This window comes from Meles meles, chromosome 7 (assembly GCF_922984935.1).
Source record: "Meles meles chromosome 7, mMelMel3.1 paternal haplotype, whole genome shotgun sequence".
Classification (NCBI taxonomy): Eukaryota; Metazoa; Chordata; class Mammalia; order Carnivora; family Mustelidae; genus Meles; species Meles meles.
In genome coordinates this window covers 483,018-754,751 of record NC_060072.1, presented here as the reverse complement: position 1 = coordinate 754,751, position 271,734 = coordinate 483,018, and the positions used below count along the sequence as shown (strand labels likewise).

Sequence of the window (271,734 nt, the reverse complement as noted above, 5' to 3'; positions counted from 1 at the left end):
CCACAAGGCGGTGACAGAGCTGACTTTTGATCCCCCTTGGAGTGACTGATCACTGGGCAAAGCCACGGCTGTGGCCACCCCTGCAGGGACCTAGGGTGAGGACCCGCAGCTGACAACGGGCCCTTCCTATTCCCTGGCCCTGGCCTGATGCTGCGCCCTGGTCCGCACGCCACGTGGCATGGCCTGCCGCATCTCCCTCACGCCCCACTGCACTGACTCCCCAAAGCCCCTCAGCCGAGGGCCACACTCTTGGGGCCATCTCCTCCCTGGCTCCCCACTCCCTACCTGCTGGGTCCTGGACTAGGCTGGACTCCTGGGGACCCCACCTTGGGCACTGCTCTCAGCTTACACACGCCCCCCCCCCACCCGCCGCCTTCCCACACCCCAGTGGGTCTGCCCTCTTCCTCTCCCGCACTGCTGGGCTCACTCAGGCAAGCCTGGGGGTTGGGGGTTCGCATCCACTACTTGGTGCGGGACAGTGTAAGACACACGACTCAGGGGTCACCTGGGCACGCAGGTGCGGTTCCCCGCAGCCACACCGAACTTCCCCAAGTTGGGGGCGGGTCAGGGACTCGGGGGAGGGGCGCTGGAAACTATGGGGCGCAGAGAAGGCTTCAGCCCTGCCTGTGGTTGGGTGGGACCCGCCTCCGGCCTCTGCCCAGACAAGCGGCCATCAGACAAGCGGCCATTCGACCACAAGCCCCCTCCCAGGCCAGGGGCCCCTCAAAGCCACTGTTGCTGGGAACATCCCAGAGCCCACGCTGGCTCCACACCCGTGAGGGGCAGGGAGCCCAACCTGTCCTGGCAAGGCTGGGGGGGGCACCCACCTTTCCAGGGACACCTCCTCCCAGACCAAGTGTCCCGGTGACATTGTCGGGCGGGGCAGCCCCCTCACCCCAGCCACCACACGGCTGTCTAACCGCGGCTGGCCCGGCCCTGAGAACCCCAGACGCTCGCAGAGGGGTCCAGGGCAGCGTCCCCCCGGCCTGCCTCCAGGGCTCACCCGTGGCCCTCGGGGTCCTCGCTGGCTCGTGGACGCGCGGCCCCTCGCACGGCGCCGGCCTCTGGGGTCCCCCCAGACCCTCGGGACACCCCGTGGCACAGAGAGAGCGCGGGGACCTCCGCGGCCCGCTCGGGGCTCCCGGGGCCCGCGCCCCCCAGCCCTGCCGGGAAGGGGGCGGCGCCGGAAGCGGGCGCGGCGGGGGCCGGGTTGGCCGGGCGGGCCTTCCCGGAGCGCGGGCCGCGGTGCTGTCGCCGCCAGGAAAGCCCAGGCTTCTGGGACGTGGGCGCGGCGCGTGCGCGCGGTCGACCTTCTGGGAAGCGCCTGGGGACAGGTGGCCGCGGGCGGGACGCGCGCTCTTGTGACGTCATTGCGGGGGCTCCCGGAGGGGCGGGCGGGCGTCCCCGCATCGCCGCGTCCCCAGGATGTGGCCGTGGGGCTCCCTGCGGAGAGGCCGGTGCGCCTGGAGACACCTGCCCGCTGCCGTGCTGTGGGCCCCCAGGCCTCCGCCTGTTAGGGTCCGTGATCAAAGGAACGAGACTGACACAAAGCGAAAATCAAGCAAAGTTTTATTTCGCGCCATGCATCAGAAACCAAACTGCATTAGAAACCAAACTGCATTAGAAACCAAACCGACTGGTAGGTGCCCGAGTCTTGCTGGGGACCACCACCTCCCAGTCGCTGGGGTCCCCCCTGGAGGCTCCCTGCCTCACCCTCACTGTACCACAGACCCACTCCCGGCATGGCTGCACCGTTGGCTCTTGAGAGGCTGCTCCTGATGGCAGCGCTGCCTGAGGCGGCGTGGCTGCTTGCGGCGGTGCTGCTGCTGATACTCTGGCTCAGGGTGGCGTCGCTCGTGGCATCGCAGTGGCGCCGCTGCCGCTGCTGCTCTGGTGCAGTGCTGCTTGCGGTGGTGCTGCTGCCGCTGCTGCTCTGGGCGGTGCACGGGGCGATGCCGCTCGCTGTGGCGTCGCTGCCGCTGCTGCTCTGGACGGTGCACGGGGCGATGCCGCTGGAGTTGGCGCCGCTGCTGCTGCTGCTCTGGGCGGTGCACGGGGCGATGCCGCTGGCTGTGGCGCCGCTGCTGCTGCTGCTCTGGGCGGTGCACGGGGCGATGCCGCTGGCTGTGGCGCCGCTGCCACTGCTGCTCGCAGTGGTGCACGGGGCGGCACCGCTCGTGTTACAGCTCAAGGCGGTGCCGCTGCCGCAGCTGCTCTGGGCGGTGCACGGGGAAATGCCACTCGCTGTGGCGCCGCTGCCGCTGCTGCTCTGGGCGGTGCATGGGGCGATGCCGCTGGAGTTGGCGCCGCTGCTGCTGCTGCTCTGGGCGGTGCACGGGGCGATGCCGCTGGAGTTGGCGCCGCTGCTGCTGCTGCTCTGGGCGGTGCGGTGCAGGGGGCGACGCCACTTGAAGTGGCGCCGCCACCGCTGCTGCTCTGGGCGGTGCACGGGGCGATGCCGCTGCCGCTGCTGCTCGCAGTGGTGCACGGGGCGGCGCCGCTCGTGTTACAGTTCAAGGCGGCGCCGCTGGAACTGCTGCTCTGGTGCACGAGGCGGTGCCGCGTGCTGAGGCGCCGCTACCGCTTCCGCTCTGGTGCACGGGCGATGCCGCTCGCTATGGCGCCGCTACCGCTGCCGCTCGCGGTGGTGCACCGGGTGGTGCCGCTACCGCTTCCGCTCTGGTGCACGGGCGATGCCGCTCGCTATGGCGCCGCTACCGCTGCCGCTCGCGGTGGTGCACCGGGTGGTGCCGCTACCGCTTCTGCTCTGGTGCACGGGCGATGCCGCTCGCTATGGCGCCGCTACCGCTGCCGCTCGCGGTGCTGCACGGGGTGGTGCAGGGCTCTTGCTAAAAAGAAAAAAAAAAAACCCCTATCCAGCCTCACAGACCATCTTTTATAGAGGTGGCTGAGCCCCGCCCACACACAGGTGGCCAATCGGATTTCAACCTACCACAGTTAATATATGCACACCCCTCTGACTGAATACGGCTATCTGGCCTGGCCCGCCCCTATATCCGGGGTTTACAGTTCCTCTGCCTAATCAGGCCCCTACACGCCCACCCCTGTTCCACTGGGGCCTCGCCCAGCCCGGACGCCCCGCGCTTCCCGCCTGGACCCCTGAGAACCGGCCTCGCCAGCCCGGCCGGGCAGAGCCTACTCCAGGCCTGAGGCCCCGGAAGGACCGCCCAGCCCGCTGCCCTCCGTGGCTGGACCCAGAGGTCCGACCGGTCATCCCCACTGCCCTCTGGGGCCTCAGGCTCTTCTCGGGGCCACGGTCGGGGACGCCTTCTCGGGCCCAGCGCCTCCGTGCTCCCCTGGGAGGCAGGACCCTCTGACCCAGGGAGACCCAGGGAGGCCGGGGCGCAGGAAGGCTGCTTGGTGCTGGGGTCCGCTCTCCATGCTTCCTGCTGGGTGTGCCTTTGGAGGTTCCCGACAGCGGTCAGACAGCGCGAACCTCGTCCATCCCCCAGCCTCGTCGCGGCGTGGGGCCCAGAGGCCCAGACCGGCCCCCACTACTGCTCAGGGTCCTCGCTGTCACGGCTGAGGAGGGGCCGCCTGCACGGCCAGGCTCAAAGCCAGCTGCGCCCTGAGGAGCACACAGGTTGGGGTGACCATCAGCACATCCCTCCTTTGGGTGTAGGGTGACTGGGACACGGCCCCCTGCGGGGCTGCCTGGGGAGGGGGATCCCGACCTGGGACTCCGCCAGCCTGCTCTCCCAGGTGAGCTGCGCCCCCTGGAGCGGCCGCCCGCGGGACAACGCTGGCCCTTGTCTGGCTGCCTGGGTGGCGGCCGGGGTGCCAGCCCCTGGTGTCACTAGCAAGGAATGGCTTCTGCCCCCAGCATATTGTCCATTCACCCTCCGCCCTGCTATTAAGAGCCCCTCCCCAAGCCAGCTTCTATAAATAGCCCCCAGCCCCTCACACAGGCCCCTCAGACGCCTGCCGCCCGGCCACACAATCACCCACACACGCCAGGACACTGGTCCACTCAGAGCCATGCACGCCCGGGCACGGAGCCCACTCCCGCTCCGCTCCACGGCCGGGCGCACAGAAGGGGGCACACACCGCCGCAGCCACTGGCAGCTGACACAGCCCCCACACTTGCGTGGGTCCTCGCGGAGCCGGGCCAGTGGCAGGCATGGGCTGGGGGGCTCCCCCCCCGCCATCTGTCCCCGAGGCCCTGCGGCCTTCTGGCCCTTCCTCCTCCTTCCAGGCGTGCAGGCGGGCTCGGTCGGCTGCTGTGGGGCCCCAGAGGTCCTCTGAGACCCTTGAGCTTCTCCTCTGTGGCGCAGGCACCACAGCACTGCCTGCGGCACACCCTGGAGCGGCATGCCAGCCAGCTCAGCCCCCAGTCTGGGGGGAGATCCACTTGGAGGAAGGCCCAGGCCCTACTTTTCTGTCCCGGGAATCCAGCCCCTGTGTGGACCCGGCCCTGGCCCTCCACTCCAGGCGCTGCTGGGTCAGGCCCTGGGGGTCACAAGCCCAGTACAGCCCCCGGACTCTGGCTCTGGAGGACCACGGGGCTGGTCCCGCCTCCCAGCTATCCCATGGCCCCGGCCCCACTGAACCCCTGTCTCCTGCTTGCTCCAGGGGGCCTGGTCTCAGCTAGCGGTGACCTCTCCCCTGCGGGCCTCCGTGGCTGGTGGTACCCAGGGCCGGGATGGGGGCGTGGAGGCGCTGTTACTGTGACAGGGGAGAGAAGGAAAACAACCCTGTTTACGGAAAAGGCGCGTCCGCCGCCACTGGCCAGCGGCCTTCCTGGGGGGACAGAGGCCCTTTGTTGGAAAAACAGGAAGAGAGGATTTCCAGGACCCATCGGGCCACCCGCCGGCCGGCCGCCCCGGCTTCCGCCGGTTCTCAGCAGCTTCCGCCGGCCACCAGTTGCCTGTCTGTCTATCCCCTTGTCTCTGTCCCTCTGACCACAGACCCAGACTTCCAGCTTCGGGGGTAGAGCTGTCCTCAGTGTTCAGTCCCGCAGCTGGGGCGGTTCATTTGGAGGCTGCTCTCTCCTGCCCCCCGACCACACAGAGACCAGCCCCTGAGACGGACCGACTGGGCGCCCAGCTTCAGGCAGAGGCGGGGAGTACAGCAGGCCTGGCCACCGTGGAGTCCCAGCCCTGCGTGGAAGCCGACCAGGGGGGCAGGGATCCCAGGGGTGGGCAGGGGTCTCCCTCAGGTCACAGCAGCCAGGGCTGCCCCGAGTGTGGCCTTGGACGGAAGACCCAAGGAGCCCAGAGAATGGCGTCGTTAGGCATGGGGCGGAGGGTGAGGCTCAGGCTAAGTGCGGGGATGGGGGGTGGCGGCCAACACAGCCGAGGCCCTCTGCTTCCTCCCTCCTGCCCCCCGGGGCAGCTGGCGTCTTGGGGTCTGTTATCGTGTCCTTGCCACCCAGGACCATGTCCAGCCCATGGCTCACTCGTGGCTCAGCAGCTGGACCCACCAGCAGCACGGGCAGGGTACGCTGGAGGGTGCCCACACGCGCACACGCGTCTGCTCTCACACACAGGCACACCCGTGCGCACACGTTCTCGGACACACGTGTCCCAGCACAGACGCACAGCCCACGGCCCATCACCATGGACCACCTGCACCCTCGGCCCCTCCCAGCCACGACACTCCACGGCTCCCCCACCCGCCTCTGCCAGGGACGGTCCCCAGGCTGGCCTGTGCGGGTCGCCCTGCCCCATGCAGCCGTGAAGCGCCGCGGGGTGCCTGGCCCTGGGGTGGGGGGGGACGGCCCCGTGGCAGGGTGACAGTCCCCCACCCCTGCCCACCCTGACATTCCATCTCCCCACTGCCCAGGGCTTCTGTGACTCGGAGCCCCCCCCCCGACCCCCGCTCCCCGCTGCACGTCCTGTTGGGCTCTCGCGGGCCAGAGTCCAGTCCGTGGTTCTCCAGTGACCTCGCTTGGCGCTTGGGTGCGTGTGGCCCTAGCACCGCAGGCCGAGGTGGGGGCCAGAAGGGCGGGGGTGCCCATGCCACCCCCTCCGCTTGCTGGTCTAGCCTCTGTGCGCACAGTGGCCAGCTGTCCGGAGGGGGAGGGTCTCCCTCACAGCTTCTTCAGGCTGGCGTTGGGCCCGTGTTGGGACCCCCCAAGCTGCGCTGAGGTTCTACGTTGTTCTCTCATGCAGCCAGTGAAAGCAGTGCACTGAGCCCGTCCATGCCAGGCCCCGGGCCCAGAGACTGACCCTCCCGAGCTCACGGGCAGCTGGACGCCAGGGACTGCCGTGCCCCAGCACCTGCGTCTGCACCATCTGGAGCGGCCCTGCGAGGCTCAGGGGGGCAACCCAAAAGCTTGTGGGGTGGACGGAGAGACCAGAGCTCCCCCACACCTTTGCCCAGGTAGCTCAGGTCAGCTCTGGCCCTGGCTCATGGAGGGCTCAAGAGAAGACCCCTGGCCTGGCCCCTGACCTGCCCCCCTGGATTTCTGGGTAGCACTGGGTGCCAGAGAGGCCTGGCAGAGGTGAGCGAGGGGCCACGCAGACACCGGACACGGGGTGGGGCAGGGGGCAGCCAGGGTTGGAGGCGGGGGAGGGGGAGCACGGTGTCCTCACTGGTGTGAGGGGCTTCAGGGGCAGATCTGGGGAGGATTCGGCTTCTACCTCGTGGGGCGGGAGCCCGGTGGGTTCTGCGCAGAGGGGCCAGGAAGCGCCAGAGGCTGGCCGGTCCCCTGCTGCACAGTGCTGGGGGCTGCCAGGAGGGCCCTGCTGATAGCCTGGTGGGGAGGGGGCGAGCCAAGGGCCACTCCAGGGTTCAGGGCGGTGCTGGGGCGGGGCTCGGGGTGGGGCGCTCTGTTGGGATGCGTTACCCGTGGTCCAGGTCCACCACCTAGTCTCGGCTCCCGCTCGAAGGCCTTGGCTCGCTGACGCGGTCGTGTCCTCCGTGGGCACGCTGGAAGCCTGCAGCCTGCTGAGGCCCCCTTGGAAATGCCACCCTGGCCGCGCAGATGGTTGCCTCTGTCGGAGGAAACAAGAGGGCAAGGGGCCTTGGTTCAGGAGATGGTTTCAGGGGCGCCTCCCCCCGAGCCCCCAGCCGGGGGTCTGTGTGTCTACCTGTCCCTCCGTCCGTCTGCCCAGGCATCTGCAGTGCTACAGACGCATCGCCGCTCTGGAAAGTTTTGTTGAATGGTGAATAAATGAATGACCCCTCCTCTCTGTGCAGCCACTGCCCTCCCTCCCAAGACCCGATGTGGGCCTGGTTGGGGGTTGGCTCTCAGGAAAGAACTACTGAATGGACGAACGAATGAATGACCTAGGGAGTGAGGGCCTGAGTGGGCGCCGGAGGGTGAAGGAAGGAGGCGGTGGCGGAGTGCAGGGCTGGCGGGTGGGCTGCCCGGCCCCCGTGGGCTCGCTGCGACCGGTGCATTCCGAGCCCCGGCCCTGCCGGCACTGCCCAGCCAACAGGGAGACGGCCTCAAAGGCTGTTCACCGAGCTTCTTGAAGCCGCAGCAGCGTCGAGGCGTCTGGGTGGCTGAGGCCGCCTCCTGCCCGGGGAGGACACAAAGCCACAGCTGTTCCCGGCTTTGGCAGGCCCCACGCCGGGTGGCCACGCGGCTGAGGCAGGGCCCAGGCTGGGATCTGAGGTGGGCAGAGTAGCCCTTGAGGACCCCCAGTCCTGGCCCGTGGGATGAAACCCCCGTCGCCCCCGGGGGGCCCCCCGACGGGGAGTCAGCCTCACCCAGGTCTGAGCTGGCTGTTAGTTTCCGCAGGGCGGCTGCAGAAGCCCAGGCCAGGGGGTGATCCCGGGGGAGCAACCTCGGGAGTTCTGGACGTTTTACTTGAAAGTCACTTCCCCCAAAACCAGACTCTGGTATTTGTCCCACAGCCCCTGGCGCCCAGATCAGAACCCCTGAAGTGGCAGCTCCCCACGGGGGCTGGTGAGCAGGTGGGGACCATGTGGCTGGGGCGTGCACAGCCCACAGCCCACAGGCTCTCAGGCCCCGAGGGTCCCAGGGTTTTCTCCACGAATGAGGGTCCCTGCCCCAGCGTATGTATCCCTCTGGCGACTCCTCCCTGATGCAAGCCTTCATCCCTGGGGGGTCTGACCTTGGCCATCTGTCCACCTGTGGCCATGCTGGGGCACGGCTGAGAACGGCCCAACTCCCCCCGGTCAGGTCCAGCCACCCCAGCGAGACGGCCCTGTTGACCTGCTGCTCTGGAGCAGCTCACCTTGGCTCCTGTGTTTCCGGGAGAGATTGGGGCTCATGGGGCAGCAGGATCTCTGACCCGTAGAGCCCAGAGCTCCGGGGACAGGAGCACAGGGTCCCCCACGCAGTCGCCAGAGTGACCATTGCACCTCCTGTCCCTCGGTCCCCGGGTACCACGACACCCCGGTCCCTGTGCGGGTGGCTGGTTGACCCTCCCATGGGAAAGAGCATGACTGAGGGTTGGGGATCCCCGGCCCCGCTGTGTGAAGGCAGGAGGCCTCGCACGCATGGTTCCGTGGCTGGACTGGAAAGCACCTGTGGTCTGTCCTGTGGGGCGCCGTTTCCAGTCCTTTTGGCCGGGAGGGAGAGTGCATGTCTCTGAAAGCAGAGACACAGACACGTTCTCGGTGGCCTTATTCCAGGGGACGAATGGCGGGCCCCTCCCTGGAGCTGCTCTGGCCTCCGCACTACAGTGGCCTTCAGGCAGCTCTGCTGTGGGCCCGCGGCTGTTCCCCCTCTCAGGGGCCGACCTGGCGAGTTAACGGGTGGGCCGGGGGCCGTGGCCTGCTCCCTCCGGGTGGGTGGGGCTGGGCTCGCTCCTGCCACAGCAGCAGGGAGAGAGCCGCTCTGCTTATTTGTGATCTTGGCCGGGCGGGGGAGCTCCCGAAGCTTCCGCGTGACTGTACCTGGCTGTAGGGCCTGGCTCGTGGGCTGCGTTCTCCAACCCCAACCGTTCACCTGGGGACTGTGGTGTGTGGACTTTCGACGAGGCCTCACGTGCCCTGGCTCTCGTGGGGCCACGGTACTGCTCCAGATTGGCAGGTGCCCAGGCGGACGCAGGCCACAGCTCCTGTCCCCAGGGGGCCACCATGGGCGTCCCCACGAGCCACTGGGCCCCAGGTTGTCCTCCCCGGGATTTCCTCAGTGGGTGGGTCAGGCTGTCTACCGGACGGACCTGCCGCTCAGTCACGGGCGTGGAGCTGCCGGGACCCTCGCTGCAGGCAGGGCCAACAATGGCGAGAAGGCCATTGGGAGGACCAAGGACAGAATGGTGGTGGGACAGGACTTAGGGGGTCCCTGGCCCTCTGGCTGCTCTGCCTGGGGTGGGGTGGGGTCAGTGAGGAGGGGCCCTGTGGTCAGCCAGGTGAGGCAGGACAGAAACAAGGACCAGACTGGGTGGTGAGCCCTCCACTGGGTGGAGGATTCTGGATCCCACCTCCTGGTTTGTGCCATGCCCTCCCCCGCCCCGTGTGTGCTGGGCAGCTGACCTGTAGGGCTCCACGGGAAGGTGCAGCCCGTGTGGGACTGCAGAGCAGCCCCAGCAGGGACACCGGAATCCGCCACCCGCAGAGTCGGGGATCACGAGGGAGTGCCCCCGCAGCTCAGGATCCTTCGCTGGCTGCGTGGCCAAAGCCCACCCACATGACGCTGGGGGAGGGAGCCCAGGGCGTCCAGGAGGGGAGGGGCAGCCGCCGGGGCCTCCCCTCCAGGAGCCGACTGGTGAAGTCTCCTGGCTGGGGGGGGGGGGATCCCCAGAGGCTTGTAAAGATGAGAAATGGTGTGTCCGATGTGCCCGCTGGGAGGGGTTCCCTGAGCAGGTGGGGCGGCTTGCGGCAGGAGAGCAGGAGAGCAGGGAGGGAGCACCACACGGGGCTGAGCGGGCTGGGGCCATGCTGGCTGGGGGTCTTAGGTGCAGGGGACCGTGAGGACAGGGAGAGGTGTTAGGCAGGAAAACCCCAGCACACTGCAAATCGAAACCACCCTGAGGCCCCCCTCGCCCCCAGGGACAGCTAGCTCCCCAACAACGGAGAGGACACACATGCACCGGGATTGGGGACGCGGCACGGGGCGGACCGCGGGGGCACCATGGGACTCAGGCTTCCGCTCATGGGCGTATGGCTCTGAGAACTGAAAGCAGAGACACAGACACATTCTCGGTGGCCTTATTCCAGTGGACAAACGGCGGACGCAACCCCGATGTCCCCTGCCGGACGAAGGGACAGACAAAATGCGGCCTGTGGGTGTCGTGGAATAGTCCTCAGCCTTGAAAAGGAAGGAGCAGCGGACACCTGCCACGACCTGGGGGAGCCCCGAGGACACGGTGCTGAGTGAAACCAGCCAGACACAGAAGGACAAGTCCTGTCTGGCCCCACTTCTAGGAGGCCCCCGCAGGGGTCAGACCCGGGGCAGGGTCGACGGTGGGGCCGAGGAGGGGGCTGCGGGGGGAGAGTGTGTGACGGGGACAGTTTCAGTCTGGGGAGACGGAAGAGCTCCGTGACAGGTGCACGGAGGGGCCGAGCTGCATAACACCCTGACCTGCACGCCTCGCGGTTGGAGGGTGGGCTTGGCGTCGTGGGTGTCTCACCTCCGTGGGAACCCCCGCTGCCTCGGCTGCTGCGGTGCTCGCCGCTCTGGTCCGAACCCGGCGCGCGCCCATGGGGAGCCACGGATCAAAACCACGTGGTTTCCACGCGTGCAGTGAGCTCTGTGCTGGTGTTTGCGTTAAGTCGTGCTGCACGACGTGAAGATGGGAACATCCGTGACGACTGTGCGATTCAATGCTTCTTTACTCAGAACAACATTAAATGACAAACGCCATGATCAGCTGAGAAAAAGGCCACGGGAAAGAACAAAAGTTTGTATTTCAGTTCCTTCAGTGTCCCTTCCTCCTGCTTTCGGAGCAGGGGGAGAGCAGGGGGCCTCGGGGAGGGCCGGGGGCGGGGGAGGGAGCCAGAGGGAGGGCAGGGCCTGCGGGGAGGGCGGAGGTCTAACTCCTGCAGGTGCCCCCCTGGCCCCGCGGCCGTCGCTGCCCGAGAGCCGGATCTGGGAAGAGAGCCTGCAGGACTGCGTGGACGCGGACGGCCACGTGAGCGCGGTGGGGGTGGGAATATGAGGACAGCCGGGGAGGAGCAACGTGGATTTCTGCAGGAGGGGCTGGAGGGCAGGCTGAGGTCCCGGCGAGGCCCCGCTGGGTGACCTGGGGCGACACACAGTGTCCTTAGGACTCTTCAGACGGCCCAGTTTGGTGCCCTTCTCTTTTTTTTCAAAAGACAGTCCCCTGGCACATCTCTGGACCCCGTCCGGAGGCCCCCGCCCTGGGCTTGGGAACTCGGAGGTGCCCTGACTTGGAGGTCACCGGGGAGTGACCAGTGTGTCCTGGTGGACGATCTGCTTGTCACAGACTCGGGCCCGGCTGGCCGGGCTCACAGCCGCAGCACGGGAAAGGCGGGCAAGGTTCCCCACGGGGCCCTGGCCCGAGAGCCTGTGATACGGGAGGTGCGGGGGGACGGGACGGTGTCATTCGCACTGGTCTATGCGGACGCCGGGTCAGAGACTAGTTGTTATGGTTAATCTCGGCTGTTGGTGCCACGCGCCGCGACTCGAGGGTCCCACACTCACTTCTCACCCAGGGCACTGGTCTCGGCTCTCCCCACCATCCCTGAATCACAGTCAGATGCTTCCTTCCTTGCTGTCTCCAAGGGGCCAAGGGAGAGAGCGGGAGGACCACCCAGCCTCTCTCCCTCCCCACCTGCCCTTCCGACTTGGCTGGGTCTTCCCCTTCAGCAGGTCCTGACGGCAGGGACCAGGAGTCTGGGAAGGAGCCCTCGCCCCTGCAGCTCAGCTCCTTGGTCCTCAGGAGCGGGGCGGTGGCCTTGGGAGGCCAGCGGAGGAAGAGGAGGCCTGGCTCAGAAGGCAGACACTTCTGTCCCCACCGGCTTCAGCACCACCAGCAGGGCACGGGGACCCCAGGGGCATCGAGCAGCTCTGGGCCTGGACGAGGTCTTCCCGACGGACAGGCGAGGCCATGTTCCCAGGCCGGCTGGGGCTAGCACCCTGGCTGCATGGCCCAGAGCTGGGCTTTCCCTGGGAGCAGCATGCTACCCAAGCTGGGGGCACCTTGGGCCTGGGGGACACAGGTCTGGGAGGATGGCCAGGCTCAAGCGGCTGGGGGCTTAGGATGCGGGGCTGGCTGGGTGGCTGACCGCAGGTGCTGGCTGTGTGCCCTTGGCAGTGGCCGAGGCTCATGTCTGGGCGTCCTGGCAGCCAGCCTTCCAGAGAACTCATCTGTCACGCAAATGCCCCCTTCTGGGCCCCCGGGGGCCTCTTCAGCAGCTTGGAGAGCTGTCACCAGCAGGGTGGGTCCCCCGCCGGCCCCTTCAGGTCCTGCGCACCCCACCTCCCCCCGCAGCGGGTGGCATCCGGGGGACACCCCTCGACCATGAGGGTCCCCAGCGGCAGACCCAGGCTGGCCTGCGACTGGACCCTGAGGCATTGGTGCCCATGCTGGCCTCTGCGCAGCCCCAGGACAGCCACGGTCCCCCAGGCAGTCCGGGACGGCCGGTACTCGTCCTTGGCCACCTCCAGAGCTATGATGGAAGGGGGAGAGGCGGGAGCTCAACCCTGGGCCCACCCCCCCCCCAGAGCTGAGCCTGCCCCTGCATCCGGGTGCCTAGGGGAGCCCGAGCTGGTGGCGGCCAGGCCCGGGTCCTGCGGCCATGTGGGGCTAGGGCGGCGGGCCCTGGGAGACGGGCTGAGGGACAGCGCCCACACCCACCTGTCGACGGAGGCTCCAGCAGGGATGTGGGGGGGGGCTACCAGCCCAGGGGCTGAGGCTGCGCTTTAGGGAGCCTGCTGGGGTGCTCGGGGTAGACTTGGGGCCCCTGGCAGGGGCGGCTCCAGCCAGTGGTGTAGGCCTGGCCGCTGCCACCTTCTCTGCTGGCCGGGCGCCATGGCCACCCGTCCCAGGACACTGTGTGCGGCCAGAACAGGGCGTGTGTTTGCTCAAGGCGCCCCACGGGTCCCCGCATAGCACCTGGGAGCCTCGGCAGGCCGGACAAGGGCCCATTGTGTTTCCAGGCACCCCTGCCCCGCAGCCGCGGGCCACAAAGCTCCGGCCGGGTCCCGCACTCCGCACGGCTCTGTCCCACCCTCCAGACCTGCAGCCGCCCACTGCCCAGCACCCCCACCCCACTCCACCTCCTGCCTGTGGTCCCTGCCCTCCCCTCCTTCCCCCTGCGCCCCCCTCGGCCTCTGCCCTGCATTCCGTGGCCTGCACCCCCTAGCCTGTCCCCACGTCCTGTCCCCAGTGCCCACGCCCCTGAAAGCCCATACCCTGGCCGCCCCCTGGGCCCAGGCATCCTGGGTCCAGATCTCGGGTGCTGCTCGCAGCCTAGACGCCCACTCCAAGTGAGCACCACATTCAGTGGGCCTGCCCGCTGCTCCTCCCCCTGCCCCACCCAGACAGGTGTCCCCGGGGCAGGAGACCCTCCCAGCCAACTGTCTGGGGCCGGGCCTAAGGGTCGGGAAAGCGCAGCCCTCAGCGGCAGGGCCTCCCACTGGAGGGGGCCTGGGAGGTGGCCATCCCTTGGGTGGGGCCAAAGGTCCTGGGGTGTGTGTGGGGGACACACAACCGGGCCCCGGATGCCCTCTGTCAGGCTTAGGGCAGGGGCCCCAGATCAGTGAATCATGGTGCTGCCCAGCTTGGGTGGCCCGGCTGCAGTGGCCCAGACGGAGACTTCGGGTGGAGCCTGGTCACAGGCACTGGGGTGTCTGCACTTGTCAGTGGAAGTTTGGGCTTGGGGAGAGCCCCCTGCGCCCTCCTGGGGAGGACGGCGCTCGGGCCTGCCGCTCAGGGTCCATGCCAGCCCAGCCGTGACCCAGCACCCAGGCAAGCCCGCCCAGGCCCCGGCACGCGGGTGCGCGCTCACTGCCCCCTGCCCACACAGATGCTCACTCCCTCCAGTCCCACAGCTGGCTCAGGGCACTTTCCTAGATGTGCCTCGGACACCCCCAAACCTTGGGGCAGGGGTCAGAAGAAGGTGAGGGGGTGCCCACAAGCCAGGAGGGCCCGAACGGTCGCAGTGATGGAAAGGCTGTCCCCACAGGGCCCAGGGGAGAGCCGGGGGCAGGGTGAGGGGCTGGGCTGGTGTGTCCTTGATGCACGAGGCACAGGAGCCGGACCTGACCGAGACCTAGGTCAGAGGAAGGGGCTGGGGCAGGCCCCCTGCTGGGAGCTGCCGGGATCTGGGTCTGCCCAGCCAGGCCTCCCCACTGGGCTCTCAGGGTCCACCAGCAGCCCCTTACAGGCCGGAGGGCCGAGTGACGGGGACGTGTATGGGTGATGTGGAGCTCGAGGGCACGGCGAGGGCGCCCCTCACCCAGCTGGAGGCGCCCGTGGAGGAATGCCAGGTGCCAGCCACTCCTCCGTGGCCTCACCAGCCCCTCGGCCGCCCAGGGGGTCTCCAAGGTCCCCACTGACCGGGGTCTGTCCTCTGGCCACGCCCCACCCTCTCAGGTCGTCAGCCTCCTCCAGGTCCCCAGCCCAGGGCAGGCTCAGCTTCCCGCCCAGCCGGCAGGTGGGAGGCCTAGGCCGGACGCAAGGAAGGGAGAGGACAGCCGCCGGGCAGGCTTGTCCTCTGCGCTGAGAGCCGGCCGCGCAGAACCGGTCTGACCGTGGGTGCGCACGTGTGCGTGTGTGTGCGTGTGTGCCGGTCATGCTTACATGTGCACGCGGGCTGCGATCCAGCCAGGAGGCCCGGAACAGACGCCACAGCCTGCGTCACGGGCAGCACCCTGGGGCGCCCGCCCGGCGGCGGCAGATGGCAGAGCCCGGACGGCAGCAGACCACGAAGGCTTGGCCCTGGGGGGGTGGGGGGATGGGACGAGAGCAGCCGCCTCGCTCCTCCTCTCAGGGCAGAGACTGCAGAGATGGGTGCGGGGAGGGGGGGGAGGAGGGCGGGGGGGTGGCTGGACGCGGCCGGGGGCGTGGCCTCTGGGGGTGTCAGGACTTGCTCCGTGGCCCGCCTTCGCTCTGCCACCCACCCCAGCCTGCTGGGCCGCCTGAGCCCCTGAGCTGACCCAGAGACCCATCGCAGTGCGCCGGGCAGATGGGGGCCCCGCTCCAGCGCCCGGGGCCACAGGGGCCACGCTGTCCGGACGCGGCCCCCCCCCCCCCGCCTCCCTGAGAGGCTCCACACCCAGGCATGCAATGAGTCGCTTCTGCGGGGAGTACTGGGGTCCTGGCCGGTGAGACATCGGAAGGCAGACTCTGCATCGGGAGCCCCTCGTCCAGGCTCAGCCCAGGCCACTCCACAAGCCCCGCCAGGGCTCCTCCCCCACCCACCGCACTGTCCAAGTTGGAGTCCCTCTGCCCCAAGCTCCTGTCCCCTCCTCCTTGACCCTAGATCCTCCCAATGGGAGACACCCCAGCCTCCATCCTGATGGTGCCTGACCCAGGGACCTGCAGGGACAGCCAGCTCCTCCTGCCCAGTCTCCAGGCCTGGCCCTGGGCTCTGGGCCGCCCACCCCAGCCCCCTCCCCTCCCCTCCCCTTCCTGCCGGCCCAGGGACCCCAGCCTCAGCTGGCCTTACAACCTGACCTGAGCTGGCAGCTGGGGGCCGGCTGGCCATTTGCATTTCTGAGCCTCAGTTTCCCAATGTGCAAATGAGGACCGGGCGGAGGACCGGGCAGGTCCCGAGCCTGGGTGGGGGTGTGGCTCTCCACCTCTCTCCCTTCCTAGCCCTGCTCTCCCGCAGACGTGATGAGGCATTAGGAGCTATGCCAGGAAGTGGGTCCAGGACCTGGAACGATGCCCCCCGGGCCTGAGCTCGCTCCTGCAGCACCTCCAAGCCCACTTCAGTCTGGCATACGCCCATCGCTTGCCAGCCAGCCTTGACCAGGTCTGCTCTGGGCCTTTGTATGAGGCCAAGCCAGGCGAAGCCCGAGGCGGCGTCTCGAGGTCAGCAGTGGTTGGCGGAGGAGTCGAGGGGCTGGGGGGGAGGGGCGGGAGAGACGGAAGCAGGTCCCATTGGCTTCAGGGCACTGTTGGTGCCTGCCCAGCACCTCCTGCCCCTCCCCACTCACCTTCCCCTGGCAGCCCTGTGGGGACCGGCAGTGCTCCCCAAGACCCATTTTGCAGCTCAGAGAACTGAGGCCCAATGGCTCTGCCTTTCCTCCATAAGCAAGAGGAGCCACTGAAGGGTTTGGAGCCAGAGATTGGTGTGTTTAGAAGCAGCCTCCAAAGGCTTCATCAGAAGGAGTGTGCGGAGGGCCCCTGGGGGCGGGGAGAAGGGGCAGAGCCTGGGGGCTGGGGGAGGTCCGGCAAGGGCAGGGTGGATCCCAGGACCACTGCAGTCGGTGGGCGGCCCGGGAAGCTGGGCTCTCCCGCTGTCCATGGGGTGGCCGCAGCCCCAGGTCCCAGAGCAGCTGACTCGCTTGCCTGGGAAGGACTCGAGGGCCAGGTCGAAACCCCACACGGGCGCGTCCCAGAAACCATGAGCCAGCGGCTCCCCTCCTGCTGCTGCCACCGCCAGGGAAGCCACTCCCAGAACACTGAGACGGGGTGTGGCCGGAGGTGGAGGCTGAGAGGGCAGAGGATTGATGTGGGGATGTGGCCCAGCGGCTCGGGGCTCGGGGCTCGGGCGGGCACAGCTGGCCTGAGCTGGAGGGGACAGAGAGGGAGACGTCCCCGCCTGGCTGCGAGCGGTGCTCCCTCCCGCCTGGGAGCGGGGGAGCCCCTGAAGGACCCATTTCACAGATAGGAAGGCAGGTTCCCCAGCATGGAACCCCTGGGGGTCCAGATCCCAAAGGGGCTGGTTGATCCCAGAGAGGCAAGGCCCCTGTCCTGAGTCCAGCCAGGCCCGGGGAGGCCCCCAAAAGGAGGTAGAGGGACTCGCTCAGGGTCCGCTCCGGGCCAGCTTGGCTCTTGGGCAGCCTCCTGGTGCCTGGGCCACGGCGCACCCCAACTCAGGCCAGTGGGGCCCTCTCTGGGCCCCAAAGAAGCTGAGCACGCACCCACGCCCCGGGGACCAGCGCTGAGCTGACCCAGGGTGATCTGTGGGCTGCGTCCTCCAGCCCCCACAGCCGGCCTCCGCCCAGGTCAGGGGGGTGAGCGAGGCCCACAGGAAGCAGGAAGGGACCGGGCAGGGAGGCCCTGGTGGCTTGGGACGGGGAATTTCTGGGGCGTGGGAGAGCTTAGAAGCACAGGCCTTTCCGTTTCTCTGCGGGGAGTCGGTGGCTGTGCCTCCCCTCCCCCACAGGGCCTGCGTCAGCCGTCAGTCCAGGAATGTGCTTGACCCGGAGGGTGGGGTCACCCCCCCAAACCTGAGCCCCAGCCCTGCTCCTCTTTCCGTCAGGGGTGCTCAGCCCCACCTGCCCCCGCTCTCCCCTGTCCCGGGGCCTGGCCATGGCCCTCGCCACACCCAGCCTGGCCTCCTGCCTTCAGGGCTTCACAGGGTGCTTGGCCCCCGCGGCCCTCAGAGGACCTGGCTCTGGATCTCGGCAGAGGGTCCACACAGCACTCTGGGAGGCTCTGCCCGCAACCCCGTGGTGACTCGGTTGCCCTGCTGTGGGGTAGGGCTGCAAGCCATGGTGCCTGACCAGCCGGGCCGGAGCCTGGGAGGAGGGGAAGGACGTACCAGCCCACCTGCCGGAGTGCCCACCACGATGCCTGGACACGACCTGTCTCGTCCGCGTGGCCCACAGGCTGCGCGCACACACCTGCTCACCTGTTCCCAGCCGCCACTGCGGTCTGTCGGAGCCCGGCGCGGGCAGACCAGACACTGGGGAGCCCTGGGAGAGCACCCCCCAGCCAGCTTGCGCCCCCCTGGGCTCCTGAGCCCAGGGCAGAGCTGCCACCAGCCCCGGGAAGCCCTCAGAGGTGTGCAAGCCCGCTGGGGGGGTGCGCAGGAGAGAGCGGGGGCAAGACCTGGGGGTGTGTCCTGGCCGGGCCCTCCCTTCCCTGTCTTCCCATCCACAGTCAGTTTCTGGGAATGGGGAAGTGGCCCCGAGGGGGAAGCTAGCCCCCCCACTTCTCTCGGACCGGATGCTCTGTCCGGGCCACCTCTGGTCTGGGGGCAGGGACGGGGCTGGGCAGGGCCCCTCCTGCAGCGGGCCCTCTGACCTTCCCCGGTCCGTGTTGGAGCCCAGCCTTGCTGCAGGGGTGGGTAGCCCAGAGCTATGGCAGCCCCAAACCCCCCTTCCTTTACGGTCCCCAAGTCCCCCACCCCCAGAACAACACGATAAGGCGGGAAAGTCCTCAAGACCAGGGTCGTGGCTCAGGGTCACCAGACTGTCCCCTCCTCCCTCAAAGGCTTGGCCAGCAGCCCGTGAATACCGACGTTCCCCAGTGGGCACTGTTTCCTGAGCGGGGTCCCAGGAGCCTCCGCACTCTGACCCTGCCACGTCTCGGGACCCAAGTACCCGGGTGCTTCTCCGCACCGGCTCTGGTCTGGCGCTGGGGATGATTCCAGGGGGCAGACCTGGGTCCTTCTGGCAAAAGCCACAGTGAGGGGAGTCTGGACAGCAGCACAGGCTGGAGGGGGCCATCTGGGGCTCGCGTGGCAGTTGCCCAGCTCCCCACCCAGCCCGTGGCTGCCCTGATCTGCCCCTGCCCACAGGCCTGGGGCCACCCCCAGCAGCATGGAAGGGCGCAGGCCGGCTGAAGCACCGGTCCCGGGAGGCTTGGGTGCCAGCTCGTGTCCCCAGGGTGCCGGGGACCACACAGACCTTGGCCAGTGCAAATCTCGTCCTTCATGCCTGAGCAGAACTTTGGGGCCTGCCACTTTCCCTGGACCCGCTGGCATTCCGCCAGTGCCCAGCATGGGGGACTCGCTCCCTGGCCATCTCTGATCCTGGCCCTTCTCTGATCCACGGAGGGGGGACCCACAGGCCCCGGGCACCCAGGCTTACCGGCTCTGCGCTGGGTGGGGGCCAGGGGCTGGCAGGGAGGAGCTGAGCCAGCCTGACCTGCTCCTGGGTGGGGCTCGCACCCCGGCTGTGACTCTCGCGTCTGCTTGGCCCGGCCAGCTGCCACCCCAGGCCGGCCCTGCCCCCGCGGGCCGCTGCTGTCTCTGAGCTGCCCGTGGAGGCAAGGCCCGGCCAGGGCTGAGGCGGGGTGTGCGTGAGCGCTGAGCGCGGGCAGGGACGCACAAGGACTCCCCGAATGCGCCTCTCCAAGGCTGTCCTGTGTCCTGAGCTCAAGTTAGCTGGGACCAGGCCCTCGGGGGTCTGTGCCTTGGGGGCCTGGGGGACCCATCTATAGGGACAGCTCCCCCCAAGCCCGAGTGCCGTCTGAGTGGCCCAGGAACTGTCCCAGTCATCACTGCTGTAGGCCCTGAGCCCCAAGGCCCTCCGGGACTCAGGACGCCAGCCCCTTCCCCTCTACAGAGACCTCCCGACTGGCCCCAACAGCACAACTCGGGTCCAGCCCACGGCTCTGCTGTTGCCGCAGCCTACACCCTGGCCATCGTGGCACTGAGAGCCCCCAACCCCCTCCCTCTGCTCAGTCGGCCGCGGAGACTCAGCCGAGCTGGGCCTCGTCCTCCAGGAGGCCCCCACGTGGGACCCACTACCCGCACAGCTCCTGGCCCGGGGCCAGTGAGAGCCGCAGCCAGCCAGAGGCCAGCACAGGCGCAGGGAGCTTCCGGCTCCTGGGGGACCCCATGGCGGCCCCTGCGCATCTCCTCGTCTGTGTGCCGGAGGTTGGCAGCGCAGGGCGCGGGGCCCGTCCAGCCCAGGCACCATCCGCACAGGCTGCCGGACGCTCCGTGGCTGGACTCCGAGCGGCGGCAGGAAGGCAGCGGAGGCTCCGCAGCAGGGGCACGGGGCTGCCCTCCCCTAGCTCCGCCCGCCCGGGCTCCTGGGCCTCGAGGGTCTCGGTGGGGTCGGGGTGCAGCTGCCAGGGTGTACCGGGCCTCCTGGTCCCAGCGAAACCCCGGACTCTCTCGACGAAAGCCTGGGCTGGGACCCCGGACAGCAGCTCAACCAATCCACCACAGCCACGTGGGCGAGAGGCCCACTGCGTGTCACGGACGAGCGCTCCCACGCGTCTTCCCAGGTCCTCCCCCTGGGGCCCAGGCAAGGGTGCTCAGAGTCCCCACAGATGGGACATCCAGGCTAGGAGAGGTCAGGGACGTGCCCACAGCTCTGGCGTGGGCTGGTGGCAGAGCAGGCGTGTGGCTGCTGGACGGGGCTGGGCTGAGGCTGTTCGGCTCAGAGGAGAGAGCCCCGTGGGGGAAGGAGTCAGGGAGGGGGCGGGAAAGAAAGGCCCAGAGGTGGGAAGCCCCAGCTAAGTGTCGGGGAAGCAGGTACGGCACATGCCTTGTGTATCATGGAGGCAACCTGATCCCGATCCCCCGCCAGAGGGTCCGTGTGAGGCCAGGACTGCTGCCTGGATGTCCACTGTTCCCATCGCCGCCGCTGCCAAGGCTGGCTTTGGGGTCCCCAGACCAGCTGCCCTTGGGTCCACTCGACTGGGGACCTGGCCTCTCTCCAGGTTAGGCGTGGACACTCTCTGGGCTTCTTGGTTTTTCAGGATCTCCTTGGCTGAGAGCATGGTGAGCCGCCGCCAGGCCCCAGTGGCTTGTGGGATCAACAAGCTTTGGTGGTAGCAGGTGGGGCGTCCAGCTCTGGAGTGCAGGCTGGCCTTGGCCAAGGGTCAGGTCAGGCTGGGGTGTCCTGGGGAGGGAGGCCAGAGTTCATGCAGCCCCTGCCCACGGGCTCCCCTGGTTTTCGCCCCATCCCAGCCCAGAGTTCATGCAGCCCCTGCCCACGGGCTCTCCTGGTTTTCGCCCCACCCCAGCCAGGCTCCACCCTGTGTTGCCTTTGGAAGTGTTGCAGAACCCCGGCCCAGTTCTGCTGGCTCCCCTCCCTAGCGGGTGAGAGGCCACACAGAGTTGAGGCAAGTGGAGGCCAGAGGCAAGGCCCTCGCCACCTCACCAGGCTGCCACTGTGGGCAGGTGCTGCAGGGGGTGGGGGCTGGGCCCAGCTTGGGGCCGGGCAGGAGGGAGGGGGCTGCAAAGCAGACACCGTCTGGGAGACAGCAAGCCGGGGGCACGGGCTGGGGAGAGGACCCCCCCCCCCCCCCGCCCAGGAAGGCTGAGGGTTCCTGCGGTGGGTGTGGAGGCTGGAGGGGCTGTGACCGTGGGCCAAGTCACAGGGACTCGCCTGATGGCCAGCCCCGGGGGCAGGGGCAGTAGCAAAGTAAGGAGGCTGGGAGCTGGGAAGACTGGTTGCAGAGGACAGGCCTGAGGCTGCAAGGAGGGAGGGAGGCCCAGAGCGCAGACGGGGAGCGCTGGGGCCATGGCGCGGAGCCACGGAACCATGGCCTGGCCGGGCAAGCGATGGATGGGGGAAGGTGAGGAACCCTCCAGGACTGGCCTAGGTTGAGGGGTACGAAGAGGCCAGGGCAGGGCCGACCAAACCGTTGGGAGCTAGGGGGAGCTGGAAAGGGGCATATTAAGGAGGCCTTAGTCGTCGGTGTGGGGACTGGGGCAACAAGACAGCCAGGGAATGGGGAAGAGGGTCCAGGGCGGGCCTGAGCCCCAGAGCCTGGGGGAGTGTGGGTGAGCAACTCCCCCCCGGTACGTGTCCCCCCCAATTCCCCAGCTGCGACGTCGCCCAGCTCTGTGGGTGTGTTCCTGTGCACGTGAGAGCGTGCATGCCTGTGTGTGTGAGACACAGACTGTGGGTGACCCAGGCCGTCTTCTGTCCACCCCCCTCCTCCTTCGTAGCCCGGGAGACCAGCCTGGCACCGGTCACCACGGCAACAGTGCAGCCCCTCCTGCCAGCAGGCCAGGGTGACCTATGGGGCCAGCTGTTTCCAGGGCCGGGGCGGGCGGGGAGCCTCTGGGGGATCCTGCCCCGCTCTCCACCTCAGCCAACAGCTGCCTGGAGAGGACAGGGCCTGGAAGAGGCACCTGGCTCGGGTGAAAGGCTGCCCCTCCAAGAGGACGGCCCCATGCATGGAGGTGTCCACAGCACAGAGGCCTGAGCCCCGCACACCTGGAAGGGTGATGGGAGGCCAAGGGACAGGCCTGGCTCTCTGTGGTTGGGGGCAGCAGGAGAAGGACCCAGCACCTCAACCTTCCCTCTGAGCCCACGACCGGTGGCCCCCCCGCGCCGTGTGCTGGGGTGTCTCCAGGCCTGCTGCTCACGGACCTCCTGGCTGGGCCACAGCTAGCTGTGGGCTGCAGAGCCTATGACCTGCGTCTGCGGGGCTGCCCACAGGACACAGCTCTTTCTGAGGAAGCGTGAGAGCACGCGGCTCCAAGTCTGGGGAGACGCCAGGTCTTCAGATCAAGACTCAGGAGCTCCCCCCCTCCCAGTATACTGGCCTCCCAAGGCCAAGGACCCACTGGGCACACAGACCAGGGCATGTGAGGAGGACTGGCCTGGAAGCTCACCTGAGGGGCTGGGAACCCACTAGGGAGGCCACCGGAGACCTCAGTCCTTGTCCGAGGAGCCAGGCCTTGCCGTGGTCATCACCTAGAGCCAGAAGACCCTACATCGGTCCCACCCTCCCAGCCCCAGCACAGGCCAAAGGCCTGGAAACCCATTAGAGCCTGACCTGAGGGCACTTGCTCTCCAGGGGTTAGGCTCTCGGACCCTCTGCTGGTCCTCGGAAGGACCCCCTAAGTGGACAGCAGCCGTTCCTTCCTTGCGGGCGCTGCATGGATTCGGCCGAAGGGGTGGGCTCCTGCCTCTAACCTCGGATCCCACCCTGTGGGGGCCCTGCCCTCACAGGCCCATGCTGCAGGATGGTGGATAGAGCTCCTGTAAGGCAAGAGCCCAAGAGCTGGACCAGGAGAGGGTCCACTTTCTGATCTGGGACAGTAATAGGGGCAGTGGATGGCGTCGAAGGTGGGGGGCCTTGGGGGAGGCTGGGTGGCTGGGGGAGCCCGCAGGGCAGGCCCCGGAGGTAGGGGTGAGTGCGTGTCCACGGGACACTCCTGAAGGCTGTGGCTGCCACGGTTAGACCCCAGCCTGGCCCACAGGCGCCACAAAGGCCGCACACAGCACCCACAACGCCAGCACCTTGGCCTCTCGGCTTCCCCAACCCTCAGCCCTCTCTGGGATGGGGAAAGGAGCCAGCGGGTGTGGAAGCCTCTTCTGTGGCTGCGCAGCTGGCGGGCAGCTGCTCACACTGAGTCCTGGCAGCTCGGGCTGGTGACCTTGGGCCGAGGTCAGCAATTCCTAAGGGCTGACCACTTCACACAGGTGATTCTGTGTAGCCCTGAAGGCCCAAGTGGACCTCGGTCGTCTCGGGCCCTGACTGCCACGGTCGAGGTGGAGTCCCTAGGAAAGGCGGCGAGCCGCAGGGCCTGGAGGACAGCCAGGTGGGTGGAGAGCAGGGACGGGTGTTCCAGGTATGGGGACAGCAGAGCAAAGGTTCCAGGGAGGGGAGGCGTGGCCAGGTAGGGACCCCGGGGCTGCGGGCTTGAGGTCAAGCCCCGGTCAGAGCGTTGGCCCCGGGGCGAGCAGTGGGCGCCCGGGGCTGGGTCAGCACTTAGCCCTCGTCAGGGGCTGCGAGTTCCAGCGCGCGACGCTGAGCGGGGTCCTCGCGGGTCCTCGCGCGGGAGGCACGGCGTCCCCCCGCGCTGGGCCGGCTGCGCGCGAGGGGGCACGGCCGGCCGGAGACCCACTCGCACGGCCCGAGGCACACGGGGGTCGTCTCTCGGACTCCGGCCCTGGCTCGGGACCCCGCGCTCAGGACCGTCCTCGCCGTGCAGCCGCCCGCTCCGAGCGCGGGGGAGGGGGGCGCGCGTTCCGCCGCTGACCTTCCCCGGCACGGCCTCGGGCGGGACTGGCGCGTCCCCGCCCCGCCCACGCGCCGCCATTGGCTGAGGCCTCGGGGCCCTTTGGAAACCCCGGCTACCATTGGCTCCCGCGGCCCCGCCCCACACGCCTCGGCCACCGCCCGCGCAGGAGCTGCGCGTGCGCGGTGTGCGTGCGTGCGTGCGTGTGTGCGCGCGTGTCTGTGTGTGCGTGTACGCGCGTGCGCGCGCGCGGGGGCGGGTGACGTGTACGGACACGCCACGCTGTGCGCCTCCGCGGCTCCACTACAGCGAGCTAGTTCCGGGCGGCTCGCCGCGCTCCCCTGGCACACCGGCCCTCGCCCACCCGGGGGGGCGGCACCCCGCCCCGCCTGACCGTCGCCTCGGCCGCCCGCGCGCTGTCCCGGGGGCGACCCCGCGGCGCCGACCGCGGCGGAAGGGGGCGGGGTTCCGCTCGCCCCGCCCCCGCGGAGGGATACGGTCGCCGCGGCCCAAAAGCCCGGGGCGAGGCGGCCGGGGCTTGTGAGCGGCTCCCTGCGCGCGTGCACGCGGTCCACGCGCGGCTCGGCCCGGGGCCCCTGCGCCGCGCGGACTGCCTCGCCCGAGCGGGTCTCGGCGCTCCCGCTTCGCGCCGCGGCCGCGTCCGTCCGAAGCTCGGGGCCCCGCGCGGCGCCGGGAGGCCGCCCTCTCGCGTCTGCGGCCGCGCGGGGAGCCGGGCCGGGTGAGCGGCGGCGGAGAGCCCGGGGGCCGCGGGCCCGCGCGCCGCTGCCGCCCGCGATGCTGCTCTCCAAGTTCGGCTCCCTGGCGCACCTGTGCGGGCCGGGCGGCGTGGACCACCTCCCGGTGAAGATCCTGCAGCCAGGTACGCGCGGGGCCCGGGCGGGGGCCGGGGCCGGAGCGGGGGCCGGGAGCCGGGGCGGGGGCCGGGGCGCGCCGGGCCGCACCAACCCCGCCCGCGCGCGGTCCCCACAGTCAAGGCGGACAAGGAGAGCTTCGAGAAGCTGTACCAGGTGGGCGCCGTGCTGGGCAGCGGCGGCTTCGGCACCGTCTACGCGGGCAGTCGCCTCGCCGACGGGCTCCCGGTGAGTCGGGCCGCCGGGCGGACCCCCGGGTTCTCGCCCGCCGCGCGTGCCCCGCGTCCCCGCCGGGCCTGACCGTCCGTGTCGTCCTCCCCCCAGGTGGCTGTGAAGCACGTGGTGAAGGAGCGGGTGACCGAGTGGGGCAGCATCGTGAGTGCGGGCGCCGCGGGGCGGTCGGCGGGGGCGGGCCGCCGCGGCGCGGGGCGCGCTGACCGGCCGCCGTGTCCCCCCAGGGCGGCGCGGCCGTGCCCCTCGAGGTGGTGCTGCTGCGCAAGGTGGGCGCGGCGGGCGGCGCGCGCGGCGTCATCCGCCTGCTGGACTGGTTCGAGCGGCCCGACGGCTTCCTGCTGGTGCTCGAGCGGCCCGAGCCGGCGCAGGACCTCTTCGACTTCATCACGGAGCGCGGCGCCCTGGACGAGCCGCTGGCGCGCCGCTTCTTCGCGCAGGTGCTGGCCGCCGTGCGCCACTGCCACGGCTGCGGGGTCGTGCACCGCGACATCAAGGACGAGAACCTGCTGGTGGACCTGCGCTCGGGCGAGCTGAAGCTCATCGACTTCGGCTCGGGCGCGCTGCTCAAGGACACGGTGTACACCGACTTCGACGGTGAGCGCGCCGCCGGCCGCCGGGGACGCCCGCGGGCGCCGCTGACTGTTGGAGGCCGCGCGCGTGGGGAGCGGGTTCGCGGTGGCGGGGGGCGGGCTCGAGCGCGGGCGACCGCGGGCGGGGGCGGGGCGCGGGGGGGCCGCGGGCGGGGGCGCGCCGGGCCTCCCCGGGCCTCCCCGGGCCTCCCCGTGCGTGGGGCGGACGCTGCGTGCGTGCCGAGTGGGGGCGGCGCCGCAGAGATCCCCGCATTGCGGAGCGCGGGGAAGCCGGGGCTGCCCGCGCTTGCGTCCCCCCGCGCCCCGCCCGCGCTTGCGTCCCCCCGCGCCCCGCCCGCGCTTGCGTCCCCCCGCGCCCCGCCCGCGCTGTCCTCGGCTCACATCTGTTTGTTGTGAAACCCGAGCTCTGACTCATGTGACCCGCCCCTCCCCCGGCCGGGCGGGCCAGCTGGGGAGGCCGCTTCCGCCGGGCTTTTCCAGGGTGCTGACGGGCAGGATTTCTGGAGGCCGCTGCCGCCTCGGGCTCCGGCCTCCCGGGGGACTGGGGGGCGCGGGGGCTCGGCGCTGGTCCCTGGGCGGACGCCCTGACGGCCCCGCGCCCCCGCCGCAGGCACCCGGGTGTACAGCCCCCCGGAGTGGATCCGCTACCACCGCTACCACGGGCGCTCGGCCACGGTGTGGTCTCTGGGCGTGCTGCTCTACGACATGGTGTGCGGGGACATCCCTTTCGAGCAGGACGAGGAGATCCTCCGCGGCCGCCTCTTCTTCCGGAGGAGGGTCTCCCCAGGTGCGTGGCGGGTGCGGGGCTGGCGCTGGGAGCCCGCGGAGCCCGCCCCTTCCTGACCCTGCGCCCCGCTCCCCGCAGAGTGCCAGCAGCTCATTCAGTGGTGTCTGTCTCTGCGGCCCTCGGAGCGGCCCTCGCTGGACCAGATCTCCGCGCACCCCTGGATGCTCGGGGCCGAGGGGGGCCCCGCCGAGAGCTGTGACCTGCGGCTCTGCGCGCTGGATGTGGACGACGGGGCCAGCACCACGTCCAGCAGTGAGAGCTTGTGAGGAGGAGCCCGGGCCTGGCCGGTGGGAGCCGGAGGGACCAGCCCCGCCCGAGCCGGCCGCGGCTTGCGGAAGCAGTGACCTCTGACTGCCGGTGAGCTTTGCCTCTGGCACCGGGCTCTCTCCTTTGCTTTGAGTGCCTTTCCGAACGCTGCTCTCACGGGACTCGGGCCTCTCAAGCTCTGTCTGTCCAAAGACGCTCCGGTCAACGTGAGGTCCGGCCGGGCAGGGGTGGGACCCCGAGACTGTCCCTCTCCTGCGCTGCTCTGGGCGGCTGCCATGCCGGCCCGCCGCGCCTCCCCCGTCAGACCGTGTGGGACCAGGAGCACGTCCCGTGGCCTCAGCTCACCAGGGACGCGGGGTCCCTTGTGCCCACCTCCCGCGCCCGCTTGCCTCCGGTGTTCGCGTCCGGGCACGTCTGTGCACAAACAATGCAACGGCGGGGCCTCTGCTGTGTGCGCCTGCGCTCGTCTGCTTCTGGTCTGACCCCGAGGAGGGCTATTTATTGTCTAATTTATTTGTGGAGGTTCTCTCCTGCCAGCGCCCCGGCACCTTCGGCCCGGAGCGGGGGCGTGGCTGTGTGTGGACCCCAGGTCCTGATCCTACCTGTGTCTGTCGGAAGATGGACTTGTACAGCGGCTAATTTAAGGGGTGAGGGGGACCCCGCCGCCTGTGGCTCTGTGCCTCGGGGGGTTGGGGGAGCGGGGTAGGGGTGGGTTTTAAGTTATTGACCTTGTACAGTCTGCTTGTTGGCTCTGGAGGCGGGGGGGTGGGGGCAGAGTCTCAAGCCGGTAATTTATTGTAGCAGCTGTGTTTTCGGGTCCCGGTGTGTGTAGGCATCGAGGATGGGGTTTCTTTCAGTTCACAAGTGAGATGTCTGGAGATCATATTTTTTATACAGTATTTCAATTAAATTGTTTTGTATACAATTCTGTGTTTATTGGGCGGGATGGTTCAGTGAAAGGCTTGGGGAAGGGTCCCCTGGGCAGCCCCCTTCTTGTCACCCCATGGTTCCCCCCCCACTGCCCCGAGGGTTTTTGCCACCCCTAGTCTGGAGATTGTGCCTGTGGGCGGCCCCAGGGGGACCGTCCTGCTTCTGCTACCGGAGGGGGGAAGAGAAGATGGTTTTGGTCAAGCCACTCAGGAAGGCGTCCGCGCTGTCGGGCAGACGGCTGGAAGGGTTTGGAGGACGAGGAGAAGCCGGCTGGCACACAGAACAGGATCGAGCGGAGCCAGGAGGGGCAGGTGCTGGCAGGTGTGGCCGGCTCTGACCGTGGAGGCTGCGGTGGCAGGTGGAAGCCCCAGCCCGATCCAGGTGTGGAGACGTGGCCCAGCCCCAGCCCGACGGCAGGCTGGTAGATGCTTTGGTCAGGTCTGGCCTCTCTCTGGGGCCCTCTGCTTGGCAGCTACTGGTGGTGGAGTGGGTGAGGCAGCCGCCAGGCCTGCAAAGTGGCTGTTCTGGTGCAGCAGGGCCCGGGGCTCACAGCCCGGAGCCCCTGGAGGCCTGTCACCGGGTCCCAGTCTCCCTGGTGCCAGCTCCCTGGCCCATCCACAGAACGCACACACCCTCGCCTACCCAATGCCTGCTCATGGGCCCCTGGGGACTCCGAGCGGGAGGAAGGAACACCCTGAGGCCACAAACAGGAACAGTCTGGAGCAGATGAAGCCTGCTTTCCCGTGGGGCGGGGGACGGGGGACAGGTAGGAGGGCTGCGGGGGGAGAGAGGGCGGCTCCTGGCTTGGTCTTGGCCCTCTGGGGAGTCATTGGGTGTTTGGGGCCTGCTTGGGGCCTGGGGAGTCTTCCCCGAGGGATCCCCAGGGGTGGTGCCTCTCAGCATGTGCAGGTGCACGAAGCAGGGAAGACAGTCCGCTGTTCCCCCGCGCCTCCGCCAGCCTCCTGTGGCTCCTTCCACACCCCTTGCTAGGACAGGGACTCCGGCCAGGAGACTTGGCCTTCGTGGGCTGGGGCTTGGGTGGGGGGCCATGCAGGGAGAGTTGAGGCCAGGGCTTCTGCGTTCTCCTCTGGTGACCGTGACCCCCGTGATGCCAGCTCCCCCACCTGCCTTCTGAGGGTGCCAGGCTGCTCTTGGCACCGCCCCCTCCCCCTGCATCAGCCCGTCCTCCCCTGAGCATCCGTCCACCCATGCAGCCATCCAGCTGCCCCCGAGGCAAGCCCTCGGGGAGGGCCAGGACCCCTCACCCTCGGGCGCTCAGAGCTTGCTGCCGGGGCAAGGCCCAGGGTCTCTCGGACGTGCTGTGGAGGGCCAGTCCCTGGTGCGGATGTGGCGAGGATGCTCGGGAGGGCGCAGGGTCATTGAGAGGGCACGGGGTCCCCGTTGGGAGGTACGCAGGAGGGGCTTGCCCTGCACGGGGATTGCTGGACCCCCTGGGGCACCCACGCCAGGGGACGCTCTGATCTCCCACTCCTGGGGATCCCTGTCTGTCCAGTGATGCCATGAAGGTGGGGCGGGCTCAGGCTAGCAGTGGGGGGGACAGCCCCGGGGGTGGCCACTGATGGGCTCGCGGGATGCGGATGTTGGGGCCACAGGGTGTCTTTGGCCCCAGATCCGGTGGGTGCTGCTGGGGGAAGCCCAGCCAGTGTGTGTCAGGGCGGTCGGGCCAGGAGTGAGCCTGAGGTCCGGCAAAAGATGGGGGGGTGGTACCTACCCCCCCAGGTGGCTCGACTGTGGGTGGAGGGAGAAGGCCGGGGGAGGGGGTGGGGAGGAGGGGGTGGGAGGGGGCAGAGAGCAGCTCGGCCGGCCCCACCCCTTCAGCCTAGCCCCGCCCCCTCTGTCTCCCCGCAGGCGGTACCAGCCTGGGCACCCCAAGCTCAAGGGCCACAGGACACTGTGGCCTGCCCAGTCCTGGGCTGGATGCTGTGGGCATCCCTCAGGCAAGGGCTCGCAGCCAGGTCATGCTTGGGGAAACTGAGGCCCTCATGTTGATGCTGGAGCACGGCTCCGGCCCCCACCGTGACACCCTCACATGTCAGCGAGCGGCTGAGAGCGAGGCCGGACGCTCCCGCTGGGCCCGGAGCCGGGGCGGGGGCTGCATGCAGGACCCCAGCCATGGGAGCCAGCTCAGACCACTGGGGAGGCAGAGGGTGCCGCGCCGCTGGGAGGAGCTCTCCTGGCTGGCCGGTACTGCCGTGGACAGGGCCCCAGGTTTGAGGCCCAGGCAGAAGCCCAGAGCTGTGGCTGTGAGCCCTGCCCTGTCCCGCCCCTGCCTCATGAGCCCCCTGGCTCTTCCCTCTGCATCAGACACCCCCACTCTCCGGCTCCAAGACAAACCTGGTGCTCGGTCAGGATCCGAGGGGCCAGACTGCACCCCCCCGGCCTGCCCTCGCCCCAGCCCCCACAGTCAGCACAGGGACCTCTCCTGGCTCCTGCTGGGCTCTGGTTGGGGGTGCTCAAGCGCCCCCCATCCTGGGCCCCTCCCACCCCAGAAGGCAGTCTCCAGGGCTACAGCACCTCTCATTGGGGGTCCAGGGTCCGGTGAGCTAGGCCAGCCCCAGGGCAGGCCAGTCTCTTGGGCCCGGGACCAGTGGGCCTGGGGCAGGCCAGCCTCCGATTCCCCACGCCCCCGCCTGACACTGTCCCACTCCTGGGTGCAGGGCTTCTGCAGAGCGCGGGGGGCTAGGGAGCTGCCATGGGCCCCTCACCCCTGAGCGGACAGCACTTTGCAGTCCCCGGCATCTGCCAGAGCCCCTCTGCTGGGGAAGGGTCCATTGCACTCATCAGACCAGTGCCTCCTGCGCGGCCTGGCGGGGGCGGTTAAGGGAGGGGTGTCCGCTGGCGCGGACCCTCCTGGGGGTCTGTTGCCATGGGCCAGGCCCCACCCCCCGAGGCTGGGATGGTGGCCGTGTGGACGGCTTGGGGCGGTTCCCACTGTCCTCTGCTGGGCCGGTGCCCAGGTCCTGCCTGGGCTCCCCTGGCCCCTTCCCTCCCGGGGCAGCAGGCTACGCCCATCTGCGGTCCGAGCTTCGACCGGTTTGCTCGTGGCCAGGCCCTGGGAAGGCAGGTGGGTGCTGACTGCCCCCGAGGTGAGGGTGCGGCATGCACGCCCCTTGCCCACTGGCCTGAGACCCCCCTCCGGCTCCTGGGAAGAGCAGGGCCAGACAGGGGCCCAGAACAGCTCCTGCCGCGGTTAGAGACTTCAAGTTTCTGCTCTCTGGTGCGGCCCTGAAACGAAACCTTGGCGCGCCTTTGGTGCCAAAGCTTCACGGAAAAGGGAAGTGATCCCTGGCAGGACCCCAGGAGCCCCACCTGCCCCTCCTGGGCCTGCAGAACCCAGCTGGCCGGGGAGCCCCCATGCTCGTGAAGGTCGCGCAAGAAGGAAGTGCGATTGGGCCGCTGGGGCTGCTCCTGAGGCGGGTAGTAGAGACCCGGATGGGCGGGGGCTCAGGGAACCCCCAGCCGCACGGGGTCCCAGGAGGCGCGGGACACGCCTGCACTGCCCCCTAGCTGGAGGCACCCCGGGGCCCTCTGGAGAAGGCTTCTGGAGGGGCCCTGTGTGGACAGTGATGGGCACAGCCAGAGGTCACGAGGAGGCTGTGAGCCAGGCCTGGCACCTGTCCATGGAGCCGAGGGATGGCCAGGAACTCGCTGGGCCCCCACTTGTCTTGCCCCTGGCTGTGGCCGAGTGGCTGCAGGACCCCCGCGGAATTGCTAGCCCTGGGGTTTCTCAATGGGCCCTTCCCCTCTCCAGAGGTCCCTGATTAGGGGGCGGCGGGGGTGCCGAGCCTCCGGCACATGACTTGCTGGCCAGCCTTGGCAAAAGCCCGAGCTTCGATTACACAACTGACCCCTGGAGTTCCTGGCAGTCAGGCCGGTTGGGCCGGGTGGGGGCAGGGCCCGCTCCTCCAGCACGAGTCACTGCCCTCTTCAGGCCCCGGGCCCGTCAAGGCAGGAAAGCGTTTCCTGGGAGGCCGGGCCCACGTATTGGCCAGAGTGGGACAGAGTGGGACCGGAGCGGTCCATTCCCGGATCAAAGAACAGGGGCCTCCTTGGGGGCAGGAGTCGTCCGTAGCCAGCACTGAATGAGCCTAGTGGAGGAGGCTGGGTCGAGGTCCACCCAAGGTCAGAGCCGCCAGATGGACCCACCCCACCCCACGAGGAGGAGGAGGGCGCCCTGGGGTGGGCCGGACCGCATCTTCCCAGCATGGGACTCAGCAAGGCGAGCTCCCTCTGATCTGGATCTGGCCTGCCAGGAGGCCACCTGCCCTGATCTGAGGCTCAGGCCCCGGGAGAGGCAAGGAGCCCCGATGTTGCTGGTCCCGCCGAGGGAGGGGCCCTCAAGCAGCCTCACCCGCCCCACCTGGGTTGCCCCAAGTGGTGCTCCTTGGGCTCCTCACCCGAAAACATTGGGTTTGGTGATCCCCCACCCGAATGGCCGCCTTAGCAGCGGGCAGGAGGATTGGGGATGAGAGGTGCCGGCACCCAAGGCCAGGCCCAGTGGCTATGTCCCTTATGGCCCCTGAGGCCCCCGCCACGGCTGGACCCCAAAGGTGAGAAGGTGCTGCTCCTGGCAGGCGGTGGGGCCTCTCCGGCTGGCAGATGCCCTTGGCCCTGGGACCCAGAGACCAGGAAGTGCAGGGAGAGTCCACCTACGGGGCTAGGGATCCCGGACGCTGGGTGCTGCCCCAGCTGGTGCGATCCTGGAAGCACAAGGATGCTTCGGGACCCTCCATCTCACCAGCTTGGGGGGCTGCAGGCAAGGGGCATGCTGGGGCCGGGAGCCTGGCCCGGACTCAGTCAGGATTTGGGTCACGGCAGTGCCGGCTGGCACACCCCACCCACATCCTAGGGAGCACATGGGGAGGGGGTCCTCACCCTCACCCCACGGAGGGCTCCAGAAGAGGCCCCTCCCCCATCGGCTGGCTTCTGCTCACCAAGCTGCCTGGTGAGTGAGCGCAAAGGGCCCTTTTCACTCCAGAGAGAACCAGACATTCCAGATTCCTGGGGGCTCCCCTCTGCCAGAGGGACAGTGACCTGGACAAACTGGCGTGATTGTGTTCAGGTGTGATCGCGAGATTCCAGGGGTCACCATCAGCTTTTCTGCAGAAGCCAGGGAGAGGGGCTCTGGCAGAGGGGACAGCGTGCGAAGGCCCCAAGGCGGAGAGAGGAGCCCAGGTCTGTCTCACTCAACAGAGGAACAAGACGGCGGGCATGGGGGGCGGTACTGCAGAGTCCCAGGGGCTCTTCCCCAGCTCTGCTCCGCGGCCTGAAGCCCCCCCACCCAACAACCTGCTACTCATAGGGTGGGCTGAGGCCCTGACCAGAACCCCGGGGCAGACTCGGCCTCCCTCCTCCAGCTAGGAGGCAGGGGATGGGACAGAGCAGGGACGGCCCGCAGGTGCCACAGCCCACGGCGCCCTTCTCGACAAGCCAGAACGGCGGACAGGCGTCCCACTGCCAGGGACCGGACCAGGCCCCTCAGCTTGCCCGGGGGCCCGGGCTAACTCTGGAGCGGGGCAGGGGCTGCTGTGGGTCCCGGAGTCCAGAAAGGGCCGGGAGGACCCATGGGACCACAAAAACGGTGCGTGTGTGCACGTGAGTGTGCGTTGTGAGCGGATCCACGCACATGGACCCGTGTGTGTGCTCCTGTGCGGGACCCGGTCTGGGTGGAGTGCGGCCCGCGCCCTGCCTGCCGTGACTGCCTGGGCTCAGGGCCTGCGGGGCCGGGGAGCAGACAGGAAGGCGGTGTGTGCCCTGGGCTGTGGAGCGAGGTTCTGCCCACCGGGCTGTGCTGGCCCGGCCGCTCAGCACGTGGTGGCCATGACCCGTGGACTGGGGCACACAGGCTGTGTGGGCCGTGCGTAGGGATGGCCCGAAGCCCCAGAGGGTGTTCAAAAACGTCCCTGGGCCACTGGTGCCCCCGGGCCTACCGGAGCCCACCCTGCGGGAGCCACAGAGGGCCTCCGGGTCCTAGGAAGGGGCTCCCCAGAGGGCTGCCGTCTGAGCAAGAGGAGGCGGGGTCCGAGGGCCAAGGGGCCCTGCGGTGTGAGGAGGTGAGGAGGGGAGCCGGGGCCATCGGACCAGATCTCAGGGGAGGGGAGGGTGGGGGTGGGTGGATAAGAGACGCACGTGGAGGGGCCAGACGCAGGCAACCTGTGGCCAGAGTCGGCCTGGGGGTCTTCAGCACTCGGGCGAGGAGGGGTCCTCCAGGAGCACAGTGGGCTGGGTTCCGGGTGCTTTTGGAGGTAGAAGGTTGGTGGGACCCAAGGAGAGAAGAAGGCCCAGGAGAACCCACCCACACACCCAGGAAGCCCCCCAGGGCACGTACAATGACTCCCTACCCCTGACGAAAGCCGGCTCTGGCTCAGATCAGTGCCTGAGACTGTGCGCTGGCCCCGCCGACCCACCCCTCCCCGACCTCCTCCTGCCCTGTGCTGAGCCGGGAGTTGGAGGCCTGGGGACAACTGTGCACTCAGAGTCACAGTCCACTGACCTCCCCGCCCTCATACCCGGGCCCCGTCTCTGGGACATTCTGTCCCTGTTCTCCCTGCACGTGGTCACCAGGCCCTGGCCACTCTGCCTGCCCGCACCTGACCCCATGCCAGGCTGCAGCCCGAGCTGTCGAGAGCTAATGGGCAGATTAGCCGTGGGCACCCTGAGCCGGCCGGCTGGGGCTCTGGTACCAGCGGCTGGGGGGCTGGGGCTGCGGGGCCCGACCACTGGTGCAGGGAGGCAGGCCGGGCCGCAGGGGAGGACTAGCCAGAGCACTATCTCCAGGACCACGGTCCAGCCGGCGACCCACAGAAAGCCTGGTTCTGGGCCGGCTGGCTGCCTTCGCCTGACTCCCTGTTGGGCGCAGAGAAGCTGAAGGCAGGTCATCCCCAGGTCCAGTGGGGTCCGCGGGGCTTCAGGGATGAAGACGCTGAGCTCGCGCTGGCCGGTGATGAGTGCACACGGCCACCTGGGCCACAGGGACCAGCGCCTTTATCCCCGGCCTGCCTCAGCGGCCCCGTCTCTGGAGACCGGGGGCAGGAGTGGAGGAGGCCCGGCCTGAGGCAGGTAGGCCCCCGGGCATGAGGGCACAGCGACCCAGTGCTCGGGCCCAAGTCCACCGCCACCCCTGCTCCCCCCCCCAGGCCCCCTTCGTGGGTGCTGCGCCTGGACGCTTCCCGGGGGTCACACCTCCCGGGTCCTGCTCCGCACTCCCCTCGGGCCCTGTCCCTGCTCCCTCACACCCGCCGTCCACCTGGGTAGCTGCTGGCCCGGTCAGCCGCCCCAGTCTCCTCTCCCACCGGAGCCCACGGGCCACCACCTGGGGGACCTGGCCCCCAACCACCCCAGACCACCCCAGCCCCCTCTGGTCCCACACGGGGAGGCCCGCGGAGAGCGACTGCCCAGGTCTCCGTGCATCTGAGGGAAAGCACCTCCTGGGCCTGGGTCTCCTCCGGCTCACGGCCAGGAGGTCAAGCCCCTAGTGCCAGCCCCCACCCCTGCCCCTGTGGCCCTGCCCCGCTGGCCAAGGTCTGCGAGGTCCCCACACATGGAGTCCCCCGCACAAGGACCTCTGTCCAGTGCACAAGGTAGACACACTGTGCGGTGTGCATGTGTATGCGTGTGTGTGGTGTGTATAGTGTGTGCGGGTGTGTGTGTGTGTGCGGTGTGGGGGTGTGTGTGCGTGTGTAGGGTGTGTGCGGCATGCGGGGTGCAGGGCGCGTGAGGTGCTTCAGGAAGCCGCAGAGTTGGGGGGGTCCCACGCAGGCAGGGCGCCCGGGGGCCGGGGCCAGGTCGCCTCCGCTGGGGGCTGAGACACTTTCGGGGAGAAGGAGTTCCTCACAGCCTGCTCTGAGCCACTGCCAACTCCGCAGAGTTAAGTGGGAGCTCGAGCGGCCGCGGGAGCCGCGCACAGAGGTGACTCACGCGCTGCACGACTCAAGGACGCTCCCAGCTCTGACGCAGGTGTGCAGCTGGCGCAGGTGTGCGGCTGGCGCTGGTGTGCGGCCGGGGCAGGTGTGCAGCCGGCGGTCCCCTGCCGCGCCCCTCGCGGCCCAGCACCCGCTCTCCCGAGCTCCGCACCTGCCTGCGGGGACCCCCACGGGGGCGGGATGGGGTCCGCGGGCGGGGCTGCTGTCGCCGAGTGTCCCCAAGCTCAGGCCCGCGGGTTCGCGGACAGCACTTGCCGTGGCCGCACCGCGCTGTGCGCACCTGCTCACCAGTGATGGCGTTGGGGCTGTTTTCCGTGTTGGAATAAAGCCACGGGAGCCCCATGTGCAACTTCTTGTGCGCGCGTGTGTCACGGCCCGTGGGCAAGCGCGGACGAGTGGAACTTGTGGCCGCATGGCGAGTGCTTGCTGACTTCTTGCTTGCCCCGCAGCACCGTGCAGGGACTCCAGCCTTCCACACCCTCGGCCGCGCTTCTTACCGCCCTTCCTTCTGGTCCCAGCCGTCCTGGGGGTCGGAGGTGCTGCTGCACCGACTTTCCATTTGGATTTTCCTAATAACAATGATGCTGCACATCTTTCCAAACTGGGAGAGACATTTTACCGAAGAAGATGCCCAACTTCCCCTTGGGTCCCCTTGGTTAGATGTCTAATAACTTTTTTTGCCTGTTTTTTTTTGGTTGTCAGTCTCACTATTGCTATTTTTTTTTTATTTGTTTATTTACAGCATAACAGTGTTCATTGTTTTGGCATCACACCCAGTGCTCCATGCAGTACGTGCCCTCCCTATTACCCACCACCTGCTTCCTCAACCCACCCCCACCCCTTCAAAACCCTCTGGTTGTTTTTCAGAGTCCATAGTCTCTCATGGTTCATCTCCCCTTCCAGTTTCCCTCAACTCCCTCTCCTCTCCATCTCCCCATGTCCTCCGTGTTCTTTGTTATGCTCCACAAGTAAGTGAGACCATATGATACTTGACTCTCTCTGCTTGGCTTATTTCGCTCAGCATAATCTCTTCTAGTCCCGTCCATGTTGATACAGAAGTTGGGTATTCATCCTTTCTGATGGAGGCATAATACACCATCGTGTATATGGACCACATCTTCCTTATCCATTCGTCTGTTGAAGGGCATCTTGGTTCTTTCCACAGTTTGGCGACCGTAGCCATTGCTGCAATAAACATTGGGTACAGATGGCCCTTCTTTTCACTCCATCTGTATCTTTGGGGTAAATACCCAGCAGTGCAATTGCAGGGTCATAGGGAAGCTCTATTCTTAATGTCTTCAGGAATCTCCACACTGTTCTCCAAAGTGGCTGCACCAACTTGCATTCCCACCAACAGTGTAAGAAGTTCCCCTTTCTCCACATCCTCTCCAACACACGTTGTTTCCTGTCTTGCTAATTTTGGCCATTCTAACTGGTGGAAGGTGGTATCTCAATGTGGTTTTAATTTGAATCTCCCTGATGGCTAGTGATGATGAGCATTTTTTCATGTGTCTGATAGCCATTTGTATGTCTTCGTTGGAGAAGTGTCTGTTCATATCTTCTGCCCATTTTTGGATATGATTATCTGTTTTGTGTGTGTTGAGTTTGAGAAGTTCTTTATAGATCCTGGATATCAACGTTTTGTCTGTACTGTCATTTGCAAATATCTTCTCCCATTCCGTGGGTTGCCTCTTTGTTTTGTTGACTGTTTCCTTTGCTGTGCAGAAGCTTTTGATCTTGATGAAGTCCCAAAAGTTCATTTTTGCTTTTGTTTCCTTGGCCTTTGGAGACATATCTTGAAAGAAGTTGCTGTGGCTGATATCGAAGAGGTTACTGCCTGTGTTCTCCTCTAGGATTCTGATAGATTCCTGTCTCACATTGAGGTCTTTTATCCATTTTGAGTTTATCTTTGTGTACGGTGTAAGAGAATGGTCGAGTTTCATTCTTCTACATATCACTGTCCAGTTTTCCCAGCACCATTTATTGAAGAGACTGTCTTTTTTCCATTGAACATTTTTTCAGTAACGTGGCAGGATACAAAGTCAATGTACATAAATCAGTGGCTTTCTTATACACTAACAATGAAAATACAGAAAGGGAAATTAGAGAATCGATTCCATTTACTATAGCACCAAGAACCATAAGATACCTGGGAATAAACCTAACCAAAGAGGTAAAGGACCTGTACTCGAGGAACTACAGAACACTCATGAAAGAAATTGAAGACACAAAAAGATGGAAGACCGTTCCATGCTCTTGGATTGGAAGAATAAACATTGTTAAAATGTCTATACTGCCTAGAGCAATCTATACTTTTAATGCCATTCCGATCAAAATTCCACCGGTATTTTTCAAAGAGCTGGAGCAAATAATCCTAAAATTTGTATGGAATCAGAAGAGACCCCGAATTGCTAAGGAAATGTTGAAAAACAAAAACAAAACTGGCGGCATCACATTACCCGATTTCAAGCTTTACTACAAAGCTGTGATCACCAAGACAGCGTGCTACTGGCATAAAAACAGACACATAGACCAGTGGAACAGAGTGGAGAGCCCAGATATGGACCCTCAACTCTATGGTGAAATAATCTTCGACAAAACAGGAAAAAATATTCAATGGAAAAAAGACAGTCTCTTCACTATTGCTATTTTAAAATTTCTGTATCTTTTTAATTGAGGTAAAATACACACAAAAATTTTAAGTCTATGTCTTTTTTTAAAAATATTTATTTAACAGAGAGAGATCACAAGTAGGCAGAGAGGCAGGCAGCTGGGGAGGGGGGGAAGCAGGCTCCCTGCTGAGCAGAGAGCCCAATGCGAGGCTTGATCCCAGGACCCTGGGATCACGACCTGAGCTGAAGGCAGAGGCTTAACCCACTGAGCCACCCAGGTGCCCCAAAGTCTATGTCTTTTTTAATTTAATTTAATTTTTTTATTTTTTATTAACATACAATGTGTTACTAGCCCCAGAAGTACAGGTCTGTGAATGACCAGGTTTACACACTTCACAGCACTCACCATAGCCCATACCCTCCCCAATGTCCACAACCCAACACCCTCTCCCTACCCTCCCTCCCCGGCAACCCTCAGTTTGTTTTGTGAGATTAAGAGTCTCTTATGGTTTGTCTCACTCCCAAACCCCCCACATTGCCTCTCAACTTCCTCATATCAGGGAGATCATATGATAATTGTCTTTCTCTGATTGACTTATTTCACTCAGCGTAATACCCTCTAGTTCCATCCACGCCGTCGCAAATGGCAAGATTTCATTTCTTTTGATGGCTGTATAGTATTCCATTGTGTATATGAACCGCATCTTCTTTATCCATTCATCTGTTGATGGACATCTAGGTTCTTTCCATAGTTTGGCTATTGTAGACATTCTGCTATAAACATTCGGGTGCATGTGCCCCTTCGGATCACTACGTTTGTATCTTTAGGGTCAATACCCAGTAGTGCGATTGCTGGGTCGTAGGGTAGCTCTATTTTCAACAGTTTGAGGAACCTCCATGCTGTTTTCCAGAGTGGTTGCACCAGCTTGCATTCCCACCAACAGTGTAGGAGGGTTCCCCTTTCTCCGCATCCTCACCAGCATCTGTCATTTCCTGACTTGTTAATTTTAGCCATTCTGACTGGTGTGAGGTGATATCTCATTGTGGTTTTGATTTGTATTTCCCCGATGCCGAGTGACGTGGAGTGCTTTTTCATGTGTCTGTTGGCCATCTGGGTGTCTTCTTTGCAGAAATGTCTGTTCACGTCCTCTGCCCATTTCTTGATTGGATTGTTTGTTCTTTGGGTGTTGAGTTTGCTAAGCTCCTTATAGATTTTGGACACTAGCCCTTTATCTGGTATGTCGTTTGCAAATATCTTCTCCCATTCTGTCAGTTGTCTTTTGGTTTTGTTAACTGTTTCCTTTGCTGTGCCAAAGCTTTTGATCTTGATGAAGTCCCAATAGTTCATTTTTCCCTTGCTTCCCTTGCCTTTGGCGATGTTCCTAGGAAGAAGTTGCTGTGGCTGAGGTCGAAGAGGTTGCTGTCTGTGTTCTCCTCAAGGATTTTGATGGATTCCTTTCTCACATTGAGGTCCTTCTTCCATTTTGAGTCTATTTTCGTGTGTGGTGTAAGGAAGTGGTCCAATTTCATTTTTCTGCATGTGGCTGTCCAATTTTCCCAGCACCATTTGTTGAAGAGACTGTCTTTTTTCCACTGGACATTCTTTCCTGCTTTGTCAAAGATCAGTTGACCGTAGAGTTGAGGGTCTATTTCTGGGCTCTCTATTCTGTTCCATTGATCTATGTGTCTGTTTTTCTTCCAGTACCATGCTGTCTTGATGATGACAGCTTTGAAGAGAGCTTGAAGTCCGGAATTGTGATGCCACCCACTTTGGCTTTCTTTTTCAATATTCCTCTGGCTATTCGAGGTCTTTCTGGTTCCATATAAATTTGGGGATTATTTGTTCCATTTCTTTGAAAAAAATAGATGGGATTTTGATAGGGATTGCATTAAATGTGTAGATTGCTTTAGGTAGCATAGACATTTTCACAATATTTGTTCTTCCAATCCAGGAGCATGGAACATTTTCCATTTCTTTGTGTCTTCCTCAATTTCTTTCGTGAGTACTTTATAGTTTTCTGAGTATAGATTCTTAGCCTCTTTGGTTGGGTTTATTCCTAGGTATCTTATAGTTTTGGGTGCAGTTGTAAATGGGATTGACTCCTTAATTTCTCTTTCTTCTGTCTTGTTGTTGGTGTAAAGAAATGCAACTGATTTCTGTGCATTGATTTTATATCCTGACAACTTACTGAATTCCTGTATGAGTTCCAGCAGTTTTAGAGTGGAGTCTTTTGGGGGTTTTTTTTTTTTTAGATTTTATTTATTTATTTGACAGAGAGAGATCACAGGTAGGCAGAGAGGCAGCCAGAGAGAGAGAAAGAGAAGCAGGCTCCCCGCTGAGCAGAGAGCCAGATGCGGGGCTCGATCCCAGGACGCTGGGATCATGACCTGAGCCGAAAGCAGAGGCTTTAACCCACTGACCCACCCAGGTGCCCCTCTTTTGGGTTTTCTATATATAGTATCATATCATCTGCTAAGAGTGAGAGTTTGACTTCTTCTTTGCCAATTTGGATGCCTTTAATTTCTTTTTGTTGTCTGATTGCTGAGGCTAGGACTTCTAGTACTATGTTGAATAGCAGTGGTGATAATGGACATCCCTGCCGTGTTCCTGACCTCAGGGGAAAAGCTCTCAGTTTTTCTCCATTGAGGATGATATTCACTGTGTATTCCCCTCTATCCCTACACTGTGAACAGTTTTGATCAGGAAGGGATGCTGTGCTTTGTCAAATGCTTTTCCGGCATCTATTGAGAGCATCATATGGTTCTTGTTCTTTCTGTCATTAATGTGTTGTATCACATTGATTGATTTGCGGATGTTGAACCAACCTTGCAGCCCCAGAATAAATCCCAATTTGTCGTGGTGAATAACCCTTTTAATGTACTGTTGGATCCTATTGACCGCTATTTTGGTGAGAATTTTCGCATCGGTGTTCATCAAGGTTATTGATCTGTAGTTCTCCTTTTTGATGGGATCCTTGTCTGGTTTTGTTTTTTTTAAAAAATATTTTATGTATTTATTAATTTTAGGTAGTGCTCACAAGTGGGGGGAGGGGCAGAGCGAGAGGCAGAGAACCCAAGCTGACTCCACACTGAGCACAGAGCATGATGCGGGGCTGCATCCCAGGACCCCAGATCATGACCCGAGCTGAAGGCAGACGCCTCGCCGACAGAGCCCTCCAGGCGCCCCTAAGTGAATGTTTGTCTCATGTTTGCGTTGCACGTGTTCTAAGTACAAACCGCTCGCTGTATACGATCTGCCGACATTCTGTGCCAGGTTTCGTTTCCTCACGATTGTCATTTGAAGCTCAGGACTGTGCTGTTGATCCGTCTGGTTTTTCTTTCACAAACCCTGCTCTTGGCGTGTACCTAAGAACATTGCCTATCCCAGGGTCCCACAGATTTTTCTCTTATGTTTCCTTTCCAAAGTGGTACAGCTTTAGCTCTCCATTTGGGTTTCTGGTTGATTTTGAGTTAAATTTTTGTGTGTAGTGTGAGGTAGGGGTCTAACTGCCAGTTTTTACCTGGGTTTCCAACTGTTACACCCCATTTGCTGAAGAGTCTCCTTTTCCCCAGTGAAAGCCTTGGCATCTTTATCCAAAAATCAATTGTCAGTAAACCTGTGTGTTTATTTTCGGACTCTCCGTTCTGGTCCGTTGATCTGTATGTCCGTCCTTATGCCAGAACACACCATCTTTATTGCTGTGGCTCTATAGCAACTTCTCATATTGGAAACTGTAAATAATCCAACTTTGTTCCTTTTCAAAATTGCTTGGCTATCCTCTGTCCTCTGTATGCCCAAACAAATTTTGTGATCAGATTGCTAATTTCTGCCAAAAGAACCCCAAACACTCTCATTTTGATAAGGATTGTATTGAAGCTATTAATCAGTTTGGGGAGTATTGCCATTTTAACAATATTGAGTTTTCCAGTCCAGGAACATTAGATGTCTCTCCGTTTATTAAGACATGCTGTGTGGTTCTAAGTGTAGAAGTCTTACACTCCTTCTGTCAAACTTACTCCGAGGCATTTTATTCTTTTCTTTCTGTTGTGAGTGGAATTGTTTTCTATTGTATTGTGGGATTAATCATGGGTAATGTAAAGAAATGCTGTTGTGGGAACCTGGGTGGCTCAGTTGGTTAAGCAACTGCCTTTGGCTCAGGTCGTGATCCCAGGGTCCTAGGATCGAGTCCCGCATTGGGCTCTCTGCTCCATGGGGAGTCTGCTTCTCCCTCCGACCCTCCCCCTTCTCATTCTCTCTGTCTCTCTCTCTCATTCTCTCTCAAATAAATACATAAAAAATATATTTTTTTAAATGCCGTTGATATTTGTGTATTCATCTTGGATCCTGGAACCTTGGTGAACTTGCTCATTAGCAGCCTTTTTTCCATGTCCTCTTGCCATTTGGCCCCAAATGCGTCACAAATGCCGAAGTGGACCGTTTCTGGTCGGAGGAAAAGGGAACCTCAGGTAACTGGAAAGTACCAGGAAAATAATGGAGAGAAATAAACGGAGGGAAACGAGCTCAGCAGATTAGTGTTTGGACTCCTGGCCTCACCACTAATCCACAGGTGCGTGGGGTCACCTCGCCAGCAGATGGAATAGCTGGAGAATTGGCCTGCTAGGTTGACCGTGGCCTAAGTCTCAGAGTGACCACGAGGCGGTGTTCGTGCAGGACCGCCCTGATCAGAGCTGCAGAGACTTGGGATGTCAGCGGACACAGGGACCGCAGCACGCGGGAGACCAGAGCAGCACTATCCACATTCTCTGAGGGGCAGGCGGGAGAGCCAGAGTCTCATGATACAACACTCACAATATCCAGGATAGGGACGCCTGGGTGGCTCAGTGGGTTAAGCGGCTGCCTTTGGCTCAGGTCATGATCCTAGCATCTGGGATTGAGTCCCATATCGGGCTCCTTGCTCGGCAGGGAGCCTGCTTCTCCCTCTGCCTCTGCCTACCTCTCTGCCTACTTGTGATCTTTCTCTCTCTGTCTCTCTGTCTCTGACAAATAAATAAATAAAATCTAAAAAAAAAAAAAATGTCCAGGATAGAAACAAAAATCACCTGGCATGAGAAAACCACAGACGTCTCAACTCACATGGCAAATGGGACTAAATGCCAATGGTGTGATCCCCCCCCCCCGTGTGGGAGTGACCCGACCGGGACTCCGGAGCATCCTAATGCAAATGCTTAACCAGAAACGGCAAGCGGTCTTGACACAAATACTAAAATAGAATGACTCGGCCAAGAGAAAGACGTAAAGAAAAAGCAAACGGAAATTTTGGAACGGAAAAGTAGAGTAACCAAGGGGGAAAACCCTCACGGGATGGTTTTGGGACCAGAATGGAGACGACAGGAGGAAGTCAACGAGCTTGAAGACACAGCAACAGAAAATCGTCTGAGCAACAGAGAGAAAAAAGATGTAGATAAATGAACAGAGTCTTGGGGACCCACAGGACAACAAGAACAGGGCTGTGTTTGTGTCACTGGAGTCCCAGAAAGAGAGGAGAGAAACTGTGGAGCTTGAAAATATTTAAGGACATTACGTCTGAAAACTTCACAAGTTTGGTGAAAGACAAACTTAAGATTCAAAAGGCAAAGGAAATCCCGCCCTGGAAGAACTGAAAGAAATCCACACTAAGACACTTCATAATCAAATTGCTGAAAACTAAAATCAAGGAAAAAGTCTTAAAGGAGCCAGAGAAAAATGACGTGTCACCTACAAAACAATGATTGGAATGACTGGGTTTCCCGTGGGTAGTACATCTTTCCAGTGCTGAAAGAGAAGAATTGCCAGTTCAGATTTCCATACCCAGCAAACTTCCTTAACTCGAAAAGGGGCATTGACCAAAGTCCTACAGCTCACATCATACTTCACATGACCGACTGGATGCTTCCCCCTAGACTGGGATCAAGGCAAGGGTCGCCCTCTCTCACCATTCTTACTCAACACAGTGCTAGAGTTCCAGCCAGTGTGATAGGGCAAGAAAAGGAAATAAAAGGCATCTTGGTTGGAAAAGAAGAATAAAACTGTCCTTATTGGCAGACAACATGGTTATCTATGTAGAAAATCCCAGGGAATCTATTAAAAAAAAAAAAAAAGAACCAAACTCTTAGAACCAAGAAATGAATTTATCAAGAATACAAGCTCAACACATAAAAATCAATTGTATTCCCACATAGAAGTAATGAATAATTGGAGACTGAAATTTTAAGAATGTTACCATTTATTAGCTCCCAAAAATGTCTAGGTGTAAATCTATCAAAATTTGTAAAGGTTCTCAGCGCTGAACATTAGAAAATGCTATTGAGAGAAATCAGATAAGGGGTGCCTGGGGGGCTCAGTCATTAGGCATCTGCCTTCGGCTCAGGTCATGGTCCCAGGGTCCTGGGATCGAGCCCCACATTGGGCTCCCTGCTCAGTGGGGAGCCTGCTTCTCCCTCTCCCACTCCCTCTGCTTGTATTCTATCTCTTGCTTTCTCTGTCTCTGTCAAACAAATGAATAAAATCTTAAAAAAAAAATCAGATCAGATCAAAATAAGTAGATTTACCATGTTCATGAATTTGAAGACTCAGCATAAAAAAGGCATCCATTCTCCCCAAGGTGATCTACAGATTTGACACGTCACTGAGGCAAAGTTCCAGCAAGATTTTTTTTATAGACATAGACAAACAAATTCTAAAATTTACATGTAAGGGTGTTGGCACCAGAATGATTAGAAGAATTTGACAGAGAAGAACCAAACTGCGGGAAACGACTTGAATTTAACTCAGCTGCAGTAACCAGACTGTGATGGTGGTGGTGTCTCCAGAGGGAACAGGAACGACCCGCGGAAGCGTCTGACGTCTGCGCCGGCTCAGCTCCGTGCAGGACGCTGGTTGTTTCAGCAGAGGGATGGGGCCTAGTGGTCACCCGCGCGCAAAGAGGTCAGCCTTTACCTCCGCGTCGCACCTTTTGCAAAGGCGAACTCAGAGGGCATCGTGGGTCTGAACGCCACCCGGACAGAGCAGGAAACAGGAGGAAGCCATCGTGACCGGGGTTAGTGGAAGGGTTTGTACAAATGCTTCACAACGCATAAGTGAAAAAACATAAATTAGGCATCATCAACATTCCAAACTTCTGTTTCCGCAAAGAGGCTGTCGTGAGTGACCCAGCTACTGTGAACCCGCAAAGCCCAGGGGGACTTGGACGCGGAGCACGAAGAGAGCAACACGTTTTACGGACGCGAATACAGACGCGAACGTCCTGAACCGAGGAGGCGGGGCGGCAAGACCTCGGCTGCACCAGACTCCCGGGGAGCGCGCACCGGGCCGGGGGACTCCCGGGAGCGCGCACCAGGCCGGGGACTCCCGGGAGCGCGCACCAGGCTGCGGACTCCGGGGAGCGCGCACCAGGCTGCGGACTCCGGGGAGCGCGCACCGGGCTGCACCAGACTCCCGGGGAGCGCGCACCGGGCTGGGGACTCCGGGGAGCGCGCACCAGGCTGCCGGCTCCCGGGGAGCGCGCACCGGGCTGCACCAGACTCCCGGGGAGCGCGCACCGGGCCGCGGACTCCCGGGAGCGCGCACCGGGCTGCGGCTGGCGAAGCCGAGGGTGGCAGGTGCGGACCCCGGCAGCGGCCGGACAGCGCCCTGGGACGTGGTCTCCGCGCGTCTCGAGACTCGGCGCCCGCGGAACTGAAGATGCTCCCACAAAGCGCGCGTGAACGTGGCGGGGGCTTCGTCGGAACAGGCGGGAACAACCCGGACGGCGCAGAATGGGGCCTGTCTACACCGCGGGCCGCCGCTCAGGCGGGAGACGCGCGAGCTCTGGGCCGCACCACCGCCGCGAGGAGTCCGCGAGGCGACAGGCCGCCAGAGAGGGCAGCGCCCCGCGCGGCGAGGATGCGGCGCCCCGGACTCGCGGACCCGGACTCGCGGACCCGGACTCGCGGACCCGGACGCTGCCGGGGGCGACGCTGGGGCGCGGGGCCTGGGAAGCCAGAGCGGGGGGCTGGGGTGACGGAGCTGCGCTGGGCCTGGTGGAGCGATGACCCGCCGCGCTGGGCTCTGCAGCACCGCGCGCGATGGGGACGAGGTAACTCGAGTCCGACGGACCGAGACGTCGCGGACGAGCGTCCGGGCCCTCCCTGCGCGCGCCCGGCGTCTCTTGCGCGAGTTCTCCCGCGGGGTGACGGGCTCGCCTCCCCCGGGCCCCCTTCTGCCCCGCACGGCCTTGCGCCTGCGCCCGCAGCTGGTGCCCGTGGGCGCCCCCACCCCGCGGTCGCGCCCCGGTGAAGGCGGGTCTGGGACAGGTCGGCGGAGAGCGAGCCCTTTGCAAGGGCATCCGGGGGCCGAGGAAAGCAAGGTCGTCAAGTCATTCCCCCTACAAGGGCCGGAGAGCAGAGGTCGGGGCTGAGGGAGAGACTCGGAGCGCCCTCCCGGGTCCCCGGAGTCCGCCCCAGCAACACTCGGAGGTCTCCCCCGCAGCCCCGCCGCGCGACAGACGCGGCCCCTGACTCTCGCCCCCCCCCCCCCCCCGGGGCTGCAAGCCGAGCCCCATCCTCCCCCCCCCAGTCCCCCCTCCCAGCCGCGGGGGCACCGCGGGGGTCACCGCCCGCCCTCGCAGCTGCTCCCTCTCTCCAGCCCGCCAGTGCCCGCTGCTTCCCCCGGGGGCACCTGCGTCCTTTCAGGCTGCCCCCGAGACGGGGCTGGAGCCAGACCTCGGAATCACTTGGGGGGACGGGGGAGTCTGGGGAATGACCACGAGGTCACCTGGCCCCGCCCCGCCCCGCCCCGCCCCGCCCCGCCCCGCCCCGCCCCGCCCCGCCCCGCCCCGCCCCGCCCCGCCCCGCCCCGCCCCGCCCCGCCCCGCCCCGCCCCGCCCCGCCCCGCGCTCCGAGCAAGGCCCCGCCCCGCCCCCGCCCCACAGCCCCAGCCCCCCCAGGCTCATGCTCAGGCCCCGAGTCTGCTGGTACCTCCCCACCTCCTTGGCGGCCACCCGGCCTCTCGCTGGGGTACCGCAGCCGCTGGAATCTGCTCTTCTTTCCCTGTTGTGCGTCCGCCGCACCCCTGCTCAGTGCGGCGCACATTCCTAGACACCGCACTCCCTGCACTGGGATGCAAGTCCACTCCGCAGCGACGCGAGGACGGCTTTGCTCCTCGTCCTCCCCGTGCCTGCTCCCTCCACTCCGTTCACGGGACTCCTTGGGTGCTCACCCCCGGGCCTTTGCACTGACTCTTCCCTCTCCCCTGACGCTCTTCCTCCGCGTGTGTAAGCATAAATACAATCTACGCTTGAATTTTCCTTGGTGTCAAATGGAAAAAACTCTCCACTCTCCGGTCTCTTAGAGCATTTCCTTTAGGAAACCAGTCCATTCGGGGCGCCTGGGTGGCTCAGTGGTTTAAGCCTCTGCCTTCGGCTCAGGTCATGATCCCAGGGTCCTGGGATCGAGTCCCGCATCGGGCTCTCTGCTTGGCGGGGAGCCTGCTTCCTCCTCTCTCTCTCTGCCTGCCTCTCTGCCTCCTTGTGATCTCTGTCTGTCAAATAAATAAATAAAATCTTAAAAAAAAAAAAAAAAAGGAAACCAGTCCATTCTTCCTGCTCGTTTTGAGATGGATGCGAACATTTTGAAAAGCTATACCAGCCGCTGGCTGGTTTTATAATCCCGCAGTGTTTTCCTCAATAATCTCAAAGCTATCTCTGAAATGTAAGCAACAGGGAAGACAGGCCCTCTTCCCTGTCTTGGGATTTTCACGCAAAGGCCTGGCTCCAAGTTATGACGAGCCATTGCAGAAACAAAACTTTCAGATCTTTCTTCCAGTGAGGAAGTAACCACCACAGTGACCGCCCTCACTGGGGAAGTCCACAATAAACTGAATCCCACGGGTGCCGTCAAGTCCTTTCTGAAACTGTTTTATTGCTCACTGGGTTGGCAGAGCCACAACTGGGTTTCGGAGTTGTACGTCCGAGGCACGTAGTGGAGGTAGAGATTACTTTAAAAAATTAAGTCTTTGAAAAAATAAGTTTTATTGCAGTAAAACGCACATAAGAAAGATGTCCACTTTGAGAATTTTAAGCGCACAAGTCAGCGGCGACCGGTTCAGCGGCAGGGCTGTGCGCCGTTCCCGCTGCCCGTTGCCCAACAGAAACCCTGTGCGGTGACACAGTGGCTTCGGGTCCCCCGTGCCTCGGCCGCAGCGCGGGCCGGTCCACTTCATGCCGCTCTGCACGTGCCGATCCGCCCAGTTCACGCGGGGGAGTCGGCGGTCCGGGCGTTTCGGGTCTGGCTTCACTGAGCATAACACCTGCAGGGTTCGCCCGCGCCGCAGCGTCTCGGTGCGTTTTCATGCGAGCAGCAGGCCCTCGCGTGGATGCACACAGTGTCTGTCCGCTCACCGGCGCGGACACGCGGGAGGGCGTGCACCTGCGTTTCCTCCAGCACCGCATGCCGGAAAGACTGCCCTTTCCACTGAAATGGTCTTTTCACCTTGTTGAGAAGCAACCGACCGCACCCATGAGAGTTACTTCTTGCCCCTCGTTCTGTCCCGTCTGTGGATCTGTCTGCTCCTTGTCCCAGCACCACACTCTTGGGCACTGTAGTTTCGTAGCAAGTTTTGAAATCAGGAAGTGTGAGTCCTCTTTGTTCTTTTTCAAGAGTATTTGTCTGTTCAGGTCCTTGTAGTTCCATATGAATTTATTATTATTATTTTACAGATTTATTTTATTTAAGTAATCTACACCCGGCGTGGGGCTTGAACCCACGGCCCTGAGATCAAGAGTCGTACGCTCTACTGACTGAGGCAGTTGGGCACCCCTCCATGTGAATTTTAAAAGAGGTTTTTCCATTTCTTCAAAAACCTCATTGAGGAGATCGCTTGGAGTCCAGTGGCCAGTGCCGATGTCTTCACAATAGTCGGTGTTCAGTCTGCGAGCGCAGGCCTGAGGGTTTCCGTCTGCTCGCGTTTCTCTCAGCACTGTTTGTAGCTGTCAGAGGACGAGGCTGCTCCTCCTCGGCTGAAGTATTTCCGAGGATTCCTAGAACACGGATGCTGATGCTGTTGTAAACGGAATCGCTGATTTAATTTCCGTTTCAATCGTTCGTTGCAAGCGCGCCAGACGCAACTGGCTTGTGTGTGTTGGGTTTGCGTCCGGCCACTTTGCAGCATTCAGCCGTTGGCTCTGCAAGTGTTTCCGTGGGAGTCTTTAGGGCTTTCTGCATATGGAGTCGCGTCATCGGCAAGTCGAGGGAATTGAATTCTTCGCCAATTTCAACAGCTTTCACACCGATTTCCCCTTTAGCCGCGCTGGCTGGCGCATGTCGGAAGTTGAAAGGGGGCCTCCCTGTCCTGCTGCGGAGCTTCGGATAAAGTTTCAGTCCCTCACCGATGAGTATGACGCGCTGTGGGTTGGTCGTGTATGAACAACCTTTGTCATGGCAAGGAAGTCCCCGTCGAGTCCCAGTTTACCGAGTGTCCTTATGAAAGACCGTTGGGTCTTGTCCGATGTTTTCCTGCACCCACGGAGATGCTCACGTCTCCTTCCTCCTCGCCCGATAGCTGTGCTGTGGCCACGCTGGTCGGCGTCTGCGTGTCGGATCACACTTGCGTTCCCCGCTGGGTCGCGGCGCGGGAGCCTCTCGGCGTGCGTCCGGTTCGGCGGGCTGGCGTCCTGTGCAGGGTTTCGGATCTGTCCTCGCGATCCCGGATCGGACCGTGCTTTTCTCGTAGCGTCTTTCTGGCTTTAGAATCAGGGACGGGTTAGGAGTGTTTCCCCTTCTATCTTTTGGAAGAGTTTGGGAAGTTAATTCTTAAAGTGTTCGATTGAATTCACCAATGACGCCCTCTAACCCTGGGCTTTTCTTTGTGGGGAGGTTTTCGGCTGTGGGTTCCATCTCTCTGTCTGTGTGGATTTTCTCGTTCTTCTCGACTCAGTTTTGGGAGTTTGTGGGTTTCTGAGAGTTTGCCTGTTGCGCTGACGTTTTCCTGTTTGTTGCTGTACAATAGCGTACGGTACGCTCACACAATGCACTTTTCTTCTTTTAAATCCTTTTTATTTCTGTAAAATTAGTAGTAATGTCCTCACTTCTTTTGTCCTTTCATTAATTTGAACCTTCTCTCTTTTTAGCCAGTCTAGCTGAAGGTGTGTCCATTCTGCTGATATTTTTAATGAAATAACTTGATTTCGTTGGCTTTCTCTATTTTTGTATTTTCCACATCACTTATTTCCACGCTAAACTTTTTTTTTAGATTTTTATTTATGTATGAGAGAGAGAGAGAGCACAAGGGGGGTGAGGGGCCAGAGGGAGGGAGAAGCAGACACCCCCCAGCAGAGAGCCCAACGTGGGCCCAATCCCAGGACCACGAGCTGAGCCCAAGGCAGCCACCCGACTGACTGAGCCCGCCAGGCCCGTCTATGCTAATCTTTATTATTTTCTTCCTCCTGCTAGTTTTTTCCCCTCCTGCTAGCTTCGAGTATAGCTTGCTGGGTTTTTGGTTTTTCTCTTGTTCTTTATTGTGGCATCTCCGGAAGGACATAAATATTTACATTTAAGGACATTTCTGCCGTGTCGCTGGGTGAACACGAAGAGAACCAGAAGTTCCGTGGCCGCACGGGACGAGAAATAAAGACTTCGCAGACACAGTTTGGAAGTCACTAAACAAACGCAAGATCACCCTTTGATAAGGAAAACTAAACGGCGCCCCGCGAGCGAGAGACTGTGGCCTTCAGCCTGCATCGTGCTCCTCGTCATCGGGGTCCCGCAAAGGTACGACGTGTGTGAAGACGCGGGCGTGGCGCATTCTCAGCCGAAGGAAAGAGAAAGATGCAGAAGCCAGCTCGGAAGAGGCGCGCGTCCAAATTAACAGACAAAGACGCCGAATCCAGTGTCTCTCGTCGGTGCGACGAGGTAAAAGAAATCGGGACAGGGTGCGAACAAAGAGGGAACGCCGACGCCGGTGAGAGACAGGAGTTGCGAAAAGGCACGAAATGGAACATCTGATGCTGGAAAGCACAACGGCGGACGGAAGGGCTCGCGGGCTCCGCGGCAGGCTGGATGCAAAGGAGCGCGTCCGGACGCTGACCCCGGCATCCCCGACGCAGCAGAAGTAGAAACAGTGAGGACACCGGCAGCCGGCAGGACGCTGAGCCACAGCCCGGGAGCCCCACAAGGAGAGGAGAGAACGCGGCCCTCACGCCCCAGATCTGATGATGGACACGAATCTGTGTACCCGAGAGCCTCAGCAAAGTCCAAGCAGAATGAAGGACACGTTATGGCCAAGGTCACAGAGAATCTTAAAGCAGCGAGAGAGACATGGCTGGTCATGCGCGAGAGATCCTCCGTACTGTTTTGTTTTGGTTTTTGTTTTTTAATTTTTTAAAAAAGATTTTGTTGATTTATTTGACAGACAGAGATCACAAGTAGGCAGAGAGGCAGGCAGAGAGAGAGGAGGAAGCAGGCTCCCTGCTGAGCAGAGAGCCCGATGCGGGGCTCGATCCCAGCACCCTGAGATCATGACTTGAGCCGAAGGCAGCGGCTTAACCCACTGAGCCACCCAGGCGCCCTTCTTAGTGCTGTTCTAAGGGGCCTCTTATTACAAGCTTTGCAGACCAGAAGGCGGCACGATGCGGCCTTAATGTCCTGGAAGATGTAAAAACAAAACCAAACCCTGTCAAGCAAGAATTCTCTAGCCATAAAAAACTAGTTTCCAAAAACAAAAGGGAAAGCAAGACGTTCCCTGATAAATCCGATGCAAGGGAGCTTGTCGCTAGGAGACCTGTGGGCAAGGGCTGCTAATGAGGGTGCACGGGACTCCCTGCTCATCTGTCACTTGCTTGTTGGGGAACCTGCTTCTCCCTCCCCTGCTGCCCACCCTTCCCCTTGCTCCTGCGCACTCCCGGGCTCCCTTTCTCTCTGTCAAATAAATAAACAATTTTTTAAATTACTAAAGAGACTCCTTTTGGCTGAAATGAAAGGACACTAGATAGTAACTCAAAGCCACATGCAGGGCACCTGGGTGGCTTGGTGGGTTAGAGCCTCTGCCTTTGACTCAGGTCACCATCCCAGGGTCCTGGGATCGAGTCCCGCGTCGGGCTCTGCTCAGCAGGGAGCCTGCTTCCTCCTCTCTCTCTGCCTGTCTCTCTGCCTACTTGTGATCTCTCTGTCAAATAAATAAATAAGATCTTTAAAAACACGTACAAGCTGGCATCAGAGCAGTTTCGGTTTGGAAATCTCTCTCTCTCTATGATTTAAAAAGCAAAGGCAGGAAACACTAATTAGAGACCTGCCAGTGGGCCGGCGGTACATAAAGACACGTTGGTGACAACAGTGTGGGGAGGGGGGACCGGAGGAGCCGACCGTGTGTGTACTACTGCCGAGACTTGGTCAAGTCTTCAAACCGGGTGTTACCCTTCTAGGATTTTAACTGTAACTTTCACAGAAACTACTAAGAAAAAATACGCAGGAGAGGAGAGGAAGAGGAAATCAAAATGGCGCCACACGAAAATCAAAAAAACCAAAAGGCAGTAGTGGAAGAGACTCGGGAAGAAAAACCACAGAAGACACGTGGAGAACAAACGACTACTGGGTAGAAGTAAATCATTTCTTGTAATTTCTTTAAATGTAAATGCACTAAACTCTCCGGTTAAAGGGCAGGGGTCGGCCGATGAATAAAAACACGATCCATCCAATGTATGCCGTGTACGACAGGCTCACTTTTTTTTTTTTAATTTATTGGACAGAAAGCACAAACCGGGGAAGCAGGAGAGGGAGAAGCAGACTCCCCGCCGAGCAGGGAGCCCCATGCGGGGCTTGACCCTGGGGTCTTGGGATCACGACCTGAGCGGAAGGCTGATGCTTAATGACTGAGCCCCACAGGCGTCCCCAACAGACCGTAGAAACAAAGGCAGAAAGAGGTTGAAAGTAGAAGGATGGAATCAGATATTCCGCGTGAATCATGACCCAGGAGGGCTGGGGCGGTCACATTAAACCGGTTTTATGTCAGGTGCATTTTGGACAAGTTATCGTTTCTCGAGATCATGTATGGAAGGGTCGTACCGGCCCGGCTCATGTGGAGAGGTGAGCTTTCTGCCTTGCGATCTCCAAATACTTATTCAATCGCGGACCTGCTTAGTTCTCCTCAGCCCTTGTGGAGAGGGCTCCCTGGATCGGTGGGATTGTTGGTCCCAGTGGACCACTCCTTCCCTCATCTCCTTGTTTCCGCCTGGGACTCAGGACCAGCTCCTTCCCTTATCCTGTTCCGCTCTTTCTCCGAGTGCCCGTCTCCCGTCCTGGATAACTCACTCGTTGTTGTATACTTCTTGTTGGTCCTCTGCCTCAGGTAGGGACCTGTGTCCGCACTGGCCCCCGAGGGAGTGGGCACACAGCAGTCACCCTGTCCGCACTGGTGAGTAACCAGTGTCTAACAGGGAGCCCCAATTTAGCGTGTCCAGACACCAACCCTAGCCACTGTGTCCCCTCGTCAGCCATGGAGCTCTGCCCTCCAGTCAGTGAGGCCAAAATGTTGGTGTTTCACTCACACTCGTGGAACCCATGCCAGGATGTCCCGTGACCCCATCTGCCTGCCACACCCCACCTCTCGCCAGTCGGATCCTGCTAGAACCAGGTAGCTATGACCCTTCACCCTTGCCGTCTCTGCTCTCGGGGCACCAGGACCATCCTCTTCCACCTGGCACCCCCCCCCCCCACTTCCTATCTGCTTCCCCAGCCTCACACGGACATGGGGCACCCAAATCAGTGATGTCTCTAGCCTGTTTGTGCTCTGTCTCCCCCACGAAAACATCAGCTCCAGACGGGGTGACCGATGGTCCCCATTTGCTGGGCTTTGAGCCTGAGGGTCCTGATCCGGCCCGCCCCTCAGTCCAGAGCAGACCCCTCGGTCACCAGCTGCAGGGTCGGTGATCTTCGCTTCACGTGCTGGGTCAGTGGGGCGCCCAGTGGGTAGTCAGAACTGCTTGAGGATCGGAGAACGAATGGGGCACACAGATGTCCCAAAGTTGCCCTCCAGTTCAACATGAGCCCTGGGTGGGGACCTAGCCCCTCCCTCTGGTCCTCCCCGACCAGGGGCCTGAGATCATCCGTGGTCCACGGTTCACGCCCCAGGCCACTGGGCGTGGTCAAGGTCTCGGTGTGGAGGTTGGGTCGCTGAGCGCAGCTGCCACTTGGTGGCAGCACACGGGGGCCCTCGGGGGCCCAAGAAGGCGACCCTCAACTCATTCCCTACAGCCCTGAACCTCTTGAGAGGGGCGCAGTCGTGGCCGCTGTCTGGGCTCAGATTTCCGGACCTGTGGAAGGCCAAGGCCGCAGCAAGTCTGCAGGAAGCCTGCACCCGGTCGCTCCCGTGCCCTCCCTGGTCCACTCCAGGCAGGCCAGGCTCCCAGAGGTAACCCTGGGTCCGAACCAGGGTCTCTGCATGGCCACGGGGCTCCTGGGTGGACCCGGTGAGGGGAGCAGGAACTCTAGGCAGGGACAGCCCAGCCACAGCTGGACTCTGGTCCCTCACCCCGCCTGGGCCTTGATGGGGAGGGAGCACCCCGGGCAGACAAGGGCCTCCAGAGGGCTCCGTGCCCCCAAATCCTGGGCAGTGAGGAAACGTGGTGAGTGCAGAACCACAGGCAGCCCCTAAAGCCTGACCCAGGGTGGAGTGGGTTGCCCGGGGCCCGGGGCGAGGCCTCCCTGACCCCCAGGGTGAGGCGTCCCTGACCCCCACGCCCCCAACATCCCACCCTCTGCCAGCCCCTAGCTTGACCTGGTCTCTGGCAGCCGCTTTGCGGAGACTCCAGAGAGGGGCTTCAGGAAAGGGCGCCCCCGCCCCACCCCCGTCGGTCGTGGGGCTGAGCCCCAATGGGGACCGGCCGAACACCCCACTTCCTCTCGCTCTCCCTCCCACACATGGCCCGGGGGCAGGCCGGTGCGCCGCTGGGGTGTCCTGGGGGAGCACCTGGGGGCTCGCACTTGGCAGGGGGCCAGCGGGCTCTCTCTGCGGTCTGGGCCTCCACACTCGCCTCCCTCCGGAGCCCTAACCCCATAACCCTCCTCACCAACCCACTTCCCCCGCAGACCCCATCTCTGTCCTCGAGGGAAGAGGCGAGCTAGAGGACACGTGTTTACTGAGGGTGGGGGGCGACCTGGCTTGGCCCAGCTCCTGCATCACCGGGGGCATCAACCCCCTTTACAGAAGAGGGCGGGGGGGACAGCGGAACCTGGCCCTGGATTTGCGGGCTGTGGAGGTGGGGCTGGCCGGGGGCCCCCATCCCTGGGAGCGCAGAGGTCCGGCCTCCAGATGACGGCAGCTCAGGGGGACAGCTCGGCAGTCCTTGGGTGCGGCACCAGAGTCTGCGGGGTACCTCCGACAGCCCAGCTTCTGGGTGACCCTGCCCTGGGCTGTGGAGACCCCACAGCAGGGCCGAGGGTCCCCCTGCGGTGGCCATCAGCGAGTGGGACCCTTCCGAGAACCGCCCGTCCTAGCAGGGGCCTCCTGAGGCCACAGGAAGTGGCGAGCCCTCCCTGGACGGGCCGGGCGGGGGGTGCCGGAGAGCGGAGGGCGACCTGACCTCTGGGAGGGCTGGTGTGGGGGTTGGGTGGAGGCTCGTCCTGGGGACCCTGGTCAGTGTGCAAGGGCTCAGGGCAGGAGCTGAAGCTGGTCCTGGGCCAGAGAGCCGCTCAGCTCTCCAGAGCCCAGGGAAAGCTCCGGCAGCCATCAGGCAGCTGCCGGGCCCTGGCCCTCGGGCCAGGGATGGTGGCCACGACCACAGGCGATCCTGAGGGAGGCTGCACCAAGCAGAGACAGGGCGGTCAGAGACCAGGCCACCTGGGAAGAGGGTGGCCCAGCCCGCCGTTCTGCAGGCCTTCGACAAGGGGCTTCAGGAAGGGGCTGGAAGTCCTTCAGCCGGCCCAAAGCCCCGGGCCTGGCCGGAGGGCCCCCAGGGAGCTGCGGGCCTCTGGGGACCCAGAAGGTGGCTGGTCCCACGGCCCGGGCTCTTGGCGAACCACCTCCAGGTCCTGACGCCTGCCTTCCTCTGCCAGAGGCCCGGGAGCTCGGGTGGTGGCTGGCCTCCGTGGAGCCGCCGTATTCAGCCGGGGTACTTGCTGGCGCCCGACAAGGCTCGTGGCCTCAGTCTGCTGCGCCCTGGCTGGCGGCTGAAGGAGAGAAACAGGGGTGCTGGCTCAGCAAACCGACGCCAACCTCGTCCGGGCACAGCCCGCCCCGGTCACCCGCCCTGTGGCAGGAGGAAAGAGAGGGAGCCGCAGGCCCCAAATGCTCTCCATCTTGGAGAACCTGCGCGGGGCAGCAGGCCAGCGTCCCATATTCGGGGACCCCAAACGCAGGATGTGCTCCCGCTTGAGCCGGACCACCCCTCCGCGCTCGGGCCTGTCCCTGGGATCCTGGGGCCCGCCCAGCGCGGCACGGAGGCTCTGGCCGTGGCTGGGGCCGGTGCCCAGGACATCCAGCAGCTGGGTGGGGGAGCCCAGTCCAGACACAGGCCCCGGGGATGGCCATCTCTCCTCTGCCTGTGATCTGCTACAGGGACCTTTGCCGGGGAATCGGGACCCAGGCTTGGCTGGTAACCTCCTCTGGGGGAGGTCTAAGAGGCGCTCCCCAGGCTCTAAGGCCTTTCCAGTGGGGCAGAGGGCAGGACTGTGGCAGCCCTAGAGCCTGGAGACCTGGGCAGGCCCGGGGCACTGGGGGGTGCTTGCCCCTCCCTCTCCCATCCCCCTCTTGCCCCCAAGACCCCCGCGGTCCGCCCTCCCCTCAGCAGCCAGAGGACGCTAGCATGTGTGCGTGACATCCCGTCGCCCTTCTCAGGACCCCCAGGCAGAGGCCCCTCTCCTGGGCCACACCCAGGACCCCACGCTTCGCTTTGTCTCCTGTAAAGCCCGAGGTCCCAGGAGTCTGGCCTAAGGGGCTTGGCGAATGACGGTGGGCTGGTGGGCCGAGGGACAGCGTGAGCTCCTGGAGAGCTGGAACCAGAGCCTGGTCGGGGGTGATGGACACCCAGGGTGGCTTCATGGCTGACCTTGCGGGGGGTGGGGTGGCCCTTGCCCCCCCAAGTCAGGGGTGGGTCCGGGTCGGTCTGCCTTGGCCTGGCTCGGAGTGTGGCCTGACTTCCAGGCAGGTGGCCCCTCTGTCCCCCACCAAAGCTCAGTGTCCTATCCAGGCTCACCACCCCACCCTGAGGGCAGGAGACAGGGACTGGGCCCAGAGCGGAGGTTGGGGTCTAGCCCTCGGCCTCCCGCAGCCCTGGGGCCCGAGACCCTGGGGGCACTCACTGCACTGGAGGTCACACAGCTGGTGGGGGGCCGAGAAGGTCACGTCGGTCCTCCAGCCCTGGGGGGCAGCTCAGTCAGCGTGGCCTGCCGCCTCTCCCGCACCCTGACTGCAGCCCCCGGGGCCCCGGGGTGGCTGCTGGGTTGACAGGCCCCCCCGAGGAGCTCTGGGGGCGGGGTCGCCCTCTCTGTGACGCGGTGATGCCAGGGAAGCAGGGCTGGGACTGCAGGAGGTGGGTGGGGGCTGGGGGGGCGACTCCGCCCACCTGGACGCAGGTGTTGGGGACACAAGCCTCTTCCCTGGGAATGTCCACAAAGGCCACCGCGAGGTCAGTCACGAAGTCACCCTGGGCGGGAGAGGGTCGGTCACAGGCAGTGGGGGGGGAGACCGTGTCACAGAGCGGAGCGTCCGGCACCCCTCCACACCGGGCGGCCTCCAGGGGCCGACTCAGGGCCTTGCACACCGATGAGCCGCCCTCCCCAGGAAGGAGCCCGCCCCTGCGCACCCGGCTCACGGAGGCTGGGGGGAGGGTGGTGGCCCGGGGCCCCGGGCGGCAGGCAGGCGGCCACGTCTTCCTGTGGTGACACAGAAGCACCTGGAAACGGGCGGCGCTGGCAGAGAAGAAGGTGACCCGGAGGTGGCCCTGAGGGGCGGCCGGCCGGACGGTCATCTTCCAGGCTGCAGGGGCGGAGGGTTGAGGCCCGGCACCCCCCAGTTCCCCTCCTCCCTCCCACGGACCCAGAGGCTGCCCCAATCCTGCCCTCTGCCCCACCGGAAACGCCCTAGAGCCTGGGGAGCGCCCCTTAGACCTCCCCCGGAGGAGGAAGCCTCCGAGGAACCCAGAAGAAAGTGGTGTTGGCTGTGTCCACACGGCAACGGCCCAGGCCAGCCTCCCTGCCCTGCGCCACTGGAGAGCTCACCTTGGAAGTGTCCCTCTTGGAAAGGGCATCGCACCCAGGAGCCCCGGCTGGTAGAGACCTGCAGAGAGGACTTGAGAGGCCTGAGGTCCCCGCAGTGTGTGCGCGGCTGGCAGGGGGCTGGGACCCGCTGGGCCTCCTTCCCCAGGATCCCTTAGCTCCAGCGTCAGACCAGGACGGGGCTCCGAGGGGTCCCCGGGAGGCTGGCCCCAGGGCTGGGCGTCCCTCTACCTCTCCTCGCTACCCCCCAGGTGCTGCCCGGGCCCGGGGTGGCCGCGGCCAGACGCTCCCACCTTCAGGCAGAGCCGGGGCTGTGTGTCCACCAGCGGGTACTCCACCTGCGGGGGGGCGGTGGCGCTCAGGTCAGGCCCCGCCCGCTGTGCCCGCCCCCGTCCCCCGGGGGTACTCACCCTGCCGTGAGCCGGCCGGCCCGAGTGCTCCAGGTCGTGGCAGTGGGCCCCTGGCCCCGGGCGCCAGCACAGGCTCACGTGGCCGCTCACGGGACACGCAGGCTCCCAGCTCAGCGCCTGGTCCCCGGGGTGGTAGCGGACGGCGTCCCACAGGGCCTCCGTCTCTGCAGGGACCTCCCCCAGGGACTCAAGTCAGCGGAGCCCCCACCCACGTGCGTGTCCCAAGGCCTGTGCGGGCAGCCCCCTCCGCGCCCGCGCCCCGCCAGCCCCTCTCAGAAGCCCCACTTCCTCCGCGTGAGCCGGGCCGCGGGCGCGGGTGTCCGTGGGTCCCAGGCGTCCACTCGCTTTTGCACCCACGTGTCCACGCACAGATTCTGCTCCCGGAAAGGGCCCGCCGGGGACTCGCCTTTGGCTACGTGCCGTCCACGGCAGGCTCAAGAGGGGGGACGGGCCTGTCCGCCTGCTTCGTTCCCACCGTGTCCCCCTCCAGGCTGAAGCAAGCCGCACCCCCCCACACCCCACCAAGCGGGGCCGCCGCCGACCTGCCCTCCTTCCCTGCGGCCTAGTCTCCCGCCACCCCCCTGCCCCACACCGTAGGGCACTTGCCATCCTCGAAGGGACAGGCCTGTATCCGCACGGCGTCGGGGGTCGCGAACCAGCCCTGCAGGAAGGGCTGGGGTCAGCTCAGGCGCAGCCCCTCCCCCTGTCTCCTGGGGGGGCGAAGGCCACACTCACTGACCTCAAGGCAAAGGCACGGCAGCTCACGGCTGTAGGGCAGAGAGACGCTGCGGGACATCCGGTTCATTGTCACCTGCGTGGAGGGGAGGGCTTAGGGGCTGCCCCCCTCCCCCCCCCCCCCCCCCCCCCCCCCGTGGCTGGGACTGGGCCAGACTGGGAAGGCCTGGGGCGGGTCGGGAGGGGGGATGCGAGGACAGGTCCCTGGGCTGGACTTGGGCGGGGGATGTGGCCTGGGCCAGAGGCGGTGGGCCTGGCTCACCCGCACGGGGACACCCACGTCGTCGCAGGTGAACCACTTCAGGCAGAGCCGCACGTAGTAGGCGGGGGCCCCGGGGGCCTCGGGCACCTGGACCCGAATGACCTTCCGGCTGCGGTCCACCCAGTAGGAGAACTTCCCGGCTGTAAAACGGTGGCAGTTGGGGGTCCCGCTGGGACTAGCAGTCACTGGACAAAGGTCTCACCTGTCCCGGCAGCGCAGGAGATGGCCCCTTGCTAGACCCAGGCACTTGGGAGCCGCCCACCTGAGGATGTCGTGACTTCCCTGGGTGCAGACGGAAGACCCCCCTGGAAGGGCCTGCAGGGGCCTCCCCTGGCGCTGCGGGGCGGCGGTCCCGCCTGGGCAAGGGGCCTCACCCGAGCAAACGGGCACGTTCCTCCCCACGTCCTCGTCTCCGCAGTCTGCAAATGGCACAGCAATGGTGGGCCCAGGCCTCCCGTCCGCGGCAGCTGTCCCCGAGTTGGGCCTCTGCCCAAGTGCTTTACGGAAGCGTCTCCTCTCCCAGGGGGCCCGCGACCCCGGATGAAGTGAGAGGGGCTTGCTGCGAGCTCCCCGGCACGGGCCCCACCCTGCCCCAGGGGCCGACCCAAGTTGTCCCCAGAAGCCAGTGGCAGCTGTCCCCAGGCCAGCCCCGTGGGCTCCCACCTTCCACACGGTACTGCTGGTCCAGCTGGACCCCGCAGAAGTGGGGGACGGTCCTCAGGGTGACATAGAGGCTCTGAGCCACGCCGACTTCGAAGCAACCGAAATGCACCTGCAGCTGGACAGGCACAGGTGTGAGCCGCGGGGGCCTGGGGGCTCCGGCGCCCCATCCCTGGCCTGGCCGGCTCCACCTCGCACGGCTGGAACCCCGAGGAGGGTCCCCAGTCCCCGGGCCGTGGGAGGAGCAGGAGTCCAGAAGGGAGGGCAGCGAGGAGCAGCCAGGCGACAGCGGCTCCTGTCTGGCGAAAGCGTGGGTTGGGGCCAGTGGGTCCGGGTCCGGCCCCGCCTCACCTGCCACCCCACCTGCCGGCGGCGGGACGCTCTGGAGACCCGCACGCTCTGACACTGAGTCTCCTGGGTGTCCAGATTCATGGAGCAGGCCTCCAGGCCCCGCAGGCTCTCTGCGTGAAGGGAGGGACCGGACAGGCCGGTCAGACCAGGGCGGGGAATCTCCTTTTCCCTCCTCTCTGTGAAGCACAGTTGGGGATCCCTGGCCCCCCAGACGGCCTCTCACCATGCAGCACGACGGAGGCCCGCACACGCAGGAGCAGGGCACAGCCGTCGTCGGGGGCACACTTCATGGCAGTGGACAGTATCAGGGCCTCCAGGACCGATGGGGACACCGACGAGGGGGGTGGCCGGCAGAAGCTGTTAAAAATGTTCCCTGGGGAGGAGAGAAGGCTGGTGAGTGCCGCGGGGCTCCCCAGGGCCTGGGTAAGGCTTTGTGGGTGGTCCGGCCAGTGGAGGGAGGGGTCCTCGCTGTCCTGCCCCGGTGCCGTCAGGGAATGGCCCCCAGTGAACAGAGGACGCGCCCGGAGCCTGCTGTCTGTCGGGCATCAGCAGCGGCCGGCTGGGGAGCTGACCCCGCCCGCCCAGCGCCGGCGCCTTCTGACAAGCTGGCAAGCCCCTTGGCCTCTCCTCAAAGTCCTGCGGGGCACCTGGGTCATGACCCCAAGGTCGTCGGAGCCCAGATCGGGGGTCTCGCTTCCAGGCACAGGGGCTGAGCCGAGCTTTGGCTTCACGTGACCCAGCTGGGGACTCGGAGGACAGAGGGGTTATTGCCGTGGGGCCCGGGGGAGGCCCGTGGCCTTCCGAGTGGGCAGCCCAGGTGCCCTCCTGCACCCAGGGTTGCGGGCGGTCGGCAGGCAGGAGCCATGGGGTTCCGGCCCGGTGACGGGGTGCTGGAAGGAAGTAACCGAGGTGGGCCTGCGTGTCCAGGAAGGGGAAGGTGCGTGTCCTGGGTGGGAGCGACGGCGCCCAGAACTCCCAGGGGGGCGTGTGGAGAAGAGTCTGCTGGGGCTGGAGCTCCGGGGGACGGGCAAGCGGCACGGGGCAGGGGGACCCCGTCGGACCAGGCCAAACTGCGCGCGAGTGAACGGAGAGCAGAGGAAGACCCCCTGCGGGGAGGCTGAGGAGGAAGGGGCGCCCCAGAGGCCCAGCCCTGGACTGAGGCGCAGCCTGAGGGCACAGAGTCCGTCCGTCTGGAGCCGGCGGCCATGGGCTGTCTCTGCCCCGGGACCTGCTCTGGCGACCTGCGAGCAGGTGGGCTACGGAGAACGCAGGGTGCCCCAAAGCTGGCTCTTTGACGGACGCAGTGACCCTGCCCACCGGGCCTGGACGCACGTGGCGAGGAGCATCCCTGGGTGGAGCTCACTCCGACGGGCTTCAGAGAGAGACTCGCAGGGACGTGAGGTGTTACAAGATCCGAATATATTCTTGGGAAGGAAATCTGGCTCTGTGGACCCCACTGTGGCCCAGGCGGAGTCATGGGATCCGGTTACTCTCCTGTAGGACACAGCCTAGAAAGCCAGACAGAGGTCGTGGAGGGGGTTTCAGGATGCGGCAGGAGGAAAGGGAGGACGGGGATGTCCTTGAGGTGACACGGGGCTGTGGGGGAGGCAGGGGACAAGGGGAGCCTGGCTCCCTCCCTGAGTCAAGGAGAAGGGCAGAGAGCCTGGGCAGACCGAGTGCCCACGTTTGCGGGACGGAGCACGAGACAGGAGGAAGGCTGCACGAGAACGAGGGAGAAGGTTCACCTGCGGGGCATAAGCCCACACGCCCGTCAGGGGAAATGCCAGGGCAGGCAGGAACCCGCCCAGAGGATCTGAGGGAATCGCGTCCTGCGCTCACAGGGCCGGGAACAGTCCTGTGGGTGGTCTGGCCCTGGGTACGCCCCACATCTGCAGGAGTCTTGCCTCGGTGGGGGTAATTGGCCTCAGACTGATGCTGCTCTTGGCCTGCCCGGCGCCCCCCGGAAGTTTAAGCGTTAGCCACGAAATTCAACTGTCTTTCAGGAGAGCCTCAACGGTGTTTGTAGGAGCAAATCATAGGTCCAGCACACAACAGGGTAAAATTAGCAATTCGAAATTATAAGCCATGCAAAGAATCAGGAAAACACAACCCATAATGAGGAGAAGAATCAATTCAGAAACTGATAGAGGTTCCAGAACCGGTTCAAGAACGTCAGAGCAATGACCGCAGCCGTGCTCGTGTGTTCCGACAGGCCAGACGTGGGAGACTCGACAGGGAGCGAGGGCTCAGGTCCACCTTCTAGAAAAAATATACTGTCTGAGATGAAAAACACATCCGATAGGAGCGATAACAGATTGGATATTCAGCAGAAGGAGATTGGGGAATTGACGGAACAACCGAAACCGCCCAAAAGGAAATGGAAAGAGATACTGGTGGCGACGGGATGACGCGAGAAGCGCCGGCAAGGCGTCTCCAGCGACCGAGTGCGCGGAGAGTCCCCAGAGGGATGCAGGGAATGAGAAGAAAAATCGGTATCTCCCGACTTGATGAAAACTGGGAAGTCACAGGTCCAAGAAGCTGGTGAGAGCGAAGCGTGAGAAAGATGGAAAAAATGACGAGGCGCAGCACGATCCATTTGCTGGAAGCCGGTGACAGACGGAAAGCCACCAGAGGAAAAAGACACGTTATGCAGAAGGAAGGAAGGACAGGACAACAGTGGGTTTCTTGTGGGAGAGGGGAGCAGAGGCCCCAGCACGCTGCAGGCCGGCCCGCCCACTGGAGCCGTCTGCGGACGAAGCATGAATAAGGACGCCGTCGGCACACAAGCCGAGAGGACTCCTCACCAGAAGACCCGCACACCAAGAAAAGTTCAACAGGCCCTGGGTAGGAAGGAAAATAGGAAAATGGTACCAAATGGAAGGGGTACCCGCGTAGATACACGACCTATTTCCTCATCGTTTAAGTCCACCTAAAGGAGGATTGACTGCTTACACGGAATAGTAGTAGTAATGCACTGGGGGTCTAGAACACGCGAGAAAGGGAAACGTCTGACCACAACCCCACAAACACCTGGGGTGGGGGAGGAGCCCCCTGGGGGGCGCAGCCCATTAAGCCTCCGACTCCCGGTTTCCGCTCAGTTCATGATCTCGGGGCCTTGGGGTCACGGGATTAACCCCTGCATTAGGCTCCACACTCAGCAGGGAATCTGCTCGCGATGCTCCCTCTGGCCCTGCCCCCACTCGTCCCCCCAAGTAAATCAGTAAATCTGACACACCAGACGGAGGGCCGAGGGGGGCTGCGCTACGGCTGCCAGGGCCGTTTGAGCCGCGGGGCACCGCGTCCTGAAGGTAGAGTGTAATGAGGAAAGATGTACGTTAGAAACACCGAAAAACAAACAGAAAGCAAAAAAACACCAAAACGACCAAAGAGTTTGAACTATTAAGTCACCCAAGGAGATAAAATGAAACCACACACACACACACACACAGAGACATGATTAACCCGAACGACGGCAGAAGAAGAAGAAGCGGACAAAGACGACAGGGAACAAAGGAACAGGAGTGCCGTCTCCTTGTAGTCACACACAGGGCAAATGTTTGACGCCGCAGTCAGGCAAAGACGTTCAGGCTGTGAACACAACCCAGACCAACGCAGGCTGTTGTAGGAGACACACTTCCCGTAGGAGGTCACTAGCGCGAAGACGCAGGCTGCCAGAGCTCATCAAAAGAGAGATGGACGGGTTGTGACAAGACGGCGTGGCTTTCCTGGCAAAGAATATTACCAGAGAGAAGGACACTCGTTTCACAGTGACAGAGGGAGCAAGCCCTCAGGAGGACACCGCAGTCACAACTGATAGGACGCACTTAATGCCAGAGTTTCATAGGGAGACAAAACAGGTTAAAGGACAAGGTCGAACAGACAAGCCCACGGTCTCAGTTGATTTCAACAGTCTTCCTTCTACACTTGACCGAACAAACGGGCAGAAAACGGAAAGGAATGTGGTGGCCTCGTATGACATAAGCAACCCGCTCAGCTTCCCCGGCATTTACGGCACAGCCCCCAGCAGCGGTGGGGTGTGCGTGTGGTTCTGGTGCGCACGGAACATGTATCTCGATAGACTGTGTGGTCCCTAAAATAGTCTCAGGACATTTAAAAGAATTCAGATCAAACAAACTATCCTCTCTGATCAAAATGGAATTAAATCAGTCTTTAATAACATAGTTCTGGGGGCGCCTGGGGGGCTCCGTCGGTCGAGCATCTGATTGTTGGCTCCAGCTCAGGTCGTGATCTTAGTGTGGAGTCCGCTCGAGAGTCTCTCTCCCTCTCCCTCTGCCCCTCCCCCTCGTTCTCTCTCTCTCTCTCTTCCTCTAAAATACGTAAATAAGTCTCTAAAAAACTAAAGTAAGATATTTCTGGAAAACCTCCCAATATTTGGAAACTAAACAATACACTTTTAAATAACTTTCGGCCAAAGAAGATATGAAAAGGGAAATTAGAAATTACTTTGAACTGAATGAAAACGAAAACATAACATATAAAAATATTTGGATGCTGCCAAAGCATTATGGGGGGGGGCTTGTAGCACTAAATTCCAAATTGGAAAAAAAAAACAACCTCACATTAGTGACATCAGCTTCCACTTTAAGAAACTAGAGTAAATGCCCACCCTTCACGAGTGCTACATTACACGTCAACTACATCTCAAACCGGAGAAGAAAGAGTAACAGAACCTAACGTAATCAGAAGAGAAACACTGAGATTGGAGCGGAAACCAGGGAAACAGGAGACAGAAGAGCCATCGAGAAAGTCAAGGAAAGCGCATGTTGGGAAAGAAATACTACAGTTCTACGTGGACCCTTCCAGAAAGCTGATGAAGCAGGAATAGCGTGGAACCCATTCTCTGGTATGAAAACCTGACAAAAACATTACAAACAGAGAAAACTGCAGAAACCCCATGGCCACAGAGTAGAACCTCAACAAAATTTTAGTAAAGGGAATCCAACAACATGTAAAATGATAACACATAATTACCAAGTGCGGTTTGCCCGCGGAATACAAGATGGATTTAATGTTGGAAAATCAGTCACTGGGGCGCCTGGGGGGCTCAGTGGGTTGAGCCTCTGCCTTCAGCTCAGGTCATGGTCTCAGGGTCCTGGGATCGAGCCCCGCATCAGACTCTGCTCAGCAGGAGCCTGCTTCCTCCTCTCTCTGTCTGCCTCTCTGCCTACTTATGATCTCTCTCTCTCTGTCAAATAAATAAATAAAATCTTTAAAAAAAAAAACCACTACATTGAGATACCACCTGACACCAGTTAGAATGGCCACAGTTAGCAAGACAGGAAACAACATGTGTTGGAGAGGATGTGGAGAAAGGGGAACCCTCTTACACTGTTGGTGGGAATGCAAGTTAGTGCAGCCACTTTGGAGAACAGTGTGGAGATTCCTGAAGAAATTAAGAATAGAGCTTCCCTATGACCCTGCAATTGCACTGCTGGGTATTTACCCCAAGGATACAGATGTAGTGAAAAGAAGGGCCATCTGTACCCCAATGTTTATTGCAGCAATGGCCACGGTCGCCAAACTGTGGAAGGAGCCAAGATGCCCTTCAATGGATAAGGAAGATGTGGTCCATATACACGATGGTGTATTATGCCTCCATCAGAAAGGATGAATACCCAACTTTTGTAGCAACATGGACGGGACTGGGGGGATTATGCTGAGTGAAGTAAGTCAAGCAGAGAGAGTCAAGTATCATATGGTCTCACTTATTTGTGAAGCATAACAAAGAACACGGAGGACACGGGGAGATGGAGAGGAGAGGGAGTTGAGGGAAACTGGAAGGGGAGATGAACCATGAGAGACTATGGACTCTGAAAAACAACCAGAGGGTTGTGAAGGGGCGGGGGGGAAGTGGGAGGTTGAGGAACCAGGTGGTGGGTAATAGGGAGGGCACGTACTGCATGGAGCACTGGGTGTGATGCCAAAACAATGAATACTGTTATGCTGAAAATAAACAAATAAAAAAAAAAGAAAGAAAAAAAAGATCTTCAAAAAAAAAAAAAAAGAAAGAAAATCAAATACTATAGGGCAGGCCTCTCGGGCCCCTCCCTCTTCCGGAGCTTTGTATTATCATGCAATAAACTTTGCTTTGCTGCCTACCAAAAAAAAAAAAAAAAAAGAAAAGAAAGAAAGAAAAAAGAAAAAAGGAAAGGAAAGGAAGAAAGAATCACTATAATTAACTATGTTAACAAATTTTGAAAAACACATATGATCATTTCAATAGCAAAATTATTTTACAAAGTCCAATATCTATTCCTAAAAAAAACCTCAGCAAACAAGGAATGTAAGGAAACGTCCTCAACCTGTTAACGGCCATCTATGGCGAACCTATGGTTACTGCCGTGTTTGCCAGTGAAAGGACCATTTTCCCTTAAAATCGGGAAGGAGACCAGCATCACTGCTCTGCTCACTTCCGTTCAGTGTTGTATTAGAGATTGTAGTCAGTGCAATAGGGCAAGAAAATAAACTTCCTTTTCAGTTTGGGAAGAAGTAAAGCCGTCTTCATTCGCAGATGACATAGTTGTCTCTATAAAAATCTAATGCACTCTGGGGTGCCTGGGGGGCTCAGTCGTTTAGTGTCTGTCTGCCTTCGGCTCAGGCCATGATCTCAAGGTCCTGGGGTCGAGCCCCGTGTCGGGCTCCTCATGGTCTCTGCCTGAGATTCTCCCTCGTCCTTTGGCCCTCTGCACCCCTGCTCATGTGTTCTCTCAGTAAATCTTTTTTAAAAAAAGATTTTATTTATTTGAGAGAGAGGAAGAGTGAGAGAGAACACAAGCAGGGAGGAGAGGGAGAAGCAGGTTTCCTGCCCGCAGCCCCCACTCTGCCCCCCAAACAGGGAGCCCAATACAGGACTCAGTCCCAGGACCCTGGGATCATGACCTGAGCTGAAGGCAGACATTTAACTGACTGTGCCACCCAGGCGCCCTAGTAAAATAAATCTTTAAAAAATTATGCTCTAAAGGTGATTTCCTTCTTCCTGCCCATCTGTGTGTGTAAGAAGTCATCGCGTTTCTAAACTCCCCAGAACTGGTGAGATGTCATACTGAGCTTGGCCCCGTAAGAGGGGTTTCTCCCAACTTCGTTTAGGTTTATAGAAGGTCATAAGTGGGAAAAATAAAACAATAGAAAATATTTTTTTTTAAAAGCCTTAGGCACACAGAGCACAGCTGTCTTCGTCCCCCACGGGCTCTTCCTCGTCAGGTCCTGAGGGTTCAGACCAGGACGGGCAAGAAGGTCGCAGGCTCCTGACACCTCCTTCTCCCAAACTGATGGATGTTAAACAAAGAAGGAAGGGCCGAGCCGCCTTTCCTGATCCCCACGTGCGGGCGGTTCTGAGCAGTGTCCGTGATCACACTCTCCCGTACCAGTCCAAGTTCTAAGCAATTGTCGGCACCTGGCATGGCCCCTGCCCTGTGTGTCCTCGGCCCCCGGTGTCTTGGAGCTGAGGCAAGCCGTGGTGGGGTCGGATGGACTCCTGTGAGCCAGAGGCGGCGGCCAGCCCGCCAGCTGTCCGCAGACTCCATGGGGAAGCCGAGTGGCCGGCCAGGTAATGTGGGGCGGGGCGGGGAGGGCTCTGTCTCCAGCCTGGGGTTCCCGTGCCCCGGGGAGCAGCGGAGAGCCTCACGTGGCGTTCCCCAGGGAAGACAGAGACTCTTCCCACCCACGGGCGCCTCATGTGTGTGAAAATGTCTTCTTCTCTGCAAGGAATGAGAAACCCGCATCCCTTGACCTTTTCTGGGGGTGGGGGGAAGCGGAGCTACTCCAGCCAACCCAGAAAAGGACAAAAGCCAGAATTAAAAAAAAAAAAAAGGTCGAGCCATGGCGGAGCAGGGCTCGCGGGGAGCACAGAGCGCAGTCAGCACGGGGCGGGGGGCGCCTGCTGCTCTGGAGAACGGGGAGAATACGGAGGAGAGGAGAGGAGAGATACAAGCACGCCAAGTTATGTGGTGCAAAACGGGGCAAACAAGTCGTTGTCCCTCCGTGGAAATCACAGTGAACCCAAAATTTGTTATGAAGCCTCGTGGGAGTCTCCCCATGGGAGAAGTAAATATATTCGATCTTGTCAAAGACTTGAAAAGCGGCCGCAGAGCCGTACTTTAGGAAGGCCTAACGGATGTCCTCTGAAGAGGAGAAACAGGAACTCGAAAGAAGAAGAGGGTTCCAAAAGGGAACAGTGAACTCAGGGGTTGGCGGAACGTGGTGGTGAATTTAAATTCCTCTTGGCGAAGGAAGAGGAGGAAAAGAAAGTTCCGCGCGTCCCAAACCAAGCGGGGCTCGTTTCCCGTAATACGCCAGACCAGGCTGTCCGGGCCGACTCTCCAGCTGCAGACAGCTAACAATGCTGGCGGAGTGTCAGGCGCAGAAAAGGTTTCAAGGAAACTTGGGAAAGCTGATGAGAGAATCAGCATCATCAGGTCAAAGCCTGAGAAACGGCAGAGGGAGCGCAGGAAGCCACGTCTGCCGGCGACATCATGGAGCTGTCCCGCTATCGCCCTGGGTTGGGGGCCAGTGGGGAGCCCCCCAACCCTGGCCCCTGTGGTGTGGCCACTCTGAGCACGGACGGAGGAACAGAGGGCTTCCCACAGCCTCCAGTGGGTCTGGGTGCTGGTGCCCAGCCCTAGTTCGCATCTCTAGGAAGGGCCAAGGGACCTCAATCTGCTTTTTAAATGGAAATGGTCTTGACTGTCATACGTCATCTCTGGGTACCACTTGGAAACAAAGGGGAAACCTGATCCGAGGGAACCATCATCATCCTAGGCCCTGGGGAACCTCACGAGTCATTTCTTGAGGGCCCTGAGCAGGCATATTTAAAGATGGAAAACTATGCCAGAAAACAAAGCACCGAGAGGGAAACGTGGCAGAAATGAGAGCCCCATGGAGTCTTCTGGGGACAGGCGCACCGGATGTGACTGTAGACCAGCCACCCTAGGACAAGCTCGGAAGTATGCGCGGTGGGAAACAGAAACTACAAAGACGGACCAAGCACATTCGCAATAAACAGTTTCTAGAAACGAAACCCACAGAAACAGAAATTAAAAACGCAACAAAGTGGCTTCCAGAGCAGCCTGGACCTCACCAAAGAGAGAATTAGTGAAGCAGAAGGTCCCAGCAAATGACCCCAAAGGCCACAGAGGGACAAAGAGATGGAAAATACAGCAGAAACATTCAGAAATGTGAAGAACGAAGTAAAATGGCCAAGATGACCCCGAGGAAGGGACAGAGGACAGATGGGGCTGCTGGCTAGCTTTGCAAAGGCTCTCACAAAAAAGTGAAGTGTAGCCAGTCTCCCGTATGAATATAGTTATAAAACCTACATAAAACTGTAGCAATTTGGTTTAATGATATATTAAACATGACAGGATAGGATTTGTTTCCAGACTCCATGTGTGGTCAAAGTTAGAACATCTATCAGTACAATTTGTCACTGAAAGATTAGAGGAAAACTACATGACTATTTTCACAGGTGCACACAGTTTCCACAAGGTCCACTTCCTATCTGTGAAAAAGAATGTTTAAAAAACTGGAAAAGAAAGGCGCCTCCTTGTCTAGATAGAAGTCATCTTCTTCAAAGGCCCCGTTAGCCTGATAACGTCGGGTGAGCCTTGGGAGTCAATCCCGTGAATACCAGGACTAAAACAAGGGCTCCCCATTCCACACTGTCCTGGTGACTGGAGCCAGGCCTGTAAGACCAGAAACACACACAAGTTTATAAACTGTCCTCATTTAGAGAATACGTGATTATCTATATGCAAAATCTTAAGAGACTCAATGGGAAATCTATCAGAAATAACAAAGAATTTTTAACAAATGTGTTGGGTATAAGATCAATATACAAAAGCAGCTGCTTTACACCAGCAAAACCAACCAGAAAATATAATAAAATAAACCTTTCACACTATCCTTCAGCCTCTGAAGAATGTAAGTATAAGCTTTGAGGAAGACCTAAATCGTTGGAAAGGCATACCATGTTCATGGTTGGAATACTCAACTCTAAGGTCATTTCTGTCTCAAATCAATGGCTGTAGTCAATGCCAGTCAGATCAAAATGTGTGATATTGTAACTTATATAAGAAATATGCTCTGTGCCCATTATCTGGTGCAGGAATTCTAAAACCCTTGGAATTTCCCGAGAGCTAAGAGCCGGGAGGGCGTCTTTTGTTGTTCATAACAAACCACATTCAACAGCAGCTAAGTTCATCTTAACGAGGTAAGTTTTGGAAAGCCCCAAGGGTGGGGGCTCGTTGCCAGGGAAATCAACCCCATGATGACCTCTGCGGAGGAGAGAGGACCAGGAGGTCCCATCAACCACCAATGGCTGGTGAATTTATCAGTCATGCCTATGCAAAACCTTCCATATAAGCCTCCATAAAAACTCTAAAGGACAGGGTTTGGAGCACTTTCGGGTTGGTGAGGATATGGAGCTGGGAGAGGGGCAGCCCTAGGAGGCATGGGGGTCTCTGTGTCCTCCTGCGTCCCTTCTACCGGGTTTTTCTTAAATTATATCGTTTTATAAAAAACTGGTTACCTGGCGAGTAAAATGATGCTCTGGGTGCTGTGAGCCCATCAAGCAAAGAAAGGAGGGGTCGTGGGAGCCTTTGACCCACAGCCAGTTGGTCAGAGGCAGAGGGGACACCCCAGACTTGTTGCTGGCTTTGGAAGTTGGGGGGAAGTCTTGTGGTACGAAACCCCTAATCTGTGGGCTCAGAGGCTAAATCGGTCATCTAGGTAACTTGGAACTGAGTTAATTGCTTGGTGATATTAAAAAATATACACACGGGCTCTCTCCAAAATAAATAAATAAATCCTCTTTTTTAAAACGGGGTGGGGGGGGCACTGGGGGCTCCGTTGCTTGAGCATCTGATTCTCGATTTCAGCTCCGGCCCAGACCTCAGGGTCCTGGGATCGAGCCCCACGATGGGCTCTGCCCTCAGCTGGGAGTCTGTCTGGCATTCTCTCCCTCTGCGCCCCCTCCCATGCTCACACATGCCCTCTCTCTCTCCCCAAAATAAGTAATCTTAAACCAAGACCCACGTTGGGAAATGCCTCCTGAAATTCTCAGTAAACTTAACAATCCAAAGTTCGTATTGAAGAAGCGAAGGCATACAAAATGCTAAAACCCTTTTGAAAAGCTTTCTAGTGTAAAAAGGAAATTTAGATACTGAAAAGCTCACCCAAAAAACATAGCTTTGTGAATCATTACGGAGCAGACGGCCCAATCCCTGCCAGCCAGCCGGTCCCCAGCTCGTCCAAGCCCCTTCGCGCATGCAGAAGCAGCAGTAACCACTATTTCATCGCTCATGGTTTCGTCGTCCAGATGTGCCTCCTCGTGCACTAACCTTGAGGCTTGCCAGTTTCCAAACCTGGATTACCTGGTCTGCCGCTTTGCCTCGGCTCTCCTCCTCCCTGCAGAATCGGGCTCTGTGGCCTGCCAGGCGTCCTTGGGGTGCAGCCCAGCACCCGTCTTCAGACCCTGTATTTCTGGCTGATCGGCGGCGGGACGTGGAGCCCCGATTGTGCTCAGGATCCAGTCCTTTGGCAGGACGAGCACTGGTGTCAAGGGCCCACGGTGGGGGGGGCATGACGTGACGCCGTGTGCGGACTGTGTGTGGACCGTGTGCGGACCATGTGTGGACCTCGGCCGTGTGTAGACCGTGTGCGGACCGTGTGCGCACCTCCGCCGGCGTGGATGCGAGCTCTCACCAGCACTCACGTCACTGGGGGATGCAAAATGGATTTTCTACCGTTTAGTTTCCCCTTATGAGCCGGAACACTCACTCCAGGTGGCATTCGCAGGAGAAAGGCAGGCACAAGGCTTGATTCCCAGTTTTGAGGACGATGAGCAGGTTCCCTGTCATCCAGAGAAGATGAAGAGCTCCCTCCGTTTTCACAACAGCACCGCCGCGAGCACACGAGCACGTGCACTCACTCGTGGGCTGCAGCTGACTGCGATTCTTTTTCTTTTTCTTTTTTTAGCTCAAATGGTATCCTCTTGGCTAATGGGAGCTCCTTTAGGTCGGTTCCAAGTACTTTTTTTTTTTAAAGGTTTTATTTTTAAGTAATCTCTACAGCCAGCGCAGGGCTGGACCCCACAACCCCGAGATCAAGAGTCACTTGCTCCTCTGACGAGCCCGCCCGCCCTATGTACCGTGGTCTCTGAGAGCGTCTGTGCTCTCTGGTCCGAGATGTCCCGGTTCTTCTGGTCCTTCCTCTGCCCCAGACTGGGAGTCGGCCACGGCTCGCGGAAGCCCTGCCTGGGTTCTCCCGGCGGGAAATGGCATCCACGACCGCAGCCTGGTGCTGGGGAGGCTCGTACCATCGGAAGTTGTCTGCTCTCTTTGCTACATGCCCTAGAGACTTTTCTGTTTCTCTTCAAGACCCAGTCAATTTACCACAATATGTTTTGGTGTTTGGTATTCAGGTTTGCTCTGATAATACCCAGTTTTAAGAAAAAAATTTTAATCTCCTGAGAACTGTAGCTCTTAGTATTTTTCCTGTCCCCTTGGTTTTTCTTCTTCAACATCTGTATTTGGGACATTCTTGGTCTGTCCGCAAGACTTACCATTTATCCGCACAAGATTTTAATCTGTGTTTTCTTATCTTTTTTATTTTTTAAAAACGTCCTCCTTTTGGCCTTGAATTTCTCTTGGATGTTTAATATTCGGCCTATTCCCTCCTGGGTTCGTCAAGTCTTCATTTCTGAAGTTATTTTCCCGAATTTCTAATTCTGCGTGTTGTTGCCTCACTTCGGAGAATTTCTGGCTTTCGTTGACAGGCGTCGTGTTCGCGGGTGTCGAAAGCAACATTGAAGCGAAGCGTCGGTTCGGGTTTCAGCCTCTTGGGGCGTCGCTCCCGCGGCACCGCGAGTCGAGCTGTCCGGCCACGTCTCTGGGTGCCTCGTCTCCTGCCTCAGTTGTCCTCGCGCTGCTCCGACTTCACGGACCCCCGGTTCCCCGCTGCGCAGCCCGGAGCCCGGACGGCGCTGACGCCCTGTGCCCGCCGCGGCCTGGGGTCAGGGCGTTCTCCCTCCCGCTGCGCCGCGGGCACCTGCGGGCTCAGGGACACGGGCACACTCGGCCGCGCAGTACGGGGCCAGGAAGGGGCAGGTGGAGCTCACCGGCAGCGGGAAGGAGCGGACAGCGGCGGCCGTGGGGTCGGGGAGCTGCGGAGCCGTGCGGAGCCCTGCGTGGTGCGGCAGAGGCAGGTCCCCTGCAGCAGAGCACCAGGCCGTGTCCCTGCCTCACACCGCACACTGTGCGTGCAAATAAACCCTCATGAGCTAAAGAGCTGAACGGAAATGAGCAGTTAAAACCTGTGAAAGCAGAGCGGGCAGGGGACGTCCCTCCGCCCCGGAAGAATTTCTTAAAACCCCCCAAATCCACAAAACCCCTTAAAGAGGAGACTGGTCAATACGATCACATCCAAGTGGGAAAGTTCTGAATGGCCTTGGGAGCCCCAAGGGACCCTCCGGGAGGGAGCGGAACTCTGTGAGGCCTGGAGCACCCCCAAGGGACGCTCGCGGCAGGAGCCCAGACCCCGTCCCCAGCCCAGGTCACACAGCCGCAGCAGCACCACGGAAGACGACGAAGACCATGAAGTTAATGGGCATCATTTTCCGTTGGAGAAAACCCAGAAGTTGATAAGGGGAAGCGAGGCTTTCCCTGTGTGCTGGCCGGGGCACTTTGCAAAGAAAGGAGGCGTCCTCCAGGGAAGCAGGAACACCGGACTTCTGTGCGGCAGGTGCACAGCTGGGCATGAACGGGGGCCTTGTCCGTGTTCACCAGGGGCTGGACAGCGACATCTGGGGGACACTCTGTCCTGCGAAGCAGGCAGAGGGAGGCCAGTGGAGTGGCAAGGAGGGCAGGGTGACCCTGGTGGCCAGGCTGTATGAGGACGGGAAAGGCACACTGTCCCCCTCTGCTGTATGAGGACGGGAAAGGAACACTGTCCCCCTCTGCCTGAGATGTACTCACGGTTCACTCGGCTCTTGCAGGCGAAGCCCTGGGGACAGAACAATAAGAGAGGGTGAGCGGTCGGCCTGGCCACTTTCTGTGCAACCCCCGAAGCAGCCCCAATGGCCAGGAGAGTCCCACGGCCCTTCAATCTCCAGAAGGGCCTGGCAGTGGGGTGAGGCATGCCAGAGTCCAGCCCAAGGCCCGGCAGACAGCAGTCATCCAGTAGACGGTGTGACCTGGACCCCGTGGACTGGGGATTCCCGTGGCCCCAACACCCTCAGCTCCTGCTGCTGGCACAGGCCACCCGTTCATTCTTTCGGGGGACACCTGCCGGTGCTGAGGTGCTGCGGTTCTCGAACGAAAGGACGTGGGGAAAGCGCTGTCTTGGAGGAGCCGCATTCTGAGACCCAGATGCAGACTGGAAGGTCAGGAAGTTGCCCTTTGCTGAGAAGGGGTGGGGAAGGGGCATCAGAGGCCCCAGGCAGTGTGGGCAGCACATCTGCGGGTGTGTTCAGGGGAGCCCTTGTGGCGGAGGTGAAGGCATGGCAGGACTGGGGACCAGGTTCTGAAGGGGCCGGCGGGGGGCGGGGAAGGGTGTGTGTGGCTGGACCGCCAGCCTGCAGGCTCACTTTGGTGGGTGTGCCGTAGGGCTCCACAGCCGGATTCGGGGAGACCGAGGTCGGGGTGCTGCTCCAGGAGCCCAGGAGGCAAGGGGGCCGGGGCCCTGGGGCACCAGGCTGCGCGGGGTGGGGGTGCCCCCTGCTCCCCAGCGCCACCACAGGGCGCCGATGTTGGCCCTCTCCCCTGCCTGCGGACTGGCGCTGCAGGGACCCAGGAAGCAGCGGGGGGCGGGTGGGGCTGTCCCCAAGCAGAGGGCCTGCACTTCCCGTGGCACCCAGGTGGGAACGGGGGACCCAATCTGGTCCTCTCCTGCCCCTTGGATCTGCGGTTCCATCCCCGCTCCAACCCCTTTCTAAACACGCTCGTGTTTCGGAACAGTGCGACAGAGGAGAGGCGTGGAGACAGTCCCGAGGGCTTCCCCACGGCCGCAGTCCGGTGCGGACTGACGGCGCGTTTGTCAAACTAGGGAGCGGGCTGCTGGGGCACCGCTAAACCCCGCACGGCTGGGACTTCTCCCAGTTTTGCATCTGGTTTCTGTGTCTGTTCTCAACGTCTGTCTTCCGTTTCACACTGCTCGGATGGAAGGGCTGAGCCCACCTGGACAGCCTCGCCCTCTCTACTATGCGACTGCGCGTCCTGGGAGCCCGGCGGCCCAGGGGTGCGCGGGCAGGAGGCGACAGCCCATTCCGGCGAGCCCAAGACACCAACCCCGCAGAGCAGCCGAGAGCATGAGCCAGGGGCCGTGCTGGGGAGGTCCCTGCCTCCCTCCACCTCCCATGCTTGGAATTCCGGCTCTGCATCCACTATCCTGTGGCCTGAACCAACTTCCCAAGTCCCAGAGTTCACAGGCAGAGAAGGGCCCTGCTCGTTGCCCCAAGGTTGAGGGCATCCGTGTGGCCTGGGCAGTAGGGACTGCCCTTTGTGCCTGGAGCCCCCACAGGCCCAGAGTTGTGGAACGTGGTGTCTCATGGAGAGCTGGTGGCTGTGGTCTGGTGGGTGCCCCTTCAGTGTGTCCCTCTGGCAGAGGGATCAGCAGAGACAAAGGTCAGGCCGGAAAGCACCTATGGGCAATGTGGCCCAGGGTCCCTGGTGTACCAGGAGCTGGGGAATGGCATGGGAGGGGGCTGGCTGCGTGCCCCGCGGCCCGGAGCTGCTCGAGGAGTGGCCGCACCCCCACCTCCCTGGGGTTTCCCGTTGGGTTTCTCGGGGCTTTCCACGCCAGGCTTGGGGCTGTCTGTGGGGAGGGACCCCCGCCCCACCCCAGGAGCGTGTCTTCAGGGAGGGACCTGGGTTCCCTCCCCCGACCCCACCCCGAGTTGCCCCCACCCCACCCCCGCCTCTGCTCGGGCTCGAGGGAAGGACCCGCCTGGGCTCCTAACCCACTTGGCTCCCCGCCTGCCCGGAGCTGGTCCCCGCGACACAGCCCCGGAGGCTGGGACCCCCCAAGCCGTGGGGCAGGGCCTCCTGATGGCCCCATTCACCACCCAAGGCCCCTGCCCCCCAGGCAGCGTTTGCACCGTGGCCCTCTGCTCCTGTGCCCTCAGCTCCCCCAGTCGGTTCGGCGAGGATGAGTGTCACTGAGGACTTGCCCAGGCCCGGGACAGTGCTGTGGGCACTTGTGGGCTGGCAGGGTCTCTGCGAAGGCCCTGGGGGGTCGCCAGAGGCTGTCTGTCCCTGGCTTCTCCAGCTCTGGCAGCAGCCCCCACCAGCTCCCTGCCTGCCTCCCCACCCCCCCCCCCCCCCCGCAATCCCCTCCAGGCCAGGCCTCTGGCGCCCCTCCCCCACCCCAGGCGCCCCTGTTCCCTCCCAGGCCCTCCCCTGTCAGGGCACCAAGGTGGCCGCAGCTCCCTGGCTGAGTCCAGAGTGGTGCCCGGTTGGCCCTCCCTGCGGGGTCAGCAGCAGCCGTGAACCCGCCTCCCTCTGCACTTGCCCTGCGGCCGGCGCCCCCCTCCCCTCCCCTCTCCTCCCTTTCCCTTGGGGATTCTGTCTCCCCCACACAGCCTCTGGGTCTGGGGGCTGAGTCCCGGCCCAGCCCAGTCCAGGGCGGGGCCCCTGCTGGTGGCTCTTCCTGACCCCACTCACTCAGCTCTCTCGTCGGATGCGCTTCTCAAACCCCACGTCTCGAAACCAAGTTGCCCCCCAGAACCTGCCCCCACCCCCGCCACCAGGCCTCGCACCTCAGGAACCATCTCCAGCAGCCCAGGGTTAAAGTCACATTCTAGGGTCCACTTTGATTCCTCCTTGTCCACCAGGATCCCCAGCGGCTCTAACTCCCACCGCAAAGTGCACACAAAGCCGCCCCCTCCCATCGTCCACCTTCACCGTGGGGGGACCCGGGTCACCTCCGACCTGGACCCGGCGTTTCCTCTGCACGCGCGGCTCCCACCGGCACCGACACGCTGTCTGCTCGTGCCCTGCACCAGCTAGAACACAGGTCCCCGAGGCCACGGCACGCAGGGCAGGTGCTCCAAGCGCCTCCCCCCCACCCCCCACCGCCGTGCTCTCCGTGGTCTTTCTGAGCCCTTGTCCTTGTGTTCCGCTGAGCCCGGGATGCCTCCAGGCTGTCCCCACCGTGCCTGGACCAGTCTCCAGGGACACAAGCACCCATGGCAGGTGCTGCGGGACGCCTTCCTCAGGAGAGGTGAGTCAGTCCCCTCTGCGGTGAGAAGTCCTGGGAGGCCACCGTTTCCCAGCACACGGCTTGCCCTGCGGCTCCCTCCTGTCCCGGATTAGCACGTCCCTGCAGCCTTCCCTTAGCGGGATGTCCACACAAGCCCAGCACCTTGGATAATGAAACAGGGCCCCCCGAAGCTGCGAGGGGCTTCGGGGAGAGGGGCCGGGTGAGGGCACATGCGCGGGCCCCTCCCGCTGGGCCAACAGACCCTTGAGCAGAACTGCAGGGCCAGCCCCGTGCCTCCCAGGGGTCCCCGGGCCCCCACGTCACCCACTGCCTATCGCCGTTCGTTCTGTGCCGGGCGCCAGGCCAGCACCCACCTGTGAAGGAGCCAGGGCCCCCCAAGATGAGACCCTAGGAAGGCTTGGGGGCTCACATGAGAGCGGGAAAGGCCCCCGATTACTGGATGGGGGTCAAGGAAGAGGCAGGAGCTCACCTGCGAGCAGGAGAGGCCGCATTCTGCAATCTGGGGGATGGCCAGGCTGCGCTGCGCACTCCAGGCCAGGGAGAGGAGCACCACTGCTCGTCCAGCCAGCATCCGGCCCGCGTGCATGGGGGCGAGGTTGCAGGACTCGAGGAGCGGCTCCTGCCTTCCCAGCCTGCAGCTCCAGCCCCAAAGACAAGTGGGAGAGTCTCGACTGAGTCTCCTCCCCGAGGCAGACACTCCCCATCCTGATGGAACGGAGCCCAAGAGGGCTGGCCCTAACCACAACCCCATAACTTCCTGCCAGGTCCTGGCTCAGGCAATGGGGCCTTCAGACTCTGGCCAGTTGCCCGCAAAGTTTCTGGGATGCCAAAGGAAGCATCGGGAACCTTAAGTCTTTAGGGTTCCAGGTAACCAGGTTCCCCAGGGGGCTAGACGCTGGAGCAGGGCTGGCTGTGGTCCTGTGGGGTCAGGGGGCTGCCTCACGGCTCCCCCGTGTCTCAGGTAGTCGTCGCGATGGTGGGGACGGAGGGTGGGGACAGAGGGTGGCCAGTGGCCCTAGTTGGTCAGTCCAGGTGGGCTAGCGGGGGGGGGGGAGCCTTTCCAGGCGCCAGCACCTGGCAAGGGCTGGCCCCCGCCCTGAGCCCATAGGAGAACCCTCTCCTGGAGCAGGGCCTGCGGCCTGTGCCCATCACCCCTCTGGGTCTGAGATACTCAACCCTGACGCTGCCATTCCTCACCCCAGAGGGCAATACCCTGAGGCCAGACTTCCACCTGGGAGTCACTCCGCGCTTTCCTGGCTTTAGATTCCTTCTGCGCTCACACGTGTGCTGGCAGCAGCCCCCGGCCCCTGGCTGCTCCGGCCTCAGCGCTGCGGTGCGGGGCAGCAGGCCTGGAAGTGGAGATGGGAGGCTCCTCTGTGTCCTCCCTCCCTGCGCGGGCCGAGCCCCTGTGTCTGGCCTCCTTCCCCCACCTGCAGGGCCGGCGTGAGCAGCTCTGGCCCTGCGAGGGCGCCCTCCCATGAGCAGGGGGGACACATAAAGTGACCCATGGCTGGGAATCTGCCCGCAACCCCAACAGGCACCTCAGGTTTGGAGGGGAGCTGCCCCTGAGTGCATCATTCGCAGGTCCTGGGGGGCAGCCCTCAGTGCGGACACAGCTGCATGGGCCAGAGAGCTCCCTGACACCGACTCAGGCCCGAGACAGGAGCAAACTCGGGCAGCGCCCTGAAGGAACCTCTGCCCCATGGGACAGGGACTACCACCCAACATCGCCCCAAACCATGGTCTGCACCCTCCTGCCGCCACGGCCTGGGCGCCACGGAGCTCACCTCCCAGTCTTCCCCCATCCTGGGCCAGTGCCTCCGCCCGGCACCCACCTGGCCTACAGCGTGTGGGGGCTGGGACTTCTGGGGGCACTGCTGGGCTCCGGGCACCCTGTCCCACATGACTAGGGAGGCAGGGCCGGTGGGGGTGGAGCTCCTGCCCCCACCTCCCCAGCGCTCGGGAGGCCACCAGACCCAGGAGCGAGCGAGCCTGATGTGCTGAGTAGCACAGGCCTGCAGGTCAGGCCTCCCCCAGGAAAGCCCCCTCCCGCTGTCCTTGGACCAGCCCGCCTCTAGCACGCGCAGCCTCTGGGTGGGCCAGAAGAAAGTGTGCCGCCCCAAGGGGCTCCCGTTGCATGGCACAGCATTGTGCCGCAGGCCGTGCAGGCCAGATGCAGGCCTTGCTCCGTCGGCTCTGAGGCCCGGACACAGCCGCGTGTAACCGCGGGACAGGTGGGAGCCACGGTACCATGGGATCTCATGGGCACAGGCTCTCCCCAGGGCAAGGAAGCCATGTGGCCACCCAGGCTCTGAGTCCCCACTCCGTGGCCACCCCAGGACAGGCCCACCTGCCAGATGAGACACCTGCCGCTCAGACGGGGACACCGGTGCCTAGAGCACAGGTGACCAGAAGTGGCCAACAGGTGCGGCCACATGCCATCGTGATGGGGAACAGCCCGGGGCGGGGGGGGGGGGTAGGTTCCTCCCCACCTCCAGGCCCTGGACTTGTCTGGGGAGGGCGGGCTGTGGACCCTCCCAAAGTCCACAAAGAACTGCCCGCACCCACTACTCACAAGCCCCTCCTCTTCCATGTGGGCTTGGAGGGCTGGGTCACCCCAGCCTGAGCCCCGAGAGTTTGCAGGGGCTCACCCTCCCTGGCTCTCTGCCGTCGGAGCGGCCTGCTGGTGGCCAGAGGGCCCAGAAGCCCCACTGGGGTTGACTCTGAGGGGTCTGACCCAGGCCCCCCCCCACACCCTCACTCAGCCCCAGGTTGGAAGGAGACACTTGGGTGCAGATGAGACTTTTGTTGAATGGATGAGTGACTGAGTGCCTTGCGGGAGACCTCGGGCTGCGAGCCTGGGAGGGGCGCCTGCTAACAAGGAGGGGCTCTGGAGGGGGGCTTCTCATGCTCATCGGCCCATGAGGGGCGTCCTCCTCCGGTGAGGCAGGGGTGCTGCGGGAGGACATGGGGGGTGACTTTGGGGTACACGGGTGTATGGATGTGGGGCGCTGGCCCCGGGTTGGGGCGGGGGCTCCGGAAGAAATACCATGCCGAAGTTGCAGTTTCGCTAAAATAGCTCTGTATACAAGGATTCCAAAGAAACCAGCCACGTTCTAGGGCTAGTCTCTCCCGTCCTGGTCCTCGGTGTGCAGGTCCTTGGCGTCACGGGGTCCCCGCACCGCCGCCCCCGCCGCCCAGGGGCACGAAGGAGGCGCCCTGCAGGACCGAAGCGCAGAAGGAGCGGCAGCGCTTGCAGGGCCGGGCCGGGGGCAGAGAGCCGCACACCAGGCAGGGCGCGGGGGGTTCCCTGCGCAGCCCTTGGGGAGAGAGAGAGGAGCCCTGAGCCCGCGGCCACGCCCTCCCGCCGCGGCCACGCCCTCCCGCCGCGGCCACGCCCTCCCGCCGCGGCCACGCCCTCCCGCCGCGGCCACGCCCTCCCGCCGCGGCCACGCCCTCCCGCCGCGGCCACGCCCTCCCGCCGCGGCCACGCCCTCCCGCCGCGGCCACGCCCTCCCGCCGCGGCCACGCCCCCACCATCCCTGCGCTGGGCCTGGGCGCTGGAGACCTGTTGCCCCGGGACCACGCCCTGGCCATACTCCCCGTTCCTGACACGGCTCCCTAAGGCAGCCTACGTCATGGCCACCCCAGGCAAGGCCAGCGTCCAGCTGGAAGTCCGCTCCCAGCTGACTCGCAAGCCCACCCGCTCCCACACCAACCCCCCCTTCTCTCCCCAGCCCTCAGGAAACCCCAGACCCACCCTCAAGCCCAACAGGCGGTGTCCAGGGGCATCATGTCCGGGGGTGAAGGCTGGGGGGGCGGGGGGGGTCGCCTTTGCCCGGCTCGCCTGCCCCTACAGCCCTCTCCCTCCCCGAGGGCGTGGGCGGTCCCAGCCAGGTGGGCCAGGAGAGCGGTCCGCCCGGCCCTCCACCCCTAGGAAGGACGCAGAGGGTTGGAAACTACGGGCGCAGTCAGTCTCCTTCGAGCCTGTTGCCCCATTACCGGCCACGAGCCTCCTCTCATAGCCAGTCTGGGCGTCACCCTCAGGAGCAGGGCCAACTGGCACCCACCCTGCTCCCCCGGACTGTCCCTCAGCCCTGCTTAGGCGGTCAGGGAGAAGGGTGCCCGCAGGCCCGCAGACCCGCAGAGGGAGGGGGCTCCAGAGCCACGTGGGCATGCAGAGGACTCCAGGACCCCGACCTGTGGCCCCCATCCTGCCCCTTCCCCGGCCCTCCCACTGGCGCCAGAATAGAGGCCCCTTCCTCCAACTCTTCTTGATCCACACCCCTCCGCGCCATAGGCTGTGCCCAGAAGACCCTAGGTCCTGCTGCCCTGTGCGCCTGTGCGCAGACCCCTGGAGCTGAGGTCCTGTCCCCTCTGGGCAGGGACCAAGATGGGCTGTGGGCATAGAGCTGGATGTCAAGAGGGCTGGGTGGCAGCCGGGTGTGGGCTGGATCAGGACCCCGAGCCCCCGGCAGGCCCATGGCTCCGGTGGGGACTGGAGGGTGAGCCCTGGCAGTCAGGGCCAGGCTGTTCTGCGCCCCCAGGCTGGGGGGCCGTCCCTCTCCCAGGCAGGCTGCTCTCTGCGCCCCAGGACACCAGTCTGCTGGCCCAGGAGGTGGTGACCTTGTTGGGTGAGGGTACCACTGTGACTGGGAAGCAAGGGTGGGCAGGCCGGCCCCCTGGAGAGGCCATGCCCCTGTGCTGAAGCTGCTGCTCTGGGAGGGTTCTCGCACAGTTCCCCTGACACCCCAGGACGAGGGAGGCCCTTTCCCGGAGGAGCAGTCAGGACGTCCACAGATCTCCAGGCTCCCTCCCCTCCCTCCTGTGCTGGGCCTGTGAGTCAGTCCTGAGGCTGCCCGTGGTGCAGGCTTTCCCGAACCCAGGGGCCAGGGCACTCCCCAGCCAGCAACCGCCTAGCCCCCAGGAGCAGCGTGGGCTGGGACACAAAGCCTGTCGGCGCCACTGGCTACCGACAGCCTGGGCTGAGTCACTCCTCCAGGTGCTGGGTGGGGCAGACGGAAGTGGGGCCACCCAGCACCTATGCAAAGCAGCCCACAGCTTCCCGGAGCCTGGGGCAGATGTTGAACCTTGCCCAGGAACAAGGCCTCCCTGAGGCGGCTATGACAAGCCTGTCCCACAGGACACACCAGGGCATGCACTGGGCAAAGGTTGGGGACAAGCAGGCCGATGGGGCCAGAACAGTAGCTCTTTGCCCACCACTGCGGAAGAGAGGGGAGGAGGAGGGAGGGAAGGAGGAAGGAGGGAGGAAGGAGCGAGGAAAGAAGGGAGGAGAGCGGGAGGAAGGAGGGAGGAAGGAAAACCATTCTCAGCACACAAGCGAGCGAGCGAACAGCCTCCACGTGGCAAGTGTAGAAATTCTCCAGCTGATGCCACGGACGGGTGCCGGCCCCTGCCCCTCCCGCAGGCTCCAGCCAGTGCAATCAGCGGAATGAGAGACAGAGACATAAAGATCAGAAAGGGGTGATATGATTGTGTAGACGATCCAAAGGTGTCAGGAACTACTGGAACCAAGAAGGAGGGCCGGAGGGTCGATGTACGACAGTGGAATATTCTACGTCCGCACACACGACTGGAAAACAGAATTTAGATCACCATGTGTAACACGAGTGGAATCTGAAAAGAAAAAAAAGTCAAACTCATAGAAACAGAATAGAAAGTGGCTGCCAGGCGCCAGGCGCAGGGGAGACGGGGGAGGCTGATGAAACGTTCATGCGTGGAGCCTAAAGGTCAGAGCATGTGATGTAAGGGGCGCGGAGTGCAGCTGGCGGCCCTGGACGGAAGGGCTGAGCTCTGCCGGGAGCAGACTCTGTGCGTTCGCACCAAAAAAAAGGATGAAAAAAATCCCCTAAGGCATCAACATTTATTTATAAAAATGCATTTATAAACATGCCAAAACATCAGGTACGTATGAATATGTTTGATTCATATTGTGTACGCTAACCTATTGCAGAGGAAAACCAGAGAAACCCAAATTAATCTTGAGTCCGTCACACCCAGAGATCAAAGTCTCCATGTCCCAGCTGCCAGTTCTCCCCGAAATGGTCCGTGGACACGGCGTGGTCCAGTCAGAATCCCACCAGGTCTTTCTTGTACAAATGTACAAGCTGATGGCAAAATGTATAGGAAAATTCAAAAGACAGAGACCAGCTGAGGCAACGCTGGGCTGGGAAGTGCTGGGAACTTAGGGGTCGCACTCCCCGCTTCCCTCCGGACTGCGGTCCGCAGGCCCTGTGCGATGCCGATAACGGGACAGGCGAACGGAACCGGGCCAGAGGAGGGACTCCAGAGTTCATTCTGCGGAGTCTGTTTCTGATCAGGCGCCAAAGCCACGTGACGGTGCTGGGGCCGCTGGATGTCGCTGTGGAAACCACACGGTCCTTGGCGCCTTCACAGCGCACGCGAAAATGAACTCAGGATGGATCACAGACCAGAAGGTGAAGGCCACAACCGCAGAGCTTCTAGAAGGAGCCACTGGAGTTCACCCTCGTGACTTAGGTGCAGACCAAGCCGTTTCACAGAAGCAGCCCAGGCACTAGCCGCAGGAGGGGAAGCTGACCGCCCAAGCTTCGTGGCATGTGTCTGCCTCTCAGAGGGCATCGCCAAGAAAGGCAGAAGGCAAGCCCGGACTCGGAGAAAACATTCCCGACGCACGTAGCTGACAAATGCATAGCATATAAAAAAAACAGCAAATAAGTAACAGAAACACAAATGACCTAGTTTAAAAATCGGCAAAGGCCGGACACAGGCAATTGGTGAAAATATAACCAATCAACGCAAGGCAAAGCGCTCGGCCTGACCCGTCACCCGGGGAATACAGACTAAAGCCACCGGGAGAGAGCGCCGCAGACAGGCCGGAGCGGCTGAAAGCACCGTCTCAGCAGACTGCGTGCGGCGAGGCTGTGGGACACCCGCGCGGACCCTGCCCTGGAAACTGCCGGTTCCTTCCACAGCAAAACAGAAGCATCGGCAGCATCTGCGGGGCCTGAAAGCCAGTCCGGTCCGTGTCCGCTCGGGAGGGACCGGCGCACGCGTCCACACACGCTGGCACGGGGCCATCACCGCGACTTCGCCACCACTGCGAACGGGAAGCGACCCAGCCCTCTGTCCTCCGTCCCTCGCACAGCCACCTCTGCCCGGGAAGTGAACGCGCCACCAGGGCCGGCGGTTCGGAAGAGGCCAGGCACGGAGCGTGTGTGGCGATGTAAGTGGGGCGGCGCTGTCTCCGAGCAGCTCTGCAGTGAGCAAGGTCGGCTGTGCTGCTCTGGGGGAGGGGGAGCCTCTCACAAGGAGCCACGTGTGCTCAAGGTCTGTCCTCACTGTGCGCGTAAGCTGTGCCTTAAGACTATAGTGCAAAATGAGACACTGTCGGGGCGCCCAGGGGCTCCATCAGTGAACCTCTGCCTTCGGCTCAGGTCATGGTCTCGGGGCCCTGGGATCGAGCCCCGCATTGGGCCGGGAGCCTGCTTCCTCTCCCGCTCCCCCTGCTTGTGTTCCCTCTCTCGCTGTGTCTCTCTGTCAAATAAATAAATAAAATCTTTAAAAAAAAAACTACCAACCGCCTAAAGGGAAGATTTCTAATAAAAGATGCGCCAGACCCCGACTCTGAAAAACCACACCAAGAAGCGGCTGAGCTTTAATTAAATGGAGTAGATCATGATCGTGGTTTGAAAGACATGAATAAACAAGGTGTCAATTCTCCCCGAACTGCTCTGCCCCTTCAAGGTGATCCCCGTCAAAGTCCCAGCCAGCTTTCCCTCCTTCCCTCCTTCCCTCCTGCCTTCGAAGCCGACCGGTGGATCCTGAAACGCGTGTGGGAGCGCAGGCCGGGAGCAGCCTGCCGCTGCGGAGCGCGTCTCCCGCCCGCCGGGCACCGGCTGTCACCCCGGACACCGCGCCGAGGCTCCGGGCGCGCAGGTGGGGTCGGCAGGCGGTCTTGGACAAACACAGGCTGGGCAGCTGCTGGCCCAAGGAGGAGGGTCACGGGGAGCTGGCCCGACCCCAGCCGGTAGCCCGGAAGCCAGTGCAGCTCATCTGGGCTGAACCGGCCCGGCCGTGCAGTCCCGCGACTGGGAAATGTTGGCTGAAGCTCCCGGGCTGGGAGCCCTTTGCCACACGGGGCGACTGTGCAGTTTGGGCTCCTGCGCACAGCGGTCCCCGGAGCGGCAGGCGGCCTGGGCTACAGAACATGCCCTGGGTGGCAGGGACCGGTCGCACCCTGGAGACCTGCGGGAGCAGAGCCATGGGGACTCAGGAGGCAGGAAACCCGCCTCATCCGCTGCAGGCCGGCAGGGCGGCTGCAGGACAGGCTGCGGGGTCTCGGGCACCAGCCGTGCAGGGGGACAGTGACAGAGGGACGTCTGTCACATACTCTCTGCTGCGGTTTTTTATAACCCTTTAAAAAGGTAAGGCCCGTTCCCAGCTCTCAGGCCACAGAGCCGCAGGCCGCAGGCTGCGTAGGCCGACCCCCGGGCCCGTCTGCGGTCGCTGCCTTCTGTCACCTCGGCCACCGGCAATGGGCTGACGGCTGGGGTGCTCAGTGGCATCCGGGCTTCCTGCCATCCGTGTGGCACTGTCTGGTGCTGGGACTGTGTTCTGCTCCCCCACCTCCTTCGGGGGGAAGTGGCCATTGGCTGGGCGCAGAGCTTCTCTCTCTCCCCGGGCAGTCCCTGGGCCGTGCACCCTTCTGCCGGCGGCGAGGCCTGACGGCGGCCCACGGGGTTCACGCTTCGTCCCAGCTCTGCCACCTGCACTCCCCTGTGGGGGTGGCAAGGGTCCCGGAGCACCAAAACAGGGTTACTGTCTGCCTGCACCGGCCCTGGGCCTTGAGATGATTGTCGCAGACGGGAGGAAGGGACGGTGGAGGACAGGAGCCCATCCTATGGCTGTGGATGGAGGACAGGACTGTGCCTCTTGGGGGAGCTCGTGGGGCCCGGAGGTGCAGGACAGGGGCTGCGGTGCTCTCTGCCTCGCAGACCTGGCGTGTGGCCCAGCGGGGTGGTCAAGGAGCGGCTGACTGGGCCTGGCCGGCCCCTGGGCCTCCCACCTCTACCCGCAGGCTGTGGGTGCGGCCGCCAGGATGCAGATCTCAGCCACGCTCCTCGAGTGGCTCAGGAGAAGCAAGTTCGCATGGGACCGGCGGGCTGAGGGGACCACGGAAACCGTCTCCGGCGGGGGCGTGTCGGGGAGGCCCTGCAGCCCATCTGTTCTGCCCCACACCGGCAAGGACACTGAAGATCAGAGGTCAGTCCAGACTCAGCTGCGTGGGTCTTCAGGAGGACCGAACTGCGGCAGACGTATCCGGCTGTCGGAAATCCGAGCGGTCCGGGCCCCCTGGGACTTAGAGCACACCTAGGCCTGGGCGCAGGGGAGACGGGGTGGGGGACAGCTGCAGGCTGGCTTCTTCCTGCTCCTTGGGCCTGAGGAAACACGTACAGACTAACCAAGGGGCTTCGGTGTCAACCCCTGCTGGCCCCGTGAACCGGGATGGCCGGTGGAGGGATGCTCACCCGGCGGAACCCGGCAGAGGCTGAGCAGGACTGGCAGGGATTGTTGGGAGAGACGGTCCTCCGTGGGTCTCTTGAGCACCCTACACGTTTTGTTGGGTGCGCCAAGAGAGCAAGGCTCTGCCTACCCTTCACCTGGGCCGTGTCTCCGGGTCACGTATGCAGGGAGCAGTCCTGAGGGATGAGAGAGTACCTCCCTTCAGGTCAAGAGCCGGGTTGCTTACTGCTTGCGATTAAAGCGGCGGACTCCCCAGATCAGCGCTCCTCGGCGGCGACGCGAACTCACAGCGTGTAGCAGACACCTGGTCCGCGTCACCTGCCCTTCCTGGGACTGGCACGGGTCTGCTGATGCGCGTGGGCCATGAGTAATAACGTCCTTGGTCTCTGGTCTAGGCGTCTTGTGTCTTCCGCTAGCATCCGTGAAACAGCCACAGGCCAGGTAAATCCCCGACTGGACTTGTCTTTCTGACTCACGGTTATCACGGTTATCACGGTTAACAGATGAAGAGGCCTGATGTAGAACCCAGAGCCGAGTAGAGCCGTGAGGTCTGGGGCTGGAGCCTGATGTCACAATCGGGAGACTTCTGGAGCAGAGGGCAGGAGCAGGTCTTTATGACAGGAGGTAAGCGAGTCCTGGGGACCGAGAATTGGACTGTCATGTATTTGGTTATTGCTCCAGACGTGTTCACGCCTCTCCTCCTGGTTGCGGAGTATCCTTCCTCGCCCACGGACCTGAGTCTGGCCAGTGCCATGCGTGCAGACGTGGTGTGAGTGGAAGCTTCCCTGTGCTCGCTGGTCTGGCTTGCTCTCTCCTTCATACCGCCTGCAGGGTGAGGACGACGCCCTAGGAAGCCACGGGTCCCAGGAGGAGGAGACGCAGGGAGCCGATGTGAACCCAGCCCGCAGCCTGGAGCCCCGTTCCGCCTTCCCCAGCGGAACCCAGCTCGGCTGCCGCTGATCTGAAGACATGGGAGGAACAAATGCTCGCTGAGCGAACACCACTGGGGGAGAAAAGTGCCTCTGTGATGTAGCTTTAGTCCCGCGGAAGCCTGGCTCAGACAGAGTAGAGTCCAGACACGGGACAACGTACAGTCACGCGGTTTAGTGGCGAACAGGGTCTTTGAGACCGTACCGCCGGCTGAGTGCCCGTACTGCAAAGACGGTGATTCCTGCACGCACGCTCGCGCGATCCCAGAGGACGACGGATCGAAGTGAAGGTGTACAGTACAACTGCCGGAGGCAAACAGAAGCGACCGTTTTGTTTAAAGATTTTATTTATTCAAGAGACAGGAAGAGAGCACACATGAGTGGGGGCAGTGGGAGAGGGGCAAAGGGGAAGCAGACCCCGGCTGAGCAGGGAGCCCCATGCGGGGCTCAATCCCAGGAATCCGGGATTGCGACCTGAGCTGAAGGCAGAGGCTTAGCAGACGGAGTCACCCAGGTGCCCCCGAAGTGACTATTTTTGCGACCTTGGGGCAGGCAAAGATTTCTCAAAGAGAAAACAAAAGGTGCTAATCATAAAAGAAAAATCAGTACCGGAACATCCGGAAATTAATAATTCATATGCATCAAAGACGTTCTGAAGAGAATGAAAGGCAAACCAAAGAATGAGATAAGAAATATCATATTGTACGTACACATATATTTAAGATTTCCTTTTCCTTAAGGAACCGCTACCCCCAACATGGGGCTTGAACCTAAACCTTGAGACCAAGTGTCACGTGCATCACACTGAGCCAGCCAGGTGCCCCAAGAGCGATTTTTACTAGATTTACTTGCCAAGGGACCTGAATCGAGAATATCGAGGGAAACTGTGTAAGCCAACAGGACGAGGCCAAGAAAAAGAAATTGTCCAAATGCAAAGACTGGAACTCCCGTGAGAGTGTGTCCAAATGGACCGTCAACGAAGGAGCTGAACTTCCTTAGTCATCAGGGAAATGCAGACTGGAGCGCTGCGTGAGGCCACTGCCCACTGCCAGAGCAGCCAAAGCAAAAAGGAAGGGAGTAGCGAGTGTCGGCAAGAGTAGGGAGCAGTTAGAACGCCCACATCGTGCTGGCTGCACCGGGCACGGTCCCTCCGGGCAGCTCCTCAGGGCCGCCTGCCAGGCCCGCACACATGACTCAGCACAGCACAGTGTACATAGGGCTTTTGGGTTTTTTTAAAAAGACTTAGAGAGAGAGAGAGCGCGTGCGCAAACCGGGGTGGGGGGAGGGAGGGGCAGAAGGAGAGGGAGAGGGGCGCCTGGGTGGCTCAGTGGGTTAAGCCTCTGCCTTCGGCTCGGGTCATGATCTCAGGTTCCTGGGATCGAGTCCCGCATCAGGCTCTCTGCAGGGAAGGAAAAAATGAAACAAGATGGGATCAGGAGGGAGACAAACTATAAGAGACTCTTATTCTCACAAAACAAACTGAGGGTTGCTGGGGAGGGGGGGTTGGGAGAGGGTGGTTGGGTTGTGGACATTGGGGAGGGTGTGGGCTCTGGTGAGTGCTGTGAACTGTGTAAGCCTGACGATTCACAGACCTGTACCCCTGGGGATAATAACACATTATATGTTAATAAAAAATTATTAAAAAATAATGAGTTTAGAAATGTGGCAGTATAAAAAATTAAAATACAAACATCATTGCGTTCTACACACCAGCAGCAAGCGATGACACAGAGATGACGGTGCTATCAAGAGATCAAGGAACTAAGAATAAATCTAAGAGAAGATGGATGTGATACTTTATGAGGTATTAATTTGTCGGTTTCCCCCCAAATGACCTAGGGATTCAATGCAAATCCTACCAAAATCAAAATAGGACTAGCTATGGACTCCAATAACAACAATCACGACGTTTGTATAGAAGGAAATGAGTCAAGCAGCACCAGAACCCTCATCTCGAGAGAGGCAACCTGCCGCCCAGATGTGGAGACAGCGCGGCTCTGGTGCAGGGTGCAAAGTCGCCCGTGGACCTGACTAGAGACTCCAGAGATGGACCCGCACAGGTGCACAAAGCAGGAAAGAAAGGGACTTTCCAACAAATAAGTGGAGAAGGTCGTTGTCCCTATGGACAAAGATAAAATTAGATTCTTCTCATATCATATTGAAAAATCAACTCCAGATAGGCTAGGACTTATACGTCACAGACAATTTTGAAACTCTTAGTAATACATGTAGGTAAATAATAGTTTAAATCTCAAGGTAAGGAAAATTTTCTTTTTTTCAAGATTTTATTTATTTGCTTGGCAGAGAGAGAGAGGGAGAGAGAGACAGCAAGCAGAAGGAAGGGGAGCGGCAGGCAGAGGGAGAACAGACTCCCTGCTGAGGAGGGAGCCCCAAGCGGGACTCCATCCCAGGACACTTAATTTAACTTAAAGCAGGCGCTTAACCAATTGAGCCACCCAGGCATCCCAGGAAAAACTTAAGACAAAAATAGCACTGACTAAAAAAAAAAAAAAAAAAAAAAAAATACTGATAACTTCGGCCACACTAAAACTCACAGTTTTCATCAAAAGATAGTTTTTAAAAACTGAAAATACAGGGTGCCTGGGTGGCTCAGTCATTAAGCATCTGCCTTCAGCTTGGGTCATGATCCTGGGGTCCTGGGATCGAGCTCCACAGGGGGATAAGGGTGCCAGAGATGGGTGAATGTAGATCACTGTTTGGTTCTAATTATGTTTTTTCTAAAAGATTTTATTTATTTATTTGAGAGAGAGAGAGAGAGAGAGAGAGAGAGAGAGAAGGCATGAGCAGGGGGAGGGGAAGAGGCCCAGGGAGAAGCAGACTCCCGGCTGAGCAGGGAGCACGATGTAGGGCTCTTTCCCAGGACCCTGGGATCATGACCTGAGCCTGAAAGCAGATGTTTAGCCAGTTGAGCCACCCAGACGCCCCCCTAATTATGTTTTTAAAACTATCTGAAAGTGGGCCATGTAAGGACAAAGAAACTATGCCATGAACCAAGGATTATGACTAACCAGAGTATGTGCACCCGAGATCCAGTGAAATGAGAAAAATGAATGAAGTAATTAAGGTTCTGTACAGTATAATAAGAAAAAGATACAAAACGTGCAATGATAGCAAAGAAAAAGAAAACTCTTCAGATGATATAATTGTGTATATGAAAAATTCAAAATAATTTTCAAATATATTAATAGAATTGATAGAAATGTTAGCCAGATGCCTGGATTAAAAAGAAATCGATCCACAAAAATCAATTCCATTTCTATCAACCAGCCACAATTTGTCGAAGAAATACACATTTTGATACTACTTATCATAGAAGAAAAAAATAGAATACATATAAGACTAAATCTAACTTTTAAAAAAGTATAAGACCATCACAAAGAAAACTGTAGGAGTTTGCTGAAAGACACTAAAAAATAAGTCAATGGAGCCCCCGCCGCGCTGCCCCACCGTCTGGCCCCGCGGACCCACGAACCGACAGATCCACGCATGCACGAAAATCTGCCCCGCTCCTGAGAGCGCCATGTCTGGTTCCTCCAGCGTTGCCGCTATGAAGAAAGTGGTTCAACAGCTCCGGCTGGAAGCCGGGCTCAACCGCGTGAAGGTTTCCCAGGCAGCTGCAGATTTGAAACAATTCTGTCTGCAGAATGCTCAACACGACCCCCTGCTAACTGGTGTATCTTCAAGTACGAATCCATTCAGATCCCAGAAAGTCTGTTCCTTTTTGTAGTAAAATGAATCTTTGGATGGTTTTCTAGACTACTTTTCATGAACCAGTGAATATTCAAAGGAGAACTAAATTTGAAGCCTGTACAAAAGCTTATCCCTGTAACACGTGCCATACTATATAAACTTTTACTTTTGTCAGTCCTTAACATCTACCTCTCTGAATTCTCATAAATTTCTATTTCATAAAGGTAATTGTTTTATATACTCTGGCAGCAGCATACAATAAAATACTTAGTATAAAAAAAAAATAAGTCGAGAGATATACCATGTTCATAGATGATAAGACTCAGTAATGTAAAGAAGTCCGTTCTCCTTAAACTGATACATAAATTTAATTTCAAAAACAATTTGTTTAATTTTAATTTTTTTGATGTGTCTTGACAACCTGGTTCTACAACTTGAAGGGGTCAAGAACAGCCGAGTCGTTTCCAAGGAAGAAAAGCAAGACTATGGGACCTGCCCAGCCGGCATAAAGATATCCTACAAAGCTATAGTAACGAAGACATCTTGTCATTGGCCAAGGGCAAGGAACAGACCAACGGAGCGGACCAGGAAGTCCAGAGATACCGTATGCGCAATGGGCGGGGGAGGGGCTTTCCACAGTTGGGTACCCCTGTCACACTGTGATAGGACCTCCTGTCACACCACAGGCAAATTAGCTCCAGAAGCATTAGAGACTGAAACGCAGGAGCAGCAGCGCTTCTAGCAGGTGCTGGAGATTATTTCCATGACCTCAGGGTAAGGCTATAAGGCATAAAAGTCTCTAACCATAGAGGAAAAGGTTGACCAGCTTAAGTTTATTAAAATTAAGGGGGATTTACATCCAAAGATACCATAAAGGAACAAAAGACACGTCACTCGCTGGGGAACAGTATTTGTAAGAGAGTCAATTGGAAAAGGAGAATCCAGAGTTGACGTCGCTCCCACAAATCCAAAAGCGACAGACCTGTGAGTCTGAGGACAAATGGACAAAAGGTTCGAGCGGGCACTGTTTAGGAAAAGAAAATGGCCACCACGTGTCTGAAAATAGGCCATTTTATTGGTCAACAGAGAAAGGCAAAGGAGCCCCATAGTGCTGTCTCCGGAGGCAAGCCTTAGGATGTCTCTCAACGCCCAGTGCCGGCCACAGCGGGAGCGATGGCCGTCGGGGAGAATGCAGTCCGAGGGCACCCCCATTAGCCACGCTTACACGGCTCAGCGGACCAGGTCCGAGAGCCCCACCCCACAAGATCATGTCCACGTGCAATCTGTGAATGTGACATGATTTAGAAAAAGTCATTGCAGGTGGCATCGAGTTAAGCTGTCACACTGGAGGGAGGAGGGCAGGCCCCAACCTCGCAGTGGTATCCTTCTGAGACCGAATTTGGACGCAGAGGCGCAAAGAAGGAGCACCGTGTGAAGACAGGGCAGAGCCTGGGGTGGCACTGTATAAGCCAAGGGACAGCAGGGATGGCCAGTGGCCACCGGAAGCTGGAAAAGATAAGGAGGGACTCCTCCCCACAGCCTTGGAGAGCGTGGCACCGCCAAACCATGATTCCAGACTTCGGGCTCCAGAATTTGAAGGAAGACATTTCCGTCCTCCAGCCCCACCCCCATCGGCACGGCTCTGTGACGACCCCTGAGCCCCGATCAACGCTTCACTCCTAGGAAGATGCCCGTCGAGAACCACGCAGCGTGTCATGAAAAGTACATGGTGTTTTCCTAGCAGCAAAAACACCCTGGAAATCGTCCCTGCAGAGGCAAGCTGCTGAGCGGTGGGGCTGGCCAGTCCCCGCGGCAGAGCAGACACAAGGCGAGGAGAGAAGGCGGACAGGGATGTCCTCCGAGGGCACCGCCAGCTCTGAAGGCACGTCTCCCGGAGCCCGAGCCCAGAGGGCACGACTCGGGAGGCAGTCTGTGCGGCTTCACCCGACAAACACTCACTGACCCCGGCCACGTGTCATGAACAGACCCAGGGGCTCGGTGAGCATGGCGTTAGGGAACTACGCTCTAGGAGAGACAGACGGACAGGCTGCGGACAGATGGGAGTGTGGGGGGACAAAGAGGTTGGTGCCAGGGAGGGAGGTGAGGAGGGAAGGAGGGAAGGAGGGAGGAAGGGCGCAGGAGAGAGAAAGAGACCGAGACCCAGGCAGGTGGAGGGAACACTGTGTTTGAGGAAGCAAATGTCCTGGGGCAGACCCAGCGGGGGCTTTGGGGGTGGCCTGGCTTGTGTCTTTTCATCACACAGACTCTCGGTGCCACCGCTGGGTGCCAGACATTGCTAGAGGCGCACTGAGGTTCAGATATGGCAGGGTCACCCCCAGAGCCTCGGAGCCCCCCCACACCTGTCCACCTGTGCTCTGAGCCCAGGCCCAGGACAGGCTCCCAGCCGCGCATGGTCAGCTCCTTCAGGAACTTCAGACAACTGAAGGCAAAAGCCCAGGGGTCGCTGGCGCCTGTCCTCGGCACCCGGCACCGTTCGATCCCCCATGAGCACTAGGTCACGCGAGGAGCAAGACAGGCCGTCACCCGCCCCGACCCGTGAGGGGTCCCTACCACTGCCGCAAGAGCCCCCCCGTCCCGACAGCCTGGCCAGTCCCAGGATGGAGCTGGGATGCCCCCAACTCTGAGCTGTGCCCGCTCTGAGCTCAGGCCGAGGCCCACATGGGGACCCGCTCCCTGCCTGGCGGGCGGGCCGCGCGGGTACCTGGCGGTTTGGGCGGCTGGAGCAGGGCGCCCTCCGCCGTCTTCCCGCTGGGCAGCGCGGACGGCAGCGCGGGCTCCTTCGGTATCTTTGGATCCGACGGTCTGTCGGACTCGGCGTCGGTCGCACCAGTTTTCGGGGCCCCGCTGTCCGCGTGCCGGAAGTGACACGTGGGGAACGCGACCCTCCCGACCGACGGGGCCGTGGCGGACCGCGCTTTGCGGCTCCGGGCGGCCCTCCAGGGGGGCGCGGGCCCGGCCTGCGCCTCCTTCAGCCCCGGGTCTGGCTGCGGCGCGGCGGGGGCTCCCAGAGGCGGGTTGGTCGCGGCCGCAGGGCACCGCACTCTCGGGGGCTGACCGTCCAGGAGCGAAGACGGAGCATTCACGCTGGAGATGGGCGGCATCTGCTTCCTGGCTCTCCTCACGCCGACGCCCTCCACGCAGAGGTCGGAGCCGTGGAAGGGGGGCAGCTCCACGGCAGGCTAGGCACAGGAGGGCGCGCTGGCCAGTCGCCCAGAGCCCGGGGCCCCTCCTGTGTCTGCGCGGCCAGCGGAGGCCTGGCGAGAAGCCTGGGCCTCGCTTCCCTGCGGCTGGGCCGTCCCCAGCTGCGGCCCCCAGAGAGGCCCGGGCACACGATACTACATGGAGCCAGAGTCCCCAGCGAAGTGACCGCCCAGCCCTGCCGCCTGGCCCACAGGAAGGCTCCCCGTAGGGACCAGGCGCCGGACCCCTGAAGGAGGACACCCCGTTTTCCCCGGCGGGAGGAGGGAGGACACAGCCGGTCTGGAAAGGATCACCCTGGATTCTGGAGGCCACGGACCTCCCAGCCGCAGTCCAGGCAGGGGGGCCTCCCCACCTGGTGGCCACAGAGCCGGGGGTGGCGGGGGAGGGCGGGGAGCGGAGCAGAGTGGTGAAGGCGGCTGGGCCGGGGGAGTGGGGGGTGAGTCCGGGGGGACCAGAGCCACTGGCGGTTCTCTCTGCCTGAGCAGCCACAGCCCCCACGGGCGGGAGCAGGCGCCCCCCGCCCGCCCCCGCCCCAGCACCGCGCCCCCCGCCCCCGCCCGGCCCGCCCCCGCCCCCGCACCTGTCTCCACAGCAGCTCGAAGTTGCCGATGTCGCAGCCGCGGTCCGCCCTGCGGTCCAGCACCACCTTGATGGTGTCCTCCTGCACCTGCGCGCACAGCTGCGCCGTGACGGGCGTGGACGCGTGCATGGTGGGGCTGGAGTTGATCTCGATGAGCCACGGCCGGAAGTCGCGGCCCAGGACGAAGTCGGCCCCGTACAGCTCGAAGCTGTTCTTGCGCGGCTCCACGCGGTCCTGGGCCGCGCGCATGGTGTTGGCGACGGCGCGCTTCATGGCGGGGTAGATGACGCCCGCCCACGCGGCGCCGCGGCCGCGCTTCTGCAGGTACTCCCGGAAGCGGGTGCTGGTCCACATGTTGTGCTGGGGCAGCAGCGGGCTGCGGTCCTTGTCGTTGCTGAGGTGCCTCTGGATGGAGTTGTTGCACAGGTGGATAGCGCTGCGGGGGCCAGCGCGGTCAGGCCTGCGCCTCCCGGGGCTCTGGCCCCGCGCCCGGCCCCGGACCTCCGCGCCCTGCTCCCGGGACCCCGTCTCCACGCGGGGGACCCGCGCCCCTGCTCCCGGACGGTGGCCCCGGACCGCGAGACCCAATCTCCAGAACCCTTATGCCCCGGCCTACGCGCATGCCCCGAGACCCCACCCCTGCGGACCCTCGCCCCCACGGAACCCCCAGTCACAGCTAACCGCGCCCCCAGAGACTCTGCTCTCGAGACCCCGCCGCAGGGTGGCTGCAAGAGGGGCTCTGATAGCTCGGGTCCTCCGGAAGGAGCGCCTCCCAGAGCCTCAGTTTCCCTGTCTGCACCCGGCAATAGAGACGTGGCTCTTGAAGAGCTGGTCTGGAGAGACAGCGTGCGCGAGAGTCGTTGTGAAACGAATTAATTAATTTGCACTCTTGCCTTGCTCCAAACCTGTTCTGAAACAACCGCAAGTGAGCCCTGTGGCTCTGGGTAGTGAGACGCGTCCCTGAGACCCTGGAGAGGTCCAGCTCCCAGAGGACAGAAGGGCCTTCTGAGGCGAGAGCAGCGGAATTAGGGTCGTGGGTCCCAGAGCCCGCGTCGCACTCCCTCCATTAACTTTGGCGGCTGCATAGGCAGCTGGACTGGGTCCGATCAGAACGATTTCAGGGACTCTCCTGCCTGCCTGGGGTGAGGACTATGGTCCCAGCTGGAGAAATGGGGCTCAGAGAGGGCAGGGGGTTTGGCAGGCACGCCCTTACAGCTTGGTGTGTCTGGTGGCCTGCGGTGGGGGGCTGGAGGGAGCTCCTTATGCACCGTGAAGGACAGGCCCCCTCCTCTAGGCCCCTTTGGCCTGGCAGAGACGAACTCACTCGAGGAGCTGCCAGCCAGAGCCACTTGTTCTCAGCAGCCAAGGGTCACTTGGCAGGTGCAACTCTTGGTGTGGCCACAGCCACTAGCCAGGGGGACACAGTTAACATGCCCAAGGTGCCCGCTGACCATATCCCAGCCCTGTCAGTTCTGGGCTGAGCTCAAGAGTCAGACACTTCACCAACGGAGTCACCCAGGCGTCCCCACCTTTCTGGGAAGCAGGCCCCATGCTCAGTGTGTCCTCTCCGCAGGACCCCCCCTGCAATGTTCCTGGTCAAGACACCAAGGCCCTCAGACTCACGCGGTTGTGGGGGGGGGTCACAGGCAGGAGGGGGGAGCCCCTGGTTTGGACAGGCAAGGGGGATTCTCTGCCTCCCTCCCGAGGCTTTGCCAAGTGACCTCACTGTCCCCGCCACACGTATGTCCTGCCACCTGGAGAGCCCGGCGAGGCATGGGTTCCCCCACCCTGATACCCCTTCCTGGACATCTGAGCCTCTGCCCAGCACCTCCATGGGGCACTCTCCCCAGTACCCTGGCTCCAGGGGCCTTGGGATCTGGGTGTGGCCTTTTCTGCCTCAGGTGCTCCCCACGTCTTGTCCTGCCTGGCACCGCTGGGGTCCTCAGAGGCCCCTCAAGCCGCTGTCATGTCCCATAGGCCGCCTGCTCAGGGCCTGAACATTCTTTCCTCCCCAGCCACCTGCAGGAACCCCGACCTCAGGACTTCTGGGGCTCACAAAGAACGTCACAAAGAGTTTGAGGGCTGGCAAAGCAGATGTGCCCCCAAAGCTGCCCCAGAGAGAGCAGGACCATGCGTCCAGCCGAGGGCACCGCCAAGCTTGGGCAGCTGCGGGTCAGCTTGTGCGCACAGCCGGCCACTTAGCCCCTCCAGCAGAGGGGGGCCCCCACCACGGGGGGCCTCTGAACCTGCCACTTAGATGAGTCATCCCTGGGCCCTGCCTGGCACCTCGTGGGCACACGGCACACGGAGCTTTCAGGACGTCCTGGAGACGATACACACGTGATGGGGTGCAGAACAGGGCTTTGAAGAACACCAGGCCTGGGCCTGGCCCTCGAGGATGGACGCCACGTAACCTCCCTGAGCCTGCTTCCTCATCTGCGTGTCCGGGGGTGGCGGGGGTCAGCAGGCACGGCCCGGCACCCACCCCGTCCCACAGGTGTGGTGGGAACCCACTGTGTCCCCTCACGCCCGGTGGCGTCCAGCTGGGGCTCCCACCGACCTGTCCAGGCTCTCCAGGGAGAAGCGCTGTGTGGAAAAGCGCAGGTAGCTCTCCTTGTAGAACCAGATGGTCAGCGGGTTCCAGTCGGTGACCAGGAACCACTGCCTGATGTCGAACTTGGTGCCGTAGATGAGCAGCGGGGTCTCAATGTACTTCTGCACCACCCACTTGTTGTCCTTGGCAGAGAGGTGGTCGGCCGCCGCCAGCTCCAGGATTTCCTCCACGCGGCTCATGCACACGATGTCTGCAAGAGGTCGGCGCTCAGCCCAGGGCGCAGTGCGGCGTCCAGCGTCGGCCCCGGGACCCCGCGCAGCTTTGATCCGGGACCGGGAGGCCCGGCAGGGAAGGCTTGGCCCTCCGGGGGGAGGCCACAACCGGTGCCGACCCCCAGGCTCTCCCACCGGGGGGCCTGCCGCCAGGACTCGGGAGAAGACACAGAACGGAGAGGGGCAGGGATGGGGACCGAGGCAGGTTTCAAGGGCGGCCAGCGAGGGAGGGCTGAGCCCCAGCCCCGGTGTGGGGTGAACAGGGACAGGGAAGCTCTGTGGGCCTCAGGGAGCCAGCAGCCGGGGGGCAGGCATCCAGGGCCCGGAGTCTGGTGCCCGGACAGACAACACGACTACACATCGGTGCACCCGTTCTGGTCCTCCTCCGCCACACGGTTCCTCGTCCCCAAACCCTGGTGACCAGTGACATCAGGCAGAGGGGACAGGCCTCCCTCTCATCTTTTGGGTCACCACCAGACCCTGCAGCCCTCTCTTTCGCTGCCATGACAACCCTGAAGCCTGGAGGGAATGACATCACAAGGTGGGGGGGGCCTGTGTAGCCACACGTGAGGGGGGAGCTCTCCCCACAGAGGCGTCAATCTCGTCTCTTCAGCTGTGAGCGGAGACCTGCCGCCCGGAAACGAGAGACTCAGCAGAGCAGCAAACCTCGGCAGTCCCCCGGGCTCAGAGCAGGAAGGCGCCCAGCCGGCGCCCAGCCACAGCCACAGCCGGCGCCCAGCCAGGAGCCCTGCGTTCGGGTGTGCGCCGCGGGAGCTGCGGTGTCTGTGGAGCATCCCTGGGCACGCGGTGTCTGCCGCGGGAGCAAGGTCGGGCCTGACGGACAGGAGGACGGAGCCACGGGCAGACGGATGCCTCCGTCGAGAGAAGCAGGCTCCGGACAGAGCCGGTGGAGGGCGGGGCCCGACCCCGGAGGGCGGGTGCGCAGAGCGCAGCGGGCGCCAGGCTGGGAAAGAGTGTTTCAGGACGGACGCAGCATCAAAAAGTAATAAAGACTTTTTAAAATCACGTAAAAATGAACCACTTAGGAATTAAAACAACAAAAAACTCTTCAAATAACTCAAGGAGAAAATAAAATACCCCCCCAAGTTGAAAATCTATTTAGATACTCAGGGAAGTGAAAACATCACACGACACAAACGAGCCGGCCTGGCCAGGAGGGCCTCTCCAGCGGGGACGGCCCGGACCCAAGGCTGTTACGGTTGGACAAGAAAGACTGGAAATCAATAGGCATTAAAGTCAGAGCCGACGGGGAAAACACCCCTCACAGGAAACTGGAAAAATGCAGCCTTAGGTTGGTTCTTTGGAAACCAGAAATAAGATTCTCTAACCTTGAAAGCCCTGTTTTAGGAAGAACACACAGTATCCGCCGTTGGGAGTACAGGGGACACCAGGACGAGGAGCGGCCCCTGAGCCCACCGGACGGAGACCACAGACAGCAGGTGCGGGCCTCAGGGAGGGGCCTCCGGGAGAGCCGGTGCCCACGGGTGAGTGAGGAGCGGGAACCCCGCTGTTGCCTGAGACGGAGTCCTCCGTCCGTCTCAGCAGCGAGGGCCGGCCTGCCACCAAGCCCGGACGAGGTAATATGGAAAGAACAGAACAGCCCAGTTTAACTTGGGAACGACATCCCGGCTCGTTGGCCACCTCGGCCCTGCTTGGAGCCCCGAGCCATGCACCTGCGCCTGGGTGCGCCCGCCACGCTCCGGGGCCACTGGTGGCCGCTAAGCACGCCGCGCCCGGCCTGACTCACCTCGGCCTCGGGACTTGGCCGCCGGCTTTATGATCCAAATGTTGCGAAGCCCGTCGATCTCCGTCTGCGGGTTCACGGACGTGATTTTGCTCAGCAGAGCCTGGCACTGCGAGAAGTGGTTTCTCGAGCTGGAGATGAAGGCGTCACCGCTGCAAAGCAAGATCCAGAGAGCCCTGAGAGGTCGCGAGACCGCGCGGGGGCGCACACAGGGCAAATGCATCCCCCCGCTCTGGGGCCCACGTCCCCCCGCTCCGGGCCTGTCTCTCGGCTCTCTGCCGTGTTTGTCCGTGAGCGGTAACGCTGCATCAGCCGGCCGTTGGGCTCAGCGCTCTCCGTGAGCTGGTCAGGAAATCTTTGCCCTCCTTGTGGTCGGAAGACACACTCCAGTGTTCTCCTTTTCTGTGGCGTTCCCTTGTCACGTGATACATCTTGAATTAATCTTTGTGTATTTAGGAGACAGGATTCAAGACACACCTTTTTGGTTCATAAGGATGCTGACTGCTCAAGTATCGTTTAGGACAAGGAGTAACCCTTCCTAGGGGTTGGGCGTAAGTGACCACACGCGGGAGGTTCCGTCTCTAGACGCTGTCCCGGGGCGCTGTCAGGTAGTGCCCGGTGGCCCAGGGCTGCCCTGTCTGGATTAGGTGCATTTGTAGTAAGTCTTGAAATGGGGTAGGAGTTCTCTGATTTTGTTTTTCTTGTTCAAGGTTTTCTGGCTTTTCTTAAATCATTTGTATTTCCAAGTAAATTTCAGAATCTGTTTTCCCATTTCTCCCACTCACACCCGGGAGGACAATCCCTGCAGAGACCCCGACTGGGTTTCACTCAATCGATACGTTAGTCCGGAAGGAAAAAACCTCTGTATCACTGAGTTTTCTAATTTATGAACATGGTTTTATTAGACACGCATACTTCTTAGGTCATTAATTTCTATTTAATTTTATAATGTTCTGTTTAGGGTCTCCAACTTATATTATTCTGTTTTCTGAGTATTTGTTGTTATTTGATTTTATTACAGATTGCATGAGAATTCCATTCTACGATTGTTGTTAGTATATAGGAACACAGCGCAGTTTTGTATAATGACCTGCTGACTTCACTAAACTCATGTAACTTTCTGTAAGATTGGTAAAATTTTCCATATGCATGATCAGGTCATCAGTGAATAGTTTTGCTTCTTTCTGATTTTATGCCTTTTGTTTCTTTTTTTCTGTGCTATTAAACTGAACGGGCTTTTCAGTCCACGCTGAATAGCAGTCATGAGAGTGGGCATTCTTGTCTCATTCTGATTTCAAGGAGAACACTTTCAGTACATACTATTAAGAAATATGTTAGCTTTAGAATTTTTTTAAAGACTATTTATTTATTTGACAGAGATCGCAAGTAGGCGGAGAGGCCGGCAGAGAGAGAGGAGGAAGCAGGCTCCCTGCTGAGCAGAGAGCCCGATGTGGGGCCCCTGAGCCAAAGGTGGGGGCTCAGCCGCCCTTATACAGGGGGTTCTGGTGCCTGCTCTAACACGGATGAAGCTTGCGGACAGTATGTATGAGCGAAAAATACAAAGCTGCTTGATTTCACGTACATGAGGCGTTTAGAGCGGTCAGAGACCACAGAGACGGGAGGTAGATGGGGGACCATCGCCTGGGGGAGGGGTGGGGAGTGAGTGTTTAATGGGGACAGTCTCAGTTTGGGATGAGGAAAACTTCCTGGGAACGGGTTGATGGTTGCACCGTGTAAGTGTTCCCGGTAGTGCTGGCCTGCACTTGAAACGGGCGCGATGGTAAATCTCATGTTATATGTGTTTTGCCACAGTAAGAAAAATTGAAAAATTGTCAGTTGGTAGGTTTTGTCACATTTAGAGGATAAAGAAAAAACTGTAAGATCATCTCAATAGATGTGAAACACTGATGAAATTCAATATTGTATATGCTAACTTTTTTTTTAAGTGAGCTAGAAAAAGAAACTTCCTGAATTGGAAAAGTTTCTATACAAAAATTCTAAAGCTGGGGCGCCTGGGTGGCTCAGTGGGCTAAGACTCTGCCTTCGGCTCAGGTCATGATCTCAGGGTCCTGGGATGGAGCCCTGCGTCAGGCTCTCTGCTTGGTGGGGAGGCTGCTTCCTCCTCTCTCCTTGCCTGCCTCTCTGCCTGCTTGTGATCTCTGTCTGCCAAATAAATAAATAAAAAATCTTTAAAAAAAAAAAACATCCGACTTGGTCTCGGAGCTGTGAATATCGAGCCCCGTTCTGGGCCCTGCATTCACTCTGGAGTCTGCTTGGCTTTCTCACTCCCTCTGCCCCTCCCAGCTGCTCGCTCGCTCTCCAAAATAAAGAAAATCTTTTAAAAATCAATTATATCTTTATATTCTGCCAAAAAAAAATCCTTAAACAAAATTAAGAAAATAATTTAATTCAGAATATTATCAAAAAGAACAAAACACATAAGAAAACATTTAACAGGGGCACCTGGGGGGCTCAGTGGGTTAAAGCCTCTGCCTTTGGCTCAGGTCATGATCCCTGGGTCCTGGGATCGAGTCCCGCATCAGGCTCTCTGCTCAGCATGGAGTCTGCTTCCGCCTCTCTCTCTGCCTGCCTACTTGCGATCTCTCTCTCTCTGTGTCAAATAAGTAAATAAAATCTTTTAAAAATACATTTAACAAAAATGCAAGATTTGAACACGGAAAACTAAAAAACATTGTTGACATATATGTTAAAAGATCTAATCAAGTGGAGAAATAAATCTGTAGACGTTAACACATTAAAAAAAAAAACTTTTTTAGTAGGCTCTCCAGTAAGAGCCCCAAGCTGGGCTTGAACTCGACCCTGAGGATCAAAGCCTGACCTGAGATCAAGACTCCAATGCTCAGCAGACTGAGCCCCCCAGGCGCCCCTCGAAATCAATGCATTCTTACATAACCAATGGATCAAAGGCGGAATCACAAGGGAAATACTTGGAGACAAATGACAGCGAAGACATGACACACTAAAACATATGGGATTGCTAGTTGTGGTAAAGGGGAAACTTACAGCTATAAAGGCTTATTTTAGAAAACAAGAAAAATTTCAAATCAACCTAACTTTGCCACTTAAGAAACTAGAAAAAGAATAAACTAGACCCGGGGCACCTGGGGGGCTCAGTCATTAAGCCTCTGCCTTCGGCTCCGGTCATGTTCTCAGGGTCCTGGGATCAAGTCCCACATGAGGCTCCCTGCCTGTCAGGAAGACTGCTTCTCCCTCTCCCACTCCCCCTGCTTGTGTTCCCTCTCTTGCTGTCTCTCTCTGTCAAATAAATAAATAAAACCTTAAAAAAAAAAGGATAAACTAGACCCAAAGTTAGTATAATGAAGTAATCAATAAAGATTAAAGCAGAATTAATCAAAATAGAGAAAATTAATTAAACTAAAAGTTGGTTCTTTGAAAATATCAACAAAATTGACAAACCTTTAGCTCAATGGACTTAGGAGAGAGAGAGTACTCAAGTTACCAAAATAAAAAATGATATTGGGGGCATTATTACTGATTCTACAAAATAAAAAAAGATTATGAGAGTACTATGAACAGATGTACACCAATGAATAAACTAGATGAAACAGACAAATTTCCAAGAAACACTAAACCTACCAAGATTAAATTGTGAAGAAACAGAAAAGGGATTGAATCAGGAATCAAAAATCTCCCAAAAATAAAAGCCTAGGACCTGAGAGCTTTCATGGGGAATTCTATCAAACGATTTGAGAAGAACCATACCCGTCCTTCTCAAACTAAGGGAAGAGGAGGAAACATTTCCTAACTTGTTCTATGAGGCCCAGATCACCCCGATACCAAAGCCAAACAAAGACACTGCAAGAAAAGAAAACTACACACCAACATCCCTTGTGAACATTGATGCAAACATCCTCAACAAATGTTAGCAAACCAGACTCAGCAGTATGTCAAGGGATGGTGCTCCCTGACCAGTGGGATTTATTCCAGGAGCTCAAGGATGGTTCGACATCTGAAAACCAATTACTGTAATATATCACATACCAGATGAAGGGGAAAAAACCCACACGACCATCTCAATTGATGCAGAAAAGGCACTTGACAAAATTTGATACCCTTTCCTGATAAAAACACTCAAAAAATTAGGAATGAAAGGAAACTACCTCAACACAATAAAGGCCACATATGAAAACCTACAGCAATTACCATACTCAATGGCAAAAGACCAGAAGTTTTCCTTTAAGATTAAGAATCAGACGAGGCGCACCAGGCTGGCTCAGTCAGTAAAGCATCAGACTCTTGATCTCAGCACAGGTCTTGATCTCCAGTCCTGTGCTGGGCTACACATAGGATGTGGAGACGACTCAAGAAAAAACAAAAACAAAAACAAAGAATAAGGCGAGAAAGGCTACTCGCAACATCCAGCAGTGTAAGAGAAGTGCTAGCGGGAGCAATCAGACAAGGAAAAGAAATAAATGGCAGACTGGAAAGGAGAAGTGAAATCTGTCTGCAGAGTGTATGAATGTATCTGAGAAAACCCTAAAGATTCCACCAAAAACCGTGTTTCCTCTAGTAAGCGGCATACGAAGTAGCGAGATACAAAGTCAACAAACAAAAATAAACTGCATCTCTGTACACTAGCAAGGAGCATTCTGAGAAGGGAATTGTGAAAGCAATTCCACTCACAATCACACCAGAAATAGTAAAATACTTAGGAATTAACCAAGGAGGGGAAAGGTACAACAAAACTACAAAAATTGCTGAAAGAAATTACAAAAGACACAAATAAATGGGAACACATCCATGTTTGTGGACTAAAAGATTTAATATTGCTTAAGATGGTAATAGTACGCAAAATTACCTACAAATTCAATACAATCCCTATTCAAAATCCCAATGATGTTTTTCACAGACATAGAAACACCCACACTCAAATCCAAACAGACTCTCAGGGAACCCCAAAGAGCCAAAACAATCTTGAAAAAGATTAAAGTTGGAGGACACACACTTCTTGATTTCAATACTTACGACAAAGCTACAACAATCAAAACAGAGTGTTACCAGCATGAAGACAGATGCAAGACCAAAGAAACAGAATAGAGATCCCAGAAACAAAGCCTCCCACATAAGTCAAATGACTTTTGACAAAGCTGCCAGTACTATTCGACAGGGAAGGGACAGTCCCTTGATATTGGGTGTGGTACTGGGAAAACTGGATATCCACAACCAAAAGAATGAATTTGGACCCTTTCCTAAAGCCAGGTGCAAACAGTAACTCAAAATGGATCAAAGACCCAAATAGAAAGGCCCAAAACTACAAAAATCTTGAAGAAAACGTAGGGCAAAATCTTCAAGATGTCAAATTTCTTGATGATTTCTTGGATATGACACCAAAGCACAGACAACAAGAGGAAAAACCACACAGACTGGACTTCGTGAGAAGGTTTAATGTGTGTGTCCAACAATGCAACCAGCAGAGGAAAAAGGAGATGCCCAAAATTAGAGGGACTGGAAGCTGTGGATCTGACAGGCGGCTGATGTCCAGAACACGCAGGGAGCCCCTAAAACCCAGCAACTAGACGACTCGATTCAAAAATGGGCCAAAGGGGCACCTGGGTGGCTCAGTGGGTTAAGGCCTCTGCCTTCAGCTTGGGTCATGATCCTGGGGTCCTGGGATCCAGCCCCGCATGGGGCTCTCTCTCTGCTCAGCAGGGAGCCTGCTTCCTCCTCTCTCTCTGCCTGCCTCTCTGCCTACTTGTGATCTCTGTCTGTCAAATAAATAAATAAAATCTTTAAAAACAAAAACAAAAACAAAAATGGGCCAAAGACTTGAACAGACACTTCTCCGAAGGAGAAACCAGATGGCCGATAAGCACGTGGAAAGACGATCAACACCACTGAGCATCAGGAAAATGAAAACCTGTAGTGAGATACGGCCTCACATCCATTAAAACATTATTTTCGAAAAGCACAGGAAATAACCAATGTTGATGAAGATGCAGAGAAATGGGCACGTAAAGTGCTGCAGCTGTTGTGGAAAAGAATATGGTAGTTCCTCGAAGTATCGAGACTAGTATTGCCATATTACCAGAAACGGGATTTTCTCACTGAAAGCAGAATCTCCAAGAGGCCGTGCTCCTGGCAGCGTCACAAGAGCTGAAACGTGCGAGCAAGCCAGATGCCCGCCGGCAAATGAACAAATAAGCGCAATGTACTATATCCGTACAACAAAGTAGTATTTTTCCTTTAAAAGGAAGGGAACTCAGATACCTGCTACAACATGGACAAAACTTGAGGAAATTATAAGTGAAATAAGCCAAATTATGATTCCACTTCTACGAGGCACCTGGAGGAGTCAAACTCACGGAGTCAGGGAGTGGACGCTGGCGGCCAGGAGCTGGAGAGCACAAGGGGAGTCGGTGTTCCGTGGGGACAGACTCCAGCTTTGCAGGATGAAAAGAGCCAGGAAAATGGACGGTGGTGCTGGTGGTACACGACCGAGACACTTACGTGAATATTTTAAAATGGTTCGGAGGGCAAATTTTGTTGCGTTTATTTTACGACAATAAAAACGAAAACAGGGCTGTCTGGGTGGCTCCGCTGGCAAGCGTCTGATCTCGATTTCGGCTCAGGCTCTGATCTCCGGGTTGTGGGACGGGGCCCCGCGTTGGGCTCCGGGCTCAGCGCCAAGTCTGCTTGGGATGCTTTCTCTCTCGCCCTCTGCCCCTCCCCCTACTTGCACGTTCTCCCAAGAAATACATAAATGAAATCTTCTGGGAAATGGAAAAGAGAGAGAGAGAGGTGAAGCAAACGACCAGAGCTGACAAACGAGAGATCTGCTGCGGTGTGTGATGCCGTCTGGGAGCGAGGGAGGGTCTGGCTGAAGACGAGCAGCCGTGAGTCCCGACCGCGGCCCGGAGCCGCTGAGGGAACGGGAAACAGAAGCGAAGCGCAGTTGCAGGATAAAATGCAGTGACTAGTAACGGTGAGGACGCGTCCGTATTTAGGTCGTAAGTAGTGGCCCCGGCCGGCACGCAGTGGGAAGAAACAGACAAACCGGGAAACGCACGTTTCTCCAAACCAAGTGGACCAGGTCAGCTACATCACGGCCCAGAAAACCTCTCTTGGGTGAGCCGAGTCTCTTGGCCATTTTATCCTCCAAGGGTGTTGGCCAAGTCAGGGCGGCAGTGGGGACACAGGCCTGGCCCAAGCAGAAGGGCTTTCTGGAGGACTGAGAAGCCACGTGACCCGTCAGCCGGCGGGAAAGACCCGAGTCTCAGTCTCATGATGCTCAAAACACAAACAGCACAGCCCGTCTCCCCCAGGGCACGAGGATGCTTTGTCTGGGCTGCAAAGACGGTGAGCCCTCCCATCCCTGTGGCACTTGGGAAGAAGCTTCTCCCAGGGACAGGGTCGGCAGCGAACTCCTCCAGTCCCCACCCCCAGACACTCGGCACCAGAGTGCGGTGCAGCTGCCCCTGCTCCCTGCTTGCTGGCCGGGGGCATCAGCTCGACGCTACGCCTGCTGCGGAGGAAACGGTGAGTGCCCCGTCTCGGGGAGCAGCCTGACTTCTGTCCCTGCTCCCTTCTTAGACAAGGGGCAGCACACGACAATTATGGAGACTGAGAAGAGGCTGAAAATCCCGACCGAGTAAAGGGTAAAGACAAAGGCCACGAGAAGGGCGTCCCAGTGCTGGGGTCGGAACCGGCAGCTCGCAGCCAGCCCGAGACAGTAGAGGACGAGGCCGGTCAGTCTTAAGACGGGTTGATAGAAAATATACAAACTCAACCTCAGAGAGGAAAAAAGGATGAGGAACCAGGACAGAGCAAAGCGACGGTGAGACGCGGTCACGTGGCCGGCTGGCATCCCGGGACGGGGGGAAGAGGGCAAGGCAGAAGCGATATTTGAAGATAATGGCTGAGAACTTTTCAAAACTGAAATGATGAACGATTCCAACCCACCAGATTAGAAGTCCCCAAAATCTCTAGGGAGAGGACATAACAAAGAAAACCACATGTAGGCACAATGAAGTCAGACTTCGGAAAAAGGGGAAAGGGGGTGCTGGGTCTGTAGCCTGCGAAGGACCCGGCCCAGAGACGGGGGAAAGCCAGGCTCAGCCTTTGGATTCCCAGGGAGCAAGAGGCACTGATGGCCCTGGAGAGTGCGGAGGGCCGGGCGGGCTGGGCCTTCTGTGGGTCCTGACTGCCCAGGGCCCACCTGCGGGGCTCAAGGAGGTAAAAGGCATGAACAGGGCGGAAAGTGCTCAAGGCGCTGCTACCCAAAGGTGCCCCTGAGGGGTTCGTCCTTTTATGAGCCAACAGGGACCTGCTGGGACAGGTGGTCTGGGTACCCCAACACCCAGACGGTGCTTCAGGTGTCCCAGAGGTGGCACAGCTCCTAATGCTGTCCCCAGGGCCCCGGTTCAGGTGAGCCGGCCCGGTGCATGCCGACTCGTGCCGCCGAGCACCAGGCACCGGGCGCGGCCGGAGGGCTCTGCGCAGGCGCGTCTTACTGGATGAGCGAGTAGTACTGCTCAGTCAGGTCCTTCCACTCCTCCTCCGTGAGGCTGGTGCCGGCGTCCTCGGGGACATCGATGTCCCGGTGCTCCAGCTGCCCCAGGTAGGCCTGGCACACCTTGCACGCAGTGTCCACGAGCTGTCCCGAGAGGCCTGTGAGCCTGCAGCCCGCGCTCTGGGAAGCTGAAACCCAAGCACAGGGTCTGGAGTGGGAACCCCTGCCTCCTCCGGGCACCCAGCCCGGGCGAGGCGCGCCTCCCCTCCGCACACACCCTCCAACCAGACTCGGGCCACGGCTGGCCATGAAGCGCGACCACTTGCGGCGAAACTTCTACTTTTCTGAGCGCACACTGCATGTTCAGTAAGAACGTGGGGGCCGTCCTGCCTGACTCCTGCAAGCCGGGGCGCACCTGGCGGCTGCCTGCACCCAAACTCTTACACAGCATCTCGTGCTCCCGGGACCCCGGAGTTGAGCTGGACCCGAGGGTCTCAGGAGTCCTCCCGTCCGAGTGACAGCGAGCCTCCAGGAGCCCAGCTCCCACCCCAGGCAGCCGGCCCCCTGGTCCCCAAAGGAGAACGAGCTGACAACCAGCAACTGTCTGGGTGGTTCCTGGCTGGGAGCCCGGAGGAGCGAGGGGGCTTGGAAGGTGCACAGAACCAACTCCACACACAGGCGTGGGGCTGGGGGCAGGGGGCGGGTGCCGAGACATCGCGGACCCCGGACGCCAGCCGTTAGGGACCCCGGAGAAAGGGCTGCAGGTCGCATGGTTGCCACAGACATCACAGAGTGTGTCTTTAACCTGTTCAGGAGAAACTCCCGGAACATAAAAACGGGCATTTGAACGTGAAAATCTGCTCTTCTGCTTTCTGGTCAGGCACAGAGGCTGGGTGGTGCCAACGCGTCCTAACAAGTACAGAGTAAAACCAAAGAGTCAGCAACTCTTCTTGGCTCCATCGGAGAGCCGAGGTCACGTGGCCAACTGTCGCCCGGTCGCCAGAAATCAGCAGGCCCGGAGCATCGCCACTCCGGGCAAGACAACCCCGAAGCCGAAAGCTCCCCGGACGCCAGCGCCAGGCGAGGAAGCCCAAGCAGCCGCTGAGGACGGGCTGAAGGCTCGGTGTGCACGAGTCCGCGTCAGAAACCCCGGGCTCGGCTGGGGCGGTGGGGGGGGTGCCTTGTCCGGCTTCCCTCCAGGACCGTGACCTGGTTCTCACTGTGAATGTGGGAGCAGGGCCCCCCCTTCTGGCAAGAAGGGAAGGTGAGCATCCTGGCCGCTGGGGGCCACTCTGCTCTCAGCAAGGCCGCGCCCGGGCAGCAGCACCCGGAGCCTGGCCCGCCCCGCCGTCCGCCAGCCTGGCCCGCCGAAGGGCGGGAGGACGGAGAAGCGCCGGTGGGCGCCACAGTCCGGAGCACAGGCTCACCACGGACGGAGCCCTGATCGCGGGACTACAGGACAGCGTGACGGGGGCAGCAGGGACGGGGGGACACGAGTGGGCTGAGGGCTGCGAAGACGCTGTGTGGTGACAACCATTACACGTTCGTCCGAAGCCCCACGACGCCCTACAGGAGGGCAGGAGGGTGACCCTCAGCGCCAGCCGATGTGGGAACCCCGGATTCTCGGAAAGGGAACAGCACGATACTTACTTGGGTTTCGTGGGCCGGCTGGCACGGCGGCCCTGCACCACGCGGGAAAGCCCGTCCCGGTCACCCTCTTCCGCGAGGGGACGGGTCTGCCCGGACCCGCGGCCCACGGCCCCTCCCGGACCAGCCCTCCCGCACCGTGTGGCCGCGCCACCCACACACCTTTCTGGTCGCTGGGGCCGGGGTCGCAGGCCGCCCCCCTGCCGCCGGGCTGGCCTCCGCTGTGGCTCTGGTGGCTGACCACCCACTTGAGGATGCTGGAGGCCACCGTGCGCCGGAAGTCGTCTGAAAGGACACCAAGGCCTCGCCCCCTCTGCCGGCGGGGGGACCAGGGACCTCGGCCGGCACAAGCCGTCCTCAGCCTCGCTGCCCCACAGCCCGCGGCGTCCCCTCCGCCCCCACCGCCCTGGAGGGGGGTTTGCTCAGCCCTCGGCGGCACGGCCAGCACCGTCCTTCTCCGTCCCGCCCCTGCGCAGAGGGAGTCTAGTCCACCGCCAGCCGCGCGCCCCTCCCCGCCTCTCCCCTGCTCTCCCCTCCCCCACTCAGGGACATGCCCCATGGAGGCCGCTGCCCTTGTCCTTGTCCCTGTTCCTTGTGTCTTCAGCCCGCGCCAGAGGACAGAGCCTCCTGCAGACACACTAGGACACACTGGGACCCTCCCCATCCCAGGAGCCTCTCCGGGCCTCCCTGGACAGGCCGGCCTCCAGGGCTGCCGGCGTGGATGGCCAGAGGGGCCCTGCCACACACACCCGGCACAGAAGGCCGCTCTGGGGCCCACAGACACAGGCTTGGGGCCAGCCCGGCTCTGAGGCCTGTCTACCCAAAGCCACCCCAACCCATGCCCTCTGGGAGGCGCACAAGAAATGCCGGTGCCGTCTCGCCAAAACCAAGCACAAACCTGCTCCCGGCTCATCTCAGTGGGGGGCCCACCACCCCGCCGCAGCTGCTGCCACCGTGGAAAGATCCAGAACGCCCACCGCCTTCCCTAGCTCCTCCCGGACCTGGGGCTTCTCAGTCTCCTTCCACCGGAACGGAACCCCCCCCCCCCCCGCCCCGAGCCGACTCCTGGCCCCCGTGCCCTGCGGACACTCAGGCCCCAGGCCTGCTCCAGCCTGTCCCTCAGTCTCCCTCCCGCCGCGTGTTCACCCTGCACCCCTCCCTGAGAGGCCCCTGCTCCCTGCCCTCCCTTCCCCTGCATGTCTCCCCTCCAGCCCCCATGGACCCTGCGACTGTCTGCCCGGGGAGCCCCAGGTGGGGTCGGGACCTAAGGCATGGGCGCGGGTAGAGGCCGCATCTCCCGCAGACCAGGTGCTCAGGAAACGCAGTCGCTCCCAAAGGAACGCCCGCCTGCTCTGACCTTCACCTTCTGTCTGTCTCTCTTGGCAGGTCAAGCCAGGAACCCTCCCTCTGTCCTCAGGCCAGAGCCTGTTGCCCAGAGCTGCTCAGACCTGGGTCCCAGGCTGTCCCACGCCGGCCTCCCCCAGGAAGCCGGTCAGAGCCAAGTTGCTGGCTCGGGGCTCCATCAGCCTCCATCAGCCTCCATCAGCCTCCATCAGCCTCCATCAGCCTCCCACGCCTCCTGCTTCACAGACGCTGCCCGTGGAAGTTTCTGAACCAAGTCCTCACCCCTTGAAATGGAGCTGAGCCCCGGGGCCTTGGGATGGGACCAGGCCCTCTGCCATCAGCCCCCTCCCTTCCTGCAGCCCCTCGGCAGGAGGTGGACCCCACAATGCCAGGTGGTCTCCGCCTCCCACCACCCACTTACCCAGGAACTCCTGCTTCTCGCTCTCAGAGCAGAGGCCGTAGCAGCGGGGGAAGAAGGAGTCAGGGTCAGCTTGGACGTACCACGGCAGGTTCCTCATGTTCACACACAGCCCGATCTCCAGAGACAGCGGCGCGTCAGACCCCCACGGGCCACCTGCTGGCCCGCTCAGACCAGCCTGGACGCCCACAGGTCTGGCCAAATGACTCTCGAGAGGGGCGGCTCCCGGAACGGAACCCTCCCCGGCCTCCCTGCCCCTCCGGCCCCCAGCCAGCTGGCCTCAACAGCAGGGTGACCCCCCCGTGCAGGCCGGGGCCATCGGAGGGCACAGGGGAGGTGGGTCCCTAACGGGCGCTGGGCCTGAGCACCGGGGAGGAGGGAGCCAGCTCCTGCACACACCCACCATGGGCCCCGTTTGGGGAAAACCGTCATGTGCCCGGGAGCTGCAGGTGTGGGGTTCCCGGCACACGGGTGGGCGAGCCGTGTGGGGTCTTTGCAGGGAGCGCGGCCTGGCTGCCCCCCTGAAGGAGGGCAGCTGCTGAGGCCGGGTGGGGAGGCACGGGGCCAGACCCCCGTGGGGAGCCCGGGGACTGTGCGAGCCTCATCCCCAACCCTCTGTGTCATCCTTGCCCGTTGAGGGGTGGTCTCCGTGTTGCCCGGGAGCCACTCTACCCCACCTGTCCCACTGGGTGCGGCAGGCCTGTCCACCCCGGGCAGACCCCGCCCCTGAGTCATGGGATGGGGCTGCGGGACCAAAAGGCAGTGAGGCCAGGAGGGGCCCGTGCCCCCTGCATTCAGAAGGCCCTGTGCAGGGGAGGCGGCCTGGCTCTCCCTGGGACCCAGGGCCTCCTCAGGGCACAGAGTTGACGCCGGGCTCTGGAGGCCGCCACCCCCCACCCCGCCCCGCCTGACCCTCGCTCTGTGCACCTGGAGGAGGGACACGGGGCCAAGGGGGCCTGGGGCTCCGTGGGTGCAAGTGGAGCCAGAACCGGCGGCCTCTGGACACGCAACGGGCAGCGCGGCCTCTGTGCGGGCAGAGGTCTTCCTGGGGAGGAGCCCGGAGGTGCCCAGGCCACACGTGGCCCCAGACTCAGCCACGGAGTTGCAGAGACAAGGTGCGGCCTGCACCTGCCCCACCCGCCGCCCCTCGCCCCGCTCTCACCTTGGTGGTGAAGGAGGCCGTCTTCCCGTAGTGGTTCAGCATCTGCTCGCCGCTCAGGCTGTGGTAGTCGACGACGTCCCTCTTGATAGTCCAGAGGAAGTACGGCGTTTCGTTTTTTACCAGCCTGGACTGGCAAGAAAAAGGCCCTTACCGACACGCTCCATCCAAGCTTCGTATCTTTGGGTGTTGCGATGTAAGCAAGACTGAGGGAAACCAGCTTTTTTCCAAGTTCTTCTTCGAATTCTAGCTAGTTAACGTACGCAGGAAAATCGGTTTCCGATGGAGGATTCAGGGCGGTCACTTCCACGTGACACCAGGCACGCGTCAAGAGGGCCCTCCTTGAGGCCTGTCCCCCATCAACCCTCAGTGTGCTCTTTCCTTAAGAGTGTCTCGTGGTTCGCCCACTTCTCTCTTTCTTCCCCTCCCCCACGGTCCCCTGTTCTGTTCCTGAAATTTCACGCAGGAGCGAGGTCGTGTGATAATTGTCTTTCGCGGACTGACTTGCTCCACTCAGCGTAACCCTTCCAGCCCCACCCGCGTCGTGGCCCACGGCTCTGCACCGAGAGGGGCCCCTGTGCGTGCGGCTGAGCGAGGTCTGAGCTGCCCGCTCCGTGGGTGCCCCTGTGGGGCTCAGGGACATGCCGCATGTGGGCGTGGTGAGAGAGCGGCCCGGAGACTGTGGGAGCCGGCCCCTTCGGAGCAGGTGGCCAGGGCTAACAGAGCACGGGGACCTCGCCGTTCGGCCGCGACTAGACCCGGGGCGGCCTGGGCAGGTCTGGTGCACAAACCAAGCACCTGTGGGGCCAAAAATTCTTCCCATAGAGATACAAGGAAAGGACCACCTTCAACAAATTCTGACACCCTGAAGACCCTGCAGGGCCCTTCTCTGCAGCCCAGCATCTGAGGACACACCCGCTCTCTGCAACACGGGCTGGTCTACCTTGACCCCCGGTTAGGGCAGGACAGGGCTCCCCTAACCCAGTGCCGACAGGAGCGCCCGGAGGGAGCCGGCAGCCGGCCGCCAGCGTCGCTTCCCAAACCGTGTCCCAGAGCTGGCCTCGCGGCCCGCCCTCCTACTCGCAGCGACGTCCGAGCTTCTGCCGTCACTTTCTGGCATGAGTCTCATTTGTTCAAGGTGGCGTCAGCATGAAGGGCAGCACGTTCAAGTTCGCATACGGGTGCACGCGGACACACACGAGCACACGCACACACGCGGGTGCCCGCAGAGATGCACACACATGTACACGGGGCACGCAGACACACACACGCTCAAACACGCACGCGTGTCCAGCAGCCCGGTGTGACCAGCTTGGCCACCTGTCCCCAGGACAAGGCCCAGGGAAGGCGAGAGCGTGAGGGGCGTGGGGAGATGGGGGCCCGTCCGGGGGAGCGCAGGGGTGGGGACCTACCATCACATCGTGGATGTCGTCTGTCTTCTCCAGAGCCGCTTCTTGATTTTCTTTGCCTTCAGCGTGTTTATGTTCTGCAAACACGACCCCCGGAGAGCCGTCAGCAGGTCAGGCCTGAGCCCTCGGTGCGGCCCCCACGCCACTTAGCCGGCAGCCGCCGGGGCCACAGCGCACTTGCTAACGCCACACGGTGCCTCCCCGGGGCACGTTTGCGGGATCCGGGCAGGGCGGCGTCAGCTCAGGCCACGTCGACCCGCCCCAGGGTCCGCCACTCGGCCCCTCTGCCGGGTGAAGTGCCAGGGTCGGGGACCCCAGGTGTGGGGGGCAGACAGCCTGGGGGTGAGTGGGGTGGGGCGGGGCATGGGGAGCGGGACGGTGACAAGGTTCCCGCGGGTCTCAGCCGCCACGTGGGAGCCGTCCTGTGCCGACCCCAGGGAGGTGGGACCTGTGGGGACCCAGGGCCAGAGGAGGGACCCACAGGATGAGGCTCCTGAAGGACGGCGACAGCGGCCTAGACCCGGAGGAGGTGGCCTGCTGTGGGCGTGGATGGGGGGGGCCAGGTCTGGAAAGCACAGGCCTGCTGTGGGGCTGGCTAGGGAAGGCAGGTCAGGAGGGCAACGGCCCCGGGGAGACCCCGCACACGCAGGAGAGGCCCGGGTCATGGGCCCTGAGGACCAGAATGGCACTCCCCAGACAGGAGTGACAGACACACACACGCCTTCCACGGAGGGACAAGACACCTTGGATACTCTACCAGTCACCCCTGCATTGTCATCGTCCGCATTCGGGATGACCTTGGGCAAAATGTGGAACTTCTTCTCCACCCAGCCCTTTCTGCGAAGGGTGGCGCGTATCACCGGGTAGTGCCCGCAGATGGAGAAAATCTTCTTTTCCTCAAATCGCAAGAGCAGATTTCAAATTAAAGAATGAAGGGCGAGGCGGTTAACTGTCCGTGAGGGGAGGACACTCACGTCCCGCTCCAGGAGGAACATACGGAAACGCCTGAGTGCGCGCACATGCACACACGCGTGCACACACACACGCACGCACGCGCGGGCACGGAGCAGGGCCCCCACCGTCTGCACGCTCGTTCTCCGTGCGCCTTGCACTATAAGGCTTTCTTTTCTCTACGAAGGGGACAGGCTCAGTCTCTCATGCTTGGGGGTGAGGGGGTGGGAGCCCGAGGTTGGAGGAGTGACAGGAAGAGCCCCTCAACAGCCAAGAAGGGCCAGAGGGACAGGCGGCCGACAGTATGAGGCCAGCAAGGGGGCTGGGGCTCTGCCTGTGAGCGTGGAAACAAACTCAGCTGCCCGGGGGCCAGGTAGAGAGAGGGCGCGGGCGGTGTGCACCCAGGGCGTCCCAGCTGAGGGATGGGAGGCAGGAGAGTGACGCCATGCTAGAGGCCCTGGGCCCATGTTGCTGAGGTCCGGCCTGCACACCTTCGCCGGGACAGGGGCCCAGAGTGCGACAGCCGCAGGGCAGGGTCGGCAGTTAGCTTAGTGCCTCACGAGTTTGTGGGAGCAGGTAGGGAGGGCTGGGCAGGAGGGGAATGGCTCGAACTCATGGTGTCCTTAATTAGATGACTTTGAACAAATCAAAAGACAGACCCTAGTGGGTGGGTCTGGCCTAATCTGGTGCGCCTCTTGAAAAGAGGGTCCAGGGCGTCCCTGAATTTGGAGACTGAAAGCAGCAGAGACTTTCTCCGCAGGGTCAGCTCTGAAGAAACCAGCTCTCCAGCCACCAGGGAATGAGCCCACCGGCCCAGGGAGCCTGAAAGCAGATCCCTTCCAGCCGAGCCTCTGGATGAGACCCCAGCCCAGCTGCCGCTCATTTCAGCCTTGAGGGACCTGAGCAGAGGACCCCACAGATGCTGTGAGATAAAGGGGCATGTTTAAGCTCCTGGCGATCTGTGACCCACATCGGAGTCAACATACCCTATAGTTCCCATGAGGAGGACCTGCACGCCTCTCCCAGGAACACGTGCAAGAAAGCTTGTGCCTGGGGCCAGAGGCTGTGAGTCCAGGTCCCACACGCATGGGAAACACCCAGCAGCTCAAAGGGCCTCTCTCCACCTCCTTCTGTGCAGGAAACCTGTCCAAAGCCTGCCCTCGTCCCCCACAGGGCTGTGCACCAGGACGGAGGGATGGGATGACCTTGGCCACGGAGGGGCTGCGGCGATGCTGAGGATGGCAGGGAACCTGACCAGCGGCAAGAGCGTCAGCACCCTGTGCCCCAGCCAGAACCCCAGCCGGGTACACTTGTACACTTGTGGGTAAACACACCGCAGGCCCCAGGAAGAAGGTGAGGCCTGCCGGCTGGATTTCTAAAACCCCAGTCCACGCTGTTTACCAGAGAAAGTCAAAGGCAGTCGCGTACAGGTCAGTAGAACATAAGAGGATCTAAGCATAAGACAAAGCAGCATTGGGACAAAAGAAACCCCTAAAGCAAAGAAAATCGCACCATAATTTACAAAAAGACTGAATTCACCAGGGAGATACTTTTGTCTGCTCCTGGCAAGAGAGCGATAAATTATATAAAGTGAAAACTGACAACCACAATGTGAAGGGATCCACACTGACCAGGGTATCTAACGTGCTTCTCTCGGTGAGAGACAGACCCGCAGACCAGAGGGTCCAGTCGGCCTCAAAGACTCGAACCGCGCAGATAACCAGCTCTGCCCAGTCGGCTCTCGTGGACACGCCCAAGGTGCTGGGCATCATTTAGGTGCCGATGACGCTCTCAACCGTATGCAACTAAGCTCGAAACCAGTAACAACATAATTAGAAAAAAACCCAGTATTTATCCAAAGGGCACAAACATGGCGATCTGAAGGGGCGTGTGTGCCCCAATGTTTATAGCAGCAACGTCCACAACAGCCAAACTGTGGGAAGAGCCCAGATGTCCCACGACAGACGAACAGACAAACATGCGGTGTATATACACAATGGAATACTACGCGGCCATCGAAAATGAAATCTTCCCGTTGGCAGCGACGTGGATGAAACAGGAGGGCGTTATGCTGAGCAAAGTCAGTGAGTCAGAGACCGACAGTGATCACAGATCTTGTCGTATGTGGAATTTACGAAACAAAACAGGAGCACGGAGGGAGGAAAATAAAAGAAGACGAAATCAGAGAGGGAGACAAACCAAGACAACCTGAACTCTAGGAAACAAACCGAGGGCTGCTGGAGGGGAGGGTGTGGGACAGGGCAACTGGGTGATGGGCACGAAGGAGGGGACGGGATGGAATGAGCGCGGGGTGTCATACGCAGCTGATGAGTCACTGACCTCTACGTCTGGAACTGCAAAGGCACTGTATGTTAATTCAGTTGAATTTCAGTAAGTAAAAAAAAAATAATAAAAAATAAAATAAAATGAAAAAATTTTGTGTATGTGAAAAAAATAGAAAAAAAACCCAGAAGTGGGGCACCTGGGTGGCTCAGTGGGTGAAGCCTCTCTCTGCCTTCGGCTCAGGTCATGATCTCAGGGTCCTGGGATCGAGCCCCGCATCAGGCTCTTGCTCAGCGGGGAGCCTGCTTCCCCCTCCCTCTCTCTCTGCCTGCCTCTCTGCCTACTTGTGATTTCTGTCTGTCAAATAAATAAATAAAATCTTAAAAAAAAACTAACCCCAGAAGTATAGACATGCATGAACTCTACTTTTAAGGAACTCCCAATCAATGAAAAGTAGTAATATGAACCATAAATACTGCGAACTACATCTCAACAGAAGTATTGTAACATGGAAGCCTGTGGCCCTGGGTGTTCAGCAGTTTTTAGGTTTCAGGGAAAACCTGGGAATTATCGAGCAGGTAGGCTGGTCGGTATGACGTTTCCGAGAGCACACACAGCCACAGGGACCAGGCGGGCGGCAGGGTCCCGCTCCCCAGTGCAGGGCGGCTGGCCAGTGCGCAGCTGGTGCGCCCAGCCCATCGCACCACGACCCTGCACCAGGGACCCCTGCTCCGCAGCTGCACACTGGGCCTCAGGAGCAGGTCCCCACAGGTGATGTGCCAGATGTCCCCGTCCACTCGCCAGCCTCCTGAGCCAGGGCCCAGCGCAGTGCAAAGCCCCAGAATACGGCCCTCCCCCAGCGAAGGCTGCTGCTGCTCTCAGGGTGGCAGACGGGCCCTCGGCTCCTGGGTAGACAACACCGGCACCTGCCCCACCCCCGTCCCCCGCGGGCCCAGCCCGCCGCTGGGGCGCTCAGCGCATCGAAGGCAACCCACTGGCTCTCCACGTTCCAAAATAAGCTTCCACGTTTAAAAAGCACCCTCCCCCACCTTGGGGTGCCTGGCTGGCTCAGTGCGAATAGCCCGTGACTCTTGACCTCAGAGTCGAGAGTTCGAGCCCCATGTTGGGTGAAGAGATTACAGAAATAAATGAAACTGCATAAAAGTGCCCCTCCAGCCCCAAAGGGTATTTACCTTGATGGCCTTTTCTGTTAATTGTCTTGCTATTTTGTATCTGTCTAATTTGGGGGAAGAAGTCGAGTCTTGGGAAATTCCTCGTTTTAATTCTGCAGGAGAGAGAGACACATCCAGGCCCAGGGAAACTTGCACAGGGTTGCTTGGGAAGGAAGCCCAGCCCACCTCTGGCCCCCAGACCTTACCAGCAAGCCCTCCGCGTCCTCCCCAGCCCGCACCCCCAGCTGGCCATCCCCAGGCGATGCCCTCTCTCGGCCCCCAGCCACCAGCCCCGGCAGCTCTGGCTTGGGCATCCTCTCTCCTTGCTGGGCACCCCACCTGCTTTGTGGCCACACCACGCCACAACCTCCCCCCTCCTGCTCCGTCCCATGACTCTGGCCGCCAGGCTCCCAGCAGCACACACCGGGTTCCAATGCAAACACTTAGACATTGAGATGCAAACCCTCGTCTCCGCATCCCCTCCCTCCACACCCCTGCCTTCCGCCATCTGCTGGGCTCCACCGGGGCCACCGCTCATGCTATCAACACACACACAGAAGCCAATCCCGTGGTCACTCCCCTGGGCCCTGGCTCCTTGGACCACCCGCCTCGTGGCCAGCCCTGCTCCTGTAGCCCCTTCCCCTCCTCACCGCGGCCCCTTCTCTCTCCCTAGGCCCTAACCTTGAACTGCCCGGGGCCTTGACCTCGGACTCCATGCTTCCAGTCCACACGCCCTGCCTGGGCCAGCTCACCCTGTCGGGTGGCTTTCAATTCCACCGCACCCGGAGCCGGGGAGCGTATACCTTCCTCCACACCACGTGGCCTCCTGACACTACCGGGACTCCTGGGACCTGGATGTCCCAGGAGCGTCCCAGGGGCGGCGGCAGACACCCATCCACCCACCCGCTGCCCTTCCTGCCTCCGTGGGCCTGGAGACCGACACCTGCCGGGCCAACCAACACAGACAAAAGCAGCAAGGGCCGAGGCGGGGGCGGGGGGCTCCAACAACGCAGAGCCACATGCAGAAAACAAATTGAACCCCAGTTGAGGACACGCAACAGTTCACCTGCTGCAGACCACGGGCCTCCACGTGAGAGCCAGACACACGAAGCTTCTGGTAGAAAGCACCAGCCGTGAAAGTTAAAGTTGGGAAAATGACATGTTCTGCTCTGTTAAGGAAACGAGAATGCAAAGCACCAACTGGGAAAAAATATTCTCAATGTAGATGTCCCACGAAGCCCAGCACGGAAGGAAGTACCCTGAGTGGTTCCGTCCATGTGGGGTCCACGGTGACAAAAGCCAGAGGAGAGGGAGGGTGGGAGGGGCTGGGAGGCACAAGGACACGGCCCCCGGCACCCCCGGTCCAAGAGCATGGACTTAGAATGAGCAAAGCCATGGTTGGCAGAACGACAGGACAAGACACGGAAGCCACAGACACGTGCCACGCACGTGGGTCTCTCAGGAACCGAGCAGGAGATAAAGGTCTGCAAGGACAAATATTGCAACGTCGCCGTGTGAGCACACTCAGAGCCCCTCACCCGCCTCCAGGACACGGGAGCGTGAGGGAACACACACCTTCGAGAAGGTTGGGTGGTGAGCCGGTCGCCCTCTGACCACAGAGCGACGGAGCCAGGGGTCAGTAACGGAACAAGCCAACTGGCGGAAAACTCCAGCACAGTCCGTACATGCGTGCCAAGTGACCCGCGGCTGGACAAATCAAGGTGGAAAGCCCTGCGTACTTCTTAGCTAAGAGATTAAAATACCAAACATCAGATCTCTGGGCTGTAGTTAGGTTGTATTTATAAAGAGATTTTTAGCTGTAGAGGCGTATATTCGAAAATAGCAAAAGCTAAAAACAGTGAGTTAAGCGTCCGTCTCAAGATGTTAGAGAGAAGAGTAAATTGAAACCCAAAGAAATACAAGAAAATTAACAGAAAGGAGACACTGATGAAATATTTCTAAAAATCCAATAGAGGATTAGTCAAGCCAGAAGTTTACAACTAATAATATTAAAAGCAATTGGTGAGGGGCGCCTGGACGGCTCAGTGGGTTAAGCCTCTGCCTTTGGCTCAGGTCATGATCTCAGGGTCCTGGGATCGAGCCCCGCATCGGGCTCTCTGCTCGGCAGGGAGCCTGCTTCCTCCTCTCTCTCTGCCTGCCTCTCTGCCTGCTTGTGATCTTGTCTGTCAAATAAATAAGTAAAATCTTAAAAAAAAAAATTGGTGAGACCAACTTATAAAAAAGAGAAGAGGCATAAAAATGCCATTTAAAACATTCCCATCAGTACAACTCCAGGGCTAAAGTCTTCGTGGTGAATGGTACAGAACATCTCGTCTCGTACAACACATTCTGAGAGTAGAAAAGGCATGGCCAGCATGTTCCAGGGAAGGAAGGTCCCAGGCAGTGTGACTCACACACACAGACGACAGAACCGTACACACCACGGTCACCTGGTGTCATTTCGAGGCTGGCTTAGAAAAGCTTCGTAAACTGTACCACAGTAAGAGAGTCAGGAAAAGTCACAAATCCATCTCCACAGACACATAGAATCTTAATTATCCCCAATTTCCATTTAGCTGAAAACTCGCAGTGAACGGAGACACACAGGAGCAGCCCGGCAGTGACCCTCCGTGGCACCCAGCCTTCGGTTTCGAACCCGTGCTGCCCTGGCTGGAAGGACCCGAGCTCTCCGGAGAGCTGGGATTCCCAGGCTGGGACACTGGGAGCCTCAGGTGACCTCAGGGTATCTTGATGCCCTTACAGACTCGGATGGGGGACCCAAAAAGATGCAGAAGCGGCGTGCAGAGGTGGGAGTCCCGAGTGCAGACCGCTGGGAGCGTCACGGAGTATGATGGTCACTGGCCAGACCCAGTTCCGACGTCCGGGTAGATGAGAGAGAGAGAGAGAGAGAAGCCAAACACAATCCTCCCCCTTGGTCATCAGAGACGCCCGCACCTTCCCTGGAAACCCGTAACTGCGGGGCCAGAATCAGCACCCGGACACACCTTCTGGAAGGATCAGGACTTCACGGAGGCTGAGGAGGGGGCAGCTCCTCATCTCTACCCTGCTCGGCTATTCAAGGCTCCCCGGGGAGGGGAGGGGCGGGTGAGCGGGTGCGGCAGTGATGGTGACGCCGGGGCTCCTAGGGGCGAGACGACATCCCGTGCCCAGGCCCGTGCGCCTCCCTCGGAAAGTGCTCTCCGGTCAGCCTCCGGCACCACCTCCTGCCCGACCTCCAGTCCCCTCGCAGAGGGATTTTCCCCCACCGCCACTCAGGGGCCTTGGGCCGTCACCAGGTGCCCCGACACGGCTCCTCACGTGGCCACAGAGACACAACCCAACCTCGGAGGGGTCTGGCCAGCACTGGCGGCGGCACCGGCGACCGCACGGCCAGACGGCAGGGACAAGTCGGGGCCAGAGCTCCACCTCCCAGGAGTCTTGGCAAAACACTTGGCAAAACCAAAGGCCACTCTCATCAGGTGTCCGGCGCCCATCGCCAGGTCACAGCGTCCACAGAGGGGGCAGAGGAGGCGGCCCAGACAACAGCCAGAGGAGTCCCGAGGCAGGACTTGCTCTGGAACCACAGGCGGCCCTCCTCAGGCCTGGATCCTGGACATGCAAGGCGAGAGGAGCGGCCGCTCCGGAGGAGACGCGAGGGCACAGACGGGACAGCCTGATGCGGCATGTGGTTCCCGGCCACGTCTCCATCTGAACAAACCGACTCTGGGGCTTCCTGGGGAGATACGATATATTCTGGGTGCTGGATTTTAGTGAGGAATTACTGTCCACCTGATCAAATGCGGAAAAGTTTAGTTATAAAATGTCCCTCTTAGAGATACTTAGTGAATATCTAGATAACCCTAATATTTACTAGTAAATATTAACAAAAATTTCATAAAGTCACTATTAAAGACAAAAGAGAGGTAGTCTCTAATATTACAAGGATCAATTTGTCAGGGAGATATAAAAATTCTGAAAGTGGGGGCGCCTGGGTGGCTCAGTGGGTGAAGCCGCTGCCTTCGGCTCAGGTCATGATCGCAGGGTCCTGGGAGGGAGCCTCACTGAGCTCCCGACTCAGCGGGGAGCCTGCTTCTCCCTCTGCCCCTGATGCCTCCCCTTCCCCACTTGTGCATGCACTCTCTGTCTCTCAAGTAAATTTTTAAAAACGTAAAATAGAAAAGAACGATTAAGCAAAGAATCCGGGGGCGCCAGCAGATTGGCACCCCGTGATTCACCGGCTGAACCTAAATGACGTCAATGGACACCAGGTTCCACCACTTGAGACATTTTCTTCATTTACTGCCTTCCACCACAGACTACGTCCTGGCCCATAGAGACTCTCCATAATCACGGAGGATGGAAATGATGTAGTTAAGTTCCCTGACAACTGTTAAATCAAACTAGAAGTTAATAACTAGGTTAAGTAGTTATTCCTATTAATAGTTAATAACTAGTTAATAACTAGTTAACAGCTAGGAATTTTCCTAAATGTTCCAAACTTAAGCAGCACACTTTAAAAACATGGACCAAGGGTGCCTGGGTGGCTCAGTGGGTTAAGCCTCTGCCTTCAGCTCAGGTCATGATTCTAGGGTCCTGGGATCAAGCCCCACATCGGGCTCTCCACTCAGCGGGGAGCCTGCTTCCTCCTCTCTCTCTGCCTGCCTCTCTGCCTGCTTGTGATCTCTGTCAAATAAATAAATAAAATCTTTTTTTAATTTTTTAAAAAATAAAATAAATAAGAAATAAAAACATGGACCAAAGGAGAATCTCAAAGATGATTTGAGCTGAATGATAATAAAAATATGACATATCAAAACATTATAATGCAGCTAAAATAGTGATTAGATAGAAATTTATAAATTTAAATTCTTATATTAGAAAACAAATGGAAAGCTATCTGAGCTACCACCCAAACAGGTTAGCAAGAAAAAAATTAAACAAAAAGAAAGAAAATAATAAGGAGCAGAATTCAGTTAAATAGAAAATAAGTGTGCCATAGAGAAAATTAACAAACCAAAGGTTGGATCATTGAAACAATTTTTAATTGATAAACCTTTTCTAGATCAAGAAAAATGAGAAAACACAAATATACAATATCAAGAATTAAAAAGGGCACACCATTACTGATTATACAGATGTTAAAATGATAAGATTATGAACATCCACATGCCGATAATTTGACAGTTCATAGGAAATTAGCATTTTCCTTGATAAAAATAGCTTTATCAAAACTGACAAAAAAACCTCAGAAAATCCAGGTGGGTTTATTTTTGGTTAAGAAATTAGTTCCATAACTAAAAACTTCCCACAATGAAAACTCCAGGTCTAGATGGCATCACAGATCAATCTTTCCAAACATTGGGGGGAAAATATCTTATATCAGCCCTCTCATTGAATAAGGAAATAGTAAACTCTTTCAATTCTTTTTTAGGTGGTCATCAATTTAATACCAAAACTAATAAGGACATTATAATAAAAGAATAGCACCACCAATCTCATTCATAAAAAGAGGCATAAAAATCCTAAACTTTGTAACTCAGATCCAGTTGTACAAAACAATACAATATGACCATGTGAAGTTTATTCCAGGAATATAAAGTTGGTTTCATATTTGCAGATCCATCAACATAATATACCACATTAATAGACTAAAAGTTAAAAATACATTATCATCGCAATAGATGCAGAAGAAAGCACATGATAAAATGTAACAACTATTCATTAAAAAAATTTATCAGTAAACCAGGAATAAAAGGGAACTTCCTTTAAAAAGCCTAGAGCAGCAGCATGCTTCACGGTGAAATACTGAACGCTTTTCTCCCTCAGTTAGGGAACTACAAAAGTTGTCCGTTAGATCATTTCTATTCAACATTATACTAAAGTACTAGCCAAAGCAATAATGTTAGAAAAGGAAATAAAATGCCTAAAAACTGAAAAGATTTACAGATAATGACTGTGTATGTAAGAAATTTCAATGAATCTACTAGCTGTTAGAACTAGTCAGCAAAGTGGGGCGCCGGGGTGGCTCAGTGGGTTAAAGCCTCTGCCTTCCGCTCAGGTCATGGTCTCAGAGTCCTGGGATTGAGCCCCGCATCGGGCGCTCTGCTCAGTGGGGAGCCTGCTTCCTCCTCTCTCTCTGCCTGCCTCTCTGCCTACTTGTGATCTCTGTCTGACAAATAAATAAATCTTTTTTTTAAAAAAAGAACTAGTTAGCAAAGTAACCAAATGCCAAGTAAGTACAATAAAATTAATTGTATTTCTATGTACGTGGAATAATTAGAAAGTAAATCTAACAAAAGGAGTCTCCCATATCTGTACTCTCAAAACTACAAAACACTGTTGACAAGAATCAAAGAAATAAATGTTCCTGGGTTGAAAGGTTCAATATTGATAAAATGTTAGGTTTCATGCAAATTGACCTATGGATTCAATGTAACCAAAATCAAAATCCTAGCAGGATTTGTGGGTGTGGGTGTGGGTTAAATTAACAATTTGATTCTAAAATTTATATGGTAATGCAAAAGTCTAAGAAGACTTACACTACAAAATATTAAGACTTATTATAAAGCTATTATAATTAAAACAGGATCCTACGCACTCAGGAGAGGCAAAGAAATCAATAAAACAGAATGGAAAACAAAAAATAGGTCTAGGCCTGATTTTCCACAAAGGTGAGGTTGCAGGGCCCACCTGGGTCAATCAGATACTCACATGGGGGAAGACTGAACGTTTGCCCTCCCACTCCTACCTCACTCCAAGGAAACAGTCAATCCCTGTGAATTGTGGAGGTGAATATGAAATATTATATTATAAAGTTTCCAAAGGAAAACAGGAAACTGTTTTCTGGATGATGGGGTGGATACAGATTTCCTAGTAAGACTCAAAAAAGCACTACCTATAGGAGAAAAGGTTGACTATTAAAGGTTCTTACAACTAAGAAGATGATTTTCAGGGGGACTCAGTAAGTGGCTGAGGGGGACCAGAAGGTCCTTATAATCCATCTGACCCACAAAGAACTGATGTCCCTCCGGCAGAGGCCAAGAACTCCTACACTCAGTAAGGGAAAACCAGAACCCAGTTAACAACGGCCGAAAGACTAGCACGGATACTCCACAAAGACCCCAGAAAGGGAAGTGGAGTGGAAACCACAGTGAGGCGCCCCGCACACGCACCCAGTGCCCAGAATGAATGGGACGAGGCCCACCGCTGGCCTGGATGGGGAACAGCTGGGCCTCTGACCCCCGCTGTGGCCCCAAGCGGAGCTCGCCCTCAGGTGCGCCCCGGCGAGAAGGAGCGCACGGGCAGGAAGGGTTAGGGTTAGGGTTAGCGCCCATTTACTCAGCTCTAGGGAAGGGCTGGCCGGTGCTCCTCCCGCCCGCGCCCTAACCCAAGCAGCCGACCTGGCGCCCCTTTCCCAAGCTGAGCTCGAAGTCGACCCTCTCGGAGGGCAGGGCCGGAGGGGCGGGGCGGGGCGGGGGTGGCGCCGGGCCCCGCGCTGCGTCGGAGCCGCCCGCCCCGCCCCGTCCGCGCGTCCACCCGCGAGCCCCAGCCGGCGCCGAGGACGACACTGACTGGTCTCTTCTCCGGGGTCTGCTCCCAGGGAAGCGGACGGCAGCCTCTTCCTCTCCGCGGGCTCCATGCGGGCCGCCGGCAGCTCGTCCCTCCTCGCGCCCGCTCGCGCCCCTGCAAGGAGAGGGGGCGTCGGCGAGGGCTCGGGGGAGCGCATCCCGGCGGGCCGGGCCGGGCCGGGGCTCTGGGGCCGGGCTGAGCGGGCGGGCGCGTCGGGCTCACCCGGGACCGGCCCCGCGGCGCGCGCTGCGCCCCCGCCCCCCGCCGCGCCGCCAGGCGTCCCGTGGTTGCCCGGGGCAACGGGCGGGGTTTGCGCGGCGCATTGTGCCAGGCGCGCCCGCGGGGGCAGCGGGGCGCGGGGCCCGGGGGCGGCGCGGCGGCCGGCGCGGGGCGTGGGGCTGCGCGGGCGCGCGGGCGGCGGGGGGCGTCCGGAGCGGCTGCGGCGGAGCCGGCGGGGGCGGCGGCGCGTGTGGGGCGCGGGTCCCCGGGGGCCGCGGTCGGTGGCGTCGGCGCTGGACCCCGAGCCGGGGCCGCCGTCCGAGGCGTGGGCCATGGCGTCCTCGGGGAAGGACGGGGCGCACTGCCCCCCCTCGGGGTCGCGAAGCCCCATCAGGCGCAGGACTGTTGGTCACAAAGACCCGCCCTGGCGGTCAGAGGCCCCCGAGTCATAAAGAGCGAGAGTCACAACCGGCCCCTGACCCCACCCCGGGCCCGTCAGACCCTCAGTCCCGGTGCCCCACCAGGGCCGGGCCGGAGCGCAGAGACCGAGACGCAGTCCCTGGGTTCGCGATGCCAGGCAGGGGGCTGCACGCTGGGTGTCCCCACGTGGGCTGTGGGCAATCACTGCCAGCGGGGCAGCTTTCCCGTCCTGGGGGAAGAACCCGAGGGGGACTTGGTGTCCCCAGGGTCATTCATGGGGGCCTCCCTTCCCCCCAGTTCCAGCGGCACCCAGGGTCCCACACCAGCCAGTCCCTGAGCCCTGTTCCTCCTTCCTACCTTCCTCTTTGAGGAGGGAGGAGTGAGTAAGAAAGACCCACCTGCCCGATCGCTCCCAGGAAATTTCCCAAACCTACCTGTTTATTTGGTTTTAAATCTTTTTGCACTTAACTTCCCAAAATAGCCTAAAAGTGAGGTTCCGGTCTGCAATAGCTGCGGCGGTGTGTTGGGCAGTGCCCCTCGCAGGAAGGGGTCTTCGCGCCCCTTTCCAGGCTTCACTAGCAAGCCGCGGGTGCTCACCAGTCCACACCTCCACGTGGCCTCACATAAATCACAAAATAAGGAACAGCCTCCCCTCCACCAGCCCTCCTATGCTTTACCTCTCATTTTTCTCAGAACCTGGGCAAAGTGATCCCTGAGAGACCCAAAATGAAAAAGGCCACGTTTACATGTTAGCATTTATTGCGCAGGAGATACTCAACTACATCAGACGCAAATGAAAACAGAATTATAAATTTCTAAAACCCCACTAGCCTCGGTTCCTCCAGCTCTCTCCGAAATAAAGTACAAGCCAGTGCTACGCCCCCGGACGTCTACCTCCGGCTCTGAGGCTCAGATTTTCTGTCCCCAGGACATCAGCATGGACTGTGCGCTTTTGTCCCGGGCTCCCAGCAGAGCCCCTTGGCCTCCTGGCCTGGAGGCCACAGGAAGGGGAGGGGACGGGGACTGTGGCTGGGGGACGTGTGTGCACGCGCGCACGTGGGTGGGTGTGTGCATGGGCAGGAGAGAGCCATCACTGGCATTTGGAAGACAGTCCACCTCCCGCGTCTCACCTGCGTTCTTTCTGTTTGAAAATGACCCAGGTCATCGTGAATGCTCGTGAATACAGGCAGTCAGTCCCTTGTGCTCAGAAATGAGAAACCAGGGAGGATCCTGGATCCATCCCCCAGGGCCACACTCGGCCAGCCCCAGACAATCCTCACTAATGAGCCACGGTAGAGGACCTCAGCTCAGCAAGGAGCAAACCTTAGCACCTCCAGCAGAGCAGAGGGCCGCCCCCCTCGTTCCACGGGAGGCAGAGGTGGGTTGCCTTGGGGAAAGAGCGCGGCCCCGGGACAGTTCCTGGAACGCTTCCAGAAGCCGCTCCCAGCTCGCTGTGGCTCATCCGTGCAGTCACCTGGGAAAAGATAACTGGCTTCCAAAAATTCCAGGCATACTCCCAGGACAAGGAGATGGCGCCAGCTAGTTTTGGGACATGACTTCAACTGAAACAAATGTTCTTCTCACACCGCAGTCTCTGCTCTCAGGCAAAGGGGCAGGGACAGACGGAGGAGACCCCCAGCCTGGGCCTGACCTCAGCTGAGTGAGGTTAAGAAACAGACCGGCTGGAGGCTGTGTGGCGACGAGCCCCGGGAGGGTTCCAGGGGCCTCCGTCCGGCGTTGTGAGCTTGGTTAACGGGAGCAGAGGCGGAAACCATGACAGGGGAGGGGACCCACCTGCCTCGGCAAGGCCAGCGAGACCAGGAAATGCAGCCCAAGTTTGCAAAGCCTGGACATGGCCCCACCCCGAAGAATACTGAGCTGTGGTGTGGCTCGGGGCACACTCCGTGTGGGTGCTGACCAAGGGCTCAGGAGCTGGAGGGCCCCTGGCCAAGGGCAGACCAGCACTGCTGGCGCGGACCTCTGCGCCCCGGGCGCGACACAGACACCAGCACCACGGAGCAGGCAGGGTCCTTCTGCCATGACCGGGGCGAGCAGAGAGAGGGCAGACACTGGGGCACGTGGGCTTCACAGAGGGACAGCGGCCGTGCGCCCACGCCCTGGGGACAAGGGCCTACCCTGACTCGTGAGACGCGATGGGGACACGCAGCGGTGCTCTCTTGCCAGAAACCACACTGGCAGGCTGGGCCCTGGTCCAGGCCCGTCTCAGGAGAGAAACCCCGTTAGACTCAGGTGGGGCCGTGTGCGCCTGCCCAACATGAGCAGGCCGGGGACGCCGGCCCGGAGCTGGACGAGCGGACGGGGCTGGCCACATGTCCCCGCCTATGTACCAGCGCCGGAGGGTCCGGCGCCACAGGGCTCGGCTCACCTGCAGCCCCACTGCTCCCGAGGGGGCACCTCTGGGCAGGAACCTACAGACCAATACGCAGAATTCAACTACTCTAAGAAAGGAAAACTCCACCTCGCCGCCGGGCCTGGCTGGGCAGTGGTAGCTGGAAGACCACGAGCCGGGGCGGGGGGCAGGGGGGCCGCTCCTGCCTCGGTCTCCCCAGCTGCGCTCACTGGGCCATCTGCACCACGACGGCCCGCCAGGCTTTCTCCTTGTCGAACTCCTTCAGGGGGCTTCTGGACACCTGCGGCCAAACGCAGAGGGTCATTTCCCCGGCGCCCCCCGCGGCAGCAGGCAGGCGGGACAGCTGGTCACGGGAGAGCCCCCTCACCTGCGACAACACAGGAAGCAGCACGGGACCCCGGGGGTGGGGAGGCCACGGACGCCCCGCCCCTCCACCTCCCACACCGCCCCCGAACACAGCCTGGGCAGGGGTGGAGGCCGCTGGAGCGTCCGCCCGACGGACACCGCAGTGCAGGAATCAATGGGCGGTGAGGGCCTCCGAACTCCTCCTGGGGGGAAGGGACCAGCGCCCCTGCAGAAAAGGGACCTCACAACCAGGGATGGAGAATGCTTGAGGCCAAGGTCAGCAGATGAGAACAGGGAGGCCAGCTGCCCGGCCCCTGGGCCTCTGGACCTGCTGTTTTGGACGCTGCTGGGAGCTCTGATTCAGCAGTCAGCACAGAGCTGTCCCCACCCAGACCAGGTGGGTCTCTGGTAGGTCCTGGGGCAACGCCATCCCGTCCCTGCGGGAGACCAGCCCTCACGGATAAAAACCAGGAGAGAACACCGCCTGTGGATCTCAGTGAAAGAGAGCACAAGGCAGGACGGAGGGCCCGGCTCGCTGAGCGGGGGGCCCACGGCGGGAGCTCGGGCACGCACAAAGGCCAGTCCACAGGATAAACACCTCACGGGGAGCACACTGACCCACGGCCTTCCAGCTGTGGGGGCCTCGAGCCTGGCGGAGGGGCTGGCATGAGCCTACAGAGACTGCGGCCAGAGGTCACTGACGCCACACCTGTCAGGGTGGGCGGGCACCCCCGAGAGGGTCCGGGGAAGGACCCCCACGACCCGCGTGGGTCCTGAGCAACTTCCCGTCCATGTCTGTGTGAGCTCAGTGCACAACATCTTTTCAGGAACAGATGTGAGCACTGAGCCTCCCCACCAGCCGGGACGGTCCCCGCGGCCGCTCACCTCCCCCGCGGGGCGCTCGGGCGGGCCGGCCTGCGCGGTGTCCCAGGAGGCGGCCAGCTTGAAGCTCACGCACTGGATGACGGTGCCTGTGTTGAGGCCGGCCTGGAGCAGCAGTGCCAGCAGCAGCAGCAACAGCAGCACGTCGTAGGATTGCTGCCGGGGAACAGGGCGGTGAGTGGTGCGGCCGGCCGGGGCTCCCGGCCACCCCAGCCTGCTACCCGCAGGGGACAGGCTGCTTCTGCCGGCCAACGGAGGCCACGCAGGCAGTGCCCAGGCCCCAGGCTGAGGACGCAGCGGAACTACTGTGACTCAATCCAGGTACGAGCCCTTCTGCACAAGGATTTCTGTCTCACCAACAGGAGGCGAGGAAATCGATTCTGCCCTACGTTCTGCAGCCCTGGGTTTGCCAGAGGACACGGAGATGGTCCCCGGGCTCCCCGCCTAGTCTCCTGTGCCCCGACACCGCCACCCATAGAGCCCATGTGATGACACAGAGGGCGTCCCCGTGGGGTGGAGCCCCCGGCTGTGTGGAAGCAGGCCGCCCTTGGACGCCCGGGCCACGGCCCACAGATGCCGTCCACCTTCCCCCGGAGCGGAGGCCGGTGGCTGCTGGAGGGAAGGGGTCTGAAGGGCCCCTGGCACCAGCAAGGGGGTGGGAGGCAGGGGGAGCCTTGGCGAGCAAAGGATCCTGGGGTGCCCCCGGCCTTCCCAGCCCAGGCGGCCTTCAGCAGAGACACAAAACCCAGCTCCGCACAGTGTCACGGTGAAAACACCGCGTCTCAAGTTAACGTACAAATCTATCCACAAGCTCAGTTAAAAAAAAAGTGCTTCTGGAGCCAGCAGCTTGATCCTAAAACCCACACAGCAAAGCACACACACAACTGAGGGGACCCTGCGAAGCGGTGACGGGTAAGCAGGTAACTGGCCGGGTCAAACGTGAAGCCGGCCGGCCAACTTCCAGGACTGGCACCCCAGGGCACCGGCTACGTGTGAGAGCGGCAGGCGCGGAAACGGGCCAGCAGCACCGGAAGCTCAGCTGCGGGCAGGGCTGCATGTCCCCGAAGGGCAGGGAAGGGGGCGTTCTAGTCCCTGGCGCCCGACAGCCTCGTGCTCCAGGTCAGCCCCCGCCAGACGCAAGCACCAGCCTTTCTCACGGCGACGGAAACTCCAGAAGCAGCAAAGAAAGGGACTGACCGACTTAGCGGCATAAACAGAGACGCCCTCAGGACAGAAGTCACAGCTGCCGGGCGGCGGCGCCGGTCTCCCAAATACCGGTCGAGCGCAAGACCGCCGGAAAGTGGGCAAGACACAGACACAGAGGCCACTGGGAACGACAGGCCGGCGCCGCCACACAGTCCGAGGCCACATGTGTCCAGAGAGATGCCACGGCAGCCACACCGGCGCACGGCCTCCCCCGCGTGACAAAACGGGGACGAGCCCCAGGACCAGGCTGTGGAGGAACAGGGGCTCCCTCCGGCCGTGGCTGGGCCAGCTCGGGCCCGGAGAAAGTGGCCGCAGCAGCGTACGGAGGATGAAAGCCGCGAGTCCGCGGTGGCACTCAGGAGGGAAGGGCACCACCCTTCACACCGCGTCACACCGCACGCCAGCTCGTCAGAGACGTGGACACGAGACCCAGGCGTCCGCCACCTTTCTTCACCCCTCGGTGTAGAAAACGGCTCAGGCAAGGCCAGCCGCCAGGGCCCGCGCCAGGTGCTGGGACACGGTGTCCGCGGGTGCCCGCTCACACTCGGTCATGGGTGTTTCCCGCCTGCGAGAGCCCCCCCCGTCCCAGCCCTGGCCCGAGCGCTCCAGCAGCTGCTGCCGAGCCAGGCGGGAGGTGACCACACGTGCCCCAGACCCCGCTCCCACGGGCATCACAGGAAACGGACACACACGTGCGAACTTCTTCCAGACACGCAGCTGGACTCCAAGAGTCAGTGTCCCGGGGGCAGAGGCGGGGACCACTGAGGGACAGACTCAGCCAGTCCCGCTCCAGAAGCTTCCCCCGGGAGGCACGCCCTCGGGCTGGTCTGAGTGCACTGCCCGACCGCCACACTGGGTGACTTCAGGCCCGTCGACTGCCCCGGGGGGCTGTGGGCATGAAGGAGGAAGTCCTTTTGGGAACGCCGAAGTGCTCCCGGGGAAGGCCCCGCTGTCAGACCCCAGCCGGTCCCTTCAGATGCTTCCGAAAAATGACACGCCCGCGTGCATGCTCCTAGCCGTCGCGTGAACACACGTGTGCAGGCCGCGTGGCTGCTGGGGGGTCTTGGCGCTCAGGAGTCTTTCCGTCTTTCTGTGTGTCTGAAGCTTCTCAGGACAGACACGTGGGAGCAAACGGCACACGGACCGGCAACACGGCGAGTCACCTCAGCAATGCGCCTGGGGCCGTGTACGCGAGCCACAGAGGGACGAGGAAAGTCCGCGTGTTCATGTGTGGAAAGGCCTCAATCCTCCTCAAACTTGTGTGGAGACGAATGGAATTCCAACCAGGTTGTCACACGCCCACGCGGAGAGCGGGTTCCACTGTGGCCACGGGAGCAGGAAGGGCCGAGAATCCCCGAGGGAGCCGTCCAGGTGCGACACCAGACAGAACGGCCCAAACTCCGACACAGAGCAGCCTGCGCGGAGCGGGGCCGGGGCAGCGCGGGCACCCGAGCAGGAGCACAGACACCTGCTGTCCCACAGAGTAGCGAGTCGGGGCCGCTCAGGCCACACGTGGGAGCAGCTCCGGCAGGCCGGACGCTAGGCCAGGCCACCTGTCCGGGGAGACCGCTCCCGCGCAGCCCACGGGGCAGCAAGGCCACGTCCACGCGGGGTTCCGAGCGAAAGGAGCACATACCTCGATGGCCGGCGGGTAGTCTTTGAAGATCTCCAGGACTCTCATGATGCTGAACGACAGGTACCCGGAGGCAGTGAACAGCAGCGGGGACGTGAGGCTGCAGACGGCGATCAGCATCTCCACCTGCGGGAGAAGCCGGGAGCTCGGCTCGGTCTGGCCGGCGGGCCTGGGAGCCACAGCCGGCACAGGCGCGGGCGGACACCGGCGTCTGCACTCTGCCCGAGGCTCCTGCTAGGCTCTGAGCTTGTCTCCCGTGAGCTCCGAGTCCCCCCAGCTTCCTCACAACTACCCGCTCTGCCGGGAGAGGGGACACACGCACCGCTGGCCTCACGCAGCGGCCGGCAGACTGAGCTGCTGGCTGGGCCGGGCCGCCGGGCACACGGGGGCTGCAAAGTGTGAATGCGGGGAGCTCGGGCCCACGGTGAGTGTCTGTCGCTGTCCAACAGCGGCTCACCTGACAGGACGCAGGACGCAGGCTGAGGCTGGCGGGCTGGCATCCGCCCCGCTGAGACCCAGGACTGTCTCTGGACTCGCCCCCATTTCCGCAGACAGTCCCTCCCTCCGAGCAGCACCCGCCAGGCCTCCCTGCCCACCCCACCGCCCGGTTCCCGCCACTGCCGCCATCGGGGAGAGCCAGGGAAGGGGCCGGGCTTACCAGACACCTGCTGGGGCACTCGGCCGTGACGTAACTCGCAATAGCACTCGGGAAACACTAGGAGAGAGAACACGGCCTCAGAGGGGACGGCGAGGACGTCTGCTCCCTGTGCTCCCATTTCGGGGGGGCCGGCGGGCTGGGGCTGGGACGGACAGGAGAGGGGCTGTGGGGGAGCTGGGGGAGCCGCCCCAGGGTCATTCCGGCGGCCAAGCCGGGCTGCCTGCCCCCAGCAGCTGTGTGCGAGCCTGCCGCCGTGGAGACGTCCTCGGGGACTGCGCCCCGCCGGCACCCACCATGCAGCGTCCCCCCGGGTTCCACAGCGCCGCTGCGTCCACATCCGCCCCACCGCCCAGTAACATCCCGCCGTCTCTGTGACCCTGCTTTGCGCTGACCAGAGACCCTCGCCCTCCACGGTTGGGCACGGGCGTTTCTGAAGAGCGCACCAGCTCGCTGCAGGCTGGCCTCGGCCGGGTGGACTCAGGGGCCCCCAGGACCACCCACCCACTGACTGCTCCACGGCACAGGTCCCCTGCCCCTTCGGTGACACAGGTCCGCTTCATCTTACTGGAAGGGACGGATTTACTCTGACGCCATCTGAGTCTCACAGTCCAGGCGGGGGAGGGAAGCAGGAGGACACGTCCTTCCCGAGGAGACCAGGGCTGGGCCCGCCGAGCCAAACTGAGCCCATGGACCCAAGTGTGTGCAGGCGCTGGTTAGCCAGCCACACGCCCGCACGGGAAGGGACACACCCATGCCCTGGGTGGGCACGGCTCGGACCCCTGGACACTGGGATGGCATCGGCACTGGCTTAGGGCTCCGGCTTGGGGGTCAGCGGGACACAGGTAGGCTCTGCAGCAGGAGGACAGAGGGGAGCAGCCCTCTGAAGGCGCTGGTCTCAGTAGGAGTGTGGGCGTGGCTGCAGAGGTGAGTGGGGCGGGCCCGGAGCCTGGGGCGCATGTGCTCCAGCAAGCTCTCTGGTCCGAAGCAGAGGGGGACCTCTGGGCGTGGAGCAGGCAGTCGCTTAGGAAGAGATTCAGTGGCCCCAGCATGCCGGGAGCAGGGCTCAGGTTTGCTGGGTGGTTCCTCCAGCCCCAGGCCCTGGACAGCGGGAAACTGGCCTGTGGCGGGGAGCTGTTCACACACACACGCACACACACACACCACTGGGCCAGGGGCGCCACAGGAACAGGCTCCCAGCCAGGCCCCAAGCCCTAGACCCCGGCCTGGTCTATGACCTTGGCCTCTCCTGCTGTTCCCAGACCACCCCTCCCCACCAGGGACACCCGTGATCCTTTCCTCTCCACATTCCACATCTGGGGGCGTGGGGGGCACCTGCAGAGAGAGAATCCCAGGGAAGCTGGTCTGGGGATGACGGCCACACCGTCCTCTCTCCCCAGTCTCCAGTCCTTGGGAGGTCCCTTGGCCATCATTCCCGGGGCTCAGCCAGGCTAAGTACAGGCGTCCATGGTGTCGCTCTGAGCCCTGGGATGCAGCAGGAGTCCAGCCCCAGCGTCCAGAGGAGACACCAGTACCCCTTCCTGCGGCTGAATGTGCGAGCCGGCAGGCAGCACCTCCAGGACAGCAGGAGGACGAGGCCAGGGATGCTCCCTGTGTCCTGTCCACTCAGATGGGATGGCCCTGGACAGCAGGGTGGGACAAACCAGCCCCTCCTGCAGGCGCCCCATGTGACCCAGGGACGTGGCAAAGCAGCCCCGGGGTGACCACATCTGGGAGCATGGGGCATGCAGGGGTCGATCTTAACCCTTCCACGCGGCAGTGAGGAGCCCACACCTGCCAAGGCCACCTGTGGCTGCAGATGGGAGACGCTGGGCATTTCTGTTCGACACGAGCAACGTCCCCGGCTGTCAGTGACGACAGACTTGCTCATCAGACCATGAGGCCACCAGGGGTACTCACGGCCACTAAGATCCAAAAGAACGTCACTGAGAGGTGCGGCCCCGAGACAGCGTCGTCCACGTTCAGAGCAATGACGCCACCCAGGACGGCAGAGACGCCGGCAATCACCTCGATGACCTGGGGGGCAGAGCACGCAGGCGGGGTCACCCAGGGAAAGCGTCTTGCGTGCGGCTGGCGGGCAGGGGTGCGACTGCTCTAAGAGCTCAGGGCAAAGGAGCCAACACGTGGAAACGCTGAGGACAGCCTCTAAGAGAATATGGGAAAATGCGTCGTTTCCAGTTCAAGATTGGTGGGGAAAGGGAAAAAACAGAAGGACGGACGACACGCCCGCGCATCAAAGGCAGGCGGGAGAGGCCCCGGAAGGCAAAGCGGCGAGAAAACCAAGAGGCAACAAAACTCGGCCCACACGTGGCCACGTGGTGACGTGGGCTGCCCACGAGGGACGGCGTCCACGAGGGCCACGTGGTGACGCGGGCTGCCCACGAGGGACGGCGTCCACGAGGGCCACGTGGTGACGCGGGCTGCCCACGAGGGACGGCGTCCACGAGGGCCACGTGGTGACGCGGGCTGCCCACGAGGGACGGCGTCCACGAGGCCACGGAGAGGACGGCAGTCCCACACAGTGCCAGAAGCATCCCCAAACACAAGCGGGGCTGAATGTCGGGGCAAAAGGGCACAGCCCACAGGGCCGATGGTGGGAGAGCCGGGCCACTGACCCGGTCAGCACAGGCTTTATGGCGAACGCCGGTGGGGGCCTTGCCAAGTGATGACAGAAGGAAACCTGCACGTGTCCGGGGACACAAGCTCCAGACGCCACGGCGGGGAGCTACAGAAACGAGGAAGGCCACGCTCAGAACCGAGGGTTATCAGAAGAAGTAGAACATCCAAGTCTGGAAACAGGTGACCAGAGAGGGTGGCCACGTCACCCCCTTGCAATCAGGATCCTTGTGAGAGGAAGGGGGTGAACCGGAGGACCGCCCGGAGAGCAGGGGTCACTCAGGACGCTGTATCACACGACCGTCCCCACGTAAATAAATCCTCCGGCAGAAAGGGAAATTTATCTCACCGAATAGGACTTCAGGACCCGGGCAGGAAAGGCCACTTCATACGGCACGTTGGTGCCGTCCGGCATGGGACCCTGAGAGGAGAAACACGTTTGGCTGCTGACGTCGCAGGTGCCGCGGGGGGCAGGGGTACACCGCAGGGGAGCCGCTGCCCCGCTCTCCGCACGACCCTGTGCTCTGAGGTCAGAGGTTCTTCCTGCCTATGTAAATGGGATTAGTCGCTGCGCTGGCCGTTTTCAAGGTGACACTTGGTATAGACATTGTCTTTGCGCGGGCAACGCCGGGCCGGACCAGAACCACACGGGGGAGGTCGCGTCACACCTTCCACTGCTCCCTACGGCCGGCCGTGAGCCTCGGGACTCCCTGGAGATGTGGGGCCGTGTGGGGCGCCCAGGGGCAGGCTTCCGTCCCGCCGACCTGTGCTCTGGGGCGCCAGCTGGGGGTCCTGCGCAGCCCACAGCCGGACCCACCTTCTGCTTACAGGGCGCCTCGCTCGACCGTGCTGAGATGATCACTGTGGCCGCCATGAAAATCTCCAACAGAAGGAGCAGAATCAGATTGAAATTTATCTGCCAAAAGAGAACACGTTTCTGTAAAACAGACTCTTCACTTGCTTTCTGTAAATGGAGACAATCGCACAGACAGGCTTAGAAGTCCAAGCTCCGGGCAGCCTTCCCGAGCAAGGCCAGATGCTAGGCACGGGGGCCACACACCCCCTCGGACTCTGACTCTCTCTCTAAACCATTCTTAGCTCCAGGCCCGGATTTGGTGACCCTCGAGCTAGCCCTTCCTTAGCGGTCTGCCCCTCCTGGGTGTTTAAAGATACAAAAACAGAAGTTCATTTCAAAATGTAAAGGGAGCCTTTACACAGCTCTGTGCACAACGCTGAGACCTGAAGAGACCAGGGCCTTGGGGATGAGACAAGAGCTCCATGTCGGGACTGTGTCGGCCACTACCTGTCTCTGATAACAATCACAGAACAAAGTGCTGAAAACAAACAAACAAACAAAAAAACCTAGTTCATAAATTGTAGGATATGCATGCAAGCTGGCCCACCTGGGGACCGGCCGCTCACCACTCTGTGGGGCCCCCAGCCTCGGGGCCTCCCTCACCCGCCCCACCCCCAGGGCAGGTGCTCCACAACCAGGGGAGCCCAGAGCCCGCGGACGGACGGTAGTCATGCCAGCCAGTCCTCGGGCTATTCCCCTGCTTTGTCCTGTCCTTCCCACGGAAACCACAGGAAAGGCTCCTGCCCTCGTTCCCCTCCTGCTCTGCCTCCTGGCGCTTCCCCCAGGGGCCCCCAGCCTGGGCACGGCCTGCCCCCCCCTTCCTGGGGCCGTCAGGATGAGCTGGCTTCCTGACGGCAGCTGTCTCCTTGTCGCAGGCCTCCGCAGCCCCGAGGGATAATAAAACCACATTTAAAATCAGATGAAGTTAAGGGGGGCCTGGGTGGCTCAGTGGGTTAAGCCTCTGCCTTCAGCTCAGGTCATGGTCTCAGGATCCTGGGATCGAGCCCCGCATCGGGCTCTCTGCTCAGCGGGGAGCCTGCTTCCCTCTCTCTCTCTCTGCCTGCTTGTGATCTCTGTGTGTGTGCATGTGTCAAATAAATAAATAAAATCTTTTAAAAAATAAATAAAAATAAATAAATGAAAGTAGTATGTTTGATCTACAGAACCCTACAAGCAAAATAAAACAGACAACGTTTGTTCTTTTATGTATTTGGTGGAATGTTAACAGAAACTGACCATTAAGCGACAAAACAGCCTAGGTAAATTCCAAAAAATCTACACTACAAGTTGTACCTTCTGAGTATAAAAATAACACTAGAAAACCACAAATGGAAGGTTTTAAAAAATAATCCCATGGGTCTGTTTCATCAGGTTCCTGACAAGAAACCCAGGGATAGCCATGAGGAGGGACTGGAGGAAACCCCCCAGTGTGGCAGCGACCAGTGAGGACCAGGGGAGGGAGGGCGTGGCGAGAGAGAGGACCGAGCCCCCGTCCTAGCACCCCAGAGGGCTCAGAGCAGGGGACGGACACGCTAGCCACTGGCTAACAACCCGTCTCCATCTCGCATGGGCACACGTGCTGCCTCCGGGCACAGACAGGCAGGCACTGCATGGGAAGCAGGTCTGGAGAGGCAAATGGGAGGCACGCAAATCCCTAGAACCAAACCAAGATGAAATGCTACATGTCAGATCGGAGGCAGCTAAGCCGGAGCTTGGAGACAGGGCAGATGCAACCCAGCGGGCTCGGCTGCCAGTCCGCCACGGATGCAGAGCTCCGACCCCCTGCTGCCCACCCAGAAGCAGCCCCGGACACACGGGAAAGAGAGCACGGCAACCACAGACACACCAAAGCAAGAGCTGGTTCTTCGCAAGGATGTATAAAGCAGATACGATGAAGACACATGAAATTCTGAAATGAAAAGAAGTTACACATGGCTGCCCAATTGGACAGCTATTGTAGACGTGCTCGCTTCGGCAGCACATATACTAAAATTGGATAGCTATTGTAGAATGAAACTCGACCACTTTCTTACACCACACACAAAGACAAACTCAAAATGGATAAAAGACCTCAATGTGAGGCAGGAATCTATCAAAATCTTAGAGAGGACATAGGCAGTAACCTCTTCGACATCGGCCGCAGCAACATCTTTCAAGACACGTCTCCAAAGGCAAAGGAAACGAACGCAAAAACGAACTTTTGGGACTTCATCAAGATCAAAAGCTTCTGGGAGATGCCTGGGTGGCTCAGTGGGTTAAAGCCTCTGCCTTTGGCTCATGTCGTGATCCTGGGGTCCTGGGATCGAGCCCCACATTGGGCTCTCTGCTCAGCAGGAAGCCTGCTTCTCTCTCTCTCTACCTGCCTCTCTGCCTGCTTGTGATCTCTGTCAAATAAATAAATAAAATCTTTAAATAAAAAAAAAAGATCAAAAGCTTCTGCACAGCAAAGGAAACAGTCAACAAAACAAAAAGGCAACCCACGGAATGGGAGAAGATATTTGCAAATGACAGTACAGACAAAAGGCTGATATCGAGGATCTATAAAGAACTCCTCAAACTCAACACACACAAAACAGATAATCACGTCAAAAAATGGGCAGAAGACATGAACAGACACTTCTCCAATGAAGACATACAAATGGCTATCAGACACATGAAAAAATGTTCATTAGCCATCAGGGAGATTCAAATCAAAACCACATTGATATACCCCCTTACACCAGTTAGAATGGCCAAAATGAACAAGACCATACACAATGTGTGTTGGAGAGGATGTGGAGAAAGGGGAACCCTCTTACACTGTTCGTGGGAATGCAAGTTGGTGCAGTCACATTGGAAAACAGTGTGGAGATTCCTTAAGAAATTAAAAATAGAGCTTCCCCATGACCCTGCAATTGCATTACTGGGTATTTACCCCAAAGATACAGATGTAGTGAAAAGAAGGGCCATCTGTACCCCAGTGTTTATTGCAGCAATGGCCACGGTCGCCAAACTGTGGAAAGAACCAAGATGCCCTTCAACAGACGAATGGATAAGGAAGATGTGGTCCATATACACGATGGAGTATTATGCCTCCATCAGAAAGGACGAATACCCAACTTTTGTAGCAACATGGACGGGACTGGAAGAGATTATGCTGAGGGAAATAAACCAAGCAGAGAGAGTCAATTATCATATGGTTTTGCTTACTTGTGGAGCATACGAAGTAATATGGAGGACATGGGGAGACGGAGAGGAGAAGGGAGTTGGGGGAAACCGGAGTGGGGAGACAAACCATGAGAGACTGTGGACTCTGAGAAACAAACTGAGGGTTTTGGAGGGGCGGGGGGTAGGAGGTTGGGCGAACCTAGTGGTAGGTAATAGGGAGGGCACGAATTGCATGGAGCACTGGGTGTGGTGCATAAACAATGAATTCTGGAACACTGGAAAGAGAACTAAAAATTAAAAATTAAAAAATAAAAGAACGTGCACTTAAAAGAAGTTCTAGATCACACATGGAAAGCAGTAAGCAATGTTAGGAGCTGCTCATTTTTTAAAAACTGCATGATATGGAGAAATTTTTGATAAAAAGAGAAAAGCCAAACTTTGGCACAAGAAGAAACAGAAATTGGGGCGCCTGGGTGGCTCAGTGGGTTGAGCCTCTGCCTTCAGCTCGGGTCATGATCTCAGGGTCCTGGGATCGAGCCCCGCATCGGGCTCTCTGCTCCACAGGGAGCCTGCTTTCTCCTCTCTCTCTGCCTGCCTCTCTGTCTACTTGTGATCTCTCTCTGTCAAATAAAGAAATAAAATCTTTAAAAGAAGGAGGAGGAGGAGGAGAAAGAAGAAAGAGAAATTTGTTGTTAATAATGACGTTCTCCCTCAGCAAGGGCTTGGGACGGAGACTCCACGGTGACTTCTACCCAACCTTCAAGCAGCAGTTTGCTCTGTCACGTCATTCCCAAACACAGAAGAGACTGCTGCTGCCTAGTTCACTTTACAGCTCAGCGGAAGAAGGAAGCAGCGGCCACCTCTGCAGGTGGTGCGGAGATCCTGAACACAGTGCCGGCCGGTCAGCCCATCCGAGTATCTACAGTAGTCCAGGGAAGAACGGCTCAACAGCAGACACACGGGTCAAATAAAGCAAGGAAAGAGCATCTTACAGACGCAAAATCAAACTATGAAACTTCAACACCTGCTTGGCTTTTTTTAAGATTTTATTTATTTATTTGACAGAGAGAAATCACAAGCAGGCAGAGAGGCAGGCAGAGAGAGAGGAGGAAGCAGGCTCCCTGCCGAGCAGAGAACCCGATGAGGGCTTGATCCCAGGACCTTGAGATCACGACCTGAGCCGAAGGCAGAGGCTTTAACCCACTGAGCCACCCAGGTGCCCCAATACCTGTTTATATTTTTAAAATGAAAAGGTCACGGTAAACCAGCAGGTGAGAACAATGTTAACTTGGCGAAAGTTACATCCAAAACGTAATGGAGAGTCTTTGGCTGCAACTCGTGTGGGGTCAGGAATAAGACAGAGACGCCCCACGGTTTCCCACGGTGCTGGAAACCGGCCACAGCTCCTCAGAAAGAAGGAGCCAGATGACGCGCTCACCCGCACATAAATCCCATACAACCCACAAAAACTGTGAAGGATAAGAAAGTTCAGCAAAGTTTCCAGACACGAAATCAACTGACCAAACACCCTTATTTAAAAACCGCACAGTGTGGGGCGCCTGGGTGGCTCAGTGAGTTAAGCCACTGCCTTCGGCTCAGGTCATGATCTCGGGGTCCTGGGATCGAGTCCCGCATCGGGCTTTCTGCTCAGCAGGGAGTCTGCTTCCCCTCTCTCTCTGCCTGCCTCTCTGCCTGCTTGTGATTTCTCTCTGTCAAATAAATAAACAAAATATTTAAAAAAAAAAAACGCACAGTGTGAACGTTCACGCAACTGAGCATCCAGCGGCAAGGGCCGATCTCCTGGTTGATGATATGGGACACGGTCGCTTGGGGAAGCTGGGGACGGGCACACAGGAACTCACTACCACCTGTTCAAATTATTTTGAATCTTAAAATATTTCCAAATAAAGAAAAAAATTAAATCCCCTGTCTCTGTCTCCAATAATCCATCTGCAAATGTCACTTGAAAAGTAACATTCCCCACTAGCAACAAAACCTGTCAATGACGTGGGGATGACCTGCCCAAGATCCACAAAACACTGAGGCCCTAAGGACAGACCCAGAGGATGATCTGAATCCGCTAAGAGACCATGGAGGCCCCTGCACCGGGTGATTAACAGACCAAAGAGGCCACTGCTCACAAAGTCATTCCGTTAACTTGAAGTGACCACAACGCATCCCGGGACCCTTGTTGAGGGACTCGGTAACCCTGTTCTGAAGCACCTTGCAGCCCGAGGGCTCGGTACTGCGGGAGGGGAGGAGGGTGTGTGGCGCCTGGTGGGGCCCAGGAACAGGTAGGGCAGGGATTTGCTGGGGGGGGGGGTGCTGAGGGGGACACGGGGCAGCTGTCAGGGCGGGGAGCTCGGGAGCATCCGGGATGAGACAGGGGACGGAAGTCGTGAGCGGCTGTCCCTGGAGCCCTTCCCGAGCACAGCAGACCAGGGAAGCTCGTGGGGTTTGGGAAGCCTGAGCCCTGAGCAGGGGTGTGGGAGCCGGGCTGCCCTGATGTGGGTGTAGGAGACCCTGCAGAAGTGGGTCCCCGTGGGCCCGCTCCCAGCAGGCGGCACGGAAGCTGAGACCCCTGGACCTACCCCGAAGAGTGCAGGGAGACGGGGCCCCCTGGGGATGCTGCACAGACCCACAGGGGGCCGAATGGGGATGGTGGGGGCGGGGGGGGGGCTGTCCTGCACACGCCCTGTGGGGACATCAGACATGCGCGCCCAGGGCGGGCCGGGAGGAGGCCGGGAGGAGCCCCGAATGGCATGTCCCACCTGCAGCTTTCTATTTCCCTGTGTGTGGGGGCGTGCACTTGTGTGTGTGCGCGTGTATGTGTGTGCACGTGCGTGAGTGTGTGCGTGTGCACACGCGTGAGTGTGTTTGTGTGGCAAGTATGTGTGTGCACGCGTGTGAGTGTGTGTTTGAGTGTGCACACACACGCAGCCCCAGACCCTGGTGGTTCCGGCGTTAGAGCCATTTGTCTTTGGTGCCACAGACCGCACTCCCGGCGTGCTGTGGCCCGGCCTTCAGGAGCCGGGAGCCCCCAAAAGGCCTGGTTACCCCGGATTCCTGCGCAGTGGCCCAGGTGGGGCGGAGACCAGAGCTGCAGCTCCAGGCCGGCAGCGCCGCAGCCACGGGCCACGCTGGAGGAGGAGGCTGGGTGGCATGGGGCTCTCCGCCTTCCTTTACCCAGTGTGTGGGGGGGGCACTGTCCAGGGACACTGAGGGACACTGAGGACCTGCTTCGGTTCGGGGTTCTGGACACCATCCCCAGGGCTGCCGGAGCCCCACTTCCCGGCCGGGTGCACACGTGTTTCCCCAGGGTCTGCGCTGCCGGGGGCGAGGGCAGAGTCCCCTCCCCGTGTATGCTTCCTCAGAACACACGCGGACGCCAGACAGTTTCCACAGAACCTGAGAGTCGCCCTGGTGGGGGGAGGCAGGCACCTTCTGCCTTCCACGGCTTCTGGCCACAGCACCTCCCTGCGGCTTCCACTGACCTGCGACGGCGGCGAGGCTGAGCGCGCCTCCAGCCGCCTGGGGCACCGTGCTTTCCTCCTCGGTGAGGACCCTCTCCCACGGACCCGCCGTGGGAGTGCCCCCACATGCCCTGGGAGGGGTCCCCCCGACAGCGGGAGCTCCCGTGACTGCCCTGGTCGGGCTCCAGCGGCACCAGTGTGTCCCACGTCCAGGGCCCCGCTCCGGGCTGGCCTGAAAGCGGGGGGGGGGGGGCTCCCTTGCCTTCTGGGATGGCTGTTTAAGAACTCCTGGGAGTGGGGTGAGTCCCCAGCTGTTGTCCAGGGGCTGCCATCCCTGGCCCTTGGTCACGATACGTGCTGGGTCCCGCTGCCATCGCGAGGTGTCCCCATGTGGCACGTGCCCCTGGCAGGGCCGATCTAACAAGGGCGTCCCAGTGATCGCCTACAAGTCAGCCTCACAAACCTTCTGATCTCCCCCAGGACCTTCACATTTATCTCCACAAAATGCTCTCGGTACTTGAGTTACAGTTTCCAGAATGTTCTGTTGCTGGTACAATTGCACACTGATTTTCACGCCCAGCAACCTGGCTACATGAGCTGAATTTAAGGTCAAGTCAGTGGGAACCCCCTCATGTGCAGACAATGGCGACAGGAGTGTCCCTGCCAGGACCACGGGACAGTGTTCCTGTGACTGCCCAGGGGGACTGGCCGACACTTCCTCCCGCCCTTGAAAAGAGGGAGTTCAACATCTGCCATAAAACAAGGCTTTTTTGTCTATTTTTGAGGTAACCCTGATGAGTCCTCTCTCGCAGGACACTCTCCTGGAATCACGGCTTAAACGGGGAGGTTTCTCCACTTTTCTCAGCGGCACACACACTAAGAGTGCTCCCTGGGGTCAACGGCATCACAGATTTGACGAAAAACATTGTAAAAGAGACTTTCAAGATGTTATCAACAAATCCACGGAACCAGCGCAACAGTCAAGAAAAGACCAGTCTCAAACGCAAAAACAAAACTCCCGCCTTGCCAGACCAGAGCTCAGGCGCGCGGACCACGTGGCTTCCGCACCGTGGCAGCCCGGCGGCTACCCGCCCCCCGCCCAGGCCCAGACTCAGCGGGACCGGACGCCCCGGCCCCGCCGCAGCAGGCGGACCCGCCGCCCCACCCGGGGACTCACGTCTATGGCTGAAGGCTTCACCACCAGTTTGCACCCAAACCAGATCAAGCAGGTCGTGGTGATGGCGAATGTGGACACGAACAGGATCTGAAAGTTGGGGATCTGGAAGACAAGACGGGGGGTCACTCTTCCGAGCATAACTAAAAAATGATGGTATCGTTGCCCCAAATTCCAGGTCACTAATTAAAAATCCCCAGAATGTGCCACAGGAGGACGAGCCAGGGCAAGGGCGACGAGGTGGCTCAGTCAGTAGAGCGCCGGGCTCCTGGGTTTGGCCACGGTCCTGATCTCACTGTCCTGGGTTCGAGCCTTGCGCTGGACCCTGTGCTCAGTGCGCGTCTGCTTGAAGGCCTCCCTCTCCCTCTGCCCCCCCACCCCGTGCTCGTGCATGCGCACACGCGCTCTCTCTCTCTCCCACCAAACTAAATACATAAAATAAAAAAAACAGGACGAGCCAGGGAGGGTGCGCTGCAGCCCCTCGGGGCCGGGGGAGGGTACAGGAAGCCCTGCTGTGCGGGTCACAGGGGCTGGTGGCCGTGCTGACACACCCGCCCATGCGAGCGTGCAGACACACACACGCACACAGATACACACATGCACACACGGGGGGTGCCCGTCAGCCCTGCAGGCGGCCTGGGCCTCCTTCCCCATCCCCCACCTGGCACGTCCGGCCCTCGGAGGCTCCCGCACAGCCCAGAGCCGTGCCCGCAGAGCCCGCACGGAGGCCTGGACTCACCGCTCTGATGTTTCTCCGTGAAACCCCGAAGCTCACGATTGCTGAGGGAAGGCACTGCAAAGAAACCCCAGCTCCGTGAGCCACAGCCAACCCCTGCCATCCCCCCCACCCCCGCAGCACTCACGCTCCCAAATGACCCCAGACCTGCCGGCCAAACGGGGGTCACTCCTGTGGACACCAGGGCCCCCACAGACCCCACGAGCTACGGGGACAGAGCCTGCAAGGGCAGAGGGGCACTGGCAGGAGCACATGGCTTGTCTCCCCAGCCTGTCACTTCTGAGGGGAAGGGTACCACCACGGACTTCGCTGAAATGTCTGGCCTAGGTCAGTGCTGCCCAGAGCATCGGGGCCAGACAGCACTGGGACCCCCAAGAAGAGCCACTCCAGTGGTGAGAAAAGGCCATCAAGAAGGCCCCAGAGACGACGACAGGGAATGGGTCCAATTATCTCAAGGAGCTTTGTCATAAGGGAGCAGAGGCCGCGTGTCCTGCCAGCTCAGGGACACCCAAAGCAGTGTGCAGCTCTTAGAAACCCAAGCGCCGTTTCCCGCCCAGGAGTCTGCGGCAAGAGCCTCAGACGGGCATCAAGTTCTATTTGAAACTAAAGTCAGAAGGGGAGCAAGTGACAGCAACAGGCAAATCTGAGCCAACAACTCCGACAGCCGCAAAGCCCGGCACAGGCGGGGTGCCCGAGGAGCGGTGCTTACCGAGCCTGCCGCGCAGCGTAAGTAATCCATCTCCAAGGGAAACACGTTCCCCAGGTAGAGCGCAAACCCCGACGTCACAAGCAGACAGCTCTGCAAAACAGCAGCACGGCTCAGGGGTGAGACGGGCCCGCTGGGACATCAGGCCACTGGACCCCGAGTCCTCCGGCCAGGATGGCCAGCGCGGTCGCCAGCTCCCTCAGGCCACACCTGACTCCTCCCCTGCTCTCCCCCGCCAGGTCGGACGGAGCAAGAAGGGAGACGCCTCTGTCGGAATCTTGAGCAGGACATGGGGCTTCCCCTGGACGCTCGCTCCCAGCACGTACAGGTCCAGGAGCCTTAGCATCCCACCCTCGGGGCCAGTCTCGGAGGCCGGGACACAGCGCCGTTCCGCACTCTCTGCAAAGCTGGCCCAAGCGGACAGCCAGGAAATGACCACAAGGCCAAGGGCTTCCCGGCTGTGAGGGGTACCCGGGCCTCACGGCAGGCCTGAGAGATGGAAACGTTGCCAAAGTTGAGGCTCTGGGTCTGGGCCAGGGTCGTGTGTGCCCCACTGTGATGGGAGCGTGGGGTCCGGGGGCCTGGGAACAAGGGAGGACACGGTACTCGCCTACGAGGAGCTACTCACCCCCATCAACACGGAGAGGACCCATGTCTTGTGGGTGAGGCACGGGGGCAGCCTCGTGGGCAGCTGCAGCTCGCTGGGCTTGGCCTCGGGGCCGTAGCTCCCCACCTCGGGCCGCGCCCGCTCCAGGGTAGGCATCCTGTCGTAGCTCAGCTCCTCCCTGCCCTGCTCCTCCCGCGTCATGGTGCTCGGGCCACAGACCCTGGCATCAGAGGCCACGGGACCGCAACTCCTGGGTCCCCTCGGCTGCCACTGATGCACCAGCTAGAAAACGATCGTTGATTTCGGCCCGCTCTGAAGCGTCGAGTCAGAGGAAGCTGTTCTCAGTAAAAGAAGTATCGTCCGTACGAAAACGTTGTGAACCTGAAGAGAACGAGGACCCCTTCAGCCCCCAGTGCCCCAGCGCTGAGCGGCCGCCAGTGCCCCGGGACGCGGGCCCCCTACACCCGCACCCTGCACCCACACTAGCAGCCCCGCGCCCGCTCCAGGTGCCCACCGAGCCGAGAGCCCGAAGGCGCCCACAGCGCGGCCGACGCACTTACTCCGGAGGCTCCGGCCCTGGTCTCCGGGGAGTCAGCAGCCTTGGCTTCCAGCAACCGCTATTCACGGAGGAACAAAAGGGTGCAAAGCCGCGCCTTCGCCTCCCGAATTTCAATGAGACTCGAGAGTGGGACGCTGAGCTTCTGGGGCAGTCGTGTAAGGGCGAGGGCTTCGGTGCCAGCCAGCTCCGCCCGGGGCCACGGCAGGGGGTGACAGCCCACCTGCAAGCAGTGTCCGGAGCTCGGAAGCCGGGTGGGGTTCAAACTAGGAGCTGCATGTTCACACCCCCTCGGGCGGCTGGTCCCGTGCTCTGCGACCCCAGAGGATGACCCGTCACCACGGCACACGCACACGAGTGCCTTCAACGCAGGCAGGGCCCTTGACCTGCTCAGAACGGGGACTGGCTGGTTCCCGCGGCAGCCTGGCACTCCCATGAGCCCTTTATTTCTGCTCACTGAGCAAAGAGAAAGGACGGGAGTTTTCTTGCCCGGAGACGCTGGCGTCCCGACAGTCACTCTTTGTGGACACAGAAGCCTTAAAATGGCTCAAATCAAAGCATTCTGGAAAACCGTCTCCTCCAACGGCAGATCCACATGGCGCTGAACCAAGGCATGGGTTCTAGCTAACCGGCTGCTCTCTTCCCACTGAGCAAAGGTCAGAATTTTCTCAAACTACAACCTGGCAAGTCAAGAAGGGATTTCGAACAGATTAAAGATGCTCCCAGACTTCTTCACTGTCTTTTTGTTTGTTCTGGTTTTCGGTGAGAGACGGGCTTGGTGGTGCAGAGGGAGAAGGAGAGCGAACCTCCAGCAAACGCTGAGCAGAGCAGGGAGCCCAACATGGGACTCGATCCCAAGACCCTGAGATCATGACCTGAGCTGAAACCAAGAGTCGGACGCTTAACTGAGGGCACCACCCAGGCGCCCCTTTCCAAGCGTCTTCTGGATAACTGAATTAGGAGGAATCCGTCTAACAGGATGGAACCTTTTGTGTTTTCTTTTGCAGAAAAGAGTCAAGCAGATTTCAGCATTCCTGCAGCTTTCCAAGACGGTTCCAAACAAAGAAATGGGACCAGGTCGCCTCAAATCGGAGACTGTGGAGCCGCCTCCTCGAGGCTCCGGACTCGTCGTCCCCTGAGAAGTGCATCCTTGTTTCTGTTGGCAATGCCAGTTTCCAGAACAATTCGTGTTTTCTCACACAAACTATTGTTCCTAAAACACCCTCCCTCCCTCATCTGCCTGCTGAGATCCCACTCCTGTGTTAACGTTTTCACCGCCATTCAGCAGACACCAACAGAGCGGACAGAGTAGACCGCGGTCCTTCCCACGTGGAGTTCAGGTTCTAACCGGCGCAGGGGAGCACACCCAATAAACAGTGTGCTCGGTGACAAGGAGTCAGAGCGGGCCTCGGGGAGGAGGAGGCAAGGAGCGGAGTCTCCCCAAGAGCCGGAACAGAGGGGCCACGCGTGCAAAGGTCTTGGGGTGGCCAGGCTGGAGGATGATGGGCCTAGCCATCACATGAGGGATGAGGCCGCTGTGGGTCTCACTTGGAGGCGGATCTTCTGGAAGGTTCCGGGCACAGGAGTATCTGGAGCAGGCTGTGGGGCAGCCGGCAGGGGCAGCTCCGGCCGGGATTGCGGGCAGCAGAGGTGGTGAGCAGTCAGAGGTTCTGGATGGATGTGGACGCATCCAGACCGGTGTGCCGTGTGGATGACGTGGGGTGAGAGGCTAGGGAGCTCCCGTGCCCAGAAGGCTTCCCTGGGAGCAGTGCAGGGGCAACACGTCTCCACCGACGTGGACACGGCTGCGGTTTGGAGGCCGAGGCTGGCAGGTCTGTTGGGCGTCCACATGGACCAGCTGAAGAGCCAAATCGAAGAGGCCAGAACAGAGGGCTGATGGACACGGGGGATGGACCCATGGAGTGGACACCCTGCTACAGGCCACCCTGTGGTCCAAGCCTCTCCTTGGCACCCTGGCAGCATGCACCAGGGCCCACAGCATCCGCCTTGGGCACGTTTGCCCCCAACCTGGGAAAACCCAGGGACCACCCCACTCCGGGGTTTGTTCCCAGCACCACTCTGAGATGCTGACTGCACCGGCCATCTGAGATGTTGGGGAAGGACGATCTTCTCAGCTCTCCGAGGGGAACCATAAGGACACGGCTCAGAGGGACAAGCACGGATCAGGCTGCCCTTGGACCTACTGAAAGGACAACACGTAGGTCACACCATCCCAGGAAACCGGAGCATCCTGTTCACGATGACCCCGGGGCGCCCAGGATAATCTACTGAAAGGACAGCTCCGAAGTCACAACGACCCCCAGGGCCTATCTACTGAGGACAGCATGAGTCACACGGACCCCGGGCCGGGGGCGGACGGAGTGAGGACAGCACGGGTCACACCGACGCCGGGCGGGGCAGACAGAGCAAGGAGCCGCCGGGTCCACCGGGAGCAGCTCCGGACACGGACGTGGATGGGCGGACTCGTCCGCAGCGCACTCTCCGACCAGGACGAAATCAAGTCGGGAAGTAACACAACAGGCCCGGGAGCCCCCGCACGAACGCTTCGTTCGCGGTAACCCGAAGCCCGGCCCGCGCGTCCGCGCCGGGGACCACGGCTAGCCCGCCCCGCCGTGCAGGCTGCGGCTGGACCGCGCTCCGAGGCGCCCGGGACGTCGGAGCCCAAGCTCAGCGGCCCGAGGAAAGGCAGCGCGGCGGCCCAGGGAAGCCGGCGCGGGTCCAGGGTTAGCGCGGGAGGCGGCGACCGCAGCTCGGCCGCGGGGGTCTGCGCCCGACGATCCGCACCGCGGGCCCCGCAGGCAGCGCGAGGAGCACAGGGCCACGCCAGGGACCGCTGGGCGCCTCGCTCCGCGCACAGATGCCCCGGCGGACGCGGCGCGAGCCCCGCGAGCCCCAGGGGCTCAGCCTCCGCACCGCGCTCGGGCCAGCGCACCCACGGGCGGCGCGCGGCGGGTCCCAGGACGCCTGCGCGCACGAGGCCCCGCCCACAGCGCGACACCTGGCGCCCAGCACGACGTCTCGCCCACCGGCACCTCGCCTCACCCGGCGCGCGCTAACGGTCGCCAACCGCCAACCACCAGCTGCTAACGGCCGCGACGCAGGCGCCGACCCCATTGGCCGGGCTGCGAAGCGCGGGCGCAGGCGCAGGCGCGGGCGCGCCGACCCCATTGGCCGAGGGCGGCGGGAAGCGCGTGGCCGCGTGCGGACGCCCCTCGGCGGCGGCGGTGCGGTGTCGGAGGCGGCGGCCATGCTGCGACTCGCGACCAAGCTGGTGGCGTTCTTCTGGAGGAGGGCGGACGGCCCTGCCGAGGACGCGGGGCCGCCGGGGTCCGAGCTCGCGGAAGGTGCCTCGCGGGGCGGGGCCGCGGGCGGGCGGGGAGGGGAGGCCTCGTGCGGGGGCGCCGGGCCCGTGGGCGCGCGGGCTGGGCGCGGGGTCCGGCGCGGCGACCCCGCGTGTGGGCGGAGCGGGCGGCGGCGGGGGTCGGTGCGGTGCGCCGCGGGCCGAGCTCGCGTCCGTTGTCCCCGTGGGCGCGGAGTTCCGGGCGCGACTGTGCGGCCGTCGTCGCCGAGCTCTGCAGACCGGAGCGTGTCCCCGAGGGAGCCGGGAGCAGCCGCGGGAGCCGTCCGGGCCCCGACCCCGCGGCGCAGGTCTCTCCCGAGTCTGACGGGGACCCGCCGAGCCGCACTGGGGACCCGGAGCCCGGCCGTAGTGGGGACAGTCGCTGCGCCCGAGGGCTTGCCCGCCGGCAGGCCGGACGCTCTTCTGGCGCCGCGCTCGGGGCGGGCGGGGAGGCGCCGCCGGGTGTCCGCCCAGCAGTCCGGTGTGTCGGTCGGGAGCGGCGGGCGCAGCAGCGGCGGCAGCGCGCGGTAGGGGCCGCACGTGCCGCTGTGAGCCCCGCGTCCGGGCGCTGCTGGACCCGCTTGCGTCGCGCAACCCCCGACGGCCGCGTGGGCAGGGCCGGTCTCCGTGCTGCCGCTGAGAGCCGCGCCCGGAGGTCGCGGGCGGGATGCGGAGCAGGGAGTCTGGCCGCGCAGTCCCCCACCTGTCGCCTGCAGCCCTCGGAGGACAGACCCTGCTTCCCGGGGGCGAGGCCGGCTCTTCCCTCCGGGCCGTGCAGCGTCGTTGTGTGCGTCTCAGGTGGCTCCGAGCTGAAGACCGTCCGGGGCGTCGTGACAAGGTACTGCAGCGACTACGGCATGATCGATGATCTGATCTACTTCTCCAGCGAGGCTGTGACCCGCAAGGTGCTCCTCGACGTGGGACAGGAAGTCACTGCGGTTGTGCAGGAAGACAAGGTGTCCCGCGGGCTCAAGGCCGTCCGGGTAAGGCCTGCGCGGTTTGCAGCGCCCGCGTCCGCCGCGGCTCGGGGCGCGCAGGCCGAGTGCGCGGGGCGCCCGCCCGGGGCGCTCTTGGTTTGCCCTGGTTTCGGCCTCCAGACGTGAGCGGGAGTTTGCGCGACCCACACTGCGAGCCTGCTTCCCTCTCTCTGCCTACTTGGGATCTCTGTCGAATAAATAAAATTCCAAAAAAATAAAAAATAAAAAAGGTTTTTTAAACTTTGAATGACCGTCACCTATTTCCCCATCCCCCCCCTCTGGCGGCCACCACTTTGTTCCGTAGAGTTGCACGTCTGCTTCTCGGTTTGTTTCCCCTTCTCTTCCCTCTTTGCTCATTTGTTTTGTTTCTTAAATTCCACATATGGGTGGAATCATACGGTATTTGTCTTTATGTCGGCGCCTGGGTGGCTCAGCGGGTGAAAGCCGCTGCCTTCCGCGGGGGTCATGGTCTCAGGGTCCTGGGTGGGGAGCCTGCTTCCTCCTCTCTCTGCCTGCCTGTGATCTCTGTCAAATAAGTAAACAAAATCTTAAAAAGGAAAAGAACTTCTTAAAAAAGTAGTGTTACTGCGGTAGGAGTCTTGGAAGTAGAATTGTTAGAGCGTACATACACTAACTTGTCAGTGGCTGTTAGATTGTCCTGATGACGCACAAAAATTAGTTTACACTCTCGGGGAGGAGAGACTGCCTGTTACCCAAAGTTGGCAACGATGTGGATGTTCTCCATTTCTGTGTTTGGCCCGTTCGTTGGGAGTGCGTGTGTATGTGATTGATTTTTCTATATTGACCTTGTATTCTACACGCTTGCTGAATTTATTGGCTGAAGTTTTAAAAAACTAACAGATTTTTATGGAATATTTAGCAGTTTCTGCATACAAAATCATACAACTGCAAATAAATATTTTTACTTTTTCTTTCTAGTTTGGGTGCCTTTTATTTCCTTTTCTTACCCACTTTCTCTGGTTAGGGCCTGAATACTTTTTTTGAACAAATGTAGCGAAGTTTCCTTGCCTGGAACCTTTCCATTTTCCCGTCATTGACTGTGAGGTTAGGCGTGGGTTTTTCCGATGTGGCTTGATCATGTTGAGGAAATCTCCTTCAGTTCCTGGTTGGAGTGCTCTCTCATGAAAGGGTGTCTGTCGTTTTGTCAAAAGTTTTCTCTGCTTCAGCTGAGAATTTCGTGTATTTTTTCCTTGTTTTACCAACGTGTGGTGTCATACTGATCGGTTTTCATGTGTGAAACTTGTTTGTATGCCCCATAAACTGGCCTTGATTGCACTGCGTAACCCTATTAATACACTCCCGTGTTTGGTTTCCTAGTGTCTTGTTGAGGATTTTTAATGTCTGTCCTCAGGAGAGATACTTGCCTGTAATCTGCTTCTCCTACAGGCCTTCCTTGTGGTTTGAGTAGCAGTTGTCTTACAGGTGGAGGCCGTCTCTGATAAGTGGGAAGACGACAGCAAGAGCCAGGGTAGGGGGCTGGCGGACTCCAGCCCCCGGGTGCTGATTGGCTGTGTGACTTCGCTGACGGAGCGTGCCGGCTACATCAGTCAGACCACATACTTCTCTCTGGAGAGCGTTTGCGAAGGTATGTCAGATGGGTTTCTGCTCACTTTTGAGATGAGGTTTTCTGTGTTGTTTTTGTTAATTGTATGAATTAGCTTTGAGACGGTTACGCATATGAAAGCGTGCTTTGTTTTTTGAGCCGTTCTCGGACTAGGACGCCTTCGCCAGGAGCTGGCTCCCAGCAGCATAGATGGTGTAGCCTGCTGTGATTGGTTTTGTGCCGTTTGCTGCACGGGGTCACCCATTTCTCGGCAATTGTTCCTTTCAAGTAAGTATTGTTCCTGGTCTAAGTCAGCAGCGTCATAGATGTTCAAGGCCCCTGCTGTTTTTACGGTACTTCGGATGTTTAAAATAGGACTTGGGGATAGCTTTGTCGTTCCCACGAACGTATATCCGTTTTTAATTGCGTTTGTTCTTAACTATCAAATTTTGGTTTTACGTGTAAATACATAATCTGTTAATGCCATTCCTGAGTTTAACTCAACCACAGTTGGTTGTGTCCTGCTGTCTGCAGTGCGGGGTCGGGAGTAACACAGTAGGAGAGCAAGAGGAGCAAGACCTTAGACCCTCCTCCAAGGAGAAACAGGCCAGTACATGCCTTGGAATGGGGCAAGGTTGGAAAACCGCATGGGCAGGGTGCTTTTCGAGCTGAATCCAGCCACTCACCCTGCCCGCACATGTTGAGAGAGGGAGAGCCGTAATTCTCTCCCACCTCAGCTGCCCGGAAGCCCAGTGCAGGAGGTCGATGAGCTCAGCCCCCCGGCCACTTGCTGTTCTACTTTTCGTTGGTGTAAAAGCTGGGATTCTAACCCTGAAAGTTTCCAGAATGAAATTGACAGATGGCTGGGAGTTTTAAATCTCTGTTCTGCCAGAAAACTCTCAATTCTGGCAAAATTGATCCTGCAATTCCTCAGCTTCAGAGGGAATTTCTAGGTCCCTGTAACTATGGCGACAGGCCACTCCCAGACGGGGACAGGTTCATGCCGCAGATACTGCTGGAAGGCGCTGAAGTAGTTGACCATGAGGACTGGTACCTGAAGGGTGGGTCAGGCATTTTGTTAAGACTTTCTGAAGTCTTCCGGAGCTGAGAAAGTCAGGCTCAGAGAGACAAACAGCTGACGGCCTGACCTCCACAGCAAAAGAACATCCTTGGAAGAGAAATCACAATGTGAAAAAAGATCATGGGTGTCCCAAAATAAAGGTCACAGGCCTTTTCTGGAAAAGGCCAGATAGTAGAGCTTGTGGGCCACGTGCTCTCTTGTAGCTCCTTGGCCCTAGGTTGTTGGTAGCGTGAACACAGGCCCGCAGGCAGCACGAGAGCAGAAAGGTGCAGTGTGTTCCTGTCAAACTGTATTTGCAAAAACAGGCAGCAGGATTCCGTTGCACATCCCTGATCCGAAAGCGGGAGGAGGAAGAGTTGGGCTGGGTGTTTCGTTTACTTCCGGGGGAGTCAGAATATACCGGTGGTTTTTTGGCATTCAGTCCGCACGGGCTTACTCTGGGCCTGGCCCTGTGCTGTCGAATGTGCTGTCGTGGAAGGGAGAACAGACAGGACCGGTTTTCTGCTCTGCAGGGACTGGGTGAGTGGGTGAGTGTGGTAGGGCAGGAGGCGGACCAGCTTAGGGTTCCTCCGGGGCGCGGAAGGCCCAGCGTCCCTGTGTGCCGCGCAGACCAAGGGCTCTGTGAGGAGCGGCCAGGTGAAGCATAGGTTGTGTTCGGACCCTGTAACCTGCGAGAGCCTTGAGCTGTGCACAGCGTGCGTGGGAGTGAGCAAGGTCTGGCTGCTTCAGGAAGGGTGTCCCGGGGACTGGTGTGAGCCTGTGAATGCTGAAGAGTGTGAAGGCGGGAGGGGAGGTGTCGGGTCGCAGAGTCCCCTCCGTCTCGTACTGTAAACGCAGTGGTGGCCATCAGCCCAGTTGGATGACTCTTCAGATCGTGGCCCAGCAATAACACTCATGGGAATTCTTTTTCTGTTCTTAAGTTTTTGTTGTGGTTTGGTTTTTTAAGTGAATGCTACCCCCAGCCCCCAGCATGGGGCTTGAGCTCACAACCCCCAAAATAAGAGCACATACTGTCCCCACAGAACCAGCCAGGCGCCTCCTCCCTATTCATGGGGACTCTTAACGTGGGGAGAAGCGCCCAAGCCGTTCTACACATGAATATCCAGTTACTCCTTAACCCTTTTGGCCAAGGCTGTTAAAATGGAATTGGGCATTCCGCCTAAAGCAGGCTTTCTCGTGCTCTGCGCTGTGACATTTGAGGCTGGCCGTTCCGTTTTGGTGACCGCCCTGGGAATTGTGGAATGTGTTGGGCAGCATCCCTGACCTCTACCCACTGGATGCCAGTAACTGCCAGCCTGGCCCCCAGTTTTAAGAACCTCGAAGGTCTGTGGACGTGGCTGGGAGACAGAATGGCCCTGGGTAGGAGTCACCTAAGAGCGGGGTCTAGAGTCCCGACTGCACGACAGACCCCCTTCTTCCCTCGTTCTTCGCAGGACAAGCAGTGGGTAGCCCCGTGGCATCTGCGTATCCACATAACCGGCGTGACCCGAGCTCCCAACCCGGGGCACAAGTCAGGTTATTTTTTTCTTGTCAAATTAAACTGGTTTACGGACCCATTTGTGAGATGAAGAACAAGTGCCGTGGGTCCTTCCTTTCACTGGGCCCAGGAACCGGAGCCGCACACAGGACAGGGCGCCGCGCCTCGTGGGGGTGGGCCTCAGTGACCAGTGCGCCTCTTTAGGCCCTGCTCTTCACCTGTCTGCGTCCCTGAGGGCCTGAGATTTTCTCCCTGAAAACCTCGAGCCAGCAGCCGGCCCCTCCTTCCCGGGTCGAAGCCCAGGCCTCCGAACACCCTCTCCTGCGGCCAGAGTTGTTCAGCCTCTGGTGCTCTTCTGTGTCTTCCCGGTTCTGCCTGCCCAGTAGGGACGCCCAGCCTTGCCCTCCGGCTTCGGGTTGGGGTTAGTCTCAGGAGTGCACCCACCGACCGGCAGAAGGCAGGGGAGACAGGTTAGGGTCACACCCCCACCTTGTGTTCTGACGGTGGCTCTCTCCTCTCCCATGGCTGGAGTCCTCGCCGGGGTGATCACGTCACTTAGTGTCCACACCGGTACACACTGAGAAGTGGGAAGGGGTGCAAAAATGAATTAAATCATTTTTTGAATCCTTGTATATTGATGAGCAGATAGATCTTACTATACCGGCGGACCTTTAAAGTAGCGTTACTCAGAAACTGCAAAAGGGTTTTTTAGAAAAAGAATACTTGGGCATATTAAAACCGCTTAATGTTAATTCGGTCATTATATTCTTGACACGTAATAACATTGTAATCTTTCACCATTTCTAACACTATGTCACTAGTATTCTTAAAAACGTACACTGGGCGCATAGGTGGCTCATTTGGTTAAGGGTCTGAGTCTTGACTGCAGCTCAGCTCATGATCTCAGGGTCATGAGATCCAGCCCCCCCCTTAGCTGGGCTCCGCTCGGCTTAGCGGCAGTCTGGTTGGGATCGTCTCTCTCCCTTTCCCTCTGCTCCCAAGCCCCCGCCCCCACCACGTGCACACATTCTCTAGCTCGCTCTCAAACCAGTAAATAAAATCTTAATATTTAAAAAGAATAAAATTAGAAACAAATTTTTGAGTATCTAATTTCATTATTTTATTCAGCGGTTTGGAATCTTCAAACTGCATTTTATGGTTGATAAACTTGAAACTGAAGGCTCTCCCTATAGGCTATAACACTTCTAATTGAGAAAATATTAGTAAGCTCAGAGCAAATTCTGCGAAATCCTTAAGTCTGGTATTTTTCTTTTTTTCTTTTTTTTTAATTTATTTATTTGACAGAGAGAGACACAGCAAGAGAGGGAACACAAGCAGGGGGAGTGGGAGAAGGAGAAGCAGGCCTCCCGCTGAGCAGGGAGCCCGATGCAGGGCCGGATCCCAGGACCCTGCAATCATGACCCAAGCCGAAGGCAGACACTTGACAACTGAGCCCCCCAGGCGCCCCGGTCTGGTATTTTTCTATTGAGACATGAAACTGTGTCAGCCCAGATGTTTTTACAGGGCCTGTTCGTTTGCCTCTATGAGTGCAAAGGCGATCAGATGCTCTCATAAAGTAAAACTCGTCAAATGAGTTGTCTTTACGATTTTTTTGAGTGTCAAACGTGGATGCTGTGAATTGGTACGTCTTGTCCATTTCTGTCATTCCATTACAGAGCGTCTTTTTACCCAGTTAAACATCGGGGCTTTTTCGGAAGACTTGGCACAGGCTGGGATAGTGTGAGTCCTATCGTACGACTTCAGCTTTGCGCCGCAGGTGCCGGGCAGCTCCGGGGGCCTCGTGGCTTTGTTCCCTCTGCTGCTTCAGTAGGAAGGAGGGTCACTGTCTTCTGTTTACAAGCTGTATTTTCAATAACTGCCATTTATTTTCTCTTTTAAAGATTTTATTTCTTTGAGAGAGAGTACAGAGGCAGAGGGGAGAAACAGGCTCCCCACTAAGCAGGGAGCCCAACTCGGGGCTCAGTCCCAGGACCCCGAGATCATGACCTAAGCTGAAGGCAGATGCTTCACCAGCTGAGCCACCCAGACGTCCCTGATCCCATGATTCTGATGGGGAGAAAAAATCACACTATTATTTGAATTTGTTTCGCTGTTTTTTTCTCTTCAAGATAACCGTTTATAAAACTAGCACATTGCTTCATTTTTCATGTGTATCTGAAGAGATTTGGAATAAAAAATTAGTGGAATTATGTTAAATATTTGATAAAGTCGTGGTTTTTAAGTCAACATACAAGTATGTCCTAACCTGTAAAATTGTGCTTCTGGGCCTGTCCTCTTAAAATGCCACCTTGCCCGGAAGCCGACGGCTCCAGCAGATTGGTCTCTTCTGGCTCCACGCCGGCAGTGGTACCACTGTGGCCCTCGTGCTGATCGGTGCCTGTCAGGAGATGTGTGGGCTCTCAGGTGTTTATCACCAGCTTTCTTGAGAAACCAATTCAGTTTTAAATTGTGCACTTTTGGGTTTTGTTCGTGTATTTTTTTTTTTTTGCTTTTTTAGAGAGGGTGCACTTATACAGTGGGGAGGGGCAGAGGGAAAGGGAGACTCCCAGGCAGACTCTCCGCTGAGCATGGAGCCTTACATGGCGCTCCATCCCACAACCCCGAGACCGTGACCTGAGCCGAAATCCAGAGGTGGACGCTCACCTGCTGGAGCCACCCAGGTGTCTCCGTGCTTCTATCCCTTGAACCGATCACTGTCAAAAGCACTGCAGAATGACAAAAACACTGTAACTGGTTGTAGCTTCACACTGTGCGCCATAACAGACCCTCTCAGACGGTGCTTCCTGCGTCGTGGGCAGACAGACGGTTAAGCCACGACCTGTCCTTGACAGCGTTCCCACCTGCCAGCCAGTGGCAGCCCAGGGCATCTTGCCTCCTGCAGGTCGCAGCACAGCTGCCTGGCCCCCCCAGGATCTGGCAGGGGCACTGAGTGCTCCCCCCCCACCCACCGCCAGAGCTGGCATAGACACCCCAACTCTCAGGTCTGAGTGCACTGCCCTTTGTTACCTGGGCGGGGGGGACGCTCACACTGCTTCTGGGAAGAGCTGGCAGAGAGGAGTGCCCTGTGTTAGAGAAACCGTTGGCCGCGCTTGAGCCGCACTCCCAGAGGCCGGAGGTGGAAGGGATGTGCCGTCGAGCCTGTTCTGTCACAATTAGGAATAACGCGCAGGAAAAACCTGGGGAGTGTTGGAAACCACATGGGGTCCCGAAACTGCACAAACCACGTGTTTGACCATGTAAGCCACAAACCTCTCTGAGCTCCCTGCCTTTGCCCTCCTTGTAGGCTGGAGAGGGTAAGGCTGCAGAAGGCAAGTCTGTAACATCCACTGCTCCAATTAATTGGGGAAACCCGGAGGAGAAACTAAGGTTGAAAACGGGTTTCTTGGGTAGAAGAGAAATGGTTTCAGTGTATCGTAACCTCAGAATGACTTGTATACTTTGGTATAACCAACATTACCAAGTAAGCACCATGGTTTCCCTGCTTGGAGGTTTCGAGCCCTGCAAGGGAGACTGGGTGGAGGCGGAATACTGGATCCGGCCAGGCACGTGGAACAGCGAGGCCATCTCCGTGAAGCCGCTGAGGTACAAGCGCGTGGACAGGGTAGGTGCCGGCCCTCGCCTGTCCTTATCTTCCTGCCTTCTCCAGCCCAGGCTTCTCCTGGGTGCGTTGGGAAGTCGCTGTTTCCTTGCTAAGAATGCCGATTTCCTTAAGGAGGTCCCTGGAGATCACCTGGCATGCTCGTACGATGAAATTCCATTTCTGTAGTTTACACAGAAGGTAAAAACGTTCTGCTTGCTAGGAACGAGACGGTGGGTGAAGGATTGGAGCTCGCCCTTAGAGGCCGGCAGGCACGCTCTGGCGCTGGAGATGAGTTTTCAGGGGTGCAGGTGGAAGCGTGTGCTGGGCTGGGCCAGAGACACGGGAAGTGCGCCCCGGCCGCCCGACACATTCTGACTGCACAACCTCAGCCTTGGCTTTGAGGCCCTCATGCATTCATGAAATCTTCAGGGCTTTGCTTCTCCAAGACCAGGGTCCCCACTCCCCCCACAGGTTGGACTTTGTCTGCAGTGGGGCCCAGGTGAGATGTTGGCCAAACAGCTCACCGGGTGTGTGTTTCTGGTTCTGGAGGCCAACCCGAGACGGGCTGGTTTGGAGAGGCAGGCCCTGGGGCGGCACATGATCACACAGTCATCAATCACTGTGTTCGCAGGCCTGCATTTCGAGCCTCTGCGGTAGACACGGGGTGATAGATGACAGCATCTTTTTCACCCTGGACTCTCTGAAACTTGCTGAGGGATACGTGCCTCGAAGACATGACATGGTCAGCGCCGTGGTGGTGGAGAGCAGCCAGTCATGCTATGTCTGGAGAGCCCTGTGCATGACCCCCGTGAAAAGACGGTAACGAGGAAACAGCTTTCTTCTTTGGGAAGGGAGAGGCCCAATCGAAGTGTATTTTAAGAGTTGCTTTAATAAGCTCAGATGATAGCCTGAAATCCTGAGCTGTGTGGTTAAAGGGGAAGGTATCTTCTGGAAGGTTTTCAGCGGTCTTTGTGGTTGATTAAAGTTGAGGTTAGCAGTTTCTTCTTAACCCTTAATCTCACATCGGCAATGTCCACATTTTGGTGGTTTTGTAGCTTTTGTTCTTTCACGTGTCGGTACTTTTTGGAACGTGTTGGACATAGTAGGTTCTTAATTATTTTTTCATTTGGGGAGGCAGAGGGAGAGGGAAGGAGTCCCAAGAAGAGTCCACACAGAGCGCAGAGCCTGATGCAAGGCTCAATCTCATGACCCTGAGATCAGGACCTGAGCCAAAACCAAGAGTCAGACGTTCAACGGACTGAGCCACCCAGGCGCCCCTTAGAATTACTGAGTCTCTCGTATCTGTGTTCTTCGTTCTGTCCCCCTTGTCCACACATGTTTATGAAGCACCACGGGGCCCTCTGAGCTTTCAGTGTAAATGGCTACCCTGCCCTGCCTCCTGCTCCCTTTCCGTGGCTGCTTTTCCTCCCTGGCACTCACCTCCAGTGAGCTTACTCTGCGTTCTCCTTAGTTACTCCCTGTACCAGCAGACCTCCTGGAATGCAGGTCCTGTGCAGGAAGGAGTTCCCGTTTCCTGCTCCACGTTGAGTACTTGCCTCCATGCTTTTCTCTGGGCACCTCGGGGTGTGCGGGTGGGGTCTGTCGGGAGCAGCACAATGGGGAGCGCCGTTGGTTTACAGACAGGGAGACTCTAGAAGATGGACCACCCGGCTCAAGGCTGTGGAGGTGTGTGGGTGGGGAGCCGTGCCCCTGTCCCGTCTAGCAGACGCTGTCGTCCTTGGCCACCCAGTGCCTAGTTGCCCCGCCCCCACAGGACCCTGCTCTGCTGTTGGAGGATGACTCTGGCCCATCTGCGGGGCGGTAAAGCCGGACACATTGCCCTTATGTCCTCTCATCGCCCACAAGGGCCTGGCAGGCACAGGAGGTCTGCTTTGAGCTCCATGGAAAGGACTCAGTGGTGTAAGCATGAGACGCGACAGGAACCCATTGCCCAGGGTCTGCGCCGGAGGAGTAGTGCGGCTCCTCCCTGTGTGCGAATGAGGCTCTTGGGCGTCCCCACTGGTTGTCGTCATCTTGGTACTGAGCAGCCAGGAGCCCTGGGGCAGAAGCTGGGAGGCCCGCTTCCCACATTAGGCATCCTAGTCACCTGGAGCCAAACTCCCAGTTTAGGGAAACACCTACGCCATAAAAACATTGTTTCCTTGACTCTTCTTTTGAGGCCAGAAATGCTTGAAAATGACACTGCCGTTACTTGACTCTGACCGCACGGGCAGAGGAGGACGGCGGCCGGTCCTGCCCTCACTGACTCAGAGAGAAAGTAGTTGCCATCTCGGGCTTCAGGGCCCAGTGTGTTCATTGGAATGACTTACTATTTGTCTCCGATTCTAGACCCTTACTGTCTAGTCTGGTGCGGTTTCCTATAAGCACTTTTTAACACGCCATGCGGCATTTCAACGTGCAGCGTTTCCGGCAGGAGTGGTGGTTCAGAGCAGGTGGGGACGAGCATCCGCTGCGTGGGTCGGGGCACAACAGAAGGGTTCCCTGGCTGTGGGCGGTCAGTTTCTGGGGAGCCTCCTCGGGTGGCCCCTGGGCTGATGTAGGTCTGGGGGGCGCTGGTTCTCTGTGGGGAGGGGTCACTCTGTTCCCAGCACTGCATGAAGTTTCTCCCTGGACCGCCTCCAGTAGTCGTCCTCACAGGCAAGGGAAGTGTTTCCACCTGCATCACTGGGCACTGGCTGTGAGCCAAGCCCAAATCCTGTGATTTCAAAATTCCCTCCTAACCTCCTAGTCAGCGTAGGGGGTTGGAAGGTGAGCGGTCGACGACGGGAATGTGCTGGGTCTGGGGAGCTCCCAGCCCGGGAGCGGTCGGCTCCCGTTTCCTGGATTTACGGTGGAGATGAGCGTGCCGCCTTTAAGCAGGAGGGCGGTCGGTGCCTGTGTGCCAGCCCCGGGGGCACCGCCGCGCTTCTGCCCTGGGAGCGCCCGCGTGCCGTCACCCCGCTCCTGCTGGGCGACGGCGGGGGCAGTGGGGCTCCGGGGGGGGTTCCCTCCACGAGCTGGTGCAGCGGCCCCGGGATTAGCCCCATGTGTACGCTCCTCTCGGACCCACTGTGTGGGTGCCTGGGTGCGGCAGGCACCGAGCGCAGAGCGGAGCTTCTGCTCTCCTCCGGATACGCCCACCAGTGTTCACGGGGTGGCTTGAGCCGGAAACCTTCCCGGCGTTGCTGACCCTTCTGTGCTTGTACTTCTCGGTCCTCCGTTGGCCTCTGTCGGCTGTCCCCAGCAGCTGAGACTCTGCTTCCGCGGCACCCGGGCTCTGGGGCGAGGGTGCCGTGAGGCTGTGGGAGCCGTGGGAGGCTTGAGAGGCGTTGGCGGCTGTTGTCAGCGCACGTGGACTGTGGACGAGGAGAGAAAGGAAGGGTTGGGGGTGATGTGGCAGGAGGAATGTGTGGACGGTAGGAGTTGGAGGGCCAGGAGCTGGCTGAGGAGGGGGTGCCAGTGTGGTCGAGAACGTCACTGAGTCCGTGGCCGGGGCCCCACTTTCTGAGTGCAGCTGCACCACGGGTAGGGAGGGGCGCGGTGCCAGACTTACTGTCTAGACGAGCACGGCGGGAGCGCAGAGAGAAGGGGAAGCCGCCTGCTTCCCACCAGTGTCCACGGAAGGCGGCGATCGGGGTCCATGAAGGGAGGGTGCCTCCCCTCACCCCTCCTGGCAGCCTGAAGAGAAGAGGATCGAACACTCCCTCCCCAGCGTGTTCCCAGAATCAGGAACTCCTTCAAGATACTACCACTGTGTCACTTCCCTTTTTCTAGATCTTTGAGAATTTGTAATTTTCTTCTTCACGGTGTTTTGCTGTCCTCCAAAATTCTTTGTAGGAGCTCTGTACGTAGTGTGTGGCCATACGTCCCTGGGGGATTGACGGTTCCTCGTCCCTCGTGTCGCTGTTGGCCAGGTGGTGTGGTGCGGCGTGTCTGAAAGGAGTGTGGCTGGGAGGCGGTGGGGGAGCTTCCGGGTGTCTGCTCCCGTGACGCTGCTCTTGGGGTGCTCTCTGCAGGGACCCCGCTGCCTTCGAGGAGGCTGCCGATGAGTCCTGTGGAGCCGTTTTACTGAAGAACAAGGGTGGTATTGAAGTCACGAGGATGACAAATTTTGGAACATTAAAGGAAGGAGAAAGTAAAAATCTGGTGATCTGGATAGAGTAAGTCTGTCACTTAAATAAAGTCACATCGGGGCGCCTGGGTGGCTCAGTGGGTTAAAGCCTCTGCCTTCGGCTCAGGTCATGATCTCAGGGTCCTGGGATTGAGCCCCGCATCGGGCTCTCTGCTCCGCGGGGAGCCTGCTTCCCCCTCTCTCTCTGCCTGCCTCTCTGCTTACTTGTGATCTCTGTCTGTCAAATAAATAAATAAAATCTTTTAAAATAAAGTCACATAAATGAGTTTTAAATTGTGATTTAAGAATTTCAAAAAAAAAAAAAGGAATTTCTGTAGAACCAGCTTTATTTTGGCTGTTTATTTTTTCCTTCATGGAGCTCTCTCAGAAGTTTTTCACCCTAAAATACCCTTTTACTTCTATTCATAAAGCTATTTACAATCACTTTTTGCCCAGAATGAATTATGTGTTTTATGGCAACGGGTTATTTTAGCTTCAGGAATCTTGTCTGTATTCATGGCTCCTTTTCTTTTTCTAGGAACAAAGGAGATATTCCTCAAAACTTAGTCAGCTGTAAACTGGCTGGCTGGGATAAAACTAAACAATTCAGATTTCAAATGCTGGAGAAAACCCAGAAGTGCCCAGTAGGGTCTCTTGTTCCCATTCCCAGGAAGGAGAAGAATTTTTCAGATGAAAATACTGCCTCACTAGAGAGCGGTGCGGTGAACAGCAGAGACGTCTCTCCAGGTAAACGGTTCTCCTGCTGCCGTGTCCGCTCAGCCAGCCGCAGCCCGTGGGCTGTGCGCAGCAGGGCGCTGCTGCTCCCTGGGCCCTGGGCCTCCGCAGTACTTGCTGTGCTCTTTTGGTTCTGGGCTCTTGTCTTCCGGACCGAGCGGAAGACAAAAATAGCTCGACCGAGACCCTTTATGTGCTGCTTCCTGCGAGTGCTTCCAGACTCGGGAAGGGCTGCCCGCTGTCCACGGATGTTCTTGTCACCCACTGTCTGGCATTTTGTGTGTCCGCGTGCGTTTCCACTAGCCTGCCACCACTGTCCGAGACGGCCTCACTTCTGATCTAATCCTGGATTTAAATTCCATCTCCCAGACGACTGTGCTGGTGAAGAAGATGGGCACAAAGAAGAGAGGAGGCGGGGGAAGGAGATAACAGAGCTGGAACCGGAAGGGCTCATCCCTCCCGGTGCAAGAGCCCGGGTTGTGGTCGCGTGCGACGCGGGGTACGTGGCCAGAGGTTCTCCTTGGGGACATTTGTGTATTTGGGTCTTTAGGTGTCGTGGGTGATACTCTAGGTTGGAGGTTATAAAAGTATTCCTAACTATTCTAATGAGAAAAATAAAAAAGAAGGAAAAGCTCTGGTGGAGAAAATGGCTTGAGTGAGTTTGCTGACCAGAGCGTTGCCTCCCTCGGCCTGACAACCTGCACGCCCCCGCCACCCCCTCACCCCAGTTTCGACCCTCAGTCCTGTTGGAGCCCACCCACTCTCAGCCCCTTGGCCACGGCTGCTCCCCTCCCCTCCAGTGCCCTCAGCTAAGCCTTCCTGCCCTTCATCTCCATCTGGGCCTCTGGCCAGGTGCAAGCTCTAGGGACGGGTTTGAGGCCTCCCTTTCTGGGAGGACTGTGTGTATAATCCTGAGCCACCCCCCAGCCCCGCGTCTGGGCAGCAGGCCACTTCCTTTCTCAGCAGCCCTCTACAGTTCTCTATGGTTGCTAATTCTTAATCTTTTTTTTTTTAAAGATTTTATTTTATTTATTTGACAGAGAGAGAGATCACAAGTAGGCAGAGAGGCAGGCAGAGAGAGGAGGAAGCAGGCTCCCTGCGGAGCAGAGAGCCCGATGCGGGGCTCGATCCCAGGACCCTGAGATCATGACCTGAGCCAAAGGCAGCGGCTTAATCCACTGAGCCACCCAGGCGCCCCAATCTTTTTTTTTTTTAAGATTTTATTTATTTATTTGACACAGAGAGAGATCAGAAGTCGGTAGAGAGGCAGGCAGAGAGAGAGAGGAAGGGAAGCAGGCTCCCTGCTGAGCAGAGAGCCCGATGCGGGGCTCCATCCCAGGACCCTGGGATCACGACCTGAGCTGAAGGCAGAGGCTTTAACCCACTGAGCCACCCAGGCGCCCCTCTTAATCTTTTTAAAAACCTGATTCTGGACACCTGGCTGGCTCAGTCAGTGAAGCGTCAGGAGTCTGCTTCTCCCTCTCCCTTTGCCCCTCACCCCTGCTCCGTGCTCTCGCTCTCTCCCTCTGTCTCAAATAAAATAGACCTTTTTTTTAACGTGGCTCTGATTAAACCACCACGTTGCTTCAAGCCCACCACCATCGCGGCTGGGGCAGCCGTTCGCACAAGCAGCCCTTGAGTCAGAGCTGTGCGGTGCCGCCTCTTTAAATGACCTTTTAGATGTGACGGCGCCGAAGTCGGTGGAAGGCAGCAGGTGAGCACCGAGTGCGGCGCCTCCGGGAGGGCCCGCCTTGGAGCCACGGCGGGGAACGGGCAGGAAATAAAGCACGAGCTGCTTGTTTGCGGTAGCGTCGTACAGCGCTGACTGGCGGCGGCGCCCCACTGCTCTGAAGTTCGAGAACCACAGCATAGTTTCAGCCGCCCTGTTGCTATGCGAGGACTTGCCCGCTGTAGCAAGTTCGTGTTCTCCTCAGACGGAAATGATGAACAGCTAAGGGGGACTGGTTTCGTAGCCGACTCTCCGTGCGCGCACGCAGGGGAAGGCCTCTGCATCCGCTTGCCTTCTTTCTCCGTCAAACCCAACTGCCTTCTGTTTGTCCAAGCCATCCCGGCCGCTGCAGGGAGCTGCTGCTGCTGTGCTTCTCCAGCGGCGTCGTCGGCCGCTTCCTGGACGTGGATGTCGCCAGCGGGCCGGAGTCGCTCATAGCCGTCCGAGAGCCGTTTTCTTGGAAGAAGTCGAGAAGTGCCGCCGCGCTCGCACCCACAAAAACCACAGTCGTGGTGACCACGCAGAAAAGGTGCCGTGAGCCGAAGAGCCGTGTGAATCGCGTGTGCGCGCCGTGAGAGCCACACGGGCCCCCGCTTGCTGCGGAGCCCGGCGTCCTGGCCTGACGCGGGGGCAGCGGGGCGGGCACCTGTTTCTCTCGTCACTCTCGGGGGGCCGGGGACGTGTGTTTCCTGCGATTCTGTCTCTGAGGAGGGCCCCACAGTGTGTGTCCCCTTCATCGTGGTCGTGTCCCTAATTAATAGTTGGCTCTCGCTTACCGAACGCCTCCGCTTCCGCACGTACTGGACGTGTGTGCTTTGGCGGAGCCCTTGCCGCAGACCTGCGTCGCGGGTGGCAGATGTCGGGCCTTCCCGGTGCTGCTCATGGTGGCTCTGAGGGCCTTTCTGCCACAGAACAACTCTCTCACTCAGCAAGCTTCCCGTCCAGAGCTGAGCCACAGCGATATCCGAGGGGGGTGACTGTGGGGTAAGGGGGTCAGGGCCGCGTGTCTCCCGCCCGCTGCTCTCAGGCAGGAGCTGGACGCAGGGTTGGAAGGAGGGAACAGTGCCTTTCTTCTGTGCGTGCGGGTGCGCGTAACCCGAGGGTCGCCGGGCCTCCCCGTGACGTGTCGCTACTCTCCCACTGTCTCTTCCTGCTGTTTGCTTGCCAGTCACTTCTCGTGCTGCGCTAGACCTGCCCACGGCAGGAGTTGCGTTCATCCTGATGGTGGCCAACTTCAGTGACTCCTCCCCACACACCTTCCTGGGGAAAGACAGAAGCTCGAGGGGGATCCCCAGTTTCCCCAAACTCCAGGCCGAAAAGCAGGACCCAGACAGAGCAGCCTTTGCTGAACGTGTTCTGCATTCCTGCCAGAGTGTTCCGATGCTCTAGGCTCACGGCCGCTGTAAGAGCGGAGCGGGAGCTCAGGACCCGTGCTTCTCAGTCCTGGCTCAGAGGGATTCTTGGGCACGGTGGCCCTGCTCTCCTCTGCTGGAGGACACGAGAGGGCTCTGTGAGAGCTGGTATGCGGGAAGGATCCCAAAGCACCTGAAGTAAGTTTGCAAACTCCAGACTCAGCCAGTTCACATTTATTTTTGGTTCTCAAAGGACCTTTGGTCTTTCCAAAGCAGAGAAGGATGCCTGAGTGCGAATGGCTTGTCTGGGACACGGGGTGATTAAGAATTTTGACTTGTGCATTTTTCTTTTTTAAGGAACTCAAGACGACAGCTTCCAAGTTTTCTTCCACAGTATCCAATACCAGATAGACTTAAGAAATGTGTGGAACAAAAAATTGACATTCTGACCTTTCAGCCATTGCTCGCAGAGGTAGGAAATGTGTCTGATACAGAATATTCTCTGCCACATTTGAGGGTTTTCCGACAAACTCAGGATGAACCCTGCTTGGGTTCAGACCTCAGTTTGTCGTCACTGCAGGTAGGTGGGAATATCGGGGTGATGAGGGGATCATTGCTGTTGACGCTGCTTGTGGGGATGCGCCCTGCCACCCGCCCAGCTAGGCCAGCGGCCTGCCTCTCAACGGCTTTCCATTCGGGATAAAACCGAGCCCCCAAGAAGACAGGACGTGTGTGGGAAAGCCCTGCAGCTACACAGGCCGGTGGCTGGGGGGAGGGCACACATCAGGTCTCACACGGGCTGCCTGTGCCTGGACCGCCCTCCCATCACCCACCCTGTGCGGCGGTACAGCTGCTTTGTGCTCGAGCCCGTTGGTGGGCTCATGGGAGGGAGCTTGTCCGGCCTGTGTGCTGTTTCAGGTGGTGGCTGATGCCACACAAGGGGTGAGGCCCTGGCAGGGGAGACGTGGCACGGGGAGGAGCCGAGGGTCGATGGAGCACATGCCTGTGTGCGTGTGCTCACCAGGTCCAGGGGCAAGGGAAGTGTCTCGTCTGCTGTCGGAGGGGAGAGTGCGGCCTCTGAGCAGGAGGACACTCCCCGCAGAGCTTGGGGGTCCGTCGGCTGAAGAGCAGATGAGCAGCGCCCGGTGACAGGAGAGACCAGACCGCAGCTGGGGCGAGACGTGGTTAGAGCTCGGTTGGGGATGAGCCGGCCTGAAGCCTGTTTGCACACTGACGGCGTGAGGCAGGAAAGAGCAGACGGAGATGGCGTGCAGAGGAGAGAAGGCTTAGGAGGGAGCTGGGGGCCTGGAGAGGGGTTGTCTTTGAACAGCAGGAGATGCTAGGCGGAGCAGTGAGGCCCCTCCTGTCTGCGCGGCTCTGCGCCCCGATAGCTGCAGGCAGGAGGGGCTCCCACGAAGCTGCGAAGCTTCGGTGCAGTTGGGCAGGAGACGGCCCCTCCCCAAGGACTTGCTGGCGCTCTGGAAGAGGGAGGGAGAGAGCGCACAGAGCGAGGGGCACGGGGCGACACAGAGGTGGGGGGTGCCTGCTGCCCTGGCCACATGTGACGAGCAGCGTGCAGAGTAGGACTGGGGCCGGCCGCAAATGGAAGCGGGGAAGCTTGTCGGGAAGGCGTTGCTGTATTTGTGGTGAGTCCCACAGCTGAACCAGGTTCTGTGGCAGCAGGCGGACCTTAGAAATGGGGGGGTCCTGGGGCTCCTGGGTGGCTCAGTGGGTTAAACCTCTGCCTTTGGTTCAGGTCATGATCTCAGGGTCCTGGGATCGAGCCCCACATCGGGCTCTCTGCTCGGCGGGGAGCCTGCTTCCCCCTCTCTCTCTCTGCCTGCCTCTCTGCCTACTTGCGATCTCTCCTCTCTCTCAAATAAATAAATTTTAAAAAAGAAAAAGAAATGCGGGGGTCCTGGGCGCCTGAGTGGCTCAGTGGGTTAAGCTGCTGCCTTCGGCTCAGGTCATGATCCTGGGGTCCTGGGATCGAGTCCCGCATCGGGCTCCTTGTTCAGTGGGGAGCCTGCTTCTCTCTCTGCCTCTGCCTGCCACTCTGCCTGCTTGTGTTCTCTCTCTCTCACACACACACAAATAAATAAATAAAATCTTTTAAAAAAAGAAGAAGAAGAAATGGGAGGTCCCCAGAGGCCAGGTGACCATTGCTGCTGCAGACACAGCCATTAGGAGCGTCGTGTGAGTCTGTGTTTCCCCAACTCCGCTTCCCCTGAGCCTGGCACTAGGAAGGGACCCTCCTCACGCAGGCAGAAGGAAGGGGCGCACTCCTGCTGGACAGTGGTGGTAAAATTGCCTGGGGCGGCAGTGACCAGGGCCCTGTGGCCGCTGGCTCCACAGCTCCCCTGCTGGTGTGGTTTGTTGGTTTGTTGAATCCTGTACCTGCCCCTGAGGGTGCCCGGCTCGCGGCGCCTTCCTGTCGTCAGCTTCACTGAGGCGGGACACACAGACAACGGCCCGTGCCCATGGCAGGGGCACACTCTGAGAGCTCTGTGAGCCCTGTGCGGTCAAGAGGAGGAGCGCATCTCCCCCTACTGCCCTGAGTGAGCCCTCCCTTCCCCCCGGCCCTGTCCCTAGGCCTCCCGTGCGCAGCTTTCTGCCACCAGAGCTTGGTTTCCTCTTTGGCGGTCTGTGTAAGTAGATGCGACCGGGGAAGGGGTCTTCAGTCCTCTTCAGCTGAGATGAAGTTTAGACGAGGAGCCGCACGTGGAGAGCGGTGTTGGGTGAGCTCGGGTGTGCAGCGTCGCGGTCCAGGGCGTGCGCCAGCGTGTCCCAGGGGTGAGACCCCCACCGTGGCAGCTTCCGGTTCTCTTTGCGTGGGCTTTTTGCTAACGTCATAAATTTGGCTTCTACATATATTTTGAACTCTGTGCTGCATTTTGCCGTTTTTGTTTTATATCTGTGTGATCAGTTCTCTCTTCAGTGTGTTTCTGAGGCACAGTCTTGTGTCACGCCACGTAGTCTACGCCCTGCAGCGGTGCTCCGCGCTCCTTGCTGTGGGCTCGACTCCCGTGGGGGCTTCTGCTGAGCAGCCTGAACCTCTGTGGCGCTCGTCCGCCAGTCATCGGTCCTCTCGGCTCCTGCGGTGCGGGAGGTACTGATCTCCATTTTTGAAGGCTGTTTTCCCTGGGTCTTGAATTCTGGGCTGGACTGTCACAACTGCCTTTCTGCTGTCTCCTGGCTCACTGTGTTTTCAGTGAAACATCAGCTTTCCTTTCAGGTTTTGTTCTTCTATGTATAATGTGGGGGTTTTTCCCTAACACAGGGCCCTGCTCACCGCCGCCCCAGGCAGAGTCTAAGTTTTTCTTTTTATTACTGTTTTTATAAAAATTTAATTTACAATTTGCCTTTAGTATAGTTTTTTCTAATTTTTTGGCTTGGGGTGCTCTGAGCTTCTTAGGTATGTGAGCTTATAGTTTTCCTCAAATTTGGGTAATTTCTGGGGCGCCTGGGTGGCTCAGTGGGTTAAAGCCTCTGTCTTCCATCCAGGGTCCTGGGTTTGAGCCCCACATCGGGCTCTCTGCTCAGCAGGGAGCCTGCTTCCCTTCCTCTCTCTCTGCCTGCCTCTGCCTACTTGGAATATCTGTTAAATAAATAAATCTTTAAAAAAAAAAAATAGTGGGTAATTTCTGGCCATTCTGTCTTCAGAGGCTCTTTCTGCTGAACCCCTTTCTCAGATGCCCATTGCCTGTGCGCTGGGCCTACGTGGGCCCCTTAGAGCTGCCACACCGCTCGCTGCCGCTGTGCTCACTTTTCTTCAGTGCCTTTCCGCTGCATTGCGTTTTGGAAGGTCCCTGTGGCCAGTCCAGTTCACTAGCATTTTCCTCAGCAATGGGCATCCAGGGTATTTTCATGTCACACATGGTGGCTCTCCTCTCCCCCAGGGCAGTGCTGTTGCTCGGTCTTCTGTGTCCACTGCACAGGCTCCGTCTTTTCCCGCCTTCGAGTAAGAGCTGCTTCGGTGTGCTCGTCCGGAGCTCCTGCCACGCGTCTGTTTTGGCTGCGCTGAGGGGCTTTCCCCCCGTGAGGGGCTGTATTTTCTGTTTCTGTCTAAGCCTCGTAATCTTTGTTTGGATGCCAGACATTCTGGATTTTACCTTGTTGGCTGTTAGGATGTTTTACTGTCCGTGAAAATATTCTGCAGTTTGTTCTGGGATGCGGTCAAGTTGCTTTGAAACAGATACTTTCTAGCCCGGCTTTAAGCCTTTGCTGGGTGGGACCAGCGAGGTGTTTAGTTTAGGGCTAACGCGCCCTTCTAAATACCCCGTCCGTCCGTCCGGAGTCTCGTCTATTACAAGCCTTTCCGTCTGGGCTGGGGGGACTCACACTGTTCTCAGCCCTGTGTGCGCTCTGCGAATCATTCCCACTACTCAGCGGCTCCCAGCAGGTGACAGTGGCCCTCCCCGGAGACAGTTTTGCTTGTCATGGCTGGGGTCATGCTAGCATCAACGCGTGGGGGGGGCAGGAGTGCTGGGGAGTACCGTGCAGCGCCCAGGACGGCCCGCAGCCCAGGTGTTGGTCGTGCCAGGGCTGAGGAACCTGCTCTCACCCCATCAGGTGGGCGTCCCAGCCTGACGGGGTTTCTTACCCTCATGCACTGACTGGTGCTCAGCTGACAGTTCGGAGGGGACCCTCTGAAGCTCTGCAGCCCTTTCTGTTCCACTGCCCCTTCGGCCTCCCCGGACACCAGCTCCGTCTCCTCAGTGTAGAGCCCGCACAGCTCCCCTGGGCTCTCTGTATCCGGGACGGGAAACCGCCTGGGAACGGGCCGGAGCCGTTGCAGGCTCACTGGGGTAGACCCCCCCAGCCTCGGGACCACTGTCCTGCGCCGCCCGCGCAGCCGTGTTCAAAAGCCGTTGTCTCCCTCTTGGCTGCGTTTCAGCAGCTTGGACTGCGAGCTGCCGCTTTCCTGGACCGCGGGGGCACGGGAGGTGTGACTGCTCTCACTCGTTTGCCCGCTTCTTATTTTCAGCTCTTGAACATGTCGAACTACAAGGAGAAGTTTTCGACTTTGCTCTGGCTTGAAGAGATTCATGCAGAAATAGAACTGAAAGAGTATAACATGAGTGGGGTCACCTTGAAAAGAAACGGTGACCTGCTGGTTCTGGAGGTCCCAGGACTGGCTGAAAGTAGGCCTTCTCTATACGCAGGTGGGTCCATCACGTGTCACGTTTCACTAGTGGGATCAGCAGCCGCTGAACCCCCGTGAGGGGAAGAGTGTTTTTGTTTTGTTAAGATTTTATTTATTCATTTGGCAGAAAGAGTGAGAAAGCACAAGTAGACAGAGCGGCGGGGGTGGGGGGGAGAAGCAGACTCCTGGATGAGCGGGGAGCCCAGTGTGGGGCTTGGTCCCGGGACCCTGGGGTCATGAGCTGAGCCTCAGGCAGACACTTCACCGACTGAGCCCCCCGGCGTCCCTGGGGAAGGATGTTTCCCCAGGTGCGGCAGCACCGCAGTCACGTCGTCTCATTTCCTTTGCTTTGGTTACGGTTTTCTGGAACCCCTGGTCAGCACTGGCGGTGTGCCCGGCCCCTCGCCCTGGTCACAGCGGTGCTGGTCTCATGCAGCTTGTCCCACTGATGTCTGTCTCACCTTTTCAAAGTGCTTGATTTTAGGGTACAACAGCAAAATTGGGGGATTTTGTAGTTTTACATGTGGTTCTGCATTTTTTAACTAGGAGATAAGCTGATTTTAAAAACTCAAGAGTACAATGGACATGTCATCGAGTACATCGGCTATGTGATCGAGGTGAGCAGTGCTCCTGACCCGCTGGCCGGGTGGCCTTTCCAGCAGTCTGAGGTCAGCTTCCTACCGAGGCTGGGCGGGGGCGCCCTTTCAGCCTTTGAAGGCATTTCAGAAACTTCAGGAGAAAGTGACTTTTTAAGTGAATTTGTTACGTATACAGAGAACTTTAAAAAGCCCTGTAATTTTCAGCTACATAAACCATATTTACTTTTTATTACTTGTAAGTTCATGATGTTTGCATTTAGTCAAATTGGGGCATTCTGAACATGCTCTCGGAGAGAGAGCCTCGGAGGGAAAAATACACGAAAAGGTTTGCAGTTCTTTTTTTTTTTTCAAGTTTTTTTTTTTTTAAGATTTTATTTATTTATTTGACAGAGATCACAAGTAGACAGGCAGGCAGAGAGAGAGGAGGAAGCAGGCTCCCCGCTGAGCAGAGAGCCCGATGTGGGACTCGATCCCAGGACCCTGAGATCATGACCTGAGCTGAAGGCAGCGACTTAACCCACTGAGCCACCCAGGCGCCCCTAAAGGTTTGCAGTTCTAAAGGCCTTTCTGGAGGAGCTGGCCGACTTCTCGCCCTCCTGGTGCGCCCCTGCTTCCGCGATTCTCTGGCCTGGCCTGCTGCATTCGTGTGAAGGGAAGGAGGAAGCCCACTCCTGCCCCGTTCCCAGAACTGAGGAGATCCGAAGCCCTGCCCCAGGTCCGGGAAGGATTCAGAGGAGGGGCGGCATCAGGCCTCTGTGGCTGTGTCGGCTGCATTCTGCCCCCAGGGTGCCGGCCCATGCCAACACAGGAAGCTGCCCTCAGATGACTGGGGAGGGAGCTGACGCCTGGTGCCCTCCCCACTGTGGCCGCAGACTCTCCCGGGTGAGGGGGCCGCTGAGCCTCACCCGGAGCGCGCGCCAGCTCTGCCGGCTTGCACACCCACTGGCCGTTGGCCAGGAGATCCGAGAGGCCCGCAGCGGCCAAGGACTGTCTTAGCTTCCAGAGGGTGGATCCAGTTGTGCCCCTCAGGGAAGATGCCGTGGGGACAGACTCCTCAGAGCAGCTGTGCCAGAGAGGACAGGTAGCAGGTCCCTCCGGTCGTGCTGGCGGGGGTAGCCAGCACCATCCGCGGACAAGCCGTTTCCGTCTACGCGCTGCCGAAGGGCGCCAGAGCCTGACAGTCCCGGACTGAAGCTACAGGCTCCCCTTTGGTGGGCTCGTGCCTACAAGTCAGCTCCTTCGGAGCGACGGAAGTCGTGGTCGACTCGGTAAATTCTACGAGTCTCAGCGCATTGGCTGTCTTGATTCTCTGTAGTTTAACTTTCGGCCAGTGCAGTGGTACTGAAGACCATGAGGGTCCAGAAGGCCTCAGGAGAGCCCGCAGACAGCGTGCTGTGCAGAACACGCACGTCCAGGATGAGCAGTCACTCCATTGAGGTCAAACTGGTGTTTCCATGACAGGCGGGCGGGCAGCCCGGTGCTCTCAACCTTGAGTCCGGTTGGGGGAGAGGGAACTCCAGAGTGGGGGCCGCTGTGCTCTCATGCACATCCAGGGGCCATGGGACAGAAGTCTCCCAAGGCTGGGCCCTGCCCAGACTCCTGCCACCATGGCCACCTCCACAGAGGGGCCTTCTTGCCACCAAGAGCATGTGCCTGGGAACAGGCATTGTCATTTCTTCTCTGCCCACTCAGTTTATCTCCGCATGGTTTTCATCTCTGTGTGCTTTGCTTGATTCATGAAAGTTGCCCTGTTGATTTTTTATATTGGCCTGCTTTTTCTGTCTGGGTTTTAAATTTTCCCACGTGGTTTTTCAAGCTCCTGGAAATGATAGCGGCGGTGTGTGACGCGCTTGGGCCCCGAGCTCTGTGCAGGGTGTGCCCTCACTCTCGGTGGTTTGCTTCCTTGTGTGCTGCTTCGGTGACCCTAACTACAGGTTCATTTTCGTTCGTCTTGGTCCCTGGGAAACCTGGGGCCCCTGGGTTGGGCTTGCTCTCCTTTTAAGGGAATTGTGGCAACTTCTGCTGCAAGCAGGGGCCCCAACAGGGCAGCCCCCATGTCGGTCCCTGCCGGTGTCCGTGTCTCCCCGGGCCGGCTCGGGTCTCCCGGCACCACTTCGTCAGTTCGTACTCGTCCGACGCAGGACTCTCCGTCCCGCGCTTTTCCCCTGTGCTTCCTCAGAAGTTCCTTTTCGGTCCGACCTCTGGGAGTCCTTCTGTGCAGGCCCTCGCTGTGGTGGGGGTCCCAGGATGCCTAGTTCCCTGTTCTGCTGGAAGGGGAGTCCTCTGGGAAGGCACCGTGTGGCAGGCGCCCCTCACTGTGTCGTCGTCCTTCCGAGGCCTGCGCTGTCGCTTTGTTTCCACAGAGCCCAGGTCTCTGGAGCGGGGCCAGGGAGGAGCTCGGCGCCTGCGCTGGTGTGGGCGCCTGCAGGGCCTGGGGCCTGTGTGCACAATGTGACGGCGCCGTGATTTAATCCTCCTCATGGGTTTCACAAGGATTTAAAATACCAGATTTTAGCGCCAGTCCGCGGAGTGTTTCGTGACGTGTGGCTAGACGAAGGTCGTCTCAACAGGTCAGATGTGACGTGTGGGAACTGAATTCTTCTGCTTCCTTTTTAGATTCACGAAGAAGACGTAACCCTTAAACTTAACCCAGAATTCGAGCAGGCATATAACTTTGAACCTATGGACGTGGAATTCACATATAACAGGTAATGCTTTCCTGACTCTTCCTACAAACGTCTTCATTCTTCGTGGGGAGCAGGCTTCCCCTCCGTCCGCCCGCGCACGTGTCTGCGCTGGTGTAGGAGACGCGACGTGCGTGTCTTTGCGGGTCATGCTTCACTGCGACGGGTCTCAGGATAACAGACTTGCCAACATTTGCTCTTCCTCCTCCTCGGAGCACGCGCACACGCAGATGTTGTCGTTGATGTGTCACGGGGGGGGGGGTGCCTGCCACCTGCCGTTCCCCCCACTGTTAACAGGGGCTTTGTGTTCGCCTCTCCCTTGCTTCTCAGAACAAACACTTGTGTGTCTTTGTACACATACACACACACACACCACCAGAGAAATATGTTTTTTGGTTTTGTTTTGAGCTGTCAGCCTCTGGTTTCCGGGAGGTTTTCACTCCCCTGTCCCCAGGATTCTCCATGCTGTGCGTCACTGTCCAGTGTCTTCACCACTGCCCGTGCCCCCGGGCGCGTCCGCCGCGCTCCCTGTTCTGCGGTGGACGTTCACCCCGTCTCTACTCTGAAGGCGCTGCTGTGAGCACCTTTTCCCTCCTTGCGCACAAATGCTCGTGTTCTCTTGGCTGCACACTCAGTTGTGGGACTGTGGCTTTACCCGCGGTGGCAGCAGGGACCCCAGTACCAACAGCTGTAACAACCTGTTGATCCACACCGGCCCAGGAGCTGGTTTTGTTGAACTTCTAAATTCGTGCTGACTTGGTAGCGACATGATCCACCTTCTTACGGTCTGGACATGCATTTCTCTGATTGCATCGAAGTTGAGAATTTCCATGTTTGTTGGCCATAAAATTTCTTCTTCTGTGAAATGCTGGCTCCTGTTTTGTCCTGAATAGTTTGGGTTTTGTTATTTGTAGGCATCTTCTCTGTGTTCTTTGTGCTGGATGCCCTTGGAGAGGCGTGCTACAGATAACTTCTGTAACTTCTCTAGGTCCTTTGCTTGTTGTTTCGCTTCTGTGGAGTATCTTTTAGGAATCAGAATTTTAAGATGGATCAGGGAGGTTTAGTTTTGTTTAATGTTTGGGTGTTGAGGCTGCCAGTGGATCAAAGGTGTTGAGTGTGAGTGGGTCGTGGGTCAGCGGGGAGAGGCCGTTGTTTGGCCGTGGAAGCTGAGCAGGTGGGATGGAGAGCAAGGTGAGGTCTAGGAAGGGGCCGTTTTTGCTGTTTGAAATGAGAGAAACTAGCTCCGTGGGGGCCCTGCGATGGAGGGGTAACGGGCGAGGGGGTGCGTGCGGGAGGGGGTGCGTCCGGCCAGGTGGGGTAGGAGTTATTGACAGAGGGTCATAGCCTCCCTCAAGGTGGTTGGACGAAAGAGGTGAGAACTGATTTGTGTTTGGACGTTTCTAACCATGTGTTACTCTGGAGGAGGAGGAGTTTGGGGGAGGGGAGGAGAGGAAGCATGGGACGAGGGCAGTGCAGGAGTGCACCCACGGAAGGAAGGACGCGGGACCGACCATAGGCGCGACGGGCCATGGGGCTGAGCCAGAGAGAAAGTGCCCAGGAAAAGCAAGTGGGTACCACCAGCAGTGGGGCTGCTGGAAAGGCAGGATGATGAGGTGGGGAGGGGCAGCTGGGTTCGGTGATCTCAGAGATGCCCAGGGCCTGGGCAAGCATACAGGCAGCCAGGTGCGGGGTCGGAGAGATGAGAGGCCAGGGAAGGGGGGGGGGGGTGCCGCATTTGACACGCAAGCTTTGCCTGCCCCATGTAAGCAGTTAGCTTATTGGCATTAAGTTATGCAAAACCAGGAGATTTCCCATTTTTAAAAAATGTATATGCCCCACTCGCTTTGAACCAGTGAAAGATGGGCAGGCCCGCCGTGCAGCAGGCTGGACTCTCTTCGTGTTACTTGCTTACTTCGTGTAGGTATTTTCCCTTTTTTAAAAAAAAAATCAGGTCTAATTATCATATGCTCTCTCTGACATGAGGAATTTGAGAGGCAGGGCAGGGGGTAGTGGGGGGCAGGGAAGGAAAAAATGAAACAGGATGGGACCGGGAGGGAGACAAACCATAAGAGACTCTTAATCTCACAAAACAAACCGAGGGTTGCCGGGGATGGGGGGTAGGGATGGGGCGGCTGGTGATGGACACTGGGGGGTGTGTGGGCTCCAGTGAGCGCTGTGAACTGTGTAAGCCTGACGATTCACAGACTGTGCCCCTGGGGCTAATAATACATTATATGTTAATAAAAAGAATTAATTTAAAAAGCGGGTCCAGTGAGATAGGATGTAGGCAAACTTGCCCTATTAAAGTGTACAGTTCGAGGGTTTTGATATACATCTGCCATGTGACACCAGCGCCACAGTCAAGAGGAGGAGAGTGTCCCCACCCCAGACGCCACCTTCCACGTCCCCCACCCCAGCCCTGCCCCTGGCCCGGAGCATCCCGTTGCTCCACAGGCTCACAGCCCTGGTCTTGTCTGTCTTTTTCATTGTAATCGTTGTGGTAGTTGTGAGGTGGTGTGTCGCTGCGGCTCTGGTCTACATTTCCGAATGAGCAGCCGTGCGGGACGCCTCTCCGTGTGCCCGTGTCCCATGCATGCCTGTTCTCGGTTGATGGCGAGTTGAGATCAGGTGGTGTGACGCTTCCACTTTGTCCATGGTTTGCAGAGCTGGTGCGGCCCAGCTGGTCGGCTTCTACAAAAAAACCCGGAGAGGTTCTGATTGGGATTATGTTGAGTTTTCAGCTCCATTTCAGGAGGAATTGACACCTCAATTCTGAGTCTCCCAGCCCTTGAAAATGGTGCCTCTCTCCGCCTAGTCAGGTCTGGTTTTTGTGTCTTTTCGCGGCATCTGTACAGTTCACTGTGTGGGTTTCGCATATCTTGTGTGATTGGCGTGAGCCCTGAAAAAAGCGGTGCCGTTGTAAACAGTAATCCGAACTTAGTTTCCAGTTGCTCCTAGCTAGTGTCTACAAATGCTGCTTATTTTTATACCTCGGTCTCGTGTCCTGAGAGCTGGCTAAATGCGCTTCATAGTTGTAGTAGCGTTTCACAGGCTGCGCGGGGTTTTCTGCGTGTCAGATGTTCATGTTCGAGTGAAGTACTCTGCTGCTCCCTTCCTTTTCTGCTTGCCGGCCCTGCCTAGTAGCCTCTCACGGAAGTGGCCTCGTTCCCGAGCCGAGGGCTCACGCCCAGCGTGCGCTGTACAGAGGTGGTTTGTATTCGGGCCTGCAGGTCGGGGAGGTGGACTCCCAAGTGTGCTGCCAGCGATCAGGCTTGACGTGTGGCATTTGGGCGGGTGTTTTTTCTCTGTCAAGGTGATCATGTGGTTTTCCTTTTTTAGTCTATTTAGGTAGTTACACGGATGGGTTGTTGTTTTTGTTGTTGTTGTTGTTGTTAACTGATCGGTTTTCTCATGTAGAATTGAGGTGGTTTTAAGGGATGGGTTCAAAACCAACGATGACCAAGAAAGAATTCTTGCGACATCTTCGGTGCAAAAAGGGGGGTTTTATTAAAGTGCGGAGATGGGACCCCTGGGCAGAAAGGGCCGCTGCCCTGGCATTGGGAGGAGCAGCTGACGATATACTACGGAGCTGGGGGTGGGGGGCGGGTAAAGACACAGGAAGTTTCCAAGGACTTTTCATCTGCTAAAGGAGACACAGGATCCTGGAGGCCAGGTTGTCAAGCTCAAGTTCATCTCTGTCTAGGAAGGCAGCCGCGGGAAGACAGCTGCGAGCTCCTGGAGGCGCATTACACTCTGCCTGCCTCACGCATTTGTCCGCGGGCTGCGGGTTCTAAGGAAATTTCATTTTATCTGCATTTCTTTCTGCCTTTGTCCCCCACTTCAGAATCAACTTCGCATCCTTGGAATAATCCCCACTTAGCCGTCCTGTAACTTCCTTTTGTATATTACTAGATCTGATTTTAATTTCTGCCTCTGTGTTCCTGAGGTGGGTTGGTCTGCAGTTTCTTAAAACGATCTTCTGTCTGACTTCGATATCGCGGTGATACTGGCCTTACAATAAGCTAAAAAGCTTCACCTCCTCCTCCGTCTTTGGGGATAATTTGCTGCAAATTTGATTTCTTTAGTAACTCAGTAAACATTGAGGTTATCTGTTTTATGTGCAGTGAGCTTTGGTAGTATGTGTCCTCTAAGGAATTTGTGCATTCCATCCCAGCCATCTACTGTGTTTGCGTGGAATGACGCGTGGAATGACGCGTGGATCATATTGTTTCCTCAGTAGCAGCACTTGTTGCATCTGTGGCAACGGGCGGTGCCGCCCTCTCACCCCCGACAGTGGGGACGTGGACCTTCTCTTCCCCTCATGAGTCGGGCAAGAGGTTCATCAGCTCAGCCCTATGAAGAATCAACTGTTGACTTCATTCATACTTTCTAGTGTCTGTTTTTATTTCATTTATTTCTGTCCCAGCCTCTGTGATGTCCTCTCTTATACTTGCTTTGGGTTCCATTGGCTCCTCTTTAGATTCCGGTGGTGGAAGTTGAGGTCTTTTAAGATCTTTCTTCCTTTGTGGTTTTGGTGTTTCGTGCTGGGTGCACGTTGTCTGGTCCCGGGTGTTTGCTCTTAGAAATAGTGAAGCAATAAATACTCTTCCTCCTCCTACAGAGATGTGGAAGTGGAGGGAGAGCAGGCATCTTTGCAGCTTGGAATCTCCTTTTCAACAGTACTTCGTACTTAGGAAAGTTTTCTTCGTTCTTTTCCTCTAAGTCTTTGTCCTCCTCCGGGATTCTTGTCCAGCGTTTGCTCCCACTTTTCTGTTCCACTTGCTCCCGCGTCGTTTCCCAGCTCTGGGGTTTGTTTCGTGTGTCAGTGCAAAGACCTCTGGGACTTTACCTCTCGGTATTTTGCTGTTCTTTAGATTAGTCAGATTAGGAAGGAAATTATTCCTCACCTTCTGTTTTAAGCTGTTAGACTCAGTGCCTTTTTGGCATTTCTTGAGATTATCATCATCTCCGGCCTGTTTGTAGGATGAAGTGTTTCACTGGATCACGTCAGATCAAACCTTTCTTGTATGTGTAGAATGAAAAACATAATGTTATTTTCATTTTGGTGAATTCCTCCTTTAATTGCTTCTGGGGTTTGTTGAGTACTACTCCATTCCTGTTTTCCATGCTTCTGGGAAGTAGGCAGTGATCTGCAGGCTGACACGGTTATCATGTTAGCTTGGTCCATGTCCCAGTCTTTGTTGTGCCTTTTAAAAGATTTATTTTTAAGATTTACTTCTTTTAGAGAGACAGAGCAGGGGGGAGAAGGAGAGAGAATCTTGAGCAGACTCCACGCCCAATGTGGAGCCTGACGCAGGTCTGGATCTCACCACCCTGAGAGCATGACCTGAGCCAGAGTTGAGTGCTGGATGCTTAACCAAATGAGCCACTAGCTGCCCCGTGCCTTCTGAAAGATTTTGAAACCTTTCTTCCTTCCCCTCTGGAGGAGCGAGATGGCCCTGGGTCAGCCGGCACAGAGGTTGAAAAGCCTCCCCCTGGAAGGGGACGAGGCATTTAGTCCTTCCTCCGTTTCTTCCGCTTTACGTCTCCGCTTTATGTGCTCTTCTGGTTGTTACTCATCGTGGGTGGACTTTGTTGTACACCAGGCAAGTATTTGCTGAAGATTACGTTGAAGGAACAGAGTGGGGCCGCCGGGAACCTTCATGCCTGGGACCATAGAGGGACGGTCTCTGAGGGGTGGGCTTGTGCACTCGGGTTTTCCAGCTTCACATGCCCCCACCCCACCCCCCACAATTCCATACCCTGCAGATGGGTCCTGATGGCGACCTCTCACCAAACAGTCATTTAGTGTTTAAGCTCCCAAGTCTGAATTTTCCAGAAACCTGTATGTGGCCCAAGCTCTGAGCCAGTATGGAGCTGCCCTCCTACCTTTCCTAGTTGGAGGCCAGACGCTGCTTACCAAACAGACGTCCGTCTCCGCTCGCACTTTGGGCCTTGTCGTCTTGCTTCATTGAAGATGAGGTTTTACACTTTTTATTCTTTCTGTTGTGTTAAGAAACAAAACAGCAGACCTACAACAGAGTGGCTTATGCTGAACCCCGTGTCACCACACCGGAGGGAATTACCGTTCTGGGTCCCCCAGAAACGGAATCTTCAGCCAGTCAGCTGGGACCTGCCTGCTCAGGACGGGGGGGTTCGACCTGTCTGACCCGGGATAACTTCCCTGTGCCCACTCCCTTCTCGCTGTAAAGGTCCTTCATTCTGCACAACTCCTCGGGGCCTCTTTCCACCTGCTGGCTAGGTACAGCCTGGTTTGAATCAATTTTTGCCCAAACTCTTAAAATTATTAATAAGCCTCAGTTTTATCTTTTAACAGTGGTGAATTTCACTAGTTTAAATCTTTACAATCAAAATTACTTTGCTGTTGATGTAGTAGTGTTAGTATTTCCCTAATGCCTCGTATTTCTTTTTTTTCCTAGTCGTGCTCTTTATCTTTAAAAGAGAAATATTCCCAGAAAGGAAAGAGTCCTTGCTGTCCTGAGATAAGGATGTCTCTGTTTAAAGTTTTTCTGTGAAACTCCTAACGTTGCATACAGAGACACACTGTCACGCGAGCCCTTGGCGCCCCGGCCTCCCTGCAGGGCCTGTGAGAACGCCGGGAGCTCTGACTCCAGCGTGGCGCCTTTATGATTTTTGCGCAAAGCTTACATTAGCGGGTTGGCTCGGGTTACGTAATGAGATTTCCGCGACTGGTGCTAGACTTGAGATTTCTACACTGGAGGTGCATTACGTCACGTTGTTCTCTCTCTGGCAGGACCACAAGCAGACGGTGTCACTTTGCACTTGAACACGCCATCCACTTGGGTGTTAAAGGTATTCTTTTTGTGGAATAATAGTGTTACTTCTTCCCACAGTATTTTTATAAGCTTCATGTAAAATTTGGTGTAAAACACAGTGTCTTCAGTCATACATTTCAAGTAAAACTATGCAGTCCAAAGTTTTCTTCCTATTGGCAAGTCTGAGTATTTTCTTACTATATCAACTGCATAAAAATAGCTTAAACCATTGAAAATGATGTCATTGCCCTGCACTTTTCCTCTCTTAGTATGAACCCACTGTTGTAGCTCCAGCTAGGCAGATGGCTGCCTTACGAACTATGCACAGTCCTAATGTTCTGCTGTAGCCAGAAACCGCGTACAGAAGCCAGAAGGGAAAGGAAGGCATAGATGCAAACTACACAGGGTGCCTCCATCTTTCTTAAGTTTTTCACTAATATCTACCTTCTTGCCTTGTTTTAAAAGTGCTGTTCCCAGAAGAAATCATTTTACAGTCTCCCCAAGTGACAGGGAGTTGGAATCATGCACAAGACACCAAAAATGATGCACAGCCCATCGTCAAGGTATTGGTTTGATGACTTTGAAATATTTAAGTAGATAATATATTGGCTCTCAATTGCGTGGAATGTTAGAGGAGTGTAGCTCGCAGGTAGCCCAAAATCTCAGCTCAAATAAAACTAAGATATTTATACTGTGGATTTAGCGTAAAGTTTATGCACAACTACACGGAGGACTGAGATGACTACCAGAGAGTAGGTGGGGAAAACCCAGACACGGGTCTGTTCGTATGAGCTTACTGTTCTGCGTGAAAATTACGTGCTTTTTGTATGCACTCGGGCACGTTGTGTGAGGATACACTGCACAGAGCACGTCTGGGTGAATGTATGTCCACCAAGTCGTTAACATTTGTGATCTTTATGACCGTTTTCCTCTGCAGCCCTGTTCTGTAAATAGTAACATAGCACCTGTTATGCGCCGCTCTCGTCCTGGCTGTTCCGATTATTTTTATGAGTAAAACAGAAGTGGTTTTATTTACCATTATGTTTCCAGTAATGAGCAGAATTTTCCGTGTCTATGGGAGATTTTATTCTGTAGTTCTGTGCTATTGGAATTTGCTTTTTTTGAGCATGTTTAAATTTATAATAAATACAAATTTCTAATTATATCTAATATTTACAACCTCTTTTACTGTGCTCACTTCGGCAGCACATATATTAGAACCTCTTTTACCATTTTACAGCTTCTCTCCAAAAATCCAAAAAAGAGAGTTTCGGAATGCCTGCATATTCACAAAAAATTCTGTGAAGGAAACAGCAAAAAGTTTCCATTAAAATTATCTTTATTTCCTACCTGATCAAAAAGGAGAAAGAAGTCTTCATTGGAACAGACACAGTGTCCTCTGCAGACTCTCTCCATCACCTCACTCTCTGGCCCACTCTGTGGCCTGATTCTCAAGGAGGGTGTGTGACCCTGATGGGAGCTTTGAGGCGGGGACGTGTTGCTGTTTGTATGAATAACTTTCCTGAGTAGCTGAATCTTTTACTATTTTTAAATGCAGAATATTACCTTCTTATGGATTAGCTAAGTTGCACGTAAACTCCAGGGCATTCCATACGTCAGCCATGATGGAATGAGGGAGACTAAATTCACCTTCCTACCTTAAATAACTCAAAGTCAGACCAGACACAGGGCACGGCGGTTGGTGACATTTGCACATCAGATGTCGTAGGGCGGTGATTCCTGCGAGAGGAAGCTCATGAGGTGGCCCTGGGGTGGCCCCGGCGCAGCGTCTTCAGAGTCCGCAGGCCGAGGAGCAGCAGGGGGAGGCCTGCGGACTGCAGGACTGAGGAGACACACGTGACAGGGCAAGGATGAGGCGGTTAGAGTGCGAGGGCACACGGCCGCAGGAGAGCACGGGAGAGACAGGGCTCTTGGGGTCGAAAGACTCGAGCCTGGGAAGGTAGCCCCGAGAGCGGAGAGGAATCCTGAGTCCGCACAGTGCTGGGCATGGTCTATTCCCACAGCCGGAGAGCTCGCGCAGTAGCGAGCAGAGTCCTCAGAGGGCGCTGCCGGAGCAGTGCAGCCGGTCCGGCCGCTCCGCCCGCCGCCTCACCCACCCGACGGGCAGAGAGTGGCCTCCAAGTAACGCAGCCACATCCCACAACAGAGTTCAAGCATAGTTGCAGGAGTACAGAAGTACACACCCATCAAGGTGTAAAGTTCACAACGTCTGGTACCTAATCCAGAAATAAACTGAGAAACACAGCTCGTTTAAGAAATTTCAGTCAGTTGAAATCAACTAAAAAAAAAACCACGGTGATAGCAGTTAGCAGGTAAGGACATTGAAACAGTCGCCATGACTATACTCCGTAGGCCGTTAAGGGAGAGGAGCACAAAAGCCTGTTCAGTGGAGATATAAACAATAAAAGACAAATTTCTCTTTTAAAGACGAAAACTTCAGTGTCTAAGATGGAAAATAGACAATTAACAACGGACCAGACACTATAGTCAGAAAGACTAGTGAACTTGAACAGTTAACAGAAACTTGACAAAATGAAACAATAAAACGATTTTTTTAAAGGCTCCAAAATACAAAATGTACTAAAAAAAGGAAAGCGTCAGTGAGCTGTGGGACACCTTCCAGCAGGCTCCCATCCGTGCAGTTGGGGTCCCAGAGAGGGAAGTGGAAGAGACACCAGAAAAAATAGTGAGTGGAAACTTTCCTGACTGGATGAGAACCGTAAGCCCTACACATTCAGGAGACTCCCTGACAGACCCAAAGTGTAAGATCTGAGGAAGACCGCACTGGCCATGAGAGTCACTTTCCTGAAAGTCACTTGTAAAGAGCAAGTCTTAGAGACAAGGAAGGTCTCATTGCTGCAGAGCAGCTGACCGAGCAGCAAGAGAAACCGGCCCGAACACCGCGCCCAGCCGACTCTGGAGAAGTGACGACGTGAGAACGTACTCAGACGTGCTCGGGCTGAGGGCTGGGGGGAGCCCTTACTCTGTGACCTGCACCATGGGACACAGGAATCCTTCAGCACATGGAAATGATGCCCGTGGGCATGAGGGTCCACCCAGACGAAAGAGGAGGACCAGAAATTATAAATAGGTACACGCGTTAAAATAACTTTTTCTTTTAAAAAAAAGTTTCCTTAAAAGATAATTGACTTTTTGAAAAGAAGGAAATCCCATAAAATGTGACATGGGTGGACCTGGAGGACATTATACTCAGAGAAATAAGCCGGTCCCAGAAGGACACACACTGCTGATTTCTTTCCTAGGAGAGCTTTAAAAAATTCAGACTCCTAGAATCAAAAGAGTAGAATGCTAGGAGGGTAGACCTGAAATGACATTTCACCACAATAAAATTTCATAATTTTAAAAGGTAATTGACCTTTCGAAGCTGAAATAGTAACAACATACTACAGAGTTTGTAGCAGCAAGAGCAGTGGGAGAAGAGAGTATCATTTCTTACCGTGTTGGTGTGATTCACCTGAAGGAAACTGATCAGTGGAAGACACACGCTCTAAACCGTAGAGCAGCTACGAGGACAGCAATATAAAGAGCTAGACCAGCAAAGGGAATAAAAGGGAACCACAAGATACTTATTTCAAAGGTAAGCAGAAAAGAGGGACACGTGGACAACTGTACCATAACCTGACTGACTTCCTACCCCCTTGTACAGTGATCGATGCAGATGGGGAGCCGACGTCTCTGGCTGTGGTTGTGTCCTTAGAGCAGTCGAGACAGAGAAAGCAAGTAGCACGACGAGAGAGTTCAGTCGGCTGCCAGCAGTCACGTGATGTGTGTGGTCTAAGCGCGGCGGTTAAGAGGTAGAGATGGTCAGGCTGGATAAAAAGGAAAGACCCAACCGTATGCTGCCCGTAAGAAACACATTTTACATACAAAGACACAAGTATGTCAAAAGGAAAAGAGGGAAGGAAGATGCCGTCGAAACAAAGACAGAGCGGCTGTGTCGGTGTCCGTAGGCTTCCGAGCACAGGTGGTCAGGATAAGCGTGTCACAGTAATGAGGATAATCATCAGGAGTGCGTGACCGTCTCGGATACATACGCACCTAGTAACAGTCCCGAAGGAGTGAGACGGAAGCTGGTGAAGCAGCAGAGAGAGCCAGACCGACGCCCGTGAGTGTCCGCAGTGTCCGCCTCCACCCCCAGTGCCGGGCAAGAACGGAAGGCGATGGGCACAGCGCAGTGACCAGCGCCACTGAGGGGTGTTTGTAGAGCACACCACCCAAAAAGAGCTGGGCACGTACACTTTGTGTAGAAGCGAACACAATATTCGCCACTGTAGACTTTATTTGGGGCCACAAAAGAAGTCTCCAACTTAAAAGAGATTGAAGTCCTAGAAAATACAGTCTCTAACCACTTAGAATCAAGTTAGAAATCAATGGCAGGAAGATCTCTGGAAAATCCCCAAATGGTAAGAAACTGAAAACACACGTACATGTAACTCCCAGATCACAGAAGAAATCAATAGAGAAATTAGAACGTTTCTGCCAAAACCAAAGTGACACTGCAGCCTGCCAGAAGCCAGACGCTGCTGCAAGGGGCTCTGGAGTCCTTGGCCCCGAGTGCCCAAAGGGAAGAAGGATACAGGTTTCAACTCCATGACCTCAGCTGCTTCCACAGAGTGCTAGAGAAATAAGAACACATGAAATACACACGAAGCAAAGGAAAGCAAATAATGAGACCCTGGCGCGGAAACCGGTAATCCAGGGCGCAGAAGAGCAGCGGAGGGACCCGTGAGCCAGCCCAAAAGCTGATTCAGAGATCAGTGAAACTGCTGAACTTCAAGCAAGACTGTTGAGGGGAAAGCATGAAGACACAAATTCCCAGAATCCCGGAGGAGACAGAGATGTGACCTCACTCCAGCCTCTGCGGACGGGACAGAAGAGAGGTGAATAGCACCGGGTGGTCAGTGGGATGTCAGCTGCCCTGGGCCCTGGGCTGTTGGACGCCTGGTTATATCTTGTTTCTGGGTGAGACTGGCATGTGGGTGGGTGCCCCGGTCAGGGTAGGGGGACCTCCCTCCTGTGAGACCTGAACAGAGCAGGCGACTCTCCAGGACTCCTCCCGCCCAGCTCCCCTCAGTGGGACGATCAGTGTCTTCCTGCCCTGCGTCCAGCTTCCTGGCGGCAGACCTCACACTCCTCAGCCTCTGCAGTCACGTAAGCCGATATCTTAAAATAAATCTTTTTACCTATATATGCATACATCCCGTTGGTCATTTTTCTAGAGAACTCAGCATGTATGTATAGGTATGTATGAGAGAGACCAGGAAGGAGAGCCTGGTTGAACATTCCAAAATCTTAGTCCGTGACGCCCACCATGTGAACAAACCCAAACCCGCAGACACAGAGAAAGCATCTGACAAAATGCAACATCCGTTCCTGATCACCAAGTTTAGCAAACTAGAAATGGAGGGGAACTTCGTTCTTCACCTACAAAAAAACCTACACAGTGAGTGACAAAATGCACTTTTCCCGAGAAAGTCAGGGCACTTCTCGTCCTGCCACTTATGTTCAACACTGTGCGGGAGGTGGTAGACCAGCAATTTGGCAAGAAAAATAAAAGGCAGCCGTGTCGCTGATGTGTAAAATCTGACGGACTCTAAAGAGGCCTTCGGAACTAATAGGTGAGACGCTTACAGGGTATAAGGCCGGTGTACAGAAATAATTTGTGTGTTTACTAGCATAAGTACTCGGAATCGAACTTACAACACCATCCAAGGCAGCGTCCAAATGTCCCCAACATTAGGGACAGATCTGACAGCACTAGAGACCTCACAGCCCTGATGAGAGAAGCTGCTGGTGCGTCGGAAGACCCGGCTCAGTCTCTCAGCTCTGCTGGCCCAGTCAAATCGTAGCAGACGTGTTTGTAGCATGTCTTTGTGTATGGAAGGGCAAAAGGCCTAGAGTTCTCGGAACAGATGTGAAGAACAACAATAAACGAACCCACACTACCCGATCTTAAAACATTTCACAATGTACAGTAATTAAGACGGCATGGCATCGTCAAGATAAACCTGCTCCAGTGGGATGAAATGGAAGCCTAGAAATGGACCCACGTGAATCTGGATGACTGACTTTCTGCAAAGGTGCCAGGGCAGGCAGAGTGGGGAAAGAGTCCAGCGAAAGGCACCGGGACGGGGAGGTGTCTGTGTGCGAGGGCGTGTGCCCGGATCTGTACCTCACTGCCTTCGCAAAGACTAATTCAGAATGGATCGTAGCCTAAACTACAAACAAAACGGATTGTAGCCTAAAACTAAAATTTCTAGAAAACAACATTTAAAAATCTTTCAAGTTTGAGGGTGTAAGTAGGGTGGGGAGCGGTAGAGAGGAGCTTCAGCAGTCTCCACGCCAGCACAGAGCCCAGTGCGGGACTCGGTCCCACAGCCCTGAGATCGTGACCTGAGCTGAAACCAGGAGTAGGACGCTTAACCAACTGAGCCACTCGGGCAGCCCAAGAGGAAACTCTTAATATCTTTAGGTAAGGCAAAGACTTGTAGATGTGATGCCAAAAATGCGATTCATAAAGAAAAAATTGGTAAATTTGGACTCCAGTAAAATTTAAGTATTTTGCTGTTCAAAAGACATAGTTAAGACAAAAGCCAACTTGTCGCTAGAGCATGAGACTCTTTAAAACTGAACCAGAGACATGAACAGACACTTCACCACAGAATATTTAGGCCTCCCTTGGCTTACAGCGGGGTCACATGCTGTTAAACCTGGCACCAGTTGAAAATAGCATCAGTTGGAAATGGACTTACTACACCTACCAGACGCCGCAGCTTAGCCCAGCCACCCTCAAACACGGTCAGAACACTGGGGCAAAATCAGCTAATGCAAAGCCTATTTGTCATCAAGAGTCAAATATCTCGTGTAACGGACCGTGACCGCACTCAAGGGGAAAGACCGCGTGGCTGTCAGGGTACCGGCTGTCCATCTCGTGATGGCGGGCTGACTGGGAACTGTGGCTGCGGCCCGGCGTCACGAGGGATCGCAGCACAGATCGCTGGCCCACGGAAAAGATCCAGATTCAAAATGCCAAGTACAGTTTCTGCAGAACGCGTACCGCTTTCGCAGCCCCGTGAGACAAACCATCGTCGGGCCATGTATACAGATGGTAAGTAAATCCATGGGAAGGTGTTCAGCATTCGTCGTTAGGGAACAACCATGGTGAGCCACCATTACACATGGATGAGAGTAAACAAATTAGAAGGATCAACTGGACGAAGGGTCGTGAGCATGTGCGGCGACTGGAGCCTTGTACAAGCTGCTTTTGAAAGAGTTCCTTGAGAAAGCTCGGCCCACACTGGCCATACAGTCCAGCCACTTCCCTTCTGACATTGGCCGCAGAGACAGAAGACACATGTCCACATAAGGGCTCGTGCGCAGACGTTCACAACAGCATGCTCGGTAGGGGCCGACACGGACGCAGCCCTGGGGCCATCCACGTGTGAGTGGATGCCCAAGCATCCACTCTTGCTTGGGCGCAACGGTACTCCGCAGTGCCAGCAACTGGCTGTCGTGCATGGGACATGTCCGTGGGCTTCACAGAGGCTACTTCCATGATGGAAAGATGTCAGACAGTGCATCCTCTAGACTTCACATGCAGCGCATGCTAGGAAAGGTGACCGCACCCTTGACAGCGGGGGCGTCCTGAAGACGCATCTTTCGGACTCAGCAGGGATGTTTAGCCTGTCACATGTGTCCCTGTGTCATCTTGTCGAGTTGTGCGCTTTAGATGGTGCATGTTAACGTGTATCAGTGATACTCTGAACACTCAGCGTCGGGGAAGGGAAACAGCTGAGGCCTTCTGCACTAAAACTCGGCACGCATACGTTCTTAATGCAGAACTTTGTGGAATGTTACTTCTCGAATTCATCCTATAGAAGTCATTGTGTTAGGTGGTGCTGTGCGATTGTTGAATAACGCCAGCCACATCTTCAAAAACCAGTTAGCCTGTGACGGCACGCGGTAAGTGTGCGGAGCTGCGGATCGCAGCACGGTGCGCAGCACGGGAGCCCCAAAACCACTTCCCTCTGTGCGGGCCGGAGCGGGTGTGTTGAAACACCCACAGAACCAGTGCTTGGGCGGATGCGGAACGCGGTTGACCGGGACCTGCCGGCCCTTGGCGGCACCCAACAGGCATGCGACGGTCCCCTCGGAGCAAAGCTCGCCTGAGCCATCCCTGGCAGGGCTTGTTCCCGCTGCAGAGGAGGGGCTTCTGCCTGAGGGGCTCTTGGGGAGCGAGGGACCAGGATTTGCCTTCAGCCACGTGGGTTTCCCCTCGTAGGTGAGCGCCGGGAAGGACGCAGGAAGAGAAAAGGCATCAGGCAAGCGTCACCCTTTGATCTGACGTCAGTACACAGAGTTCAGTTGGTTCATGTTAACTTTTGTAAGGGAATTCAAAAAAAATCTTTTTAGCAAATTTTCTCAGCTATTCTGTGTTTTGCTGCGTTTTAAAACCTGTGATCCATGCAGGGTTGTTAAATAAAACATGGAGAACGTCGGCAGGTGTTTATGTCACTCTCTAAAGCTGTGTAGATACAAAGCTTTTTTTTTTTTTAAGGCTGTTTTCTATGTGATTATCTCTAGAATAGGAAAGCCACGAAGGACCACACCAAGCCTGCAGCCAAGGAGAGGTGGCCTGATGCCCAGGCCTCAGCGGGACCGGCGGCCTTTGCAGAAAAGTCAGCTCATCGGGGTGCGCATGGTGAGGGCTGCCAGGGCAACCTCGGGAACCCTGGCCTGGAAGATAGGCCCCTCGAGACCCTCCCTCCTGCCCAGAGGGCACCGGTTGGGACCTGTGGATGGGGGGGCTGCAGCCAGAGGGATGGACACTCCTGTCCGGACCGGACGCCGAGTGGAGACGTGAGAGTTCTGGCGCAGTACTTGAACGTGACCGCAGGCTCTTTCTGCGGCCTCTCCCAGCCCGCGTCTCAGACCCCAGGCTAGGTGATGCTGCACACGCCCTGAGCGACCCGCGTCTTGGCGCTCAGAAAATGAAGTTAACTTTCCCGACTCTGCCCAGTGAAGTGTAGCTCAGTCGCGGGCAGCCGACCAGCTACATCGTGGCCGTCGCGGTGGCCCCTGCTGACCTGTGCTCCTGTCGTGCCAAGGTGTTTGACCTCTGCCTGACAGTGGTTCTCACTTTGAATACAGTAAACGAAGTGCGGGTCCCCAGGGCGAGAGAGAAGGAATTTTTCAATCCTGTGCTCAACGAAAACCAGAAGTTAGCCGTTAGAAGAATCCTGAGTGGGGACTGCCGCCCGCTCCCGTATATTCTTTTTGGACCTCCTGGAACCGGGAAGACGGTGACAATTATAGAGGCTGTCTTACAGGTAACCACAGGGGGCGGCCTCGGCCGAGGGCCATGCTCCTATCGTCAGGAAGTGAGGACAAGCTTGAAAAAATCCGTTATTTCATGGGTAGCCAAGTTCGTTTCACAGTGTTTAAGGGAATATGTAGGATTTTCAAAGCTTATTCCATAGGTTTAGTAAGGACTCTTTCTTCTCCGAATGGCCAACCATTCTGGAGCGCCTGACTGCTCAGTGGAGCACGCAACTCCTGATCTCGGGGCTTGGGTCTGAGCCCCTTGTCGGGTGTAGAGATAACTGAAAAATAAAATCTTTAAAAAGAAAAAAAGGAATGGCTGACCATTCAGTCACATGAAATTTTGTTGCAGAACAGAATTAACAGTAGCTAGGCCGCTGTTGTGCAGAAGCGTCGGGTCTCTGTTTAAGACGGAGCTCGTGGAGGTATTTGTGTCACTCGGGCCTCAGACCAGGAGCCGTGTGCTGAGCGTACCACCGGCGTGATGTGCGAGCCACGCACCGAACCGATACGACACCGTCTCTGCCTCGGGTGGGGTGGGGGCAGCGGTTAGGTTAGGGCCCTGGAGAACAGAGAACTCTCGCCTCCTCTCGTGTCTTGCTGGCACATGCACGTGAGGGGCAGAACCATCCTTGCGTGTGTCAGCGGCTGGGCCTCAGGCACAGAAGGGGCTGGCATGAGCCCGCGTGGTGAGCATGAGCACTGGACAGGTTGACGTTTATGCCCCGTGTGTCTTGTGTCCTGGTTGAAGGTGTACTACGCTTTGCCGGACAGTCGGATACTGGTCTGCGCGCCCTCCAACAGCGCGGCCGACCTCGTGTGTCTGCGGCTGCACGACAGCCAGGTGCTGCGGCCTGGCGCCATGGTCCGCGTCAATGCCACCTGCAGGTTCGAGGAGGTGAGCCGCCACAGCCGGCCGGGGTAGACGAGTCCCGCCCACCCGCACCTGACCGTAACGGCGTTCTCCCTCCTCTGGGAGCCGGGCATTCCCCGTGGGTTTTTGGTTAGAGCAGGGGGAGCAGATGGGGGAGAGTCCCAGGCAGACTCCCCACCCAGTGCTGAGCCCAGCACAGGGCTCCGTCTCACGCCCCTGAGATCACGACCTGAGCCACCCAGCAACCCTTGGCATTCTCCGCTTTATTGAATGCTGGTGTTTTTCTCTTATTTGATAACCCAAATGTATTGCTCCTTTTGGGTTCTGTTTTATTGATTTAGCTATAAATATTCCTTTAGGAAGATTAGAAGCTCTAGGTTTGCTTAACAAAAGAAACGGAATCTAGGAAATGTATACAGTTGTTTTGGGAGAAAGATCTGCAGGATTTTGTGTTCTCTTCATGGCTGAAGAGTCTGTAGAACACGGGATAAGTTGACAGGAAGATGTAAAATATTCCGATGGAAGAGAACAGTTGTAACTGAGAAGTGGGAACCGGGCATTCTGTTTCAGAACTCTCTTCAGCTTTGTGACGGTGTCCGATTTAAAGAGACGCTTGAGGGGCGCCTGGGTGGCTCAGTGGGTTAAAGCCTCTGCCTTCAGCTCGGGTCATGATCCCAGAGTCCTGGGATCGGGCCCCACATCGGGCTCTCTGCTCTGCAGGGAGCCTGCTTCCTCCTCTCTCTCTGCCTGCCTCTCTGCCTGCTTGTGGTCTCTGTCTGTCAAATAAATAAATAAGATATTTTTAAAAAGAAACACTTTAAAAGTAATACTTGGAAAGTGAGCCGGCCGCACCCCTCCCTGCAGACAGTCACTGACGCCATCAAGACGTACTGCAAGGACGGAGAGGACATCTGGAAGGCCTCCCGCTTCAGGATCATCATCACGACGTGCAGCAGCGCGGGGCTCTTCTACCAGATCGGTGTGAGGTGGGCGCTGGGCCTGGCTCGGACCGCAGGGACCCACAGAAGTAGCGTCGGTGTCCTTGAGCTTCCGTGCGGGGCAGGATATGAGGACACGGGCTGGGGGCCAGGTCAGATCCCAGAGAGTGAGGACGGAGCCAGCAGCAGCTGGGGAGCCAGCGGGGAGCGGGGGCTGCACGAAGCTGAGAGTGTGAACACGGAGCAGCATAGACCGACAGGAATAACTTGAACCTCGCTCTTAAAAACTGAAAACTCAAGTGCTCATGCCCTGAGAAAGATAGGTAATGCGGAGTTTCTTCAGCAGGAATTGGGACGGGAGGTAGAAGACTGGAAGCGTGTGATTTTCTCGTCTGGACCCCTGGGGGTCGTGGTGGGATTGTAATCGGACTCCCGGTGGGGAGGAAACATGGGGGCCTGGAGCTGCCTCTGCACACCAGAGGGCTCCGATGGGGTTCCTGTCAGGCTCAGCCCAGAGTGTGTCCTGTCGCAGGCAGCTCTGGGACTTTGAGCACGTGGTCCCTGCTGCAGATCTCTCTGGGCACCTAGTGGGGCAGGGGCTGCCCGGGGCCCAGAGCACATGCCCTGCTCTCTCCCTTGGGCCCCCGCGGGGCTGGAGCATTGACTGCCGTCCTAGCTGAAAGCATGCTGGAGAGCACAAATCAGGGCGGGCAGCAGCCACCACGTGGGGGCATCACTCAGATGGACCAGCTCACCCTGTTCTCACATGCACCAAGTCGGAGAAACTGAGGCACAGAGGCGCCATGACCTGCCCAGGATCACGTGGTTTGTGGGCAGTCGAGCTGTGTGCCAGCCAGGCCTCAAACGGGGGGAGCATCTGCTCCGATGTGGCCCGTCGCGGCCCTGCCTGCAGTCTCCCGGTAGCGTGCGCTCCCACCCCTCACCCTGTCTGTCGCGGGGTCCACTTAGAAGTGCGACAGACCCGCATGCAGAGTCCCCGGGGCCGGTGGCCTGGAGTCCATCCAGACCAGACGATCCCACTTTCCTGGCCAGCCTGCCAGGTGCGGGGCACACGTGGCCACACGGTGCGTGTTGGCTGTTGCTTGGCAGAACTGACCATTGAGAACGTCTTTGGCTCTAGAGTCGGACACTTTACACACGTGTTTGTGGACGAAGCAGGACAGGCGAGTGAGCCGGAATGCCTTATTCCTCTGGGGCTGGTTTCAGACGCCAACGGCCAGGTGAGGCCTGTTCACTGTGTGGTTCTCCTCCCGTCTCCCCTGCACTGGTGGGGGCTCCGCACACCCGACCTCGGTCTCTGCGCGGGACAGCCCCAGGGTGACGGGCACGGGCAAGGTGCTAAGGACCCGGAGGCTCCGAAGCGGGGCCCTTGCGTTTGGTCCCATACTTCACACCTTAAGGACGGGGACGGGCCGCTCTGCCTTTGGGTCTGCTTCTCAGACAGCACTAAGAGCTACTGTGCAGCCGGGTGGGGACCTGCAGGCACGGCCCTGGCTCGCTGCCCGGGGGCTGACCACTCTGCCCCCTCCCCTGCCCCTAGCTGCTGACCCCCGTTACCCTAGGCTGGTGCTTTGGCTCTTCTCCTATTCACACCTGCTGCCTCCTCAGTGCTCACCCCAGGAATGGCCTGGGGTCCTCTTAAGCTCCCCTTAGCCTGCTCTCGGCACACGTGTGTACTTGCGGGACCGCTCCCCCTTCCGGCCCCCGGACACCGGCCCCTGCCATCCTGACCGTGAGGCGCAGGGGCTGCACGGAGGCCGAGCCGCGAGCAGATCTCGTGTGACTGCCACGTGGGCCAGGAGTTGGCAGGACAGGTGGGCAAAGGGCAGTGGCCAGGAGGACGGGTGCAGCACACGCTCAGATGACTGGGGCAGAGGCTGCCCAGCCAGTTCGTGTCTTCACCTCCCCCACTGCTCTTGTCTGAGTCTCTGCTGCCTCCCGGCCTGCGCTCAGGGAGCCTCAGTCGGCCATCCGAAGGCAGAAGGCTGGGCTGTCGCCCGCCCGGGGCCCCCACACCTGTGTCCTGAGCCTCCCCCGGCTGTGGTGGTGAGTGTGTGGGACCACGGTCTCCTGCTCAAGTGTGGTTGCCCGTCCGTGTGCCGCAGATTGTCCTTGCCGGGGACCCCATGCAGCTCGGACCCGTCATTAAGTCCAGACTCGCCATGGCCTACGGGCTGAGCGTCTCTATGTTGGAGAGACTGATGTCCAGGCAGGTGTACCTGCGGGACGAAAACGCTTTCGGGGCGTGCGGCGCCTACAACCCCCTGCTGGTAAGCATGTGGGTCCCCTTCCTTGTGGCTCCCCGCAGTCCCTGCCATCCGTGTAGCTGGGCTCTGCTCCCTGCCTATACCGCGCTGCTCCCGGGGAGGGGAGGGGAGGGAAGGAGGCAGAGAGCTCACACTCCCCCGCCCACTCCAGAGGGGACGTTGGCCTCACTGTGTCCCAGCCACTCAGCCGGGTGCTTCACAGGCCCGCAGGGATCCACAGTTCCAGGCAGTCCCATCTGTGCCCGAGGGCAGAGGTTCTGTGGGGCCAAACACAGTAGCAGTGAAATCGGGGTTGACAAGAACACAGGAAAGAGCCTTCTAAGTTGTCGTCTGAAGGACAAGGCTGCGTGCTCCCCTGTGGCGCCGTCTGCTGGCTAACCGCAGGGTCCCTCCTCAGCCCCACTGCGGCCACCTTGACAGACGGCCTTTGCAGTCTGCGTTTTAGCCTACCACAGCGCCCGACACACTAGAGCCCTGGAACCGTGGGTCTCGGGGGTCCCTCGTTAAGATGAGCCAAGCGGCGTGGTCTCTCCATGCCTGCGCTACAAAAGCAAGGAGTGCTCCTTCTAAACTTCAGCAGCGAACGGAAACGAGATGCAGTGATCCTGGGCAGATTTTCCTGGAAACAGCTTGAGACCCGTGTCAGGCTGTGGGTTCTCAGGCCCTTTGCCCACCTGGAGAATGGAGGTGGCCAGAGAGCGCGTGGGAGTTGGGGGCGCTGGACCTTGCAGAGGTTCTGAGGACCTCGTGAGCAGGGGGTGAACTTGTGCTGGCCCAGGATGGGCAGCGGAGAGCCCCCTGCCCATCCAGGCTACCCAGCACCCGTGTCCCCAGGGCTGCTGGAGCTGGTGGGGGGGGGGGGGCCTCCGGCAAAGCTGGGACGCCAGCGCTGTGCCGGCCTCCTTCAGGCGGCAGCCGCAGCCTCTGGCACAGACACAGGTCAAACGGGGAGGGAGGGCTGCCTCGGCCTGAGAACACCACACCTGCTTTCTCCCCAGAGGCCCTGAAGCCACAGCGAGTGTCTGGGGGCAGAGGACTTCTCTCCCCGGCACCGTATAGGCTAATGCAGGGCCTGATTTGGGGGAGTGAGAAGCTGAGGTGCTAAATTGAGTTTAGGGTCTTGATTAGCATCTTGGAGACTGGACACGCTGTAGTGACCGAGTTGACATGGCTGCCATCGGCAGAGAAGTTGTGGGGCCTACCGGGTCCTCACCCCAGGAGTAGGGGAGGACGCCTGGTACTGAAGGGTGCCCTAGGCCAGCCGGAGGCAGAACGTGAGTGGTTCTTGCTCCCTGTGCTGGTGACCGCACCAGCGGCTCTCTGCAAGATCCCAGCTGGCCTTCAAGTTGGCTGTGGGTCCCAGGGGCTGTGCCCTTGGCCACCGTGGCCTCATGGCCCAGGGGCCAATGGCCGCCTGCACCTGAGCTGAGACCAGGCTTCGTGGGTTTGTGTGAAGGCCACAGGACAGTGAGTGCAGCCTGGCCCTTCCACCCCCGAGGAAGGCCGCTCAGCTGTCTGGACCCAGGAGACCACCTGAGCAACTCTGTCTTCTCTTCCCCGGTCTCCACCTCTTCTGGGAAAGCGCGGGCCCAGATGCATCTCCCAGGACAGGAGCTCTTCTGTCCGGGACAGTGCGTTCCAGTCGGGGTGGACGCTAGAATCCCTGGGACGGAGGAAACGTGTTTCATACCTGGCATCAGTGCAGATCCCCGTGGGGGTTAGGGCGTCCTCGTGGCCAGCGGGGAGCCGGGCCCGGGCGCTCTGTGCAGCTGTGAGCAGGCATTGCCCGTGGCACCCAGCGTGGGTCAGCCTCACTGTCAGGGGCCCCCACCATGGCTGCAGCCCTCACCGCTGCAGGGACGGCCAGGCATCGTGCGAAACCCCGTGGATGCCAGCAGGCCCCACGGCTGCCTTCCCGCCTGTGCCCGGGAGCCTCCCCTGCATCTGTGTGGGACCAGGGCCAGAAGGGCAGGATGGCCTGCGTGCCCAAGGCCTGGGCGCAGCAGCCGTGGGCCTACAGCTCGGGTTCCAGGATAGAGAGGCGGGAGGCCGTGGCAGCACCAAGAGATGGGGAAGCCACAGGGGGGTGTCGCGAGGTCTTGAGCCAAGTAAGACAAGGGGGTGGGGAGCGGCAGCTGTGGGGAGCAGAGCAGGGATGGCCGGTCAGACTCCAGAACCTCGGCATTTTCCAGCCTGCGGGTCAGAAAGAACCTGTCGCAGGGGAGGGCGCCTGCAGCTCCCTGGAGGTCTGCAGCTGCGGGAATGGGACAGAGATCCAGGTTTCAGCCTGTCAGGTTCTGCCTCTGCCTGCGCTTTTGAGGTGACCCATCCATGTGGCCTTGGGACAGCCAAGGCTGGATTCAGGGCCCGGTGGGCAGGAGGATCTGTCAGACTGACAGGGACACGGGATGGATGGACAAAGGGCCAGTTCAGGCTGCAACACGGACATCTGTAGCTTCCAGTCAGCTGCGGAGGAGGATCGCTCACGACTGCTCCCTGCCCCCCAGCCTCCCCACCTGAGGCCGGCCTGGCCCGGGACGGATTCTTCCTGGGGCCCAGCGGTACAGCTGGGGAGGCCCAGGGCGGTCTGGACCCGGAGCAGACCGTGTTGTTCGCCCGCCCTGCCCGGGGGCCCAGCTGCGAAGTCCCCCAGTACCCAAGCAGCTGCCACCCGCGGAGGCTCCTGGGTCCGGGCAGTGCCCGACCTGCCAGCCCAGTCCACGGCCACAGACGCGTCCTTCTCCGCTGCCATCCCTTTTCCCTGCCCAGGGGTGACACAGCCGGACACCCCTTGCTGGGGGCTGGGGACGCAGGTGAGGAAGGTGAGGAGGATGTTTTCGGGACTGGAGGGGAGAGCGGGGCCTAGAGGTGGAAGCAGCCCTACAGAAGCTGGGGAAGAGCCCGCAGAGGGCACCGGGGCCCGCTGTCCCTGCCGCCGCCACCTCCCTGGCCTGAAGCCCTTCCTGATCGTCACCTGCTGCACCAAGACCACCACCAGGCAGCTCCGGTCCGTCACTCCCCATCTCAGTCCCCCGCCAAAGCCCTGTGGTCCGATGAGCCAGCCTGCTCCAGGCCACAGGGCACCTGCAGATCAAGGCTGGCCTTTGAGACCTGCACCCTCCCTGGCTCTGCAAAGACAAGAACTGCTTACGGCTTGTGGGTTTGTTTTGTTTGTCTTTTTGTAGGGATCGTTTTAAGCCAGGCTCTCCTGTTTGCCCACTTAGTGAAATGCATATTTTATTGTATGGTCTTAGAGAGAACAGTTTAGGGGTGCCTGGGTGGCTCAGTCAGTTAAGCATCTGCCTTTGGCTCAGGTCATGATCCCAGGGTCCTGGGTCCAGCCCTGCATTGGGCTCCCTGTGCAGTGGGGAGTCTCCATGTCCTCCCCTCTGCGAGCACGCTCGCTCTCCCCACCCCCGGCCGCAAATAAGCAGAATCTGTAAAAGGGGGGGGAACACTTTATCCTCTCAGGAAAGGGCTGCTCCGACCCACGTGTCCACCAGAAATGACCGGGTCGAGAAGATGTGGGGTGTCTGTAGGATGGCAGGTTACGCGGCCGTCAAAAATGGAGTCTTGCCGTTTGCAATGACGTGGACGGATCCAGAGAGAACCACACTAAGTGAAATGAGTTAGAGAAAGATGAATACCACATGGTTTCACTCGTATGTGCAATTGAAGAGAGAAAATGATGAGCAAACAGGCTCTGAAGTAGAGAGAACGCGCAGATGGTCACCGGAGGGGAGGTAGGTGGGGGTCGCAACGAGCACTGAGTCGCGTCGAACTGTTACGTTGCACACCGGCAGCTAATACTCCGATTAAGAAGCTAAATGCCTTATCCAGAAAGTCATTGGAGGTTCATGAGCTTCCCCTGCGGTGGCGGGAGAGGGTGCCCTGGGCTGCGAGCCGGGGGGTCGTCCACATTTCTCTCTGGGACAGACCTGCGACTGCGCGTGCCCACTGGGCTCTGGGCCTGCTGCCAGCCCGCTCCTTGCAGGTCACGAAGCTCGTGAAGAACTACAGGTCCCACCCGGCTCTGCTGGCGCTCCCGTCCCGCCTGTTCTACCACAAAGAGCTGGAAGTGTGCGCAGACCCCACGGTGGTCACCTCCCTGATGGGCTGGGAGAAGTTACCGAGGAAAGGCTTCCCCCTCATCTTCCACGGCGTGAGGGTGAGTCGTGCACCGAGGGCGGCCTGGGAGGGCGTGGCTCGGCTCCGGCGGCGGAGCGAGCCCTGAAGCCCTCGGAGCTGTGCTGCACCGAGTGGGTTTGGTTCGGGCCGGGCGCTCACGAAGCATTTACCAGTGGCCGGCGGGCCCAGGGCCGTGCCGGGGAGGACGAGTAAAGAGCGGTAGGGAAGGCTTGTCCTGCACAGCGGCCCATCAGCCGCTCAGATGACAGCATGTGGAGCAGACTCCGGGGGGTCCCAGCCAAGTGGGCATCAGAACGTCACCCTACAGGAGTTTCCAGGGAGGGCATTAAAGCTGCCGCGTCAGTGAGTGGGAGGCTGGGGCTCTGCGCAGTGCCAAGGGCGCCTGGATGCTGGGAGCTCCCGTGCCCACCGAGAGTGGCCGTACACCTCGTGAGTCTGAGTCGAGTGAGTGAACTGGTAGGGGCTGGGGAGCCTCCCCCCCCACTCACCGTGGCCTCGCCGGCGGATGGGGGCTCCCTGGTAGGAAAGAGTAGATCCTCAAGAGCCCAACAAATGACAAGGGCGCCCTGAAATCAGTGTGGTGTTGGAGTCTGGTTGTCGGCCGCAGAAGTCGTCTCTTGTATTAGCCACCCCCAAGTCGTCGTCCAGAGCTGGGGCTGCACCCAGACCCTCAGACGGGAGGAGCTGGTGCTGGGGTGCGCCCGGGATGTTCTCCGCCCCCTCCACGCAGCCTGCGTTCAGGTACGTGGGCCCAGGCGACGGCAGCACCACCTCGGGCCCCCGGGTTTGCCTGTTCTCAGAAGTGGCTGGACAGGTCGTTGCCTGTTCGGGTGCGGCTGTGGGATGCCCGCCCTTTGGGCAGAAGAGAGCTCCAGGTGAGGGGTTCTGTGGTGAGACCAGTACCTCCCAACTCGGAGCTCTCAGCACAAGGCGCCGGGGGCTGCTGTCTTCTCCCAGGAACTCTGCTCCTGTTCTGTCCGTCCTCAGCTTTCCGTAGGTCAGTAGAGCAAGGAGATGGAGCAGGGCAGCAGCGGTCTCTCTAGCGCTGTCCAGAAGTCAGCCGGAGCAGAGTGAGCTGTGCTGTTGGCAACCGTGAGCGGCGTGCGGGGAGCAAGAGGGCACGTAGCGCCCCTGAGCAGAGACCCCGGTATCGTCCTGCCGTAGTAACTCGCACAGTAATGCAAGCTACATAGAAGCCCCCATGGGATTTTTCACAAGAGAGTGACTGTAAATGTGTAAATGTAGGTGTGCAAAAGTGTTTGTAGAAGGAGGAAATACAAAGCCAGCTAGATAACACACTGAAAGCTGTAGCAAGTAGAAGCATACTTTTAGACTCAAAAAAAGAAAAACAAAAAAAAACGATACATCCGTGAAACAAAGTCCAGAGACATTTGTTCATTGAGTAAGGATTTTTTAAGGGCCTGTGTCCCAGACTCCACTCTATGCCCTGAGTACAGTGGGGTGTTCTGGGTTGCAGAGAACATGGTCTGCGCCCTTCCTTTGAGCAAGAGGGTTTTATCACCAGTTCATGGCCTCAGGATTGCCAGCGAGGCCCGGCCCCTGCTCTCCCCTTGCTCGCTCTTGGCTGCGGCAGGCCAGTTCCTCAGGACGCAATGTCAGACGTGCTCCCTGGCACGTACCCCCTCATGGGAGTTCCCTTGACGTACACCTTCCCCTGGGGAGGTTCTGGAAGGACCTCGGTCTGCCGACTCACCGCTCCATGCCCATGCTCAGCACATCTCAGCAGAGCAAGCTCAGTGGAGTGCGCTGCGTGAACGTTGTAGGGTAGGGCTGAACCCCGGGCGGCCCAAGGAGGGACCACCAAGGTCGCTGTGGTCTTGTCCTGGTAAAGGAGAGTTGGAAGCCTGCACCACAGTGGACATGTGGCTGATCTCTGACTTCTTTGTCCTGCGGTAGAGTTGAGTAGGTCAGCAAAGCCCTGGTAACCCTGAGATACCGTCTGGGCCTTTACAAGAAAGATGTGGCAACTCCTGGTCTAATCGGAAAAAAGCTTTGGACTTGTGCATGTCTTCTCTTCTTTGTCTCGTTCATTAATTTCCGCTTTCTCTTTAAGCAACCCCCTTACTGACTTCGTTATTTTTCTCTGTTGTAATTCCCGTAAGACGGACGCTTCATTCCCTTCCTCCTCGTCCTCCTAGTTAGGAGGGCACCGGGAATGCCTCCCCGTAGCTTTCTCTTTCCCCATATGTCTGCTGAGGGGCCCTTCTCTCCTGACTTTCTGGACCTTTAGAACTTGGTTTTTATTTTCTTTTTTGATCCAAGGGTTACAAAGAAGCATTTTTCTTAATGCCCAAGTGGCCAGGAATGCTTTTTACCTCTTTTTTTGTTTCTATTTTTATTAGGTTCTGATCAGGAACTAAGGCCTGGAAATTCTTTGCTTTTAAAAACGTATGTCTGGGCACCTGCCTTCAGGCCGGTTGTGATCCCAGGGTCCTGGCCCGCTCGGTGGAGAGCCTGCTTCTCCCTCTCTCGCTGTCTTTCTGTCAAATAAATAAATAAGATCTTTTTTTAAAAATCTATGGCCAAATGTGTATCCGGTTTGGTGGGTCTTCTAAGGACATCCCCAAACCCCTGGCAAATGTATATTCTCTGTTTGAGGGATTTAAGTTCGATATACTTTTTTTTTTTTAAGATTTTTTATTTATTTGTTTGACAGAGAGAGATCACAAGTAGGCAGAGAGGCAGGCAGAGAGAGAGGGGGAAGCAGGCTCCCTGCCAAGCAGAGAGCCCGATGCGGGACTCGATCCCAGGACCCCGAGATCATGACCTGAGCCGAAGGCAGCGGCTTAACCCACTGAGCCACCCAGGTGCCCCCTTTTTTCTTTTTTTAAGACTTATTTGAGAGAGAGCGCGCACCCCCTCCCCAGCCCCACCGTCGACTCTGTCCCCGGGTCTGACCCCTGTGGGGGCCTCCTAGAAGTAGGGCCAGGACTTGTCCTCCTTCTGTGTCTGGCTGGTTTCACTCAGCACCGTGTCCTCGGGGCTCCCCCAGGTCGTGGCAGGTGTCCGCCGCTCCTTCCTTTTCGAGGCTGAGGACTATTCCACGACGCCCACGGGCCGCATTTTGTCTGTCCCTTCGTCCGGCAGGGGACGTTTCAGCTGTCGTGAGTAACGCTGCTCTGAGTGCAGTGGACAGTGTCTCTCTGAAGCCGGCTTTCATTTCCTTTGGGTGTGTCCCAGCAGTGGGATTGCTGGGTCAGAACGAATTTCTGGGATTAAGTTTTTGAGGAACCTCCACACTGGTTTCAACGGTGATTGTACCAACTTACGTTCCCATCGGCCGCGTCCAGGGGCTCCGGTTCCTCCGCATCCTCCCCAACACCTGCTTCGTTTTTTCTGTAGTAGCCGCATGTGTGTGAGGTGGGATCTTGGACTTTTGATCTGTGTCTCCCCAATTAGTGGTGCTGAACACCTTCATGTCCTTGTTGGTCTGCCGCCGGCCGCCTTTGCTGGTGGGCGAAGCGGGCCCAATCCCAGATGTGGGAGTGGGACCCTGGTGCGTGGTCACCTGGCTGGTCCGTGGCAGGGCTGTGCTTGGCGCCCGCGGAGCTGACCACAGCTGGCCGGCTGCCTCTGCAGGCCACATAGTCTGCTCTGAACCCTGCCCCCCTAGGCCCCCGGTCCCCTTTCCCTGTCCTAGCATGCCCCCTGCACGCGGCTCTGTTGGCGCATACCTCGCTGGCCGTCCACTCCTGTCGCAGCAGGTGACACACCGCCCCCAAGCAGCCCTTCTCTGGGCTCCTCCTGGGGCTGTGGCGCGTCTCCGTGCTGCCATTGGGACAGTGGGGTGTTCTCGGGCTCGTTCGTGCCGTGCTCTCAACGCCAGCCTCTGCTCCCTCCTGGATCAGAGCCCCCTTCAAAAGCATGTGTTGAGGACAGGAACTGTCGTGATGGATGTCCCCTTCCCTTGTCCTCTGACTACCTCAGGGCAACGAAGCTCGTGAAGGGAGGAGCCCGTCGTGGTTCAATGCAGCCGAAGCGGTCCAGGTCCTGCGCTACTGCTGCCTGCTGGCCAGGAGCCTCTCCAGCCGGCTGTCCGCCAGTGACATTGGTGTGATCACGCCCTACCGGAAGCAGGTGTGGACCTGCTCACCGCTCCTTTGAGCGTCCTTGGTCCCGGAGTCTGGAAGGAGGGTGGAGACAGGCTCCTTCCACAGCCGCTGCCCAGCAGGGGGCTCCCGCTGGCCGGCCCTGCACCCCACACCCGGAGTCCTGGTGCTCAGACCCTGGCGGGGTGGGGGACAGGATGCTGGCTGGCGGGCCAGGTGCCACCCTCCAAGCCCCCCAGGGAACAGAAGCTTCCCCTATGCTGAGCTTTCTCCTGTACTGAATGCTTTTCTCCAAGGTTTCAAACTGGCTTTTCTTTTGCCAAGATCCACTGGAGAGCCTTGTCTCTAGACACACAGTGCAGGGTCCATGCCACGGCTAGTCCCCTCGTCCAGGAGCTCGTGCCTCACAGGGACACCGCCCCTGCCTTCCTGCGGTGGTTGTACAAAGCCAGCTTCCAGGGCTCTGTCCAGCCACTCGGCTCTGCCCGGCCGAAGGTCCCTCCGCTGTCCCCATGGAGAGGACTCCGTCCACAGAGCGGACGCCAACGCCGTCCTTACTGCTCACTGTGGGGAGACAGAAGCTGCGCTTCTGACACGTGCTGTCCCCGTTCCCCTAGTGCACTGGGTCTGAAACCAGAATTTGTGCTCCAGTCAACCCCGATGAAATAGGGTTTGGAATTGAAAAGCAGTATTGGATACTGGTTAATATTTGGCTTATGCTTAAATATATAAAGAAACGGTCACATTTGTAAGGTTTTACTTTTATCTGCTTCAAAGGTGGAAAAAATCAAAATTCTTTTGCGCAACGTCGATCTGACGGACATAAAGGTTGGATCGGTAGAGGAGTTTCAAGGGCAGGAGTATTTGGCCATCATCATCTCCACCGTAGGTACTCCTGTGTTTAGTGGGGGTGACGGCGTGTCTGACGCCACCCGATGTCTGTTGAGTTCTGGGTGCCTCCCAGTAGCGCAGGGAAGCCGCTGCCGGTGGGGGGCTCCAGCATCCCGGGCCCTGACTGTGGGAGCACCTTAGGAACTCAGCTCCCCACACGTGACTACAGCAGAGAGATCCGGGAAGAAGGGGGAGACGTGCCTGAGAAGGAGGCCCAGGGTGCTGAAAGGGGGGATGGAGGGGCCGCGCAGGAGACGGCCAACCGCCCCCACGAGGGCCCCAGCGGCTCGGCCACCGCCCAGGGAGCAGCAGCCATAATTCTCCCGGCTCTGTGTTTCCCTGTCAGATTCTCTTCACTGAGTTGAGTCAGAGAGTGTGGGTGGGGGTAAAGGGGACCTGCGCCCAGAGACACGCGAGAGGGTCTCGTGAGGCTCTCCCCGCGATGCTGGATGTCTCCTTTGTAACCCAAATGGAGTTCTACTGGTGTCTGATATTTTTAAATGCTTTAAAATGCCATATTTCTTTCCATGCCGAACTTCCGATACCGTTTTTATTTGTCTTTGTGGTTTTTTTAGGTACGGTCAAATGAAGATAGATTTGAAGATGACAGATATTTCTTGGGATTCTTGTCCAACTCAAAAAGATTTAACGTTGCAATCACCAGACCCAAAGCCTTGCTGATCGTGCTGGGAAACCCTCACGTTCTGGTCAGAGTGAGTCACCTGAGGAGGGCAGGGTGTGGGGACAGGGTGCCACTCAGACGGCTTGGGCTTTGAGGCCTGGCTCTCTGGTGCTTCCTCAGGATCCCTGTTTCGGTGCTTTACTGGAATACAGCGTCACCAACGGCGTCTACACTGGCTGCAATCTCCCTCCGGAGCTTCAGTCCCTGCCGCAGTGAGCTCCTCTCCTCTTCTGGCCCCGCCCGGCCCCCGCCCCGCAGCCCGCGGCCCTCACCTCCTGCTTGTTCAGTCCCGGGTGACGTCAGGGGCCAGTGAAAGAGGCGTCAGCCCCAAGCCCTGCTGCGCTGGCCCCCGGGACCCACCTCTGAGCTGCTGCAGGGAACCCAGCTCACCGGCCCCCTCCCCTTCCCCTACCTGTAGCTGTGATGAGACACATGACCCGTCCCTCCCCACCCCACAGAGCCGGGGTCAGAGGGCCCCACAGGACCAGGTCCCCAGCCCCAGCCGGTAAGGCGTCCCAGACGTCTACCACCCTCCCTTCTGGGCTGGGAACCCTGCCACGTGCCTGGAGTCCCGGCCTCAGCCAGGAGTGTGGGGCCCGTGGGGTCAGAGCCTGCCATCTGTTCTCCGCACCAGCCCTTTCCTGCCGCCAGGCTGGTGCCTCAACCCATCACCCAAATAAACGCTCACATGGGACACCCAGCGTGGCTTTCCACCTCCAGGCACACTGGACACTAGGAGGCCATTATGCTTTCACGTGGCCTCTGACCCCAGCAGGCTGCCCTGCGTTCTCCGGCCCCTTGGACCAACGTTGCCTTCTGCGTCAGCCGCGTAAAGCCCGGGGCCTCCGCCGGGGCTCCACCTGGGGGCGGGCGGCCACACGGAAGTGGGGTCAGCATCCTGCTCCCCTGGAACCGTGGAGCAGCTGGCCGGGGGGCGTCTGTGCACATCCTCGGGGTCCAGTTTCCAGGGAGGGCTGATGGGGACTGTTCTCTCTGAACAGCAGGCGTGGGGGCGGGAATACCCAGGCGCCCGGGAAAGGGGCCGCGTCTCCAGCCGTGCCCTCGGTGAGGTGGGAAGGGGCTGCGGCAGCCTGTGTGGGAGGCCGGTCAAGCCCTGGGCGGGGAGAAGCCCGGGCACAACTTCACCAACCACGAGAAGCAGACCCTGGGGCACGGCGGCTCTGGACTCCGTGGGAAGACAGGCCGCCGCCCAGACACGCGGCCCTGCGCGGCTGCAGCACTCCTTACTGAGGCTCTGGGTCCCCACATGTGTTTGGAATCCATGACTGCTTCCTCCAGGAAGGCAGCCAGGGTGGCCGGCGGCATGGGGAGTGCGGAGGCCCAGGCAGAGCCCTCCCCGCCCCCCAGGACATGAGGCTGGCGGCTCTGAGGACGAAGCATGTGGCACCAGATGTGGCAAGGGGGCCACGGGGTGGTGTGGAGCCCACCCAGCCGCCCCGCCCGGGCCAGCAGGGCCCTGAGTCTTTGCCAGCAGAGGCCAGCAGCACGGGCTCTGGGCTGGGCCTTCCAGGGGGTGCTCACCTCCACTTTGGTGGGCCCCGTTTTGCCGCTGGGGAGCCTGCCTCGTGGTGGGAGTCCGTTCTGGGCCAGTGAGAACCTCCTACGGCTCTGCAGGTCTGGGCCCCAGGCAGGTCCCCCAACGTGTGCAGACACAGGTTTCTGTGGACGCAGTTCACGGGCCTGCAGGCCCCAGAAGACCCCTGTTCACACCCAGGGTCTGGACACGCCGAGCACTCAGCAGGGCTCTGCACGTCTCCCCAGCTTTGGCCCAGGCCCGGGGGAAGGCACCCTGGGAGCTGCTCAGTGGTGGTGGTTCTGGAACCCTCGGTGCTCCTGAGTGCACCGAGAGCAAACGTGGCTTAGGACTGAGGGTCGCGTGACCAGAAGCCGCCCGACACACTGGCTTCTTGACGGCCGTGGGAGAGCTGGGAGGGGTGTCGCGCTTGGAAGGTGGCCGGTGTGGGTGACGGACCGGCTGGCTGTGTGCCCCCAGGGCCATCTCCACAGGGAGGGAGCAGAGGCCGGGCCTCGGGGGCACCAGTGACTTGTCCCAGAATTGACTTGGGCACTTCCGGGCCCACGGTGCGGCCCAGAGCTGTCACGGAAAGGGGCTGTGGGTACACAGGCTCCCAGCCCGTGCTGCTCATGCTGTCGAGTGGCGGACACGCGGGGCCCAGTCCCCTCCTCTGGGCCTCGGACAGCCGCCCCGCAGAAGCAGCCAGGGCCCGACAGCGTGAAGGGCTGGGAACCTGCGTGGGTCCCTGGGAATGCTGTGCTTGCTGTACCTGAGGGGCGGCCGACCTCAGGTACAAATGGTCACCGGGGTGAAGTCCCCGAGAACTTCGGATGACGGCGGCAGGAGAAGCCGGGGCCTCTGGGCTCTGGGGCACGGGGCTCCCTGTCTGCGCGGGCCGTCCTTGGCCCCTGGGCCTGTGCGAGGACCCGTGCCCTCCGCAGTGTCCCCGCCAGCCAGTGTGGAGGGCGAGGAGGGGCTGGCGGCAGGAAGAGGGAGCCGCACAGCGGGGAGGAAAGGGAGCGCCCGCAGCTCCTGACGCAAACCTCACGGCCTGGCCAGAGCTGCTGCCCGGTGCTGGTCTAGAGGACTTCTGTGGGTTCTGCAGAGGACGGGCACGGTGGGGAGGGACAAGGCAGAGAGGGCCCACACCCCAGGGCACTAACGAGCGCTTTGCCATTGGGCGCACCGCTGCTGACACAAGAGGCCTTCCCGGGCACACGTGGGCACGCTGAGGCTCCGTTGGCCCAGCCCCGCACCCACACTGGCCCTCGTGCTCGAGCACGGGACTCCGACTGCAGACACCTCATGCCTGGCGTTGTGGGTCAGCTGGGTGACGAAGTCGCTGTCGGGATGTGAGAAAATTCTGTCCCTGCTGCTCTCGGCCTCGTGCACGGCTGCCCCAGGGCAGGCTCCCTCAGCAGCCTCACGCAGCAGCGGCTAGGGTCTCAGTGGGTCAGGTCACGTGGCCCCCCCCTTGGCTGAGACCCCACTGCGTGCTCTTCACATGACCTTTGTCCTCCCTTCTGTCTCCCACACCCCCACCGCCTCCCTATGCTCTGTGTTCTCTCCAGAGCGAGTGTTGGAGAGCAGGCCTTCCTCGGACAGCAAGCAGGGACCAGGAGGGCCCCAGAAAGGCCTGGCAGGGGGAGCCGCTGTTGGAAAGCTCACATGGTGTGTTCCACCCTCGCTCCCTCCCCCGAGTGGCCACGCTTGCCTCCCTGTCATTGTCGTCCCAGCACTGACCCCTCTTTCCTGCCCAAGCTGTGTGACGGGGACCTGCTCAACCCTGCACGCTGCCCGGCCAGCCCAGCTCCGAGAGACGGGACGTCCTGGCTTGCAGCACGCCGCAGGTGCGGGTCCCGTCGTGGAGAGACAGTCCCCACCAAACGACAGCAGTCAGGGTCCTGTGGGCCCTGAAGACCTGGGCTGGGTGTCCCAGGGCAAGGTACTCCTCACCAGTGGGCCAGAGTTGTGTCAGGTGACGGGAGACCAGGTGGGGTCATTCTGGAGAAGACGCGGGGCACGGGGACACCAAGGGCAAGAGGCACCCCTGCAGCCCCGCTGGGCCCAGAGCAGGCAGGAGAGTGGGTGGGAGGCCACCCCAGTGACCAGAAGGCTCTGCTCAGCACCGGATGAAAGTGCGTGGGGTCCGCCCTCAAAAGGAGGTCAAGCTGCCCAGACCAGCGTGGGCCCCTGGGGAAGCGAGCTGAGTGGCTCCTGCGGGCAGGTGTGGCCTGCACTGGGTTTCGCTTTCGTGCTTGCCGACGCCTGGAGGAGACTTGGAAGTTGTGAAAGACTTGCTTTAGCTTACCTACCGTTTTCCTTCTCGTTTCAAACTGTTCGCTCCTGCACGTCGGAAGTGTCTGCAAGCACAACCGAGCAGCCTTTTCAGGGTGTCCGCTGGGGTCAAAATGCACTCGCACGGCCAGGCTGGACAGGAGGAACCCTGACCGCGCCTCTGTGAAGTGCGTGTGGGAAGTAAAGGTCAGGATCGCCTGGATCACTACGGCACAAGACGCGAGGGCCGCCCGCCTGCGCGTGTGCCCTTGCCAAGGACGGACCCGCGGCAGACACGCGGCGGTGCCTGGGGTCTGAGAGAGGGTGTGCTGCTGGTCAGCAGCAGTGGGGAAAGACACCTCGTTCGACGGAGAAAAACCAAGCTGCATTTCTTTTTTTTTTTTTTTTTTTTAAGATTTATTTTTTTGACAGAGATTACAAGTAGGCAGGCAGAGAGAGGAGGAAGCAGGCTCCCAGCCAAGCAGAGAGCCCGATGCGGGGCTTGATCCCAGGACCCTGGGATCATGACCTGAGCCGAAGGCAGAGGCTTTAACCCGCTGAGCCACCCAGGCGCCCCCCAAGCTGCATTTCTGCCTCCACGCATGGTCTCCCAGCTCCAGGGTGGCTGCTGAGTGAGCAATGCCACCTGTGGGGTTGGCAGGGGTTGCGACCTTCTGGCCCAGTCATCTCCTGAAATCTCCACGTTTCAGATCACCGATTCACCTCAACGCAGAAACGAAGCTCACTCCAACGCGTCTGCTTGAGTCCACAGAAGAGTGAGTGTGGGGACACGGCATCCTGCGCCTCGAGGGGCACCGGGCTGCCTTCGTGATGTGGCAAAGAAAACCACAAGCCACTGGGGTAAAAACACAACTACGTCATGGGACTGCGTCAGAATTAGGGATTTCCATCCGGACTCCACGGACGAACCCAACAGACAGGAGGACCTGAAGGAGCCTGAAGCAGATTAACAGAGCGGCTGCCCTAAGTCCAGGACCCGCATGTGGACGCGCAACAGGACCTCTCGGTGTGCAGGAGCTTGAAGAGGCCGTAAACCCACAGGGAACCGGAAAAGGCGGACTGAGAACACTGAAGCGACATTGCCCTCAGGGTGGCAGTTACCAGCAAGCAGATGATGCTAGGCGCTGGAACGTTCTGGGGACAGAACCGTGTTTTCATGGTAGGACTGTGGTCCAGCCTTTCTGGAAAGCAACACGGAAGGTCCCCCCAGTGGCACCACTCTGGGGGGTCCCAAAGGGCCTTAGGGACGTCCATGCCATTATCTGGGTGGGGCATCCGGAACAGCTGGAAGTGTCTGGATTATCTGGGGGCTGTCTGGGTTTGGGGGGCTGTGGCTGAGTCATCTGAAGGCAGCTGGGTTCGGAGGGAGCTGGGAGTGTCTGGGGTCTACGTCTTCTTGGGCGCAGCTGGGTGGTGCAGGGGGATTGTGGGTCCTCTGGGGCGCCGCTGGGTTATCCGCGGGCTGGGAAGTCGTAGGCAGCCCCGCTGCGTCAGTAAGTTGTAGACAAGTAAAACGTGCCGGAAGCCAGGGCTGGGCGTCGTTCAGAAACCCCTGTGGATCTTTGAAAGCACTGAGACCCTTGAGAAAGGTGGGGAGAGGCTCACCTTGGGCTCAGAACCTGTGAATACTGGTGCCCCAGACACGGGGTTATTGCATCGAGTTAAAACTGCAGCCACACTAAACACTCCACGAAGACAGCACATGTATGTCCCCTAATAGTGGCAAGGGGACAAGCCCTGAAGAAAAGGAAAACGATGAGCCACAGAGGGTCTTGGGGGCAGCGGGGTCGACGGTGGCGCCTGCGCTCGCGCTGCAGACCAAACCCAGCAGAAGTGCGCGCGGTTGTGCCGCGGGCGCCGGCGGGCACGGAGGGGATGGAGGTCGGGAAGGTGGTCGGGAGGCCCAGCCGCGCGCACCGGCACCCCAGAGCCTACCCCGGGGGCTGGCACAGGCCGGCCCCCAGCGTGGCGGTCAAACGAGGCCAAGGGAGGAGTGAATGAGACGTGGGGGGGGGCGGCGCGGGGCAGAGGAGGAAGCGGGGCGCGGGAAGTGATGTGCGGGCTCCGGCGCTGGGGGATGGGAAAGACGCCCTGCAGTGTCCGCTGCCCCGAACCCGGGGGGGGGGGGGGCAGTCCCCCGCGTGCGTCCCAGCGCCCACGCGGGGTCCGGGCTCCGGGCCGGGAAGCGGGGCAGGTGCCAGGAGGCGGGACGAGGAGACCCTCCTCGCCGGGGCGGCTCCCGCGACCGCGAGCCGGCGAGGGGCCCCGCTCGGCCTCCCCCACCCTCTCCCCATCCCGAGGAAGAGGAGGGGGGCAGGCATTGTTCATTCATTGTATTTAATTTAAATATTTTTTGCAAAGTCATCGCCGGCGCCGCATCTGCGTGGCGGGGGGGGGGGGGGGGGGGGGCGGGGCCACGCTGCCGGTCGCCGCAGGTAAACAGCCCCCTCCCCGCGGTGGGAGCGGGCCCGGCCCCAGCCAGGCACAGCCGCCGCCCCCGCCGCAGGACGCGCCAGGCCCGGCCGGGGCTGCAGCCGAGGCGGGGGCGGCGGGGCGCGAGCGGTCCGACCCCTGCCCGCGGGGGCGGCGGCGGAGCGTCCCCCACCCCCGCGCCGGCCCGGCGCCCCCCGCACCCTCGCCGCCCTCCCCTGCCGCCCGGCGCCTCCCATCCGTCCCCGCGGCCCCGCCGGCCCTCCCCGGCGCCCCCCGGCCCGCGCCCCCGGCCCCGCGGCCCCGCCCCAGCGCCCCCCGCCCCGCGGCCCCGCCCGCGCCCGCGCCCCCGGGCCGCGCCCCCGCCCCCCATGCACCACCTCCTGGAGCAGTCGGCGGACATGGCGACGGCGCTGCTGGCCGGGGAGAAGCTGCGCGAGCTGATCCTGCCCGGCGCGCAGGACGACAAGGCGGGCGCGTTGGCCGCGCTGCTGCTGCAGCTCAAGCTCGAGCTGCCCTTCGACCGCGTGGTCACCATCGGCACCGTGCTCGTCCCCATCCTGCTGGTCACCCTGGTCTTCACCAAGAACTTCGCAGGTGAGGCTGGGGGCGCGTCCGCAGGTGTCGGGCGCCGGGCGCTCCCCGAGTCCCCGCGCCGGCATCCGGCCGGGGCCTGGCGGTGTCGGCGGCGCCCCGGGGGTCTCCCCGCAGATCCGCAGCCACCACCGCCCTCCCCGCATGGCCGCATGTGCCGCGGGTCGCCTGCGGCTGCCTCCGACACCTCTCTCCTCCCATGCATTGTTTTTACTTTCCCAGGGCTCCCCGCCCTGGTGGTCTCAGGCAGAAAGGAGACTTGGGGTCTGGCAGGAGAGACCAGGAGGGAGAGTGGGCCAGCTTGGAGGGCAGGAGGAGTGGCCAGGTGGGGACCAGAGGAGGCTGCTACAGGTGAGGAGGACAGCTGGAGCCGAAGGCTGTCTGAGCACCGGCTGCGGCAGAGCCAGGGCGGCAGGACCGGCAGTGAGGGGCCCTGGGACCCGGCGGGGTCTGGTCAGCTTCAGGGGGCGGCCTCGTGCCAGGCACTGGGAACCCAGAAGGTTCGCAGCAGGACCCTGAGGCCAGGCCAAGCCTCCCCCGGGGCTGGGCAGTGAACCCACCTGGCCAACCAGGGGACCCATGCAGGGATAGGGCAGTGACGGGAACCAGTGCGGTGGACGCTGTGAGAGGCCGAGGCCTTAAGCTGACAGACACGGGGGCACCAGGAGGACCCCCCCAAGCGGCCCCAGGAGCAAGGTGACAGTAGAATGGGCTCCCTAGGAGAGGACCTGGGCAGGGAGAGGCGGGCGGGGAGAGGCGGGCGGTTGCCCACCCAGATCTGGCGGGTCCAGGGAGGCCCCCCGCAGGCCTTCAGGCCAGGCTCGAAGGCCAGAGGTGCCCGTCTGTGGCAGAGGGGGCGGGGGTCCCTGTGCGACCCTCGAGGAGGGCTGTCCCCTGAGTGACACCAGCAGACATTCTCAAACTCTGCATTGGCTCTTTCACAAAGGGCTCGATTTTTAGGGGTCCCTATGACCTGGGAACCCGCCAGACCTGCGGCGGCCACGTGCAGGCCACGTCATCAGAGACTAGGGGCCCTGCAGTTTCTCTCTTCGACACGAGTGCCCGGACGCTCAGACACTCCTGGGGCAGGACGCACTCCCAGGGCCGGGGGTAGCGCAGCGCCGAGGCTGGTGTGACCCAGTGTCTCTCAGGACGCATAGGTGTGTCGGGTTTCTGGGATGACTGTAACCAAGTTGACTCAACTGTCATAGTCTGGGGATGGAACATCCAAAGTCAAGGTGTGGGCGGGGCCTCTCTCCCAGAGGCTCCGGGCAGGGTCCCTCCTGCCGCTCCAGCTTCCGGGGCCTCCTCACCCCGTTCTGCTTGCCTGTCCGCGTGGCCCCCTCTCCCTGGGCAGGTGCTCCAAATTCCCTCTTCTTACAAGGCCACGAGTCATTGGCTTGGGGCTCCTACTCCAGTGGGACTTTTTTTTTTTTAAGATGTATTTAACCGAGAGAGAGGGTGAGCGCGCGCCCAGCAGGGAGGTGGAGGGAGAGAGTGCATCCCGAGCAGCCTCCCTGCGGAGTGCGCAGCCGGGACACCTCACGGACGGACCGAGTCCCCCGGGTGCGCCCAGTGTGATCTTCTCAGGGTCACATTTCCCAACAAGGTCATAGTCACAGGTACTAGGGGTTGGGACTTCAACGTCCTTTGCGGAGAACACAATTCTACCCACTCCAGACGTGCACAGTGGGGCAGGCTCAGGACGGTCATCCTCAGGTGACACCCCCCCCCCCGGGGACAGGGCCTCTGTTCTCGTGCTGTCCTGAGTCTAGCTCACCCCACATGGACCCTCAGCGCCTCTCCATGCCCAGTCAGGCCTGGGCTGCCAGGGTCTCCCGAGTTCACCCTTCATCCCCGGTTCTGGCAGCTCCCTGGGCCTTCCTGTGCAGGCCTGCCCCCCACGGCGCCCCCGTACTGACCTGCGCTTGCACGTGGACATGTCTGTGCCCACTTGGCCCCCTGAGCGTGGACAAGGCAGGCTTTCTGAGCAGTGGTGGGCAGGCTGGCCGCTGCTGCCTGGCATCCCAGGCCGTGCAGCCTGTCCGTCGAACACACCTGCCTCGGCACCTGCGTATGCCGGAGGGACCCTTGTCCTAGGTCACAGAATGCAGGGGGCTGCCCCACTCCCCTCAGGGCTTGGGGGGCTGTGGTTGCTGCCCTCATGCACCTGGATTAGGGTTCAAGGCAGGACAGGACACAGGGCGCTGAGCGGGCGTATGCAGTGAGCTGTCTCTCGGTGCTTCAGACAGAACGCAGGAGCATCCCAGGTCCTTCCCCAGACCCGAGGACAGGAGGAGTGCGGCGGGGAACCATGCGTCCGCAGGCTGAACTGGGGAGGGCCAGCTGACATGCTGACACGTGGGGACAGCTCCGGTGAGGGGGCAAGAAGGAAGTGAGGTCAGAAGTGCCGACCCTCAAAGGGCATGGGAGACGCCTGCATCCAACACCCCCGGCCCCCCGCAGTGCTGCGTCCGCCTCCGTCGCTGACGCCCCAGCCCCGGGGCACAGGCCAGTGTGCCCTGCCACTGGAAGGATCCCCGCCCCAGCTGCTGGGAGCTGGCTTGGAGCCCGCGGCTGTGACACTCACCCGCCCCCACCCTTCCGGTCCTCGCTGCGAGGGGACCCCTGCAGCAGGGGGAGACCCGCTCTCTGCACCCTGATTTGCTCACCAGGGACACAATGGTGAACGCGTACGGGCTACAGAGTTGGGGTGAGCAGCTGACGAGTCTGGGGGGCAGCCGACGCAGGAAGGCGCCCGTGTTTCCTGGCCGGGGCTGCCCTGAGCAGACCCCTCACTGCGCCAGCCCACTCGTCGGGTTCCGCAGATGCCCTCCAGCCCCGCACAGGGAACAGCCAGCTGCTTCTTTGTAAAGGAGCCCGATAGCCGGGCCCCACGTGTCCTGGGTGCCTCTCCAGCCTGGGGGCATGTAGGTGTCCCCGGAGTGCGTGCCCTGTCCCCAGAGGGGAGAAGGCAGGTGCTCCGCCCCGTGGGGCCTGGTGCACGTGGGCTTCAGGGCCTATGCCAAGTCCTCGGAGGGCCTGGGGAGCCGGCGAGGCTGCCTGCTCTCTGGGGGGGGGTGCTGCACGTCTCGGGGGCCAAGTCCCCCTGACCCTCGTCTGCAGCCTCTGCGGGTCTCGCCCTCCTTCCTGTGTGGGCGTCCCACCCCCGCAGGGCCCCCAGCACCGTGGGAGGACGTCGGTTCAGGGGGCAGGACAGGGTCTCGGCAGAGGAGGCAGCCGGCCCGAGCCCGGGCCAGCCACCCCGTGTTAGCTCCCAGCTGGTGCGCCGAGTGACCACAAACTCAGGGGCTCAAAATAACACATGACCCTAGAGTTCTGCAGCTCAGAAGCCTGGTGGGCGTCACGGGCACGTGGGGCTCGGTAGGGCCTCGCTGCTTCTGGAGGCTCCCGGAGGCCCTGTTGTTCGCCTTTTCCGGTCTCTGAAGACCCCGTACGTGCTCCCTGCTCCCTGGCTCGTGGGCTCCCTCCTCCTTCTAGCCTAGCCCAGCGGCCTCTGCTCTCTCCCGCACATCCTTGACTCCAGCCCTCTCGCCCCCCCCAAGGACCCCTGATCACACTGGGGCCACCCAACAATCCAGGATCCCCCCCACCCCAGCCCTCACCTAATCCCCCTTGCAGAGTCTGCGTAAGGTTCTGTGTGTTAGCACGTGACAGCTTGGGTAGCCCCGTGTGGATGTCTGTTAGGGCCCTGGAGTTTGAAAAGGGTCTGCACCTCCCCGGGGGTGGGGGGTGGGCACGAGCCCAGTCTGGGGCTAGGATCCCCCCAGCCAAAGCCTGTAGGAGGGCCGCTGGCCCCGGCCTCTGCAGCGAGAGGGGCTCCAGCTGGCCTGGCAGCAGCGTGGCCAGGCCTTTGGGGCCGTGGACATGGGGGTCGGTGCTGCAGAGGGACGGCTCCAAGCCTGCCAAGTGCTCCCCCTTAGAGAAGTGTCAGACCCAGCAGGTGGACCCCAGCATAGCCCCAGACACGCTCTTCGGCTCTTGCTTTGTGCCCATCGTCATCTGGAAAGGAAAGGAAAGTTCAGTGACAGGCTTTTTCCCTGCCACTTGGAAGGTCTCCACCGTTCCTGGTGGCGACCCTGCCGTCCTGGTGAGGGCTTCCTGTCCGAGTCCAGGTCACCACCTGGGCTCACCCAGCGCCCAGGACTCCCGGGTCTGCCCTTCTCCAGGACGGTGGGTCTGGGAGAGACACCCATACCCTCAAGGGCAGGCAGGACCCACTTTTGGGCCACCGTAACTGCCTCTGGCCAGGTGGGGCCTGACCAGGCCTTCCGCCCTCCTGAAGACGGAGCCCCCCGGCAGAGCGGCCCCAGGGCGGGTAGGTGTGTGGAGTGGCCTGGCCCGGCCGCCTCCTCTGTGGGCCTGGGTGTCCCCCACATGCACGCAGAGAGGGACTCCAGGCTTGCAGTGCCGGTCAGTCCCTGAGGGACTGTACCCCACCCTGTGCCCCGGCCAGCCGCTGTATGTGCGGGGGTCTCCAGGGTGAGACCCCACACCCGGCCATCACAGTCGGTCATACAGGGGACCGTGCATCTCCTGGGACCCGGGCGTCTCTGCTGGGGAGAATAGCCATCCCTGGTGTGTCTGGTGCGTCCCCCCGCCCCCTCCCCAGCACCCCAGCGCCCCAGCCCGAGTGTCCTCTCTGCCCTCAGAGGAGCCCATTTACTGCTACACGCCGCACAACTTCACTCGCGACCAGGCGCTGTATGCTCGCGGCTACTGCTGGACGGAGCTGCGGGACGCACTGCCCGGCGTGGACGCCAGCCTGTGGCCGTCGCTGTTTGAGCACAAGCTGCTGCCCTACTCGCTGCTCGCCTTCGCGGCCATCATGTATGTGCCGGCGCTGGGCTGGGAGTTCCTGGCCTCCACCCGCCTCACCTCCGAGCTCAACTTCCTGCTGCAGGAGATCGACAACTGCTACCACCGGGCCGCTGAGGGCCGCGCCCCCAAGATCGAAAAGCAGATCCAGTCCAAGGGGCCGGGCATCACGGAGCGCGAGCGGCGCGAGATCATCGAGAACGCGGAGAAGGAGAAGAGCCCCGAGCAGAACCTGTTCGAGAAGTACCTGGAGCGCCGCGGCCGCAGCAACTTCCTGGCCAAGCTGTACCTGGCGCGTCACCTGCTGATCCTGGGGCTCAGCGTGGCGCCCATCTCCTACCTGTGCTCCTACTACGCCACGCAGAAGCAGAACGAGTTCACGTGCGCGCTGGGCGCGGCCCCCGACGGGCCGGCGGGCGGGGGCCCAGCCGTGCGCGTCAGCTGCAAGCTGCCCTCTGTGCAGCTGCAGCGCATCGTGGCGGGCGTGGACATCGTGCTGCTCTGCGCCATGAACCTCATCATCCTCGTCAACCTCGTCCACCTGTTCATCTTCCGCAAGAGCAACTTCATCTTCGACAAGCTGCACAAGGTGGGCATCAAGGCGCGCCGGCAGTGGCGCCGCTCCCAGTTCTGCGACATCAACATCCTGGCCATGTTCTGCAACGAGAACCGCGACCACATCAAGTCGCTCAACCGGCTGGACTTCATCACCAACGAGAGCGACCTCATGTACGACAACGTGGTGCGGCAGCTGCTGGCCGCGCTGGCCCAGTCCAACCACGACGCCACGCCCACCGTGCGCGACGCGGGCGTGCAGACGGCCGACCCCAGCGCCAACCCCGCCGAGCCCGACGGTGCCGCCGAGCCGCCCGTGGTCAAGCGGCCGCGCAGGAAGATGAAGTGGATCCCCACGGGCAACCCGCTGCCGCAGCCCTTCAAGGAGCCGCTGGCCATCATGCGCGTGGACAACAGCAAGGCCGACAAGCCCAAGCCCGTGCGCCGCAAGACGGCCACGGACACGCTGATCGCGCCGCTGCTGGACGCGGGCGCCCGCGCCGCGCACCACTACAAGGGCAGCGGGGCCGACGCGGGGCCGGCGCCCGACAAGAAGCACGCGCGCCACTTCTCGCTGGACGTGCACCCCTACATCCTGGGCACCAAGAAGGCCAAGCCGGAGGCCGTGCCCACCGCCGCCCTGCCCGCCTCCCGGAGCCAGGAAGGGGGTTTCCTGTCCCAGGCGGAGGAGTGCGCGCTGGGCTTGGCCGCAGCACCCACCAAAGGTAGGCGGCTGGGGACCCCCGCCCCGGGGAAGGCGGACCCCCACCCCCCGCCTGCCCGCGTGGTCCTCCGCAGACCGGGCATCTGGGAACCGTGTGCGCGGGCCGGTGGGGAGAAGCTGCGAGGAAGAGGGGGCTGGGCAGCCCGGGGCCCGGCCTTGGGGCAGAAGGCAGGCGTGCGGGGCCCCGCCCAGCAGACAGGAGGTTGCAGGCTCTAGAGAAGGTTCTGGAAATAGGCCCTGTTGCTCTTGAGGCAGTGGGAGGTTCGGCCCACGCGGGCTAGAGCGTGCAGAGAGGGTCTTGGGGCAGCCCCACGTGGCTGAGGCAGAAGGAGGGAGAATCAAGCCCTCCCACGGCGACTGGGGGGCCTAAGGCCGAGCGGGGTCCTCGGTGACCAGCCTCTGCCAGGCGGGGTCCGAGAGGGGGCAGGCGCGGGGGTGGGGGGCAGCCTGCAGGGTGTGACCTGGCCCTGTCCTCGGCCGTTTGCAGACACTCCGCTCCCGGAGAAGGAGATCCTGTACCCAGCAGAGCCCGCCCGGGCCGCGCTTCCTCCCGGGGGCCCGTTTCACGTCTGCTCGCCCCCAGCGGCCCCCTCCACAGCCCCTCTGTCGCCAGCCAGCCTGGGCAAAGCCGACCCCCTCGCCATCCTGAGCCGCAACGCCGCACACCCACTGCTGCACATCGGCACGCTGTACGAGGCCCGGGAAGAGGAGGACGGGGGTCCCCGCGCCGCCCCAGACGTGGGCAGCCTCATCGCCATCCCCCCCCCCGCAGCAGATCCTCATCGCCACCTTCGACGAGCCGAGGACGGTCGTGAGCACCGTGGAGTTCTGAGGGACGGGGCTGCCCGGGCCACCGCCGTCCCCTCCGCGTGCCCAGGGAGCGCCGCTGACCCCAGCCCGACGTGGACGGGGCCTCGGCTTCACCCAGCACCGCCCGCCCCTCCCGGCCTCCCGTCCGCATGCCACGGGGCTGACGCCTTGCCCACCCGGCCCCCAAGACCGCATCGCTGGCGCGCTGGCTGGGCCGGGGGCTGGCCTCGAGCCCGGCAGAGCCCCCCCCCACCAGCCAGAAAGGCCTGGAGCCGCCCCCCACCCCCCTCGAAATCAGGCAGTCGGCTGCAAGGTGAAGAGTTTATTTTTTTAGTCAATTCTGTCTTGGGCCCAGGCTGAACCAGGACAGCTCTGGTCCTGGGTCTGAAAGGAAGCTGGGGCGATCCCACCACCAGGCCTGGCTGTGCCCAGGGGCCGTGCTCAGGCTTGCTCCTGCGCTGGGAGGTGCCGGGTCCCCCCCCCCCCCCCCCCCCCCCCCCCCCCGTCAGACCGACATGCACTTTCTCCCTGTCTCCCGACCTGCCTGTACTCTGCTTTACGACGATCACTGTAACTACCGAGTGTGCGCGCTGCCGGGCACAGGGCGGTGTGTGCGTGGGCGCGCGACCGAGAGGCCGAGGACGCCAGTGTGCGTGGGTGTGTGTGTGAGTGGGCGTGAGCGTGGACGCACAGGGGTGTGATCGGGCACGGGGCTGAGACGGTGTGGACGCCCGCGTGCAAGGCAAGAAATCAACGCAATAACCATGTCCCCCCACCCAGGCCACCAGCCCCCCACCCGAGGCCCCATGCGGCCTCCCGTGGGCACCCGGGGCTGGCGCGGAGGGTCTGTCCCTATTACCTCAGCCACGGTGACGACGTGACAGTATTAACAAGGTAGCACCGAGCAGATCAATAAATACTATTCTGATACCGTCTGAGTCCCGTGTGGTCCTGTGGGAGCCGGTGCTCTGGCTGGCCTTCCTGCGTCTGGACCAGCTGCCTCCTGGTCACCCTGGGCGCCCACCCTGAGGCGGGAGCACATGGCTGTCCCCTGCGGTTGACCTGCCATGACCTCTGACTCCTGGGCTCGCACTCCGGGCCTGGGGGGCAGATCAGGTGAGCCCTGCCCTCCCCGCCCTCACACACTCAGCGGAGACGAAGGCAGGAGCCCCCAGAGACTGACCCCTCCACCAAATGTGTGGGGATGGGGCCTGCTGGATGCACTTAGGGGGACGGGGACGCCAAGAACCCTTCCTGGAGGAGGTCCCCTTGATGTGGTTTGGGGGTGCCCCTTCTGGTCCAGGGACCTAGGGCAGGAGGCCTTCCTCACTGGGCCCAGGACTTGGGTGGGACAAGGCTAGTCTTCTGGGTACACCAGGGGCCACCTGGCCTTCGGTCCATGGCTGGTGACCCCCAGAATCTGATATGCTCTCCTTGGAGCCAGGTAGCTAGGGCAGCCAGGCCAGAGACCTGTGGACCCTAGAGCCCGTGAGGGCTGCCCTCCAGTCGTAGGGGGCCTGCTGAGACCGGCACGGGCCCATGGGCTGTACCACACAGGGAACCTGCCCGCCCAGGCCCCGGAATCTCCCTGGTGCCCGGAGCTGGGCAGGCCGACCTTCCCCGGAGCTGGGTCATTCTACAGGGACACAGACAAGGGACGGTATCCCTCCGTGGGTTGTTTTTGTTTGTTTTTTGTTTTGTTTTTTTTTTAAGATTTTATTTATTTATTTGACAGAGATCACAAGTAGGCAGAGAGGCAGGCAGAGAGAGAGGAGGAAGCAGGCTCCCCGCTGAGCAGAGAGCCCAATGTGGGGCTCGATCCCAGGACCCTGAGATCACGACCTGAGCCGAAGGCAGCGGCTTAATCCACTGAGCCACCCAGGCGCCCCCCTCCGTGGGTTTTAAATGTGGTTTTATTATCCCTCGGGGCTGCGGAGGCCTGCGACCAGGAGACAGCCGCTCATCCTGACGCCCCAGGAAGGGGGGGCAGGCCGTGCCCAGGCTGGGGGCCCCTGGGGGAAGCCCCAGGAGGCAGAGCGGGAGGGGACGAGGGCAGGAGCCTTTCCTGTGGTTTCCGCGGGAGGGACAGGACAAGGCAGGGGAACAGCCCGAGGACTGGCTCGCCTGAATACCGTCCGCGGGCCCCGGGCCCCCCTGGTTGTGGGGCACCTGCCCTGGCGGCTCCGGCCCGGGTCGGCTGGTGGGCACATGGGAGTTTGCTGCTTCCCGGAATGAGCCCTGGGAGGGGCCAACCTTCTAGTGTCCACTTGGCCCGAGGTCAAAACAAGATAAAAAGGCATCACCGGTGCGCCTGTCCCCAGACCTCGCCGGAGCCGGGACAGTGTCCCAGGCTGGGAAGTCCGCTGCCCCTTGGGTCAGCCCTCAGCACTGCCAGTGTCCAGGGAAGGGACCCCACGTGCCCGTGGGACCTGTGGCCAGTTCTGCAAAGTGGGAGGAGCCCCCGGTCCCTCAGCAGCACCCCCCACCCTCGTCCCACCCTGCGGCGGGCTCCCTCACGCTCTGAGCAGAGGGCCTGCGCCCACCCAGGGCGCTCTGGTCAGGCTGGACTTGGGCAGCAGCTCTTGCCACCGCCCCCCTGCCGCTCCCTGGGTGGGGCTGGAGTCCGGCCCCGCCTCCCCGGCCGCCCAAGGCCACCCTCACCTCCGCACCCCGCCCGTCCCCGTGCAGGTGAGTCCGGCGAGCGCACGCCTGCCGCGGAGGCCCCCAGCGCGGCTCCGTGTCTCTGGGGAGACGGGCGCTGCCAGGAGGCCGGCCACCTGTGCCCTGGGCCAAGGCCCAGCAGGACGCCGCAGAGCAACGCGCACCGCAGAGGGCTGTCCCCCCGCGCACGCGCAGTGCCCCCTTCTGGGCCGAGCCCTGGTTTGCTGGGGAAGAGAAGCGCCCCAGTCCCCACCCCATCGACGCCAAGCTCTCGCTGCGGCCAGGGTGCCACCCTAGCCCGTGAGTGCAGGCCACCCCTCGTCTCCGGCCCGTCTGCAGGCTCCCCACACCGCCTCCCCTCCACCCCTTCCCTCTAGCCAGGGCCCCGCAGCGGCTGGGGGCAACTGGGGGCAACTCTCCCGGCCCCAGAAAAGGAGAGGCTCCCACACACGCCAGACCGGACCGCAGGCCTCTTCCTGCCCCGCCAGCACCATGTGGCCGCGACCCAGACTCCTCCGGATCCCACCGCGCGCCGCCCGGCAGACACCTGTGCTCTCCCGGGAAGGGTGCCTGAGGGTTGGGACACAGAAACCACCTGAGCCGGCACAGAGGGACAGAAAGGTAACTGGAGAGAAGGAGCGTGCACCAAGGAGGACAGAGGCCACCCTGAGGGCAGCTGGGCCCTGCGGGGACCGAGAAGCCATAGGAGGGAGGTGGGCAGCAAGCCTGGCCCGGAAGCACCTGCCTGGAGGCCCCACGCTCGGGCTCTTGCACACCAGAGCTCCGCGGGCGAACAGCCCAGCCTGCCGGCGCCCAGCCTCTCCCCCACCAGCTGGACCCCAGGACCACCACCGTCAAAGAACATGGGAACCTGGGACCCCTAACCCTCTCGTCCTGGAAACTGAGGGGCAGCCCCGCCCAGCTCTGAAGGCTGGTGGGGGGGCGGGGGCACGGGCAGGGGCAGGGGCAGGGGCGGCCGGACTGGTCTAACCCAGCCTGCCTCGTCCTCTGGCCGGAGGTGGCCACAGGCGTCGGTGGAACGGGCCGGGGCAGGGGACAGCTGGGGGCCGCTCGCCGGCAGGCAGGCCATCAGCTCCCCGGCCCCGCCGCAGGGTGCCCAGCCCACAGCCGCCCTTTGAGGACGCCCCCGCCAGGACAGCAGCCCCTGCCCCCCCCCCCCAGGGCCCGCGCGCGGGGAGGAGAGGGAGGCGGCCTCGGGACCCCACTGGGGGTGGTCCTGGGCCCTGGAGTCCCCCTCCCACGCCCCGCCGCCCACTTGGCCAAATGGGGACGCCGAGGGGCGCCGGGACCCCAACCCCGGTGGGGCCACGTGGGCGCCCTCCGCAGCCCGAGTTTTCTGCTCTTCCCGTCCCGCTACGGACTGCCCCTCCGTGGGCGACGAACACAAAGCGTCTCCGCGGACGTCGTGGGAACACCCTCCCTTCGCAGACGGGGAGCTGCGGTCAGAGGATTTCAGAGCGCTTTGCAAGGCCGCCGGGCTACCGCGCGGGGCCGGGGACTCGAACTCACGGTTCCGCGGTCGCCTCCTTCCTCCTAAAGCCGGAGGCGCCGGGGACCCGGGGGGTGGGGGGGGGGGGGGCCTTTCTCGCGCGCGGCCCCCTGGGAAGTGTAGTCCGCGGGCGCTCGCGCATGGCTCCTGGGAAGTGTAGTCTGCGGGCGCTCGCGCGCGGATCCCTGGGAAGTGTAGTCCGGAGGCGCAGGCAGAGCGCGCCTACGGAGCCGACGGGCGGCGCGTGGAACTGCCCTTCCCAACATGCCGCGCGCCGCCCGCCCCCGGCCCCTGCCCGGCCGGCCGGCCCGCCCCCGGTCCCGGCCCCGGTCCGCCCCGTCCGGTGGGGCGACGGGCCGCATGGAGGCCGGCTGAGGAGCGCCGCCCCGCCTCGGTACGCTGCGCGGTACGGGCCGCGGCTGGCGGGCAGGGGTCGGGGTCGGGGCGCGGCCGGGGTCGCGGGCCACCTCGCCCTGGGCCGGGCCCAGTCAGCCCCCAGCGCGGGGTCCGGGGCTGGAGGAGTCCGCCCAGGCCTGTCCCGAGGGCGCGCGGGGCAGGGCCGGCGGCCGGCGCTGCCGGGGACAGGGCGCGGGCAGCGGGGCTGGCGGGCTCCGCCGGGGCGGGCGGGGGGCGGCGGCCTCTCCCCCCGGAGACCCCGGGCGCTTCCCGAGCGCCGGCGGCCTGTGCCCTTCAGGCCGGGCGAGTGGGGCCGCGGCGGAGTGCGCCGGGCGGTCCCGCGGCCGAACTTCGGGGCCTGCGGCAGCCGCGCGCGGACGTGGAACTTCGGTGCCGCCAAGTGCGCGCGCGTCCGCGGAGACTCCGGGGCGAGGCGTCCGGAAGCAGCCGGGGCTCCGCGCGGAGGTCCTTGCGCCGCACGAGCGGACCGGGGGGTCTCCAGGCGGAATCCCGCGGCTTGGGTGCCCGGGAGAGGGAGGTGTGCGGCCGCCGGGCGCACCGGCCCCCTGGGCAGGCCCCGCTCTCTCTGGGTCTCTGGCCCCGTGGCTCCTGCTCGCCCCCTTGCAGCACGACTGGAGGGACCTTGCCGGGGACCCCCGGTCCGTCTCGCAGGACGGCCCTGGTGCCTGAGGCTGCCAGGAGAGGGCCTGGCAGGGTGAGTGGGCAGACCCCTACCCCGCGCCCTGCGATGGCGGTCAGTGCGGGGGCCCGGCCCTGGGCAGTGGCCAGGCTCCGGGAGGGTCAGCCAGCTGTGCTGGGAAAGGAGCCGTTCAGCCCTCCAGCGCAGATCCAAGTTGGCATATGTCCTCTATCCCAATCCCAAACTTTGCCACGCCTCCATAAGCGGGTGCTGCCGGACCCAGGGGGCTCTCCGGTGGCCAGCGGTGCCCAGACTTAAGTGGGGGCAGAGAGGCGGTCAGGGCTTTGGCCACATCCTGCTGTCTCCCAGCGGGACATTTATTTCTGCAGCCCACCGGTCTCTCCGGTTTGGGACCTTTGACTTTCTGAGCATGCCTAGTGGGTTGATGGGGAGATACAGGCTTTTCCAGGGACCCCATTTGGTGCTGCTCAGGTCTTGGCCACACCAAGAAGCCAGTCTGGGATCTGGGAGGCAGTTTGTGGCCTTCCAGTTTTTAGAGGGGCAAGGGGGGCAAAGACGGGTGTCTAAGCCTGCCATAACAAACCCCAAAGATGGGGCTTAAGTAGCGGACTCCGGAGTCCGGGGTCTGGAGGTGCTGGGCGATGTGGTTGCTGGTGAGGACGTTTTCTTCCTGGCGATCGGGTGGTCGTCTTCTCACTGTGTTCTCACGCAGCCAGATCTCATAAGGGCCCTAATGTCATCATGGGGCCCCATCTCTAAACGCCATCACCTGGGGATTAGGGCTTCAGTACATGAACGTTGGGGGGCGCAGTTCAGTGCCTAGCAGTGGGACCCCGGAGAGAGTCGGCAAGCTGCCTGGGGCCGGCAGGAGCCTGCCGTCTGCCGCTCCACCGAACTGTCTGATACACCGAAACGGACACCCAGCAAAACATTTTCAGACGCTGATAATTTCACCCACTGCAGGACAACTGAACGTGCCACTCTGATTGGTGTCACAGGGCTGGCCCCCCGGGTGGGTCCCTAGTGCATGTGAGGCTCTTCCTGTAGGTGCCTTTCCTGGACAAGGTGGGGCCTCCTGGGGCTTTGGGAGTCCCACCACTTTGGAGTTTGTTTTCCTGGAAGCTTGTGATTCTGCGGCTGCCGTCTGTGTGCAGGGTTACCATTTCCAGAGCCGGATCGCCGTGTGTCCCTCTAGAGATGCGGAGACAGCCTAGGAGAACTCGTGCTCATCGTCCCCTGAAACCAGACTGCTGGGCTTTTAGTGCCCGTGGGGTTTGCTCCTCCCCACCCAGGAGGAAGCCTACAGCGGCCTAGCGGTCAGGAGCTGAACTGAAGTCTGCGTCGTGGCACGTGTCTGTAGCTGGGAGAGGGCCTGCTGTGCGCAGACCGATGGGGCGTCTGGGTGACGGCTCTGACCACCTCCATCCTAGAGGCAGGAGCTCAGAGTCCTAGCAGGTTGGAGGGCCCTCACTGGGGCCAGGCCACACCAGGTGGCTGGCCTGAGATCTGGCCAAACCCAGGCCATCCCCTGCAGCACGGCTGAGGCATCCGGCCACCGGACGCCTCCGTGGACAGTCCTTGGCAGTGGCAGCTGGTCGGGGGGAGTGAGTAGCAGCCGGATCTGGCAGAAGGCTCTTCCTGCTTTGTGCCGGGTTCCGTGGTGGCTGGGCCATGGCCCAGGAGCGGGGCTACCCGCTGGGGTGTGGATCTAGAAGGGGCACATGTGTCTCCCCTCGAGGGTGTCACCGCCGTGTGCGGTGGTGGGACTGGTGGGACCCGTGGACCCAGAGGGTGCAGGAAGCCAGGAGGGGTGTGGGTGCTCCCTGGCAGCTGCTGGTGGGTGCAGGGAGATGGGGGCGGGGCTGGGGGGCCTTGCTTCCCTCCTGGCAGCTGGGGAGGGCTCAGGCCCAGCCGCAGATCTTTGAATTGTGTATTTGGGAGTGGAGGGGACCTTAACAGCCCCTGAAATGATACCCTGCGAGGGTGTTGCCGGGGACCCTGCCTCTGAGGTCGAGAGAAACCAGAGTATTGGAAAGTGTGTGGATGTGGCCATCAGGGACAGAGACTTCTCAGAATCGGACTCTTGGTGCTGAGGGGGCCTCGGTGGCCTTCCTGCCTGACTAGTTCAGGCTCCGTGCGGGGGAGCAGCTGCGGCGAGGGGAGCAGCTCGAAGGGACCCGGGTGTTGGCACTGTGGTGCACGGGTCAGCCGTCCCGGGCTCAAGGCTGGGCTTTAGGCTTGACAGGCTTGTCTGCCACCCGCACACCCCCGGCCCACAGGAGGCGGGACCCACACCCGGAAAGATGGCCTGTCCCATGCGGGTGCTCCTCCAGGGCTTCGCAGGGTGGGTCTGGCCAAGCTGCCTCCGGGCCAGTGAGGCCGAGCCCCAGACCTCCCCCACCACACCCGTCAGAGGGACAGCGACGTGGTGGCCTCCCATTTGCTGGCTGTTCCCGGAGCCTCCCTGCAGCGCACAGGATGTTTTCTTAAGGTTTCTTGGTACCTTGGCAGCCTCGTGCTGCTTGGAAGTGGGAACTGTTTGCTTTATTGCGTAAAGCCGGACCAAGGACCCTTCTGGGCAGGCTCGGGAGCCTGAGGAGGGGCAGGCCCAGCCCCGCCCTCCACCTCGGGCCCTGCTTCCTGTTTGCATTCCCGTGGCACCTGGTGGGGTGGAGAGCTCTGATCTGTAGAGTGGGAAGAGGGGGCTTTGGGGGTCCTGGACGGGAGGTGCTCGGGGAAGAGTACTCAGAGGGGGGGCCTTCCTCCCCCTCCCCAGCTGCCCTTCTCTGCTGACCTGCCTCCCGCCGGGGCCTGGCTGCTTCCTCTGGCCCTAAGCCAGGTTCTTTTTCTGACCCTTGCTGTGACTGTTTCTTTCAGGAACCTGGCCGTCCTCAGGTCAGGTCCAGGGCCTGTCCCAGTGTCCCTAGACACCAGATCAGGGGTTTGGTCAAATCGGAGGGACCTACGCTGTCGCTGAGCTGCATGGGCAGGTGGCAGGTCCCTCCCGCTGCCGAGGAGGAAAGGGCTGGGCGGGGAGCTGGGAGATTCTGGCGGTGGTGGTCACGGGACAGAGCCCTGTCTGGGCTTCCCGGAGCTGTGTGATGGCAGCGTGGTGGGGGGGGACCTGACGCAGGTTCTTACTTCGCCACGTGCCCTTCCTTCCTCTCGTGAGATGCCGTGGGGCAGGGCACGGCGGGGCAGCGGGAGCTCCGCACAGACCCCCAGCTCCGCGGCGCTCGGGCCGGTGCGCGTCCCAGGGCCCCGTCCTGCCGTCCGCTAGCGCACCTGTGATGGAGGCCGAATCTGGAGCCAAACACGGCAGCCAGGCTCTCGGCACGTTGGAGTGGCTCCTTGACCGGACGGGCTGCAGTCACGCGCCACACTTCCCCAGGGGCGCCTCCCCGAGCGGTGCCCGCCACCTCCGCGCTCAGACCCGGCCTTGAGCCGGCCGCAGCATCTTGGGGAAGCGGGGCTGAGTCCGCGTTGCCGGTGTGGCCGTCTCCGGGGCGTCCAGAACCCCGCGGCCTGACACAGGCCTCGGGCCCCTGATCCCCTTGGCCCTGGAGGTCCGGGACCATCGTCTGTGGCAGTTGTATGTCCCTGGTGACACAGAGGACCCCCAGTTCACTGGCCAGGGCAGTCCCGGCGTCTCCGGCCCTGTTCCCAGCTCCGCGGTGAAGGGTTTGTAGGTCACTCACGGCTGGAGTCCCAGACCTGTGCTCAGCCTGCGGACCCGGGCCTGCAGCTGGAGGGAGCTGGTGTCCAACCGTCTGGGAGGGCGGAGGCCGCGATCGCACCCGCGGTTCTTCCAGAACGACCGAGCCTGTGCGCAGCCCTGGGGTTCTGGGCACAGTCGTGCTTCCTCTGTCTCCTCAGGCTTCGCTCGTCGTGCGGGAGCCGCTCCCGGGCCATGGAGGGGGAGGAGAAGCAGCCATCCCAGGAGGTCAGAGGCCTGGGCCGGATGCGGGAAGGGGGGGGGTCTGTACAACCTCGGGCTCAGGGTCCAGCCAGCTGCTCGACAGAGTGTGGGTGCCTGCCTCAGCCTGGCAGCCTGGGATCACGGGCTGCTGCTGTGCGTGTGGTTCCCCGGGGTGTTTCTGGGTCAGCCAAGGGGGAGCTCGGGCCAGGGAGCCTGGGGCGGGCTGCGGACGAGGCAGTTATCACGGGGAGGTGTGAAGGCTGGGGGCATGTGGAGCTCACGCGGCAGCGGCACAAGCCCTAAGTGGGCCCCTGGGGACACGTGTGCCGAGCGCAGGCAGGCCCCCGGAGGGCGGGCGCCCTGACTCAAGCGTGCCCCTTCCTTCTGCAGGCTGACACGGAACCCGCTGTGACAGTGAGGGCTTCAGAGCCGGTGCCCAGGGCGCTTTCTGGAGACGCCCAGAACCTGTGTGCGTGTCCCTGAGGTCATTCCGGGCTGGGGGGCGGGGCAGCTCCCTGGCCAGAAGGGGCTGGGACCGGGTGACCTGAGTCTGGCGGACAGTGGCCGGGGCCAGCCCCGGGCTGGGGGTCTCTGAGGGGCTCTGGAGCACAGGCAGGGTCTTGGGAGCCCCATCAGGAGCCCCTTCACTGGGGTGGGGGCGCTCAGTGCTTCGAGATGCCGTGGACGCTCGGACGGCTGGGGCTCCCCCTCGGGGACGCGTGGCTCAGCCCTGAGAACAGGGCATCCCGGCTGCCGGTGCCGCACCCCCGCTGACGCGCCGTCCTTGCAGCCGACGCGGACGCGCTGACCCTCCTCCTGGAGATGAAGCTGAGGCGGCGGCGAGAGCGGCCCAGCCTGCCGCGCACGGTGACGGAGCTGGTGGCTGAGGACGGGAGCAGGGTGTACGTGGTGGGCACGGCCCACTTCAGCGACGACAGCAAGAAGGACGTGGTGAAGGTGAGGCCTGGCGCACCGGGCTGGCCTCGGCCGAGCAGCCCCGTCCCGTGAGCCGCCACTGCCTTCTGCGGGACAGCAGCGCCCCCAGAAAGGGGATTTCGGGTACCGCGGAGCCCTCGGGGCCTTGCGCGCTTTTCTGTGCAGCAACGAGCAAACCCGTCGTGTCGCTCTCCTCAGTCATTTAAAGAAACGCGTCGTCGGCCCGCCTGCAGGGACGGGGTCGGGGTCTGCGCTGGGCCCGGGGCACCGGGCTGAGCTGGCTGGTCCCCTGCAGACCATCCGGGAGGTGCAGCCCGACGTGGTGGTGGTGGAGCTCTGCCAGTACCGCGTGTCCATGCTGAAGATGGACGAGAGCACGCTGCTCCAGGAGGCCAAGGAGATCAGTTTGGAGAAGCTGCAGCAGGCCGTGAGGCAGGTGCGGCGTCGGGGGGGCCCCGGGCTGGGCGCCCCGCCCCAGGCAGCCGTGCTGCCAGCTCTGCCCGCCTGCGAGCTCACGGCCTTCCAGTCGGTGCAGAGGCGCCCAGGGGACTTGGCCTGGGGCGGGAGAGGGGCGCGCCTGTGTTGGGTTTGGGCCAAGGGAGGTGGGGCGGGGGAGCTTCAGCCCCCAGGGAAGAGCCCGAAGGGGAACCCTGGGAGCTCGGCGAAGGGGAGGGGGTGGTCTCAGGGTGCTGGCTGGCCTCCCCCTACCCCCGTACCTCTCCCACGGGGACATGTGTCCCTCGGGGGGACACGGACAGAGGAGCTGGGCTCTGGGCTGGAGGGCAGGAGGGAAGGGGCATCTGCTGTGGGTGTGGCCCCGGCTCAGCCCCAGAACGGAGGCAGGGCCTCCCCTCGCGGCTGGGGAAACCTGTGCTCTGCACCATGTGGCGGCTGAGCCCGGCCCCCCCCCCTGCAGAACGGGGTCATGTCTGGACTCATGCAGATGTTGCTGCTGAAGGTCTCGGCCCACATCACCGAGCAGCTGGGCGTGGCTCCCGGTGGCGAGTTCAGGGAGGCCTTCAAGGAGGTGGGCCTGGGTTCAGCCGGGAGGAGGGGTTGCCCGGGCAGAGCCCGGGGCTCGGGTGTCCCCAGCCAACACCTCACCTCTGCCCCAGGCCAGCAAGGTGCCTTTCTGCAAGTTCCACCTGGGCGATCGGCCCATCCCTGTCACCTTCAAGAGGGCCATCGCCGCGCTGTCCTTCTGGCAGAAGGTGAAGCTGGCCTGGGGCCTGTGCTTCCTGTCTGACCCCATCAGGTAGGGCCCCTCGGCCTCCCGCAGGCAGCCCCACCCAGGAAGAGCTGCCCGGCGCCCTGGGTCAGGAGCTAAGCCTCCCCAAACAAGGCCTTCCCGCCCTTCCTTCCTCCGTGAGCCCCAACACAAAGGGCGCGGAGGCCCCTGCCCTGGGTCAACAGCGCTGGCCGCCGCGTCCACACAAGGCTGGCAGCGCGCCCTCTGCCCCCAGCAAGGACGACGTGGAGCGCTGCAAGCAGAAGGACCTGCTGGAGCAGATGATGGCGGAGATGATCGGCGAGTTTCCCGACCTGCACCGCACCATCGTCTCGGAGCGCGACGTCTACCTGACCTACATGCTGCGCCAGGCGGCCCGGCGCCTCGAGCTGCCGCGCTCCTCGGACGGTGACCGCCGCGGCCGGCCCCAGGCAGGGGGGCTCTGTGGCCCGGTCGCCGCCACGCCGGGGCTGACGCATCCCTTCCCCCACAGCCGAGCCCAGGAAGTGCGTCCCCTCCGTGGTGGTGGGTGTCGTGGGCATGGGCCACGTCCCGGGCATCGAGAAGAACTGGACCACGGACCTTAACATCCAGGAGATCATGACGTGAGTGCTGCCCGCGAGCACAGGGGCGGGGGGGGGGGGGGGGGGGGGGGGACGGGGGCGGGGGGGGCCAGGGTGTGCAGGGGCCCGGGGGAGCACGTGCACGGCCCCGCCCCGAGCCAGGTCCAGCCCGCCCTCCCTTCCCCAGCGTGCCCCCGCCGTCCGTCTCCGGCAGAGTGTCCCGGCTGGCCGTGAAGGCCGCCCTCGTGGGCCTGCTGGGCTACGGCCTCTACTGGATGGGACGCCGCGCCACCAGCCTGGTCCTGTCGCTGCCCGTTGCGCAGTACTGCCTGCAGAGGGCGGCCTCCGCCTGGCCGCACAAGTAGGACCAGCACGGCGGGGGGGGGGGGGGGACCACCCCCCACAGCCCCCCAGGAGCTCTGGGTGCCACCCCCCGTGGGGGTCCGGGCCCAGCCACCCCCGCCCTCCCCCAGCCCGCCCCAATAAAGAATTATTTAACTGCTCTGAGCTCAGGCTTCCCGGCAGCCCCTCCCCCCCCCATCCCTGGCCCCTGCAGGGCCCCTGGGGGTTCGGGCGCAGGACCAGCCGGCGGGGGAGGGGCCGAGGTGGGCACGGCCAGGCCTCCCTACCTCACTGTGCCTTCTCCGGCTGGCAGCACGAGCCCCGGCCCCGGCACACCCGGCGGAGGGCTCTGGGCTGTCGTGCTCCCGGCCGGCGTGTCTGGGAAGGGCCGGAGCCGCTCGGTGGCAGTTCTTGGGAGCGTCCCTCCCGGCAGGGCCGCCGGGCCGAGCGTGGTCCCACGGACGTGCGCCGTGGCCTGTGGAGATTGTGTTTTTGGCTTTTAAAAAGGTCTGAAATTTTTTTTACTCAGGTAATTTTAACTTGAAACGAACTGAAGCAAACGTCAGGAAATAACTAGCCTTAAATCTGACTGGGACAAAGATTTGTCTGGGGTCGGATGGGGCGGCTCAGTCCTAAGCACGTGAGCCTGGGGGAAGGGTCGGCGTCAGCCGCGGAGCTGGGCCGGGCCCGGGACGCTGACCCCCACCCCCCAGCTGCCCCCTCGGTCAGCCCCTGGCTGGGGGGTGTCCAGGGCTGCGGCCCCGGGCCCAAGTCTGCCCCCGGGCACGGAGGACCACACCTGCTTCAGGGGGCAGAGGGTGCGCGGCCCCCAGAGCCCAGCAGTCGGCACGCGCGCTGGCAAGTGCCCGCCACCATCCTGCGGCTCCCGGGGCGCCCAGCCCGGGCATCTCCTGTGTGTCGTCGCCGCCCCTGGTCATGTGTCTGTGACGCATCTGTGTGGCCGCCCGGGCCGGGGTCCTGCTGCATTGTGTCTGTTGACTCAGTGTCTGACAAAATCAGGTGAAACCCGCGGCCGTGAGCTGGGCTGGACCGTGTTCTTCCTGTCACGTACGTGCGTGTACACGTTCCTCAGAAGCCGAAATAAAGTCTAATTTTGGAAGCTCCTGTTTGGTGAAATGTGTGGAAACGGGACTCAAGGGGTAGGGGCGGAGGCGGCCGGGGCCGCGGGCACTGCCTTGGGGCCTGGAGGACTTCCGGCCACTGCCTGCCTCCATAGGAGATCCTGCTCCCCGGCCCAGCGGGGACAGCCGCCAAGGGGAAGTGTGCTCGGAGGGGCAGCCCAGCCCTCGCCTCCCTGTCCACACCCTCAGGCTCCCCGCCCCTGGGAGGAGAGGAGGCGGGGGAGCCCCGCGCCCGCACAAAAAGGTGCTGGGGACCCGTGGCTCGGATCTGCCCAGAGAGAACAGTGAGCACCACGGGGGGCGTGGGGGAGGCCGGTCGGGCCGTGGGCTGGGCTCCCACACGCCTTCTCTGCACCCCCAGGAAGCATGGCCGCCTGCCCCGTGCTGGGTCTCGCTGCTCTCCTCTGCCTCTCTGCGCCCCAGGTCAGCTCCGTGGTGCAGTATCGACAGCCGGTAAGAGTGGCCGTCGGGCCAGTGGTTCTCGTGAGCCGGAGATGGGCTGGGCCTCCCAGAACTGGGCCTGCCTCTCACCAGGGTCCTCTCTCCGCAGGTACACGTGGCGCTTCTGGAACCCCAAGGTCTGGCTGGGGGCAGTGGCGGGGGGAGGGGCTGGCCAGGTGGCCCAAGACGGGCAGCCTCTCGCCCATCGCCGCCCACAGGTCCCTACCAGCAGGTCTCAGGCCCCATGAGGACCCAGCCGGGTCCCTGCCCAGAACAGCCTGAGGGGAGGGCAGGCAAGGACCGGGCCCCACTGTATTCCCTCCTAGCGCAGGCTGGGCTTGGGTTAGCCCTCGGCCCACCGCTAGGCTAGGAGGAGGAAGGTGGGGAAGCCAAGACTGACCTTCCAGGGCAACAGCTGAGGGTGAGAGGCGTGTCCAGCGCCGCGGGAAGAAGGGAGGGTCTGGCCAAGGGCCGGGGGCCAGCCAATTTCCAAAGAGGCCCGAGACGGGTATGGCCCAAGGTGAGGGGACTGTGGCCGCCCACCGGCCAGGACCAAGGTTGTAAGTCGTCTGGCAGACTGTCACAGGGTATCTGCAGGAGGGCAGTTCTGGCCCCAGGCACCGAGAGAGCACGGCCTCTTTCCGGGCACTGAGCCTTCCCGGCCCTGTCGCCTGCAGGGAGGGACTGCTCTCACATCTGGGTGCGGAGCCCCCGCGCCCCAAGTGGTGTGTACACCATCCAGCCAGAAGGAGCCAGCGCCCCCTTCAAGGTGAGCACCCCACAGCGAGGACCCAGGGGGTGTTGTGTGCGTCACCTGGACAGAAACAAGAGACAGCACTGTCCACCTAGCTGGGGAAGGGCCAGCTAGGCCAGGCGCCGCTGGTGGAGTCCGTCCTCAGACCCACCCGGGCACGGAGACGTTCACGGACGTTGTGTTCCGGTCAGGAAAGGCCAGGAGAAACGTAGGCTTCCACCTTGAGGGTCTGAACAAAGAGAGGGCCCAGGAGACAACGCTGAGTGAAAAAAAACAAAGGCACAAAGCAGGGTGCAAAGGGATGTTGAACTGGGCAGGCTTCCTGGGGCCCAGGCCCTTACTGCGGAGCTTCACCCCTTTCTGAGAAAGTGAATTTAATGTGATACAAGTTTACCTGCTACTGACAAGTAGAAAAACAAAGTTTCAGTTTTCAAATACAGTGTTTAAGGGAGGATGGACAGGAGAGGGGCAGTGCCTGCCACGGGCCGGCCTTTCCCCAGGTTCTCTGTGACATGCGCCCGGACGGTGGCTGGACAGTGATTCAGAGCCGTGACCGGGGCCGGGGGACGCCTCTGGACTTCGAGAGGTGCTGGCAGGAGTACAAACAGGGCTTCGGGGACCTGAGAGGTAGGACTGTGCTGCCCGGGCCCGGGGGTGTAGCCCTCCAGGCCTCGATCCCCACTGGGCACACAGGGCAGAGATGGTGGGAGGAGGCCAGGGTGGCCCATCACACAGCAGCCTCTGCCTCTGCAGGGGACCACTGGCTGGGGCTGGAGCACATCTCTAGCCTGACCTCCCAGCCGGGCCTGCGCTCCGAGCTGAGCGTGGATCTCCTGGACGCGGACAGCCGTTCGCTGCAGGCCCACTACGATGACTTCCGCGTGGGCAGGGAGGAACAGTTCTACCCGTTGACCCTCGGCCGGTACTCAGGGAACGCAGGTGAGTGCTGGGGAGGTAAGGGACCCTTGTGCCTGCTTTGCCCCCTGGGCTCTACAGCCTGTGCGGAGGGGGACTCTTGGAGCAGGCCAGAGTAAGTAGGGAAGCTTGGGCCCCTGGAGCCCCCCATCTTCCGGCTAACATCTGCCAGGCTCTGTGCTTTGGGAAAGACGGCCGCTTCCCAAGCACCGGCCCTGGGGTCCTGGATGGCCAGGCAGCGAGCGGGGCGGCCTTGGGGGCAGTTGGCCCGCCACCCACACTGCCACAACACGCAGGGGACGCATTCCGGGGCTTGGGCCACACGGACAACCAGGAGGGCTGTGGCTTCAGCACGCTGGACCGTGACCATGACCGCTGCTCGCCTTGCGTGGACGGTGCCCAGACCTTCGCCAGCTGCAGCCACGATCGCTCAGGCGCCGGATGGTGGTACAGCAACTGCGGCCGTGCTGACCTCAACGGGCTGTGGCCGGAGCAGGCAGGGGCCGCCTCAGGCATGCGCTGGGCCGCTGGTGACCACCAGCCTGCTCTGCGTGCCAGCCTGCTGCGCGTGCACACCACTGCTTCCGGCAAGGCCTAGGCCTCCCGCCCGTCCATGGCCGAGCCTCATTAAATGTTCAAGCCTGGCTGTCCTCGGGGTCTTCCTTGGGGTTGGGACGGGGGAGGGGCCGAGCTCTGTTCTGGCCCAGCCTGGCTGCTCAGACCCTGCTCACCTGGGATGTCTGTCCATCCAGGACAGGCCTAGGGAAATCCAGGAGGCTGTGCAGCCCAACATTTAGGCCAGAAGCCAGGTCACCACATCTGAGAAGGCACTACCCCTTGGTGCTGGTTCCTCCTGGAACCCTTGGCACCCTCCAGAGCCACCACTGGCTATGCCCTCTGTGAGGGCAGCCAGGAGGACACAGAACCTGGTACTCTTGAGCCTTCAAGAACCCGATCCCACCAGATTCCAAGGTGTGGGTAAGACAGTGGGGTGAGGGGGCAAGGAGGTGTGTGAGAAGGGCCTGGGACCTGGGGAAGTTGGGGGTGGGCAGTGACCGTAGGCTCAGGCCAGGTCCCCTAGGCAGTTAGGAAGAAGGCTGGGAACAGGGGACTCTGCCAACAGGCCAAGTGAAGGCCCCGGTGAGGCTCAGTGGGGAGGGAAAGTCAGGCCGCAGGAGGAGACCCTGGGGCTCTGAGCACCTGCTGGGACCTAACCACATTGTCCCCCACAGAGAAGGTCGTGTCCTTGACCATCTCAGGGATAGCGACTCTGAGCGGGAGAGGGGCAGAGGGTTCCCGTGTCACAGCCGGCAGGGCCAAAGGTGGTTCACATGAGCTCTGGGACGCCCACACCTTGGCCCAGGAGAAGGTTCCACAGGTGGCTGCCGGAACTGAAGGGTAGAGTCCAGCCAGGAGGGAGCTTGTGCGTTTGTCCAGGGTCCCCTGCGTGGCTCCTGGTCTTGGGTTTTAGTATGGGGCCAGGTGGGGGCGGGGGTGGGAAGCCTCTCCAAGGACCTCCATCCGGGCTTCTCTTCCAGCCTGAGCATCTGAGGTATTTGTTCTGCAACAGGCCTCCTGGCTTCTCTGGGGCAGGCTCTTGCAGGCCAGACTTGGCCCTCCCCAGCCTCCCGGCCAGTATGCGGGGAGCTCCTCTCGGCCGGGCGCTGCTCTGAAGAGCCGGCCCCAGAGCACCCCGACCGCGTGCCCTCCTGGAGCCCGGCGAGGAGACGGGCACGGAGGGAACCGGGAACAAGGCGCGTCGGGGCGCTGGAGGGGAAAGCAAGGCTCCCGCGGGCACTGGGCCCGGGAGCAGGACGCAGGGGCACTCGTGCTCCGAGCAGAGGCGGCGCGGGGGCCGCACGGGGCAGGGGCCCGGCCTCCCAGTCCCGGGCTCGGCTTCGCCCCGCGGCTCTTCGCGGCCTGCCCCCAGGGACAGGGCGCTGCGCCCGCGCTGAAGACCCTCCCTTCTGCCTCGCTGCCCCGCGCAGCCGAGGACGGTCCGGAGACGGGGGCCGGCGCTGACCCCGGGGTCGAGGGGCACCCGGTGGTCTACCGGGCACGTCCCTCAACACGGGCTCGGAGCCCGGAGCCCCGACGGTCCGGCCTTTCCCGGGCCGCACCTCCAGGGACCTGCTGGCTCGTCACGCAGGCCCGGGGCCCCCGCTCCCGGATCGGCTCCAGCCCGGGGCCCCCGCTCCCGGATCGGCTCCAGCCCGGGGCCGCCCCTCAGGAGCTGACAGACGCACGCCGCGGCCAATCACAGTCAGGCTTTCGCGGGCGCGGTCCGCGCAGGCGCACCAGCGGACGCCACCGCCGGCGATTGGGCGGCCAGGCACGCCCGCCGGGCTTCCGGTCGGGGCAAAAGAGCTTCCGCCGCAGCGGCGCCGCGGATGGCCGCGCTCGGGGCCGCGCTGAGGGCCTCGCTCGCGGCCGCCCGTGCCCGGTCTGCGCCGCTGGGCCACCGCACGCCGCACGCTGCCCGCGGCGCTGCCATGGAGCCGGCGCCCCGCTGGCTGGCGGGGCTGCGCTTCGACAACCGCGCCCTGCGCGCGCTGCCCGTGGAGACGCCGCCGGCCGGGCCCGAGGGCGCCCCGTCCTCGCCGCGGCCGGTGCCCGGGGCCTGCTTCAGCCGCGTGCGGCCCGCGCCGCTGCGCCAGCCGCGCCTCGTGGCGCTGTCGGAGCCCGCGCTGGCGCTGCTGGGCCTGGGCGCGCCGCCCGCCGACGCCGCCGCCCGCGAGGCGCGCGAGGCCGAGGCCGCGCTCTTCTTCAGCGGCAACGCGCTGCTGCCCGGCGCCGAGCCCGCCGCGCACTGCTACTGCGGCCACCAGTTCGGCCAGTTCGCGGGGCAGCTGGGCGACGGCGCCGCCATGTACCTGGGCGAGGTGTGCACGGCCGCGGGCGAGCGCTGGGAGCTGCAGCTCAAGGGCGCGGGCCCCACGCCCTTCTCCAGGTGGGCGCGCGCGGGGCGGGGCGGGCGGCGGGGGGCCGCGGGCGGGGCGCGTTCGTGCCCACGCGTGTCCTCCCTGCTTGGGGGCGAGATGGAACTGGAAGTTTGGTCTGGGGACAGAAACGGGGGTCCCGGCGGAGGGAAGGGCTTGTGCCAAGACCCGGAGGTCACAGGGAGAGGACAGAAGGGGGGACTGGGGCTGCCGAGCCTGCGTCCCCGCTGCAGGACTGGTGCCAGGTGCCCTTGGCCCCTCTGGCCGGCCCGGGGAGGGGACCTGCTGGCCCTGGGCCCACGGCACCTGCAGCTGCTGTGTCCTGTTCCCGGAAACGACACAAGGACTTTGGAGTCGGTTCTGCCTGTGACGCTGGGTTTGCCGCTTGTCCGGGGACGCAGGGCGGTGTCTCAGCAGCCCCGCAGGCGGCCCAGGCTGGCCCTCCAGCACAGCTGCTGCGCGTCCACCCGCAGAGGCACAGTGTGTGGCCGGTGCCCTGGACAGGGACCAGAGCCCCTCAGGTCCATGCCCCCAGTGGACGCTCTCCCAGACCCAGGCTTCTGAGCACTTGCAGGCCAGGGACCTGGGTCAAGGTCCGACGGCCTGGCCTGGCAGGGGCGCTTAGACCGGTCCTGCCTCTCACGCACCAGGCCGGCTGACCGTCCGTTCTGCTGTTCCACCAAACACTTGGTGTCTTCAGTCCGTATTTGCTAAATACTTGTCGAATGGCTAAAAAGCCACACCTAAGCTTTCATTTTCTGTGCAGAGAAGTCCTGAGGGCATGTGTTCTGGCCAGTCCCTGTGCCCTCCCCACGCCCCCCCCCAGGATCTGCACGTATCCCGCACCCCTGCCTGCCCCCCAGCAGCTCCGTCTCCGAACCCCAGAATAACTCATTCTTCCTCCTCACCTTCCTGTCTCTGGACGTCTCCGGAGGTCAGCCTGTGCGGAGCTGTCGGCACCCGCGAGTGAGGCGAAAGGACGCCTTGGGGCCTGCCCAAGGCCAGGCTGTGTGTTCAGTTTGGCCATTTATTTTTGCCGGTTACAGCTCGGGAGAGGGACCGCTGTTGGACATCTTACGTTCGAAGACTTGAGTGTTTTTAAGCCCACTTTTCTAGACTTGAGGTCTGCTAGGATTTTCTCTTTAAAAGAAAGGGGTCATTTAACCTTTCCTCAGCGTGTGCGGGGTCCCTGGCCTCAGCATGACTGGAGGCTAACGTCCCAAGTGGCTGGGTGTGGCTTCAGGCCAGCCCTGTTGGGTACCTAGATGTCGGCTTTGGGGGGTGGGCGGGTGACCTCCCGCCTGCTGTGGGGTTGGGATTTCGGGAGGGGCCGCTCCCAGCGTGGACAGAAGAGCTTGTCCTCAGCTGGGTCCATCCCACAGCTCGGCCGGGAACAGACGCGGGTGTGCAGGAGAAGGGACTGCTGTCTCGGGTCGTGTTGGCCCTGTGGGAACAGAGAGAGGCCCTTTTTCCTTGCTGTGTCATTGTCCAGTTCGGGCTTTTGCTTTGGGAACCCTGCCTTGGGCAAGCAGGCTTATTTTCAGGACCGTTTTCGCCAGATTCAAGATTAAACTGAGCTGTGCTGGCTTCCTGCCGAGCATGAAGTCCAGCCGCGTGAGAGTCGCTCCCAGGGCTGGTGTGGGGGTTGACGTCTGGGGACAGGCCTCCTTGTCCCACTTCCTCACGTGGGGTAGAAGGAGGTGCGTGGAGCGCACTTGTCGCTCCGGCCAGAGGCTGACGCAGCGAGCCGCGCGGGGACACCAGGTCTGGTTTCGAGGTGCCACTCACACTGCGACGAGACATACTCAGGCGAGGCAGGAGGCCTGGGTGCGTCTCCACACGAGGGGGCCGGCAGAACCGAGCACCGCGACGGTCGGTACAGGCGGCCCACATGCGGTGACAGCATGTGATGGAGTCGGCGTCCATTTGTGACACAAATGCCACAAGCTAGGAAGAGGGGAACGTCCTCAAGCTGGTAAAGAGATTTTCTGCAGAGAAAACCTACAGCTGCCATCGACGCAGCGACGAGAGCCGGGAAGGTCGGACACAGTCAAGGTGTCTCCCGCACCGCCGCCGTTCTGCGTCACACTGGAAGGCCTAGCTAATGCGGGACGACAGGAGGAGGGAACTAAAGGTACAGACTGAGATGAAGAAAGAAAACCGTCTTTGCTGGCAGATGACCATCTCTGTAGAAAATGGCAAAGATCGGGCCAAAAAATGAACCAGTGAGCCGTTAGAGCAGGGTCGCGTGGCACAGGGTTCCCGACGGGTCAGTCGCTTCTCTGTACACCAGCGGCACACGCCTGGACTCGAAGTGAAAAACACCACGTTCGCAGTCCCCCCTCGGAGTGAAGTACTTAGGTAGAAATCCAACAGCACGCGTCTGTGCCTAAGACCTTTAGGAGGAGAACTGCAGCTGCTTAGGAGCTCGCAGAGCAAGACAGTGAACGGACAGCCGTGCCCCACGCCCACGAATGAGAAGACCCCGTCTTGTCGGGATGTCGGCTCTTCCCAGTCATATAGCTTCAGTATGATCCCAGTCGGGGCGCCCGGGGGGCTCGGTCGGGGACCATCTGCCTTCGGCTCAGGTCATGGTCCTGGGGTCCTGGGATTGAGCCCCATGTCGGGCTCCCTGCTTGGCGGGGAGTCTGCTTCTCCCTCTCCTGTTCCCCCTGCTTGTGTTCTCTCGCTCTTCTCGCAAATGAATAAAATCTTTATTAAAGTACAATCCCGATCAGAATTTCAGCGGTTATTTTGCAGATACTGATGATGTGATTCTAAAGTTTATGCGGAAAGGCGCGTGCTGAAGGACAGCAGAGTCGGAGCATGGACGCTGCCTGACTCCAGGCTTGACTGTAAAACGGCAGTGACCAAGAAAATGCAGAGCTGGTGGGAGGACAGGTCATGGAACAACAGACAGGCCCCCCATAAAGGCTGTCACTTAAGACACAGGAGCAAAGACGGTCGTTCGAACAGTTGGTGCTGAAGCAACTGGACATGTACACACCAAAAATGTTCCACACACAGACCTCAGACCCTGAAAAATTGAAAAATTAACTCAAAAAGGATCATAGACCTAAACGTTAAATGCAGAACTATAAAACTAGAAGATAAACTGGAAAACCCAGAGATCGTTGAGTTTGGACATGATTTTTTGTTCTTTTTTTTAAGATTTTATTTATTTGAGAGAGAGAAACAGCATGGCGTGGGGGAGAGGTGGGGGGAAAGCAGGCTCCCCACTGAGCCGGGAGCCTGATGAGGGGCTGGATCCCAGGACCCTGGGATCATGACCTGAGCCGAAGGCAGATGCTTGACCAAGTGGGCCACCCAGGTGCCCCCGGACGTGATTTTTTAACACAACATCGAAGGCGAGATCCACAAAAACAATCACGGATAAGCTGGACTCCAGTGAAGTTAAAACTTTTGCAACTGACAATATCAAGAGAACAAAGAGAAAATATTGTAAAAGACATGCCTGACATGCCTGATAAAGGACTGTTACTCAGAGTAGACAAAGAACTCTTAAACTCGGGGCGCCTGGGGGGCTCAGTTGCATTAAGCATCTGCCTTCGGCCCAGGTCATGATCACTGAGTCCCGCATCGGGCTCCCTGCTCCATGGGGCGTCTGCTTCTCCCTCTGACCTCCTCTCCTCTCATGTTTTCTCAAATAAATAAATAAAAATCTTTAAAAAAAACTCTTAAAACTCAAACCCTAAGAAAAACAAAAAGACTTCAAAATGGGCTGAAGCGGGGCGCCTGTGCTCAGTCAGTGCCGTGATCTGGGCGGGATCGAACCCGCATGGGGCTCCCTGCTCAGTGGGAGACTGCTGCGCCCCCACGCTCTGCTGTTCCGCCTGCCTGTATTCTCTTCCTCTGTCAAATAACATTTACTTGACACGGACCACAGGCAGGCAGAGAGAGGAGGAAGCAGGCTCCCCGCTGAGCGGAGAGCCCGACGGGACCCACTGAGCCACCCAGGTGCCCCTTTAAAGCATTTTTTTTTTTAAGATTTTATTTATTTGACAGAGATCACAAGTAGGCAGAGAGGCAGGCAGAGAGGAGGAAGCAGGCTCTCCTCTCTCTCGCTGAGCAGAGAGCCCGATGCGGGGCTCGATCCCAGGACCCCGAGATCATGACCTGAGCCGAAGGCAGAGGCTTTAACCCACTGAGCCACCCAGGTGTCCCTAAATACAAAATCTTAAAAAAAAAGAGAGAGAAACGAGCTTTCGAGTCCTGAAAAGACAGAGGGTTGCCTGAGATCCTTCACCCTCCTTCACCCTTAACCATCAGAGTGTGTCTGTGAAGTAAATTCATGAAAGCAGACGTGCACGTGTACCAGTGAGCGTGCAACACGCCCGGCTGGCTGGGTCCCGGGCAGCCCTCGCTGCCCTTGGCATTAATCTGGCTCTGTGGAGGGCCAGGCCCTGACTGCTGGATCGGGGGCGGTGGGCGGGGCCTCTCGCGAGTCATCGGACCGGGAGGCCTTTGTCGATGACCGCAGAGCAGCCAGTGAGCCCCCCGGGAGTGTCGCCGAGCCCGGCCCACCTGCTGCCGGAGCCTGGGCGTGGAACGGACAGCGGCCTGACCGCAGTGGCTGTGTGATTTCAGACAGGCCGACGGTCGCAAGGTCCTGCGGTCGAGCATCCGCGAGTTCCTGTGCAGCGAGGCTATGTTCCACCTGGGCATCCCCACCACCCGGGCCGGGGCCTGCGTCACGTCCCAGTCCACGGTCGCTCGAGACGTGTTCTACGACGGCAATCCCAAGTTGGAGAAGTGCACGGTCGTGCTGCGGATAGCTTCCACCTTCCTGAGGTAATACTGCTGCTGCCCCGCGGGCCGCCGTACCTCGCTTCCTCGGGTGGCCTGGGCGTGCCGGCGGGCACACAGTCCCGTGCAGGAAGTGTGCCGCGAGGGACCCACGTGCGCCGCAGGGACACGCGTGCAGGGAGCCCATGCCCCGGCTGGGCTCCTGCTGCGGGGGAGGCGGGGTGCAAAAGGCACTGGGTGTTTCCTGGGTTGGGAGCCCTGTCCTGCGTGTGGATGGCTGTTCGGGCCCCTGTTGCTCCTGGGAGGGAGGAGGCGGCAGACAGGCGGCCCGTGTCCCCGGAGCGTGGCTGGCCTGAGCCTGGCGCCCTGAAGCACCAGTCAAGGGGGATGGTCTCAGGCTGGCAAAAGAGGGGCTGCCCCGATGTGGGGCTCTGAGACCCAGAAGGACACGAAAGTCACCCAGAAAGTGGCCTTGTTCTGTCAGGTGCCACACCGGCTGTGCCCCCGTCCGCAGGGCCATCCCTGCTCACACCCCCGTCATCAGCTGCAGTCCTTTCTGCCTCCTCCCTGATGTCACCGTGCCACCCGGCGTCACACAGTTCTGACCACCGGAGCCCACGGGTGTTCGGCCAACGGCTGTGGCATCTTCTGGTGCCCTCAGTGCAGCCAGACGGACCCTGTGCGCTGGGGGCCGTTCCTGCGGGGCCTGAGCGCCTGGCTTTGTCCTTTGTCCTCCGGGGCCTGGAGGAGCCTGGGAGGTCCTCCGCCTCCCCCAGGAGACCAGGGCCACTTCCCTGGGGGGGCGCTCCTGGCAATCTGACCAGTGAGCGAGCAGGCGGAGGCGGGGGCGCTGCGGGGCCACCCGTGCCCGCAACAGTGATGCTGGTCATTAAAAGCCAGAAGGGTCTCCAGACACTGCCTCCCGTCCCCTGGTGACACGAGCACTCGGTTGTAGAGCTGACCTCACTTGGGCCGGTAGGACGCCAGTCACCGATGCTGTCCTTGGCGTAGGGGGACGAGCGCAGAGCCCTGCTGGTCCCGAGCCAGCTGGGCCTCCCACAGAGGCGCGCGTGGTGTTGGCCAAAAGCAGGACGGGTCTGTGTGTGTCGCTCGAAGACCAGTTATGCTTTTCTTGGTTTTGTTTTAATCTGGGTGTTCCTCCCGGCCTTGGCTACAAGGCCTAGCGGCAGGCTTCTGTCCCTGGAGGCTCGAGCCGTGGTTAACCTGGTACAAACGCGGGTCTTCCCTCCAGGTTCGGATCCTTTGAGATCTTTAAGTCCGCAGATGAGCACACGGGGCGCGAGGGCCCCAGCGTGGGGAGAAACGACATCCGGGCGCAAATGCTCGACTACGTGATTGGCTCATTTTATCCTGAGCTCCAGGCGGCGCACGCCGAGGACCGCACGCAGAGGAACGCCGCCTTCTTCCGGGAGGTAGGGGGGCCCCGCACCAGCGCTGCTGGCGTCCCGCCTTCTGGTGCGACTCGCTCTGCTTGGTGGAGGGACAGAGGTTCTCTCTTGATGTCCCTGCCCTTCTGAGTCCCTCCCTCGCCTGTCACCTCTCGTGGGCGTTGAGCAGGATCGACTTGGGAATGCTGCGTGGAGGGTCAGGGGTTCCTGACACACCCAAGGATCACTGTGTCTCAGTGGCATTGGGCGTGCTGTGTGCCCCCGCCAGGCCCAGCAGGAAAACGGGGTGGGGGAGGGCTCCGCTGCGGGGGAGCCTGGGTGCCGGTGGGACGCGCAGACAGTCACGGTGGGGCCCCGGGGGTAGCCGCTGGACCCGGCGCAGGTTTCGCTGGCTCCTGTGGTGACCCCCGTTTGCACTCCTGGGCCGGAGTGTGGGGATGCCCAAGGCTTCCTGGTGTTTTGGGTTTCGTAGATAAAAGCCCAAATTAGTGTATGAAAGAGACAGATGGGGTAAGTGGAGATTAGAGCCTACACCTGTCTGCTCATCCGAAGTGCTTTTCCTTGTCACCAGTCCCCCACGGCTGAGTGTGTCCAAAGGCCAGAGCCCAGGGAGGAGTCACCAGCAGCAGAGCTACCCTGGGGGGGGCGGGGGCAGGGGGCATCGTGCGTCCATCCTGCTTCAGGTGACCCGCCGCACGGCCCGGATGGTGGCGGAGTGGCAGTGTGTGGGCTTCTGCCACGGCGTGCTCAACACGGACAACATGAGCATCGTGGGGCTCACCATCGACTACGGGCCCTTCGGCTTCCTGGACAGGTGAGCCGTGCGGGGCGTTGGGGATGGCCTGCAGGTGGGGGGCTGCTATTCTCCCTGTTCTGTTTGGAAATGCCTGGTCAGCCCTTCCCAGTGGCAGAAATCCCCCGGAAGGTTCCAGGATTGGAAATGGACCCAAGGGGCCCGAGCAGGAGCGGGCGGTGAGCGGGCAGAGGCCGTGCAGCTCTGCTGACTGAGTGGGCGGGCGTCTGTGGCTGCGGCACCTAGAGCGGAGCCGCTGAGACCAGCATCCCAGCAGGCAGGGGGGCGGTGGCCCCGCAGATGAGGCCTGCCTCAACCCCTCTGTGGTCCCCTCGCCCCGTGTGGCAGGTATGACCCTGACCACGTGTGCAACGCTTCGGACAGCGCCGGGCGCTACGCGTACAGTAAGCAGCCCGAGGTCTGCAAGTGGAACCTGCAGAAGCTGGCCGAGGCGCTGGAGCCCGAGCTGCCCCGCGAGCAGGGGGAGGCCATCCTGGCCGAGGAGTTCGACGCTGAGTTCGGCCGCCACTACCTGCAGAAGATGCGCAGGAAGCTGGGCCTGGTGCGCACGGAGCTGCCCGACGACGGGGCTCTGGTGGCCCGGCTCCTGGAGACCATGCACCTGACCGGTGAGCGAGGCCGCTGGCTCGGCGCGTCCGTGAACTAGACACGGCGCAGAATCGACCGTTTCAACCCCGCGGTGTGGGGTGTGGGGGCGGCTCATTCACCCACTGGGCACCTGTTGCCCCTGCCCGTGTCCCCACACAGACACCCTGTCCTCATTTCCTCCTCTTCCCGTGCCCCAGCGGCCCCGTTCCGGCGTCTGTCTCTGAATCTGACTCGGTGCGGGTCCCTCGGTGATACGGGCACACGCAGGGTCTGTCCCGTGACAGCGCCGAGGACAGCATCCCCAGGGCCCCCGATGGGTGGCGGGGGTCGGCATTCTGGGCCTCTCAGGGCTGAGGGAAAGCCCGCAGTGTGGACGGACCACACGTCACTCCGTCATCGCTGGTGCACACGGGTTAGCTTCCCCTTGGCCTGTGGGTGACCGCCACGGAGACAGACGTGCGGACTCCGTTTGAGTCCCTGCCCTCGGTTCTCCCAGCGCCGCGAGCAGAAGCGTCCGCCTCCCTCCAGCTCTCGGGAGTGCTCCGCCTCCTTCCCCGAACCGTGGCGTTCACGAAACTGAGGACATGTCCTTCTGTCCCTGTTTGTTTTTACCACTGTGCACGGGCTGAGAGGAGCATGTGGCCGTCCTCCTCCCCCGTGTCCTGTCTTTGTCAAGTTAAACCGTCGCAGCCGAGCGCGGCAGCTTGCCCAGCGGGTGCTGTTGTCTCACGGTTCTGGAGGCTGGAGGGCGGAGGTCAGGCTGCCGTGCGGTCGGGCTGCTGCTGAGGGCCTCCTTCCCCGGCAGGGGACCGAGAGGGAGCGAGGGCACAGACCCCATCGGAGGCCACCACCGTCCTTACCCGGGTGCTGGTCTGCGGTGTCTCTGCTCTGGTGTCCGGGCGACGCTGCTCTCATGAGTTAGGAAATGTTCCCTCCTGTTTTCCAGAAACCTGGGAAGAACTGGTGACCATCCTCCCCGTTCAGTAGAACAGCGGTGAGGCCTCTGGTCCTGCCGCCATCTTTGCTGGGAGGTTCTGATTGCCCAGTGTCCTCACTTGTTTCGAGACTTCCCGGATTTTGTTCCTTCTGAGTCCGTTTTGGTAGACTCCAGGCGTTTCCAGGGATTTGGCCATTTCATCTGCGTGTCCGGTGTATCAGCAAGGAGTCGCCCAGCCTCTTACAGTGCTGTTTCTGCGTGATCGGCAGTCACGGCGCCACTCCTCTTTCCGATTTTAGTTACTTGCCTGTAACTAAGAATGTCCATCTTGTTGATCTTTTCAAAGAACCAACAGCTCTAGGTTCAGCGATGTTCACTTCTTCTCTGTTCTGTCGTTTCACTCTGCTGTACCCTCTGTTCCCTTCCTGTCAACCTTCATCTCCGTGTTCTCTTTCTAGTGCCTTCGGTATAAGGCTAAGTTATTGGTTTGAGGCTTTTTTCCCTTTGAGAGGAACTGACATGGAACAGTGTCAGGGGTACGCGATTCACCCTGTCGGGGTCACGAGACCATCGGCTTCCGTCACCACGCGGCTGCGAGTTACCTTTTCTCCTTGTGCTCCTCTACCGTCGGTGATCAGCACCGGAAGTTTCCGTCTGACCGCAGCTTGCGTGGCGACCTGTCGACTTCAGTATTTGTGTTTCCACATTCTCCTGCCCCTAAGTATTTTCTGATTTCCCTTGTGATTTCTTTTTGGACCCCCTGGTTAATCTTCACACTCTCTGGGAAATTTCTGGTTCTCCTTTTCTTTGTGGGTTCTGTCTTCGTCCCGTCGTGGTTGGAGAAGATGCCGGTCCCTTTAAGCAGGTTGACTTGCTTTATGGCTGAACACACGGTCTGTCCTGGAGAGCGTCCCCTGTGCCCTTGAGGAGACAGATGTCTGTCTGTCCGACAGAGTGGCCTGATGGCGTCCAAGGTTCCCGGTCCTTGTGGGTCTGCCGTGCCCTTGTGGGTCTGCCGTGCGGATGTTCTATCCGTTAACCAGAGTGGGGCGCTGAAGCCTCTAGCTCCCAGGGAACTGTTCCGTCTCTCCTTCCGTTCCACAAGTGCTCGGTTTGTATGTTCATAACCAGGACACCTTCTCAACGAACGGGCTGTCCGTCAGCACGTGACACCCTGGTCATTTGCCGGCCTCTTGCCGACAGCGGAGGGCCGGCCCCGCTCTGCGGCTTCTGGTCTGCCTGCGGTAATTTTCCTGTCCTTTCTCTTTAGTTCAAGCTGCCAGTCTTGTTTGGCGACGGATCCACTGAAAGTCCTTGCCGGTGAGGACTTTGGCCGTCCGCTTGTCATCGGTGTCCTCTGCCACTTCACCCGTTTTCTCTGTTGCGGCTTTGTGTCTGCACCGTCTGGTCCCTTCTCATTTCCTTTTGTGTCTGTCTCGGGGACGTTCTCCCGGGTCTACAGTGATTTTTAACAAGTCAGGCCAGGGACCTCCAGCGTCTGCTCTATGTTGAGCCTGTCTGTCTGGACGTGTGTCGGGGGCTTGTCCTTGACGCTCTGCCACACCAAGCAGGCAGTGAGGATGGTGACCACAGCGGGGGTGGCCGGAGGCTGACCTCGGTGCCTTGGCGGTATTTACCTGATTCATGGATAATGGAACCAGGGCTTAGAGTGACTTGCCGGGGTCAGAGTGGTGGCCAGGCTGGGTGGTGGGTTGGGCACGGGCGTTGCTGAGGCAGAGGCTGGAGGGAAGGGTCAGGAGCCCACGGGCCTGGCGAGGCACCCACACTCGGTGTGGCGGCACCCTGAGCAGCGGCGTGTTCCAGGGGCCGACTTCACCAATACCTTCTACTTGCTGAGCTCCTTCCCAGTCGGGCCGGAGCCCCCGGGCCTGCCTGCGTTCCTGGCCGCGCTCACCGCACAGTGCGCCTCCTTAGAGGAGCTGAAGCTCGCCTTCCGACCCCAGATGGACCCCCGGTGGGTACCCAGGTCTCGCTTCCTTGGAATTTGCTTCTAGAAGGAGACGACCGTTTAGAGCAGAGCATGCTGGGGCACCCGGGAAGGGGGTGGTCGGGCCCCCGTGTCGGCGGTGCTGAGGCCACTGGTCAGAGGGAAGGCCAGCCGTGCGTGCCATCACCCCGGGGGAGGCCAGCGACACAGGCCAGGGAGCAGCTGCCCAGAATCGCTCTCTCGTCTGCCCAGGAAGAGCCCCAGGTCGCAGCCAGACCAGGCTCTCCTGTGCCGTCTCCCACCGGGAAGAGCAAACGGCGCCTGAGCCTGCACTCAGGACATGCGACACGCGGTCTCCGGGGTGTGATAAACAAGCCAGCAGCCCGTGGTGTGAGAGCATTTAGTACAGCAGGGCGGCGAGGACAGGCTAGCAGGACCCGGGAAGGGGCTATTGGCGCTGGCCCCGCCCCCCAAGCCCTTCTGCGAGCAGGGAAGGACCCAGCCTTGGGGCCACTGAGAAGTGGACAGCAGTGACCACCCCCCTCCAGCGATAAGCAGGTGCCCCACGCACCCTGGGGACCTGCAAGTCAGCCTGTGGCACTTCCTCTCAGGACACCCATGTCCCGCGACCTGCAAGGGCCGCTGGAGAGCCGGGGTGGACATCTGCCTTGCATGTCGGGCCGGGGTCACCTCCACCCCCCGTGGGGCAGTCAGCAGCAGCCCGGCTGAGCCACTGAAGCCACCACCGCCTCCCTGGGCCCCGATGGCCATCTTCCAGGTGCCCAGTGGCCTCAGCACGCAGCCTGCAGCCGGGGGCGGGGCCAGGCCTCACGCTGCCCCTCTGCGCAGGCAGCTCTCCATGATGCTGATGCTGGCGCAGTCCAACCCGCAGCTGTTCGCACTCATCGGCACACGGGCGAACGTCACGAAGGAGCTGGAGCGCGTGGAGCGGCAGTCGCGGCTGGAGCAGCTGAGCCCGGCGGAGCTGCTGAGCAAGAACAGGGCCCACTGGACTGACTGGCTCCAGGAGTACCGGTGAGGCCGCGCGGCCCTGCGCCCGCGACCCCCGCGCAGGAAACCCAACGCGGGAGGGGCGGGGGGGGCGGGATCCCCTGGAAAGATGAACCTGGGTGATTCCAGAGCCCGGCTGCAGAAGGACAGGGAGGGCGTGAGCGACGAGGACGCCTGGCAGGTCGAGCACAGGCGCGTCATGTACGCCAACAACCCCAAGTACGTCCTGCGGAACTACATCGCCCAAAATGCCATCGAGGCCGCGGAGAACGGAGACTTCTCAGAGGCAAGCGCACACCCGTCCCTCCTCTGTGCCTGGGTCCCGCAGCAGGCGGTGGCCCGGGGAGCGAGGGGCAGTCCCTAAAACTCCTCTCCTCGACCCTCTCCAGGTGCAGCGGGTGCTGAAGCTTCTGGAAACCCCGTACCACAGGGACGGGGAGCCCACCGAGGCCCCGGGAGCCACCGGGGCAGACAGTGGGGGGAACTCCTACAGCAGCAAGCCCCCGCTGTGGGCAGCCGAACTGTGCGTGACGTGATCCTCGTAACCGCCTTGGAGGCCTCCTCACACGGAGTCCCGAGGCCCCGAGTCCCACCGAGTCCTTGAGGCGGCGCACACCCCGTGGACACGCCAGCCCGTCTCTCCATGATGGCCGAGACGTCCAGTCAGGACCTGACCCGTCTCTGTCTGACGCAGACTCAGCAGCCCAGCCCCGCGCTCACTGTGCTCCCTATCAAAGCTGCTTTGTGCAAGGACAGGAGCTCGGCGGAGGGAAGCAGGCCCACCCCACCTCGCCGGCCCCGGGCCACTCTACTGCAGGCCACGGCGTGGCTCCTGCCTACTGGGGAGACACGGCACCCAAATAAACCAGCAGCTTCCCTGGCTCGTCCCTGCAGTGATTCTGCCCCTGGTCGGCCGCCCGGGAAAAGTGCTGGGTGGGGGGTGGACGGGACTGGGGAGTGGACGGGACTGGGGAGTATGGGGGGACGGACCACACCTGTGTTGCGCAGCCTCAGGCGTCCTGATAGTAGTTGTTGAAGTTGATGCGCAGCAGGAAGTCCTCCAGGTGGGGCTGGTAGCCTCGGTTCACCAGCTTGGTCACCACTGGGGGGAAAGGGAGCAGCTCAGCCAGGCCCGCCTCCAGGCTCCTGCCCTGCTGTCCCCAAGCCCTCCCGGCCCTGGGGGACAGTCACCTTTAAAGAGAAAGTGGGAGTAGTACTTGAAGGTGCTGTAGGACTGCTGCATGAGGGCGAAGTTGGGGTGCTCCACGCCCCGGGGGCCGCCGGCGGACACCCAGGGCTGGGAGATGAGCTGGCTGCGGAACTTGAGCACGAGGCTGAAGATGCTGTGGATGACGTTCATGACCGGCGCGGCCTTCTCGGTCAGCAAGCCCCTGGGGAAGCGCGCGGCCTCTGGTGAGGGGCGCCCGCCCTGGACGCGCACGCGCAGAGGCACCCCGGGCGCCCGGCTCACCGGAACACGGCCTTGTGCAGGTACTCGGCGTGTGCGCGCTGGATGTCCTCGAGGTCGCCCACCTGCGCCAGCCGGGCCCGGAACTCGCACCAGGTGACGTGCAGGATCTGGTTGGCGATGTAGCCCTGCGTGACCTTGACGAAGTGCTGCATCTCGTGCTTGAAGAGCTGCAGCTGGCGGAACTGCACCGAGCCGGCCGCGCGGCTCACCAGCGCTGGGGGGGGGGGGGGGGGGGCAGGGGCAGGGTCAGGCGTGCGGGCGCAGCCCAGGGTGAGCTGGGGCTCCGGCCGGGCCTCACCTGCGCGCTTCAGGTGGAAGCAGATGTCCTTGAGCGTCCACATCATGAGCTTGAGCTGCAGCAGGAAGGAGAAGATGCCGCTGTACCTGCTCAGGCAGCCCTCGGTGAGCACCACGTTCAGGGGCCAGTCGACCTGCGGGCGAAGCCGGCTCAGCGAGCGCCTGCGGGGATCCCCCCCCACGCCCACCGTCACTCAGCCAGGCCCTGCTGACCTTGTACCTGAGCTCCAGGCAGCTCAGCACATCGGGCGCATTGGGGGCGAAGGCCTCGGGCAGGAACTTGAGGGCAAAGGCGAGGTTGGCGGCGTGCGGCGTGTCGCCGTGCAGGCTGTACCGCAGGGCCTTGCTGAGCACGGAGTTGAGCACCAGCGGGTTGAGCAGCTCCCCAGGCGTCTGGCCCGCCCCCAGCTGAAGCAGGAGAGGGCACAAGCGTCCCAAGGGAGTCCCGGTACCGGGGCCGGCAGCCGTGCCCATGCCGCGGCCCACGGTCACCTTCTCAAAGAGCAGGTCACTGAGCGACTGTGCGAACTCGCCGTCCTCCATGAGCAGGAAGTGCCGCAGGGCCTCGAAGTGGGCCTCCAGCCGCAGCTCCACGAAGAAGTAGTCCACCGCCGCCTTGTTCACCAATGAGATGCTGGCGGTGGGGGCCGGGGGGGCGGGGTCAGGGGCTGCGGGGCGGGGCGGGGCGCGGGGCAGGGGCGGGGCGCGGGGCAGGGGCGGGGCAGCCACTCACTGCGCAGCCAGCGGGGCGCTGATGGAGCGCTTCATGAGCACCGGCAGCGGCAACAGCTCGCTCAGCTGCACCGCGGTCTCATCGGCGTCGGACCGGACGCGGGGGTCCTCCGGGAGGGCGAAGGCCCGGGGAAGCCCATGGTGTAGCAGGTGGGCGACGGGAGGCTCTGCTGCAGGATGGCAGATGGCCATTCAGCACAGGGGACACGCTGGGCTTCCACCTGCCCGCCTGCCCGCCACCACGGCCGGCCACTCACACATGGCCTCGTAGCTGTCCGGGTACTGCTCCAGCCCGTACTGCTCTGCCAGACCCGCCAGGTAGGCCTGCTCCCGGCGCTGGGCCGCAGCCGCCTCCTCACCAAGGCCGGGACTGCTTTGGGCTGCCCCATCATCCTAGGAAGGAAAGGGACGGTGGGATCCCCTACGTGCAGCCCCATCCTGGCAGGCCAGACCCCTAACCTCATCCGTCCTCACCTGTGCGTTTGGAGGGTGACCTGGAGAGAGGTCCCATGTGCCCCTCCTCGGTCCTGGTCCTGAGCAACGCAAGTGGGGCAGGAGGAGTATGACGGCCCAGTGCCCCTCCACGGTGGGACCTCCCAAGTCCCCCGGGCTGCACACTCCCTGCCCAGACCCCTCCTGGGCGCACAGGTGCCACCAGGGACAGGAGAGCTGTAGGGTCCCACTGACCTGGCTCTCCGGGGGTGCCATCACCCAGGTCTCCAGACGCAGCCACTGCGGACGGCGAAGCCTGGAGGCCACGTGGCTCCCCAGCGCTGGAACCAGCCACCGGAGCAGAGTCGCTGTCTGAGGCCGTCTCTGTAGGCAGCCGTGGCTCCTGCTCACAGACGGGGCTCTGGGCTCCCAGACTGAGGCCTGACCGGGACACCTGGTCAGTGAGGCTCTGGCAGGGCCTGGGCATATCAGACTGGCCTTCCCCAGAGAGTGCTCTCAGCGCCACGTGGCACTGAGACACGTGTCCGTGGACGTTCCACCGTGGTCGGGAAGGGGCCACATCCCACACGTCCCCCACCTTGATGTTGGCGTTAGACACGTGTCCGTGGACGTTCCACCGTGGTCGGGAGGGGGCCACATCCCACACGTTGTCCCCCACCTTGATGTTGGCATCAGACACGTGTCCGTGGACATTCCACCGTGGTCGGGAGGGGGCCACATCCCACACGTTGTCCCCCACCTTGATGCTGGCGTCAGACACGTGTCCGTGGACGTTCCACCGTGGTCGGGAGGGGGCCACATCCCACACGTTGTCCCCCACCTTGATGCTGGCGTCAGACACGTGTCCGTGGACGTTCCACCGTGGTCGGGAGGGGGCCACATCCCACACGTTGTCCCCCACCTTGATGCTGGCGTCAGACACGTGTCCGTGGACGTTCCACCGTGGTCGGGAGGGGGCCACCCCAGAAGCACAGCCGCCTATGGGAATGCTGCCTTCTGACGTATGCCCAAGGAGCTGCCCCATGGCCTGACTGCTCCCTTCCTGGGGGAGGGTGTGTGCATCAGAGTGGGGATGAGGCAGAGCCACGTGCCTATCTGGGACACCTGTGTCCTCTGGCTGCGTGACACTATCCCGCTGCAGCTGCTGCCCCTCATCGCTCAAGCCACCTCCTACAGCCTGCAGGGACCCTGGGGAAGCCAAGGGGGCTGCAGCGGGCCTCAGGACGGTTCTGAAGTCATACTCCTGCGGCCCCGCAGGCCCTGTGGCCGCCACATCGGACGGAGCCGAGGGAGGCAGGTCGGAGCCGATGGTCTGTAGCGCCTGCTCCAGGACAGGGGCCACGCTAGCACACGCAGGCGGCTCGGCCTCCCGGGCTCTGGGCAGGAAGTCTTGGATGCTGAGGCCCTCAGAGAATGGCCCGGGCCTGTCCCCCGGCCCCGGCTCAGCTCCTGGCCCCGAGCCGCAGGCCCCTGCAGCTGGTGGACTGACTTGCTGCGGCGTCCACGCGTCCGGGCGGTCCCAGACGGCCACGTGCCGTGTCTCTGCACACCCGGAGTCGGAGCTGCCGCCGCTGGCAAGGTGCCCACAGCCCAAAGACAAAGTCTGAAACACAAGTGGGTGTCAGGCTCCCAAGCTCGGTTCTGTAACCGGCACCAAAGCTCACAGAGCCGGGAACTGCTGGAACAGGCCAGTGCAGCTCCCGACCCCGTGCTCTGCGCCCGAACCCTGCCCCCGGCTCCTCACCTGGGAGCCAGCAGCAGGGAGGACGGCCAGTGGCTCCAGGGCCTTCCCCTCGGACATGTCCTTCAGCATCCCCTGAAACTCAGGGAACAGTGGTGAGCGCCTAGCCCCGCACCATCCAACCCAGAGCCTCGGCACCCTCACCCAACACACGGAAGCCACGGCTCCCAACTGCCCCTACGGGCCACAGCACGGAGACAAGAAGAGCCCGGGCCTACAGAGAGCACCCCGCGCGGCCCGCCATCCGGCGTCGGCACGGCCGCCTCCCAGTCCCGACGTCCCTGGGCAGAGTTGCCAACCCTCTCCCAGAACCCAGGTCTGCACACGCTCTCAGGGGCTCCGAGACCGCCAAAGCCCGGGGAAGAGCTGCCATGGGAAAGCAGCGATACCTGAATGTGCCTCTGATCTTCTACGAGGAAACGAAGCCGTGCACTTGCCAGTCGGTGCCTCTGGATCTTCCACAGCGCCTTCTGCTCTCGGCGAGCTGCTTCTGCCGACAACTTGCTATAATGGTCAACCAGCGCCTGCCTAAAGCCACACCCAGAGAGACCCAGCTGCCATGGTCGCCCGACACTGTCCAGCGGGTACCCCGTGGGCTAGAGTGGCTCTCCACGGCAGAGGCCCTCGGCACCTTCCCAGGCCAGTAGCTGGTCCCCGGTGGGGCCCCCTTCCGCACCTGCAGGGCAGGCGCCTAGCCAGGGTTCAGCTGACATCTGCTGAGCAAACACCAGAATAAGCCTCTACACGGTCAGAAGCAAGAGGACAGGCAGGAGGCCCAGGGCTGCCAGGCCCCCCAGACGAGAGGTACTTTCCTACTCTGCTAAACTGAAGACAAGTGCCAAAGGGTACAGAGAGCATAAGGCAAACGCTGCACCTGCGTCCCTGGCAGCTCTCCCCGCGCATTGCTCCCAGCGATTCCGGTCCTTTCACCAGCAGGGACGGGGTCGGACCTGGACTGGCTTGCTCCCACTCGGATGCCCAGACCAGGGACAACGCCCTACGCTTTGCTGTCTCCCACCGACGACAGAACATCCACCCCACACGCACACGGGTGCCCACGTGCCCGCACGCACACGGCACGTGCTCCGTGAACAGTATCTAAGGTCAGGACAACTGTCCGGAGAGAAGAGGCAGGAAGAGACAGCCCCCACAAAGCTGCCCCGGCAGAGGCCGGCTCTGCTGCCAGGTTACAGGAGACGAAAGGGAGGGCAGGGCCAGCTAAAGGCACCACGAGACGGCCTCCTGAATGCTGGGCTGGACGAATGCCCCATCCATCCAGCGTCAGGCTCGTCACAGGCTTAAAAACAAGAAAAGGGACGGGAGTTGTTGAACTTGAAAAACACGAGAGACAGACAAGTAGGAGACAGACCCACGGTGCGTGCCCTGTCTGGGCTCCAGCCCCCATTAAGCCACCGGAAGGAGACGCGCTAAGGACGGGGGAGCGCACCGAGCATGGCAGAGAGGCGCGAAGCCTGTGGCCCCGGCGCAGCTCGAGCTCGGACCCCCACTCTTCACACACACGTGAGAACCTTCAAGGTGCAAAGACGACCGTCACGCGATCACGCCAGGACAGCCCAGAGAGGCCGCCTCACCTGCGGCCGCCTACCTCGCCTTCCTCTCCAGCTGCTCCTCCAGGGCCCTCAGCCTCCTCTCCCTGTCGCGGAGCTCGCGCGTGTAGCCGAAGTCGTCATCCAGGGCCTCCTGCCGGGCTGCCCGGCGCCGCTGCAGGAGGCACCACACGCAGCCCCGCGGGTCAGAGCTGGACCCCACGGGCCCCTCCCCCCAGCGCCCCTGCACGAGGCACCACACGCAGCCCCGCGGGCCCCAACCCCCGGCAGCCGCACCGCCTACCTCCTGGTCCTGCACAAACTGCTCCTTCAGCCTCTGAAACTGCTCTCGCTTCTGGGCGTCCAAGGCCATGCGTTCCGAGGTCTGGCGATCTGCGTGGAGAGGGGGGTGCAGCGTGGTGAGGTGCCTGGGCAGGCAGCCCCAGAGCCACGGAGGGTGACCCGAGCCGCACGCACCACTGAGGGCTTGCAGGACTCTGGACGCTGCTTCCCGAGCCTGGACAATCAATTCTTGCTTTGCAATTTCCATTCGTAATTCCTGAAAAAGACCATCTGTCAACACATCCAAATTCTCTGTCCCCCGCTCCAGAACGGCCTCAGAGCAGCGGCTGCTCAGACCCCACGCAGGCCCCTCCAGGGTCAGCACCCTGGCTCCACAAGCCTCGGCAGTCGAAGCGCCCCCCCCACCCCCAGCAATCTGGGCAGGGACCCCAGGCCTGCGCGCACCCAGCCCGGAGGAGAGTGGGACTCGAGGCGGCTTCTGCACTGGGATGGAGGACCAGCCCCGCCTCCACCCCTCCCTGCTCTCCTTGTTCTCTCAGGTCTCCCCGGCGGGGGGGCCAGGCCAGACATGGCTTTTCCATCAAAACCCCCCACCCCAGGCACACGAAACACTCGAAGCTCAGGTCCTGGTACACCAGCCCCTTCTGAGTAGGAGAGGAGCTCCGAGGCCTCCGAGTGCGGGAACCTCTGGTCCTGCTGCCCAGGACTGGGCCTGTCTACCGCCCAGCCAGCCCCAGAGAAGCAAGGACAGAGCCCCTGCCTGGGCGTCCCCCACCCAGATAAGCCCACGCAGACACAGAACACCAGGGGCAGCCTCCCCATCAGCCCAAGACCCTCGGGGGGGGGGGGGAGGCGCAAGTAAACCCCCAGGCCCACAGCGCCCGGCACCTTCTCCTCCTTGCTGATGGAGCTGTGGCGTGCCACCCTCTCCATCCGCCCCACGTAGATGGCACAGTCCCTCTCAACCTCCTTCAACTCCTCAGGGGAGAAAATCACCGAGATCCGAGGGACGGGGACATCAGACCAGCAGAGGTAATGCTACAAAAGGGAGAAGCTGAGGTGAGCCAGCGCCACGCAGACCCGTGCCCGGCTCTGCCTCCGTTCCTGGTGACCCGTGGGGACAGCTCCCTTTCTCAGATGTTTATTCACCCGAGGGGCGTGGCTCCAGGACACCCCAGATGGGCTGTGTGCGGTCTCCGCCCAGGCCATGGCTGCCTCCCACCAACGACCCCCCAGAAGCCATGAAGACCTCCCCACGGCCTCCCTCACTGGAGGAGTGTGGGCTACAGGCCTGGGCACAGGCCTTGAGCTTGGCCCAGACAGAACAGACCCCATCCCACAGCCAGCCAACCCGCCCCCGCCCCCCGCCAGCCGCAGCTGTGCCCTCCCTGGCATCTGCTCCGCCCCATGTCCCGGCAGCTTCGGGCTGTTCTCAGCCCAGCACAGGGAGACCCCGTGAGCCCCAGGCCTCCTCCCAGCGCCATCCTGGGCAACCCGCCTGCACCCCCACTCCACAGCTCTTCGCCCTATGGAGGACACATGGGCTGCTGCTTCTCCCCCAACCCACTGAGCCACGAAGACACGACTCCCTAAACCAGGTCCACCTTCCTGGGGATGCGGCCCATAACTGTCCCACTGAGGCAGTTTCCTGCATGGAGGGAGGGAAGGCGCCCACCGCCCCTTGGCCCCCGAAATGCCTTTGCTTCCCGTCCTGTCTCTGGACATGCTCCCAGAGACTTGACGCAGCTGCCTGTGACACTCAGGGGAAAATGAGAGCTGACCACAGGCTACAGACACAAAGGGACAGGAGGCCGGGCCCCCCTCACCCGTGGGCAGCAGACTTTCAGCAAGTTGATGGTCTTCCCGCAGACGTACACATCGTGGGCAATGTGCTTCAAGAACACGGGGACACAGTCCTCCACCTCTTTGGAAATGAGCACATAGCCGTGGGTCCAGTAAAACTTATCTGAATGGGGGACAGGACACACAGCCAGCCGGGGTTGAGCACTGGCCCTGACCCACCTGACGGTAGGGGCGCAGCCCGGCCCCCAGCAGCCGCCTACCTCTGAAGCCCAAGTACTCGTGGTTCACCTGGATCATGAACTCGCCGCAGACGTCTCTGAAGACGCCACCGTACACCCAGTCGTGGATGAACCTGCCACAGCAGATGGGCCCACAGTGAAGGGTCACAGCGGCTACCTGTGTATTCTGACCAGCGAGGCCACGGCCCAACCTCCTCCTGCCTCCTCACGCGGTCCTCCCCACCCCTCCCACACAACCTGCCACACAACCACCAGCAGCAGGTGTACAACAGGCTGTTGTCCATCTGCAGTGGACTCGCGGTCTGCGCGGGGTACATGGTCTGTGTGGGGTTCAAGGTCTGCTCGGGGTACACAGTTTACATGGGGTACGCGGTCTGCGCGGGGTACGCGGTCTGCACGGGGTTCACGGTCTGCGCGGGGTTCACAGGGTGCACAGGGTACACGGTCTGCGTGGGGTACATGGTCTGCACGGGTTCACGGTCTCCGCAGGGTGCATGGGGTACATGGTCTGCACGGCGGGGGACTGCGGGTTCGCGGTCCGCGTGGGCCCACCTCGTGTAGGGCTCGCAGCTGGTCTTCAGCAGGGACAACAGCACAGGATAGTGCTCGTTGCTGCAATTATCCAGAGCTTCCTGGTACAGGTAGGAGAGCAGCTTCACGCCCTGGAGACAGCAAGGGGAGGTTCGGGCGCTCACCACACACCCCTGACGCCCAGCAGCAGCCCCACCGCCCGGCCGCCCCTCGGGAAGAACCAGAACTCACGGTGGGGAAGGCGGCCTTGGGTTCCCCGCTGCCACCACCTGGGAGTGCGGTGCCCACGCCACAGAGCTCAGCCAGGTACCTAGATGCAGAGGCTTCATGAAGCCAGGGGGGCAGATGCACCGCAGCCCCAGGTCCAGGGACAGCGGAGGAGAATGTCCCCCAGGCCCATCTCTGCCTGCCTTCACAGAGTACAGGAACTCCAGACCACAGCCTCCTGCCCAGCCCCTCCCTGCACATCCCATGCACCCCCACTCCCTTCTCAAGCTCAGACAAGACTCAGAACCACCCTGAGTCTGTGCCCCTTCCCCTGACGCACCCCACCGCGTCCCGCCCAGGGACATCTCCTCTCACTCGCTGACGGGGCAGACCCTGCCCAGACCCCTCGGCCTCCGCCCTGCTGCAGTCCACGTCCACAAGACAGCACCACGCACCCACCCCGCCGCCCCCCTGCATCCCACCGCTAGCCCTCCTGCCTGCGAGGTGTACGCTCCCACTGATCCGCCCTCCCCAGCACCCCCGGGCCCCAGGCTCCCTTCTCCCAAGGGCACCCACCACGCCACTCCACCCGCTGTCTACCCACTGGACCGTGAGCGCCAGGGGCCGGGACTGTGGGGACCCCGTGTGCCTTTCAGGCAGGAGCCCCCAACCCCGGACAGGGCCTGCCATGGAAGGCCACCAGCAGACACTCAGCACCCGGGGAGCCCGTCGGGGGCCAGGGCCCCTGTTCTCATCAGCCCTTTGCAGCCCAGCAAGCCCCACAACGGCCCCCGCCGGAGCTCACCGGAGCTGCCGGCCCAGTTTCTTGAAGAGAAAGCCGACGGTGAGGAGGCTCAGGGTGGGCGGCGTGGAAAGGACGCAGGCCCGGTAGTAGTGCAGGTACCTCCGCAGGCCGCTGGTGAAGGCCTGCGGGGACAGGGGGCTGGAGGCAGGGCGGCCGCGCGGATGCCGCTGCTGCAGGAGAACTTGAAGGACCCCACGGGAGCAAGAGGAAGAGCCTTGGCTCCCATCCCCGAGCGGTCATCTCTGGGTCATGCCCAGGGACTCCCGCCCAGCTGGAAGCAAGGACCCTTCCCGAAATCCCAGGGCCCAGACCAGCTACACCAGGAAACTTGGAACTGTGGGTCCCGGGGGCAGTTCTGAACCACCGGGGTCTCGACCACACATGCGTCCAGGGCCCTAGCCCAGCCTCCATCTCCACAGGAGGTCTGCACAGAAGGCTCTGGAACAAAAGTCAGTTCACCCACCGGCCATGCCCAACCCACACGGCAGTCCCCCCCATCTTCATCAGTTCCCTCCTTACCTCCTCCAGCCGCCCCGGACCGTCTCACACCTGAACCTCATCAGCTCAGCCATAGGCAATGCCACTGGGCCCCAAAGTGAAGGGACCCAACATGCCCCCCGCCGGGCCCCAGCACCCTGTCTCCTCTGCTCAGCCTCCCTGCTGCTATTCTCTCTGCTCTCCCAAAGCTCCTGCCCCGTCTGGAGGCCTGTCCCTCCCAGCAGCCCACACCTGCTGTCCCGGGGTTGGGGGTGCTCTACCCAGCATATGGGCCGCCTGCAAGGTTCTCCACAAGAGATAGCTCAGCCCCAGGGCCTAGAACCCCAGTGTCCCAAACAAGGGAGGACACGGTGCGACTCCCTGAGGGCCGAGCAGGGAGCAGGCAGCGCATGCCCACCCCGCACTGCCCCGGCCCCGAATGCCAGCTGCACCTCTGCCCCACGGCCTAAACACGGGCTCCCCAGGTCTGCGGGGAAGTGACACGGGACTAAAACACCATCCCAGGGGACCCCATTCCCAAAGAGTGTCTGTCAGCTTTTAGATGTTGCTAAGGACACAAAAGGCGGTCCTGGGGCAGAACTCTGAGGCTCCCGGGAAGGTCTGGGACAGCCACAAGGCGGAGGGCCACACCTGGAACACGAGGCCCTTGTCGCAGGAGGAGTCCAGCACCGGCTGCAGAGAGAACTGGCTCAGACGCGCGTAGTGCGTCCCACACTCGGCCACCTCTGAGAGGAGGCTGCTGATGCTCTCGGGAGAGGCTCCAGACACGTGGACACCTCGCTTCACCATGAAGGTCTGGGCCGGCTGGACAGAGCAGAACAGAGGCTCCTGAGTCAGGCACCCAGAGCCCAACATGGTATCGTTGTCCCCCTCCACCCCCTCAGCACAGCGCAGTGTCCCCAGAACCACGACGCACAGACGGGAAGCACCAAGAGCGGAGAGCAGACGGCCACCAGGCAGAGCCCGACCGTCCCCCACTCAGCAACAGAAGCTACGCCTGCAGAAACAAGGCAGGATCTGTCACGGACCACACTGCAGAGCGCGCGTCTGAACGTGACGCCCACTGCAGCTGAGGGCGCAGGGGGACACATCGCCTCCACGCGGCGCAGTCCCGCACACAGCACACCTGCGGCGCAGGCACCGGATCTGGTTGCTCGGCTCGCAGGGGCAACCTGAAGGCGGTAACACAGGGCTGCGGCTGAGTGTGTTCTGCAGGCACGGGGGGGGGGGGGGGGCCGCAGGCCCGCACAGCGGGGCGGGGAGGCCGACAGACAAGCCCCAGACGTCCCGGCCGACGCAGCTCTAGCAACAGGTTCCAACAGACACAACACCGCCCAACACGTCAAGATGAGAAATGTTCTGGGGCCCCAGGGTGGCTGAGTGGGTGAAGCCTCTGCCTTCGGTTCGGGTCATGGTCCTGGGGTCCCGGGATCGAGCCCCCCATTGGCTCTCTGCTCAGCGGGAGCCTGCATCCCTCTCTCTCTCTGCCTGCCTCTCTGCCTGCTTGTGATCTCTGTCAAATAAATAAATAAAATCTTTTTAAAAAAAAGATGATAAATGTTTTGTGTGTTTTATTGCAATTTAAAGAAAAATTTAAGAAACAAAAAACCCTCCCAACAAAGAAGAGCTCGGGACCAGACGGCATTATCAGTGAATTCTACCAAACAATTGAAGAACTAACACCAATTGTTCTCAAACTCTTCCAAAACCCAAAAGGGGGGAATACTTCCCAATTCTAAGAGGCCAGTATTGCCCCGATTCCAAAGCAAGATAAAGACACTATAAGAACGGAAAACTACAGGCCAACAGCCCTTGTGAACATAAACGCAAAAATTCTGACAAAATACTAACAAATCGGGGCACCTGGTGGCTCAGCTGGTGAAGCACCTCCTTCTTGGTTTCGGCTCCAGTCACGGTCTCGGGGTCGTGGGATAGACCCCCATGGGCACCATCCTGGACGTGGAGTCTGCTTGAGATTCTCTAGCTCTCCCTGCCCCCCCACCCAAAAATGACTAAGTAAATGTGAAACAGAAAATACTAACAAATCAAATCCAGCAGCATATTAAAAAAGGGTGGCTCGGCATCCAGGAATCCAACAGTCCAGCCTTCACCGAGGCTCAGGTTGGTCTGCGAGCTGCTTCGGCACCATGGCACAAGACATCGAGACCAAAACCACGAACTTCCAGGACTTCGTGACCGCTAACAGGGGAGACATCTCCGTGCGCAAACGGTTCCGGCACCTGTACGCGTCCCCCAGGCAGGAGGCATGTTTCCTGGGAAGGTGGGACCTGGCTGCACCCCCCTCCCCTCTGTCCTCCATCCATCTCCCACCTGTGTGCCTGTCCTGACTCACAGCTCAGCTAACAATAAATCCTCACTGGAGAAGTGGAAGAAAACAAAACAATAACGCAATAAACCACAACAGAATGAAGAAAAAATAGGGTTACCTTAATTGGTGCAAAGAAAGCATTTGACAGATTCCAGCACACTTCAAGATAAAACCCATGTATGACAAGCCCACGGTCAGCACCACGCTCCACAGTAAAAGACCACAAGACTTTCCCCTAGGACACGGGAATGTCGGCTTTCACCACTTCTGTTTAAAACAGTAGTTGGGGGGGCGCTGGGGTGGCTCAGGGGGTTAAGCCTCTGCCTTCAGCTCGGGTCACGGTCCCAGGGTCCTGGGATCGAGCCCCACGTCAGGCTCTCTGCTCAGCAGGAGCCTGCTTCCCCTCCCCCTCTGCCTGCTTCTCTGTCTACTTGTGATCTCGCTCTCTGTCAAATAAAGAAAGAAAACCTTAAAAAAAAAAAAAAAGAAAAGGAAGGAGCAGCGGACACCTGCCGCGACCTGGGGGAGCCCCGAGGACACGGTGCTGAGTGAAACCAGCCAGAAACAGAAGGACAAGTCCTGGCCCCACTTCCGGAGGCCCCCGCAGGGGTAAGACTCAGAGCAGACGGTGGGGCCGGGGAGGGGGCTGCGGGGGGAGAGTGTGTGACAGGGACAGAGCTTGGGAAGTTCAGGTTGGGAAGACGAAAAATTTTGGAACAGGGAGGAGGATCACACAACACTGGGAATGTAGCTGATGCCACTAAACAGCACACTTAAAAGTGGTTTAAAAACAAAAGTGGGGGGCACCTGGGTGGTGCTGGCAGTTAGGCATCTGACTCCCAGTGTCAGCTCAGGTCCTAATCTCAGGATCGTGAGCTCGGGCGCCGCGACGGGCTCGGGGCTCGGTTAGGAGTCATTTCCTCGACCTGCCCCTCGCACCCACCCACCCCCGCCCACAAGCGCACTCTCTCTCAAAATGAATAAATCCTACCCAAAAAAAGTGATTAAGATGGTAAATTTTCCCTTATGTGTATTTTACCAAAACCAAAAAAAAAGGAGGGGGTTGCTTCCACAGTAAGGTCATTCGTACAAGGCCTCAAAACGGCCTTCTAGAAAGTCTCCAGAGGGTGGCCCTCACACCAGCACCCCCATCAGTCACCTGAGGAGTCAGCGGGACCGCATGTCTCCGGGGCCACCCCAGGACGCGCACGGAGCACATGCGCAAGTTCGAGAACAGCTGCTCTGTAACGACGCTGCAGAGCGCGCAGGAAAGGCTTTGTGCTGGTAAATACATCCGGTCGCTCTAGGAGAGCCCGCCAAAAGGCAAACGGTAGAAAAATGGCAGCGGCTGCTCAGAAGGAGCAGAGTCCCGCCCACCGGCCAGGAGAGAAGCCCACAGCACTGAGTAAAGCCAGGGACCGTGTCCGAACTGCCGGCCCCCTTCCTGCAAGGCAGGTGCCCCCCGGGGCCAAATGTGCGCCCCGCCAGGCACAGGGAAGGCTCAGAGGGCCACTTGGTGCCTCTTGAGGATGGTCAGGGAAACGGGGAGCACGTTTCCATGGTTCCACCAATAGCAATAAACATCTCACTTTTGTTCAGTTCTAGAAGGATGTTCATAAACGAGTACTTTTTAGAACTGAAACGAGAAGACGATGGCCTTGTCCTCCAGGCAGGCCGTGGAGCCAGCTTCCCAGGCGACCTGCAGCGTCCTCCCCTGGCCCACCGCTGAGGCTGGCATCCAGCCGCCCACTTACTGCACTGGGCTCCCGTCTGCCCCACACAGTGCCTGGCCGACGGCGGGCTGTCCAACGGAGAGGGTGGTCCCCGCACGCCAGCGTTTGCTCACCTGGCAGAGGGAAAACGTGGCCGACACGACCCCGATCAGGACGTTCAGCACGTCCTTCACCAGCTCGCACTCCTTCACCAGGACAAGCTGTGGGGCCTGTAGCAGGCCCCCGCCGAGCACCTGCAGCTCCCCGAGGCGGAGCCTGCAGAACCTGTCGAAGGTGTCCCTTCCGGCCTCGGTGAGGTAGGGCTCCTCTCTGTGGCCCGGGGGGCTGTGGGAGACAGAGCAGAGGGCACTGAGCGGACGGAGCGACACGGACACCTCAGCTGCATGCAGAGAAGCCCGGGAAGAGAGACTAAGACCATAAGCAGCAGGAAGCGCCCCCGCCTGCCCGGTGCCCAGGGCCACACGCCAGTCCTCAGCATGACGACCGCACGGCATCCACATCGGCTGTTGCGCGATTCACAACAGCCCAAAGGCGGAAGCTGCCCAGGCGTCCACGGACAGACGAATGGCTGAACAACACATGGCCTGTCCACAAAGTGGATGATGACTCAGGCCTAGAAAGGACACTAACACCTGCTGAACCTCGAAGGCATTATACTAAGTTAAAGAAGACACATACAAAACTACGTGCTGAACAAGCATGAGGGCAAATTTTAGGCTATGTGCACTGGCCATTCCTGCGTCCCGGGACGGCCAGGCGGCCAGCAGGGGGAGCTCCCGGTCCGTGCGGCCCCAGGAGGGCCAGGCCCACCCAGCACGTGACCAAAGCCCTAGCAGCGGCTCCCTCCTGGGAGGGCACAAGGAGCAGCAGGGACAGACTGTGAGAGCCCCCTGCCGGCCCTCTGAATATCCGGACGAGCTTTCCTTTACTCAGTTTCAAGAACAGAAAGTCTCACAAATTTTCGGATGTAACATGCCTGCTGGACCCTGCAGGCGGCGTCTCCCAGCACACGGCGGCCTCTGGGGGCTCAGCCTCCACATGGTGCTGTGCTAGGAACTCGCAGCCACATCACTCAAAAGCAGCCCAAATAACCAGTATCACTTTTTCAATATTCCTCTGAAAACCATCAACTACTGAAAAACATAAAAGCGCTGTTTTTTAAAATCCACTGAAAAAGTAATTTCTTAATAAGGGGAGCTTAGGTAATACAAGCCCTTTTAAAACTTTTCTTCTCGGGCGCCTGGGTGGCTCAGTGGGTTAAGCCTCTGCCTTCAGCTCAGGTCATGATTCTAGGGTCCTGGGATCAAGCCCCACATCGGGCTCTCCACTCAGCGGGGAGCCTGCTTCCTCCCTCTCTCTGCCTGCCTCTCCGCCTGCTTGTGATCTCTGTCTGTCAAATAAATAAATAAGATCTTTTAAAAATAAATAAATAAATAAAACTTTTCTTCTCATTTTTAATATCTAACCAGCTCCTTTCCCTTCCTCTGCACAAAACAAAAAACAAAAACCTTATTTTTAGGTCTAGCATGTCCAAAGAGTATCATTTATTCTTCAAAGACAAAAGTCACTTCCTAAGGGGGTAAGAGCTCCAAGCTTGAGGACAGTCTAACATCAAGACACACGTCTGACCACCAGCACGTCTGTATCCCCATCAGGCATGAGACTCAAGATACAAGAACAATACATCTCAGAACCTATTAAATCAAAAATCCTTCTGAGGCACCTGGGGGTTCATGCCGTGAAGCGTCTGCCTTCAGGTCAGGTCATGATCTCGGGGTCCTGGGATCAAACCCCACATTGATCAAGTCCCGCCTCAGGCTCCCTGCTCAGCAGGGAGTCTGCAGCTCCCTCTGCCCCTCCCCCTGCTCCTGCTTTCTCTCCCAAATAAACAAAATCTTTTTTTTAAGATTTTACTTATTTATTTAAGAGACAAGAGAGAGAGAAAAGAAACAGGAGAAGCAGGGATTGGTGGGTAGGGAGGAGCAGGCTCCCCGTTGAGCAGGGAACCTGATGGGGGCTCGATCCCAGGCCCCTGCAATCGTGACCTGAGCCGAAGGCAGTCTCTTAACTGACTCAGTCCCCCAGGTGTCCCTCTCTCGCAAATAAAATCTTTAAAAAAAAATCAAAAATCCTTTTTAATTGACAATGCACGTCAATCCTCCTTCCCCTCCTTCAGCAAGTCTGAGTGCAGGAGCGGCGGCGAGGTGGACACACCCAGCCTCACAGAGGAGGCGCCAGGACCTGACCCAACAAGGAGAATGAGGAAGCACCAACTTGGATCCCGGGGCGGGGCGGGGCTCCAAGAGGCCCTGGGAACAGCAAGAAGTGGAAAGAGTCAGTGTGAGTGGAGCTGGGGGATGCGGGGAGGACTTCACGGGAGGCCTGGCCCTCGCTCCAGACCCAGGGCAGCCGCAAGTGTCGCAGGCGGAGCAATGATGTGCTCTGCGCTCTGTCTCCGGAGGGCAGCACCCACCGTGTGCAGGATGAAGGAGGGGCGGGGCGACAGACAGGCCAGTTCCAAGGCATCCAGGTGGGCAAGTAGGCTTCGGCCAGACCACGGACATCTGCCCTCACTCCCTCGGGACAGAAAAGCATGAGGAAAGGCCTCTCAGGTGTCAAAGTCCTTCTGAGCCGCTGAGGGTAGGTGTGCCGCAGGTGCCGTCCCATCCCCCCAGCTGCCCCTGCACCCACCTTCCACGGTCAACACCAGCACCACTACGGCCACGTGGGCACCCTTTGGGAACAGCGAAAGCAGAAAATCCCATGAAGGAAAACACCAAATTCCCCTTGTCCCCACGGAGAACTCAGCCGTGAACAAAATGACACCAACCCCCCCACCCCCCCACCCCCGCCCCGCAGAATGAGCCACAGAGAAACGGCAGGGAAGGCCAGCAGCAGGGAGGGCAGCCTTCGGACCTACATGCGTACTTGGGGTGAAGCAGCGAGAGGCGTCCTCCCCGGCTCTCAGAGGACAGAGTTTACGGTCCTAGGGCTGAGGGCGGACAGGCAGCTCAGGCTGTGGAGGGCAGCAGCTTCCCGAACTGCTCACTAGCCAGAGATCATGGTAGGAAACCAGCAGATGGCTGGGTTTAAACTGAAACAAGTTCAAAAGATTTGCCAAAGGGTCTAGAACAGAAAGCCTCAGGGCCCAGGTTCGCACCAGAACAGGCAGAGGACGATGCTTGGGGGAGGTGAGGGGGGGCAAGGACAGAGAACCGGTGAGCAATCCTATCTCCCGAACGGTTATCTGACAAGGAGGATCTACCGAATGAAATACCACTAAGCAAACACTGACAAAAGAAAGTGCTGACTTGTTGGCCCACTTCTGAGACACGTGAGGGTTAGCGACAAGCGGGACGGCTACACTTGCTCTGGGCACACGAGCAGAAAGCTGCAGGACAGGGACGACAAGGCAACCTTCACCAGCGCTGCGGTGGGCAGCGGGAGCTGCCACCCACCACGGGGGAATCCACTGTGGGGGGGGGGGTAGATGACCTCGCCAGGAGCGGTGCCCAAACACAACTGGCACTTGTCTACACCCTGGCACGTGTCCATCCTCAGCAGACCCTGCTGGCCCCCAGACACTGCTCCAAAGGCAGTGTACGCCTGCTAACCCTGCCTCTCCCATCCCGTGCTCCCCAAAGTGGTCTTCCACAGAACTGCCAGCACATGAGACAGGACAAGAGGGTCCCAGGAGCAGAGAGTGGGAAATGTGTGTCCTCTAGCCCCAATCTGGGAGCTTCTGAGGGACACCAGCACTTTAGAGACTCTAAGAGTCCTCAGTGTAGAGGCCTCTGGATGCGGATGGGCCCAGGGGAGCACTGCTATGACTGGAACTTGTCAGGCAGAGGGCACCAGGGTCAGTCCTCGATGTGAAGACCGTTCCCTCACCAGCACCGTGCCTGGCCCTGACTGCTCCACCGGCTGGGCTGCCCTCCGCAGCTCCGACTGGGAGCCCTCACGGTAGGCACGGCACTCCGCTGCTGACCAACTCTGATTTGCAGAAGTTACCGGCACCAGATAAACCTCTATGAAGCCTCCAAGTCCTTCCCCTCAGCATCTCTCTCACCTCCTGGGACCCGGGCCACGCCGCACGAGCCTGACTGCGACTTCCAGGCTCTTAATCCCATCACAGCTGCTCTACAAACAATGGCCTAAGCTCTCCTGAGTAAAGGCCACGTTCACACATTGCGGGGGCGAAGGGGTGTGCTTAAGGGCAAAGGCCCACGTACCATCCAACCTGCTCCCAGCACCTCCGCTTGCTGGCCTCGTAGGTGAGCACGGCATCCCACAGGTCGATGTCCGGAGTCATGCCTGGTTCAGACTGGGAGTCAGGAGTCAAATTAGATGCTGACTGGAACCCCTCATCGTCGGACTGATCCACACTCTGAGGAACCTGGAGACCACAGGAGAGAAGGAAAATCACATATGCTTTTGGGTCTAAATCTCACCCAAGTGTGGTCAGAATTCCTGCTCCCCCAAGAAACACCCAGCAGAACGTTTCCTCTACTTTTCCCAAGCACGTAGCTACTATACAATGTTTTCATTCCTACCGAATCATTTAAGGGATCAATTAAGATGATCAATTTCCAGTTGCATAGGACACATAAAGGCATCAATATAGCTTAAAACGGAATTTTTCATGAGACGGTTCTGATGTGAAAATCCACTTTGGAGAACCCAGCACACAAAAATCATAGTAGAGGCATCTGGGGCGTTCGGTCCATTAGGCATCTACCTAACTCCCCAGGGTCTTGGGATTGGGCCCCATGTCGGGCTCCCTGCTCAGCATGGAGCCTACTTCTCCCTCTGCCTGCCACTGCCCCCATGCTCCTACACGCTCTCTCTCAAATAAGTAAATAAGTTCTTTAAATTCTTTCAAAATTAAAAAAAATAAAAAATAAAAAAATCATAGTAAACAGAAAAATTTAGTTTGCTATAGCACGAATTTTTCATAGTAAGGGAATAAATGAGTAATGACGGGCACTGAAATGTTTCAGCAACGTTCACCACGCCGCAAAACACAAAGACCCACAATGATTTACTAAGGTAGGAAATATCCCACGTTACAGGTGGAAGAAAGGACACGAGACCGCGCACACAGGACGAGGGCTCCGCTGTGTGTGGCTGCTGAGTACCTGACAGGCGGCCGAACCTGCTGCTTCCTTGTAATCAAATGTAAACAGCAACCCTAGGGGGCAGAGTTAGCGACCTGACCACACGGCCAGATGTCTGCAGGTGGGCAGTGGGGTCCTTGCCCACCCAGGTGAAGCCCACTCCAGCAGCCCTGCCTCGCCACAGCTCAGCCACCAAGTGACAGGGACTCGAGTGTTACCCTATCTTCACCGTGACCAAGGGAAGGTCAAAGGAGGCATTTCCAGCTGCTGGGGAGCTGGACGCAGGAAAGCACACACTCTACCTTGATGGCCAATCCGGAGAGGTCTGCACTGTCCGGCACCGGGGGCAGGTCCAGCCGCACGTCCATGTCGTATGTGCGGCTGTGCACAAGGGCGCCGAAAAGCGAGACCCGGGTGTCTCTCTCAAACCTGTCACTGCAAGGGTCCCCATAGGAGAAGAGCCCCGCGGTGGGCAGGCCAGTGCCTGGGGCCGCCTCCATCACCTGAAGCGCCTTCTGGATCATGTCCTGACGTAAGTACTCCTCCCTGGAGATCAAGGACTGCACGTCCAACTCAAACACACTCAGGTCGTAGCAGTCGTAGCCGCCGTAGGGCACGTTTCTGCCCACGTGCCTGTTGTTCCAGAAGTAGTCCCTCTTGCGCTGCAGCACCTGAGGGGGGCCGCTCCCTGCCAGCTGGACCAGGAGGTCCAAAACAGACGCCACCTCCCCCAGCCGACCGCGAGGGGCCGCGAGGAGCTCCTCCACCAGCGCCTCCAGACGGTCAGCCTCGGGGCCCAGGCCGCCCACTCTCAAGTCGAAGGACAGCATGAGGACCTTGTTCTTCACGGGGAGCTTGGCCGGAGCAGGCTGCAGTCTGTGAGTCTCGTCTTGAAAGAGACCCGTGAAGAGGGCATTGTAGGCCACCCTCTTGAGGCTCCGCTTTGCCCTCTTCCGGCTCACGCCGCGCCGGCCCAGGGGAGCCTTCGCGGCTGGCAGGAGGGCCTCGCACAGGTCGTCCAACAGCTGCGGGACGCTGGCCATGCCCACCCCTTCTCGGCTCCCGGCCCCCGGCGGGCGGGAAGCACCGCGGCCGGGCTGCACCCCGGCCTCGCCGACGCAGACGCGGGAGCGGACGGCTCGGGGCCGAGAGCCGGGCGACCCGGACGGCACCCGGAGGCTCAGCACGGGCGCTTCCGGGTTCGCGCCCTCCCCGCGCCCCCCGCCGCCCGCCGCGGCCCGCCGAGCGCCAGCTCGCCGCCTGTCCCAGCCACCAGCCTTCCCCGTTCAGGGGTCACGGAGCGGGACAACCGCGAGGAGACCGCGAGGGCCGTACACAGCGGACGGGGCCGCCGGGGCTTCGCGCCCCCGGGGGAGGGAATGTGGGGGTGGCGGCAGGCAGGGACCCCGGGCG

The 271,734-nt window shown here is 60.3% G+C and overlaps 11 protein-coding genes across 22 annotated transcripts; 7 read left to right on the top strand and 4 right to left on the bottom strand.

Moving 5' to 3' along the window:
- The first annotated feature begins 24,180 nt into the window (after nucleotides 1-24,180).
- Nucleotides 24,181-27,360, top strand: PIM3 (Pim-3 proto-oncogene, serine/threonine kinase). Its single transcript, XM_046013983.1, has 6 exons — nucleotides 24,181-24,565; nucleotides 24,676-24,785; nucleotides 24,882-24,932; nucleotides 25,016-25,385; nucleotides 25,992-26,168; nucleotides 26,247-27,360. The coding sequence occupies exons 1-6, from the start codon at nucleotides 24,481-24,483 to the stop codon at nucleotides 26,432-26,434; spliced, it is 981 nt and encodes a 326-aa protein (XP_045869939.1). The 5' UTR covers nucleotides 24,181-24,480; the 3' UTR covers nucleotides 26,435-27,360.
- A 27,688-nt stretch (nucleotides 27,361-55,048) lies between these two features.
- Nucleotides 55,049-78,325, bottom strand: IL17REL (interleukin 17 receptor E like). Its single transcript, XM_046013198.1, has 15 exons — nucleotides 78,224-78,325; nucleotides 74,511-74,538; nucleotides 60,743-60,892; nucleotides 60,520-60,629; nucleotides 60,172-60,286; nucleotides 59,883-59,927; nucleotides 59,509-59,648; nucleotides 59,251-59,322; nucleotides 59,118-59,172; nucleotides 58,512-58,675; nucleotides 58,395-58,439; nucleotides 58,105-58,162; nucleotides 57,450-57,862; nucleotides 57,187-57,244; nucleotides 55,049-56,055 (listed from the first exon to the last, which is right to left on the bottom strand). Exons 1-15 carry the CDS (start codon nucleotides 78,323-78,325, stop codon nucleotides 56,030-56,032), a joined length of 1,581 nt encoding a protein of 526 aa, XP_045869154.1. The 3' UTR covers nucleotides 55,049-56,029.
- A 9,450-nt stretch (nucleotides 78,326-87,775) lies between these two features.
- Nucleotides 87,776-127,365, bottom strand: TTLL8 (tubulin tyrosine ligase like 8). The gene is given in 14 exon segments (XM_046010916.1): nucleotides 87,776-88,195; nucleotides 88,197-88,282; nucleotides 94,642-95,119; nucleotides 95,722-96,157; nucleotides 98,282-98,525; nucleotides 100,316-100,464; nucleotides 108,805-108,991; nucleotides 110,613-110,735; nucleotides 112,216-112,330; nucleotides 113,375-113,503; nucleotides 114,784-114,857; nucleotides 115,538-115,676; nucleotides 119,208-119,299; nucleotides 126,759-127,365. Coding segments are annotated over 14 exon segments (3,279 nt in total).
- On the top strand, nucleotides 91,664-92,150 carry LOC123946882 (guanine nucleotide-binding protein G(I)/G(S)/G(O) subunit gamma-5-like). Its single transcript, XM_046012733.1, has one exon. The coding sequence runs from the start codon at nucleotides 91,750-91,752 to the stop codon at nucleotides 91,954-91,956; it is 207 nt and encodes a 68-aa protein (XP_045868689.1). The 5' UTR covers nucleotides 91,664-91,749; the 3' UTR covers nucleotides 91,957-92,150.
- Nucleotides 127,366-128,135: 770 nt separating the features above from the next.
- MLC1 (modulator of VRAC current 1) lies at nucleotides 128,136-148,694 on the bottom strand. Of its 3 annotated transcripts, none has more exons than XM_046010626.1 (12): nucleotides 148,383-148,694; nucleotides 147,844-148,203; nucleotides 147,219-147,308; nucleotides 146,513-146,566; nucleotides 145,777-145,878; nucleotides 137,941-138,039; nucleotides 137,473-137,544; nucleotides 136,407-136,523; nucleotides 134,490-134,546; nucleotides 133,835-133,957; nucleotides 130,996-131,148; nucleotides 128,136-130,045 (listed from the first exon to the last, which is right to left on the bottom strand). In XM_046010626.1, the coding sequence occupies exons 2-12, from the start codon at nucleotides 148,021-148,023 to the stop codon at nucleotides 129,971-129,973; spliced, it is 1,122 nt and encodes a 373-aa protein (XP_045866582.1). In that variant the 5' UTR covers nucleotides 148,024-148,203; nucleotides 148,383-148,694; the 3' UTR covers nucleotides 128,136-129,970. The 3 variants fall into 3 exon arrangements, with proteins under 3 accessions (XP_045866582.1, XP_045866584.1, XP_045866581.1); XM_046010628.1 differs by having other exon boundaries at nucleotides 148,337-148,384; XM_046010625.1 differs by lacking the exon at nucleotides 148,383-148,694 and adding an exon at nucleotides 148,304-148,375.
- Nucleotides 148,695-151,646: 2,952 nt separating this feature from the next.
- Nucleotides 151,647-207,644, top strand: MOV10L1 (Mov10 like RISC complex RNA helicase 1). Its single transcript, XM_046010650.1, has 26 exons — nucleotides 151,647-151,743; nucleotides 152,538-152,722; nucleotides 154,160-154,322; nucleotides 160,348-160,460; nucleotides 161,071-161,258; nucleotides 164,456-164,599; nucleotides 165,089-165,297; nucleotides 165,655-165,784; nucleotides 167,349-167,543; nucleotides 168,724-168,838; nucleotides 173,354-173,531; nucleotides 174,059-174,129; nucleotides 176,728-176,819; nucleotides 183,571-183,629; nucleotides 184,058-184,155; nucleotides 192,218-192,326; nucleotides 192,785-192,963; nucleotides 193,707-193,853; nucleotides 194,694-194,815; nucleotides 195,909-196,008; nucleotides 196,894-197,058; nucleotides 201,050-201,223; nucleotides 205,153-205,302; nucleotides 206,052-206,159; nucleotides 206,741-206,878; nucleotides 206,968-207,644. The coding sequence occupies exons 1-26, from the start codon at nucleotides 151,647-151,649 to the stop codon at nucleotides 207,061-207,063; spliced, it is 3,525 nt and encodes a 1,174-aa protein (XP_045866606.1). The 3' UTR covers nucleotides 207,064-207,644.
- Nucleotides 207,645-213,433: 5,789 nt separating this feature from the next.
- On the top strand, nucleotides 213,434-221,565 carry PANX2 (pannexin 2). Its single transcript, XM_046013962.1, has 3 exons — nucleotides 213,434-213,709; nucleotides 218,380-219,825; nucleotides 220,312-221,565. The coding sequence occupies exons 1-3, from the start codon at nucleotides 213,484-213,486 to the stop codon at nucleotides 220,992-220,994; spliced, it is 2,355 nt and encodes a 784-aa protein (XP_045869918.1). The 5' UTR covers nucleotides 213,434-213,483; the 3' UTR covers nucleotides 220,995-221,565.
- A 3,233-nt stretch (nucleotides 221,566-224,798) lies between these two features.
- TRABD (TraB domain containing) lies at nucleotides 224,799-233,970 on the top strand. 3 transcript variants are annotated; one of them, XM_046011742.1, is made up of 10 exons: nucleotides 224,799-225,199; nucleotides 229,739-229,805; nucleotides 230,172-230,250; nucleotides 230,572-230,738; nucleotides 231,013-231,153; nucleotides 231,634-231,744; nucleotides 231,833-231,972; nucleotides 232,181-232,353; nucleotides 232,439-232,550; nucleotides 232,696-233,970. In XM_046011742.1, the coding sequence occupies exons 1-10, from the start codon at nucleotides 224,946-224,948 to the stop codon at nucleotides 232,871-232,873; spliced, it is 1,422 nt and encodes a 473-aa protein (XP_045867698.1). In that variant the 5' UTR covers nucleotides 224,799-224,945; the 3' UTR covers nucleotides 232,874-233,970. The 3 variants fall into 3 exon arrangements, with proteins under 3 accessions (XP_045867698.1, XP_045867699.1, XP_045867697.1); XM_046011743.1 differs by having other exon boundaries at nucleotides 225,118-225,211; nucleotides 231,661-231,744; XM_046011741.1 differs by having other exon boundaries at nucleotides 225,123-225,211.
- LOC123945929 (angiopoietin-4-like) lies at nucleotides 233,467-236,748 on the top strand. The gene is made up of 9 exons (XM_046010914.1): nucleotides 233,467-233,763; nucleotides 233,855-233,918; nucleotides 234,088-234,276; nucleotides 234,354-234,445; nucleotides 234,543-234,570; nucleotides 235,111-235,202; nucleotides 235,688-235,814; nucleotides 235,941-236,126; nucleotides 236,399-236,748. Exons 1-9 carry the CDS (start codon nucleotides 233,467-233,469, stop codon nucleotides 236,698-236,700), a joined length of 1,377 nt encoding a protein of 458 aa, XP_045866870.1. The 3' UTR covers nucleotides 236,701-236,748.
- Nucleotides 236,749-238,311: 1,563 nt separating this feature from the next.
- SELENOO (selenoprotein O) lies at nucleotides 238,312-251,408 on the top strand. Of its 4 annotated transcripts, none has more exons than XM_046013099.1 (9): nucleotides 238,340-239,052; nucleotides 243,650-243,853; nucleotides 245,061-245,241; nucleotides 245,901-246,031; nucleotides 246,359-246,639; nucleotides 249,381-249,531; nucleotides 250,354-250,539; nucleotides 250,645-250,801; nucleotides 250,905-251,051. In XM_046013099.1, the coding sequence occupies exons 1-9, from the start codon at nucleotides 238,493-238,495 to the stop codon at nucleotides 251,049-251,051; spliced, it is 1,998 nt and encodes a 665-aa protein (XP_045869055.1). In that variant the 5' UTR covers nucleotides 238,340-238,492. The 4 variants fall into 4 exon arrangements, with proteins under 4 accessions (XP_045869057.1, XP_045869056.1, XP_045869055.1 ...); XM_046013097.1 differs by having other exon boundaries at nucleotides 238,366-239,052; nucleotides 250,905-251,408; XM_046013100.1 differs by lacking the exon at nucleotides 250,905-251,051 and having other exon boundaries at nucleotides 238,323-239,052; nucleotides 250,625-250,765.
- On the bottom strand, nucleotides 239,076-271,368 carry TUBGCP6 (tubulin gamma complex associated protein 6). 5 transcript variants are annotated; one of them, XM_046013095.1, is made up of 26 exons: nucleotides 270,624-271,368; nucleotides 269,437-269,600; nucleotides 265,318-265,528; nucleotides 261,773-261,946; nucleotides 260,645-260,766; nucleotides 259,864-259,942; nucleotides 259,654-259,763; nucleotides 259,123-259,214; nucleotides 258,886-259,025; nucleotides 257,948-258,097; nucleotides 257,234-257,315; nucleotides 257,061-257,149; nucleotides 256,816-256,931; nucleotides 255,599-255,737; nucleotides 255,213-255,284; nucleotides 253,703-255,071; nucleotides 253,490-253,548; nucleotides 253,273-253,408; nucleotides 253,017-253,185; nucleotides 252,776-252,917; nucleotides 252,497-252,691; nucleotides 252,285-252,417; nucleotides 251,987-252,200; nucleotides 251,707-251,906; nucleotides 251,511-251,617; nucleotides 239,076-242,078 (listed from the first exon to the last, which is right to left on the bottom strand). In XM_046013095.1, the coding sequence occupies exons 1-25, from the start codon at nucleotides 271,362-271,364 to the stop codon at nucleotides 251,526-251,528; spliced, it is 5,190 nt and encodes a 1,729-aa protein (XP_045869051.1). In that variant the 5' UTR covers nucleotides 271,365-271,368; the 3' UTR covers nucleotides 239,076-242,078; nucleotides 251,511-251,525. The 5 variants fall into 5 exon arrangements, with proteins under 5 accessions (XP_045869051.1, XP_045869050.1, XP_045869049.1 ...); XM_046013094.1 differs by lacking the exon at nucleotides 239,076-242,078 and adding an exon at nucleotides 250,355-250,489; XM_046013093.1 differs by lacking the exon at nucleotides 239,076-242,078 and adding an exon at nucleotides 250,360-250,492.
- Between the last annotated feature and the right edge of the window lie 366 nt (nucleotides 271,369-271,734).

Bases quoted from the DNA above. Each gene is read 5' to 3' on its own strand.
- PIM3 (XM_046013983.1), top strand. From the start codon at position 24,481: ATGCTGCTCTCCAAGTTCGGCTCCCTGGCGCACCTGTGCGGGCCGGGC. The intron at 24,786-24,881 runs GTGAGTCGGGCC...TCCTCCCCCCAG, and splicing joins GCCTCGCCGACGGGCTCCCG to GTGGCTGTGAAGCACGTGGT. The intron at 26,169-26,246 runs GTGCGTGGCGGG...CGCTCCCCGCAG, and splicing joins CCGGAGGAGGGTCTCCCCAG to AGTGCCAGCAGCTCATTCAG.
- IL17REL (XM_046013198.1), bottom strand. From the start codon at position 78,325: ATGCTGGCTGGACGAGCAGTGGTGCTCCTCTCCCTGGCCTGGAGTGCG. The intron at 60,893-74,510 runs GTGAGTACATCT...TCTCCTCCCCAG, and splicing joins CTGCAAGAGCCGAGTGAACC to GGAACATTTTTAACAGCTTC. The intron at 60,630-60,742 runs GTGAGAGGCCGT...CCCTTCACGCAG, and splicing joins GGCCTCCGTCGTGCTGCATG to AGAGCCTGCGGGGCCTGGAG.
- LOC123946882 (XM_046012733.1), top strand. From the start codon at position 91,750: ATGTCTGGTTCCTCCAGCGTTGCCGCTATGAAGAAAGTGGTTCAACAG.
- MLC1 (XM_046010626.1), bottom strand. From the start codon at position 148,023: ATGACGCGGGAGGAGCAGGGCAGGGAGGAGCTGAGCTACGACAGGATG. The intron at 145,879-146,512 runs GTGAGTCCAGGC...CTTGTCTTCCAG, and splicing joins CACGGAGAAACATCAGAGCG to ATCCCCAACTTTCAGATCCT. The intron at 131,149-133,834 runs GTATGTGCTCCT...GTTCCCCGGCAG, and splicing joins ACTACCCGCCGGCCATCGAG to CAATCCTACGACGTGCTGCT.
- MOV10L1 (XM_046010650.1), top strand. From the start codon at position 151,647: ATGCTGCGACTCGCGACCAAGCTGGTGGCGTTCTTCTGGAGGAGGGCG. The intron at 176,820-183,570 runs GTAATGCTTTCC...TCTCTCTGGCAG, and splicing joins GTGGAATTCACATATAACAG to GACCACAAGCAGACGGTGTC. The intron at 197,059-201,049 runs GTAAGCATGTGG...CGCTCCTTGCAG, and splicing joins GCGCCTACAACCCCCTGCTG to GTCACGAAGCTCGTGAAGAA.
- PANX2 (XM_046013962.1), top strand. From the start codon at position 213,484: ATGCACCACCTCCTGGAGCAGTCGGCGGACATGGCGACGGCGCTGCTG. The intron at 213,710-218,379 runs GTGAGGCTGGGG...CTCTGCCCTCAG, and splicing joins CTTCACCAAGAACTTCGCAG to AGGAGCCCATTTACTGCTAC. The intron at 219,826-220,311 runs GTAGGCGGCTGG...GGCCGTTTGCAG, and splicing joins GGCCGCAGCACCCACCAAAG to ACACTCCGCTCCCGGAGAAG.
- TRABD (XM_046011742.1), top strand. From the start codon at position 224,946: ATGGCTCCTGGGAAGTGTAGTCTGCGGGCGCTCGCGCGCGGATCCCTG. The intron at 230,251-230,571 runs GTGCGTGTCCCT...CCGTCCTTGCAG, and splicing joins TGGAGACGCCCAGAACCTGT to CCGACGCGGACGCGCTGACC. The intron at 231,154-231,633 runs GTGCGGCGTCGG...CCCCCCCTGCAG, and splicing joins TGCAGCAGGCCGTGAGGCAG to AACGGGGTCATGTCTGGACT.
- LOC123945929 (XM_046010914.1), top strand. From the start codon at position 233,467: ATGGGGCGGCTCAGTCCTAAGCACGTGAGCCTGGGGGAAGGGTCGGCG. The intron at 233,919-234,087 runs GTACGTGCGTGT...CTGCCTCCATAG, and splicing joins GACCGTGTTCTTCCTGTCAC to GAGATCCTGCTCCCCGGCCC. The intron at 236,127-236,398 runs GTGAGTGCTGGG...CACAACACGCAG, and splicing joins CCGGTACTCAGGGAACGCAG to GGGACGCATTCCGGGGCTTG.
- SELENOO (XM_046013099.1), top strand. From the start codon at position 238,493: ATGGCCGCGCTCGGGGCCGCGCTGAGGGCCTCGCTCGCGGCCGCCCGT. The intron at 239,053-243,649 runs GTGGGCGCGCGC...GTGTGATTTCAG, and splicing joins GGCCCCACGCCCTTCTCCAG to ACAGGCCGACGGTCGCAAGG. The intron at 250,540-250,644 runs GTGAGGCCGCGC...GGGTGATTCCAG, and splicing joins GACTGGCTCCAGGAGTACCG to AGCCCGGCTGCAGAAGGACA.
- TUBGCP6 (XM_046013095.1), bottom strand. From the start codon at position 271,364: ATGGCCAGCGTCCCGCAGCTGTTGGACGACCTGTGCGAGGCCCTCCTG. The intron at 259,943-260,644 runs GTGAGCTCCGGC...CTCTGCATCTAG, and splicing joins AAACTGGGCCGGCAGCTCCG to GTACCTGGCTGAGCTCTGTG. The intron at 259,026-259,122 runs GTAGGCGGCTGC...TCCCCCATTCAG, and splicing joins CGAGTACTTGGGCTTCAGAG to ATAAGTTTTACTGGACCCAC.